Here is a 243793-nt window from a genome sequence, read left to right on the forward strand (position 1 = left end):
TCTGAAGAAGTCCATGCCCACGTGCAGTAACCAACATCACACTGCCTGATGAACTTAAACTTCCGCGGTGAAATGCTTTCTTGAAAGGTGTTTTTTCTGAAGGCCTAAGACATGGGAGTCTGACAGTTTACCAACAATTATGGCACAACCACTCATGAGTGATCTGAGCAGTGTGTGGAGTTGCATTGTCGTGCAGCAAAATTAGCCGCTGGTCAGGAGTCCTGGTTGTTTGCGTCAAATGTTGGCATTCAGTTTTTCCAAAATTGCACAGTAAAGCTGTGCAGCGATTGTTCCTTCTTTTTGGCAAGAAATCTACCAACAAAGCCTTGGCGGTCCCAGAACACTGGCCATGACTTTTTGGAAACTGGGAACAGTTTTGGATTTTTTGTACACAGGAGATTGTGGATGTTTTTGCACCAAAAAACACACCTGATTCTTTGTCATCACCTTTATGCCATACACAGCAACCAGTTCGTGGTGAATGTCACTTGGTGAAGACCCTTTTGCTTGCAAAAAGTGAATAACTTCACAAACACTTGTTTAGGACCACACTCGCACAGTAGCCGCTATTTTGAAATTGGAATCTGCTATGAGGTGACAGTACCGCAACACTGCACTGGCAGTCATTTTGAATGGGTCTGTCCACTGCGTTTCATCTCATTCCCTTTCACCATTATTAAGGGGAAAAATGTTGCCTTACTATTCGGAAACCCCTCTTAACAGTGTAATGATCTTGCCTTTGTAAAGGTGAACTAGAATGTTCTTTGGATAATTTTTACATTCTCTCCATTCTCCATTGGGACAAACTAAATTCTAAATGGGAAGCATTCAGAGAAGTAATTAAACAAGCCCTGAAACTTCATACCAACAGATGTCGGTGGTTTAGACCTAAATGAATGTCAGGCAGGGGTTCTAGCTCCACTTATGACTGAAAAAATGTGGATTTATTTACTGGTATGTACACTGGTACATTAAACTTAATGATTTCCCTGAACACTGGTTTTCTCTTTAACTTTAGTTTTAGCCCTCTCCTTAAGAAAATCTTGGCAACTCCACTGATGAAAGATGAACTGTTGGGAAAAGTGGAAAAGAGAAATACAGAGGGAATAACACGAAAAATCAACGGGGTGGTTACAGTATAAATGATCAGAGGATAGTAGGATATAAAACATACAAACTAATTTAGTCAAATCGCAACATGGGAGAGGGAAGTCACTCAAGCTAAAACAGATAAGAACTTTGACTAGAACTGTTAAATAGCAAATACTGCTTTGTTCATGATAATTCTAGAAGGAAAGAAATGAACCACACTGGTTCACATGAATGGCACGAAAATTAATGATCCTGATCTGGATGTTGACAAACTAAATATTGGCATCACAGGAATAATGTACTAAAGCATTCTCTCCAATTATATCAAAAGAAGCAATGAAATAAGTAAACCTTAGTAATAATTGGAGATTATCCTTGAATTCGGGAGTGGTTCTCACCCACTCCCATTCATAAAGTGGGATCAGAGAGATGTGTCTAAAATCCTGCATGCTTGGCTTCTGTTCTAGGGGGACTAAGAGTGATGAAAGAATTAATGCAATTATCCAGCAGTAACAGCATGAATTCGTTAAGGAAAGAACCTGCCTGACCGACTTGATTGGCAACTAGGATGTATTTACATAGGAACTGGATGTTTAAAATGATCTTGAGATTATACACTTAGATTTCGGTAATCTTTTGATACTCTTCCTCACAAAAAATTCCTAAACAAATTGTATAATTTTTTGGGCACAAAAAAATTCTATGGTTGAGTGAAAGAAGGCAGTGAGTGATTATTAATTGGCATTGCCCTTTGTAGACTAATGTCATTGAAATCCTTCAGGGTTTGGTCCTGGACCCTTTATTGTTTATTTTATATTAATGTGCAGATGACACGAATTTCGGTAGGATGGTCATTGATGGAAGTCTGTGACTCAAAACTTGAAAAATTAGGTCTTTTTAATTGTGTTGTCTTGGATCACCAGCAAAGACACCACTCAAATGCCTAAGACCTTAAATATATTGAATAATTATTTGTGGTTGCATCCTAACTGACAACTCAATAGATCTGAATGGACTTACAAATTTAAAAAAAAAAAAAAAAAGTTTTTGTAGGATAGAGGTTCGAAAAATTTGCATTCAGCGAAAGAGTGATTGATTGTTTGACCAACTTCCATCCAGTATTCTAGAGGTGGATAGTTTTAATAAATATAAGAAAGAATTAGATGATTTTGGAATATGATATCATTATTAACATTACAGTGTGCCGACCGGGCTAGCCGGGTGGGTCAAGTGCCTGCCTAGCAACCCAAAGGTCGCGGGTTCGAATCCTGCCTCGGGCTTGGATCAAAGTACTGCAAAAACCTTGGGAAGTGCATTATGGCCACAGAAGCCAATGTGCCAACAACTACCAAAAAAAAAAAAAAACATTACAGTGCAGTGCAATAATAGAGTTCAATTGTGATATATAAGTAGCTCCAGTGGTGCGTTATACCGTCATGGGGCCCAAGGTAAAATAGCATTTGGGGCCTCATCTAAAGAAAAAACTAATAAAGAACATTTTCAATTTATTGTGACAAGAAAACAAACAAATTATATGATATAAGAACTAAATATAAAATTTCATCTTTCTTTCTTGCTTTGTCCTTGCCTTTTTCCCACATTCATATGGGGTCGGCATTCCCTTCCTTAATTCTCTTCCTCCATTCCTTTCTAACCAGGGCTTCCTCTCTCTCCTCCATCCTCTCCCTTTCAAATCCTCTGCCACCTTGTCCTTCCATCTCAGCTTAGGTCTCTCCCTGTTCCTCTTCCCTACCTCCAGCTTTTCACACTTCTTCCCTACATACTCCTCATTTGTACGTTCCACATGACCCAGCCAACTCAACCTAGATTCCTGTATTTTTTTACTAAGAGGCCCCACCTTAACCGTACTTCTAATGTAGTCATTTCTTAACCTGTAATTCCTCGTCACACCGCACATCTTACCATCCTCATCTCCGCCACTTCCATCTTCTTCTCCTGGGCCCTTGTAATCGTCCATGTCTCAGCACCGTACATCAATGCGGGTCTAACAACAATTTTATACTCTTCCCTTCATTCTACAATTAACTTCCTTATCACACAGCACCCCACTCATCTTTCTACAGTTCAGCCATCCACATTGCACTCTGTGCTGTATTTCTGCACTCAATCCTCCCTCCCTCTCAACGATCCATCCCAGATACTTAAATTTCGAAAAAGATGGTAGCTTTTCCTCCTGCAGTTTTATAGAACTCTCAACTTCTTCAATACCATATATTCTGTCTTTGTTCTACTTATTCTCATGCCTCTATCTTCTGACGAAATATAAAATTTCATCAAAATCGATAAAACCATTTTTGAAAAAAAAAAAAAAAAAAAAAAACATCGTTTTCATATTAATCTTCTAGTAAAGTTCATTGATCTTGGCAGGTAGAAAGTTCAGTTTCCAATAAAAATAACTTAAAAATATTAGTAAAAACAGCAATGAGTTTTGAAACAGTGATTTTGGACTCCCCTTTGATTGGGGCCCTAGGCAAATCTCTTTTTTGCCTATAGGATAACGCTCCATTGAGTAACTCGAACGTTCTAATCACTTTATTGGCATATATTGTTCTTCTTAGCTAAGAAATTTTACATCTTAGCAAAGATATAACTCATTTAACACCGCGATAGCAACGGTACAGTTTAACGTACCTCGTGAACTTGATAGCGTAATGTGTATCTATGCATTTAGGAAGCTATTAGATTATTGTAGTACTGTATTGTCAATTAATCATTCAAAATTTTCATTCTTGATCAATTAAATTGTATTTAAATGGTTATCATGCCCGAGACGGGAGCAGCAATGAAACGGACACAAAGTTATAGAGTGCAATGGCTCAAAGTACAAATGAAGGGGGCGATTCTCCTACCGCCTAAAAGTGTGCAAATTGCGCAATTCTCGATCTACCAGGAACGGGACCTGATACAGCCAAGGAGGATGAGGATATCTTTGTGTGTATTCCGTGAAGGAATTAGGCACCAACTCAGCTTTCTGATGGATGTTTATAAAAGTTTGAAGAGTAGGGGCAGGGATGTCTTTTTAGGGTGGCATAAATGCCCCCGAAGGAAGTAATACAGTGTACAGTCATATAAAGATCTCAGATGTCTAACACCGCACCAGAGTTCACGGATGTGTATCAGATTAGGCAACACAGCGGCAATCTCCCTGGCATAATGAGCAGGTCCCATAATGGTAGTTATTGGCTGCAACCCTATTCTGAAGGAAAACAGGAAATATAAGGAGCAAGAAGGATAGGTGGAATAGGACGAGGTTATGACTGTCAGAGAAAAAAGTTGACATGAAGAGCAGATATATATATTGTTTTAATAGCGCAAAAGGTGATATTGTTGTATACGTTGGCGCTAATGACATTAAGAGTAGATCTGTGGGCTTTCTTAACAAATACATGTCACTGTTGAAAAAAAAAAAAAACAGTCGATAGTTAAGATTAAATTTGAAAGTGTCTGCAATTCTGCCCAGACATGCTAGGAACGAGTATAAGATGAGGGCCTTGTCAATCAATTTGACACAGGAAAGATTGTACAAGGCTCACGGGGTGACTTTTTCTCAGCGTGGTCTCTGCTTGTTAAAAGAAGAGACTGCTTCTACAGGGAGGATACACTTAAATAGAAAGGTTGCAAGATTATTTGCTGATTCTATCAAGGCAGTGTTAGCTAGTGCTTGCTTATGGGATCCACAGAGTAATCGGTGTTGGGCCCATTGCTGTGTTCTGTTTTTATCAATGATTCTATGAAGTTATATCAAGTTTAATGTCCAAGTTTGCAGACGAGAGTTTATCAGGGTAACCTACTGCAACAGGATATAGAACGGTTGGGGAAATCGGCTGAGAAGTGGCAATTAAAGTTTAACATAGACAAATAAAAAGTACTGCATATGAGTAGCAGTAACCCCAGAGAAGTGTACCAACTGTGTGGTACGACCTCAAAGTAGTGGAGAATGAAACATACGTGCAGGTAATAGTGCAGTCAGACTTGAAATTTTCTGAGGAGTGAAGACAGGCTGCCAGAGTAGGTCATGGGGTCTTGTCAATGATATATAGCAATTTTGTGAGCTGTGATAAGGAAGTGATTATCCCTTTGTATAAGGCAATGGTCAGGCCACACCTTGAGTACTTCGTACGGGTCTTCAGGCATAAATTGAGGAAAAAGTAGAATTATAGGAGTACAGAGCAGGGCAGTAAGATTGGTGAGAGAACAAAGGAGGTGCTCTTACTAAGAAAGACATTCTGCAAATTGCAGCATCTAGAGACTAGGCACCAGAGAGGTGATGTGATTTTTTTTTACGAAAGCTCCAAACACATCTATAGTATTTAGTACCGTGCATCGGTTGGAGGTTGAGAAGACGAAAGAATATACTGCATATGTTCACATTAGACTTCATACAGGAGATGGCACCCTTACTAGGTCCGTCACCGCAGGAGTCCCACAAGGAGGGGCACTTTCGGGCATTCTGTTTTCATCTATTATCTTCCCACTGGTTGCACATTCTCGATGTCTACTGAGCTATGCGGATGATATCAGAATACTCACTCCCATCATCCCCGGTCAAAACCTAGATCTGGTAAAAGCGGAAATTAACAACACTCACTGAAGTGACATCTTACCTCTGCCATTTTGGGCTCAAGATCAATCCTGCTAAGTCCGAATTAGCATTAGTAAAGGCATATGATGCAAGAAAGCAAGCTTATGCAGCATCAGCCAGAAAATAAAAAAAAATTTTAAAAACTTCCACTTCACCCCTCCGTTCATTCGAAATACCTGTCCAGCTGAGCCTTAAATTTATTTAGGCTATCATCTTCCACAACAAGTAATGGAAGTCTGTTCCACCAACCAACTACCTGCTGGCTAAAGGCAAATTTACGCACATCTATCCTACATCTGTGTTTCCTCAATTCGAATTCATACCCTCTCAGGTGATTATTCTGAGCAAGAGGCAGTATCCCATCAGCATTGTGCATACTCAAACCATTCAAGGCTTTATACACCTCTATCAGATCACCTCGCCGGTGCCTAGCCTGCACACACTGTAATTTACAAAACTTAGGCCCTTCTTCGTTCCCTTCACTAACTTGGCCTTCTCTGTACTCGTTACAGCAGCCCTATACCCTTCTTGAAATCAGGCCTCCAGACCTGTATACAGTACTCAAGGTGTGGCCTGACCATTGCCTTATACAAGGCAATAATCACCTCCTTGCTAGAAAAATTCCTATATATCATTGACAATACACCATGAGCTACTCTTGCAGCCCGTCTGCACTGCTCAGAGAACTTCATATCTGCCTGCACAATTACCCCAGGTCCTTTTCATTCTCTACGACTGTCAGTGTAGTACCATAGAGTTGGTACGTTGCTCTGGGGTTGCTGTTTCCCATATGTAGTACTTTCCATTTGTCAATGTTAAACATCATTTGCCACCTCTCAGCCCATCTGCTCAACCTTTCCAGAACCTGTTACAGCAGCATAGCATCAGTAGTGTCCTTAACAACCCTGCCAACTTTTGTATCGTCTGCAAACTTGGACATTAAGCTTGATATACCATCATCAATATTATAAATACAGAAAACAATATTGGATCCAACACTGAACCCTGAGGGACTCCACTAATAACATTAGTCCATGATGAGCAGTGTCCATTGATTACCACTCTGTCTTCTCCCCCCTCAACAACCCCTTTATCCATAGCAGCAATTTGCCGCCAATGCCACACTGCTCCAATTTGTGCAGCAGTCTTCCATGTGCAACAGTATAAAAAGCCTTTCTAAGATCCAAGTATATATATCAAAGTTATTCCCTGCTTCCAGTTCTTTTGTGACTGCATCATAGTATCCAATCAAATTCTTCAGGCAAGACTTCCCCTTAACAAAACCATGCTGTGTCCGAACTATAACTGAAGCTGAAGTCTTGTCTAGATGATCCTGCAGTGCCTCCATTAATTTTCTTGGAACAAGTTAAACTCACAGCTTTGTAACTGGGATATGATAATGACATGCGGGATGTCTTTGTGTGTGCGCAATGCAAGGAGTGTATCGAAATGGGTCAACAACTCAGCATTGTTATTGGCCTATATGAGAGCTTGAAGGACAGGGTGGATGCCCTCGAAGGAACTAAATTGAGGGACCCATCAAGCTCTCATCTGCCCACATCAATGCCAGAGCTTGGAGTTGGTCATCACGCAACACAGCGACAACTCCCAAGACAGAATGCGCTGGTCCCGCAGGAACTAGTAGTTGTTGGTGACTATTGTCAGAGAAACGAGGAACATGCTTTGTAAAAAACATAGGTGGAACAGGACCAGGGTATCTCTGCCAGGGGCAAAGGTTGATGACGTTGTAGAGCGGATATCATCTTTTAACGGCACAAAAGGTGATATAGTTTTACACGTTGGCACTAATGATATCAAGAGTAGGAGACCGGCAGAATTACTTAACAAGTACAGGTCACTGTTGAAAAAAAGCCATGAATTAGGGTTGAATTTGAGAGTGTCTGCAATTCTGCCCAGGCACGATAGGAGGAAGTATATGATAAGAGGCCGACTGGGCTATCCGGGTGGGTAAAGTGACTGCCTGGAAACTCAAAGATCGCGGGTTCGAATCCCGAATCGGGCTTAGATCAGAGTACTGCAAAAATCTTGGGAGGTGCATTATGGCCATAGAAGCCGATGCACCAACAACTAACAAAAAAAAATATGATGAGAGCCTTGTCGATCAATTCCGCATTGGAAAGGTTGTGCAAGGCTCAATGGGTAGAATTTTTTCCAGCCTGCACTGTACCTCTTAACAGGAGAGACTGCTTCTACAGCGATGGGATACACTTAAATAGAAAGGGTGCAAGAATATTTGTTGATGCTATCGAGGCAGTGTTAGGTGGGTCGAAAAACTGCTAGCTTGGGGGGGAGACAAACTAATAGATTAACAGTAGCCACTGCAGAGGTGACAAAGATTCTTGCACTGCTTCTATTGGAATGAGCAGAAGCCTGAAAAACAAAATGCAGGATATTTCAGAGACTGCTGGGAATCATTGCGGTACAAGTAAACACATGGGTTGTGTTAGGTAGCTAAGAATAGAAACAGGTGCATGTACTTGTGTGTACACCAATGCTAGGAGTTTAGTAAATAAATTTGATTAATTTGAAGTATTGCTCAAAACATCAAAGGCAGATATTGTTGGGATATCAGAGGAGACATGGTGTCACACAGATATAAGGAATGCAGAACTGGAATTTGGGGAATACAACGTCAGCAGGAAGGGAGGAGGGGTTATGCTATTAGTTAAGAAACACAAAATCCAAGGAAGTGAAGCCAGTCAACATCGCGGGACATTGCAGTGTCGAGTCAGTTTGGTGTGACATAAGCATTGGGAGATCAAAATTGAGAGTAGCAGTGTGCTATAGGCCTAATGACTCTGATGAGTATAATAAGAAACTACAGGGAAATAGCTTCGGCCAGTAAATCAGAGAGTCTTAAATGGAGGATTTTAATTTCCCAGATATTGACTGGAATTTGGGGGCTGGTCACTCACACACTAGCAAGGCTTTTGTGGATTTATTGGATGATCGTTTTTTAAATCAGCATGTTCGGTAGGAAACTAGAGGGAGTAATACTCTTGATCTGAGTATTAGTAGTGTTTCTTCATGCATTAAGAATCTGCAGATAAATGAACCACTAGGTGGCAGTGATTACAGTGTGCTGAAGTGGGATTTACTCAAAGGGGTAACTACCATTAGGGGTAAAGGGAAGCGTTCTTGCTTTCGTAAAGGCAACTACGATGAACTGAGCCTGTATTTAAATTGTATACAGTGGGACCAACTGATGATATTACCAACAGCAAATTCAACATGGGAAGCATTCAAAGAAATTATCTTGGAAGCTACTAGGCTTTACATACCAACTAAGAAATGTTGTTCAAGGTTCAGGCCTAAATGGATGTCAGATGAACTAATGAGACATATGGCAGAGAAGAAAAATGCATGGGATACATACAAATTCTGCGTGACACAGAAGCCTATGATAGATACAAGTTTATCTGTAACAAAGTTACAAAGGAGGTTAGGCAGGCGAAGGCAGATTACGAGAAATCTCGGCAAGGGATGCAAAGAAAAACAGCAACGAGTTCTTTATTTATATAAACTCTAGAAGGAAGGGGATGAATCACATTTGTCCATTTGATATCGATCGGTCAACTGTTGATGATCCTGCTTAAGTAGCTAACAAACTAAATGAATATTTTGCTTCGACATTCACACATGAGGAGTTATTCAGCCAGGCGAACGCCAGAGGTGTATTCAACTCTGGCAGTAGGCTAGAGAATCTTGTAATAACTGAGAGTAAAGTGGAGGAGAAATTTTTGAAGATAAACACAAAACGGCACCTGGGGTGGATGGGATCTATCCAGTTATATTAAAGGAAGTAGGCAAACCCTTAGCCATAATTCAGAGAGTTTCCTTGGATTCAGGGATAGGTACCTACAGACTGGAGATGTGCAAATGTGACGCAAATTCACAAAGGAGGATCAAAGGATAACAAGTAATTATAGACCTCTGAGTTTAACTTCTGTTCCAGGAAAATTAATGGAGGCACTCGTTAAAGAAGCACGGCAGATCATCTAGACAAGACTTCAGTTATAGCTCGGACACAGCATGGTTTTGTTAAGGGAAAGAAATTTTTGAAGATAAAGGAATGACGAATTTGATTGGATACTATGATGCAGTCACGAAAGAACTGGATGCAGGGAATAACTTTGATATTATACATTTCGATCTTAGAAGGGCTTTTCATACTGTTGCACATGGTTGTTATTTGGATTTTAGGAGCATTATCAACTGAGGCCATATTGCTCTAGAGATATGCGGTGGTCATTCTCTGAACTTTCCACATCCTACGTATTTGGTAGTCACGGAGGCTTGAACCCCGGTCTAATCAAAAAGCGTGTGCTACGCACTGCTACTCCTGCCCATCTGGCTATGGAGGCGCCATTGCACATGGAAGACTGCCGCACAAATTGGAGCAGTTTGGCATTGAAGGCAAATTGCTGCTATGGATAAAGGGGTGGTTGAGGGGGAGAAAACAGAGTGGTAATCAATGGACACTGCACATCACGGACTAATGTTATCAGTGGAGTCCCTCAGGGTTCAGTGTTGGATCCAATATTATTTTCTGTATTTATAAATAATATTGATCATGGTATATCAAGCTTAATGTCCAAGTTTGCAGACGATACGAAGGTTGGCAGGGTTGTCAAGGACACTACTGACACTATGCTGCTGCAACAGGATCTGGAAAGGTTGAGCAGATGGGCTGAGAGGTGGCAAATGAAGTTTAATATTGACAGATGTAAAGTACTACATATGGGAAACAGCAACCACAGAGGAACGTATTAACTGTGTGGTACTACACTGACAGTGGCAGAGAATGAAAGGTACCTGTGGATGGTTGTGCAGGCAGATATGAAGTTCTCTGAGCAGTGCAGACGGGCTGCAAGAGTAGCTCATGGAGTATTGTCAATGATATACAGGAATTTTTCCAGCAGGGATAAGGAAGTGATTATTCCCTTGTATAAGGCAATGGTCAGGCCACACCTAGAGTACTGTATACAGGTCTGGAGGCCTCATTTCAAGAAGGATGTAGAGCTGCTGGAACGAGTACAGAGAAGGGCAACAAGATTAGTGAATGGAACAAAGGGGTGCTCTTGCGAAGAAAGGCTTAAATTTTGCAAGTTACAGAGTCTCGAGACTAGGCACCAGTGAGGTGATCTGATAGAGATGTATAAAGCTTTGGATGGTTTTGGCATGCTCAATGCTGGTGGGATTCTTCCTCTTGCTCAGAATAATCACCTGAGAGAGCATAAATTCAAATTGAGGAAAGACAGATGTAGGATAGATGTGCGGAAATTTGCCTTTAGCCAGCGGGTGGTTGGTTGGTGGAACAGACTTCCATTCCTTGTCGTGGAAGTTGATAGCCTAAATAAGTTTAAGGCTCAGCTGGACAGGTATTTCGAACATTCAGAGGGGTGAAGTGATAGTGGTTTTTTTTTGGCTGATGCCGCATAAGCTTTCTTTCTTGCATCAAATGCCTCTTCTAATGTTAATACTAATGCCAATTACCTGTGCCTCCCTTTGATCTTTCTTTGTGGATTGGGGTCACATTTTCACATCTCCAGTCTATGGGTACCTCCCGTGAGTCCAAGGAAGCTCTCATAATTATGGCTAAGGATTTGCTTACTTCCTTTGCTGCGTCCTCTAATATAACTGGATTGATTCCATCCACCCCAGGTGCCTTTCTTGTGTTTATCTTCAACAATCTCTCCTTCACTTTATTCTCAGTCATTACAAGATTTCTAGCTTAGTGCCAGAGTTGAATACACCTCTGGCATTCCTCTCGCTGAATAACTCCTCATGTGTGAATGTCGATGCAAAATATTCATTTAATTTGTTAGCTACCTGAGCAGGATCATCAACAGTTGAACCATCGATATCAAGTGGACGAATCTGATTCATCCCCTTCCTTCTAGTGTTTACATAAGTAAAGAACTCTTTGCTCTTTTTCTTTGCATCCCTTGCCAAAGATTTGTCGTAATCTCCTTTCGCATGGCTAATCTCCTTTGTAGCTTGATTACAGATCAACTTATATCTATCATAGGCTTCTGTGTCACGTGTTAATTTATATATATCCCATGTATTTTTCTTCTTTGTCATATGTCTCATTAGTTCAACTGACATCCATTTAGGCCTAAACCTTGAAGAATATTTCTTAGTTGGTATGTAAATCCTAGTAGCTTCCAAGGTAAGTTCTTTGAATGCTCCCCATTTTGCATTTTCTGTTGGTAACATCATCAGTTGGTCCCACTGTATAGAATTTAAATACCGTCTCACACCATCGTAGTCGCCTTTACGAAAGCAATAACCCTTTCCTTTACCACTGATGGTAGTTACCTTTTTGAATAAATCCCACTTGAGCACACTGAATCACTGCCACCTGGTGGTTCCTTTATGTGCAGATTCTTCATGGTGTATTTAATGAAGCAAACTCCTTCTTCTCTCTAACCTTCGTTCGGCAACACCTTCATCCCAATTGTGTCCAGCCATCTTAATGCAGGCGTTGTATTCGACTCCAAACTTCGATTCAACGCCCACGTAGACATGCTCCTCACACATTCAAGACTCCGGTGGATAGCAAAACAGCATCTTCTTCATATCACAGATAAAAAGACAACCGTGAGGTTCATAAGAAATTATCTTTCCACCTTTACTCTATGCTGCTGAAATTTGGGCGTCAGCATTAGTAGATTCATTTGATGCAAGAAAGCAAGCTTATGCAGCATCAGCCAAAAAAAAAAAAAAATAAAATAAAAAATAAAAAAAAAACCACTTCCACTTCACCCCTCTGTTCGTTCAAAATAGCTGTCCAGCTGAGCCTTAAACTTATTTAGGCTATCAACCTCCACCACAAGGGATGGAAGTCTGTTCCACCAACCAACCACCCGCTGGCTAAAGGCAAATTTCCGCACGTCTATCCTACATCTGTCTTTCCTCAATTTGAATTTATGCCCTCTCAGGTGATTTATCTCAGCTAGAGGAAGAATCCCATCAGCATTGAGCATGCTTAAACCATTCAAGGCTTTATACACCTCTATCAGATCACCTCGCTGGTGCCTAGTCTCCAGACACTGTAATTTGCAAAACTTAAGCCTTTCTTCGTAAGAGCACCCCTTTGTTCCATTCACTAATCTTGTTGCCCTTCTCTGTACTCGTTCCAGAAGCTCTACATCCTTCTTGAAATGAGGTCGCCAGACCTGTATACAGTACTCTAGGTGTGGCCTGACCATCGCCTTATACAATGGAATAATCACCTCCTTATCGCTGCTGGAAAAATTCCTGTATATCATTGACAATACTCCATGAGCTTCTCTTGCAGCCCGTCTGCACTGCTCAGAGAACTTCATATCTGCCTGCACAACCACCCCCAAGTCCCTTTCATTCTCTACCACTGTCAGTGTAGTACCACAGAGTTGATACGTTGCTCTGGGGTTGCTGTTTCCCATGTGTAGTACTTTACATTTATCAATGTTAAACTTCATTTGCCACCTCTCAGCCCATCTGCTCAACCTTTCCAGATCCTGTTGCAGCAGCATAGTGTCAGTAGTGTCCTTGACAACCCTGCCAACCTTTGTATCGTCTGCAAACTTGGACATTAAGCCCGATATACCATCATCAATATCATTTATAAATACAGAAAACAATAATGGACCCAACACTGAGCCCTGAGGGACTCAACTAATAAAATCAGTCCACGATGAGCAGTGTCCATTGATTACCACTCTCTGTCTTCTCCCCCTCAACCACCCCTTTATCCATAGCAGCAATTTGCCTCCAATGTCACACTGCTCCAATTTGTGTAGCAGTCTTCCATGTGCAACAGTATCAAAAGCCTTTCTAAGATCCAAGTATATAATATCAAAGTTATTCCCTGCATCCAGTTATTTTGTGACTGCATCATAGTATCCAATCAAGTTGGTCAGGCAAGACTTCCCCTTAACAAAACCATGCTGTGTCTGAGCTATAACTGAAGTCTTGTCTAAATGATCCTGCAGTGCTTCTTTAACCAGTGCCTCCATTAATTTTCCTGGAACAGAAGTTAGGCTCACAGGTCTATAATTACGTGTGTCAGCCTTTGATCCTCCTTTGTGAATTGGGGTCACATTTGCACATTTCCAGTCTATGGGTACCTCCCCTGAGTCCAAGGAAGCTCTCATAATTATGGCTAAGGGTTTGCTTACTTCCTTTGCTGCCTCCTTTAATATAACTGGATAGATCCCATCCACCCCGGGTGCCTTTCTTGTGTTTATCTTCAACAGTTTCTCCTCCACTTTACTCCCAGTTATTTCAAGATTCTGTAGCTTACTGCTAGAGTTGAATACACCTCTGGCATTCCCCTCGCTGAATAACTCCTCATGTGTGAATGTCGATGCAAAATATTCATTTAGTTTGTTAGCTACCTGAGCAGGATCATCAACTCTTGACCCATCAATATCAAGTGGACCAATCTGATTCATCCCCTTCCTTCTAGAGTTTACATAAGTAAAGAACTCTTTGCTGTTTTTCTTTGCATCCCTTGCCAAGGATTTCTCGTAATCTGCCTTCGCCTGCCTAACCTGCTTTGTAACTTGGTTGCATATCAACTTGTATCTATCATAGGCTTCTGTGTCATGTGTTAATTTATAAGTATCCCATGCATTTTTCTTCTCTGCCATATGCCTCATTAGTTCATCTGACATCCATTTTGGCCTAAACCTTGAACAATATTTCTTAGTTGGTATGTAAAGCCTAGTAACTTCCAAGATAAGTTCTTTGAATGCTTCCCATTTTGAATTTGCTGTTGGTGACATCATCAGTTGGTCCCACTGTATAGAATTTAAATACTGTCTCAGTCCATTGTAGTCGCCTTTACGGAAGCAATAACCCTTCCCTTTACCCCTAATGGTAGTTACCTCATTGAGTAAATCCCACTTCAGCACACTGTGACACTGCCACCTTGTGGTTCATTTATCTGCAGATTCTTAATGCATGAAGAATCACTGCTGATAATCAAATCAAGAGTATTACTCCCTCTAGTTGCCTCCCGAACATGCTGATGTAGAAAACAATCATCCAATAAATCCACAAAAGTCCTGCTAGTGTGTGAGTAACCAACCCCCAAATTCCAGTCAATATCTAGGAAATTAAAATCTCCCATTATAAGACTCTCTGATTTACTGGCCCACTCTATTTCCCTGTACAGTTCCTTATTATACTCATCAGAGTCATTAGGCCTATAGCACACTCCTACTCTCAATTTTGATCTCCCAATGCTTACGTCACACTAAACTGACTCAACACTGCACTGTACAGCAATGTCGACTGGCTTCACTTCCTTGGTTTTTATGTGTTTCTTAACTAATAGCATAACCCCTCCCCCCCCTTCCTATCCTGTCTATCCTTTCTGTAGACGTTGTACTCCCCAAATTGCAGTTCTGCATCCCTTATATCTGTGTGACACCACGTCTCTGATATTCCAACAATATCTGCCTTTGATGTTTTGAGCAATACCTCAAATTCATCAAATTTATTTACTAAACTCCTAGCATTGGTGTACACGCAAGTATACCTGCACCTGTTTCTATTCTTAGCTACCCTAACACAACCCATGTGTTTACTTGTACCGCAATGGCTCCCAGCAGTCTCTGAAATACCATGCATCTTGTTTTTCAGGCTTCTGCTCATTCTAATAGAAGCAGTGCAAGAATCTCTTTCACCTCTGCCAGTGGCTACTGTCAATCTGTTGGTCTTTGTCTCCCCCCAAGCTAGCAGTTTTCCGACCCACCTAACACTGCCTCGATAGCATCAGCAAATATTCTTGCACCCTTTCTATTTAAGTGTATCCCATCCCTGTAGAAGCAATCTCTCCTGTTAACAAGTACAGTCCAGGCTGAAAAAAATTCTACCCCTTGAGCCTTGCACAATCTTTCCAGGGCCGAATTAATCGACTGTGGCACCGTCAATAAAGAAACCACTGTTTGCCATAGAATTCTGGCTCCTAAATTGGGCCAACAGGAAGCACAACCTTCCAGCTCTGATTTGCACCACGCAGCTTGCCGCCTCTCTCGGGATTCCACGGCTTCCCACCTTGACGACTAACGCCTCCTAGCAACAGTCAAGATGATAACAGGCATAATTGCAACACCTTCATTCTGGGATACCTGTGGCTGGAGGATTTTCCCTGCTGCCCTTAGGGTCAATCCCGAGCCCTACTCGCATTCAGCACAACTCCATCTCTCGGACAGGTTCCTCCCTTAGCAAATGGTCAAGGAAACCCAGGCACTTTACGCCGACCTGAACAAATTCGCTGTTGACCGGACTTACCGGAAAACATTTATGACTAGTAGGACTAATTAGCCACGACTGATCTGTACCTCGCATCTGTTCCTGTCTAATTGAGCTGCTGCTCTTATCTGGATCTTAAGCCAGCTCAATCAAACTTAACTCTCGTAAGGAGTTCTCTCCTTTGTATTAAAATATGTTTTCGTTTGTAAAATTACCTTTTTTTGTAAATAATTGTTCAATTTTCCCGGACGTTTCGGGAGGCTGTAATTCCCTGGCTTTATGGCCGTTAAGGACAATAAAGATTCTCTCTCTCTCTCTCTCTCTCTCTCTCTCTCTCTCTCTCTCTCTCTCTCTCTCTCTCTCTCTCTCTCTGTCTCTCTCTCTTCTGCAGACTGTAATTTTCAGGAAAGACATGAAGGAAGGTTGTTCGAGAAAACAGCAGTTGAATGAATAAATGAGGAAGATGAAAAGTTGGCTCTGTGAGTTTGAAGTTGGACAGTAAATGGATGTTGGCTGGTGGCTGCATGTGTTCGGACTGTTTTGAAACAGAACATGGGAATTATACAGGGTGTTTCAGTTAAACGTTTCAGAACTTCTAAGAGGGGTAGGGTACATCCTGACAACTCGAAATCATATACCAATGGGCAGAATCGAAAATTCCGAGCTTTAGTGCAGGGAATCTTAATTTCGCACAAGTACGCCAAGTTAGTAGGATGGATGACTACACGAACGCAGAGTTAGCCGATATGCATTTGGCGTACGGGGCTGCAAAATTGTAGTGGGCCAGCTGCACAGCCTTTGTAAACGGAACGATATCCGACGAGGCGTGTCCCAGTCATAATTTCTTTGCAAGACTGCATCAGAGGTTAGCTGAGAGAGGTTCATTTGAAAGAGCTGACAGGGACAGGGTAAGAACAGCACGGACTCCAGCCGTCGAACAGAATGTGCTGCAGCATGTACAGGGGAATCCAAGAACGAGTACACGAAGTCTAGCAAACGCAGTCGGGGTTTCCCATTGCAGCGTCTGGAGGATTCTCCGAGAACAAGACATGCATCCGTTTCACGTGCAGCGTGTCCAGACACAGGAACCGGAGGATTATGCACCTCGTATTGCTTTCGCACAGTGGTACCTTGGAAAATGTGCTACAAATCCCCTTTTTCCTGTTGAAGTGTTGTTTTCCGATGAGGCATCCTTCACAAGGGAAGGAATTTTCAACGCGCATAATGACCATATCTGGGCGGTCGAGAACCCGCATGCAATACGACGTCGTGCAGCACAGATTCGATTTTCGGTCAATGTATGGGCCGGTATTATGGGAGATCACCTCATCGGACCTGACCTGTTACCGTGTCGTCTAACCGGACCTATCTACTTGATCTTTCTGCAGCAAGTATTGCCACAACTTTTGAGAGATGAACAGATTTCTGCATCGACGCAACACAATGTGGTTCCAACACGATGGAGCCCCTGCCCATTATAGCGGAGATGTTCGTAACTACCTGGATGTCACATTTGGTCAACAGTGGATCGGACGTGGTGGTCCCGTGCGTTGGCCTGCTCGGTCACCCGACCTATCATGTCTTGATTTTTATTTCTGGGGTCATATGAAATCACTAGTTTATGACACCCCTGTTGACAATGCTGAGGAGCTGGTTGCAAGAATCGCAGTAGCTGCCGAAGAAATTCGAAATTCGCCTGGAGTATTCCAGAATGTTCGGGTGTCCATGCGTCGGAGATGTGAGGCGTGCATTGTAGCCCGTGGAAGAAACTTCGAACACTTACTTTAATCCATGTACCTTTTGCTTCTTTTCATGTATTATTAAAACGATTTCTCACTTACGGTCTCTTTTCTTTATGGAGCTTCTGTGTACAACACCGCTTCAGGAAAGCATTTCCGACTCCACATTGCTATATGATTTCGAGTTGTCAGGATGTACCCTACCCCTCTTAGAAGTTCTGAAATGTTTAACTGAAACACCCTGTAGAAGCCAATTCAAAAGAATAGTGCCCATAGAAGTATCTGTAGAAACGGCATGCAACAAAAACAGAACGTCTATGAGACAGAGCGGAGATTCTGTGAGAGGTGAGTCATTAATTAACTTAAATGCCCTCTCCTGAATGGAATCTAGAAGCCTGCGAGAGGTTTTGGGGGCACAGCCCTAGATGTGGGAACAATAACATAGGAGCGGAAGAATCCTTTTCCAGATATAAGACAGGTTTGAAATTAACTAGGTTGTCTTTGCCCACTGGAGATCGGGATTTAAGGAATTGGTAGCGGATATTCTAGAAGTTGAAGGTGATAGAGCTGGGCGAAGTTTCTAAAATTGGCAAGTGGAATGCATTATGCTATCAACAGCAAAACTATGGATAGGATTTCTGGTGAATGGAAGAAGATCATTAATATACAAAAGGAAAAGAGTGGGCGAAATAACTGAAACTTCGGGGAGGGAACAGCATTAGTAGAGAAGTTAGACGATGAAAGCTTGTTTAGAATACAGTTTTACCAAACACGATCGAAAGCCTTTGAGATGTCAAGAGTAACTGCTTTTGTTTCACCGAACTTTTATACCTGATTTTACCATAAATGGATAACATAATGCAGAATATCACCAGTGGATCGACACACTCACGGAATTCGTACTGGCGATCGTTGATCAGATGGAATGTTTCTAAATAGTTTTAAGAGTTGGCGGTCAATTGATTTCTCGATTAATTTAGATAGAGTAGAAGTAATTCCAATGGAAAGATAACTGGGTGGGAAAGATTTGTCACCCTTTTTAGGAACTCGCTGGATGTGATCAAATTTTCAAGCAGAAGGAAAAACTACTTTGGAATAAGGAAGTGAAAAAAGCAACAAAGAACAATCAAAGGCTGGCACAAGTTATTATAGACCTGTGAGTTTAACTTCTGTTCCAGAAAATTAATGGAGGCACTAGTTAAAGAAGCAGTGCAGAATCGTCTAGACAAGGCTTCAGCTATAGATCGGACACAGCATGGTTTTATTAAGGGAAAGTCTTGCCTGACCAATTTGATTGAATACTATGATGCAGTCACAAAACAACTGGATGCAGGGAATAACTTTCATATTATGTATTTGGATCTTAGAAAGGCTTTTGATATTGTTGCAAATGGTAGACTGCCGCACAAATTGGAGCAGTGTGGCATTGGAGGCAAATTGCTGCTATAGATAAAGGGATGGTTAAGGGGGAAAAGACAGAGAGTGGTAATCAATGGACACTGCTCATCGTGGACTAATGTTATTAGTGGAGTCCCTCAGGATTCGGTGTTTGGTACATTATTGTTTTCTGTATTTATAAATGATGGTATATCAAGCTTAATGCCCAAGTTTGCAGACGACACAATGGTTGGCAACATTGTTAAGGACACTACTGGCGCTATGCTGCTGCAACAGGATCTGGAAAGGTTGACAAGATGGGCTGAGATGTGGTAAATGAAGTTTAACATTGACAAATGTAAAGTACTACATATGGGAAACAGCAACCCCAGAGCAACGTACTACACTGATAGTGGTAGGGAATGAAAAGGACCTGGTGCTAATTGTGCAAGCAGATATGAAGTTCTCTGAACAGTGCAGACGGGCTGCAAGAGTAGCTCACGGTGTCTTGTCAATGATATACAGGAATTTTTCTAGCAGGTATAAGGAGGTGATTATCCCCTTGTAAAAGGCAATGGTAATGCCACACCTTGAGTACTGTATACAGGTCTGGAGGCCTGATTTCAAGAACGATGTGGAGCTGCTGGAACGAGTACAGAGAAGGGCAACAAGATTAGTGAATGGAACAAAGGGTTGCCCTTACGAAGAAAGGCTTAAGTTTTGCAAATTACAGTGTCTGGGGATTAGGCACCGGCAAGGCGATCTGATAGTGGTGTATAAAGCCTTGAATGGTTTGAGCATGCTCAATGCCGATGGGATTCTTCCTCTTGCTCAGAATAATCACCTGAGGGGGCATAAATTCAGATTGAGGAAAGACAAATGTAGGATGGAACTGCGGAAATTTGCCTTAAGCCAGCGTGTAGTTGGTTGGTGGAACAGAATTCCATCCCTTGTTGTGGAAGTTGATAGCCTAAATAAATTTGAGGCTCAGCTGGACAGGTGTTATCGAACGAAGGGAGTGGTGAAATGGAAGTGGTTTTTTTTTTTTTTTGCTTGATGCTACATAAGCTTGCTTTCTTTCATCATATGCCTTTACTAATGCTAAATGCTAATTTGTTGTGAATTCAATAGTAAGAAAAAGTGTGGGGGAGGACTTGCTGTGTGAAGTAAAGAAATTTTTGGATTGCGTACACATGGTAAGATTGTACCGTGATCCTTGAGATAACATGTGTCTACAATGTATTCCTTAAACCCACTACTTGGTCTCCCTCCAGTCACTATCTGGCACAGTAGAGTAAGCAAGATTATACACTAGCTGATCCGGGAGCCACCTAGAGAGTTACCAATAGGTTTTTGTAATCACTAGCGGCCGGCCTCCGAACACTGTTTTAGATTTGTATCCTTGAATTGTAAGGAGACAATTCAAGGATACAAATCAATGTGGGAGACAATTGACCGGAACTTAGCTCTGGAGACTAAACAAGGGTTCCACCACTTCAAGCCTCCAATAACAAGGTGGTGGTATTGCATATGCTGTTGATGATAGTAATCTACCACCTAGTATTGCCTGGTAATAAAGAGTGGCTGCATTCCTTCGTGTGGAGTGGGCGCCACACCTCATCCACTTCTTATGTTGGTTCACTTCTGGGTGGTCACCTACAGTGTACTTGCGCATGCGGGTTATACCCAGGATTACTAACAGCTCCACCATTTTGAAGGTGCAAGCAGAGATTTGGCTCTCAGAGACCGCCCGGATTTCGCAGAAATTAGGTCCACTTGACTTGAGTGTCACCCGAATATCAATTACATCAACGTTTTCTACTTACAAGTAGCAAGCGCAGCTCGTCTGGCATATCTCAGAGAATATATGGGACAACCTCAAGGACCAAAGCACCACAGTGATCTGATTGAGATGTGAGGGCTTCGAACGGTTTAAGCAGGCTCAATGTTGATGGGATTATTCCTCTTTTTGAGATTATGCAATTATGGGGCCATGAATTCAAACTGAGGAAAGACACAGATGCAGAATAGATGTGCAGGAATTTGCCTTTATCCAGAGATCGGCTGATTGCTGAAACAAACTTCCATCTGTCATTGTGGAAGTGGTAGCATAAATAAATTTAAGGAAAACGGGACCAAATTTTAGAGTGAATAGATAGGTGCAATGGGAAGCTGTGTTTTTTTTTTTTGTTTTATTCTCTATAATCTTGCTTTCTTGCCTCATATGTCTCTTCTACTGCTAATAGGGTAACATTGCATATATGCCTCTACTATCGCTGATGGCTACAGACAGAGGTGAAAGTGATTCTTGCACTGCTTCTATTGGAATGAACAGCAGCCTGGAAAGCAAAATGCTGGGGATTTCAAGAACTGCTAGGAACCATCATGGAATAACTAAACACATGGACTGTGTTCAGATTACTAACTGCCATAACAACTGCATTTATACACCGATGTGCAAAATTTAAGGACCAGTCAGGTTTTCACCTGTAGCTTCTCATAGGATTGGCCTGGATATGGGAAAAGCATACCAATGGAACCTCGTGAGGTACATAAATGATAAAGGAAATAACACCGACACAACAACGGAAACAAAACAGTACAGACCGACCTTATTCAAAAATGGCAACATAGCACTGGCTGTCATGATACAGATGCATCACTGCCAAAGATGGAAGAAAGGGAAGAGGTGGTCCTCACTAGGAGACATAGCCACCCCTTATGTCGATACAGGCTGTGCACCGCCTGTCCATACTTTGAACAATGTTGTTGATCAGTTCTTGCGGTAACATCCTCCATTCCTCTGTCAGCGCCATCTTCAGCTGGTGAACAACTAGTCGTCTTCTCAGAGCGTTCCATGTGTGTTCGGTGGGATTTAGATCGATGGAAATGGCAGGCCAATCCATACGAACAATGTCCTCACTTTCCAAAAGCATATCAACAGCTGCATCAAGATGGGGCGTGGCGATATCATCCATAACCACGAACTCGGGGCCAATGGCACCTCGGAGCAGACCCACGTGGAGAAAAATTACCTCAGTACAGTAGCGTGCACCAGTTACAGTACCGCCTTTCAGTATCTGGAGTTGTGTACATCCATCCAAGATAACACCTAGACCGCCATATCGATCCCTTTCAGTGATGTTTGCTGGGTGATACCGTGTGCCAACCTCTCACCAGATTAGCTGACGTCCAGTATCGCTGCTGAGACTGAATCTACTCTCTCGAGTAAAGAATACTTTAAGTAAAGTAAAGATTTTATGGTTGTAAACTTTCGAAATAGTGTTGGTCCTTATGTTTTGCAGCCCAGTGTACTTGCATGTACACAAATGCCAAGAACACTGTAAGTAAATTTGATGAATTTGAATTACTAATTAAGCCATCAAATGTAGAAATTGTAGGAAAAGCGAAAATCTGGTGTCACTCAGACATAAGTGTTGCTGATTTTGAATATGGGAAGAATAATGTATACAGGAAGGACAGAGAGGACAGGAGAGATGAAAGTGCTATGCTCTTAGTTAAGAAGCATTATAAGAGTGCAACATTGCACCCGTCACCCCTTGACATGGGTGTCGTGTGCAATGTTGAGTCAACTTGGCGTGATATAAACACTGGGTACACAAAATTGGGAGTAATTGTGGGTTAAAAGATTAATGACCGTGATGAGAATACGAAACAGTCATACAGAGAAATAGAGTGGGCCAGAAAATTGGAATTTCTCACAATGGCGAATTTTATCTTTTCAGATGTTGACTGAAATTTTAAAACTCCAGTACCTTGGTGAAAAAACCATTGTCACTCCCAGACTAGCAAGAAGTATGTGCATTTGTTTTTCATGTATGGTTTTAAACGCATTAGCGGCTGTATATTGCGTGTGTTGTGAGATTGATTTTCTGTTTGCTGTTATGAAAAAGTTTCGTGAAAATTCCTCATGTCATCCACAGCACTCGAACTCAGGTGTCTTCCACCCAGTGTGGGGAGGACGGCGATCCTACCAACTGTTCTACCCACGAGGGCATGGATTTTCTTGGATGACTGTTTTATAGAGGAGCATGTTAGAGAGGCAGCAAGCGGAAGCCATATTCTTGATCTGGTTATCAGCAGCGATTTGACATGCATTAAGAATATGCAGGTAAAAGACACACTTGGTGACAGAGACCACAGTGTAATAATGTGGAATTTAATTAAAGAAATTACTACTGTTAGGAGTAAAGTGAAAGGCTTTTGCTTTTGCTTTCTTAACTAAACTTGTCTTAGACAGTTTTTAAATTCTTTGCTGTGGGACCAACCTGGGTTGGCATGATGTTACCAACAGCAAATTCTAAATGAGAAGCATTCAGGGAACTAATGATAAAAGCTACTTGTTTATTATTATTATTATTAGCTATATGGTGCAAGGATTTCTGAGTCTTGTGCTGCATAGATAGATAGATTTTTTTAAATTTAAATGTGAACAGTAGATATATTTTCAACAATAACTGTTTACATTCCATGTACAAAAGCAAAAAAAAAGGAAAAATAAAGAAACATTTTAGAAAGAAATACAAACGTTTCAACATTTCAATTTCAGGAATTAAGAACACAGTTTCTTGGCATTGGATCTGTCTCACATTTCACACTTTGAAGGTGATGAACTCTTCAGTGATGGCGAAGAAGTGACCGCCACTGTTCCATTCGCTGTTAAGATGACTCAGAGTTTCTGGTCCTTTTGCAGTGGAATTAGAGTAGAAGCCTGCTGTGCAACTTCCTCCATAGGCTCTACTTGAGATGTTGTGTCGATGGTAGGCGCGTGGTCACTGCTTCTTGTGTGCTTCAAGTAGAAGTTGTAAATTACGGCCTTGGGAACAATGAATTAGAAGTTAAAAGTGGGTGGTGTGTGCTGTCTGCTCAGAGTGAAACAGGTACCATTAGTTCCTCTGGAGTGTGGGAGTGGTTGCAGGCAAGCTTTGCTGCATCCAAAATGTATTTGACCAGTTCCTTCTTCACAGGGCACGGCGCAGAAGAGGCAGTAGTTTGAGGTGTGTAACCCGAAGATTTTTTGCTTACTAGGTAGAAAAGATGTTGTGTCACAGTCTCAACTGGACGTCTGCGTCCGTTTTGGAACATTTCGTCCTGTACGGAAGGTTTCACTGAAAGTTAGATAGTTGCTTATGGAGAGAGGTACAGGGACAGCTTGGCAGGTGGATGACGGGAAAATCGTGGCTGTATGGCAAGACATGATTATTTGATCGACTTTTTTGGAGGTGCAGGAGACAGAGGTACCGTGCCTTCTGGTGATGTGATGACGAATGATGGTGTAGATTAGTATTCTCTGGGGAAAAAACGAAGACTATCCTCCTCAAAGGATCTTTGGACATAAGAAGACCGCCCCAAATTAAAATCTCTGAGCAGACATTGCAACTCAAAACAGAACTAAGATATCTAGGAGTAACCTTCGACACCCGATTAACATTCCTACCTCATTTAATTACCTCTCCAACAAAATATGTCGTTATACTGCCATGATCGTAAGAATTAGCAGAGCAGACTGGGGTTTGAAGAGGAGGACTCTCATGCTACTTAACAAAACCATCTTCTTACCAGCTGTGTGCTTTGATGGCACGAGGGAACCATATGGTTCCCTCGTGCCATCATTGCCCGTAATAAAGCAAAGCTACATACAATTCAACGCAATATCCTACTCACTGTGACTAGAGCTTGCCGCACAGTCAGTAATCCTGCCCTGCAGGTCTTAGCAGGTACTCTTCCTCTGGACCTGGAGGTTATTCGTCGCGGCCTTGCATACCGCATAAAGAGAGGAATTCCCACCACCATTCTGGATATAACACTCGATCTAGCTAATGATCCAAAAAACGAAATGAAACAGATTTACTCTAAGCTCTTCCAGCATTGGCAAAGATCTTGGGAGCAAACAACCAAAGGTGAAACAACTAAAAGAGTTCTTCTACAAGTTATGATAACTGCACCAAAACCTCCTCCATGGTACTCACCAGGCCTTCACGTCTCGTTCTTCCTCACTGGTCATGGATCGTTTCGGGCCAAGCTGCATGCCCTGGGTCTCACCGATTCTCCTCTCTGCACATGCGGCGACAATGAAGACTGGATTCACCTCATGTATAATTGCCCTCTTTATGATTTACCCAGAAGTCTCCTAATTACCAGAACTGGAAATATACCCAGTGGGCAGGAACATCTCTACATAATTGACGAAACCAACTACAAAGCCTTCACTACTTTTGCCCAGACTGTATTTGAAATGCGTCAAATTCACCTACAGCAAACTGTTCAACGCACCCCCATCTTATAATGAACCCAAAACTCAATTCACAGAACATATCCTGAATGGAATCAAAGAAAACACAAACAGAATATTGATCTTTATCCTGACCTAACAGGAATCTCTCGACGTTCACAAAGGAAGCTATCTGACAAACCCACGAACCCAAAAAGGACTTTTTTACAATAGACACAATTGTCGAAAAGTTCTTTTCTACAATTGTGTCTACAAGAATTCCAAGCAATCCTCGAGCTTCATGAATCCATGTGCCTCCTCTCATCCCCTAAGAGAAGGTTATCCAAGTCCTCTACCCAGTGTGGGACACTGCTCATTGCCCACAAGTCACCCTTGGATGAAGAAGATTAAATTGCTGACACTGGGCCCCTTGCCCAATGTGGCACCCACTCACTTGCCGGCACCTCCTCTCTTCAAGGTGTAGGACAATATCTGATTTTCCTACTTGTGTAGGAACTCATATAAATACTCCTCTGGGAGTGGGACTGGCATTTGACATCAAATGCAGGGTCATACTATTAGGCAATCTGACTTTGTGGGTCACTTGACCTCACAATCTTTGCTCTTCTTCCTGAGGCAGGGTGGGCTCCCCCTTTGGGGGGAGCCCACCCTACCTCGCCCTCTTTCTTCTGCTTACATTCTTTCTTCACCTTAATCTCTCACCCCTTCTCCTATTTCAAAAAGAAAGAGAAGAGGAAGAAAAAAAAAATTATTTTTATTTTTATTTTATTTTTATTATTTTATTTATTATTTTTTTATTATATTTTTTAATTTATTTATTATTTTTTTTAATTTTTTAATTATTTATTATTTTTTTATTTTATTATTATTTTTTTTTTATTATTATTATTTTTATTTTATTTTATTATTATTATTTTTTATTTTTTTATTATTTATTTTTTTATTATTTATTTTTTTATTTTATTATTATTATTTATTATTTTATTATTATTATTATTTTTATTTTATTTTATTATTATTATTATTATTATTATTTTTTTATTTTATTTTATTATTATTATTTATTTTATTATTATTATTATTTTTATTTTATTTTATTATTATTATTATTATTATTATTATTATTTTATTATTTTATTTTTTTGGCTCTCCCTGGGAAGCTCAGGCTAACCCCAGGGTCGGCGAGCCAGTGTTCTCTTCCCACATACCTGGTCCGGCTCCCAGTGCCAGTGACGGTAACAAGCGGTCTGTGGTGTTCCACGGACCCTAGGCTAAGCGGCCAGATGAACAACATAACCCGCACTAAGCAAACATGAACATACACTAACATATGCTATCTGGCCTTGACAGCACTGTACTGTCTTACTTCACAAGATTGAAATGCGGAGTTGTGCGAAAGCACCGGTGCCACTTGTCAAAAAAACACTATGTCTGTCACTATGTAGATGAGTATCCGGTCACATTTCCAATTCCTTTAGCTGTAGTGATGTCTGTAAGTGCTTGTGCGAGTGCTGATTTTAGATGTCTGTGTTGCTGCTTTGCATTTATGGTTTTACTGGGCAAGTCTTCTAATCCTTTCGATTATAGGCTTGGTGTCAAGAGGTCGCCTATGGTTCTTATTCCTGCCCAGTTCCACATATGATAGAAGAGAATATCATCACTTGCAGGGTCTATTATTATTTTATTGTAGAAGAGCGGTTCTGAAAGTATTGCGGGAAGCGATTTTCTCTGAAAAGCATGGTTAAAATTTATTTCTAGCGGCGCAGTGCCTCTTTATAGAAGGGCGATAGTTTGAGTGGTGCTAGTGCCATATCCATTCTCAATATTGTTGAAAGAAATAGTCCTCTAGTGGCTGTTGCTAATAGCTTATCTGTAGTGTTGGAATGTGTGTATTTCGTTTGCAGCGTCTTAAGAAGAAATTTGATCCGGAATGCAATGATTTTTTTGATCAAGAGAGAGTAAGCGGCTGACTGAGTTTGGAACAGGACATCCAGTTGGTTTTTTCCAAAGGAAGCTTCGGACAGATGCCTGGATTTGGTGGAGAAAGTCAACAGGTAGAATGAGAATTTTGATGGTGTGCCAGAGAACGCTTGCCGCCATCTGATTGACCACAAGCACACTCACTCTCAGTGAAGATGTGGCGCACACGCTTCTCCATTTCCCGAGTACTTCGTTGAAATGACTCAGCAATTCGGGCCATTTCTTCTGGGAAAAAAAGGAGGGTATTGCCGAGGTACATACCTAGGTATTTCTGCCCCTTGCTGGACCATGTGCATTGGATGGGGGAGTCTGATCTTGTTTTCCAGTTGCCAGCCCACAGGCCGCTCGTCTTACAGTGGTTGAGTTTTGCGCCTGATGCTTGAGCGTAGAGATCATGAGCCTTTTAAATGTCTTCAAATTCTCTCTCGTGGTGTATTGCAATTGTGATGTCATCTGCGTATGCTGAGTAGGTTATCTTTAGGCGGGGTTCTGGTAGCAGGGTTCATCGGGATTGTAGACTGGTGGCAATTTTATTAAGGAGTGATTCTATGGCAATTGTATAGAGTTGTCCTTGTTTTATCCCTCTGGAATACGGAAAGTGGCAGGTGAGTTGGTTGTTCAGTTTCTGGCAGAATTTGGCTTCCTTGTATAGCAGTTGGATTGTTCCGATGATGTAGGGTCCATGTCCAAATGCTTTCAAGGTTTGAAAAAGGTAGCTGTGTTCAACGCTGTCGAAAGCCTTTTCCTGGTCAAGGCTAATTAGTGCTAGGAATTCTCTTTGGCTGTTTGCAGTGGTGAGGAGGTCACGGATCAGTTGTAGATTGTCGTGAATCGATTTCCCAGGTACTGAATATGTTTGTTGGTGATCGATTATATCAGGGAGAGTGGATTTTAATCTATTGGCGATGGCTTTGGAAATGATTTTACAGTTCGTAAAATCATTTCAGTTCATTAAGGAAATTGGGCGGCAGTTTTGTAGCTTGGTGCAATCCCCTTTCTTGGGAATTATTCGAGCGACAGAGGTGGTGACCGAACCTGGTAGTCCGTGGGACTGGGCTTCTTCAAGCATTCGAAAGAGTTGCACTCCGAGTTGATCTCACAACGTTTGGAAGAATTCAGAAGTCGGTATGTCCAGACCTGGTGATTTATTTTTGGAAAGGGCTTTGCCTGATGCTGTTAGTTCTTGTAAGGTGATTGGTTTCTCCATACTGCATTGGACCGTAGGGGAGATTTTGTTTAGTCCTGAAAGGATTTCTTCGGTTGCCAATTTAGAGGTTTCTTGAGTACTGTAAATTTCTCTATAAAATCTTGTTACTTCAGAGTAGATTTCCTTTGGGTCTTCGGTGATGTTTCTGTCTTGCAGCTGAATGGCAGTGATGGTAGTTGCTTTGTGATGTCTGTGTTCTAATGAGAAAAAGTATTTGGTCGGGGCATCAGATAGATTTATGCGGGTGTAACTCGATCTGAGTAGGGCGCCTTTTGCAGAGTGTTCTAAGTGGGTTTGTATGGCTTGTAGTTTTGAGTGATGGGCCTGACTATCAGATGGGAGATTTTTCAGTCTTTCTCAAGTTGATAGGTGTGGGTTTGCGAGAATGATTTCAGTTGACTTTTAAATCTAGGTCACAATATGTTCATGGGCCCCAATCAGTCTTTGGATTGGGCAAGATTGGATATCAGGCCTTGTAGCTTAGAGATGTATTCTCTGTCTTGAAGAAGGCTATTGTTGAACATCCAATAAGCACCTCCACTTTTGAAGTGATTGGGTGAGAAGGAAAGCTGTAATTTGATAAACAGTGATCTGAGATATAAGATGGCAAATGTGTGATGCTTCTGACCAGGGGAATGGTGTGTTTTGGGATGTAGTATCTGTCTAGTCAGGCTTGGTAAGGTAGTCTTCCAGATACTGTATTTGCTGATCTCCAGGTGTAGGACTTTTCTTCTGGGTGCTGGTGTCTAAATACGTCGATCAGTTCATTGTTATTTATCAAGACCTGCAGGTTGTTGATTGACGTTGTGCTGTGCTCAGTGCATCGCGCTCTGTCTATGTCTGGGTCAAGGGTGCAGTTGAAGTCACCAGCAAGAATGATGTGTTCCTGATCTATAGTAGAGAGATGGCTTTGTACGAAGTTAGTTATTTGAATAGCAAGTTTGTCCTGCTGTAGCATGTAGATATTAAAAAGGTGCAGGATTTCCTTCTGGGGTGTATCCAGGAGGTCGTAAATTGCGTAGCCAGCGATCTCTGCTATCACATTGAGCGTACAGGCAGAGTTATGGTGAAGGCCGTTGCTCACTCATTCTCCACGATGTTGTTGTTGGAGAATGATGGCCATATGGCCAATCTGCCCATTTCAAGGGCAGATTGGAAGAATTTGTTTCTTATAGGAAGAGTAGGTTGGCATGATATCGTTGGACCTGGTGAAGGGCCAGCTTATTGCGCAATGCAGAGGCGCATCCCCTTGCATTAAGTGATAACTAAATGTCACTATTATCTGCAGGAATAAAGGAAGGAGTTTTGTAAGTTTTGGGGCAGTTAACATCCTGATTGATTGTATTGCTGTTCGAGCTCGTTAATCAAGTAGTACAGGCGCTTGGATCTATTCATATCTGCCCTGCCCTTTTTTCCTTTTAGTTTAAAACGCAGGTCCTTAAGTTTGTGAGATAAGCTCTGGTGTGTTAGTGGTGAACTTCAGAGCTGTCACCAGCTTCTGAGGGGAGCCGCGTACTTCGCGTAGAAAGGAACGTAATTTTTTCCACATTTAGAAGGACTTTAGCGTAGGGAAAATCGCATTCCCGCTCCTCGTCCTCTGAAGTATCTGATTCATGGGAGTGGCGGTTGTTCTCTTTTTCGGCCCCCCAGAGATTCAAGTTCTTCTTCATTTGAGTCGATGGTAGTTTCTACATGCTTATTTATTTCCATACTTGATGGTAGTATGAATGGCTTATTTGGGATCTGACCATTTGACTTCTGTGGTATTCTGTATTTATTTTCATTCTTCCTGTTGTTTTGGGTAGCGGTTTGCTGTTTTCCTAGAAGGGTATCCGTTGTCTTCTTCTGTTTTGTGACTTTGGATATGGACTGCCTTGTGGTTTGATTCCGAGAAAACCCCTCTTGTTTCGGTTGGTGGGTATTCTGAAAGGAGTTTGTCCTGCTCTTCTGTGATCTTTGATTTTTCTTTTTCTGACGTGCTTGGTGTGGGAAGCATATCAGACTGTTTGATGGTTTCTTCTATAACTCCATTGTTTCCAACAGTCAGCTCGCTTTGTGGATCTGGTCTGACCCTGGTTGGTGCCACCTGAATTTCGGTATTACGTTCAGTGGCGGTAGTGATATGCGGGCAGTTTTTCCTGATGGCCCTGTTCATGGCAGAAGAAACATTGAGAGAAATGGAGGTATAAAAGGTGTAAGTGATTCCGATTAAATTGGCGTTGATGAGTTTTGGGATGTTTGCTGTATCATTGTTGGCGAAGTGTATAAGTTCTTGCCTGCGGAAGTTTTTTATTGCGAAAATTCCGGTTTCGTGGTTGCTGCAGAGAGTGTGCATATTTTCCCGGTAATAGATCCGTATTTGGATAAAGTTCCTCTCAGAATTGATGAGGAATTTCAGGTGGGACGTTTGATATTGTAACTTTCGTTGCTAAGGCAATTCGCGCCGATTCCAGGTGACGAAGACCGATGTCAGTTCCGTTTTGTAGGATAGTTTGCGCCCACGAGGGGTGGCGTGAGTAATATTTTTCGGTGGTACTTTCTCCGCGATCGCTGTAAGGTACTGCTCTAAAGGGGTGTTATTTTTCTTGGTAGCAAAGGTTACTGTTCCATTTTCCCTGGAACTAATAGCTGTTGCTTCATTTGTAGGAGCGTTCTTCGACCGCGTATGTACTATTGTTGGTCGCGAGAGAGGGGTTTTCGCTGGCGGCAAGCATAATCAGTAGATACTGCATTAGCATAAGTATTAACAGTTACTGACTTTTTGGACCTTGAGGAATTCATCTGTTGTCGCAGGGTGTGGCTTCCGGTGTCAGGGTCACTGCTGGCAATAGCTGTAAGTTCCTTTGCCGTGGTTGTTTGACCTTCGCTGGCCATAGCTGGAGGCAATTGATGGGGTGGGTGAGGTTGGAATAAACCGTTACTGGAATATCCAGCCTTCCAGGGCTAAAGTTGAAAAATTAAAATGTAACCTGGCTCAAACTCCCCTAAACATATACACACAAAATTATTACTACTCGAAAGCTCTTCCGAAAAAGGAATCGAACAATATAAGTCTTGACTGGGGTTCTCGCAGACAAACGTCGAAAAGAGCAAAAAGGGAGGAGCTCAGAAGCACGTGGCCGACGCATGAGAGTGAGAGAGAGAGAGAGAGAGAGAGAGAGAGAGAGAGAGACCCTGGGTGTGCCAAGCGCATAGTTACCAGATGTGATCCCCTAGGGTTCATCCTATAGTAGATATAAATTATTCTGTAATCAAGTCACAAATAAGGTTATGCATGCTAAGACATTAAGAGATGTCTATGGCAAAAAAAGCAGGAAAGAATGCTATGTTTATATTAAGTCTAGGAAAGTGTTTGAATTACTGTGGGCCCACTTGATGTCAATCGGCTAACTCTTGATGACCCTGCTGAGGTTGCTGACAAATTTAATTCACATATGAGTTCTTCTGGTATGGATCCAGAAATTTTTTAATCTGCAACGGGAACTTGAATGATTTCGTGATAAATGAAAGTGGAAGAGGAACCATTGAGGCCGAACATAAAAAAAGGCTCCTGGCGTGATTATCTATCCAATCATATTAAAATATGAAGCAAAGGAGGTAAGCAAGACTTTAGTCATAATTATGAGGGCAATCTTGCAGTCAATTGAGTTCCTTATAGACTGAATATGTGCGATTATATATCTACCATTCATAAAGTGCGGGATATTAAAAGGTGACAGGAGTAAAACAGACCTGTTAGGTTAATATCTGTTCTCGGGAAAATAGTGGAGTCATTGTTTAAAAAAGTAATACAGGATTGATCAGCTAAACAGGAACGTATATTATAAAGTAGTCACAACATGGACGTGTTAAGGAGAGGTGTTGTCTAACTAATCCGATAGATTACTATGCTTCAATGATGAACAAACTAGATCCAAAATTTAAATTTGATATTATATATACTTGGATTTCAGGATGATTAAGATGAAGAATACAGAGAATGGTTATCAACTGGTACTACTCTTGGTGTATAATATTATCAGTGTAGTCCGCTGGAATCAATGCTAAACACATTTTTGTTTTCAGTATTTATTAATGATATTGATGAAAATTTATCAGGTTTAATAGGGAAACTTTCAAATGATACAAAGGTTGGCAGGTGGTTAATGACAGTAGTCAAGGAGAGCTACTGCAACAATATATAGGAAAATTGGTTAAATTGGTCTGAGAATTTGCATTTGGAGTTTAGCTTTTTAGAAATTTAATGTACTGCATATGGGTAGTAGTAATCCCAATGTAACTTTATCAACTGCATGTTACTGCACTCAGACTAGTGTCAAATGAAAAAGTCCTTGGGCAATAGTACAATGAAATATGAAATTCTGTGAGGAATGCTGAAATTCTCCCAAAAATAGCTCATGGAGTGTTGTAAATGGCATACAGAAACTTTGACATCAACCAAAAATACAACCACCATTCCTCAACTGAAATTTATGCCCCATCATGTGTATAATCTCAGAAAGTGGAAGAATGCCATTGATATTCATCTTATTCAATCCATCTAAGGCCTTAAATATCTCAATCACGCGGCTAATCTCCAGAAGCTGCAATTTGCAGAAATGACGATGCGGCCCAACCATTGCCTTCTACAAAGGATGGGGGAGAAATTTCAGTTGAGGAATGGTGGTTGTATTTTTGGTTGATGCTATAAAAGCTTGCTTTCTTGCATCACTTGCCGCTTCTACTACTACTACTGTGGTCTTTCCTACCCAGTGGGTCTCTTTTCTTGAGATTCTTAATGCATGAAGGTTCCCTGCTGAACCAACTCGTTTCTGAAATGTCCTAAGCAAATAGCCGATTTCAGCTAATTGGATTCAATACTAAAATGATTTTAAAAATCATTTCAGTATTGAATAAAGTATATGACATTAGGTGTTACTGCTAAATGCCATGACTCTCAATTAAGACAATTCTACTGTATTGAAAAATAATTGTTTTCGGAAGGACCACTCTATTCTGCTTATACTTTGGATCCCGACGAGGCCTAAGCTGCGACATAGTTTTCATTTAATCGCATCGCTTGATTCACGATTCCACCTTGATATAAAACTTGGTATTTTCTCTTAATATTTGTTAACTTTGAGAGAAATTTCGATGATCTTTGGAAATGCGCCCTCTAAAATTATTGCTATATGCAATTATTATGTACAATCTGGTTAGAATACTTTGAAAACGATATATCAGCTTCTAAAATAGCTAATTTGTTTCTAGAATGGTCATTCGAGGTTTTCATAATCGATCAATTCTTGGTTCCCTGATGTAGAACCTTCTTTTAGATGACTATGTTTCTAAGGGTATAAAAAATCTGCAATGTGTAGCATATACGTTTGATTTCTCCATTCTTATCAACGATAATTCTAGATCTGAATGCTTTAGAGGGTTGCCAATTGTGATCTTTTATAACTTCTCTCTTGGCGTGCTCAGTACCTCTTCTACCAACACGAAAAATATGGTTTCCTTAAGCAATCTCCATTTTAATTGACTTCGGATGATCAAAACTTAATGAAAGAATGAAAGTCATTAGGTTTTAATCATTTGTAAGCTAAAAATCTGTAGTTTTCTCTTTCTACTAAATACAGAATCAACTTTATGTGTTATGCGTTTCGCAGCATTTTTTCTATTGTATTTTGGCTCAAGAAACATCTGGTGTTTAGTTTCGTTAGATAAAAATTTGCGACTCCTGTCTTTTAATATACTCACTTTGCTCTTTACTCCCGGACATTCGTTAAATGTAACGAATCACAGAAAATACCGCTCAGTTCCTTCCTGTTCAAAGTAGAGCCGTGCAAATGGGGGTGCATTGGATTCGCTGCACTAGGGCCCCTAGATTTGGGGGGCCCCAATCGAGAGAGGCATTAAAGTCTCAACAGAAATAAAGGAAGCCTCTAAACACCTTTTGTATTGGGCCTCCAAATACCTTTTCACGCCCTTCACTACTATTGCAACAAATGATGAAATCATGGAGTGAACTACCAACATGTGTAAAGTTCAATTGTATATTTACGCATGTTTGTAGAAAAATTAATTTGGGGACAAAGATTTCCTTTATGGGAACTAAAAAAAGCCATTAAATTTCTCACTACAGTGGTATTTATCGAAAATTATGATTTTCCTCTCAATACGTTGGCTAGCTCTTTCAGTAATATACTTGGGTCGTTCAAGGTTTATCTGGACTTTTTTTAATAAGTTGTGCACTAGAACGAATTGTACTCTTCATGCCAGATTATGCCATTCCTGAGCGTTGTGTGACCTGCATTTGCGATCTCGATCATTGTTTTAATAGATAAACTTATACTCTACTCATGCATATGTCATGGCCGTTTTTCAACTTTGGCTTTCTCAGCGATGAGGCTGTTACGCTCTGAGTGTATTGTGTTTATAAATTGCACGTTGTTCATCGTCGGCTTACTGCAAAGCAAAAGCAGGCTTTCTACCTGCTTTTCTTCCGGAAGTTCAAGTTTTTGCCTACAAAAGTTGAGTTTCCAGGAAGAAAAGCTCTTTTCTCTCTCTCTCCGAACTCAGCCATGGTGTAAAAAAAAAAAAAAAAAGAAAAGGATATTGAAATTTAGAATTCATGCTGTCTTGATTTGTCACTTCGGTTTTGGAAAAGAGTCGAAGTTTTCTTGGACGTGCCTTCCCATTCTGCATTTATTTAGGACGTATAGAGACAATTATTCATGGCACTTATTATAAAATAAAGTTGGTGAACGGTGGGTTCCAAATTATTGATGTTCGAACACAGAGTCCCAAACATCTGAACTTGTGGAAAACTCTTTTCACGTTACTTCATACTACAATCAAAGAAATTGAGCATGGTATAGTAGCACTAAGGATTTTTTGGATGGATCTTGGAAGTGTAGAGGTAATTATTCGTGGATATTTATTTTCAAGAAACCGGGTAAATAGTAGGTCCGAATGTATTGACATTCGATCACAATGTCCCAAACATCTGGACTGATGGGATACGCATCTCACTGTACTTTATGGCTCAATCAAAGGGGTTGAGTATGGCGCCTTTCTGGCGACATTGGCGCCACAAAGTTTTCTGCCACTCAAAACATTTATGATAAATCCTCCAGCTGGAAAGATCGTGTTATCTGATTTTGGGATTTAGAAGGGTTGATTCGTGCCGATTTTCTGCCACCCCACCTCACAGTAAATGCTCAGTATTACAATAAATTGCTTATTTTGATGTCCATACTTCAGTATTCAAGAAAAGACTTGCAAAAATCTCAAGGGAATCATTCTGCTCCAGGACGATTCGCTTTCACATACTGCCAATTTTACATAATTGATATTGGTAACTTTGGGATGGTATATCATGGCCCGTGATCCTTTCAAACCGCTTTTTGCTGCTCATTAATTATCACTTTTTGAAATCAATAATGGGAAGGTTGAAATTGTAGTCCGATGATGAACTAAAATTCACTGTCTCCAATTTGCTACACATTTAATATTTTTATTTTTGTGCTGCCGACATTAGTTGCTTCCCAGTCCGAAAATTGTTGTACATCTTCATGTCGATCAAAACCTTTGGCGATTCTGATTTCTATGTGTTTTTTTTTTTTTTTTGTAAATCATAAAATCCAAGTCAGCCTTGAAAAAACTCTTCTATAATAACTGAAATTTTTATAGCTAAGAAAGTAAGTTGTCAGGCAGAGAATAATAAACTTTCTGCCTATGGGTGAATAAAAGGAGAAATTCTTTTCCGTGCATTACAATAATTCCTAAACTGCAAAATGTGTAAATTATGGTTACAATTAGATTATAGGAACAATTTGGCTAATCTTCTGGGTGTGCAAAGGATTTTTGACCTAATTAACCTCCCATAGGTCCGTGAAGCTTGAGAACCATTGGCTTTTGGTAAAATAAAACCAAAAGCATCTAAGAAAAATGAATCCATCTAATAAATTAGGTGGCGTTATAAAAATTATTATTCATTAACTAGGTGGCAGCACACTATGAGGGCGAAAAATGGCTTCGACGTCAGAACAGGTTGTATGCACTCCGACTTTTGTGTTTCCAGCAGCTTTTCCTGGTATTGTTTATTCTTTTATTGTTATTAATTAATCAGTTGGATAGATTTTAATAGGTGCTGTAAGTGATTATTTCAATTTTGGAAAGATATTGTGGCTTCCACTGGTGAACCTCTTTGTTCGATACTCTTGGTCCCCTGCTGTGCCCACAGTTCATCGTTTGTAGTGCTTGTTTCCCTAGGCGCGAGAGCTAACTATGACGTATGACCAATGGACGCGTCCGACAGCCCTCAGTGTCCTACTGGTCATTTGTGAACGCTATCTGTGAAGGGGAAAATGGGGGAGAATGGATAGCTAAAGTTATAATGTTGAGTTAAATGGCTTTCAGTTCCAAGGTGTAGGCCCATTACATCGTCTAGAATTGCGATTCTTCAGTTTGTCTCCTTTCCCACCAAAAGCACTATCGAACACGATAAAAAGTTTTTGATGTGTATTCATTTTGGTATTCCATAAGTTGCTGATGTTATTTTTAGCTTATATAAAAGCGGCCATCCCAGGCGCACCCAACTGATTATATTTAGTTTTTATATACTAAAGTAGTTTATCCTTCACTTTTATATTTATGGGACAATAATTATTTTACAGATTTTTGTTTTTTGCCAAGGAGATATTTTAAATATTTCAAATTTGGTTAGAGGTGCACTATTGCGTCGGACCCCCCTTCAGTACTATAAAAATAGTTTTACTTTTGCAAACTGATTGCTTTCTATTAATTTATGATTGGCAGACACCGATTTATATCTTACAGCTATTTACTTTTTTTTTTTTTTTTTTCCCTCAAAGATATGAAATAATCTAAGTCACTTATATTCAAATCAAAATATTCCGTAACATAAAAATTGTACTATTAGGAATGTTGTTGTCCGACGATATATATATATATATCAGTAAACTGATAGATTTTTAGTGAGATTAATCATGGATAATTTTCCAGAGTACTTTGAAAAATATTCTGAAAATGTGTAGTAATGCTCTTTAAAAAAAACAGAACAAAAAAAACCATTTTTAGTATTTGATTCACAGTAGAAATTGCAGTAGAAAATAATAACCCTGAATAGTATGGCAATCTTAAAAACATCCCTGGTGTAATTACAAAGTCTTTGTGGGTAGCCAGTGCTATATTATGGTACGGGTTATCAGGGTCCTTACCCATTCTTTAAGAGATGCCAAAAACAAAAGAACAGTGAGGTATAAATATATATATACACACACATATATATATATATATATATATATATATATACACATCCTTAGTGAAGGATGCTGAAAAATCTTTCTGCTTGGGGTGTGGAAGTAGCTTGGTCCACTCCTGCAGGTAGCACAGTAGTTATGATCATTCCACACTAAGTGGAAAAGCATTCCCCCCCCCTCCAGAAAATAGTAAACAGCACTGACTAAAGAATATGCAGTTACAGATTGATGCCCCATTGCCATAATTGCTTTGGCACTTAACAAATATAACAATCATAATTACAAATTATGGGCCTTCATGAGATTTTCAACTGAACCATCTTTTTAATAACCATACTTAAGTCATATTATCATTGGTCATTGAAAGGGGAAGGGGTCATCTACAGTTGCAGACCTGGCATTATAATAGTTGTTTTGGTAATTTCTTACTGAATTATCTTTAATGGATTTATAAATCTGTGGTGCCAGCCAAGAAAGTGGCACTGATAGTTGCAATGTGATTGGCTATAATGTCAGTGAATGTAATGAAAATTCTTCTTCTTCTTCTTCAAAAAAAACCCACCCATTTCGTGATTGTAATGCGATATCGTGAATAAATCACTGTTATTTGTTATATGTGAAGTATATTTTGCCCATATTCCATGGAGTATTTCAACTCCAGCATATGCACATATATAAGAGATTTGTTGCAATCTGTCATCCCTCTGTTTCATGAGGGAAGTTTTGTTGGTTGGGAAGATGAAATGCATACACAGAATATTGAAAATCTTCAGCTGCACATGAAGTGAAAGCTAAAGCTTTCAGGAAGAAGTTCAGTAGTATTTTATTATCTCCATGAATTTGTTTTGGAATTTTCTGTGGACAAGATTTTTTTTTTTTAATGTTGAAAAATTATATGTTCATCATATAATAATGATTCTCTCTACCATGTAATTATTTTTACTGTACCATTTCAATATTATATAAAGAAATGTAATTACATTCTTGAAGATATATAGTTTTTTTTTAATTAATATGTTGCCACAGTCAACAGTCACATGACTGGCTATCATTGCTAGCCAGTCACAATGCAACTCTGGAAGAAAACTATGGGAGCTGCACCTTTTCAGCTGCTGATTTATGAAATCATTCAAGATGGTAAAGTAGGAAGTTACTGTTAATATTTTATTTATTTTATTGAACAAAACATAAACAACACTCACTCAATAACAGTATGTATGGAACAATATGTAGTATAAATTAATAACATATAATGACACGAATAAATTAGTATAATTAACTTTCCAGGATGGTAAAAAATAATAAAATTTAAAATCATTTGATTATAAATAAAAATAGAAAATAAGCCTGAATGCCTGTAGATGAGCAGGAGAGATTTATGGAGGGATTCAACTAGGGCAGAGGTTCCCAAACTTTTTTCATAATTATGATTTCCCATCATCCAGAATAAGCAGATTTAACATAATTTAGCAGTGAGTATGCATACGTTTGTAAAATAATATCTACTTATACATTTAATCTCAAATATTGGAATAAAATACACTTTGTACCTGGATTAGTAGGATGTTTTTGTTTGTATTTCATTAAGTAAAGTGCTTCATAAAAATAACAAGCACCCCCCCTACCAAAAAAAAAACACCCTCCCCACATGCACAATTTGGATTTTGGGAACCACTCATCTAGATGCATTATTATTACATATTTAGCAACAGAATATAATTTCAGAAAAGTACTTTTTTTTTTTCAATTCCTCCAAGCCAAGTGCACCCCCCCCACACACAACATAATTTAGCAGTGAGTATGCATACGTTTGTAAAATAATATTTACTTATACAGTTAATCTCAAATATTGGAATAAAATACACTTTGTACCTGGATTAGTAGGATGTTTTTGTTTGTATTTCATTAAGTAAAGTGCTTCATAAAAATAACAAGCACCCCCCCCCCCACCAAAAAAAAAACACCCTCCCCACAAGCATAATTTGGACTTTGGGAACCCCTCATCTAGATGCATTATTATTACATATTTAGCAACAGAATATAATTTCAGAAAAATACTTTTTTTTTTCAATTCCTCCAAGCCAAGTGCACCCCCCCACACACAACTTTGGGAACCGAACTAGGCAACAATGTTGTCGCAGACTTCTTTGGGCTTCAACGTTCATTAATGCCAAAAGAGTATCTTGTAATTTGAAATCTGATTCAGTTCTTTGGATATCTAGTGGTAAAATTTGAAAGTAGCAGTAGAATGACTTATGAATTCAGTCACACAAAAGAGAATTTATTTCTACCAGAAATCCTCTTGAATTGCAGAACTCCTGTGCATCAGGCAAAACAGAGGCAATCTCCAAGGTAGAATGCGCTGGTCCCAGCAAAACTAGTTATTGTTGGTGACTCTATTGTCAGGGAGACGAGGAATATACTAAGAAGGATAGGTGGAACAGGACAAGGGTATGTCTGCCAAGGGCAAAAGCTGAGGAAGTTGTAGAGCATATATCATCTTTTAAGGGCACAAAAGGTGATGTTGTTGTTGTACACGTTAAAAAAAAGTCGGGAGTTATGGTTGAATGTGAAAGTGTCTGCAATTCTGCCCAGACACGATAGTCTTGTTGATCAATTCGGTCCTGGAGAGATTGTGCAAGGCTCAAGGGATAGAATTTTTTTCAGCCTGGTCTGTGCTTGTTGACAGGAGAAACTGCTTCTACAGGGATGGGGTACACTTAAATAGAAAGGGTGCAAACCTATTTGCTGATGCTATCGAGACAGTGTTAGGTGGGTCAGAAAACTTCTAGCTTGGGGCGATACATAGACTAAAAGGTTAACAGTGGCTGCTGGCAGAGGCAAAAGTGATTCTTGCACTCATTCTATTAGAATGAGCAGCAGCCTGGAAAGCAAGGTAATGGAGATTTCCAGGACTGCTGGGAGTCATTAGCATTAGTAGAGGCATTTGAAGCTTATGCAGCATCAGCCAAAAAAAAAAAAATAATAAATAAATAAAAAATAACCACTTCCACTTCACTCCTCTGTTCGTTCGAAATACCGTCCAGCTGAGCCTTAAACTTATTTAAGCTATCAACTTCCACGACAAGGGATGGAAGTCTGTTCCACCCGCTGGCTAAAGGCAAATTTCCTCATGTCTATCCTACATCTGTCTTTCCTCAATTTGAATTTATGCCCTCTCAGGTGATTATTCTGAGCAAGAGGAAGAATCCCATCAGCATTGAGCATGCTCAAACCATTCAAGGCTTTATACACCTCTATCAGATCACCTCGCTGGTGCCTAGTGAGTCATAGTGGAATAAGTAAATACATGGGCTGTGTTCTAAGAGTAGGAGCAGGTGCATGTATACTTGTATGTACACCAATGCTGGGAGTATAGTTAATAAATTTGATGAGCTTGAAGTGCCAGTCAAGACATCAAAGGCAGACATTGTTGGGACGTGGTGGCACACAGATATAAGCAGTGCAGAATTGGAATTTGGGGAGTAATGTGTACAGGAAAGGAAAAGGGGTTATGCTGTTAGTTAAGAAACACAAAATCTAAGGAAGTGCATCCAATTGATGTTGGTGGACAATGCAGTGTTGAGGCTGTTTGGTATGAAATAAGCACTGGGAAAGGAAAAATGAGAGTAGGTGTGTGTTATAGACCTAATGAATCTGATGAGTATAATGAGCAATTGTGCAGAGAAATGGATTGGGCCAGTAAATCAGAATGTTTTATAATGGAGGATTTTAACTTTACAGATATTGACTGGAACTTGTGGTTGGTCACTCGCACACTAGCAAGACTTTTGTGGATTTATTGGATGACTGTTTTCTACAGCAACATGTTCGAGAGGCAACCAGAGGGAGTAATACTCTTGATCTGATTATCAGCAGTGATTATTCATGTATTAAGAATTTGCAGATAAAAGAACCACTGGGTGACAGTGATCACTTAAATAGAAAGGGTGCAAAACTATTTGCTGATGCTATCGAGACAGTGTTAGGTGGGTCAGAAAACTTCTTGCTTGGGGGGATACATAGACTAAAAGGTTAACAGTGGCTGCTGGCAGAGGCAAAAGTGATTCTGTACTGGGAATTACTTAAAGATGTAACTACCATAAAGGCTAAAGGGAAGGGCTTTTGCTTTCATAAAGGTGACTACAGAGGTCTCAGACAGTATTTAAATTCTATATGGTGGAACCAATTGAAGATGTTACCAATAGCAAATTCAAAATGGAAAGTATTCAAAGAATTAATCTTGGAAGCTACTAGGCTTTTCATTTCAATTAAGAAGTACTGTTCAAGGTTTAGGCCTAAATGGATGTCAGATGAGTTAATGAGGCTCGTGGCAGAGAAGAAGAATGTATGGGATGCATATAAAGTATCAGATCACACAGAAGCCTATGGCAGGTATAAACTAGTCTGTAATCAAGTCACAAAGGATGTTAGGCAGGCGAAGGCAGATTACGAGAAATCTTTGGCAAAGGATGCAAAGAAAAACAGCAAAGTGTTCTTTACCTATGTAAACTCTAGAAGGAAAGGGATGAATCAGATTGGAACACTTAACATAGATGGGTTGACTTTTGATGATCATGCTCAGGTAGCTGATAAACTGAATGAGTATTTTGCATCTACATTCACACATGAGGAGTTATTCAATGAGGGGGGAGTGCCAGAAGTTTATCAAATGCTAACAGGGAGCTAAGTGATTTTGTAATAACTGAGAGAAAAGTGGAGGAGAAAATGTTGAAGTTAAACATAAGGATGGCACATAGGGTGGAGAGGATCTATCCAGTTATATTAAAGGAGGCAGCAAAGAAAGTATGCAAACCTTTAGCCATAATTATGAGAGCTTCCTTGGACTCAGGGGAGGTCCCCATGGACTGGAGGTGTGCAAATGTGTCACCAATTCACAAAGAGGGTTTAAAAGGTGACACAAGTAATTACAGACCTGTTAGTTTAACTTGTGTTTCAGGGAAAATAATGGAATCACTGGTTAAAGAAGCATTGCAGGATCATCTGGACAAGACTGCAGTAATGGTTAAGACACAGCATGGGTTTGTTAAAGGGAGGTCTCATCTGACCAATTTGATTGGATACTATGATGTGTGTCACAAAGGAACTGAGTGCCAAAAATAATTTTGATATCATATACTTGGATTTCAGGAAAGCTTTTGATACTGTTGCATATGGAAGACTGCTGTACAAATTGGAGAGGTATGGCATTAAGGGTAAGTTGCTACAGTGGATAAAGGGATGGTTGAGTGGGAGATGACAGAGAGTGGTAATCAGTGGACACTGCTGTTCATGGACAAATGTTATTAGTAGAGTTCCCCAGGGTTCGGTGTTGGGCCCATTGTTGTTTTGTATATTTATCAATGGTATTGATGAAGGTATATCAGGTTTAATGTCCAAGTTTGCAGATTGTATAAAGGTTAGCAGGGTTATTAATGACAGTAAAGACAGTAATCTACTCCAACTGGATCTAGATAAGTTTCGCAAATGGGCTGAGAAGTGGCAACTGAAGTTTAACATTGACAAATGCAAAGTACTGCATATGCGTAGCAATAACCAGAGAGAAACGTACCAACTGTGTGGTACTTCACTCAGGGAAGTGGAAATTGAAAAAGACCTTGGAGTAATTGTGCAGTCAAGTATGAAGTTTGCTGAGCAGTGCAGATGGGCTGCCAGGGCAGGTCATAGAGTCTTGCCAATGATATATAGCAGGGGTGGCCAACGAGTTGATCGCGAATTTAATTTTGGTCGATCACGACAAATTTTAAATATACAGTCATTCCTCGAATTGTGCACCTTGTGCAATGAAACTTTTAAGATGGTAGATCGCAGCACATTTTGAAGAAAAAAAGTAGATTGCATCACAAATTAAGTTGGCCACTCCTGATATATAGGAATTTTGCTAGCATTGACAGGGATGTGATTATCCTGTTATACAAGGCAATGGCCAGGCCACACCTAGAGTACTGTGTACAGGTCTGGAGGCCTCATTTTTGGAAGGATGTGGAGTTGCTAGAACGAGTACAAAGAAGGCAACAAGATTGGTGAGGGGAAGAAAGGCTTAAGTTTTTCAAATTGCAGCACCTGTGAGCTGATTTGATTGAGGTGTATAAGGCCTTGAATGGGTTGAGTAAGCTAATGCTGATGCAATTCTTGCTCAGACTGAGAATCTGAGGGGCACACTTTCAAATTGAGTAAAGATAGTTGTAGAATAGATGTGTGGAGATTTGCCTTTATCAAGCGGGTAGTTGATTGGTGGAACAGGCTTCCATCTTTTGTTGTGGAAGCTAATAGCCTAAATAAATTTAAGGCTGAGCTGGATAGGCATTTGGAATGAATGGAAGGGTGAAATGGGAGGGTTTTTTTGGCTGATGCTGCATAAGCTTGCTTTCTTGCATCGTATGCCTCTACTAATGCTAATGATCAGGTATCTGACAAAGTTCTATTTGCTGCTTCAGGTTTGTTTGAGTAGACCTTATGATTGGTAGAAGTTACATAGTCAAATTGAGATAAAACTATAGCTTTGTAATGTAGGACAGGATGTATGAAATTTTTAAAATATATTTTTCTGAATTCAAGCTTTATATAAGCCTGACTGGTGAGTGAGAGATACGTTTATCACATTTGCAATAGCCCAATTTTAGAATAGGTGTGGAGCCAGTGTGGTAGTTTGCTTCTGATTTGGTGCTGGCTCTGAGAGAGGAGGATAATAGAAGGGCACTTAGCTGTTTATGGAAAACCTATGTCATTGAGAGAGCGAGAAAGAGCATTGAAGCCACTATAGAGCAAGCTATTGGGAGTATAAAAGTTAGTTTGCCAGAATAGTATTAGCATTGGCATATTATGCAAGAAATCAAGCTTATTAGCAAAAAAAAAAAAAAAAAAAAAAAATTCATTCATCCCTTTGTTTCAAAAGTTTGTCTAGTTCTGCCTTAAATTTATTTAAGCTGTCAACTTCCACGTTTGAATTTGTCCCCTCAGGTGATTAATCTGGGCAAGAGGAAGAATCCCATTATCATTGAGCCTGCTCAAACCAATTCAATGCCTTATACACATCACCTCGCAGGTGCCTAGTCTCCAGACACTGCAATTAGCAGAACTTAAGCCTTTCTTCGTAAGCGCAACCCTTTGTTCCATTCACCAATCTCATTGCCCTTGTTCCAGCAGCTCTACATCCTTCCTAAAATGAGGCTTCCAGACCTGTATACAGTAGTAAAGGGGTGGCCTGACCTTTGCCTTATAAGGGGATAATCATCTCTTTATCCCTGCTAGAAAAATTCCTGTACAGTTGGTCGTCGACTTACGACCGACTTCCGTTCTGACTGACAGGTCGTAAGTCAATCTGGTCGTAAGTCGGCCATATATTTATTAACAGTATTTTTTAACCTTTCTAATCTTTTTATCATCTTTATGATTTATTTTTATAATCTTTTATTTTTCATTTTAAATACAGTAATGTTTTTATCTTTTACTTAGCGATACTGAATATACCTTCGTTTCTACGCCCAGGCTCTCTCTCTCTCTCTCTCTCTCTATGAGGTTAAATTCAAACGTTCTCTACATTTTAATTGGTTTATTATTCATACTGTTTATAAAAAAACAAAACTACAATCTATAATTATATTGTACATAATGTACTGTAAACACAAAAATACAATCTAAAATTAATGTAAAAATTAATACAAATGAAATTTACAAAATCAATTTTCAATCTTTGCTTGTGCTGGGTTGTGCATCGTCAGGGCCATGTTCTTGGGTTGAGGTAGGAAATGTTTATTTATAGAGACATTATGCAAAGAAAATCTTTTTTTAAAAACGCTTCAACCACCCCGTACTAGCCTGAAAATCTTCTGTGTAATCGTCTCCGGCGCGTGATTTTAAACTGAAACAAACTTCTAGCCTTTGCTTGCACTGTGTGAAGGCTCATGGGTGTATTTTTTTGTATTAAATCTTCCATCCACATAAACAACGATTTCTCCATTTCATGGATGGGTTCCTGTCGTTGTTTGGTTAAAATTGTAGACTTAATAAGTGCAGAACCTTTCACAGCTTCCCGAATTCTTTCTTTGTCCTTAAGTATCGTCAATACCGTGGAATGTGATAACTTCAAGTCACATGCTATCGTATTCACTTTCTTTCCGCCTTCATACTGCTGGATAATTTTCATTTTACACTCTAAATCAATAGTTTTCCTTGACTTTTTAGCTGGCATATATGTAGATGAAGTCATTTTCCTTTTACTAAACATTTTATGCGTATTTCAGTAGAATTTTAATTAATACACCACACGCAACAGATACTTGAAAGCGACTGGGTGTATGTGAGAGAGAGAGTGACTGGGTGTATGTGCCTGGTGCTGTCTTCAGGCCTCCCGTCATCGATTAAATAATTTATTATTATTATTATTTTTTTTTTTGTGGTCGTAAGTCGCATAGGTCGTAAGTCGACGACCAGGTGTATATCATTGACAAGACACCATGAGCTATTCTTGGCAACTATCTACAGTGCTTACAAAACTTCATATCTGACTGCACAATTACTCCCAAATCTTTTTCATTCACCACTACCCTGAGTGTAGTACCACACAGTTTATATGTTACTCTTGGGTTACTTGTACCCATATGCAGTACTTTACTGCATATGGGCAGAGGGATACATTTGTCAATGTTTATAATATTAGGAAGGATGTAGAGTTGCTAGAATGAGTACAAAGAATTGCAACAAGAGAGATGGCAACTTCAGTTCCCATCTCTCAGCCCATCTGCTCAACTTTTCTAGATCCTGTTGCAGTAGCATACTGTCATTAGTGTCATTTATTTCTGTTACTGTAAATATCTTCAGTTACTGTAATTTTTATTAACTTTAAATATGTTTTTTGTTATTTTGGAGTATTTATATTAAAGTTTAAAAACTAAATGTATTCAGTTAACTAATGGCAGTTTGCTGATCAATGGCATAAAATTGGCAAGAACTGTTCATAATAAAAATGCAAGAATATTTAAAGGTCAGGAAAATACTGTGCAACACTCTCCCATGTTAAATGAAATGGGCAGGATAGGACAAACTGGTAATGTAACAGTTCTGATTTATGGAGTTTGGAACCCTTAATTTGCATCAGTGATAATCATTTAACCCCTTTTCCTTGAAAAAAATGCTCCCCCTTACTAGTAATATATCTTGTGATGATTTGTACACAAAATTAAATTCAGTTTGCAGGACTTATTTACTTTATTTCATTTAATCATGAAATAAACTATATGAAGTTGCTCTTTTCTTTTCTACTACAAAATTTGCCACATCATTTGTTGAGATTACACATGCAGTTGCCATAGCTGAGCAAATCGTATATTGCTCTGGGCAGAGGGATACATTTGTTGCAGAATAATATTGCTTATATTGGAATAAAAATGAAATGAACCATAATTAAGAAAACCAACGAAAGAAATGTGAGCTTTAATGCATAATTAAATAAAATTTTAGAAAATTTGGTTTAAACCTTTTCTAAAATAATTTTCAAAAAAGATTTTTAAAAATGTTTTTTTTTTTTTTTTTTTTGAAACAAAAGACTGCCTCAAATGAATTGATTAAATATATAGAATGGACTCGAAGTTGTATACAAAAAAGGTAAAAAAAAAAAAAAAAAGGTAAACTGCAGCCATTATCAATCCACTGCAGGAAGGATTGCCTCCTCAATGGTTTGTATTGATGGAAATGGACCATAATCTGTCGTGCTGGTCGAGTGTGAGTTGGCAGATCGACCATATTTATCAGTCAGGGGTTTGAATCGCGGTCTACTGAAAGAGCGTGTGCTGCTGCACTCCCGCTCCTGACCACTCGGCTATGGATAGCATAGTGGTTTTTGTCACCTGTTCGTTTAGAAAGGTGTGGATCCTGTAAAGAATGGAGGAATTTAAAGGCCTCTTCAGTCAGGATTGTATTTAACTAATCCGAGGTAGAGGGAGTAAGGTCCCCTCCCTCCGAACTACCAGGTTTTTGTAGCATTCATATCAGACTGTAAACCCACATTTGTACAGACTATATACACAATGCAATATGTCCTAAGATGCTAATTTGTTATGTAGTCTAATCTCTGTTATCTGAAACATTTGGATCCAAGGATATTTCTGATAATTCTAAATGCACTCTCCTTATAACACAGAATCAAGAAAAAAAAATTTTAGCGAAAATTGCTGTAATTTGCATATATTATTTACACATTATAAATGCTTATACAGCTTTAAAATGGCATATTTTCCAGACAATAAGATGCACCCATTCTTTAGAAAGCAAATTTTGAGAAAAATTATTTCATTGTATATATATTTGAAGAGATTCACTAGTGCTTATTAAACAAAATGTCAGTATAGAATAAAGCTTTTATTTGTTATAGAACAGCAAAAACTCATTGTTACTGTCAACTTGTTTTACTAATATTATGAACTGAATGTTTATATTCTTCAAAGAGTTTGGCTTCAGTGTCACCAAGAGCATTGCTGATTCCGTATTTCTCAAAAGATGGCAACTATCTTGCATTTCACTGATGTTTACTATTTCATCTATTTGCACACTTGTGAAATTATTGGTCACTACATTTGTCCTGTTGGTGTAAAATTGTGATTTGGTGCTTCCATCCATTTTGTCCACTTCTCACACATGAATACTATAATAGATTTGTTAATTGAAGTGTCCATTAGCTGTAGTTGGCTGAGGCCTCCTGGACTTGCACCTGATTTTGTGTTTAATTCCACAACCATCCTTTTTATTGCTTTCATTATGTGTGATCTGAACTGGTCATACATGGAGTTTCCTGGGCATTCTGAACATAGTTTTGTGCTGGAGATATAACATTACTATGGGCACCTAGTATTCCATTGAACCATAAGATGCAAAAAAATTTAGGAAACATTTTCCAGGAAAATTGCATCTTATGGTCTGGAAAATACTGTAATAATCACCATTATTTTGTTGCTGGATAGATGGCAGTTTTTTTTTTTTTTTTTTTCATGCAAGGTTCTATATTCTCTAGAAACACATAAATTGGTTCTCATTTACTTCATTCAGTTTGTCCTGTTTAATAGTGAACTGAAGGGCCTTAAACACTTCATTGTCTGTTGGTTTTCATGTTATGTATTCATCATAATGTCCACTTTTCACTTTCAATTCTTGTCTGATTTGGTTAGTATTAAATGAAACAGTTTTTTGCATCTTTTAAAAAGTGATGACCTGGATTGTTATGAAACCAGTTACAGCTAAAGCTTATTTCATACTTTGTTTCTAGGTTTTGCTCTTAAAATGTCCAGAGAATATATTAGAGAGTTCCTTGAATTGCTAAGAGAAAATCCCTCTGTATAGATAATAATTTAAAGAACAAAGTGTATCAAAGTAACTGAACAGTTTGGCTGGGAGAAAGCCAACCATACTCGGTAGATTATTCATTCCATACCTGTATCAAGCCAACTACACTGATGCGATGCATGAAACCTTAATTGAAAGAAAAGTTAGTGTCTGCAGATTGACATATCAATTTTTATTTGCTGCAGTTTATTTATAGCAAGCTCCAACTCTTTGCACAGAAATGTTCTTCAACATTTCTGTGCAAAGAAGTTGGGGTATTGTGTTATACTTCTCAACAAGTTTTTAACATAGATGAAGCAGGAATTTTGTGGAAACGAATGCCTAAAAGAAGTTTCATATTGAAAGAAAAAAAAACATGCCAGGTTTCAAAGCGGGGGAAGGATCGGTTGACTTTATTGTTGGGTGGTAACGCTGCTGGGGATTTAAAATTAATACCTCTTTTAGATTATTTGGAAGAGGGCCAAAGTTCAACATAAAATCGACACATTTTTCATGATTAAATTCATCGATTAAATTAAATCAATTTAGATCAATTAAATTCATGATTTTAATTGGAATTTTAAGTTTAATTTTGATACGTAAGTAGTTACCACATAATTATATACGTATGTAATGCAGAATATGTTATATGTACAAATATTTGAATATTAAATATTTTGACTGATATTTGCGCATCTTTTCACTACTGTTTATTATTGATTAGGAAATATCCTATGGCACCGACTGCAACTTACAAATACATATGTTACCTTATGGGAATGCGGAGGTCGCTTAGCGTGGATTCACTTAGTGCTCTGTTTTTCCCGGAACAAATTATCAGCGTTAAGCGGGGGTTACCTGTACTTTGCTTTCTTAATTCTGCATATGATTTCATTTCTAGTTTTATTATTTCATTTTGAATAATGGGTGAAAAATATGAAATAGAACCTTTTTTATGTTTTTCAATACATTCTTTTAAAGTAGTATAATGGCTAGCAAATCAATTAAATTTAAAAAGTTCCGCAATTTGGATTTCCAATTATTTCATTTGAACCTCTAAGAGCAATATTATTTTGGTCCAGAATAGAATAGCATTACTATTATTTTCAATATTTCACTCCATATCATTTTTTCTTTGTTAATTTGAATTAACTAAATAATCATCGAGTGCATTTCCTGATCTTTATATCTTTTTACATCACTTTCCATTTTACATAATTGTTTTGGTGCTCAGAGGAATTTTTGTGTTGTGGAATAATGGGATGAAGATGCCTCCAATCATGGAATCCTTTTTGTGGGTCTGAAAGATTATGCGATTTGTGTCCAAAAAGTAGGCAAGGAAAACAAAATATTGTGTTTTGATTAATAGAATATAACGTCCATTAATTTGTTTAACATGAAACCAGTCCTTTGTAAATTTTTTCCCTGAATTGTCTGATACCAAGGTATTAAAGTTCATGTCATCGCCTTGGTCTGGATCATGTTTGAAAAAGGAATATATTAATTTATTTGTAATAGCAGGTCAAGAATGTGGATCATTGTAATTTAGAAGTATTTCTTTTGGAATATCATCATCATTTGGAACAGTATAGTGCAAATTTGGTATGATATTATCAACCTGTGAAGCAGTACTCTGTGCAGGCTTCTCCTCCAACATATCGTTGTCCCTTAAAATACTAGGGTGCGATTGTAGTACGGTATCTTGTGAAGCAGTAGATTTCTCTTGCATAGGCCCCTTGTTTTCCCATATACAGTAATACCCTGACTTACGCGAACTCGGAGTTACGGGGTTCTTGATTTTTTCGTTTGGTGTATACTAAAATTAGCTTACCAGTGATTTGGAAGTCAAATCATAAAGCTTGGTTGACAGCTTCCGTTTTTGAGGACTGGTTTGGTCACCACTTCATACCCGAAGTCAAACGTTATTGCAAATCTAAACAGATTCCATTTAAAGTGATGATTCTTATTGAAAATGCACCCGATCACCCTCCTGCCACCATAATTTATTTCGACCCATGTGTGAAAGTTGTGTTTTTGCCTCCAAACACAACCAGCTTGCTTCAACTGATGGACCAGGGAGTCATCAAAACATTCAAGGCTTACTACATGAGGTGTTCGTTTGCACGTCTGAATGAAGCTATGAGACAAAATAGTGAGATATCTGTTAAAGACTTTTGGAAAAAATTCAATCTTTTAGATGCCGTAAGAATCATTGAAGAGTCTTGGGATGAAATTCACAAAAAAACATTGAATGGTGTCTGGAAGTAACTTTGTCCATTTTTTTTTTTTTTTTTCAAAAGCAAGACGAAAACAATGCCAGAAACTGATCATGTCGTTCATGTGATAGAAGAAGTTGTTAATCTTGCCAGGCAATTAGATTTGGAAGTCAGTGGTGATGATGTCAACAAGCTGTTGGATTCACATAGTCAGGAGCTGACAATGAATGAGCTCATAGAGATGCGTGAGCAAAACGGCACTGAAGTATCCGACACTTCAGACTCAGTTCCACCAGAAAAGCACATGACAATTGCAAGCTTGACAGAAGGTCTCAGCTCAATTGAAAAGGGCTTAAAAATGTTAAGAAAACATAGACTCCAACGAAGAACGCGTTATAGGTACAAAGCAAGGAATAAAAAAATGATTAGCTTGCTACGAAGAAATTCTGCATGAAAAAAAGAAGGCGCTGTGTCGTCAGATGAATTTGTTAGATTTTATGAAGCCATCGACATCGAAATAACTTTTTTTACGTAACTCATTTATTTTTTTAATACATATTTTGCATTAATATGTATAAAGAACTGCAATTTTTCTTCTAAACTAGTGTTTTTGTTAGTCCTTGGTCCCAATTAAACAAAATTTATATGCAAAGTTGTACCCCAACTTATGCAAATTTGACTTAAGCGATTTTCGTCGGACCCACCTATCACGTAACTTAGGGGTATTACTGTATTATCGTCTGTTGAAAAGGTAGATGTCAATTGTAGTATGGTATAATCATCTTCTGAAGCAGTAGTAAATTTGTTCTCTTGTGCAGGCTCCTTGCGTTCCAGTGTATCATCGTCCTTTTAAATAGTAGAGTGCAATTGTAGTACGGTATTATCATCTTGTGAAGCAGTACTAGATTTGGCCTCTTGCACAGGCCCTTCTCCTTCTGGTGTTTCTTTTCTCAGTCATTTAACAAATTGCTGTGACATTGATTTGCATTCTACTAATTTTCGCTTGTTTATTTTTCTCTTTTGTGCACCCGACAGTTGCTTGGACATTTTTGGACTAGAAAAAAAAAAACAAACAAAAGTACTAATTTTCACACTGCATGAGTATTGTTAAAAATATAAAAAAATTTAAATCGATAAAAAATCTCAAATTTATAATCATCAAATCTTCTGAAAATTTAAGAGCTTAAGTATTCCTTTGATAACCTTTTATATAACCATGTTCCTATGTTTATAATTATTTGCATTTGACGTTATCTTTACTTTAATAATAACGAAATGAGCTAAGTTTTTGTATGCCTCAATCTCTAATTACATTTCACAATCACATATGTATTTTAATTTAATTTACTTTATGTACACTATAAATTTAATAAATTAAAATATCTACCCCGGTATAGAATTGTAGCAAAATTGTAGCGTAATATTATAATTATTATTGAAGAAAACTTCGAAAAACTACATTGCTAAATTCAAATAGATGATTCACCACCTTAACCTTAAAATATACAAACATATTTTTGAGATTTTTATTAAATAAAGCTTACCTACCTGTTTTCACAATAGCACATAAACGTGAAAACAAAGTAATTGTCGAAGTCAGACTAGTTAACAAACAGTGTCAACAATATTTTCAGCTGTGGTTGTTGGGTAAAAAGCGGCATAAACCACAACATAAACATAAACATTTGCTCCCTTTGCACGCATCGATCAGTCCTATGATTCAGTCATTCAGATGTTGGTGAGCAGAGTTTGTCGAGGGCATCCAGGGACTGAGCAATGCAATGATCAATCTCTAAACCACTAAATAACACAATGGGCTGCCTGGTCCCACTCGACACACTCAGTTCACCGACATCTGAACCACAGAGCACGGCGGCGAAATTTAAATTTTGAAAATATATTTGACAATTTTTTTTGTCAGTTCCATTTCAGGGCCCCCTTCATCCTGGGTCCTGTGCCTGTGCACCTACCTAGTTACGGCACTGGTGTCAAACATCATTTTAGTATGCAGAAAATCACCAAAGTAGGTGAAATGGCATTGTTTTTGTGATCTCATATTGTGAATGCCTTCACAACGAGGTGCCCTGACATTGAACTACCTTGAATAAGCAACACTTTGACACTGGATTCACGAATAGGCAACACTTCGCCAGTGGAATCTCAGCGGATACCACCACCCACCCAGGGGTGGTGGTATCCACCGAGAAGAAGTAACATTAGTCTTCTCCATTGGTGAAGTGTTGCTTATTTGGAAGTAGTACAGTATTAGGGCAACTCACTGTGAAGTCATTCACAGTATGACATAGTGTATATCAAAAATGATGCTATTTCACCTACTTCAGTGATTTACTATGAACTAAAGTCATGCTTGGCTTTGTTTGATTAATAAAATGTTTATATTGTTTAATATTTTTTTAATATTAAAAATAAAAAAATTCTATATTTAAAAAATGTATTAAGTGGGAAAACATCATTATAATAATACACTATATTCTTTATCATGAACTTTTTATGCAAGGAAACCTGTTTTTTCCCCCTGGGAAACTTCTTACGTGGGAAAATAATACATTACACTATACAGAGTTGAAATTGGGACTTAAGAAACCAAACCTAGTACATGGTAAAACTTCTTATGTGGGAATTTCTTATCCAGGTTCTACTGTAATGAGTTGCCCCTAGGGCATTTGACTTCTTTAAAACAAATTACACCAGAAAAAGGCTTCTCTGCCATTTATTTATTTATTTGGGTTATTTTTCTGTTTATTTGTTTTTATATTTATTTGTCTTATTGTTATCACATCTTTTAATAATAATGGCCGACCGGGCTAGCCGAGTGGGTAAAGTACCTGCCTGTGGCAACCCAAAGGTCGCGGGTTCGATTCCCGCCTCCGGCTTGGATCAAAGTACTGCAAAAACCTTGGGAGGTGCAATATGGCCACAGAAGCCGATGCGTCAACAACTACCAAATCAAAAAAAAAAAAAAAATCTTTTAAAACAAATGCCAGATAAGTGAAAGATATGACGTTTTTTCCAAAGTAGTGCAGCATCCAGACAAATCATAGTAGAGTACAGTGGTTTTCAACCTTTTTTTTTTAATAACGGCACCTCTAAGTAATTTTTTTATTTTTATTTTGCAGCACCCCTACTCAATTTTCTGACTGTTAGATCTGATTCTCTCCCTCTGTGTGTGTGTGTGTGTGTGTGTGTGTGTGTGTGTGTGTGTGTGTGTGTGTGTGTGTGTGTGTGTGTGTGTGTGTGTGTGTGTGTGTGTGTGTGTGTGTGTGTGTGTGTGTGTGTGTGTGTGTGTATAACATGTACACATTATTATAACGTGTATATATATACGAGTATATATCTAATATTAAAAAATATATATGCTATATGATAGTTATTACAATAATATAATTATAAAAATGACATTTCATAATACAAATTATATATAGACAGTATATAATAATTATTATTATTTATATAGAGGTACTAAGTAAACATCAATTAAAGATCACCACAAAATTAAAAAGATACTGTACACCTTTTTATAATGAAATAAACATATAAATTTTAAAAATAATAAATTTAAGTAACTAACTAAAACCCAAATTACGTGGCACCCCTATAATGTTGTTGCGGCACTCCGGTTGAAAACCACTGGTATAGTAGATAGCTGTGTTGTGATGATTAAGACTGATTACTATATTCCCTACAGTTTAAAAATCAGCTGGCAAGAAAAAATAAGCTACATAAGTAGACTTAATTATTCAAAGCTCTTTTACGTGTAGGTATAAGCATTTTATTAACACTGCACATATATATTATTAACACTAAAGAAGCATTTTATTAATAATTGAGTGATTGCGTGATTTTTGTAACATTAAGTCATATGGAATACATACTTATCCTCCATTTTGAAAATTAATTTTTGTATTTGTGGATTGCTTTTTCTTTTCTTTTCTCTTTTTTTTTTTGTGTAATCTCATATGTGGTCTTGGTGATCAGTTTAAAGACACAATATATAGGTTTTAAGTTTATGATAGAAAAAGTATTGTCGAAAATAAATGAATCAGCTGATGCCCAGCTGATAGAAAATATGTTAGTATGGTATTTCACTCGTATTGAACGGGCGCCTCCTTAGCAGGTGGGAAGGAGCAGCAGTGCGTAGCACATGCTTCTTGATTAGATCGGGGTTCGAGCCCGTCACCACCAAATACGGAGGATGCGGAAAGGTCAGGGATGACCACCGCATATCCCGGAGCAATATGGCCTTAGTTGCTAATGCTCCTTAAAAAACCAAATAACATAACATAACATTGTATTGAACAAGAAATAAATAAATGAATCAGCTGATGCCCAACTGATAGAAAATATGTTAATGCTGTATTTCACTTGTATTGAACAAGAAATATAGATGTTAGTTTTCAATAACTTTATTTCTAAATTAAGATGGTTATACATTTTGAAATGTTTCAATTGAAAAATAACTAGGTCAGTGGTTTTCAACCTTTTTTTAATAACGGTACCCCTAAGTAATTTATTTGGTTTTGCGGCACCCCTACTCAATTTTCTGCCTGTTTTAGGTCCGATTCTTTCCCCGCACACATATATATTTTTTAATATTTTATATATATGTTATATGATAGTTATTACAATGATATAAATATAAAAATTACATTTCATAATACAAATATATATATACAGTATATAATTTTATTCTTTATATAGAGGTACTGTACTCAGTAAACATCAATTATAGATCACCACAAAATTTAAAAGATACTGTACACCCTTTTATAATGAAATAAACTTAAATTAAAAAAAAATAATAAGTTTAAGTAACTTAAACCCAAATTACATGGCACCTCTGGAATGTTGTTGCAGCACCCCGGTTTAAAACCACTGAACTTACGTAGTTATTTTAGCGGCATGGTGTACTGGTAAAAATGGAAAATAATGGAAATCTATAAAGTACTTGAACCTGAGTGTGTGTGTGTGTGTGTGCGTGTGTGTGTATATATATATATATATATATATAGAGAGAGAGAGAGAGAGAGATCTATTTTTAATTTTCAAACATTTTGTGGCACTTCCTTTACTACATGTTCACAGAATGAATTGCTGTCCTTATTAAACTTCAACTTTATATACTGTAATATTACTGGCCTTATTATACTTCCATATTGCACACTGTAATAAGGATAGCAGTTCAGTCACTGAAGTTTTACAGGAAATGGTACAGTGAAATGTATAAGAATTATCTGTATTCTTAGAAATTAGACAGATTTCACTCTACACAAGCTGAAGTGCTTAGCTTTTCACTATTCTGCAAAATAATAATCACATTGTTTTTTTGCCATAAAAATGCAAAAACAGTATTTTAATTTAATTTTTTTTTTATGTAAACCCCAAACATGAGAGGTATTAGAACCTATAGTACTTAGTACCGTGCTTGGGTTGGAGATTGAGAAGACGAAAGAAGATATTTGTTGATATTGGACTTGAACTTCTGTAGACTGTAATTTTCAGGAAATACGTATGAAGGAAGGTTGTTCCAGAAAACTGCAGTTGAATGAATAAACGAGGAAGATGAAAAGTTGGTTCTGTGAGTTTGAAGTTGGACAGTAAATGGATGTTGACTGGTGGCTGCACGTGTTCGGACTGTTTTGAAAGAGAGAGTGGGAATTAGAGAAGCCAATTCAGAAGAATAGTGCCCATGGAAGTATCTGTAGAAGAGGCATGCAGCAGAAACAGTACGTCTATGAGACAGCGAGTGGAGAGACTCTGTTAGAGATGAATCATTAATTAACCTAACTGGCCTCTTCTGAATGGAATCAAGAAGCCTGAGAGAGGTTTTGGGGCACCACCCCAGATGTAGGAACAATATTCCATGGTAGGGTGGATTTGTGATTTATACAGAGTGAGCAGCTGTTTGGAAGAAAAGTAACACTGAGAGCGAAAGAGAAAACCAAGTTTTTTAGATGCAGAGGAAGCAATATTTGTAATGTGCTTGTGCCAAGAGAGATTAGAAGTCAGATGTGAAACTTAGAAAGACTAATTTTTTTTTGTTCAATTTTTGACTGTGGTTTATTTGTTTGATGAAGAATTAGAAAGAGTAGATATGGATTGGTCAGAGGTTCTGTTATGTGACGTGATATCCACCTTTCAAATAAAGTGCGCCAGTATATTCTCAGATAACCCAGCAGCAATTTGGCAGAATAGATTGTGAGGTTATTCATTAGCTGTTCCTAAAACATTATCATTGTTTATCTGGATTGCTGAACCTGCCTTCAAGTTGTAATCTTGTGAAAGATAGGTTTGAACATACCTAGTCTGCCATTATGTCATAGAGAATCAACTATTGAAGCGTGAAATAGATTTGTCGATTATTATTATTTTTTCTTTTTATTTCTGTACAGTTTATACAGAAATAAAAATTTCTGTATAAACTGATGATGTCATTTTCAATTGCATCACCCTGATGCCATTGAAAACTGTGGACACTGTTTTCCATGCTTAAAAATGTTTCTTCTTATTGATAATGACAATAAGAAATAATTATTTCTTATTGTCATTATTAATTCTTATTATATAATTTATAATATTTTGGAAAACTGTTATTGAACAGCATTATATTGTTAGAATAAAATGTGTTATATCATTTTAATCATGTCTTTAAATGAGACATTTTCTTCACAGGTGTTATTTATCAAGAAATAAAACTATTCACACACTTTGTATGCCATATGAATAATTTTAATAAACAGACATTATGTTGCAAACCCTTTACTGGGTTCTTTATGCATGTGAACAAGAACCTGGTAAAGGGTTTGTAATTAATAAACTGGCTGCTGACATTCTCATTTGTCCTTTCAAATCTAGTTAAACTTACACTATACAGTCACACTAGGCAAGTGTAGTAGGCATTCATGATTCACATGTGAATTGGTTCAGCCCAACAGTTCTGGGTTCACACTTCCATTCAGTGGAAGTGTGAATCCAGAATTGTTTAAAATGAATTTTAAATTCAAAATTTCATTTTCTGAATCATTATTAATATTGGTCATACAGTGCAAGGAAGCCAGGCTTTTGCTGCACCAGAAAAAAAATTCTTTTGTTCATCCTGTCGGTACTGATCCAGCTAGTCTTGGAATTTTCCAAAGCCATATTCTTCAGCTACTTACCATTGACTAATAGAAATCTTTCAACGGTCAGGATATCTGCCTTAGAGTAAATTTAAGTCCTGTTTCATTTAATACCACGAAAATTTTATCATCATTCATTTTACTATCCTCTTTTAGTGCATTAGAAACCTAAAGTCTAAACAGATCCTTGATGTCCCCTCTCCTCCTTCCCCATGTGGGTACACTTTTGTCAGTACCATACTAGGCAAGTTGCTCATTTTGGACCCTTTCAAGAAGCTATCTATTATTTTTAGCTGTAACCTCTATCCCACAATTGCCTTATATAGTAACCTTTGTATCTCTTTAAGCCATCACTTTCCAGTCTTTTTTTAGTCACTGAACATTTTTAATCTCATAATATATTTACAAAACACAAGTTTAGCAGGAGCCAAAGAACTGTTTGCTAATATTTTATCACATACAATGCCCTGTGCATCAAAAGCATCTTTATTTCCAACACATGTAAAGCTGAAATTCAAATAACTGTCATCATACTTTCCAACACATGTAAAGCTGAAATTCAAATAACTGTCATCATACTTTCCAACACATGTAAAGCTGAAATTCAAATAACTGTCATCATACTTTCATTTTGGTCTTTTATTAGTTGGTTCCTGTTTTTTTAACTTTGGATTTTTGGGGAACAAAAGGCTGCGATTGTTCATCCTCACTTTGAAGTGTGACAATATTGTGTTTGTTTTCATCGTCCACAGTTGCAATACTAGAAGTACTTGCTTTTTGCTTTAAAGTTCCCTTTTTCAACCACAAATCCGTGATAATTTATTTTAATAGTAATATTTTGAAATACTGATAATTATCAAAAAAAATTTATACACACTGTACAAAGAAGTGAGTTTAGTTATGAAATCGGTTCGCTTCCTCCTCTTCTTCAACCCGTGTACTCCAGGCTAAATCGCATACAAATGGCATATTAGATCACTATGTTGCTACTTTTTCATAGATGTCATTTCCTCTACACATACTTCTCTGCAAAAACCCGCCAAAATAGTGTTCCACGGTCTATTTGATTATTAGTCTATGCCAGTATATTAATAACCAAAATAAAATGTTAAAAATTATAATGATACAAAAGTGGTGTACGTTATAAATATGCAAAATTTATTTATTTTATTTTATTTTTTTAATTATTAATTACGATTTTTCACGGAACACTTGTTCACATCTCGCAGAACACAGTTTGGGAAACGTTGCTTTAAGCAGTTGTTTGATAAATCATCAAACACCATGTGATCTTCTTCCAGCTGTTGTCTACCTGGATCATAACTGCTCCAAGTGTGTAAATTGTTTTGGGATTGTAAGTCCGAAGTGAAAAACCTTTCATTTTCAGCATTGCAATATCTGCTATGACTAAAAGTATGTGGATACAAAAAGGGCGTGTATCTACATATTTTTGGTTCAAATTTAAATTCAAAAACATCTGTATGATTTTTACTATATAACAAAAAAAAGTTTGTTTATATTTAATTATTTCTTATATGTATTTTGTGTTCTGAATCGACTGGTGTCATCAGCGTTCTTTAATGTCAGTATTTTGGCAGCAATTGAAGGTTTTTTTTGTGATATTTATATGTATTATATAATGTGTATTAGTCATGTCTTTGGTGGTGCCAAGCTTTGCAGTACCTATGAAGGCTATTTTGGAATGTCTGGGTGGTTGACAAGTTGCGGGTACTTCGTTTCTGCTGTGGTAATTAGTTCAACGTTATAGGGATGGTTTTGTAGTGTATATGGAGATAGCCCACACTGTTAAAGCTGTAGTGTATCCCAAAATAACATCCCCTGTTGCTCCAGTGCCACATGAAAACTTGCCAATTCTCAATCCACCTACTAGATAAGTCTTCAGAATTGAATGATGAATCTGATGAACAGGGATAATTGGGATTACTCTTCAAAAGCCTGTTGAAGTAAAGCACCACATTTTCCCCTAATCAGCAAGAATTCATTGACTTAGTGAGAGACTTGGGTCTAACCAAATCCAGTACAGGGTGCTTAGTATTTATTTTAGAAGAGTGGATTGTACTGGATTCCACCTGCAAGACTCTCACATCCATAAAGACATCACTTATGTATGTTTTTTCACTGATGTAGAATCTCAATGCTTTTGTTTTTCCTTTGTTTAAATTTGATTGGCCTTTCTGAAGAAATTCGTATTCACAATTCAGTGATCTTAAACAGATAAAAATTTGGAAGCTGTGTTATTTCACAAATTGAAGATACACCCATTGATTCCTGTTGCACATTCTGCGTGTATTAAAGAAGGCTACAGGATTGTGAATCACGTGTTGGAGAAGATTAAATACGACTGGTATAAATGGAATGTCTTGGGATTTCAAGATTCTTGGACTCCTGGGTTTGCAAGTTGTTTTCACTAAGTTTCCTTGCTTTCTTTGCCTTTGCGACAGCAGGCAGTATATCATACTCCAGGAGAATGGTCTGCCAGAATTAAATTGTAGCCTGGTTCACACAGTGTAGTATGAGATGCAGAATGTCAGGCAAGATCCATATACTTGCACTTTCATGTGGATCTTTTCAGACCAGATCTGAGCAGTGTTACAGAATATGGGAAAAGATTCTACCAGAACAGCCAATGGAAACGAGACACCATGAAGATGAGTTGAAGATATGGGTAGCTATATCTGGTTCTTGGTTTAGGATGATACACTGACCACAAAAGACAGATATTCAGATGTATCTTTTTAAGACTTTTTTTTTTTTTTATTAACCTGACTTTTTTTTGTTATTTTTATTAGCTTGTTATTTACTTTGTAAAGCTCAATACTGTATTCTATACAGAAGTTAAAAAATGTTAATGAATCTGATATAGTACTAGTGCATATTTATTTTTCTTTCATTACCAGGGCCAACAATTTGATTAGTCTTTGTAACCACTAATGAAGCTAGCTGTTCAGATGATGCATCTTCATGATGCTATTCAAAATCACATACCCAAATTCTTAAAGAAACAACAATGCAGATAAACAGAACATTAAAAATTGCTTTGGGAGAGAAAAAAATTGAAATAAAAACTTCCATTTTTATTTCAATATTTAATGCATTCATTTTTCCAAGTCTTTTTTTGAAATACAGTAGTGTCAGTTATCCAGAATAATTGATGTCAGACCTCTTCCGGATAGCCAAATTTACCGGAAAATTTTCTGGTCAGATTAAATAAATTTAATCTTACATTATAATTAAATAAAATAACTAAGATTAATTAAATGAAAAAAAATTATAAACTAATCTTGGAAAACAGAAACATCCATTCAGGCATTTTTATGGTTTTTATACAAAACAGGAAAATTAAAAAGATTTTTAAATGCTCTTGGTTTTTTCGACTTACTGACAACGAACGTGCATTCCAATGACATTTGCACACACAGCAATCGTAACTCACTCTTTTCTCATCTTGAAACTTGGTGCAGGCATTTCTCTTTTAGTAGCTAGGGTTTTTCTCGGTAATGCTTTCCATAATAAGCCCATCTCATCAACATTATAAACATTTTCTTTCTCGTAATTTGCTTAACTGAAACGAACTTACTTTTTAAAGGACACTTCTGCCAAAGTTTCTCGCTTTGAATATCTAGTTCACGTATACCCTGTGTCAGTTTAAAATTTTTCAGCCAACCTGTGCTTGCCTTAAAATCTTCATTACCTCTTAATTTTCGATTAAAATCCAATGCCTTTTTCACACAACATTGGGCCAGACACTGGTTCACCTAAATTTCACTTCAGAAGAGGAAAAAAAACAAATTAATTCACTCTCTAAAGTGCCATTTTTAAGGTTTCAACATTGTCTTTTTCCTGCTAGATCCTCCCCCACTATCCATAATCGACACAAATTCTGTTATAGCATTGAAATTTTTCTTGATGTCGTAAATTCTGTGGAGAGATTTCCTAAATTTTTACCTTTTCTAATTCTATTAATTTCTATTTTTTGTTGTGATGTTAAAACTATACGTTTTCTTTTTGTTCACATTTTACCGTAAAACATTGAGAGAAATAATAAACGGCATAGTTTCAGACCGATATTATTCTTACTGAATCTGGAGCTAAACTAATCTGAAATTCATTCATGGTTTCAGAGAAAACTTAGTAGTCTCTGTGATATTTTTCTAAAGCACATTTCCGAAGGTCGCATAGAATAATAGAGGTCACAATCATAAAACAATAAAAACAATTTGCAGTTTTCGGTTTATTGCACTTTTTGTTTGTTCAATCTTTTATAAATGGGTAGTAAACTCGAACTTTTGCTTATTAAATCAAAATTCAATTTGCAAATTTGACCACTATAACCGGCACTTACTGTACTACTGTTAATAAAAAAAAAAAAAAAAAAGAAGAAAGATCAGCCTTTCAAATTATTTCAGATAACTGACTTCCGAATAACCGACGTTCTACGGTACTGCATTTGATTTGCACTCATTGTTTGCAGTTAGGGTAATAAGAATATGTATATACTTTGGCTGTATATAAATTTTTATACACAAAGTATATAACAAATCAGAATATGCAACATGTGCTCACGGATTACCATAAACTGAAATGATGCTTGATCGTTTCAGGATATCATCATTCTTCTCTTTCTTGGTGATTCCTCCTACTCTCTCTCTCTCTCTCATGGTAACGTGGGAATTTTTTTTGTCTGGTGCAACATAAGCCTCAGGCTTCCTTGCACCATATGGCTAATAATAATATATCTTTCACACACACATTTCATTGTACTAACTGCTTACAGAAGCATTGTGTTTCTTACATTAATAGCTTGTTGATGAGAAGGGATGGAATTGTAGCATGAATGCATTGCAGAATAGCTAGTGAATGACTTTGAACTGCTGATAGAAATTTGGCTTACTATAGTGAGAAAGAGTGTAGTGTGGTGGTGCTTTGTGTATGTAATGGCAGGAAAGGTGCCAAATAAATATGTGCATAAGTATGTGTTTATTAGAAAAACTTTTGAGCATAAAGGCAAGTAATCCTCCTGGAATTGTACATACCTAATAATTTTGAGGAGTGTATTGAACCACTGAAGTTAATTATGAGGACATCTTTGGGACTTGAGAGAGAGAGATTCCTTTGGATTGGAAAAGTGCCAATGTATCATCAATACATAAAAACAGTTTTTAGAGCGAAGTTAGTAACTACAGACCAGTTAGTCTGACTTCAGTGGTAGAGAAAATCTTAAAAGCAAATGATTGAGTTCAATCTAGGGAGATTTAGATAGATATGGCATTCTGAATAACGCATAACATGGTTTTGTTAAGGGAAAATCGTGTTTAACTAATTTAGTAGGCTATTTTGACAGTTATTCACAAGCTGGATGTAGGGAACAATTTCAACATAGTTTATTTAGATTTTAGTAAGGCATTTGAGTCAGTCCCTCATGAGAGGCTATTGTATAAGCTGGGACATGTTGGGTTTACTGAAAAATTCTAAGATGACTGCTAGGTGGCTGCAGGGCAGAAGGCAGAGGTTTTTGATTAATGGATATTCTTCAGATTGGTGTTGTCAGAAGTGGGATCTCTCATGATTGGTTTTTGGACCTCTGTTGTTTCTGATTTTCATAAATGACGTAACCATAGATCGAGAAACAGAGAGATCGAAGCTTGATGTCAAAATTTGCAGATGGCATAAAGATTGGTAGCATAGTTAATGATCAATACCTAGCAGTGCTCCTTCAGGATGACTTTAACAGGCTGCAAGAATGGTCAGAAAAATGGCAGTTTTGTCTTAATACAGCAAATGCAAGGTCTTGCACTTCGGGTAGCAACCCTAAAATAAATTACACACGTGGTGAGGTTGAATTAAAAATAGTGGAGGAAGAAAGGGATCTGGGAGTTATAATACGGGCAAATGTGAAGTTTTCTGAACAGTGTAAACAAGCAGCCAGGAAAGCCCATGGTGTCCTATCGATGATTTATCAAACATCCTGTAGAAAAATGGTAGTCACAGTCTCACTGTATATGGCAATTGTAAGGAATACTGTATATGAGGAAAGACTATATATGTGAGCTGCAGAGCTTGGCAACCAGGCACCTCAGGGGTAACCTGATTGAAGTTTATAGGGCTCTGAGAGGGGTTAGTAAAATGAACAAAAGGCAGAGCTTTCACTGTTATAGAGAATTCCAATACTTGTGGGCATTTATCCCCAGGGGCTCACATTTGGTGAGTATGGGCTTGGCACACCCAGGGTCCTGAGCTGGATATCATCATTCTTCTCTTTCTTGGTGATTCCCTTCTATTTCTGACCCCCTCCCTCTTCTCTCTCTCTCTCTCTCTCTCTCTCTCTCTCTCTCTCTCTCTCTCTCTCTCTCTCTCTCTCCCTCTCTCTCTCAGGGGTAACTCAGAATTTTTTTTTTTTTTTTTTTTTGGCTGGTGCAGCAAAAGCCTCAGGCTTCCTTGCACCATATGGCTAATTATGATAATGATAATGATGATAATAAATTCAAATTATAGGGAGGTTTACACTAGATTGTAGGAAGTTTTCTTTTAGCCAGCGAGTCGTTGATTGCTGGAACAGGTTGCCTTCACAGGTAGTTGAGGCTGACAGTTGAATAAATTCAAAGGTCACTTGGATAACCTATGTGAGGAGGGAAGCAAATATTTTCTTATCTACTTATCCCCCCCACCTGGCTAGTGCAGCAAAAGCTTGTGGTTTCCTTACACTATATGGCTATTACTATATATAATTTCAAATGATTATAAGTTGCCAGTGAGCTGGACTGTACAAGCAAAACCAAAGTGAGAGAATAGTATTGTACAGTAAATAGAAAAGTATACTGTTACAGTACAGTAAAAACAATTATTTCTCTTTACACAACATAACACACACACACACACACACACACACACACACACACACACACACACACACACACACACACACACACACACACACACAGTTGATAAACTTTACACCAAAAACTTCATACATTCCATTGTCATGTATGTCATTGTAGCATTTTGCACAGTAGATAATGACTGTGTTTGCATTTTGAACCACCAAATCTATGTGTCTTTCTCTCTCTTGTATTATTATTATTATTATTATTATTTTGCTTTTGTTTTAGCCGATGTATTTAGAGTCGGGTACAAAAGAGTGAAAGTTTGTGACGATATTTATGAACAGAATGATCTAAAACTTGTTCTGTGTTCAGCAATTGAGTTGTCAGCAGAGATCCAGAAATTCTTTAATTCATTACTCATCATTGAGTTGCTAATCTTGTTCATGAAGTGCCATATATTTTCCTGATCTAGCAAATCTTTTTCATGTGGTTATATACAGTCATATCTCAGATGCTTTATCTTGAGCACTAAATTTGTTGATTTTCGATGGTTTGCTGGATTCACCCATTTCCCTTATGTAAAAGGAGTGCTGGATCAGCTGCATACTGATAATTGCATCTAGGGAACGATTGAGCCAAGTTGTATCTTCATCTTGATTTGGCTCGATTTTGCATTTGTTTTCATTATACAATCGTATAAATTCTGTGTATCACTTGTTATAACTTTGATGGGTTTCATTAGCATCCTTGTCTACACAATAATGGCAGTTGAGAGGAGATCATCTACATTGTGTTCAGCAGAATCATTGTCTTGAGAAGTAACATTGCAGAAAAAAGCATTTGGATCAGCTGTATTACAATGTTCAGAAGACTTAAAGATGGTTCGAAAGACATTTTTTCAACTCTCCAAATTTGCAATGGAGAAGCTGTCTTTTTGACTTGATTTGATTCCTTCTGTATTTTACCATTTTACTATAGATGGTATCATATAGTTTCTCCATCGTTTTGCAGAAACATTTTCTTTTTTTTTTTCCCAAAAAATTGATAACTGCATTGAAATTCAGATTTTTAAAAAATTCCCTAAATTTTTTCTTAACACTTAATTGCTGCTGTTTATATTTGTGAGGATCCTTTATTTGTGCCTTGGGCACTTTTCTGGGGAGCTGGAACAAGTGGGCAGTGTTTTTTAGTAAATGGATTTCATCTGTGAAAGAATCATCACTCCAAGTAATGCCGGCATCTGTTGTTTGTCTGCATTTGAACAAGATTCAGAATCCACATCATTTGAATAGAATTCTATGTCACTATCAGATACAGCTGATTCAATGTCATTTTCAGTGCATCGTCCACCCCCATTCTTTTTCAGTCCTGATGTCACATGCTGTGGATCCATTATCACAACTCTTTAGGGTAAAATTTTATAAGAAAATGCTTTTTTGCACAAAATTTTATCAATAGACAAACATTAAGGACGACATTGTTTTTCACAAATTAACAAATTAAAATTCAGCAAGCATAATCTTTAAAAAATTATAACTTTTCTTGTAGAAAATACTAAACCAGATAAAATAACTTCACCATTCAAAGAAACTGAACCAAATATAGAGCTTTTATAGCACTCTCTATGCAGTGCAATTGATACTAAACAAAATCCCAGCCATAATGCAATAGCCCATGGCTCAGTCAGTGTGCCAATATCACTCAGTTCATTTTATATGCTTTTCCTTTTACAGTGCTCATTTATTGACCCCAATTCAATTGATGCATATCTGCATCAAGGCACAAAAATAACAGTTCATTTTGATGCAAGGTTGCATTGGGAGAGTGAACATGTTAATTTGTTAATTTTGTCAACAATCTTCTCCTAATTTAAAAAGCAATAAAGATTAATAAAAGTTTATTAAAGATTGTATCTTGCATAATTAAAGATTTAATTATACAAGATTAATAAATTTGCAAATAAAGGCTTTTAAAGGCTTCCTACCTTGTCAATCACAATTACAAAAGACTAATGAGAAATATACACAGAAACAATACATGTTATCTCTGTACTCAAAGCAGGTTAGCATGGTAAAACTTTACCTTAAGGTGTTTTTTTATGGCATAAAAAAACAAGTTAGTGCAAATTTAAACATTGTACTGTCCAGATGGAGTTGGGACCCCCCTCCCCCCTGGTGCCGCCTGACAGTCAGTGCTATGCCCAGGTGATTTTTATATTGATATGATACAATGAAGTGTTAATATTTAGTGCACTTGTAGTGAGAGCCATATGACTTTATGAATAAGTTTGGTAAATTGTGGACTTAGTTAAGTGGCGAGTGATTTTCTGTCATGGATTCCCAAGACCAAAGCACTTCTTGTGGCACCTGAAAGCATTAAGTTAAATTATGTATAGAACCATTTCATCATCTAATAACATACTTCAGAAAATAGGTTTTTTTAAATCAAATTTGAAATGAATCAATTTCTCAAAAAAGGGAAAAAACTTTCACTAATTCCCAGTATTGTTAAAAGTAAATAAAGAATTGCTGAAAAGTGGTCCTTTCGAGGCAGATGACAAATGCACAAGGAAGAAAGCATGAAATGTAAATGTTATCCCAAGTCACTTTTGGTATTTTAATAATTCCTCATAGCAAATGCTGTGTCAAATTATTCAACCAGGAAAAAAAAAAAAAAAATTAACTGAATTCAGATCTTCTATCTAGTGCAGATTTGGAAAAGCTCTTGACAGCTAAGTCTGGACAGTAGTGCCATTGTTATATACAAAACTTTGACTCAACATTTCTTAACGTGCAAAAAAAGTTCGCTTAGTATCTTTCTTTAAATAACCATAATCAGTTAATATCTAGTAGACAATACAAACAAAATCCACAGACAGAAAATGTTAGATAAGGTAATTTTTAAAAGCATACTGTACTGTTTAAACAATTCCATAGCAATATTTTAATATAAAATGTCTATTTTGTCAGTGAAATTTAATTTCTAGTGTAGTGTGGATTTCAAAAGAACCTCCTTCCAAAAAATCTGTTTTCTGCCTAATTTTTCTAAAAAACTGCTTTTTTGCAAAAAAAACTTTTTTTTTTTTTTTTACCTGTTTTGGCCAATTAAACTTAATTTAATTTTCTCCTGTTTACAAATACCTAATTCGCAGCTTTTTCAAACCCAAAAGTTGCAGCTAAGATTTACATTTCTGAAAGATTAAAAAATATAGTAGTAAGCAAAGGTTCTATTGCATCAGAAACTTTGCCATCAGAATTTTTTTTTTTTCATATTTACTAGCATTTTATTTGTGTGTATGTAATGTATGTATATTTATGTAACTCATTGGTTTTTTTTTTTTTTTTTTATGTGGGATTTTTTGATTTGAAGTTTTAATTGAGTGGGGGTTTACCAGTGGAAAGTTTAAGAATTTCAAGCATATTTTAATGTTATCAAAGTATGTTTGAAAACTATCAAAAACTATCAAACTTTTCAAGTGTAACTTTAAAGTACAGTACTTTCATAGGCATCTGGAAATTTATAATTTGCAGTCTTTTTATATAATGTAATAATGAAATTTAAATTGATGTTAAATGAGTTTTTTCTGTTATGTATGTATTACTAAATTGTATTTTATTTATCATTCAATTTTTCTTGAAGTTTTTCTTCTAAATATTAAAAAGTTGTGCCACTCAAGTGTAACATTTCAAAATATTTATCAATTATTTATCAAATATTTAAAATATTTGATATTTTTATGCTATATGTAAAATATATAGTAAGAATGTGAAGTGATTAAAATAGATGTAACAATTTTTATTGACTGTTAAAACTTGTACTTCAAAACTTTCAGGTCCCCAAAGCTTTGAAGTACAAGTGTTAACAGGTTAGAGAATTTTCCTTTTTCCTTATTAAAATTTTTGAAGTTTAAATTTGTAAAAAATGGTATTTGCCTGTCAGTTTAATACCTGCAAATTAGCTTACAAGTCAGATTTTAATTATAAATTTTGCTTACATAATATTTTAATGAGATTATATGTAATTATAACATGCTTGGATATACAGTATTTTTAAATCTTTAAAAGTAAATTTTAACATTTTAGTCTTTTAAAATTTAAAGTTTATGAATTATAAATAATACCACAGCTTTTAAATAGGATATTTGAAATATTTCCTCTTCATAAAAATGTCATATCAATTAAAATTTGAAACTAATATCCATTAAAACCTTTATACCTAAAGGAAGTTTTTATAGATTAAACACCCAGTTGGCTGTATATTATCTCGAGATGATCTGGTATTTACAAATTGCTTATCAAATTTTAAAGATGAAACTGTTCTGTCATTATTTAAACGATTTGTTTTGCACAGTAATTTGCTTATACTCTATTGGTAGTACTTTTGTTACAAATGTATTGAAAATGAGGATTCCCCCCTTCCTTTCCCCCCTGAAAAAAGACTGAAGAATTATTTTCTGAGAGAAAATTAGAAGGTTAAATCTGTTAAAAAAAATTCGTGTTGAGGATGGTTTGTAAAGTAATGTCTCTGATTGCATATCTTTTGAAGGAGTTGAGGTAAACAAAGGAAAAAGAAACTTACTTGCAGATAAAAAAGTCTTTAATTTGAATCATTTTTATACATGTACACCCCCACCCCTTCCTTAGTTTGAATGTCACTGAAGTAAAATTCTTTCAGTTGAAAGGCCAACCATCTCTTCATGGATGCTTTAACTTCTTCATCAGGATTGTTCTTTTAAGTTTTTGGGAACAAAAAAAAAAAAAAAGTTGCTTGGGGGTCCAAACCTGGACTATAGAAGGATACAGAGCAATTTAAAATCTCAGTTACAAAATTTTTGGCGATTCATGATTGCAGTGAGGCTATTGTGTTGAAACAGCATTTGGTGTATTGTGATGCCTTATTCATTTGATTTCTCTTTTAAGTTTGCCCACTGTTTCGGTCTACCTGAGCAAATTGTTTTTGGACCCTTTTTCCAAAAATTCATTGTGGATAACACCCATAGAGTCTCAATAAACAGTCAACATACTTTGCCAACTGAGGCATGGACTTCAAATTTTTTTTGGACTTGGGAATGTTTTATCCTTGGATTCCCTTGTTTTAAGGTTCATAGTGGTGATTCCAATATTCATCTCCAGTCACAATAGGTCTAACATTTCCAGCAGTCAGAAACTGCATTGTTTGAAACTTGTGTTTAAAGAGATGCTTCCATTTAAAACAGTGAAACTTGTTAACAAACAACCACACATTACTGTATGCATGCTTTTCTAAAAAGTATTAGCCATGTTGAGAACATAGTTGGAACTTGATGTGCAACCTAGATAGCTATGTAAAATATATAGTTATCTAAGTGACACATCACCTATGTAGATAATATAGGTGATGTACCACCTATATTATAAATACCTTTAATATAGGTGGCTCACCAAATATATAGATTAGTGAGTTTAAAATTTAAAAAATTTTCAAATTAAATCTTTAATAAATAAAAAGTTAAGATAGTTAAACATATTTTTAATTTATTTTTTTAAATTCAAGTAAAATGGCATTTTATATATAAACAAATAATTGCCGCTGTACAAAACACCAAGGTGGCATTTCAGGAAGTTATTTTGCTGAACCAGCAGACATTGAAATCAAATGATGTCATGCTCTTTCTCGATAGGAATTGAATTGTCCATTTTTCATTGATATTTCCTCAGAAGAACATTTTTAATAACATTTTAAAAAAAGAAGGTGAGGTTTATAGCTGTGTTTACCAGTTTGGTGGTTAATTTTTTTTTGTGATGAATGAAATTTTTAAATGAACTTTGTTATAAAATATTGCTTCTTAGAAGTATGATGTTATGATTTCATAGTAGCCAAGTTTCTTTTCAACACTTTTTGCTGTAAATCTGATCCATCTCTGTCCAGATATGCTGCATCAGTTGAAGAGCATTATTTCAGATGCACTATGACCAAAAGTAGTCACTGTGCCACAATCCCCCTCCCCCCACAAAACCCCCGCTACTGTTTCATAGGTACGATCTATAACCAAGTTTTTTTAGTAGATTCTGAAATTTCCCAGATAAGAAAGTTTGTCGAATTTATGTATTTCAGAATTCAGTTTATTTACTGTTTTTTTAACATTAAACTCCTTTAAAAGGTGCATCAAAATGTAGTGAATGCATTTTGAGAATTGAATATATATATTTTTTTCTTTATGAAAAATTGTTTATTACTGCTGTTTTCGTTCAGACTTGGCAGTAAAAGTAATGCTAACTTACATAACCCAAATGGCAATTCATCTGAGACAACATTAATTAATTCCAACAAGACTTAATTGATCCTTGCTTTCACATAATTCAATCTTTGTCTTCAAGCAGTTTTCTTTGTCTTCCCTTTGTCAATAAAGATTGACAAAGAATCAAATTGGTCTGCTTGATATCGATGGTATGACTGCTAATGATCCTTCTTGGGTTGCTGACAAACTGAATGTGTATTTTGCATCTACATTCACATGAGGAAGTCTTTAGAGAAGGTAATATTGTAAGTTCATCACACTCTAACAGGGAGCTAAATGATTTTGTAATAACTGAGAGGAAAGTGGAAGAGGAACTGTTAAAGTTAAAACATAAGAAAGGAGCCTGGGGTGGATGGTGTCTAATCAGTTATATTAACAGAAGCAGCAAACTCTTAGCAATAATTATGAGAGCATCCTTGCATTCAGGGAGGTTCCCAAGGAATGGAGATGTGCGAACATATCCCCAATTCACAAAGGAAGATCAAAGGGTGACAAGAATAATTACAGACCTGTTAGTTTGACTTCTATTCCAGGGAAAATAATGGAGTCACTGGTAAAAGAAGTAATGTAGGATAATTTAAACAAGGCTACAATTATACTTCAGACACAGCTGGGGTTTGTTAAGGGTAAATCTTGTTTTCTCAATTTGACTGGATAGTACAATGTTGTTGACAAAGGAACTAGATGAAAAAAAAAAAAAAAACCGATTTCGATATCATATAAAGTAGAACCTGGATAAGAAATTCCCGCATAAGTTTTCTCCTGTACTAGGTTTGGTTTCTTAATTCCCAATTTGATCTCTATATATTGTAATGTATTATTTTCCTGCGTAAGAAGTTTACAGGGTAAAAAGCTTTCCCGCATAAAAAGTTCATGATAAAAAAGGAATACATGGTGTATTATTATAATGGCATTTTCCCACTTAATATGTTTTTTAAACATAGAAATTTGTTATTATTTTTATATTTAAAAATATTAAACAATATAAACATTTTGGTAATCAAACAAGTTAGTTTTTTTTTTATTTATTAATTTTTTTTTATATAAACCCCCAAACACGAAAGGTATCAAAACCTATAGTACTTAGTACCGTGCATGGGTTGAAGGAGAAGTATGGGGGGGCGGGGATGCCGGAAACTTTGCTCTAGAGACTAAACATGGGTTTCACCACTTCAAGCCTACAATAAGCAAAGTGGTGGTATTTCACCGGTTGATGAAAGTCATCTACTACCTACAAAATGTTTGGATGATTGTAGTACATGCATAACTAGTTCTTAGTAAATCACCGAAGTAGGTGAAATGGCATCATTTCTGTTATATTTCATATTGTGAATGCCTTAACAGTGAATTGCATGATATTGCACTACCTTGAATAAGCAAGGCTTCGCCAGTGGAGAAGACTAATATTACGTATTCACCAGTGGTATCCGCCGAGAATCCATTCATGAAGTGTTACCTATTCATGAATCCACTGTCGAAGCGTTGCTTATTTGCCATCCTGCTTGTTTGACTGTGCATGGATCTATGAATGCAAAGCTAATTCTAACTTGGGCTGCATCTGTGGAGCCACAGAAGACTGGAAGAACCTCCTCTTTGACTGCAATTTGTACACTGACAAGAGACAAAACCTATTGAATAATATGCAGCTCACAGAAGACAATCTCGAGTGGTTACTCCAAAACTCTAAACCAACGTATCAGAATACAATACTGATTTACCTTTTTCCTCAAGCTCATGGGGTAGTGTTTTTTTTTTTTTTTTTTTTTTCCCTCCAATCCCCACTTCTGCACTGGGTAGCCCTTCCTTTGTTTTTTCTCTCTTTCTCTTACATGTGTATACGAATTGCATGGCAGTTCAGTTTTTTTTTTCCTTCACACACAGGATTTTTTAAAAAATTATTATTTATATATTAATTTTTTTCCCTTCTTTGGAGTGGGCTGCCAGAGGAATCTGGCAAACCTTTTGGCAACATCTGGTGGGTCAGAGTCTTGAATTAGCATTAGCATTAATAGAGGCATGTGATGCAAGAAAGCAAGCTTATACAGCATCAGCCAAAAGGGAAAACACCCCTTCCCATTGCACCCATCCATTCATTCTAAATGCTTGTCTAGTTTTGCCTTGAATTTATTTAATCTATCAAATTCCATGACAGATGGAAGTTTGTTCCAGCAATCAACTACTCTCTGGCTAAAAACAAATTTCCGCACATCTATTCGACAAATGTCTTTCCTCAATTTTAGTTTATGCCCCCTCAGGTTCGTAATCTGAGCAAGGGGAAGAATCTTATCAGCATTGAACCTGCTCAATCCATTCAAGGCCTTATACACCTCTATCAGATCGCCTCGCAGGTGCCTAGTCTCCAGTAACAAAGAGCACCCCTTTGTTACCTCCCCACCAGTCTTGTTGCCCTTCTCTGTACTCGTTTTAGCAACTCTACATCCTTCCTAAAATGAGGCTTCCAGACCTGTATGCAGTACCCAAGGTGTGGTCTGACCATGTCTTATACAAGGGAATAATCACCTCCTTATCCCTACTTGCAAAAGTTCTGTATATCACTGACAAAACCCCATGACCTTCTCTGGCAACACTCTCAGAAAACTTCACATTTGACTGCACAGTTATCTCCAGGTATCTTTCGTTCTCCACTATCCTGAGTATAACACCACCCAGTTGATATGTTACTCTGGGGTTACTGCTACACATATGTAGTACTTTGCATTTATCGATGTTAAACTTCAGTTGCCACTTCTCAGCCCATCTGCCCAACTTCTCCAGATCCTGTTGCAGCAGCATACTGTCATTACTGTTATTAACCACCCTGCCAACTTTTGTATCATCGGCAAACTTTGACATTAAGCTTGATATACCTTCATCAATATCATTGATAAATATACAAAACAGTAATGGATCCAAACTGAACCCTGCGGGACACCACTAATAACATTAGTCCACGAAGAGCTGTATCCATTGATTACCACTCTCTCTCTTCTTCCACTCAACTATCGTTTTATCCATTGTAGCAACTTGTGGTTAATGCCATACTACTCCAATTTGTACGGTAGTCTTCCATGTGCAACAGTATCAAAAGCTTTCCTGAAATCCAAGTATCTGATATCAAAATTATTTTTTGCATTCAGCTCCTTTGTGACCATATAATAGTATCCAATGAAATTGGTCAGACAAGACTTCCCCTTAACCCATGCTTTGTCTGAATTATTACTATAGCCTGGTCTAGATCAGTGGTCTCCAAAGTAGGGTGTGTGAGATTATCCATGGGTGCGCCAGATAATCTGCAATATATCAATATTTATTAATTATGAAAACTTGAGTTTTCGAAACGTAATTGAAAATAAAAATTATAAATAAATGTTTTTTAATACTTCAGTATGCGGCTTTATTTGATCACCTGGCTTTATTTGATCATGCCATCGATCGTGTACGTTCAAGTATGTGCATTTATTTTTTTTATTTTTATTTTTTTTATGAAAACCCCAAACACGAAAGGTATCAAAACCTATAGTACTTAGTACCATGAATGGGTTGAAGGAGAAGTATGGGGAGAGGGGGATGCCGGAAACTTTGCTCTAGAGACTAAACATGGGTTTCACCACTTCAAGCCTCCAATAAGCAAAGTGGTGGTATTTCACCGGTTGATGAAAGTCATCTACCACCTGAGATTTTTACTTGAATTTCAATTTAATTTTTTTTTTTTTTTTTGTGATCTTTTAAAATTATATGTGATTTTAGGTGTAATGCCTTGCATGTAACTGATTTATTATGTAACTTCTTTTAAAATTATGTGTGATTTTAGGTGTAATGCCTTCTATATAACTGATTTATAAATAAAAAATAAATTAAACATATATTTAATTTTTTATTCTGGTGTGTGTGTGCTAGTCCTTTTAACAAGTTCGCTGCCGGTCATGAGTCAGCATGCTATCGTCAATAGCGCGGCATAGAAGGAGGAGACTGTCGCCAGAAGCCGACTGTGTTTCCATAACGAAAAAGTTTGAAAATTGGTAATAAGGGATTGTTAGGTATACCATATCAATATTCAAGTGTCGTATAAGCAGTTTCCAAAAGATTTGGAGATTCATGTGCCAATGTGTGATAGGAACTGGAGGTCAAATTTGGCTGTAAATGCCGCATAACCCTCTGGCATGTGACACAAAAACATAATAATATAGTATGTAAATAATAAAGCAAAAAAAAACATGGTAACATTAAGAAATATGTATTATTTCATACCAAACCAATACAGATTACAAATACTATGTGTAAGAATGTTACTTATGTATAATGTTCACACAATCTAAGCAATAGCCGGGTGATCCTTCACAAACACTGCAGATATAGATTGTATCCTTACATTTCCCTTCAGAATAGCAATGTTTGCATTGCTTCCTCAATATCTTTCCACCTTTTCTTTCTTCCCGTGGTTTGAGCACGTTCCAGTTCAGGTACATTATGCCCAGTATGAGGGAGATCAGATGGCTGTTTCAAAGATAAAGATCTGATCACTGATAAACAGAAGTCATAAAGTTGCATCTTATGTGATTATTTAGTATAGATATGGTGTGCATTCATCATTATTAGTTGCAAAATATGCATAAATATTTTTGTAGACCAACTAATGGTTTTTCTTTTGCAAGGATAATAGGCAAGCATTTGATCTTGCTTGTCAATGCCTGACATAAACCTATTATATTCAATTATAGGCAGTGGTTTTGATTTCAGTTTGCCTCGTTTGTTCTGCATTTCAACCATATCATTTTGGTATTCTGTAAATATGTAACTGACATCTCTTCTGTCCTTCCACTTAGCAATCATTACACCACGGGCACACCTTGATTAAGTTTCCCCTTTCTTCAGCTTTTTTTTCTCCAACCTCTTTCGGAAAGGTTTTCCTATTACTTCTGATTGTCCCAGTACAATGGGTTTGTCTGTCAGCAAGACACTTAGCAAGTTCATAGCTATTGTAATAATTGTCCATAAATATGCCATGCCCGACATCTAACATCCCATCAAGTAAGTTCATGACGACTTTTTGTGCATGTCCTTTTCCACCAGAATCGCCCAACATACCAGCATATATAACTTGATGCTGTACTTATGGCATTTGTTTTGAATGTACTGTCGAAAAACAAGCCTTCCACGCCACAATATCATAGACTCATCTAAGCTAATCTCACGTCCTGGATAATAAATTTCCAACATTCGTGCAGTGAACAGATTCACCATTTTTCGAATTTTATATAAGCGATCCCGTGGACATACCTCTTTCTTTTCTGGATTTTTTGCGAAATGCAAGGCCCGCAGTAATAATAAGAAACGATTCCTGCTCATGTTATCTGCGAACACATGTAATTCGAACAGTTTATCTGTTTTCCAATAATCTTGTATGCGGTTCTGTCGAATGGTTCTCATATGTAAAATCAATCCAGAAAATACCAGCATTTCATCTCTAGTGGTGTCCTTCCATGCATTTATTCGAGAATGTTCTTTTTTTCCTCTGGGAAGAAGTATTTCACGAGCATAAACATTTATTTGTGTAATTATTTCATACAAGATATTGTCGGTCAATAAATGACAAAAGTAATCTGTAGGATTATCACCTGACACGGGTTGCAGCAAAGACTCGGATTTTTGTAAAACTTAAATGTTTCATCGATGTTACGTCATTTTCCCACATGATGTTTTCCAACTCGCCGGAATCCTGTTGTGGAAGTGTAGCCTCTTCCACAATATCTTCTTCATCTACACTTTCTGAATCCGAAGCGTCCTTTGGAAGGATAAGATCTTCGTCATCGTTGTAACTGGGGTCACTGGGATATACTCAGATAACTCTTCCAACATTTTTGCAATTTCTTCATCTGTAAGGGATTTTTTATATTGCACTTTTCTTCTTTTTGGGTGCGACGGGCCTGCTAAATTATCATTATGCACAACTGATATAAGGCTTTTCCACACATCACATAACAAAATGTTCAACATCACATACAACTACATATAGTTTACACCCTTTACTCGATGCCGAAACAACTATACACAGCAGAAACACAATGCCAACTGAAGTTGAAAACTTCATACTAACGTCTAACGAATCCTGCACCCGCGTGATTGGCTTCTGGGTAATGATGTCACATCCTGTGCCTGCGTGTGATCGGCAGCAAATGTGTTAAGTAAAATAAGGGTGCACAACTGAAAACGTTTGTAGACCACTGGTCTAGATGATCCTGCAATGCCTATTTAACCAGTGACTTTATTATTTTCCCTGGAACAGAAGTCAAACTTAACAGGTCTGTAATTACTTGTCACCCTTTAATCCCCCTTTGTGAATTGGAGATACATTTGCACATCTCCAGTCCGTGGGGACTTCCCCCAAATCCAAGGATGCTCTCATAATTATGGCTAAGGGTTTGCTTACTTCCTTGGCTGCCTCATGTAATATAACTGGATAGATCCTATCCACCCCAGGTGCCTTTCTTATGTTTAACTTCAATTTCTCCTCTGCTTTGCTCTCAGTTATTACAAAATCATTTAACTCCCTGTTAGATTTTGATAAACATCTGGCCCGCTTCTCCTTGAATAACTCCTCATGTGAATGTAGATGCAAAATATTCATTTAGTTCAGCAGCTATCTGAGAATGATCTACAGATATCAAGTGAACCAATCTGATTCATCCCCTTCCTTTTAGAGTTTACAAAAGTAAAGAAGTCTTTGCTGTTTTTCTTTGCATCCTTTGCCAAAGGTTTCTCATAATCTGCCTTTGTTTGCCTAACTCCTTTGTGACCTGATTACAGACTATGGTAGCTTGTATCTGCCATAGGCTTCTGTGTCACCTGATAATTTATATGCATCCCATGCATTTTTCTTCTTTGCTACAAGTCTCATTAGTTTATATGACATATCCATTTATGCGTAAACCTAGAATAGTATTTCTTAGTGGGAATAAAAAGCCTAGTAGCTTCCAAGATTACTTCCTTGAATGCTTCCCATTTAGAATTTGCTGTTGGTGGCATCAGCAATTGTTCCCACCGTATAGAATTTAAAAAATCTCTGAGACCACTGTGATCTCAGAGTGATTTTTTAAATTCTTTTCGTAAAGGTGACTACCTTTCATAAAAGGTAAGTCACCTTTACGAAAGCAAAAACCCTTCCCTTTACCCCTAATGGTAGTTGTATCTTTAAGTAAATCCCATCATCAGTACACTGTGATCACTGCCAAGTGATTCCTTTACCTGTAAATTCCTAATGCATGAATAATCACTACTGATAATCAGATCGAGTGTTACTCCCTCTGGTTGCCTCTCTAACACCATGTTGCTGTAGAAAACACTCATCCAATAAATCCAAAAAATCTTGCTAGTGTGCGAGTGATGAACCCACAAGTTCTAGTCGGCGCCTCCGTAGCCAGGTGGGAAGAAGCAGCAGTGTGTAACGCACGCTTCTTGATTAGACCGGGGTTCGATCCCGTCACCACCAAATACGGGGATGCGGAAAGATCAGGGAATGATCACCGCATATTCCCGGAGCAATATGGCCTTAGTTGCTAATGCTCCTAAAAACCAAATAACAAACAAACAAACAAGTTCTAGTCAATATCTGAGAAGTTAAAAATTGTTCATTGTACTCATTAGAGTCATTAGGCATATAACAAACTCCTATCCTCATTTTTGCTTTCCCAGTGCTTATCTCACACAGCTATATTGCGATTTTAAATGTTTCTCACCAACCACTTATAAAATAAAATAAAACACAAACTGGAATTTTGAAAACTGTGTTTACTACTATATATTTACAATTAAAATAACTTTACAACTAAAAAGGATAAAATACATAAAATATATATATATACATCGAATAAAATACATAAAAAATATATATACATCAAATAAAATACATTAAAATACCGGGTTAAGAGTAATAAAACCGACCGTAGCTTTCGAAGGCTCCTGCCTTCTTCCTCAGCGGCGAGGAAGAAGGCAGGAGCCTTCAAAAGCTACGGTCGGTTTTATTGCTCTTAACCCAGTATTTTAATGTATTTTATTCGATGTATGTATATATTTTATGTATTTTATCCTTTTTGGTTGTAAAGTTATTTTAATTGTAAATATATAGTAGTAAACACAGTTTTCAAAATTCCAGTTTCCGTGTTTTATTTTATTTTATAAGTGGTTGGTGAGAAACATTTAAAATCACAATATGAATTTACCCAACCCCAGAGGCCTGTTTGAAGAACTCACACAAAACTGAGTGAACATTGCACTTTCCATCTATGTCAACTGGACGCACTTCCTTAGATTTTCTGTTTCTTAACTAACAGCATAACCCCTACTCCCTTCCTATCCTGTCTATCCTTTTTGTACACATTGTACTCCCGAAATTCCAATTCTGTGTTCCCAATATCTGTGACGCCACATCTCTGATATCCCAACAATATTTGCCTTTAATCTCTTGACCAGCACTTCAAATTCATCAAATTTATTTACTACACTCCTAGCATTGGGTATAAATGTAAGTATACATGCACTGCTTCTTACTCTTAGTTATGCTAACACCGCCCACATATTTACTTGTTTCAGTTGAGAAATTACGTGCTCCATTTGGACTGGCCCACCTTCCCTGTGGTGGACGATTGCCCAGAATCGTCTCTCTAGGTGACCGATGTTTCTGGATAGCCAAGTGGTCAGAACATAACAGAACATACATAATACACATAAACATACACTACTCACATTTCTGGCCCTTTTATAGTGGTACTGTTTGTCACAGAGATACGAGGCAGCGTTGAACTAACATTCTAGGAGCCACCTCTTACAAAAACACATGTCTACACATGCTTATTCGAAGTAGTTCAATATCAGGGCACCCCCCCCCCCCCCAGGGATTGCATTAATAATATTAGTCTGAGAAGAGAAGTGCCCATTTATAGCCACTGCCACCCAACCAACCTATTTATCCCTAGCAGCAACTTGCCACCTCATGGCTCACTGCTCCAGTTCTTATTGCAGTCTTTCATGTGGAAGAGTGTCAAAGGCTTTGCTGAAATCTAAATACAGTATGTGATGTCAGAATTATTTTTTGCATTCGCTTCCTTTGTTTCTACATTGTAATTGCCAATCAGACAAGATCGGCAATTACAAGATTGACAATTGGCCAGACAAGATTGCTCCGTAATAAATCCATGCTGTGATTGTCCTATTATAACTGCATTTGTATCTAGATGGTCCTGTATTACTTCTTTAAAGTCATTTTTCTCCTGGAAGAGAAGTTCAGGTTTAATTACAAGGTGTGTAATTACCAGGATTTTGTGGTCAAAACTAGGGCACATGATATTTATATTGTTCTAAGTAAAATGTAAAACAAATGACTTAAGGAATGAAAAAATACACAATTATTTTTATATATTTATATTATACTGTATTAAAACATGAAACATTTATATACTGTATAAGAAAAACAAAAGTTACAAATAATATTTTAATGAACCTGGTTAATTAGTAATTAATTTAATGTACTTAATAAATAGAAAAATTTAATATAATAAATTTAATTTTCATATTTTTTCTCTTGCCCCATTTTGAAAAGAAGTTCATTTTGTGATTTAAAATGAAATCATAAAATTGAGAACACTGAAAGTGTTGAAAATTTAATTTGTTTAAAATTAATCTGACTGTATTTTCATGCAGTTTTTTTCTTTGGTCCACTGAGATTGAATCAGTAAAAAAAATTCATTTTGCAAAAAAATTCATTTTGGCATTATGCCAAAAAAGTGTTCTGCAAGTTTTAATAGTTGATCATAACTCTGGAAATGCAGCTATTAAAATATTTTGTCTATTTTATATGTACCAGTTGTTGACTTCCTTCAGTTTAAAAATGACACGTTTTTTAAAAATTACTCTACTCGTTGAAAAATTAAGTCAACTACAATTAATCCTTTTTTATGTATGTGTTCTAGGGAAAGTTAACTTCCAACCTTACATCTGGTTGGAAGTCAACGTCACCTTTAAAAATTTATCTGGTTGACTATTTTGAATTCATTTAATGTCCTAACTGTAGTTACAAATATTTGTGTTCACTCTTAAATAGCTTATTTTATATTGTACTGGAAGTTTTCTTTTCCTTTCTAAAGTTATTTCCTTGAGCTCTTAATAAAGAGTTCTTGAATTTTTAAAGGAATAAAGTTGCACCTTATCCTATCTTGCAAGGTTTCAGATACATTTTTTTTTATAATGGACATTATTTCAAAATTGAATTATCATGCTTTTACAATTGTTGAATATTCTTGTGAAAAAAATGACAAGGTGATTGAAAAAGAATTAAATAAGCTTCACTGAATTCATCTTTGAAAAATTAACATTTTCAATATAGTGTCAGTTAATAAAAAGTGAGTTTAATGGTTCAGACATCTGTAATAATCAATCAGTGGATGGAAATAAGGATAACCATCTGGTTTTTGAGTGTATAATAGCTATTTAAATTCAGAGAGGTATCCAAAATATCACAGAATTCTGTAAGAATAGAGTATATTGAAAAATAATTGTAGATTTTAAAAATTAGGGTATCCATGTCCATTGATAAAGAAGACTCTACCGAATGGACAGCCAATTCCAATCAAATTTTTATTGATCTAAGTTTGTTTTGAAAATACATTATTTGTACCTTGCCTCGTACATCCATCAAAATTATTGCAATTGTCACCAGAAAATGCAATACACTTAGATAAAATGTATTAGACATTTCTGTCTAATAAATTTGTAACAAGGTCTGATATTGTTTTTGAGTGTTCATTTGATTCAAATATTAAGTCCAGTATTATGCATTTATTTTCCCCATTTTTAAAATCAGTGTATTGTACAACTGTTGGAAACATTTTTGTAGGCAAATGATTACTGGTATCTCTGGCATCACCTGTATGATTTTTAAATGTTTTAAATTAAAATTTTAATTTAAAAATAAACATTTAGAATTTTTTAACTCACTTAAAATTTTTGGTATAGAAAATAATCAAAGTATATTATTTACTTTGTTGCCTTCATTCTTGCATGTATCAGAATCAAATACCTTTTTTTTATTCAAAGTAACTGCAATAAACATAAGATTGATGGCATACTGTGTGAAAGTAAAGGTTTGCTTCAGCAGCTCTTTTCTCTTTGTTGCTTTCACAACAAATGATTCCAAGCAATTTGATGTACCATCTACACTTCAAAGGTTACCCTGGTGTTCTTTTATTGGAAATGTGTTCCTACCTTTATTTGCTATAAAAATGGCTCATTTGCTAACTAAACAGTTTGACTGCCATTCTTGTTTGTTCAAGAAAATATACATCATTTGTAAAAATGATTTATATTTTCTTGATTTTGTTGCTAAATATGTATTTTCTTTTTGGCATGTTTATAGATAACAGTTAGCCAAAATGAGAACAAAAATGGTTTGGAGGAAAATTTAGAAATAAATGGCTCAGTTCACTGAAATACATTAGTTCATTATAATAATATTAAAAATGTGTATTAACTGTTTGATATTTGCTTTTTGAATTCATTTTCAAAGGTGGTAAAGACTGAAGGCAAAATCAGAACAACACTCAATCTTAAACAACATCAGCAGCAAAAGATATTAACCGTTTTTTACTGATGCACTCAGCTCATGAGCCTTTGACAGGATTGAGTAGCCTGGTGACCTTGACTGTTCTCCCTTGCAGCAAGTGCTGAAACTTTTTTTCATCCTGCTCTACAGAGTGGCTCTCACTTCTTTAGACTGTGCTTATGTGGACATGCATTGCATGAAAACAAGCTTGCACCAATACACCCAACTCTGCCCATTGAAATGGATACAATTTTGTTTTGGCTGCAACAAATAAAAAAAATCTGGACACAATCAAAAATCCACCAGACTATCTCTAATGATGTAAAAAAAAAAAAAACAGGACATTTGTGAATTGCAGAAACATTTGCAAGTCTCCAATCCATCAGGACCCTGACTCCAGTAATGCTCTCATAATTATAGCTAAAGGTTTACATCCTCTTTTGCTGACTCTCCCTTAATGTAATTGTATACATCCCACACACTTTATTTAGTTTTATCCTCAACAATTTCTGTTCCATTTTCCTCCCAGTTATCATAGAATCATTTAGCTCCCAGTTATATGTTAGTATATTTCTGGTATGTCCATCCCTCAACACTTCATGTGTGAATGTAAAATATTTATTCAGTTTGTTAGCAATCAGACAGGATCATTAATAGTTATTCCATTCATATCTAGTGGACCAGTGCGGTTCATTCCTTTCCTTTTAGTGTTATAGTAAGCAAAGAATTCTTTGCTGCTTCTCTTTGCATTCCTAGCCAAAGACCTTTCATAACATGCCTCACCTGTCCAACCCCTTTTCTGATTTGATTTTACATCAGTTTATGCTTACTATATGTTTGTTTGCCTCCTGATAATTTATAATCATCTGATGTATTTTTCTTCTCTGTTACTAGTCTCATCAGTTTATCCATGATCCATTTAGGTCTGAACCTTGAACAGTATCGGTAGGTATAAAAAGTTTGGTAGCTTTTACAGTTACTTTCCTGAATGTATTTGGTAACATTATTAGTTGGTTCCATTGAAAAGAATTTAAAAACTGTTTAAGACTATTGTAGTCACCTTTATGAAAGCAAAATCCCTTTACTCCTGACAATAGTTACATCTTTAAGTAAATACTACATCAATATATTACGATCACTGTCTTTATCTGGAGTCTTAATGCATGAAGAGCCATTGCTGATAATCAGATCATTAGTATTGCTTTCCCTGGTTGCCTCTCTAACCTGCTGGTGTAGAAAGTGGTCACCCAATTCCAGAAAGGTTCTACTACTCAGCGAGTGTCCAGCCCACAAGTTACAATAAATATCTGGAAGGTTCAAGTCCCTGTTATATTCGATTCTGATTTACTGGCTCACTATTTGTGTGCGTGTAGTATCTATAGCCCTTTTGTTATACTGATCATGTGGACATTGTGTTGTCTTATGTAAGGCAGCCCCTAAACATTAGTTCATCTCCACCATGGTTCTCTGTGATGATATACAGAACTCTGTACAATGGCCAGAAATGAGTGTAGTGCCATGTTTGCATAGTGTGTGTGTGTGTTGTTTAGTTATTCCTGGCCGTTTTGCTACTAGGAAGCAGTGATCACCAGGAATGCTGCTTCCCAGTACCTGTCCATGCCATGAGGAGACGGGCTCAACGTACTAAACTAAATGTAATATTTCCAGCACCCATAGGAAGAATGCAAGTCTTATGGGTGCAGGAGTCTCCTATAATCATGTATGGCAGTGAATACCACAAAGAATCCCGCATCCACCGGAGGAAGTGTAATAGCAGTGGATGCCAGCAATTCTTGTAACCATGAAGCCCAAATCTGGGTACAAGCAGGTGAAAAAACCGGTCTAATAAACTGGAGACCAGTGAATCCTGCCAAAAGGGGTTAGCATAAAAAAAAAAAATAAAAAAAAACTCAAACAAATTTTTTTTTTCTTTTTTTGTTTGACAAAATATTATGTTTCAAACAATAAAATAAAATTAATAATAATAAATTTAATTAGATAAAATGTTAAAAAATCATAATTATTAAAGAAAAAGAAATAAAATTATTAAGGGAGGAAAAAAGACAGAATAATACATAATAAAGGTTAACACTATCCTAGGGAAATAATAATGCTGAATTTCTACACAGGAAGGTTGTAAAAGTAGTTTTGTTCAGTACAGAAGTCAGCTCAGTAATCTGCATCATCTGTTTAAAACCTGCGTAGCAAATTCTTGTAGCACTGAGAAGGCATTTTGATTTGTAATAAGATATCTTTCATTTCCAGGAGAGAAATTAGGTGCTGTTCTAGATAATGTTTGTCTTAAATTTTTGTAAACTGGGCAAAAGAATAAGACACGACTCCAGTTTTCAGAGGCGCTGCAGAAACAAGTATCTGGCGTAGCTAGATGGAATTGAAGATGACGAGCATTCAAAGAGCCGTGGCCAGTTAGAATGTATGATGTAACAAGGCTTGGGTAGAACCAAAGCTGATTACTTTTTGAGGAAGTGAATTTAATATCAGGTATAAAACATCTGGTCACTGCTCCTTTGGTTGAGGAATTCCATCTCATTTGCCATCTTTTATGAAGCTCAGTCTAACATTTTGCTTTTTCATTCCTTGGATCGGCACTGGGATCTTAGGTCAAATTGGAAAAAGTTAGAGGATATTCTTTACAAATATAGTAAGCAAAGCCTTTGTACGTAACATACAGATCCAGAGGTAATAAGCCTGCGATAGCTCGCAAAGATGCATTTGAAACTGTTCTACAGGAGAGCTAGCAAAAAAGTCCATTGGACACTGTCTAGTTTTGTTTGAACTGTAATAAGTTTGGTTCTGTGAAACCATATGCTGGCTGCATATGTAACGATCAGAATAAACACTGTAGTATAGAATTCTGAGGGTTCCTTTTTTTAAACCCCAGTCCTGCTGAGAGATTTTGAATAACCTGGGCATAAAAGTTTTTGCTTTTTTGGAAAGATTCTGGATGTATGGTAAGAATGACAATTTTTCATCAAAAATTATACCAAGATGCTTATGAGTGGTAACAAGTGGCAGAGATACTTCATTAAACTTGACAAATGGAGGTCTATTATGGTCTAGTTTTCCGTGAAATATCATCATCTTGGTTTTGATGGTGACACTTAATTTATTTTTCAGAGTCCAGTTGTTCAATGGGCTAACTACAGAGTTAGCCCATTGTTCCTATTGGTACCTGTAGTTACCATGTATTAAGATGGAGAAATCGTCGGCAAAGGCAATCATTTGTGCGTTAGCTGTGTCGGAAGGTGAAGACTACCAATCATCAAGGATGAGGTTCCACACAAGTGGGCCAAGAATGGAACTCTTGGCCCCCATGCTGATCATAGTCATTTGGCTTATAACATACTCTTCCCTCATTTTTTGTTTTCAAATGCATATGTCACATTAAACTGACATTATTACAATCACCACTAATGTCAACAGGGTGCACTGCATTAGAGTCTGTATGCTTCTTAACCAACAGCATAATCTTCCTATCCTGTCTGTCCTTTCTGTAAACATATTACTGTCCATATTCAATTTCTGGATCTCTCTCTGAATGGCACTATATTTCTGATATATCTGGAATGTTCACACATTTGATTTACCAACCAATGTGAAAATCCCAAGCATGGCAAGTATTAGAACCTGAACCTGTATTATAACCTACAAATGCCTGTTGTCACAGACATTTGTATAGAGTGAGCAGCTGTTTGGAAGAAAAGTAACACAGAGTGAACGAGAAGAAAACCCAGTTTTTTAAATGCAGAGGAAGTAATATTTGTGATTTACTTATATTGAGCGAGAGACATTAGAAGTTTCGGTGATAACTAATAGAGATATGTGAGTGTCATCAAAGATAAGGCAGAAGAATTCTTTTTGCAAGATATAACACATGACTGAGTTTTAGAAGAATTGAAATCACTAAGTTAACATTGATCCCCTTCTGTTAATGACTTAAGTGTTGGTGATCCTGCTCAGGTTGCTAACAAACTGAATAGGTGTTTTGTATCTGCATTCGCATCTGAGGAATTTTTTTGGGTGGGGATGCCAGAAGTGTTTCAAATTCTAATAGAGAGCTGAATTCTTTTGTGATAACTGAGAGGAAAGTTTTAACATAAAAAGGAATGTGGAGTGGATGGGATATATCCAGTTATATTATAGGCAGCAAAAGAGGTAAGCAAACTTTTAGTTATGATTAATTAGAACATACTTGGATTTAGTGGTGGGCCCTATGAACAGGAGATAATCATTAGCCATTTTCAATCCACTGCAGGATGAAGGCCTCTCCAGCAACTTTCCAGTTCCTTCTGTTTGTGCAATGACCATCCATTTACTACCCACAATCTCGTGAATTTCATCTGTCCATCTCCGTTGTTGTCTTCCAGGTTTTCTCTTAGCTAATTTAATTGCAGTACAGTGACTTGATATGTAGTTCCGAGATCAACATTTTAAAAAATTATCAAGTATATTGCTTGTAATATTTGCATTATATGTATTTATCTGAAGTCTAGTCGCCACTCAGTACAGTATTAGACATCGTGTATAAGGACAGTTTACTCGAACATTGTATCATAATTAATGAAACCAACACAGTTATATTTTCAAAGAGTTAATAATGGCGGATAAGAATGAAAAACCAACAATGTCTGGACGCAGTACGAAGACTACAGATGTAAGAAGAAAAAAAATATGGATAGATTTAAAATCCAGGGAGAAGCCCTGGATTTTAAATTTTAATCTAGATTTAAAATCCAGGGAGAAGCCGCAAGTGCAGATCAAGGAGTCGAAACTTTCAAAAAAGAACACGTTAAAATTATTGAAAAGGGGTATTATGTGTTATACTTCTCAACAAGTTTTTAACGTAGATGAAGCAGGACTTCGTTGGAAACGAATGCCTAAAAGAAGTTTCATATTAAAAGAAGAAAAAAACCATGCCAGGCTTCAAAGCTGCGAAGGATCGCTTGACTTTATTGTTGGGTGGTAACGCTGTGGGGGATTTAAAATTAAAACCCCTTTTAGTTCACCAGGAAATACAACCCAAAATTGGCACATTTTTCATGATTAAATTCATCAATTAAATTAAATCAATTAAAATCAATTTAGATCAATTAAATTCATGATTTTAATTGGAATTTTAAGTTTAATTCTGATACGTAAGTAGTTACCACATAATATACATGTGTAATGCAGAATATTTTATATGTACAAATAAATATTTGAATATTAAATATTTTGACTGACATTTGTGCATCTTTTCACTACCATTTATTATTGATTAGGAGATACAGGTAGATCCTGTTTTACGATGTCCCCATTTTACAACTTTTCACATTAACGACTGTTTCAAAATATTACCTGAAAATGAAAATAGCAAAAAAAATCACAACTCCGTAACACGTTGCAGCAACACCTGCAAGTCCAAACACGCACGAGGCATTTCTTTTGTTTTTCGTGGTGCATTGTGGGTGGAATGATAGCTACTCCAAGAGTTATTATTATTATTATTAATAGCCATATGGTGCAAGAAAGCCCGAGGCTTATGCTGCACCAGTGGGAAAAAAAAATTCCCAAGTTACCCTGAGAGAGAGAGAGAGAGTCAAAAGTAGAAGGAAATCACCAAGAAAGAGAAGAATGATGATAGCTAACTCAGGACCCTGGGTGTGCCAAGCCCATACTCACCAAATGTGAGCCCCCTGGTTCTTTGTTTACATTCAGTGTGCCATGTTCGTTTCATTGGGAATTTTCTCTCAATTGTTAACGGGTTACACAGTGTTATTTCTCATTAATAATATTTTTGTGTAACCATGAGCTCTAAGTGTAGGGCAGTTTCTGTGCCCAGGGGGGCCAAAAAGAGTGTAAAACACTAACAATTAAGGAGAAAATGGATGTGATCATCACATGGAGTCTGGTGAGCATCGGTCGGATGTGTGTAAGGCATTGAGTTTAGCACCTTCTGCTGTATCAAAGATTATGAACAATGTTGATAAAATAAAGCGCGCGCGCACACACACACACACACACACACACACACACAGGGATAACAAGTGTGTCATCCTCCAGAACAACTTATTCATTCAGTGAGACAATGGAGAAATTGTTAATGTTGTGGGTTGATGATATGAACCAAAATAACATTCCTGTTACACAGGTGGTAATTCTGGACAAGGCAAAATCTTTATTATTTGATGAAATAAGTGAGGAGTCTGGTAGCACTGAAACATTTACGGCCAGCAAAGGGTGGTTTCATCAGTTTAAAAACTGTTGTAAAATTCACAATGTGAAAGTGTCTGGTGAGGCTGCTAGTGCTAACGTTGCAGTGGTGGAAGAATATCCTTCCGAATTTAAGTGACACATTAAAAACACATTTTTCGTTTTTTGTCCACATTAAAAACTAAATCAGGGTGGCAACTACCACCCTGATTTAGTTTTTAATGTGGGCGAAATGGGCAGTGGAGTCATCACTTGATTAAATACGTACTCAAGAAATTAAAATTGTTTAATTTCTCCCATAGGTATTGATCTAGCTCAGTTTTAAATTTCTCAAATTCTCAGCCTTAATGTATTTCAGTAATTAACAACTTGCAACCCTCTTCTTCAGGCTCTGTTAAATGCCCATCAGAATACTAAGTTTGTACTTAATTTCCTCAGCCTTTGTGCTGAATACACACAGACATGCACACCCTTTGTATCATATCCTGTTCTCTTTAGCTCCGCAAACCTTGTCAGTTCTCCCCTGCTGCTTTGAGCTCTTTGCATTTTTGCTCTAGTCTGAGGCATGATTTCATTTAAATTTAATTTAATTTGAGAAACTACTCTAAACTAAAAGATACCTATGTGTAATAACGTACAAGTTCTGCAGCAATAATACATTCTATGCTGCTAATGTAGTTACATTTGTAATGTTATAAACTTAGTTTTTTGCCTTAATAAAAATAATTCTAATATTAAATATACTCCTATCAAACTACAAAATGGAATATGAAATATTCCATTTTGCAACTCTGTATACACATTAACAATAGTGGCCAGAATTTCCTTGTACTTGGACTCCTGTTTTTAACAGGAGTCCAAGTACAAGGTACTAAAAGCTCTACTATAGCTCTACCTGCTATAGTAGAGCTTTTAGTATCAGTGATTTGCCATAGATTTGTATTGTAAATAGGGCGCTAAAGAGTTTGAATCATGTAGGCTGGCAATAAATAAAATTAAATTTATTATTTATTATAACTACTTAGAATTTACAAATGTAACATTATAGCGTAATACATATAACTTAAACTTAGTAGGAGATACAAAATACCTATCCCTTAAGCTCAATATTGAAATATATATATATATATATATATATATATATATATATACACTAGCAGTAACCATTGCAAAAATTTCGCAATTGGTAGCAAAGTTTTTCTCTAGCCATCCTAAAGAAATCCGTGCTTTGTCCTGAGCAGGTAAGCCAGTACACATAGAATCCTTTCTTATATCTTGTATCTGAGGAAACATAAACTTTCTTTCCTTTCAACATCTTTCCGATTATTCAAGATGTGCATGTTGCGTAACAATTTCACATGTACCAGATGTAGTACAGGTTGCCTACCTTAGCGCAGTTGGCAAAATTTTGCAGTTTGTAGCACAGTTTTTATTGCCTGATATTTTCCTGAAAATTTTTGGACAATTCATTGTCATCTCTATAAAATACTATTGAAAAGGGCAGAATATTAAAAAATACACTAAAAATTAACCTTTCACTTTAAAAACTCTGCCAGACTTTCATTATTAGTGTTTCGTTTTCTTGCAGATGCTTCTAGTGTACAGTACCTCTTCAGTATCCAACAAATATCGGCCCTGATATTGACATTTCAATTCCCCTGGTACCTCATCTCCATGTGTTTAATGTCCTGTTTAAACCTCTTACCCTGTTCTTCACTTACACTCCCAAATGTGGAAGTGTAAAAATGTACTGACGTAGCCGAGTGTCAGGAGCGGGAGTGCACAGCACACATTCCTTGAGTGGACCTTGGTTCAAGCTCGTGACCACTAAATACGATAAATATTTGTATTGACAATTTATTGTAAACTCAACTTGGTTGTCGTGCCGGAGTATAAACAGAAAAAAAAAAAAATAATAATAATAATACTGTGACAATCATGTTGCAGCCCAATTTCTTGAAGTTCGCCAACATATTTTCAACTGTAGTCTGGTAGTCCGGATCTTTATTGTTGTCTAAAAAAATTCTCAACCACAGACCTGAAACTAATGCATACCTGATTTTCTCTTTTAAATTTCGTTCTTCATTAGTACGTGAATTTTAAGTTTTCTCTAGCTGTTCTAAAGAAATGTAGTGCGTGTTTTGTTGTAAGCATGTAAGCCAGTACACGTCAAATCCTTATGTTGTAAGCAGGTAAGCTAGTACACATCGAATCCTTTGTCATTTCTTGTATCTGAGGAAACTTATAAATTTCCTTTCGGTTGACCATTTCATGCTGATCCGTGTATCTTCACGTGTATCTTCTTCACCACAAGGTATGTTCAACATGACCAATCATAGTAGCATGTCAGCAGACATGTCTAACTGACTGTGACATAATTCTAAATCCTTACCTTAAAAATCAAAACACAAATAAACTTGGTTGATAACGATAAAACGATGACTCCTGAACGTTTTAAACATCTAAACGTAATGAATAGCAATAAGTGTATGAGCTCACGTTCGCAATGTGGAGACATATAGTGAGCGAGCAGCGTAATGGGATCCTAATGATTTGTTCTTTCTTTTAAGGTAGGCAATTTTGCAATTGGTATTAGTTTTGTTATAATATTTTTTAAAGAATTTTTTTTTTTTTTTTTTTTTTTTTCGGAACAGAGGACACTATTCTGAAAACATGCAAATTGTTAATAAGAAAAAAATGTCTTATCAACTTAGACAACTGTTTGTTTAACAGTTAACTTCATGTGGCTCCATCTATACTACACAACTGGCCTGTTTGTTAAATAAAACTATTTGGAATTTTTCAGTTTTAACGTTTAACACCTAGGAAGAAATAGTTTCAATTTGAGACAACTTCCAGCACGATCAGTTAAGTCTAACAGTCAGTTCACACTGATTGTCGAAAGAAAACGTCTTCCGTATTAAATATATGGATTCACTGATGTAAATTTCATAGCTTAACTGGTGCACTCCTTTGGATATAAGTTTAGTGTAATATTTTTAATTATATTGAATTAGAACCAAAATCATACCTCAGATCAGAGCAGCAAAGCAAAAGGGTTATGGTAGTGGGAGTGCTGTGGCTCATGGGACAACTGAGGGAGATGGTTATCTTTTGAATCACAGCCTTATGAAATGTACTGCTTGTTTGTGGAGCTATCAGGAATGAGACATGATATTGCCGAGGGGGATGCTTGATGTAAAAATTGTGAGGATATTAGGTGCCAACTCAGTAAGTGTTGTTATGGGCCTTTATGAGAGTGTGAATAACAGGTGGATACCCTTGAAGTTTTTAAATTGGAAGTGTCATCAAACTCTCAGCTGCCCACATCAATGCTAGAGCTTGTACTTGTTCGTCAGGCAACACAGAGGCAATCCCCGAGGCAGAATGTGGTGGTCCCACAGGATCTAGTTGTTTCGGTGACTATTGTCAGGGAAACGGGAAATTTATTGTGCAAGTAGGATAGGTGGAAGAGGAGGACCAGGATATGTCCGCCAGTGGCAAAAGTAGATGCCATTGTAGAGCAAATATCATGTTTTAAGGGCATTAATGACATTAAGAGTAGGAGATCTGTGAACTTACTTAATAGGTGCAGGTCAACATTTAAAAAAAGTCACTAGTTAGAGTTAAATTTGAAAGTGTCTGCAATTCTGCCCAGACACGATACGAAAAAGTATATGATGAGAGGCTTATGGGTTAGAATTTTTTCTAAGCATGGTCTGTGCTTGTTAACAGGAGAGATTGCTTCTACAGGGATGGGATACACTTAAAATAAAGGGTGCAAGAATATTTGCTCACTCTATCGAGGCAGTGGTAGGTGGGTCAGAAACCTAGCTTAGGGTGGATACAAAGACTAATAGATTAACAATAGCTGCTGGCAGATGTGAAAATGATTCTTGCACTGCTTCTATCAGAATGAGCAGCAGCTTTGAGAGCAAGGTTGCTGGTGATTTCAAGAACTGCTGGCAGTCACAATGAAACAAGTCAATACTTGGACTGTGTTAAGTAACTAAGAGTAAGAACAGGTGCGTGTATAATTGCATGTAAACTAATGATAGGAGTATAGTAAGTAAATTCGAGGAATTTGAAGTGCTAGTCAAGACATCAAAGGTAGATATTGTTGGGATGTCAGAGACATATCACAGATATGAGGAATGCAGAATTTGAATTTGGTGGGGGGGGGGGGTACAATGTGTATATGAAGGAGGGGTCATTCTGTTAGTTAGGAAATATAAAATCTAAGGCAGTGCATCCTGTTGACATGGGTGACCAGTGCAATATTGCATCAGTTTCATGTGGCATAAGCACTGGGAAATCAAAAATGAGAATAGGTGTGTGTTAGGCCTAATGACTGATGCGTACAACGAACAACTATACAGAAAAATAGTGGGGCAGTAAATCAGCATGTTTTATAATGGGGGATTTTAACTTTCCAAATATTGACTGCAACTTGTTGATTGGTCACTTGCACGTTAGCAAGACATTTGTGGATTTATTAGATGAACTGTTTTCTACGGCAGTATGTTTATGTGCAACCAAACGGAGCAATAATCTTGACCTGATTATTAACAGTGATTATTCATGCATTAAGAATCTGCTGATAAAGGAACCACTAGGTGGTAGTGATCAGTGTACTGATGCAGGATTTACTTAAAAATGTAACTACCATCAAGGGTAAAGTGATTTTTTGCTTTCGTAAATAAGACTATGGTGGTCTCAGACAATTTTTAAATTCTATACAGAGGGACCAACTGATGATGTTGCCATCAGCAAATTCTAAATGGGAAGCATTCAAGGAATTAACCTTGAAGCTACTAGGCATTTCATACCAACTAAGAAATACTGTTCAAGGTTTAGACCTAAATGGAGCTCTGATGAACTAATGAGACTTGTGGCAGAGAAGAAAAATGCATGTGATGCCTATAAATTATCAGGGAAAACAGAAGTTCATGGTAGATATAAGTTGGTCTGTAATCAAATTACACAGGAGGTTAGGCAAGCTAAGGCAAATTACAAGAAATCTGTTGCAAAGGATGCAAAGAAAATCAGCAAAAACTTCTTTACTTATATAAACTCTTGAAGGAAGGGTATAACTCAGATTGAACCACTTCATGTCAATGGTTCTACTGTTGATAATCCCGCTCAGGTGGCTGACAAACTGAATGAGTATTTTGTTTATACATTCACACACGAGGAATTCTCTAAGAAAGTGGTTTATCAAAACTCTTAACAGAGAGCTAAATGATTTTGTAATAACTGAGAGAAGAGTGAAGGAGAGATTGCTGAAGTTAAACATAAGAAAGACACCTGGTGTGGATGGGATCTATCCAGTTATATTAAGGGAAGTAGCAAAGGAAGTAAGCAAACCCTTAGTCATAATTATGAGGGCATCCTTGGATTCAGGGTAGATACCCATGGACTGGAGATGTGCAAATGTATCCCTAAGTCACAAAGGAGGGATAAAGGGTGACACACGTAATTACAGACTCGTTAGTCATAGATTGGATTTGTTAAGGAGACGTCTTGTCCGACAAATATGATTGGATACTACAGTGTGGTTACAAAGGAACCAGATGCAAAAAATAATTTTGATATCATATACAGGTAGTCGTCGACTTATGACCTATGCGCTTTACGACTGATCGACTTACGACTGCTACTGCATCTTGGACCGCGTTTTAGTCTGAACTGAGCATACATACAAGATTGTTGCTAGGAAGAATGCTATACGCACGTCAACCCTCTCTTAATGCAGTACTCTCAGATTTTTCTACTACACTCACACGCCCTATCCGTGTGGTCCCCGAAGTCTAATGGGAACGGTTGTGCATGTAGCATCAGCCCACTGCCAGGTAACATGTGTTTGGCGCGAATAAGCTAGTCTTAATCCGTTTAGTCAGCTTTGCCATCACAGTCGAACAAAACATCTTACTGATGTATGTATGTCGTGATTCATGCATCTCGATTTCTGTTTGCATATATTATGTTCACTATTGTTGGTTCAGTTATATTTGTGTTACAATTAGCTTTTTTTAAAACCCCTAAACATGTCAGCCAAGAGGAAAGTGCCTTTGTCTACTCCTAGACCTGTCAAGAAAGAAAGAAAGACCATTGATTTAGACACAAAATTGAAAGTGATCAAGCAGAATGAAGAAGGGAAGAAGGTGAATGCGATTGCACGTGATTTTAAGTTATCTCATTCTACAGTGTCGATGATTTTGAAAGACAAAGAAAGGATTCGTGAAGTTGTTAAAGGTTCGGCACCCATGCGAGCAACAGTGATAACGAAACAACGTACAGGGTCCATCCATGAAATGGAAAAATTGTTTCTTTGGATGGAAAATGAGATACAGAAGCGAACACCCTTAAGCCTTCTTACAGTGCAGTCGAAGGCTAGAAGTCTCTTTCAGATGCTGAAGAAACGTGCCGGAAAAGATTACACTCAGACATTTATAGTAAGTACAGGATCGTTCAAAAGATTCAAAAGAAGATTCAACCTTCATATTGTTCGAGTCACTGGAGAATCAGCAAGTGCGGATGTGGAAGGAGCTCAAGAGTTTGTTAAAAGTCTTGATGAAATAATTACGGAAGGAGGGTATTAACCAGAGCAGCTTTTCAACGTGGATGAGATTGGATTGTTGTGGAAAAGGATGCCAGAACTCACTTACATTCACCAAGAAGCTAAAAGCATGCCTGGTTTTAAGGCACTTAAAGATAGGCTGACTTTGCTCCTTGGCGGGAACATTCCAAGTTTTAAACTGAAGCCTTTTTTAATTTATAATTCTGAAAATCCCCGTGCATTCAAGAATGTAAACAAGCACACTCTGCCTGTATACTTCTGTTCAAACCGAAAAGCCTGGATGACTCAAACATTGTTTGAAGACTGGTTTCTAAATTGTTTTGTACCTCAAGTTCGTGAATATTGCTTTGAGAAAGAAATTCCTTCCAAAATTCTATTAATCTTAATGCACCTGGCCATCCACCTCACCTAGACCACCTCCATCCAGATGTAAAAGTTGTTTATTTTCTGCCAAATACATCTCCACTCATTCAGACTGTGGACCAAGGGGCGATTTTCACATTTAAATATCGTACTGTTTCCACAGTTTTGGAAACAGTACGATATTTATAAATGCATCAAAAATATTGTGGCTGCATGGGAGGCTGTGACAAAGAAATGCATGAATGGGATCTGGAAAAACTGTGCCCAGCGTTTTGTTAATACTATTGATGAATTTGATAGTGAACATGAACTGAAATGGTTACGGAAAATATTGTAACACTGGTAAATGGACTTTCTTTAGAGATTGAAGTGGAAGATGTTGAGGAGCTGCTAGAGCAAGAATCTGGAGAACTTACGAATGAAGAACTTATCGCTTCGGAAGAAGAGAGAATGGCCGAAGAAGAAAGTATGGAAGAAGAGAAAAATGAAGATGAGGAAGAACCAGAAAGAAAATTCACCACTAGAGGGTTATCTGAAGGTTTTTCTCTACTAAATAAACTTCTTACACATTTTGAGGAAATGGACCCAAACATTGAATGATTTGCAGGGATTGAACGAATGGTACAAAATGCATTTTGGCCATACCGTGAAATTTACGAGCAGAAAAGGAAACAAATAATTCAGACAAAAATAACATATTTATGAGAAAAACAACTCCCACTACATCAAGTGGTGGCAGTGATGACCCGCAGCCAAGCACGAGTGGTCAGTAAAATATTTCTTATATATTTTCTACATATGTTTTGTTTAATTCTTTAAGATAAAATATTTTATAGGTTTTGTACAGTATTTGATATCTTTTTCATATTTTTTATTTTTGTAAATAGTAAACCAATTGTGTTGTACACAGTGTTTGATTTACCTAAGCTGGTCCGACTTACGTCCAGATCGCTTTACGACCGGTCAGTCGGAACCTAACATGGTCGTAACTCGATGACTACCTCTACTTGGATTTCTGGAGTGGTATGGCATTAATGGCAAGTTGCTGCTAGGGATTAAGGGATAGTTGAGTGGGAGCAGATAGAGTGGTAATCAATGGACACTGCTCTTTGTGTACTAATGTTATTAGTGGTGTTTTGCATTGTTCAGTGTTAGGATCATCGTTGCTTTCTATATTTATCAATGATATTGCTGAAGGTATATCAGGCTTAATGTCCAAGGTTGCAGATGATACAAAGGTTGGCAGGGTTGTTAATGACAGTAATAATGGTACATTGCTTGCAACTTGATCTAAAAAAGTTTGGCGGATGGGCTGAGAGGTAGCAACTGAAATTTAACATTGACAAATGCAAAGTACTGCATGTGGGTAGCAGTAATCCCAGAGTAATGTACCAACTACAGTACTACACTTAGGGTAGCGCAGAATGAAAAAGACCTGGGGGTTTGTTCAGTCTGATATGAAGTTTTCTGAGCAGTGCAGACAAGCTTCAAGAGTAGCTCGTGGGGTTTTGTCAATGATATATAGGAATTTTGCTAGCAGGGATAAGGAGGTGATTATCCCCTTGTAGTACCGCACCTTGAGTACTGCATACAGGTTGGTAGGCCTCATTTAGGGAGGATATAGAGCTGCTGGAACAGTACAGAGAAGGGCAACCAGATTGGTGAGGGGAATGACAAAGGTAGGCTTAAGTTCTGCAAATTGCAAACACCTCAATGAGATTGCCTTGCAGCTGCCTAGTCTCTAGATAATGCAATTTGCAGAAGCGAAGCCTATCTTGTTAAAACTGCCTTTTCATTCCTCACCAATCTCATTGCCCTTCTTTGCACCTATTCCAGCAGATCTACATCCTTCCTAAAATGAGATCTCCAGAATTGTATGCAGTACTCAAGGTGTGGCCCAACAATTCCCTTGTACACTGGGATAATGAACTCCTTATCCCTGCTAGCAAAATTCCTGTATATCACAGACAAGACCCCATTAACTGGCCTTGCAGCCTGCATTGCTTAGATAACTTCATATTTTTACAATTACCACCAATTCTTTTTCATTTTCCATTACTCTGAGTACTTTACTCACACAGTTGGAAGGTCGATCTGGGATTACTGCTAGCCATATACAGTACAGTAAACCCCCACTATTCGCGGTTTCAGGTATTCGCGGTCGCTGATTTATTATAAAATGAAACCTAAAAAAATGTGAATTTTAAAGCGCCATGAACATTTTCCCCCATAAAAAAACGTGGGCGTGGCTAAAATCTTTCTCGGTCAAAACAGCGCTCAGTGGGTGGGCGGGGGAGAGGGGTGACAAAATCGCGAGCGTGGATGTTTCTAGCTAATCCTTTTTCAGTATGTGTTATGTGCTTGTCATGGAAGGTTTCGTCGTTTGCTTTTAATTTATATGCTTATAAATTGAATAAATTTATCAATTTGTAAATTGATATGTTTACAAAAGTGATAAATCTACCGTTTTGCAGTGTAAAACAGACTTTTTCGAGTGTGTTAACGGAAGAAAGTGACTTTATTGTGGACAAGTTCTTTCTAACCCCTACAAAAATATGGCTACGAATAACGAGGGAAATGTGAAAATATCAAAGAAGGTGATGACATTAGTGAATAAAATTGAGCTATTAGACAAAATTTCTAATGGTGAAAGTGTCTCCTCAGTGGCAAAACATTATAAAATCAGAGTCAACTGTACGATCAATCAAGAAATCGGAAGAAAAAAGTTTTCTTCCATTTTCTTGGTTTCAAAAGGTCCACACACACGACCTTTTCAACTAAATTGTGATCCAAGAAAGCAACGGGAAACTACTTGGATTATCCTTCCCTTGAAAACTTCAATGATAGCAAGCAAAATAAACCATGGCCCCGAGTTTCGGCGTCCCTTGAATGGGACAGGGGTGCTAAGAATCTCCGAGCTTGCGTCGAAGAATTTTCTGAAACGAGCTACATGGAACGTTAGAAGCCTACTACAACCAGGAAAACTAGCCAATGCTTTACAAGAAATGGAACGCATTAACATCAACATACTTGGGCTAAGTGAAACCAAATGGCCTGGAACAAAGAAGTTTATATCAAACGACCACCACGTCTTCTGTTCCGGAGGAGAAGAGAACATCAAGCAGACGTACGGCGTCGCTTTTGTTGTCCACAAACAACTGGCCAACAAAGTCACCAGTTTCACCCCAATATCGGAACGAATCGCACTACTACAGTTAGCAGGCAACAAGATCAACCTGAATGTGCTCCAGGTCTACGCACCAACAGTGGACAAAGACGGTCAAGAAATTGAATTGTTCTGCGACAAGCTAAGCAACACTTTAAAGTCGCTGAAGAAGCACAACATTACGGTCATCCTTGGTGACTTTAATGCCAAAATCGGTCAAGGAAAGATACAAAACATTGTTGGAGAACATGGCTTGGGGACACGGAATGAACGAGGCAACAGACTCGTCCAGTTCTGCCAAGAAGAAAAATTTAGCATTGCCAACACTTGGTTTAAACTACCACCTCGACGACTATACACCTGGACCTCACCACAAGACTCTGACAACAATATCGTCAGGAACCAAATTGACTACATCTTAATCAACATCAGATATAAGTCAAGTGTCCTCAAGGCAAAAACTTACCCTGGAGCTGACATATCATCCGACCATAACCCAGTAATAGCAACACTACGTCTCAAACTACGAGCAGTGAAACGCACAAGCACAAGAAAAAGAATTGACCTGGAGAAACTGAAGAACAACGCCAACAGGCGACAAGTACGGCTTCATTTCAACACTACAATCAGATCGATCGAAGCAGTAACAACAGATGTGCAAGCGTTCGGGCGTTCACTCAAACAGTGCATCAATGAAACAGCAGAAACCCTGCTAGGACATCAGGCGTCGAAAAAGAAACAACGGTGGATGACCCAGCACACACTAGACCTAATGGATGAACGGAGAACATTCAAAAGCAACAACAACCGGGAAAAATACAAAGAAATACAACAAAAGATCAAACAGGAAATCCGGAAGGCGAAGGAAAAATGGATGGAAGATCAGTGTGCAGAAATCAAAGACCTAATCAAGAAAAATGACAACTATAACCTGCACAAGAAGCTTAAAGAAGCTGGAAACATCTACAAACCGGCTCCTATCCCAAGCTTATATACGGACAACAATCAACCTATACTAAGCAAACAAGCCAAACTCGACACCTGGAAGAGCTATATATACAATCTGTTCGGCACCAACAGAAAACCGGCAGAAACGCAACAACAAACACAGGAAGACAATCTCCACATATTAACATCTGAAGTGGAACATGCCATCCAAATAACAAAGCCAGGCAAGGCCTGTGGACCTGATCAGATTCATGTGGAACTGCTGAAACAACTAGACTACAGCAACATCCAACAACTAACGAAATGGTTCAATCAAATCTACAACAACAACGACATTCCATCCGAATGGCTCCAATCCATCTTCATGGCCCTACCAAAAAAGGCTACCAGCCGGAAATGCCAAGACTTCAGGCTGATCAGTCTAATGAGCCAGGTGCTAAAAGTCTTCCTCAAGGTGATTCAGCAAAGGATAAGATGTAAGTGCGAAAGTGCACTAGGAAACACACAGTTCGGATTCTGCAGGGGACTAGGCACCAGAGGAGCAATTTTCTGTTTACAAATATTGCTACAAAGGTGCTATTAACATCAAAAATACGTATATATATGTTTTATTGATTACGAGAAAGCCTTCGATTCAGTAGACCACGACCGTCTAATTGACCGACTGAGAAAACTTGGGCTTGAAAACAACGATATCAACTTTATTACAACTCTCTACTAGAATCAAACAGCCCGGCTTCGCTATGACAACGACCTGACAGACCCAATTCCAATAAAAAAAGGCGTCCGGCCAGGCTGCCCATTATCTCCCATTCTTTTTAACATCTATTCGGAAATGATCTTCGACCAAACACTGGCTGACAAGAACATCGGCATAAAAGTTAACGGACACTACATCAATAACTTAAGATATGCCGATGACACAGCACTAATAGCAGATTCAGAACAAGATTTACAGACCATCTTGAACGAAGTGGACATAGAAAGCCAAGCATGGGGGCTACGAATCAACAAAAAGAAAACAAAGGTGATGAAGGTCAGCAGGACTGCAAGCAAAATCACGATCAAACTAAACAATGAAAAATTAGAGCAAATACACCGCTTCAAGTATCTCGGAGTACTCATTGATGACCAGCTGAACCATGAGGCCGAAATCAAAAGCAGAATTGAACAAGCCAGGCAGGCATTCACCAAGTGGAAAACCCTCCTCACCAACAGAAGCTTGAACATCATGCTCAAATTACGCACATTGAAATGCTACAGCTGGCCAATACTGCTCTACGGTGTAGAAACCTGGACTCTAACATCAGCCACTACAAAAAAGCTCCAGACCTTCGAAATGTGGCTCTACCGAAGAATGCTGAAAATCCCGTGGACAGCCAAGATAACCAACGTAAAGGTCCTGCAGGACATGCACACGGAACGGGACCTGCTCAAAACCATCATCAGCAGGAAATGCAAATACCTAGGTCACATCGCTAGGAACCAACAAAAATATCACCTACTACCACTCACCCTGGAGGGAAAGATCGAAGGCAAGAAACGCCCAGGCAAACCGAAAATGGCATGGCTAGATAACATCAACACCTGGCTTCACACGACAACAGCACAAATTCTACACGCAGCGCTAGACAGAGAACAATATCAAAACGAAGTCACAAACGCCATTCGGCAGCATTAAAGAAGACGAAGAAGAAGAAGGAAGAAAAAATCCACCATAGTGTCCGTGAAAATGCTCTAATTGCTTCAAAAATTTGTTCTGTAACTCGGCGCCTCCGTAGCCAGGTGGGAAGGAGCAGCAGTGCGTAGCACACGCTTCTTGATTAGATCGGGGTTTGAGCCCGTCACCACCAAATACGGAGGATGCAGAAAGGTCAGGGAATGACCACCGCATATCCCCGGAGCAATATGGCCTTAGTTGCTAATGCTCCTAAAAACCAAAAAAACAACAACAGCTCTGTAACTCGTGATGTTAAATTATAAAAAATGGAAAAGGCTTTAAATATGTGGATAGAAGACCGAACTCAAAATAAAATTCCGTTAAGTTCACTCATTATTCGTGAAAAGGCAAAACTCCTTTATCAACACTTTAGCGAAACTGATGATAGTACTGGCGGGATAAGTTTTTTTGCTAGCAAAGGCACTGGTTTGAAAGATTTGTTTGAAATTTCTAATAAATATTACATTTAATATTAAATTGTTTCTTATTTTCATTTCGATGCCTTATGCTTGCATTTCACTATGTACTGTCAGTGTACATAGTCATATTATGAAGGTACATATAATACATACATCGACAATTTTAGACTAGTTTTTCTTATATATTTCATACTTTGGAACGGAACCCCTTTATTACTATGGGAGCCATAACTCAGTATTCGCGGCATTTCTCAGGAATGTAACCCCCGCGAATAGCGGGGGTTTACTGTACTTTGTATTTATCAATGTTGAACTTCAGCTACCATTTGCAGTCCATCTGCGTAATTTTTTTTTTTATCTTGTTGCAGCAGTAGCTTATCCTGATTACTATCATAACTATTCTGTCAATTTTTGTATCATCTGTAAACTTAGACATTAAGTCTAAGTTTACAGATGATACAAAAGGAAATTGAAGAAGGTATACAGATGATACCTTCTTCAATATCATTGATAAATATAGAAAACAATAATGGCCCCAGCACTAAACCACGGGGACTCCACTAATAACATTAATTCATGAAGAGCAGTGTTCCTTAATAACCATTCTGTCTTCTTTCACTCAACCATCCCTTTATCCAAAGCAGTAACTTTCCCATTAATGCCACACTGCTCCAATTTATATAGCAGTCTTTTCTGTGCAACAGTATGAAGAGCTCTTTTGAAATCCAAGTATATGATATCAAAATTATTTTCCTTTTTCCTTCAGTTCCTTTGTTAATGAATCATGATATTAAATCAGATTGGTCAAACAAGATTACCCTTAAGAAATCCGTGCTGTGACTGCATTATAATTACATTCCTATCTAGATGGAATGTATTACTTCTTTAACCAGTCTTCCATTATTTTCCCTGGAACAGAAGTTAAGCTGCCAGGTCTATAATTACTCATGTCACCTTTTGATTCCCTTTGTGAATTGGAGTACATTAGCACATCTCAATCCATAGGGCCCTACACCTGAATCCAAAGATGCTCTCATAATTATGGCTGATGTTTGCTTACCTTCTTTGCTGCTTCCCTCAATATAATTGGATAGACACCAGTCACCTTTTTTGTTGTTAAGCTTTAACAATTTCTCTTCCACTTTTCTCTAAATTATCACAGAACCCTTTAGCTCCCTCTTAGAGTTTGATAAACTTCTTGAATTTCGTTCCCGAAAGAATTATTCGTGTATGAATGTAGATGCAAATACTTGTTTAGTATTCAGCAACCTGAGCAGGATCATCAAGGGTTAAACTATTCACAACATCAAGTGGATCACTGTGATTCAATCCCTTCCTTCTACTGTTAATGTGAATAAAGAAGTCTTCGCTGCTTTTCTTGGCATTCTTTGCCAGAGATTTCTCTTAATTTGCCTTAATTTTCCTAACCTCCTTTGTGACTTGATTACAGAATAGTTTTATCTACCATAGGCTTTTGCTTTACCTGATAATATACATGCATCCCACGTATTTTTCTTCTCTGATGCAAGTCTGATGAGGCGCCTTCGTAACCAGTTGGGCAGGAGCAGCAGTGCATAGCACATGCTTCTTGATTAGACCGGGGTTCAAGCCCGTGACTGCCAAATAGGGAGGATGCGGAAAGGTGAGGGAATGACCCCTGAATGGTCCCCATTTAGAATTTGCCATTTGTAACATCATCAGATGGACCTACTGTATGGAATTGGAAACCAGTCTGTGATAGCAGTCTTTTTCTGTGCAACAGAAAAGACTGCTATCACAGTATGCTTGTTTTCCTGTATTGGAAAACAAGTGATCATGGAATTCTACAGTGGATGATGAAAAGAGAGAGGTGGCAGTAGTTAAAAGCGAAGGAATGGGTTATCATTTCAGGAGAGGAAATCGGGAATTTTTTTTGGCTGGTGCAGCATATGCCTCAGGCTTCTTGCGACGTATGGCTAATAATAATAATGGCTTAAGGTACTATATGATCTCTATTAACTGGGTAAATATCTCACAGAGAGCAAATACAATTCATTTTATGGTATACCTTTAAAACATTAATCACTGAAGCTTTGAATGCGTATATACCATTAAAAAAAATACAGGCGATTCTGGTTATTTGAGCCACATCGGGACTAGTGCATGTTGGTCCAATTAAGCGGCTGCCCCAATTATCTGGAGTTACATAAAAAAAAAAAAAAAGTTAAAATGGACCCCCACTTTAAAATTGGTTCACTGTACAGCCAAATCATGTTACGCTGGAGTCACCATAGAAAAGTACCATTTGCTATACGATGTGTAGTAAGCGCTGGTCATTGTGATCATGATTTGTTAATTGAATTTTAATTCTATTAAGCAGCGATTCTAATTAGCGAAAATAGTAGGAATATTATCCACAGGCTATAAAAGTAAAGTTACATTAAGCACAAATTTACCCTTTATTACTTTACCAATTAAAAAATTAAATGATACGTGAAAATCGGAAGAATATACGTGATAAATGGAAGAATATACGTGATAAATGGAAGAATTAATATGTACTTTAAAATAATTAAATGCACATGGCATAATACTTTAAGAGTTCAGTATCTATATAATATCGGTGTTTAGATACACCATAGACACTCTGAAAAAAACTACAAAGTAGTTGTTGTGGGCATCATTTGCTCTTTCTCATATTGTGCTCTGCCTTCACGACGAGTTGCCATGATGCTGCACTACCTCAAATAAGTAACGCTTCACTAATAGAGAAGACTATTGTTACTTATTCTCAGTGAGTACCACCACCCAGACATGTTTCAAGGCTATTGGCCTATCATCAGTGGGTGGGCAGGTACCCTAGTATTGCAGACATGACGACCCAGTTGTGAAGTTAATCGCACAATATGAGAGATGCCAAAAGGTGTATAAGATGATAATATTTAAAATAATTAAATGCACATGGCATAATACTTTAAGAGTTTAGTATCTATATAATATCGGTGTTTATGTACACCATAGACACTCTTAATTCTCATGTCTGCAATACTAGGGTACCTGCCCACCCACTGATGATAGGCCAATAGCCTTGAAACATGTCTGGGTGGTGGTACTCACTGAGAATAAGTAACAATAGTCTTCTCTATTAGTGAAGCGTTACTTATTTGAGGTAGTGCAGCATCATGGCAACTCGTCGTGAAGGCAGAGCACAATATGAGAAAGAGCAAATGATGCCCACAACAACTACTTTGTAGTTTTTTTAAGAGTGTCTATGGTGTATCTAAACACCGATATTATATATGTAATATGTACATACTAACTAGTTGACATTTCTTTTCATTGACATTTGTGGGTGGGGGTTAAAATTTAAAACAGTAAAAAGATAAGCAATCAGTAACAAAGAACATGTTACACACAAATTGTAAGTAACAGGATACTTGCAATAAGCTTTAAAAATAGGAATGAAGAGAAGATTCTGAAAATTAATTTTTTTATATGATTGAAGATTCCATGGAAGTGTAAACACACTTCACCATAATAACCCACAGAATTCCAGCTTCGGTATTTTGACAAATTCAGTAAGATCGAGTTTACTATCCGTTTATGATAGATTGCACTAACAGAAAAGCCCAATAAACAGGTGACTGCTAATTGTTTTGTGGTTGTAACCTCCAGAAATTCGACCGGTCAGAGACAATCGTAGGGTATTCTCAACTGCTGTGGTCTCCTATCCCAATTAAGTGAAGTAAACCGTGGCTATTTTCTCGATTGGACTCTATTTTTTAAGATTTGCCCCAAATAAACAGCAGCCCTGATTAACCGTTGGCCCAAATAACTGGAATCCGCTGTACTTCATAAGTAGGATTCCAAGTTGGATGAATAATGAAGTTGCCACATTATTTGAGCAGAAAAAGATGGCATGGAAAAGTTAAAGAGCAATAAAAAGTACAGAAGTCTATAACAGCTGCAAACTGATTCGTAATAGTGCCACAGAAAAGGTTAGGCTTGCAAAGAGAGCAAACAATGGGTTAAGGAATTCTTTGCATATATAAATGCAAAGAAGAGGAGGACAGATCAGACCTTTATGTGATAGACATGGGATAGTATTAGATATCCCAGCTGATGTTGCAGATGAACTCAAGAGTTACTTTGCATCGATATTTACAGAAGAAAAACCCTTTACATCAGTGAGAAATTATGGGAGTGAAGTTGAAAAATATGTAATTAATGATATTGAAATTTCACATGATTATTTAATGAAAACACTTTTGAGATTACAGGCCAGTAAGGCTCCTGGGGTTGATGACATATACCCTATAATTTTAAGGGAGGTGGCAAGTGAGTGAATTGAACCATTGAGGCTAATTATGAGAGCATCACTGGACTCAGGGCAGATTCCATTGGATTGGAAAAGTGCCAATATATAAAGGCAGTTCTACGAGTGCAGTGGGAAATTACTGACTGATTTTACTTACTTCATTCATTTTACTTACCGCTCTCAGAGCCTTGTAAACCTTAATCAGGTCCCCTTCTAAGGTACCTGTTTACCAAGCTCTGCAGCTGACATTATCGAAGCCTTGCATAGCACATGCTTCTTGATTAGACCGGGGTTCGAGCCCGTGAGCCACCAAATACGGAGGATGCGGAAAGGTCAGGGAATGACCACCACATATCCCCGGAGCAATATGGCCTTAGTTGCTAATGCTCCTAAAAACCAAATAACAATAACAAAAATTTGGGGAACAGTAACACCAAAATAACTTATACACATGGAATTGAACCAAAGTCAGTAGTGGAAGAAAGATTTGAGAGTTACAAATACGGTCAGACATGAAGTTCTCCAAACATTGTAGACAGGTTGCAAGGAAGGTCCATGGTGTCCTATCAATGATTTATTGAACATCTGCTTTTGCTAGTAGAGATGAGGACATCATAATCCCATTATATAAGGCTATATAAGGCTTATATACCTAAAAAAAAAAAAATACATTTAGCTTCTTGAAAGGGTCCAAAGATGGGTAACTCACATGGTGAGATTGGCAAAAGGATGTTCATATGAGGAAAGACTTCGAATATATGGGTTGCACAGCATGGAAACTAGGCACCGGAGAGGAGGCTTGATCGAGTTGTTTAAGGATCCAGGCAAAAGTAAAATGAATGAGGACGAAATTTTCATGGTTATAAATGATTCTAGAAATAAGGGCCATAAATTCAAGTTATTGGGGGGGGGGGAGATGTTTAGACTGGATTGCTGGAAGTTTTAATTTAGCTAGTGAGTTATAAATTACTGGAATAAGTTACCTACATGGGTGGTAGAGGCTGACAGTTTGGGGAAATTCAGAGGTCAGTTGGATGGTTACCTATGGGAGGAGGGAAACACATAGGTTGTCTATTTCCTTTTCTTTTCTTATATCTTATTTAAATTTTTTATTATTATTATTTACTGTTTTATTTTTTTTCTTCTTTTATTGTTATTTTACTTTTTTTTTTTTTTTTGCTGGTGCAGCAATACACCTTTGGCTTCCTTCTACCATATGGCTATTACTAATTCTAATATTAATTGTCTGAGACCACTGTACTCACCTTTACCAAACCAAAAGCCATTCCCTTTACCTTTGTTAGTAGTTATGTCTTTAAGTAAATACCACATCAGCATACTGTGATCACTACCACCCAGAGAGCATTCTACCTGCAGCTCTTATTGCATTAAGAGTTGCTGCTGATATTCAGATCAAGAGTGTGTGTATCGTTTGCCTTTGTTGCCTGTTTCATGTGCTGCTGCTGCAGAAAACAGTCATTCAGTAAATCAACTGACATTCTGATTTGTTGGCCTACTATTTCTCCGTATAGTTGGTTATATTCATCACGCCTATAACTTGCTCTCATTTTTGTTTTCCCAGTACTTACCATTTCAACTAGATGCACTACTTTAGATTTAATATGCTTCTTTAGTAAGAGTATAACTCTACCCCCCCCCCCCCCTCCTCTGTATACTGTCTGTCCAGAAAATGTGGCAGATAAGCTGGGAACTTTCCACTAAAGGAGAGGTCACTAGGAGATTCCTTTCCAATGCAGCTCTAACTGTTTTGAGAAACAATCCTTAATTGTCGTTTCAGTTACATCTTGACTCCACACTTTTGCAAATGCTGATATGCACATCTGCAAATCTATAACAGAATGTCTAGGTTGGTTTTTCTATTCTTAGTATAATGTTTTTCAGTATACCTAGGGCTTACAATACCGGTCAAAATCTAATACCAGTATTTCTTTATTTTTAATTTATGAAACTGGGATACCAGTATTAATACTGGTATTCCAAAAACAAAAGTTTTTATCAATAAATTTTGATGACAATTAGTCATCAAAATTCATCAAAGTAGGATACACAGCATGGTTTTGTAAAGGATAAATCATGTTTAACAAATCAGGTTAGCCATTTTCACGGTCACTCATGAGCTGGATTTAGTGAATAATTTTGGCATCGTTTATTTGGATTTCAGCAAAGAATTTGACTCAGTCCCACATGAGTGGTCACTTTATAAGTTGGAGCAGGCTGGAATCATAAGGAAAATCCTTAGATGGATAGCACAATGGCTTGAGGGCACCAGGCAGAGGGTTGTGATAAGTGGTTATTCCTCAGATTGGGTTAATGTAAGTAGTGTGGTTCCCCAAGGATCAGTATTGGGACCACTGTTGTTTTTGATTATCTTAAATGACATCTATGAAGGGATGGAGGGCGTGAGGTCTAAACTTGCAAATGATGTAAAGATCAGTAGAGTAGTTAATGATTGCCGCCAAGCAGAGCTTCTTCAGAGTGACCTAGATAGACTTTCGGGATGGTCAGAAAAGTGTTAGCTTTATGCTTTAATTCAGCAAAATGCAAGGTCTTACACCTGGGGAACAGCAACCCCAAAATAGCTTATACACTTGGTGGAGTTGAACTAAAGTCAGTAGTGGAGGAACGGACTTGGGAGTTACGATACGGTCAGACATGAAGTTGTCCGAGAATTGTGGACAGGTTGCAATGTTGCATGGTGTCTTATCGATGATTTATCGAACATTTGCTAGTAGAGTTAATGATGTCATAATCACATAAAGGTGATTTTATAACCTTTATGTGATTAAATTATAAACAATTATTTTTTTAAAATTAGTACTGAAAAACCAGTATTTTTGTATCAATATCGGTATTTCAATACCAGAAAAAAATGACCAGTATCCTGGTATTGTAAGCCCTAAGTATACCCCTTTGGTAGTGCATTTTCAAATTCTTGATAATGCTTTGATCCATTGGCTGCATAGACGAGGTATTCAGAGAGAAGAAAACAAGCTTCACACTTGTAAGTTTCAAAATTACCAAGTGAAAGTAGGCTGGGTAGGGCAGTTGGCAATAATCAATGCAATGTTTTTCTTTTTTCTTTCATCATCTTTCTATTGAAATTTAAAATCCACTTTTCAAAAATTTCATTTGTCTAAGTGTTTTTGTTGTAGTTCAGTGTTATTTGCACCAATTTTTGCAGTCATATTTGCACCAACCATGGCTAATTCTCTCCTTACTATTTTTACCACCTAAACATTTATCACCTTTAAAAGTCATTGTCTTATTCGGCAAACGTTTTAAAAATATTAGAATTGTTTCATTAACGTTGAATGTCTTTGGGCTCGTAGTCCTCCCTAATTTTTTTCAAAACTGTTTCTTTCCAACGAGTAAAGTCTTCTTCAGTTACAACTCCATTTCATCAGAAATAACTTTTTCGAGTAAGCTATGATGTTTTTTAAAATTGTGTGTACCAGAACTGGCTTGGAATGTTTTATGTCCTAGTAAAAGAAGCCTACTCCATAGTCTTTTCTTTTATAAATGGCCCTGATTCTGGGTATGAGGTTATTACCGTGTTGGCCAAGATTTTTGTAGTTCCGGCGAACTCTAAGTTTTAATATTTATTTAGTTGTTTTTTATTGACTTAATTGTTATACAATGAATTTCGGTTATTTGGGCCTCCGGTTAATCGGGGCAGCCGTTTATTTGGGGCAAATCTTAAAAAACAGAACCTAATCGAGAAAATAGCCAGAGTTTACTTCGCTTAATTGGGACAACATGCCGTTTAATCGGGGCAGGAGACTGCAGCACTGGAGATTACCCTATGATTGTCACTGACCGTACCACGTGGTTCGGTCAGATTTCTGGAGGGCACAACCATAAAACAATAAAAACAATAAGCAGTCACCTGTTTATTGGGCTTTTCTGTTAGTGCAGTCTATCATAAACGGATAGTAAACTTGATCTTATTGAATTTGCGATAATACCGACAGCTGGAATTCTGTGGGTTATTATGGTGAAATGTGTTTACATCCCCATGGAATTTTCAATCATATAAAAAAATTAATTTTCACAATCTTCTCTTCATTCCTATTTTTAAAGATTCGTAACTTGTTACTCCATTCTCACTTGCACGTATCGTGTTACTTGCAATTTGTGAGTGCGGTGTTCTTTGTTATTGATTGCTTATATTTTTACTGTTTTAAATTTTAAACCCCACCCACAAATGTCAGTGAACAGAAATGTCAACTAGTTAGTCGGTACATATTACAGTATGTATTAATTATTCCGATTATCACATATCATTTAATTTTTTAATTGGTAAGGTAATAAAGGGTAAATTTGTGTTTAATATACCTTTACTTTTATAGTCTGTGGATAATATTTCTCCTATTTTTGCTAATTAGAATCACTGTTTAATAGAATTAAAATTCAATTCAGAAACGTTATCACAATGACCGGCATTTACTACACATTGTATAGTGAGCGGTACTTTAACATGGTGAGTCCATCGTAATGGGATTTGATTGTACAGTGAACCAATTGTAAAGGGGGGGGGGGATCCATTGTATTCTTAACTACTGTATTTACGTGAAACTTCAGATAATTGGGGCAGCCGCTTAATCGGACCAAAATGCACTAGTCCCAATGTGTCCCAAATAACCGGAATTGACTGTATTAAATATTTTCAATAAGTAGCTTTATAGTCCTAGTCAAGCCCCTTGATTTATTTAAATTTAGATAGTGATTTTGAAAGTTAATACTTAGTGTCTGTAGATCTTACTGTTCATAACTTGCTGCCATTGTTATATGATACAGAATAGCGTAACGTAAATCCCGAACTTCATAGCGTAAAGTTTAACTTAAAACTGAATAGTGAAATATATAGCGCTGCATTAGAAATCTGTTCGATTAGTATAGTTTTATCAATTAAGCAGTAAAATTTATTAATCTTATTAAATTTCATTCTTAATTAAATTATACTTAAACTAATCGTGACCCAGACTAGAGCAGCAAAGCAGTGAGCACAAAGTAGTGTTAGTACTGTGGCTCGTGGGAGAACCGAAGGGGACAATTCTCCAACACATTACAGTCTAAAAAAATGTGTGAAATGTTTGCAGACCTTTCTAGAACAGGACATGATCTAGCCAATGAAGATGTCTTTGTGTGTGCTAGGTGTCGAGGCTGTGAAGAAGTTGGGTGCCAACTCAGCATTCTGATGGGCATCTGTGAGTTTGAGGTGTAGGGTATATGCCCTCGAAGAAATTAATATGAGGGGCCCATCAAGCGCTCAACTGCCCAACTCAATGCTCGAACTCACTCCCGTGCATCAGGCAACACAGCGACAATCTCCAAAGCAAGGTGTGCTGGTCCCACAGGAAGTATTTATTGTTGGTGACTATTGTCAGGGAGATGGGGAATATGTTATGCAAAATGGATAGATTGAACAGGACCAAGGTATGTCTGCCAGGAGCAAAAGTTGATGACGTTATAGGGCAGATATCATCTTTTAAGGGCACAAAAGGTGATATTGTTGTACCTATTGGCACTAATAACCTTAAGAGTATGAGATCTGCAGATTTACTTAACTAGTACTGGTCAATACTGAAAAAAAAAGTCACGAGTTAGGGTTAAATTTGAAAGTGTCTGCAATTCTGCCCAGACACGATATGAGGGAGTATATGATGAGAACCTTGTCAATCATTTCGGCCCTGGAGAGGTTGTGCAAGGCTTGTGGGGGAGGATTTTTTTCAGCATGAGCATGGTCTGTGCTTGCTAATAGGAGAGACTGCTTCTACAGGGATGGGATACACTTAAATAGAAAGAGTGTGAGAATGTTTGCCGATGCTATCGAGGCAGTGTTAGGTGGGTCGGAAAACTGCTAGCTTGGGGGGGGGATTCACAGACTAAAAGATTAACAGTAGCTGCAGGCAGAGGCAAAAGTGATTCTTGCATTGCTTCTATTGTAATGAGCAGCAGTCTAGAGAGCAAGTTGCTGGGGATTTCAAGAGCTGCTGGGAGTCATCATGGAACAAATAAATACATGGGTTGCGTTAGGATAACTAAGAGTAAGAACAGGTGCCTGTATACTTGCATGTACACCAGTGCTAGAAGTATAGTAAATAAATTTGATGAATTTGAAGTACTGATCAAGGCATCAAAGGCAGATATTGTTGGGATATCAGAGACATGGTGTCACACAGATATATACAGTGCAGAATTCGAATTTGGGGAGTACAATGTGCACAGAAAGGATAGACAGGCTAGGAAGGGAGGAGAGGTTATGCTGTTAAGAAATACTCAATCTAAGTAAGTGCATTCAGTTGATATTTGTGGGCAGTGCCATGTGGAGTCTGGTGTGACATAAACACTGGGAAAAGGAAAATGATAGTAAGAGTGTGTTATAGGCCTAATGACCGTGATGAGTACAACGAACAGTTGTGCAGAGAAATAGTGGACCAATAAATCAGAATATCTTGTAATGGGAAATTTTAATTTTCCCCGATATTGACTGGAACTTGTGGGTGTCACTCGCATGCTAGCAAGACTTTTGTGTATTTATTGGAGGATTGTTTCTACAGCAACATTTTGGAGAGGGAACTCTTGATCTGATTATCAGCAGTGATTATTCACACATTGAGAATTTGCAGATAAAGGAACCACTAGGTTACAGTGATCACAGTGTACTGATGTGGGATTTACTTAAAAGATGTGACTACCATCAAGGGCAAAGAGAAGAGTTTTTGCTTTCGTAAAGGCGACTATGGTGGTCTCAGACAGTTTTTAAATTCTATACAGTGGGATCAACTGATGATATTACCAATGGTGAATTCTAAATGGGAAGCCTTCGGGGACTTTATCTTGGAGGCCACTAGGCTTTTCATATCAACGAAGAAATACTGTTCAAGGTTCGGGCCTAAATGGATGTCAGATGAATTAATGAGCCTCATGGCAGAGAAGAAATGTGCATGGGATGCATATAAATTATCAGGCGACATGGAAGCCTACGGCAGATATAAGTTACAAAGGAAGTTAGACAGGAAAGGCAGATTACGAGAAAATTTTTGGCAAAGGATGCAAAGAAAAACAGCAAAGAGTTCTTTACGTATGTGAACGCTAGAAGGAAGGCGATGAATCAGATTGGTCCACTTGACATAGATAGTTTGACTATTGATGATCCTGCTCAAGTAGCTGATAAACTGAATGAGTATTTTCATCTACATTCACGCATGAGGAATTCTCTAAGAAAGTGTAGGCCAGAAGTTTATCAAACTCGCTAAGTGATTTTGTAATAACTGAGAGCAGAGTCGAGGAGAAATTGTTGAAATTAAACATAAAGTCACCCGAGGGTGGATGGAATCTATCTTGTTACATATTGATGGAGGCAGCGAGGGAAGTTAGGAAACCCTTAGCCATAATTATGAGAGCATCCTTAAATTACAGTTAGATCCCCATGGACTGGAGATATGCAAATTTATCCCCAATTCACAAAGGGGGTTCAAAGGGTGACACAAATAATTATAGACCTGTTAGTTTAACTTCTGCTCTGGGGAAAATAATGCTGTCATTGGTTAAAGAGGTGATACAGGATCACCAACACAAGACTGCAGTAATAGTTCAGACACAAGCATAGGTTTGTTTAGGGGAAGTCTTTTCTGATCAATTTGATTGGATACTATGATGTGGTCACAAAGGAACTGGATGCAAAAAATAATTTTGATATCATATACAGCAAACCCCCGCTATTCGTGGGGGTTACGTTCCTGAGAAATGCCGCGATTACTGAGTTATGGCTCTCATAGTAATAAAGTGGTTCCGTTCCAAAGTATGACATATATAAGAAAAACTAATCTATGTACGTGTTATATGTACCTTCATAATATGACTATGTACATAGACAGCACATAGTGAAATGCAAGCATATGGCATCCAAATGAAAATAAGAAACAATTTAATATTGAATGTAATATTTATTAGAAATTTCAAACAAATCTTTCAAACCAGTGCCTTTGCTAGCTAAAAAACTTATCCTGCCAGTGCTATCACCAGTTTCGCTAAAGTGCTGATAAAGGAGTTTTGCCTTTTCACGAATGATGAGTGAACTTAACAGAATTTTATTTTGAGTTCGGTCTTCTATCCACAGATTTAAGCCTTTTCCATTTTTTCTAATTTAACATCACGAGTTACAGAGCAAATATTTGAAGCAATTGGCGCGTTTTCACGGACACTACGCGGATTTTTTCTTCCGATTTCTTGATCGATCGTACCGTTGACTCATTGATTTTATAATGTTTTGCCACTGAGGAGACACTTTCACCATTAGAAATTTTATCTAATAACTCAATATTATTCGCTAATGTTATCACCTTCTTTGACCTTTTCACATTTCCCTTGTTATTCGTAGCCATATTTTTGTACGGGTTAGAAAGAACTTGTCCACAATAAAGTCACTTTCTTCCATTAACACACTCGAAAAAGTCTGTTTTACGCTGCAAAACGGTAGATTTATCACTTTTGTAAGCATATCAATTTATAAATTGATAAATTTATTTAGTTTATAAGCATATACATTAAAAGCAAACGACGAAACCTTCCATGACAAGCACATAGCACATACTAAACAAGGATTAGAGAGAAGCGGCCACACTCGCAATTTTTTCACCCCTCTCCCCCCACCCACTGAGCGCTGTTTGACCGGGAAAGATAATTTTAGCCACGCCCATGTTTTTTTATGGCGGAAAATGTTCACGGCGCTTTAAAATTCACAATTTTTTTAGGTTTCATTTTATATTAAATCAGCGACCGCGAATACAGATACCGCGAATAGCAGGGGTTTACTGTACTAGGATTTCAGGAAAGCTTTTGATACTGTTGCACATGCAAGACTCTGTACAAATTGGAGTGGTATGTCATTAGCCCCTGGCATTCCTGCCATGAATGGTACATTATATACATCCTTTTGTACACAATAAAGATTATGTATAAAGGACAAGCAAATTGTAGTGGTATAGTATTAAGGGCAAGTTGTTGCAATGGATAAAGGGATGGTTGTGTGGGAGATGGCTGAGAGTGGTAATAAACGGACAGTGCTCTATGTGGACTAAAGGTATTAGTGGAGTCCCCCCCACCCCCAGGGTTCAGCGCTGGACCCATGATTGTTTTTTGGATTTATCAGTGATGTTGATGAAGGTATATCAGGCCTAATGTCCAAGTTTGCCGATGATACAAAGGTTAGCACAGTTTTTAATGACACTGTAGACAGTATGATACTGCAACAGGATCTAGAAAAGTTTGGCAGATGGGCTGAGAAATGGCAACTGAAATTTCACATTGACAAATGCAAAGTACTGCCTATGGGTAGCAGTAACCCAAGAGAAATGTAGGGATGTGGAGAATGAACAAGACCTTGAGGTAATTGTGCAGTTGGATATGAAGTTCTCTGAGCAGTTCAGATGGGCTGCCAGAGCAGGTCATGGAGTTTTGTCAGTGATATATAGGAATTTTGCTGGCAGGGACAAGGAGGTGATTATACCTTTGTATAAGGCAGCAGTGAGGCCACACCTTGAATACTGCATTCAGGTGTGGAGGCCTCATTTTAGGAAGGATGTAGAGTTGCTAGAATGAGTATAGAGAAAGGCAACATGATTGGTGAGAGGAACAAAGGGGTGTGCTTACAAAGAATGGCTTAAGTCTGCAAGTTGCAGCATCTGGAAACCAGGCACCTGCGAGGTGATCTGATTGAGGTGTACAAGGCCTTGAATGGTTTGAGCAGGCTCAATGCTGACAGGATACTTCCACTTGCTCAGATTAAGAACCTGAGGGGGCATAGATTCAAATTGAGGAAAGTCAGTTGTAGAATAGATGTGTGGGAATTTGCCTTTAGCCAGTGGATAGTTGATTGGTGGAATAGACTTCCATCTTTTATTGTGGAAGGTGATATCCTTAAATAAATTTAAGGCTGAACTAGACAAACATTTGGAGTGACTGAATGCGTGAAATGGGAAGGGTGGGGTTTTTTTTTTTGGGCAGATGCTATATAAGCTAGCTTTCTTGCACATATGCCTCAATTAAAGCTAATGTTTTGGTCTTGAATCAACTTCACCCACTTAAAAACTGCTTCATCTGCATCTTCATACAGACATAATTTTGCACACTTCTGCTGGGTCCCATTTCCTCAAACAGTTTGAGAATCAAAACATGGTTTTTGAGAATGGTTTTCACACTACTGGCAAGATACCAAATTTTAAAGCAATTTTTTTTTTTTAATTGCCTTGATCTACTCTATTAAGCACTTCCACTTCTTCCGCTACATTCGGATTTTCTCTTAGACATTGTAAGGTTGTTAGCAAAGCAGCTAAAACAGGCTGAGTTAGGGACAACTTGTACCTGTCATGTAAACAGACAGGTACAGACAGGTGAAATTTAGAGTGAAAGTGTTTTTGACTCATATCAGCAAAACAACAGAAGAATTTCTGGGATAAAGGAAAATCACTCTCCTAATTCTCTAATAGGGTGCTTACAGTAGAAAACAGATTGACCATAGCTGATGTCCATGTTGGGAATATGCCTTAATCCTTGCCGATAGCTGTGGACCAATAGATAGCAGTTGACCGACCCACGCAACTTCTCGTTATGGTAGAGGCAGCTGTATAGGTTTTATGGATACCACTAAATTGTAGAATATTTTAGCTGTTAACTTGTTCTCTTAAGAATTAATCACTTTAGCTCTTAAAAAGTTAAAATGATTAATTTTCAATCCTTTTTGCTCTTAATTCATGCTTTCTAGGGCATCAGCTGTGTTGCCTAAAGGACTGAGGTGTGCACAATATGTACCTACGTCTCTCGGAATCAGTTCATTATATGGAAACTGTTAATCAAAATTTGCCAAATAGAAAAATTTGCTATGTGGAAGTTAAAGAGAGGTCAAACTATATATAGAATACACTGCGTAACGTAGAATAAACTTAACTAAATATGCAATAAAATAGAAAAACAGGCAGATTCCCTGACCATTATTTCCCATGTGGTCCTCTCATGAGATGGTGCTTAATGTTCACTTTATTTTCATTTTGTTGGTCACACGTTGCAGTTTGGTTTTCTTCTCTGTTCTTAGTGATATATCACGTAATTTGGATGTGTTGCTATCTTCTGGGTACCTTTAAATTTGAATTAATTGACATTTTATAAATTTATTTAATAAAATGCCAATTTATTTATATATTAAAAATATATATTTTTATATTATATATATTCAGGGCGTTTGATCTGTCAGTGTGCAAGATGAAGAGTTGAACAAGGTGATTATGAGAGAGAAAGTTGTATTGTGTTACTTCTATGCACCCTAATGTGTAATTTATATATATATATATGTATACAAAAAAATAATAATAAAAGTATTGTGTGCATGTATTATCAAACGTGTGCAACTGGTGTAATGTGCTGTGAATTTAGTTTGGAAGACAGTTGCCCTCCTCCAGATTGCAGTAGGGATAACCTTTCCACGACACCCTTCCCTGCCATTGCTGACACCATGTTGTTCTTTTTTTGACGGCATGCTGTTGGATGCTGACACTGCTGCAGCTGGTGTGGCCAGTGTACGATTTTAGCCTGATAATAACTTCCATTCCCACATAGGGTAATCTGTTCCTGTGACTTTAATTCCCCCCCCCCTTACATCCAGAGCTTTGCCTGTTCTCCCCAGCTCTCTTCTAGGCACTTTGCGTGGTGGACCCTATCACCCTAAATACTTTGCTTCTCCTAACAGTCCCCCCCCCCCTCATGGAGGGTAGGCTACCTTCTCAGGGGGTTCCCTCTGTCCCTTTATTTTCCAATATCCTGGTGGAAGTGTTCCTATCATCCATGTTTGCATTCATTTATTATCCATAATTTAAACTGTCACCCCTGTGGTCTTTTCTAACAGAAACTTTTCTTTTTTTTAGAGTGTCCTCCTTGACAAGCTCAGGTGATACCAGCCATAGAGTTTGTAATCCCCATTTCCTGGCCCACCTCCCCATGGCCGTGGACATCAGTTAGGGGACTGTGATGTTCTATGGGCCATAGGCTAATTGGCCAGATGAATAACAGACCAACACAATGCAACACAACATGACGCATCAATGCGCGCATCCACATACAAAATCTGGGGTTTACAGAGTTTGTATTGCATCTCAAAGCTGTGTTGCAGAATTGAGGGAACTTCCAGTGCTGCTTGACCTGTAACACTAATCTATTCCTTTCTGTGCACACTGTATTCCCCGTATTCGAATTCTGCCTCCCCATGTCTGAGTGACACAATGTCTCTGATATTCCCGGTTTCAGTGAGAGGTCCTTTAGGCACTTTCAGATCACAACTTCGTGATTGTCTCTTCTCCTGCGGAACCTTTATCTCATGGCTATTCCCAACCTTGTGTTGTTTGGCAATACAAGAATGCAAAATAGGATGACCTGTGAGACTTCTTTTCTTTTTTTCCTTGGTCGGATTACTGTTTCAAAACTTCTGATGTCAACGTTTGCTCAGGTCATGTCAGTGAAATTATTCTTGCAGGAATGGAATCCTGTATCCCACACTCCACTTTAAAATCTCGTCCTTTATCTAAACCTCGGTTTTCCAATAAATGTGCTAAGGCTGCTCATGAGAGAAGAATGTTGCATATCGTAATTGGCTTGTTTCTAATTCTCCAGTTTCATTTTCTACTTACACCAAAGCTCGCAACAATTGTAAAGCAGTTATTAATCAGTCCAGTCGAGAGTTTGAACAGGCTAAGAGTAGAAAATTTGCTTCTTACCTTAATGGTAGCCGAGAATTCTGGTCTCTTGCAAAAGCTATTGGCCACAACTTCTGCTCATCTCTGCTCCCACCTCTGTCCAAACCAGATGGTTCTGTTGTCACTTCAGCCAAGGATAAAGCTGACCTGCTGGCATCCCATTTTTCTTCCAGCTCATGTATTAATGATCTTGGTAAAACACCTCCCACCATTCCCAACATGCTCCATTCAATGCTTCCTGTGATTTTCCATCAAAAGGATGTCAGAAGGATTTTGAAGAATCTTGATGCTAAGAAAGCTCCAGGTCCCAATGGTATTTCTCCACTTGTTCTCAAAACCTGTGCTCCTGAACTTATTCCTATTCTTTGCAGCCTTTTTTCACTTTCTTATTCCAAAGGTGTTTTTCCTTCTGCTTGGAAATTTGCTCATATCCAGCCAGTTCCTGAAAAGGGTGACAAATCCCTCCCATCCAATTATCGTCCCATTGCAATTACTTCTACTCTTTCTAAACTAATGGAGAAATCAATTAACCACCAACTCTTAAACTACCTAGAAATCTTCCGTCTGATTAACGATCGCCAGTATGGATTCCGTCAGTGTCGATCCACTGGTGATATTCTGGCTTATGTTACCCATTTATGGACTAATTCAATGGAAAGGTTCGGTGAAACATAAGTAGTTGCTCTTGACATCTCAAAGGCTTTCGATCGTGTTTGGCATAAAGGTCTTCTAAACAAGCTTCCAGTTATCCAGTTTTCTCTCTGCTCGCTCACTGTGGGTGATGGTAGATGGCTCTCTGTCTTCTAACTTCTCCACTAATGCCGGTGTCCCCCAAGGTTCAGTTCTTTCCCCCACTCTTTTCCTCTTGTATATCAATGACCTTCTTCCATTGACTGGAAATCCTATCCATAGTTTTGCCGATGATGGCATATTGCATTCCACTTTCCATTTTGAGAAACCTTGTCCTGCTCAATCAGCTTCAACTTCTTGAAAATCTGCTATCAATTCCTTAAATGCCGATCTTCAGGTAATTCTACAGTGGGGCAAAGACAACTTAGTTGATTTCAATCCTTCTAAAACTCAGTCTTGTCTTATATCTCACAAAAAGGATTCTTCTGCTCCTATGCTTAATTTTAGTGACACTCCGATTTCTAGGCAAAATGATATATCTCTTTTGTGGATTACCCTGACTTCTAACCTCTCTCTTGGCACAAGCACATTACAAATATTGCTTCCTCTGCATCTAAAAAACTTGGTTTTCTCTTTCGCTCTCGGCGTTACTTTTCTTCCAAACAGCTGCTCACTCTGTATAAATCGCAAATCCGCCCTGCCATGGAATATTGTTCCCACATCTAGGGCAGTGCCCCCAAAACCTCTCTCAGGCTTCTTGATTCCATTCAGAAGAGAGCAGTTAGGTTAATTAATGATTCATCTCTAACAGAGTCTCTCCACTCGCTGTCTCATAGATGTACTGTTTCTGCTGCATACCTCTTCTACAGATACTTCCATGGGCAATGTTCTTCTGAATTGGCTTCTATAATTCCCGCTCTCTCTCTCTTTCAAAACAGTCTGAACACGTGCTGCCACCAGCCAACATCCATTTACTGTCCAACTTCAAACTCACAGAACCAACTTTTCATCTTCCTCGTTTATTCATTCAACTGCCGTTTTCTGGAACAACCTTCCTTCATACATATTTCCTGAAAATTACAGTCTACACAAGTTCAAGTCTAATGTCAACAAATATCTTCTTTTGTCTTCTCAATCTCCAACCCAAGCACGGTACTAAGTACTATAGGTTCTAATACCTCTCGTGTTTGGGGTTTACATAAAAAAAAAAAAAAAAAAAATTCCCACACTGTCTGCATTTGATGACTTAATCAGTACTTTCATATTCATCAAATTTATTCACTATGCCCTCAGCATTAGTGTACGTGCAAGCATGCATGGACCTGCTCTTACTCTTAGTTACCCTAACAGCCCATGTATTTACTTGTTTCATGATGTGACCCACAGTAGGGCTTGACACCTTGCTTTCCACGCTGCTTTATGTTCCTTTAATCCACTGGTGTTTGGTGACTCTATAAGTAGGTGTAGAAGATAGTGTTACATCAAAAATGTGGTGATGAATATTTAAAGACGTATTTTTTACAATTTTTGTGCCATTTAAAAAAAAAAAAATTCTTATTCCATTTTTGACAATTTCATTCTAGTATTAGACAGTCAATTCTAAATAACAAATTAATACTGAAAAGCATTTTTGTACAATGTTTTTATTTTTATGACTTATCAAAATTTCACGAAGAAACTTGCCCTCCAGCACCAGCTGCTAGCAGATGACTTGCTACTTGGAGCCCACTCATGTTCAGGGAACTCGCTCTGCAAAGAGTAGAGCATGTAATGAACATTGTGTGTGTGCCTTAATCCTAGCACCTAATTTGTACTGTGCTTTAAAATTCTATATTATTGTATTGCATAGAACAACTTCTGATAGGCATAACGAAGAGTCATAATTGAAATAATTGTGGCTAGTAATATATCTGGCCACAATCTACAATAATTGGTTATGAAAAATGCCATAGTCAGACTTATAGACTGTTGTAGATTTCATAATAGACTAATTTATATATACAGAGGATCCTCGATATATGTCCTTTCGTATACACATCATTGATTAGGGACAGTAAACTCGATATACAGGTAACCCTCGTATAACATGGTAGTTAGGATATTATAAAATCTTGGGTAGTGTGAAACTGTGTTATGCAGCACTAAGAACCATTAGAAAAGGTGGATATTTGCGTTCCAAAAGCTAACAAAAATACATATTTTTTTATAACTATCGGAAACTTAATTTTTATTAAAAATAGTAATAACTGAACAAACTGTGAACATATATGCGAGATAATGTACATTCATTTATTTTTTCCCCCTCTTCATTGCTGCTAAGCACAATCAAACGAGAACGGGTTCTCTGTTGCAAAATATCTTCACCTTCTGAACTTTCTTCTGCAGCATCTAGATTGTGTTTCTTCCGCTCTCTTTAAAAAATCAGTAACTGGGTTTGTTTGCTTTTGCTTGATAGATCTTTGTAAATTGCGTGGTATGTGGAGCTAAGCATTTTTGAAGCTCCCTTTTGCACTTTGTGCTCCTTTCATTCGAAGGATCTGCATTCAAAAACTAAGATTCTAATTGCTCTGCTAACTTTATTCCTCCTTGTATGCTTTTTAGTGTAAAATTTAGAACTTCAGAATTTTAATCTGTGCTATCATCCTCTGAATTGATTTGGTTTCCTCTGATGCCATTTCAACCAAATCCGCTTCTCCAGCCTCTTTTTTTTTTTTTACCAGTAATTCTTGAACATCTTCAGTTGTCAAATCATCAAAACCTTCCTTTCCTAACAACTTAGCAAGTTTTGCTATCTTCCGAATCCATTTTCTGCCGGTTCGACCATGTTTCACGAATGAACTGATTGGCCATACATTTTTCCAACATACACGTGTTGATGGTTTACTTCTTTAAGAAATAAAACAATGATTCCAATACAGTCCACAATTACAAAATATTTCTATGCCTCCATCACTTCAATAGATTCGGAATCAATTTTTTCCAAAATCCATTGTAATAATTTTCTGATATAATGAGTTTTAAAGGTAGATATAATGCCTGAATTAAAGAAGTTGTATTAGGTGGTAGGAACATTACTTGAACATTTTGGATGACTTAAATCTTTTGGATGGCATAGTTTTCCACAGCTGGTACAAAACAATTTAGAAACCAAATCGGCAGTTACCCACATTATGCCTAAGTTCCTTCGGCATAATTTAGGGCTGGAATTTAATTCACAACAAGGAAATTATTCCAGTGCAGTTCTTAAGAACAAAGTTTAGTAATACATACATGGAAAAATTTATAAAGAATCAAATAAAAACCAGTATAACCTTACAATAACTTTAAAAGTCATGAACTGCACGTTTTGAAGTCAATTTTTTATGGTCTCAACGAAGCACAAGTTCAGTAGCACAGAACCTAACACGGGTATTTCCCAGAAATTTTTTTTTCATAATGACTAGTGAGTCAACAGCGGGGATTCACAAAAAATAATCGAAATGTTGAAAAATTATATCCAACATAGTAGCAGGGTTTTCTCTGCACAAAGGCTCAAAAATACCGTGTTTTGAAAGGTTTGACACAATTCTCTAACCATGTTAGAGCGAAATTGTGTTATATAAGAACCGTGTTGGCCGAGGATTGCCACAATTTATCAAATTCGTAATTACATACTGAATATAAAAATATATACAGTGCGTATCAAAACACAAGTACAGTCATAAGTGTGTATTAAATATTTAATATAACAAATAAATTTTACAGAACTGTAAACTATACAGCAGAGGTGGGGAACCATTTTATATTGGAAGGCCATAATTTTTTAACCAATATGCTATTAGGCCACATGCTGAGAATTTAATATATACAAAATGTAGGCATATTCACAATTTTAATTATTGTATTAGGAATTTAAACAAAAACATTAGCAAAGACATTTATTTGTTAGTGATGATAGTAAAACTACTGAGTGCCGGGCACTCAGGATAAAGGGTCTGTAGTCATGAATGGTTTAGTGTAGTATCTGAAATAGAGAGCTTTATGGTAATTGAAAAAAGTTTCTAGTACCCCGGCTTGGCCTAAAACTGAGGAGCTAATGAAAACATCTATTTGAGTCTTTCCAGTTGTGAATGACAAGAGTGGGAGAAACGATTAAAGTCTTGGGGGGGGGAAGCGACTGGCAGGTGAGGACCGTGCAAGACTCTGCACAGGCACTCCCCATCACCACCTCCTCAACACTGGCTCTCTGGGTACCTCCTTGCTGGGACAACTCCAGCTTTAAAATTTGTTAAAAAAATACTTCTCATTCCAAAATTTATAAATGACCTTTATAGAATATTAACTAACTATTTAGCAACCTTTTTGTCACCAAAAGAAGAGTTACTTAGTACAATTAAGTGTGCTATTAAAGTGCAATAAAATATTTTTTTTTTTTTTTTTAATTTTAAAACAAAAAGTAAATGATTCATTTTAATCGGAATAGTTTTCCCTTGATAAGCATTGAATAAAGCATAGCAAATGTGATTTTTAAATTTTTAGCTCCATTAGCGACGAAAATAGAGGGGGAGGACACACAAAAATTACTCACATTTTCCTGTCTGGCACCACCATTTTTAATTTTAAAAATATTTTAAACCTCATTGAGCTCTTTCCAACAGTGTATAATAAGCTATAGGTTGACAACATTTTTGTCCCCCCCACAATTTTCCCCCCATTTCTCAGACAAATTTTTGTCAACTGCAATCAGTATGGCATTATGTTGCCCACATGAAGCACAAACCCATGCAAAATTTCAAGTCAATAGGTTGAGTGGTTCCAGAGATACAGTGCTGTGACAGACAGATAACTGAGTAACATTATAAGGGTCCTTTGTTAGATTATGCACCCAAAAAATGGATGAATTAGACAACAAACCATTTAATGAGTTTTTTGCGACTGCTTAATGCCCCATATAGTAGTCTGATGTTTGGTTCCAACATCGTTGAGCTTAGTTTTATTTGGCCCTCCAAGTGATTATCCATCATCTGAGATCTCAAGCTTGTATTAATTTGTGTTATATATGTAAATGTTGATTCACAACAGTAGGTTGTGCCAAAACAAGATAGCATTCAAAGAGCATGTTGACGTAGATGTGAATATTCAACAGCATTTTTCCATATTTGAAGAAGATAATCCTTCAAGTCAAATAGAGACTTCAGAATGTTATCTTCTGAGAGCTCAATTAATTCCATCTATAAGTCATCATGAGCTTTGGAGACACCAATCTGGTGTGGTTTAAAAGCTAGTTTCAGTGTGAGATCATATTTCACAAAATCAGCAAACCTTTCATTGTATTCTTCAATCAGGGAATATATAACAGCTGTGTATTCTTTCATGTCGCATTTCCTGAAACTTAAACTGTAAACTAAATTATATAATAAGAATAACGATATATAAAAAAGAGAATAGATAAAATTTACCTTAAAAATATTTTAAGTTTGCTGCTATGTCATGAAATAAAAGGCAGATTTCGCATTTGAGAGAAATAGACAAAAGGCTGCAACTGGTATCCCTAAAGGCAGCAGTTTCCCCACCCCTGCCATACAGTACTGTAAATCATAATTTTAGAGAATATATAATGAAATAAAAATATAAATAATAAATAAATAGTAAATTCTAGAAAATAAACAATAGAACTTTCTAGAACAATGCACAGTAGGTCCGTGAAATCACTACACCGTTTGTGTGCTTACAGTGTCCAGTTCCACATTGTTTTCGTAAGTGTAGAGGTGCTGTGAATATATATCTAAAAATATTTCACTAATCCGTCATGAGTGGAAAATATTCAAAAAAGTTGCCTAGTGCAGTGAAAAGGCATGTAACTTTAGATATTAAAATAGAGGTGATTAAGCAAAGTAGAAGTGTTGAAAGAGCCGTTGATGTTGCTCGGTGTCTTGACTTACTCCAACTACAGTGCGTACGATTATCAAAAATGCAGAGGAGGTAATGAGCAAATCACAGTATATAACCTTGAAAAAATGGAGAAGTTGCTTTCAACGTGGCTTGAAGATATGCACAATCAAAATACTCCAGTAAGTTTTGCTCTTATTCGGGAGAAGGCACTCAGCCTGTATGATTTTGTTGGGGGAGAGAAGTGAGAGAGTGTTTAGCTTCAGCATGTGAAACTTGTAGTGTTGAGTCCTGGCTGATTTCATAGGTTTCAATCCTGTTATGGATTTAAAAATGTGAAACTACAAGGTGAGGCATCAAGTGCAGACACTGAAGGGGCATTTGCACAGACTTTGTCTAGGATTGTAGAGGAAGAAGGTTATGACTCTAGACAAGTTTTTAATGTGGATGAAACCAGCCTCTACTGGAAGAGAATGCCATCCAAAACATACATTTAAATCCATGAAAAAAGTGCTCCAGGGTTTAAGGCCTCCAAGACCACTTAACACTTTTGCTTGTGGGGGGGGAGTATAATGCAAATGGAGGAAAGAAGTTTAAGCCACTATTCATGTATCACAGTAAGAATACTAGCACCATGACAAATTGCCTTCCCGTGATCTGGAAATTCCAGCGAAAGGCTTTGATTATAAGGTAAATCTTCTGTGACAGGTTTGTAGAAAGTCTTGTTCCTGAAATAAAACTTTATTGCCACACGAAAATTTTGTTGTTTACGATTCTTTTGTTGTTGGATAATGCCCCCCAGCTTATGACATCGACTTCGAAGCTTTGTGTCTTAACATCAAAGTTGTGTTTCTGCCACCATGAACTACTTCACTTATTCAGCCTATGGGCCAAGGTATCGTAGCAAATTTTAAAGCTTAGTATTTAAGAAAAACATCTAGAAAGCTAATCCATGAGAATGATGATGAAAGCAAACCAACTGTTCAGGAGTTTGGAAGAGCTTTAACATCAAGGATGTGAATGAAGTTACAGTTAGGTGTATGAACAGTGTTTGGAAGAACATTTATCCAGAAGCTGTGCATGACTTCACTGGTTTTGAAACTTCTGAAGAAGTTCATGGGGAGCTGGTGTCTTTGGAAAGGCAAATTTTTGATAATGTCAAAGAGGATATTAAAGAGCTGCTTGAGGCACACTCACAGCCCTTAACCAATGAATAATAGGCTGAACAGAATAGGCAAGCATTTGATGAATAGACTATGGAAGATGAAGACACAGGCCCAACAGAAGAAAACAGCTTAACAACAAAGAATCTTAGGCATGTTTTTAACCTTGCTAATGAATTAATATGTATTCTGCAGAGTTGTGATCACCTGCTTGATTGTTTTTCTAAGGTAATGTAACTCATAAATGATAGTGTCTTGCTATCATGAGATTTATGATGCAAAGATTCTTGGTGGCAAGCAGATGAAGTTAGACTCCTTCTTCAAGAAAAAAGTCAGAGAACCTCAAAGCTAGTTGCAAGAACTTCAGCTACAGTTGCAGTAACTTCAAGTGCTGAGGATGAGCAATTGTAATAGGAAGAATAATGAAATATTTTTGTTTTATTAATAATTTCTTAGTGTCTTTTCTAATTATTACTTAGCAATTATAGTAGACTGTCGAAATAATGGCACCCCAAATAACGGAACATTCAAGCTAACGGCACATTGAGATCAGATGTTAACATTACATACAGCGCAGGTGTCGTGCATTAATGGCAGAATATAACATTGGATTGTCAACATGTTTATATGCAGTTAATAAGATTGCATTATTAATAAAACTTTCTAGATAACGGAAAATCAAAATAGCGGCCCCTTGAATCCCCAAAGGTGCATTATTCTGAAAGTCTGCTGTACTATAAATTATACGGTATTACAGTTTAATGTACAATAAAATAAGTATATTCTATTCATGTGCCTATATACTTCCATATAAATTGAATTTTTTTTAGTTGGTCTGGAACATATCTGCCACATAATTCATTAGTTCAATGGGAAATCAATGCCCGATATACATCGTTTTGTTATAGGTTGTGCTTTTTTAGGAACATAAATACAATGCATATTGAGGACCCTCTGTAATTGATTATTTTAATTACTGCAATAATTGATCATCATAATACTCATTCATAATGAAAATAATCAAATGATTATGGTTGTTTTGGTCAACTAGATTTTACTCCCATACATCACTTGGTTGTTCACTTAAGATATGTTATTCACAGTTTATCGTACCACTAATGAAAGTCACCTGCCATATTATGAGAACCTATTAACTTCAGATTTTTAAATGAAATGGTAATGTTTTGGTGATTCTATACAATTCTTAAAGATATTAGTGACTTAGGCAGAACCATGAATAATGATATTTGTCTGTTAATTGAACATAAGCCTAAGTGCAGTGGTTCCCAACCAGTGTGCCTTGGCCCTTTTCAAGTATGCTCCAAGATTAGGAAAAATTCTGTTGAGTTCAATGGCGATCACTATTTTGGTGTGCCATTAATATTCTTATTTTAACTTGAAGTGTGACTTGACTGACAGAAGATTGGGAACCATTGGCTTAGTGGAAAGCAATTTGCCTTGATCTTCAGTGGGAGCAGAATAATCACCATGATCGAAAATCAGAAACAGCTAAAGCATACAAATTTTGTTTCAAAAAAACCAGTCACTAAATTAAAAATAAGGGTTATATAAAAAAAATTCAAACCCTACAGGTTGCATCCTAGAGATGAAGATTTTATTTTGACAGCTGTTACTTGTTAACTTAACAACTATGGAATTGCAACACTGGTGCAATGTTGAGCTGGTAATGGTGCCATTTGAAGGTATGATGGGAGATTATTATCATGTCCAATAATAGTTTTATAGCATGCTTAGTTTCAGTATGGTTTCTCAGACCTCATATATGGTTTGAGAGATCCCTTCAATATCCCTGTCTCTAAGACAATGGTGAGATCATACCTGTAATGTTGTATTTAGGTTTTTGAGACCAAATCTAAAGAAAGATATATAACTTCTAGAGAAAGTGCAAAGAAGGGTAGCTAGATTGCTGAAGAGTGCTAAGGTTTATCACTATGAGGGACGCCTCAGAACTCAACACCTTAGGCGGATTTGATTGAACATAAGTGCATAAGGTCCTTGGGATGGGATTTAGTAAAATGAATATTTCTCACCACTGAGTGAGACAAGAACCAGAGGGCACAACTGAAAAATTTTAGCAAAAGTAATAACATAACAAGATCATTGATCTGTGAAGTTTTCCTCTGAGCAGAGTGTTGTAGAATGTTGGAACAAGTTGTTTGCAAGGGGTGACTGAATCAGAGAGTTTGGCAAAATTCAAGGAGTAATTGTATGGGCTTGTAGAAGTTTTTCTACTTCTAATTGTATGGGTAATTGTTTGTGTTGGCAGATGCAGAATAAGCGTACTTGTTCTTGTGTGCCTTGGCACTTTTCTGTGGTGTTGGAAAACAAGTAGGCACTGTTTTCATTTGTGAAGAATCATCACTTCAAGTAACACCAGCATCTGTTGTTTGTAGCATTCTAACATCAACATATGCATTTGAACAAGTTGAGAATCCACACCACTTGAATAGAATCCTATTTCAGTATCAGTTGACACTCAATTCAATGTTATCAGCTTCAGTGTACTGTCCATTCCTGTTCCTCTTCAGTTTTGATGTTCCAGGCCGTGGATCCATTATATAACAACCCTTTAGGGTAAAATTTTATAGGAAAACACTTTTTACACAATTTTATCAGAACTCACACTAAGGATGACATCGATTTTCACAAACCAAAGAATTAAAATTCAACAAGCATAATCTTCAAAAAATTTTACCCTTTCTTCTTGTGGAAAATAATTAACTAGATAAAATAACTTTTAAATAAGCAAAACCACGAAACCATAAACCAGATCATCATCATCATCAGCCATTTTCAATCCACTGCAGGATGAAGGCCTCTCCAGCAACTTTCCAGTTCCTTCTGTTTTGTGCAATGGCCATCCGTTTACTACCAAAAACTCATGAATTTCATCTGTTAGTCTCCACTGTTGTCTTCCAGGTTTTCTTCTAGCTCCTCTTGGGTACCATTCTGTTATTTTCTTAGTCCATCTGTCATCATGTCTTCGAGCTGTGTGTCCTGCCCAAGACCATTTTAGTTCTTTAGTTTTGATAAGAACGTCCTTTACTTGAGTTTGCTGCCTAATCCATGTTTTTCTTTTCTTATCTAAAAGTCTGATTTCCCAATATAATTCGTTCCATTCTTCGCTGTGTAGTTCTCAGCTTCTCTTCCATTCTTTTGGTGAGTGCCCAAGTTTCACTTCCATAAGTCATGGTGGGGGGTATACATTGGTTCATTATTTTATGTTTCAGGCAAATTGGGATATTGCTCCTCAGTATGTGATTATATTTCTTGAATGCTATCTATCCCAAATTTATTCTTCTCTTGACTTCCAGCCATTTATCATTATTACAGCTAATTACTTGTCCCAGATAAGTATATGACTCTACCTTTTCAATCATTATATCCTTTTCTGTGCCATACTTTTTCATCATTACTTTTGTTTTAGCCATCTTCATCTTTAGTCCAAAATCCTTACTAACTGTGCATAACTGATTAAGATTTTCCTTTAATTCTTTGTGATACCTGGATTAACTTCTTAACCGGAACATATCTATTGGTTTTGGCATAGATTTTAAGACCGGATGCCCTTCCTGATGTCGTGGCTTATGACCATAATGCCATCTGCAAATCGTAAATGGTTTAGGTACTCTCCATTCACATTGACTCCTTTCTGCGACCAGTCTAACCTTCGGAAAGCTTCCTTAAGGGCAGCAGTAAACAACTTCGGAGATATTGTCTCTCCTTGTCATACTCCTTTCTCAATTTTAAATTTACTACTGTTTTTGTCTAGTCTAATAAAGGAAGTAGCATTCTCATATATATCTTCAAGATCATAATATATGGTATATCTATGCCTTGTCTTTCCAGTGCCCGAAACATTGCCTTATGCTGTATAGAGTCAAAATGCCTTTTCATAATCCAAAAATGCCAGGCATAATTGTGTTTTATATTCATTTGCTTTCTCCATTAGCTGTGACATTACATGAAGATGATCCATAGTTGAGAATCCTGTCCTAAAGCCAGCTTGCTCTTTTGGTTGATTCTCATCAAGTGTTCTTTCTGATCAGTTAGTAATGACCCTTGTGTGAACAACTTATAGATGTGGGATGACAAGCTAATTGGTCTATAATTTCCAATTTCATATTTATCTCCTTTCTTATGCAGCAAAACTATGATTGCATTATTCCACTCCTTAGGCATCACACCTTTTCTAATGCATTTTGTGAAGAGTCTTGCCAGTTTTTGTGTTATGTCTCTTCCTCCCAAATTTAACAACTCTACAATAACTTCATCTTTACCCGGGGCTTTCTGATTCTTCATTTTCTTCAACGCATGTTCTACCTCATCAGGAAGGATATCAAGTATGTCGTATGTGTTGCTACTTTGCAATCCATCTTCCCCACTGCTGGCATCACTCCCTCACTCCTCGTATAATTCTCTATAGTAGTCTTCTGCTATTTGAATTATGCCTTCTCTGCTGTTTATAAGTACACCATCGCTATTCTTTAATTTCAATATCATTTGTCTTTCTGTATTACTGCTCGTGGCTGCTGATTTAAATCCTTTGTTTTCCATTAATGTTTGTTCTACTTTTCTTGTGTTAATTCTTCTTATGTCCTTTCTGAGTCTCTTTCTAATGGCTTTTCATAACTCAGTATACTCAATTTTCTCCCTGTCAGTGTTTTTCTTGCTCTTCATTTGTTATCTTCGGTTCATCGTGACAAGTGTTTCTTGACTAATTTTTTCTTCTTTGGATTTCTTTTTCCATATAAGTTTCTTGGGCTTTATCACTTCCAGAAAGTTGTTGTTGTTTTGGATTTTAGGAGCATTAGCAACTAAGGCCATATTGCTCCGGGATATGTGGTGATCATTCTTTGACCTTTCCACATCCTCCGTATTTGGTGGTGACGGGCTCGAACCCCGGTCTAATCAAGAAGCGTGTGCTACGCACTGCTGCTCCTTCCCACCTGGCTACGGAGGCGCCTTCAGAAAGTTGTAGTATTCCTCGTCGATATCTTGGTCCTGAGCAGTCTGCATAAGCTCAAACTTTTTCTTAAGTTCCAGTACATACTGCTTTTTCTCCTCTTCTGTTATCTCAAAGACCTTTGTATTATTTACTCTCGTCAGTTTTTTCCTTTCTTTTCTTACATCAATATCAAGTGTGCATCTTACCATTCTGTGATCACTTCTAACATTGTCCTTGTTCACGACAGTAACATCATTCACGATATATCTTCTGTTAGTGAGGATGAAGTCGATTTCATTAGTTGTTAATCCGTTTGGGCTCTTCTATGTCCACTTTTTTGTTCACGCTTTTCTTAGTGTTCATTACTGACATTCCTGGAGATGCTGCAAATTCCACAAGTCTTTCATTTCTTTCACCAATTCCAAAATTTCCTATAGTTCCCCTTTCTGCACTGTTTTGTCTCTTTCCAACCTTAGCATGAAGTCCCCCATAATGATAGTGTAGTGAGTTTTCTGGTCATCTAGAAGACTCTCAATTTTGGTGTACATTTCTTCAACCTCTTCATCATCATGGCTCAATGTTGGTGCATAAATCATTATAACCTTTAGCTTGTACATCTTAGAAATCCTGAGTATTAGTCTTGACACCCTTGATGTACTTTTGAATTCCAAAATGTTGTGTTGTTTATCTTTATGGACAGAAACCCAACTCCACCTTCACTCCTTTCGCTGTTTCCATTGGTGTACAGCAGATTTCCACTTGATAAACTTATAAGTGATTCATTTCTTCTTCTTGTTTCAGCCGAACTGATGATATTCCAATTCACATTTTCTAATTCCTTTTCCAGCTCTAATATCCTGTCTTCACTGATGAGTGATCTTATGTTTTAACAGACTAAGTTCAGTTTCTGTGCATGGCATCCTGGTCGTACCCAGAGATTCTTAGCACCCTCTGCTTCCACTCTGATCCTCTCGCTGCCGTAAGAGGGAGAGTGAAAGCCACTGGGGACTGAGGGCCATTTGTTTCGTTTTACTGTCGTGTGCTGGAGGGTTTGGTCTTTTCCTCTTCACGCTGACCAGGTGTCTTGAAGAGAACCACTCTACACATTCGTTGCCACCTAAGTGACGTAACAGGGCTTACCATCGAGAAGGTGTGCATGAGCAGATTTTAGGGAGGCAGGCCAACCAGACTTCTCCTAAATCTTCTGAAATAGAAAGATATTGGATCCATCAGTGTTTTAGACTTTGTCTGATAACACACAAAATGCCTGTTCCCCTCTATGCCCCTGAATCTGGTATACAGCTTTATAGTGCTCTCTAGCCAGTGTGATTTTGCCGCTAAGCAAAACCTTAGCTGTAATGCAATAGCCTATGGTTCAATCTGTATAGCGATATCACTCAGTTATTTATTTTATCTGCCTTTCTTTCCTCTTACAGCATTTCTTTATTAACCACAATTAAATGGATGCATATGTGTTAAGGCACAAAAATTGCAGTCCATTTTGACACAATTTTACATTCAAGCAGCAAACACATTACGGATGTTCACAGAGCATTAATAGTGGCATATGATGCAAGCTTATACTGCATCATCCAAAAAAAAAAAAAAAAAAAACAATTTCCGTTTCACCTGTCCATTCCCTCCAAAAGTTTCTCTAGTTCGTTCCTGAATTTATTTAAGCTATCGTCTTCCACAATGACAGATGGAAGTCAGCAGTCAAGCACTTTCTGGCTAAAGGCATATTTCTGCACATCTATTCTGCAACTATCTTTTCTCAGTTTGAATGTATGCCCCACCAAGTGCGTAATCTGAGCCAGAGGAAGAATACCATTGCTTTCTCAAGCCATGTGAAGCCTTATACACCTCAATCAGATCACCTCACTGGTGCCTAGTCTCAAGACACTGTAATTTGTAGAACTTAAGCCTTTCTTGGTAAGAGCACCGCTTTGTTCCCCCTCACCAATCTCATTGCCCTTCTCTGTACTCGTTCCAGCAGCCCTACATCCTTCCTGAAATGAGGCCTCCAGACCTGTGTGTAGTACTGAAGGTGTGGCCTGAGCATTGTCTTATACGAAAGGATAATCACCTTATCCCTGCTAGCAAATTTCCTGTATATTATTGACAAAACCCCATGAGCTGTCCTGGCAGCCTGTCTGGAATCACTAGTTAAAGAAGTAATGCAGGATCATCTAGATAAGACTATATTTATAGTGCAGACAGCATGAATTTGTTAAGAGGAAATCTTATCTGACCAGTTTGAATGGATAATACGATGTGGTCATAAAGGAACTGGATGGAAAAAATAATTTTATAATTCTGATATCATATACAGCAGGCCCTCGATTTAACGGACTTCGGATTTAATGGACAAAAAATTTCTGTCCTAAAGGAAAAATTTAGAACCTCTTTATATCTGATAACATCGCACATCTGTCTGATGTGCGGAAAATTCCTTCTAATGAAATATAGGCTGTTTTACTGCTAGATAATGCACCTGCTCACAGGGATGGGAGAATTAAATGTTTTTCTGCCTCCTAACACTATTTCACTGATACAGCCGATGGATGAGGTGTAATCATTGCATGTAAGAGGTTGTATCAGAAGTTTTTGGAAGAGGTGATGGTTGTTTTGGAAGAAACAGAAGATGCAGAAGAAGATACAAGAGGCACCAGGACACTGCAAAATTTACATGCATATTACAACAGATCTGCTATATTCAACTTAGCAGCTGCATGGAAAGATATGAAGATTACTACCTTGGCCAATGCTTGGAAGAACAAGTTGTATGGCGTAGAACCTGAAATGGACTTTGAGGGAGTTGAGACATCTAATTTTTGGGACACTGTTCTGAGGGCCGGCAATCTACAGTAATAAAGAAGCAGCACTAAGGTGGTAGGCAACTGAAGCCTGATGATTTCTTCAAGGCCACTTCATCAACTGGACCTGTTTCACCTGAACCCTCTATCAGCATGGAATTAGCACCTTTCCCTCCATATGACTGTTGTTTCTGACTCTGAAAATTGATTCTTTCAATTAAGTTAATATTAATATTGAAATATTATGTATCTTTTTTTAACTTTTTTTGTATGTTTTTTATTGAATGGAGTTTAAGAATTTTAAAGTATTTTTTCCCTCTAAAATGGATTTAAATGAAAAAAACTAATGTTCACATTGAAAACAATTTTGCGTGAGCTTTAAGGAAAAAAAATAAAAGTGGTGGAAACACTCCATTAGTTACATTGTATAGTTTTTGACGTGTTTAATTAAAATAAAGTTCGTTTCCTGTTGTAAATTTATTTTTATATTTTTAACATATGTTTTAGTGGTGTGTATGAATTACTCAATGTACATTATAATAATATTTTATTCATACTTATACATTATAATAACATTTTAATACATCATGTATGTTGTAAGGTCGTTATTAATACACATTTTTAAAATACATTCGATTTAACAGAGTTTCGGCAATAGCGGCACCCCTTTCCCACAGTTAAATCCACTAAATCGAGGGTCTACTGTACTTGGATTTCAGGAAAGCTTTTGATACATTTTTCACTTAAAAGACTGTTGTACAGATTGGAGCAGTGTGGCATTAAGGGCAAGTCACTGCTATGGATAAAGGGATGGTTCAGCAGGAGAAGACACTGTATATATATAGGGTGTGAATATATCTGTACAGGGTGATCTGCGATGTGTTGGCTATACTCCAGGAGCTTATTCAATAGGTGATTTGAAACAAAAAATGTTGCGTAAACTATAGGTTAACTTGACACCTCTGTGACTGGTTCTGCTTGTACATTTATTGTACATGTATTGTTTATGGCATTGTGAATTGGAACTATTCACAATATCACAGAGTTTCTGCAGTGAATAGCAGAATACCAGCAGCTATATCCCTATGATAGAATTCCGCATTGGAACTCATTTCAGAATGTACACAACTTTCAGTTAGTTCCTTAATCTTAGTGTCAACTATATACCTGTGAGGTCAAACTCAAAAATAATGAGCCCATGTTAATATAGGCCAGAGATGTCTTGATTTTCTGTATCTTCCTGAATATAGAAATATTCTGGAAGATTCTGTTCTACTTTTAAATCAGTGCTAGCATAGGATACTGATGATACAAATCTTAGAATTGTTTTTGTTTCTAGTTCATTATTTATAAAACCCAGCCACATGAAGTGATGACTATTAAAGATTTCCCAGTTGTGATTGCTTTTGATATCATTTGAAATAGTCATTATTTTTGAATAATAAATACAGCAAGCGATAATCACTTGGAATAGAGAATTAGTGAAGTGTATATAACCATGTGTTTCCACACTGTGCCAAATTAAAAAAAAAAAAAAAAACTTTTCAAAAAATTTGAAAATGAAAATAATAGCATTTCATATGTATGTTTTTAATTTTTTTAAAAATTATTTATACATTTAATAAGCAGAAATACATGCTGATACATATGCGTACATTTAAATTTTGGACATTTAACATTTTTTAAACTGGAAAATGAAGAGCATATTTGCTTCATCATTATATATTTTGCCTATAGTATTTTTTTAAACAGAATATATATATATATATATATATATATATATGGCGCCTCCGTAGCCAGGTGGCAAGAAGCAGCAGTGCGTAGGATACACTTCTTGATTAGACCGGGGTTTGAGCCCATCTCCACCAAATATGGAGGATGCAGAAAGGTCAGGGAATGACCACTGCATTTCCTGGAGCAATATGGCCTTAGTTGCTAATGCTCCTAAAAACCAAATAACAAACAAACAAACAACAAGCATATACAGGGTGATTCACACTACCGTGCGACAAACTTACATGAGGTGTAGGGGGCACAAAGACAAATCGGAATCACATAGCATTGCAGGGTCCGAAATGCCTTTGTCAAGCGGTAGAGGATGTTGAACGGGAGGTCGCATGAACAGCGATCCCACTGGAAGTCAGCATTTGCGAACCGTTTCTGTTGAAGAAACCAAGTAGCAAAAGTTCTCCGGAGTGGATAATCCGCAGGCTCCAATGATTGGACGCGTTGCAGATAGTATGAACTCATTTGGTTTGTTGACAGTATCCTCCATACAGTGGATTGGAAAATACCTAATCGTTGGCCTATCGCTCAAGTACTCGTACTCGGATTGCCTTCTGCAAGACCTAGGACATTCTCCTCATTGTCTGGCGTCCTCGTCGTTCGCTCTCGATTCATGGTACCTCTCGTGAAACAACCAGTCTCACGTAACCTTCTGTGCACACGTGCGAAAATCGTATGATGAGGGGCACGCCTGTGCGGCAAACGTTCCTGGTACAAGCGCAGAGCAGCGCACCCGTTACAGTCCGCAGCTCTATGCGCGAGGTGCATGTCGGCCAGTTCAACGTTTGAATACTCGTCCGTCCTACTGCCTCGGGAACTGCTTTGCAAATGCTGACTTCCAGCGGGATCGCTGTTCACATGACCTCCCGTTCAACGTCCTCTACCGCATGATGAAGGCATTTCGGACCCTGCAATGCTATGTGATTCCGATTCGTCTTTGTGCCCCCTACACCTCCTGCAAGTTTGTCGCACTGGTAGTGAATCACCCTGTATATATATATAGTTGAAAATAAAATGTGCGAAAACATACTATTTTTAAAATATTTAAAATTTTATTAATAACAAAAAATGCATGTAAGAAAGTTTTCACCTGTCAAATGTTGCACCATCGTGTTTATGACAATTTGGGGTGCCAAGACTGCAGGGTTAATCAAATGTATAACTTAGCATTTACACACATTCTGGTTATGGGACATTAACAGTATTTAACCATACAAAGCAAAATAATATCTTTTTCAGAGTGTAAAAGTTGATTTTGTAATTGTAGTCACTGATTATATAAATAAAGCCTATCACGTGGGGACAATATGAAATGAGAACTTTGTATAAATGAAGATATTTTTATGCGTATGAATAAAGATAGTACTTCCTGTAGTATTAATGAGATTCTATTGTGTGTGCGTGTGTGATATGAAATTATTGTGAAGCAGAAAGAAAAGGAGAAAAAAGTGAAATTTACAACAAAGATCAGAGGTGAAAAGATAAAAGGAGGGGAGGGGGCCAAGTAAACCTTGAAAAATTGTAATGCTTTGACTTTTAACCTTTGAAACTTTGAAGCTGTTAACTAATGGATCCATTGCAGTGTGGTATTAGTATAATGCAAGGAAGAAAGCTTATAGTGTCAGCAAAAAAAAAAAAAAAAAACACACAACAATAACCAACATAACACTATATTATAAATTTTTAAAAAGGTTCCATTTATCTGAATTTCTTTGTTTCTTTATGAATGTAGATATTCTGATTCTTGAAATAACCTTTAGGTGTTTTGTATAGCATCAATAATTTTGCCCCAGAAATGAAAGAAAAGTTAATATGTAATATTAGATTTATTTATCCACTAGCTGACATGTGCGAGCCCTCCATTGAAATGTCCTCCATAAAAAATTTAAAATTGTGCACTTCCTTGATGTATTCATTATTTTTGACAAATATAGTTTCCTATTCACATATAAGATGAAATAATATATAATTTAAAAATTATTTTTTTTTTTTATAAATTAACATTAAACTGGGATTAAAAATCGTGACAATAGTTAGTAGATACTTTCACAAACATATGTGAAAATAAATTAAAATAAAATGTTTAAAATTAAAGTTTTATAAGTTTTTCAGTGTATGCTTTACTTTAAAAAATACATTTTTAAAATTTAAAGAATTAGAGAACCTGCCAGATTTGCTTCCACCATTTTCCCATTCTTGATTGAATTTCTGCAATTAGGTGCATAATATATGTGAATCAGGTCACAAATCAAAGTTGGCGATAAATCTGCAAATGAAATTGATGATATTGTACTCCTGGTGTAATTATAAATGTAGGTTTACTATTTTAATTTATAGTATTGTGGATGTAATGACGGCCACATACAGAATTGTAGTGCTGATGCATTTGGAAATATTAGTATGTATCATCAGCCCGCTAGTGACTGCTGTATTCGGTGTGCCAAGCTGTGCTAGCCGAACCCTAGCATCTAGCACAAAAAAAAAATGGCAAGAAGACTTATTAAATTAAAAATTCCACTTACACAGTTAGCTGCACAGAATATAAAGTCCACTAACGACAGTAAAACAAAAGTCAACCAAACAACATCGGCCAAAAACTTGTAATTGGAATCACAATGTCCACTATAAAATTGTAATCCATCTAACACTTCAAACTGAAATAATGACATGTAAGATATGAAATTAAAACCAAAAATAAATTAATGCTACATACCTACATCCTCTAGATGTACGTTTTCTAACTTCTAATGTTCATTTTTACTACAAACGTGTCATTCTGCACAAATGCCTAATACAGAGAACTGATTATTTTACATTATATACTTCTCAAATTCCGAAAAAACCAGGGGTGCAGCTGAGAAGTAAAAAATATACTGAAGGATTAAAATCTTATTTTACACCATTGTGATAGCCATTTTAATTTTTAAGTTTTTATTTGGTGTGTGCCATGTGCTGTTGCAGTCACCTCTGTGTTAATATGCTTGACTTCTATACAGAAAGTCTGTTAATATTTACTGGGTAAACAACAATCTAAAAAATCACAACTTAAAACTAGAAATCCCCTTGATCAAAGAAAATTTCTTTAAAAACTTACACCTGAGTGCCTTTTTTCTTTTGTGGTCATTGTGTTCACCCCAAACCAAAAACTAAATATAGTTGCCCATAGTTTCATTCCACTTATCTTGGTACCTCTTCTCCATTGACTGTTTCTGCCAAGGTCATTCACTGCAAACAAAATGACTCTCAGGCATTTTACTTAGCTTCAATAGTTTTGCCTTCAAGTTCCTGTGAAGCCAACATGCTTAACTTGTGGACAAATAAATGTCACTTTCACTTTTACATCAGACAGTATTTGGAAAATAGACTATTTGCTTGAAGGTGCCACCCCAAGGATCCAGTGCTTTAGCACATTATTTGATCAGTCTTAGCTTGATATAGAGTAGTGAAAGCAAAGTTTTTTTGGAATAAGTGGATTGTTTATGCACTATGCTGCTACTCAATTCTGACATACCATTTTCTTCTCTTGTAGTAGTGCTGACCTACTGCACTTCTGTCCAAGAGAAAGCATGGGAACTTAATGAAAGTTGCAAACCCAGAAGGAACCTTGGAATCTTGTAGCGTTCACAAACATCCTATTTATACTAATCATATTTGATCTCCTCCAACACATGCTTCAACATTTATGTAATCTTTTTACACATGAACAGTGTTCAGCAAGAATCCATTAATGTATATTCCATTTGTGAAGCGACATGCTTTTAAACTTGTACTTGAACTGTCCATAAAAAAAGGTACCACTGGATTGTAAATAATACCAACTTCTTTACATAGACCAATCATAAAAGGGGGGGGGGGCACATGGCTCTTGCAACATTGTAAAAATGTGCATAAGTGAAATGTCTTTTTCTGTAGAATCTGCTGGGATCCAGTAGATTCCCTTCTTTTAAGAGACACCAGGCACTCACTGTGCACTAGATTTGGTTAGGCCCATTACTAAGGCATTGAATTCTTGCTGATTAGGGAAACATGGTGCTTCTCTTGAACAGGCTTTTGAAGTGTAATCTCATTTATCCCATTTATCGGATTCATCATACAATTCTGAAGACTCTTCTCTGATAAGTGGATTGGGAATTGGCAGGCTTTTATTGGGGAGCACTGGAGAAATAGTGGTCTATTAATTGTGCATCATTTTCAACAAACATGCCCAAATTTCTGTGTAATTTGCCAGCAATAATCCAACATTACGACTTTTCTTCTTTCATTTGGTATCCTTATGTAATGCCTTTTAAAGAACACATAAGGCTTAAAACTCTGTATTTACAAGGGTAGGCTGAAAAGTAATGTATGTAATTGGTATGTGCACAGTAATGTTTCTGTGTGGTATATAATTGCTTCCTCACCCTGTTACCCTGTTTAAATGGATTTAATATCTTTTAACCCATGGCATGGCTCAATGTGCAGTTATTGAGAAAATTTTTTTCACTGAAGATGGTGGGCCTGAATGAACCTTGGTATTACCATTGTGATCCAGAAAGCAAAGACAGTCTAGGAAATTTGTCTTAAAATAGCTCAGTGTACAAAAGGAAGTCCAGACATCAGCTGACAAATGATGGCTTTTTTTTTAATTCTATGGATATTATTCACATCAAATTTTTGATATAAGACACTGCAGTCAGTTAATATTATGGATGTGAAGTACATTAAGTCTAGTCTACTAGACTTAACGTACTTCACAGATACTAGTCTACCGCTTCGTGTATAAAGATTAAGCTGTTTTATTGAACATGTTACAATGTTAAACAGACTTTAATAGAAACACTTAAACTGATTTGGAGATGTTCTGAAAAATCTGTTTCTCATCATGAGGCCCCTAAGAAATTTTTGGAAGATTTCAAAAGTTTCCTTACTTGCAGTTAAATCATGTTCATTTCCAGGAGAAAAATTACGAGATGAAGTTGAGATTTGGTACGTGAAGGTCTCTCACATGTTGCCAGTCCTCGATGCCACCACATAAGCAAGAATCTGTAGAGGTGACTTTAAACTGTAGGATCTTTGCATTCAATGATTCGTGTCCTGGACTCTCATCTGGTAATTATGAGCTTGGCACATCCAGGGTCCTGAGTTGGGTATCATCATTCTTCTCTTTCTTGGTGATTCATTTCTACTTCTGACTCTTGTTTTCTCTCTCTCTCTCTTGATTAGACTGGGGTTCGAGCCCGTGACCACCAAATACGGAGGATGTGGAAAGGTCAGGGAATGACCACCACATGTCCCCGGAGCAATATGGCCTTAGTTGCTAATGCTCCTAAAAACCAAATAACAACAACTCTCTCTCTCAGGGTAATTCAAAAATTTTTTTTGGCTGGTGCAGTATAAGCCTCAGGCTTACTTGCACCATGTGGCTAATAATAATAAGACTGTCTTCTGAAGTGTGTTGAAGAATGAAAACTCAGTTCAGTCAAGTACATTGAGGGATTGGATAAGATAGAAAAAAATCAAATAATTAAGGCCTAACAGTTCAGCAGCATTTTTTTTCTAGAATTGGAGTTTATCTTCCCTCAGCCCAAATTTAGTCCCAGGTGACATAAAAGAACATCTCCAATGTAACAGATATGAATTTTACTTGAATGACATACAGAAGCTTGTTAGACATTGGAGAAAATGTATTGAGTTAGCTGTGTGTATGTATAAAAACAATACACTAAATTGAAGACAAGTACATCTTTTCTTTTTGATTTATTTCTATTCCTTCAAAATTTGTGTAGTGAGGCATTACTTTTCAGTCCACCCTTTTATATTTGGGAGCATGTACAGAAGTGATATGTTAACAATTCTCTAAAACTTCGGCGAGGTTTAAAAAAAAAAAAAAAAAAGAAAAAAAAAGTGCATTAGCATTAGTAGAGGCATATGATGCAAGAAAGCAAGCTTATTCAGCATCAGCCCAAAAAAAAAAACACACCACTCCCATTTCACCCCTCCGTTCACTTGAAATACTTCTCCAGTTGAGCCTTAAATTTGTTTAGGCTATCAACTTCAACAACAAGTGATGGAAGTTGATTCCACCAACCAACCACCCGCTGGCCAAAGGCAAATTTCCGCACATCTATCCGACATCCGTGCTTCCTCAATTTGAATTTATGCCCTCTGAGCTGATTATTCTGAGCAAGATGAAGAATCCCATTGGCATTGAGCATGCTCAAACCATTCAAAGCCTTATACACCTCTATCAGATCACCTCGCCGGTGCCTAGTCTCCAGACTCTGTAATTTGCAAAACTTAAGCCTTTCTTCGTAAGAGCAACCCTTTGTTCCATTCACTAATCTTGCCCTTCTCTGTACCCGTTCCAGCAGCTCTACATCCTTCTTGAAATGAGGCCTCCAGACCTGTATACAGTACTCAAGATGTGGCCTAACCATTGCCTTATACAAGGGAATAATCACCTCCTTATCCCTGCTAGAAAAATTCCTGTATATCATTGACAAGACACCATGAGCTACTCTTGCAGCTCGTCTGCACTGCTCGAGATAAAAAGTTCGAAATGAACATTTTTGTATATATACGAACTGTAGATTTTGAAACATTTTTCAAAATATGCAACACATTTTGAGTCAATATCAGTCTGCAATCAACATGCTATTAAAACATTTTTAAACAATTTTTAGAGCTATGCAAACTACACCATGCTTATTCTGTTAAAAACATTTGGAACTGCATAAATATTTTCAGAACTACACATTTATAGAAGTGTGTGTTTAAAGAACTATGTGATCAGTCACACGTCTATATTTGTATATCCTCAAGCATGAGTGGAATTTAATCATGGAGTGTACGCATACTATAATTTTATCTGTTGTTTTACATTAGAACCACTGACTAGCAAAAATATCTGAAACCGCTGTTGCCGGTCATTTTTTATTGCTCTGCATAAAATAGTTTTTTTTATTATAAGCATTGCTGTAGAGTAACTGGAAATGACATGTAGTGTTGTGCTTATAGTTAATACACATAAAAGTGATATTTCTGATAGTAAAAATTTGAACACAACTTTTTTTGTTTAGGAAATAAATTAAAAATAAATTTTCACAATTTTAACAAATGACAGTTTTTTCAGCAGTTCCTGTACATTTTCCGCATACATAATTTTTACACACACACACACACACACTGCGCATTTCTGTAGTTTTGTTTGCCTGCTTCACCTAGTTTGGCATTGATGCCTTTTGAGAGGTTTGACATGGCCACTATTGTTACTGGTTTCAGCTGCTGCCTTCTGTGAATCTATATATTCTCTTCTGAGTTCTTCAGCTAGATTCATTATAAAATCTCTTCTTCATAACTTTCCCCGTCTCTTCTTTATAAATAATCTAAGCATTAATTACTGCAAGATCTAATATATTATAAAAGACAGAACTGGCTATTTACCTGACCCTGTTTTTGTTGAATATTTTTTAGCCATTTGGTCTAAAACAGGAACCCAGTACTTTGTTTCATTGTAATATAATACTGTCAGGCTTCTTCTTTGCACCATTACTTATTGCAATACTTGTATGAAATGTACTCAAGCTTAAGACATTTTTATTTTCTTTGGCCTGATAATTTGTCACAATGCAATTATCAAGTTTGAAAACTGAAGTGGAATATAATTCTGCCTTCTTTTTTATGTATGTTGGAACTTCTTTACAAGCACGATTCACAGTTCCCTACAGTATTATTTATTTTATTTATTTATTTATTTTTTTTTTTTTTTCGGAGTAATTTGTTTGGCATTTCAAAACTGGTAAAGAAGTTATCAGTAATTACATTTCTACCTGGATTCAAAAATGATTCCATTAGTTTTAGGACGACATATTCAGAGAGCGGTTAACTAGCTGAGTGCAAATTGTCTTTCCAAATATGGAAAGCCATTCACTAGATATTTTGAAATTGTGCTAGCTGTCAACCAAAACTTCATACAAGATTTGCCTGTTTTTTTTTTTTTTTTTGTCATATGCTGGGTGAATTGGCATCTAGCTTTAGTAGGAAATAGCTGCTTATTTCTTGTAATGTTTTCTTCAGGTATATAACAAGCTTTAGAGTTGGAAATAAATTTGCAACGAAATTTGCTTTAGCATTAGAAATTTGCAATTTCTAATGCTAAAGCAAATTTACCATTTCCTAGCCACTCCTTCCTTGAGGAATGTATGTTGAATCTTATGAACCACATAATTTCATCAAAGTTGTTACATGACATTGTATCATGAAAAAATTGAGGTCCCATATAGTTGAGCACAAACTATCCAGTTTTAAATTTCTAGCACTGTGTGCACTGCGAGCTAAAAGTACAGCAATAAAAGCACCAGGTTCTTGAATGGATATAGATCAGTTATTATCCTTCAATTTCTGATTGTGTTGTATCATTGAAGTGTCTACAAACAAACGAGATGCACTTATCACAGGATCCTTACATACATTTTGCTTTGTATAAAGAGTTGTCCCAGGGTTATTGTGAATTATGTCCCTTTGTAGTGCATGTCCAGTTGAAGGACCATCAGATTTTATAACTACTCATATATGTGCCCAGATTTTGAAGTATGTTCTGCCCACTGATACAGTTTTTAGCATTAGTACTGGCATATGATGCAAAAAGGCAAACTTATACAGCATCAGCAAAAAATAAAAAAAAATCCATTCCCTCAAATAGTCTTGGTTCTTCCTGGAATTTATATAAGCTATCAACTTCTACAACAGCAGATGGAAGTTTGTTCCAGCAATCAACACATATTGGCCAAAGGCAAACTTCCGCACATCAGTTCTGCAACCGTCCTTCCTCAATTTGAGTTTATGCCCCCCTCATGTGCGTAGCCTGAGCAAGAGGAGAGTCCCATCAGCATTTAGCTTGCTTATTCCATTCAAAGTCTTAAACATCTCAATGAGATCCCCTCACAGGTGCCTAGTCTCCAGGTGCTGCAATTTGCTGAACTGACAGTTATAATGCCTTGTATTATCATTTACAGTATCACTTGATGGGCAAGGATCAGAAGTGTTATTTTTCAGTACTACTTGATTTCCTCCTCTTTCATTAGGAATCCAGTCATCACTTTGTTCTCAAAATTCATCTCCATTCACCTCTCCAAATACATTTTCAGATAGCTTTTCTAATTCTTTTCTAACACAGTCGAACTAGCACTGTGAAAATTAAAATACCTTTCCATATATAAAGTTTCATCCAAGCTAAACTAAAATGGCACAGTGCAACAGTATAGAGTGGTAGACAAAAAAACTGCATCATTTGTGAATTTTGCAAATAATGTTTTGCGCTGCATTGTGGGTTGTAGAAATGTTCAAAATGCATTTGTTAGATGGGATGTACACCGATGGGCCAAAACATCCAAGCAACTGCAGGTGAACTACAGCGCAGGTCGGAACACAGTATAAAAACACATGATACTGATCTCCGTTAATCAGTATTACTCTTGTTCTTCAGATGGGAAAGGCAGCGCAGAAGGGCAACTGTGGTGCAACTCGCTGGTAATTGGAATGCTGGTGAATGGGAGTAATATGTCACAGCACACAGTACATTGAACCCTGCTGAAAATAGGGCTGCGTAGTTGCAGGCCACTCCGAGTGCCCATGCTAACCATGGATTACCAGTGACAGCATCTACGATGGGCACACAAGCATCGAAACTGGACCTTGAATGGTTGGAAGAAGGTTGTCTAGTCCCATGAATCACATTTACCGTTGTACCGTGTGGATGGCCGGGTATGTGTACGTCGTTTACCTGGGGAAGCGATGCCACCTGGATGTACTGTGGGACGAAAACAAGCCGATGGTGGCTGTCATGCTTTGGGCGATGTTCTGCTGGGATACCCTGGGTCCAGTCATCCATGTGCCGGGCACTCTTGACGTCTACCACCTACTTAATCATCATTGTGCTGACCAGGTACACCCTTTCATGGCAGCGGTCTTCCCCTCCGGCAGTGCCGTCTTTTAGCAGGATAATTTGCCATGCCACACCACCGGGATTGTTCGAGACTGGTTCGTGGAACATGAGGAAGACTTCCAGATATATTGCCCTGGCCTGCAAATTCCCCAGAGATCAATCCCATCAAGCATCTGTGGTTTGTGTTGGAACAGCAACTCCAATCTGCAGAGTCTCAACCACAGACCTTACGGGAGTTAAAGGATCTGCCTGTTACGTGTTAGTACCAGATACCACAAGACACATTTAGAAATCTTGTAGCATCCATGCCTCACCGGGTATGAACTGTTTTGGCTGCACGTGGAGGACCAACATCATATTAGTTAGGTAGGTGGTCATAATATTTTGGCTCATCGGTGTATATCTCTGTAAATAAAATCCAATAAAAAGACCACCTGATATACCTAATTGCCATAAATATCTTCCCAAAGGGTAAAAAGCATAACTAATAGAAATTTGAGAAATGGCAATCATGACAACCAAACATACATTTTATTGCATTTATGTGTACAAACTGAAATGACAAGTTAACATACTAGTAGTATGTACTGTAAATCAGCAAAATAAGTCCTCAATATTTTGTTGTTCCTCCGCAAGCTGCAATTACAGCCTTGTAATGATCTGGCATAGAGTCAATCAACTTCCCCAGGGGCTCATATCAGGTGAGTATGGGCTTGGCACACCCAGGGTCCTGAGCTGGATATCATTCTTCTCTTTCTTGATGATTCCTTTCTACTTCTGTCTCTCTCAGAGTAACTCGGCAATTTTTTTTTGGCTGGTGCAGCATAAGCCTCAGGCTTCCTTGCACCATATGGCTAATAATAATAACTTCTGGATATACGGTTGCCCAATTTCGTGGTACCATACCCTTAGAATGCTCTCCTGCAGCTGAATCTTACTTGTTGGCTTCTTCTGAGCAGTTTTAGACGACATTATGTACCAGAAATTTTCAATATGGTTCAAATCTGGACTGTTGCTGGGCCAGTCCAACACTAATGCCAACATTTTTGAGGTATGACTGCACCTTAAGGGAGAAAAACGAGGAAAACATTGGCGTAAGTATATTTTAAACTTTGTGAGACCAGAAGACAAAACTCATCATTAAATCTAAATAGCATAAAACTTACAAATTTTGCCGTGTGGCAAGGTGCTGAGTCCTGTTTAAAAATGCTGTTTTGGATGTCTGTGTGGTGATTCCTAATAATGGGTTTCAGGCACTCCTCCAAGATAGCAGTGTAGGTTTCTGCATTCAACGTTCCATTAATAAACTTAATTCGCCCCACCCATTTGCTTGTTATGCATCCCCAGACCATCTGACTTTCAGGGAACTTTACAGTGTTATGCAGTCAGGATGGCATGCCTCCAATTTTCGTTTTGTGACATTTCGCTTCCCATCCAAGCCATGCAGATTGAAATTCGATTTGTCAGAAAAGATGGTGTCCCATTCCTCTTTTGTCCTTGAAACATGCGTTTTAGCCCAAGAAAGTCGCTTCTTCCTCATTTGTTAGGTCAACAAAGGCTTCTTCTTGGGAAATAGGCATGCAGACCACGTTCCGAAAGTTGTTTTTGGATAGTTTGTGCACTTGTTTCAATACCAGAGGCCATCTCAAGGTCCAGTTTTAGATCAGGAGCACTAGCATGGCGATTATGAAGGCATAGCCATTTCAAATATCGATCTTGGGAAGGCATAGTCACTCTCTTACTTGATCAAATGCATTATCTGACGCAAATGCAATAAGATCAAGTAAACTCGATCTTATTGCATTTGTGATAATACTGATAACTGGAATTCTGTGGGTTTTTACATTATGGTATTATGGTGAAATGAGTTCCCCTTCACTGAAATCTTCAATCATATAAAAAACATAAATATATTTTCAGAATCTTCCCTTCTTTCCTATTTACTTATTACAATGGTGAAGGGAAAGTGACCAATGGAAAGTGCAAATGCTGGCAGTGCTAGGAAACTAAACAAAATCGATTTAGAAATGAAGATGAAAATGATTAAGTGCGAAGGACAGGACAAAGTTTGTCATCTATTGCACGGAATTAGGTCTCGCTGCTTCAACAGTGAATGCTATTTCAAAAGACAGTGAGTGTATAAAAGAACATGGATCAACAGGATCAATGGATTTAAGATCAACAGTGATTACAAAACAACGTTCGGGTGTTTTATCGAAGATAGAAAAGCTATTAATAATATGGATGGAAAGTCAGATTCAGAATCAAGTGCCCCTGAGTCCAATGGCCATTCAAGCAAAAGCAAGAGTTATTTCTGAAGGTATTAAGAATAAGTATGGCAAACCCCAAGCCTGGTTCGTGCCAAGCAACTGGTGGTTTAATAGGTTCAAGCATCGCGCTTTTTTCCAAAACAAAGTATTCAATTGTGCCGATTCTGCAGCTGTAAAATTTTGTGATGTGTTGTAAAATACCCCTTCTAAATCTCCACAGCCCTCAACTTCCGTAGCAGCATGCTTATCAGCTGGAGAGTTAATTCTGGCAACTATGCCCGAAAGGTAAAACCTGCTGAGGAGACAGGTTTTACCTGTCTCCTCAGCAGGTTTTTAAAATTACAAAAAGAGAGAGGAGACAGGCTTATGCCTGTCTCCTCTCTCTTTTTGTAATTTTATAATTTTGAAATTTTTGCAATTTTGTACACTTCTGTAATTTTTCCTACACATGAGATTAAAAAAAAAATTGAATAAATAATTCTATTTACATGTTCGTCGAGCATTTTCTTTTTGCTTCAATCAAATTCAGCGAAATAGTTGCGAGTGATGCATAAGCATTTACGGAAATTCCGACTTACGTAGAAGTCCGAGGAATGCAACCCTTAACGTAAGTCCGGGAGTGGCTGTACATTTTGCCATGAATTTGCACAATTTAGAGACTCAATATATATATATATATATATATATATATATATATATATATATATACACACCTCTAAAAGGAATAAGATATTAGTACAAGTATGTGAGTGACCAAACCGCAAGTTCCCGTCAATATCTGGAAAGTTAAAATCCCCAGTTATATGACATTCTGATTTACTGGCCTACTCTATTTCTCTATACAGTTGTCCATTATACTCATCACTGTCATTTAGCCCTTAACACACTTGTGTCATTTTTGATTTCCCAGTGCTTAAGTAACACCAGCCTGGCCCCTCTTGTCCTGTCTGTCCTTTCTGTATACATTTTACTCCCCATATTCAAATTCTGCATCCTTATATATCTGAGTGACACCACATCTCTGATATCCCCACAATGTCTACATTTGATGACTTGACCAGCATGTCAGATTCATGAAATTTATTTACTATGTACCTAGCATTGGTGTATATGCAAGTATACATGCACCTGTTATTGCTCTTGGTTACCCGAACACAGTCCATGTATTTCTTTTTTCCAAGATAACCAACAGTGGCCTTGAAATCAACAATACCTTTCTTTTCAGACTGGTACATGTTCCAATAGGAGCAGTGAAAAGAATCATTTTCACTCTGCTACATGCAGCTGTTGTTAATCTGTTAGTCTGTGTAACCCCCCCCCCCCCAAGGCTAGCAGTTTTTTCGACCCGTGTAATGCTTCCTTGATAGCATCAGCAAATATTCTCGCACCTTTTCTATTTAAGTGTATCCCATTCCTGTAGAAACAGTCTCTTCTGTTAACAAGCACACACCACACTGAGAACAATTCCACACTATGAGCCTTGTGCAATCTCCCCAGGACCGAATTGATTAACAAGCTCTTATCATATACTCCCTTCTATTGTATCTGGGCAGAATTTCAGACACTTTCAAATTTAACTTTAACACAACTTTTTCTCAATATTGCTCTGTAGTTGTTAAGTATGCCCTCAGATCTACTCTTAATGTAATTAATGGTAATATGTACAACAGTATCACCCTTTATGTCCTTAAAGGATGATATCTGCTCTACAGTGTCATAAACCTTTGCCCCTGATTGGACATACCTTGGTCCTATTCTTTTTTGTTACAATTCCTGTGAGCTTCCTTATAGGGAGTTGTGTGAGCATCAAATCTTCACAGGTTTTAGACTATGCACCATAAAATATTTCATTTCAAACACCTCAGCTAGACTTGTCTAAAACTTCTAGTGCCTTAATCCTGCAGTGGTGGCAGGGCACCTCTAAGGTATCCCTTGAAAATGTTTCTGCATTAACTGTTAAATCAGTGATTAAAAATATGAAATTTTTTCTACCTTAATAAAGAGTCAAACTATTTGAATGATTTTCTTTCATTTTTATTATAGAAATGGGTCTGAGAACTTGTCAGGCAACTATTTGGGTTTTGCATGAAGAATGGCATAGTACTGGACAAGTGCAGACACTATTTATTCAAAGTTTCAAGTTACTTGTTTTTACTGTCCCACCAGATCGGTAAACATTTATTGCCTTACTAGTTGCTTTGGAAAGATTTGTCACATAAAGATAATAATGCAAAATCCAGTATTCTCTCAAAATGGCTGCTATTCTGTGGGAAGCAATGCACATAGTTTCAAATTTCATGCCTTGTGAAGTGCACCAAATTTGAAATAAATTTGGAAATAACCCTGAAAAAGAAAGTAACTAATAGTATAAATGTATATATTTTTAAAAATTTTTGATAATATTTATGCACATAATAAGCAAGATATATGCACATGTGGAGGTTGAAATGTCACTCACTGAATTGAAAATTTTAAATTGGAAATTAGTAGATACTTAGAGACTGTTTCTATTTTATGGTTAATACTTTAAATAATTTTTAGCAAAATTAATAATATATATATATATTTTTTTTTTTTAAAATAAAAGATATAAAACACTGCCCATCTTTTAAATATTTTTTTAACTTAAAAAATTACATTTAATAAGTAACTGCAATCCATTAAGAAAAGGTGAAATATACATTGTGCAAGCAGAATTAAAAAAAATGTTTTCAAAAAATTAAAAAAAGAAATTAGGCTCCTGTCTGCTGACCTGGCACTGTTTTTGCTACAAATGCTCTATGCTGTTGAAATACACACTCTGTTAGGGCGTGTATTTCAACAGCGTAGAGACAAGCACATGTGTGCATTAGAAATTAACATAGACTTGCAGGGGAAACTATTCAAGAATAAATCGAAACCTGTGAATAATAATAAAAAAAAAACTTGAATATAGAGGGTTTCACACTTTCTGCACTGCAACCATAACTATCCATCACATTCTAGATTGATGCTTTGATTTTGCCTAGTTCTGTTATACTTTTGCACAGTCAGCATTGTATTTTTTCCAGCAATTGCTGACAGCGGAATTATTCTTCATCTGTTTGAGAATTCTTGCAAGTGTGTGGCCAAGTGTATTACAAATTAAATACTTTGCGATGAGATCCTGTTCCATTTGTTGGATCAAGGTCGCATCTGTGCCCCTGCATAACTACATAGAGACATTGGAAATAAACATGGGCTTATTGGGGTGGGGGGGCCCTTCTCATAAATAATTGAAACACAAATGTTAAATAGCTATACTATACAAAGACACAATCTGCAAATAATTAAAATCCTGAATATCAAGGGTTTATTGTATACTGCACTGTAATGTGCTCTCAAAAACATAAGCTCTGTACAAATGCATATACTTTTGTTGATTTGTATTTTCTTTTGTTTATTTTTGATATTAAAGTCATAATATGCAGGCTATGACATAGCCGAATGGTCAGGAGCGAGAGTGCAGTGCCACATCTCTTTGAGTGGACCGGGGTTCAAGCTCGTGACTACTAAATACGATAAATGTTTGCATTGACATCGGGCGAAGAAAACACCAAAATAAAACCAAGAGCACCAGGCCTGGCCAGCCAGCTTGTAAAAATTTAGATGAGCATATCAACATAGAGGAACGACAAACATCCCATCCATGTTGCTGACCCCTAACTGGGATAATTTTTTTTTATTATTAAAGTCGTAAATGTACTTTAAAAGTGTAAATTTCTACTTCTTGCTCTGTTAGAAAAATGCAGCGGAGCTTATTTAAACAAATAGTAGTTCATTTAATGTAAATAGTGGTTCAGGGAAGCTGGTAGTTTTTTTTAATAAGTACGTTAAGAGAGAGGTGGCAAAAGAGGTAAACACGCCTTCAGCCATAATTATGAGAGCATCCTTGGATTCAAGTCTGTTTGGATTGGGGATTTGCAAATATCTTCCCAATTCACAAATGAGGGGGAGAAGGGCGAATTAAGTATAGACTTATTATTATTATTATTAGCTATAGGGTGCAAGGAAGCCTGAGGCTTATGCTGCACCAGCCAAAAAAAAAAAAAAAAAAAAAAAAAATTTTTTTTGAATTACCCCGAGAAAGAGAGAAATAGAAGGGAATCACCAAGAAAGAGAAGAATGGTGATATCCAGCTGGGGACCCTGGGTGTGCCAAGCCCATACTCACCATATGTGAGCCCCTGACTTGTCAGCATGACTTCTGTTCCAGCAAAAATAGTGGGCTTATTAGTTAAAGAAATAATGCAGGCTCATCTAGACAGGAATGTAGTTATGTGGCAGTCACAGCATGAGTTTAAGGGGCAACCTTGTCTGACCAGTCTGATTGGATATTATGCTGTAGTAATAAAGGATCTGGATGGCAAAAATAATTTTTACTTCATATACTTATTTCAGGGAAAAAAAAAAGCTTTTAGCATTAGCATTAATAGAGGCATATGATGCAAGAAAGCAAGCTTGTGCAGCATCAGCCAAAAAAAAAAACAAAACTTCCCATTTCACACCTCTGTTTGTTCCAAATACCTGCCCAGCTCAGCCTTAAATTTATTTAAGCTATGCACTTCCACAACAAAGGATGGAAGGATGGAAGTCTGTTCCACCAACCTGCCACCCGCTAGCTAAAGGCAAACTTCCGCACATCTATCCTACATTTGTCTTTCCTCAATTTGAATTTATGCCCTCTCAGGTGATTATTCTGAACAAGAGGAAGAATCCCATCAGCATTGAGCATGCCCAAACCATTCAAGGCTTTATATACCTCAATCAGATCACCTCGCAGGTGCCTAGTCTCCAGACACTGTAATTTGCAAAACTTAAGTCTTTCTTTTAAGAGCAACCCTTTGTTCCATTTACTAATCTTGTTGTCCTTCTCTATACTCATTCCAACAGCTCTACATCCTTAAAATGAGGCCTCCAGACCTGAATGCAGTACTCAAGGTGTGGCCTGACCATTGCCTTATACAAGGGGATAATCACCTCCTTATCCCTGCTAGAAAAATTCCTGTATATCATTGACAAGACACCATGAGCTATCTTGCAGACTGTCTGCACTGCTCAGAAAACTTCATATCAGCCTGCACAATTACCCCCAGGTCCTTTTCGTTCTCTATCACTGTCAGTGTCGTACCACAGAGTTGATACGTTACTGTGAGGTTACTGCTTCCCATATGTAGTACTTTACATTTGTCAATGTTAAACTTCATTTGTCACCTCTCAGCCCATCTGCTCAACTTTTCTAGATCCTGTTGCAGCAGCGTACTGTCATTAGTGTCCTTAACAACCTGCCAACCTTCTTTTGATACTGTTCTGCATTAAAATATTTTGTACAAATTGGGACAGTGTTAACATTAGGGGCAAGTTCTGCTCTTGGACAAATTTTAGCACAGTGCTCCAGGGTTTGTTGCCGAATTTTAGTTTTTATTGTTAATGATATTGGGAAGACATATCAGGCTTAATGTCTAATTGTACAGATGATACAAAGGCTGGCAGGGTGGTTAATGAGAGTAATCAGGATATGTCACTGCAACAAGATCTAGAAAAATTAGGTACATGGGCTGAGATACACTGCACCTGTCATCAATGGCAATTGATGACAGGTGCAGTGTACTATTAGGGACAAGTTAGTGCTGTGGATAAATGGATGGTTGAATGGTCAAGTTTGTTTAATTTTGCCTATACAAAGGTGGGTGGGTTGTTTGTGACAGGAATCAAGGCATACTACTGCGGCAAGACCTACATTAGTAAATGCAAGGTGCTATGAATGGCCAGCAGTAATCTCAGAATAACACATCAATTTAGTATTAGTGTGGCCATATAGTGCAAAAAAGTTACAGGTTAAAGTTACAAAGTTAAAAAGTTAAAGTTACAAAAAAGTCCTCATATTGGTAACTCCCCAGTTGACCTTTGAATTTCTTTAAACTGTCAGCCTTAACTACCTGCAGAGGCAGCTTGTTCCAGTAATCAACAACTTGCTGTCTAAAAGAAAACTTGATACAATCTAGTCTAAATCTCTTCCCCTGCAATTTGAATTTATATCCCCTAGTTCTGGAATTCTTTATAATAGTGAAAATTCCACCTTCATTCATTTTACTTACCGCTCTCAGAGCCTTATAAAGCTCAATTAGATCCCCTCTAAGGTGCCTGGTTGCCGATCTCACCATGTGAGTTGCTAGTTTTGACTCTTTCAAGAAGCAATTAGGTGGTACCACACTCAAAGTACTGGAGAATAAAGGAGATGTAGCTCAGAGAACTTCATGTTATACAGTCCAACATGAAGTGTTCTGACAGTGCAGACAGTTGCTAGAATAGCTCATATAGGTTCTCTGAATGAAATATAGGAACTTTGCCAGCAGGGACAAGGAGGTGATTATCTCATTGTATAATGCTATTATACCATGTCGAGTACTGCTTAGAGGTTTGGAAGCTTCATTTTAAGAAAGATGTGGATCTCTTGAAATAAGTATAGAAAAGAGCAACCATATTAGTCAGGAAAAGTACCTTTACATCAAGTACCTTTACTATGCTGTAAAGTTGAAATCCCTGCCAGACCATCCTATGTGGACATCCGTTTTTGGGCCATGTTGGGAAAACTTGTACATCTGTCAGACTGCCAACCGACCTTTTGGTATTCGTGTCCAAGAGCTACTCAGAGAGTTTAACTTCATGGTAGACAAGGTTGCACAAACACCAAAAGAAACTCTTCCACCCTGGCATGCTCATACCCCATCCTGCGACTTTTCCCTTAAGAAATGGGCAAAGCCTGAGGCTCCATCATCTGTCTACCAGCAGCTCTATTCTGTACACCAAACTGAGCACTCCGACTTCCTGCCACTTTACACAGACGGCTCAAAGTCTGAATCATGCGTAGGATCTGCCTGCAATCCAGTCTAAACACCCCCCCCCCCCATAACTTGAATTTATGGCCCTTAGTTCTAGAATCATTTATAACTGAAAATTTTGTTCTCATTCATTTTACTTTTCCTCTAAGGTGCCTAGTTTCCAAACTGTGCAACTCACATATTCGAAGTCTTTCCTCATATGGATACCCTTTTGCCGATCTCACCATGGAAGCCATCTTTGGACCCTTTCAAGAAGCTCAATGTCTTTTTTTTTTAGGTACGGTCTCCACACTGGAACACAATATACAAGTGTGGTCTGACAGTAGCCTTATGTAAAGGGATTCTGACGTCCTTATCTCTACTAAAAAATGTTCGATAAATCATCAATAGGACACCATGGGCCTTCCTTGTAACCTGTCTACAATGCTTGGACTTGTCTGACTGTATTGCAATTCCCATTCCCAAGTCCCTTTCTTCCACTACTGACTTTAGTTCAACTCCACCAAGTGGATAAGTTAATTTGGGATTGCTGTTCCCCATGTGTAAGACCTTGCATTTTGCTCAATTAAAGCATAGCTTCCACCTTTCTGACCATCCCTGAAAGCTATTAATGTCACTCTGAAGAAGCTCAGCACGGCAGTGATCATTAACTACCCTACCAATATTTATATCATTTGCAAATTTAGACATCAAGCCCTTTATCCCTTCATTGATATCATTTAAGAAAGTCAAAAACAACAGCGGTCTCATTACCAATCCTTGAGAAACCCCACTTCTTACATTACCCCAATATGAAGAATACTCATTTATCACAGTCCTCTGCCTTCTTCCCTGAAGCCATCCTACCACCAATCTAAGGATTTTCCCTGTGATTCCTACCTGTTCAAGCTTATAAAGTAACCTCTCATATGGGACTGAGTCAAATGCTTTGCTGAAATCTAAATAAACAACGTTGAAATAATTCCCTGAATCCAGCTTATGACTCTGTCAAAGGAGCTAACCAGATCTGTTTAACATGATTTTCCCTTTATTAAACCATGCTGTGTATCTTTCAGAACTCCATTTCTATTTAAATGATCCCGAATTCCACCCTTGATCATTGCCTCCACGATTTTCCCTACTACTGAAGTTAGACTGATCGGTCAGTAATTTCCCACTACACTCTGAGAACCATCTTTATGTATTGGCGATACATTGGCACTTTTCTAGTCCAACGGAATCTCTCATGAATCCAGTGATGCTCTCATAATTAGCGTCAATGGTTCAGTTCACTCACTTGCCACCTCCCTTAAAATTATAGGGTATATGCCATCAACTCCAGGAGCCTTACTGGCTTGTAAGCTCAAAAGTTTTTCCATATTTCAATATTATTAATTACAAAGGCTCCTCCGTAGCCAGGAGTGCGTAGCACACGCTTCTTAATTAGACCGGGGTTCGAGCCTGTCACCACCAAATACGGAGGATGCGGAAAGGTCAGGGAATGACCACTGCATATTCCCGGAGCAATATGGCCTTAGTTGCTAATGCTCCTAAAAACCAAATAACAAACAAACATAATTACATATTTTGGAACTTCACTCCCATAATTTCTCATTGATGTGATGTAAAGTGTTTTTTCCTTCTGAAAATATCGATGCAAAGTAACTCTTGATTTCATGTCAACATCTGCTGGGATATCTAATATTACCCCATGTCTATTACATAAAGGTTTGATCTGTCCTCTTCTTTGCATTTATATTTGTAAAGAATCCATTAATCCCATTCTTTGCTAGTGATTTCATATAATCTGACTTTGTGAGCCTAAGCGTTTCTGTGGCACTATTACAAATCAGTTCACAGTTTATAGACTTTAGTACTTTTATTGCTCTGTAACTTTTCCATGCCATCATTTTCTGCTCGAGTAATGTGGCAACTTCATTATTCATCCAACTTGGAATCCTCTTCATGGAGTATTTTTTTAAAGGTACATAACACATTCAAGGTTTCTGTGATTAATGTTTTAAAGGTATAGCACAATTCAAATATATTTGCTCCTTGTGAAATCTCTGCTCAATTGATAGAGTCCATGTAACACCTAAGCCATTGTAATTTTCTTTCCTGAAATTATAACCCATTATAAAATTATAACTCATTTCCTTGCCTTAACTACTGCTACCTCTCTCTCTTCATTGTCCAACATGGAGCTCTGTGATCACTTCCTGTTACTGGTTCCTGTACTGCTAACCCTATTATGGCCTCTGGTTCAGGTGATGATCAGGTCTATTATATTCTTTTCCCTAGTACTTTCCCCTGACTTGTTGATAGAAATAACAATTATCTAGTTGATTTTAAAATTTTGTCATTTCAATTTTCCTTCCCTTTTACTCCAGTCAGTTAGAGGCTCTTTTGCTTCAGTCAGTTGATAGAGTCCATGTAGCACCTTAAGCCGTTGTAATTTTCTTTCCTGAAATTATAACCCATTTCCGTGCCTTAACTACTGCTACCTCTCTCTTCCTGTTACTGATTCCTGTACTGCCAACCCTATTATGGCCTCTGGTTCGTGGGTGATGATCAGGTCTATAATATTCTTTTCCCTAGCACTTTCCCTGACGTGTTGATAGAAATAACAATTATCTAGTTGATTTTAAAATTTTGTCCGCATTTCGATTTTCCTTCCCTTTTGCTCCAGTCAGTTAGAGGAAAATTAAAATCACCTGTAATAAGACGTCCACGTTTACTTGCCCATTCCATTTGCAAGTAAAGACTGTCATCATAATCTTCATAATTCCCTTGTCCTGTAGATTACTTCCATGCTCGTTATACCTTTGCTTCCAATTATCTCACACCATACAGATTCTATACTAGCACATGAAACGTCTGAATCCGGGAAAGCTTTCTTCGCACTCACTGCACTACCCTTTTTATCTACCCTATCCTTGTGGTCTTGGCGCATTATAGCCTTAGTTGCTAGGCAATAAAAATCCAAACCAAACTCTATCCTTCCTAAATACATTTTACATAACATGCTGAAACTCATCATCCCCTATTTCTGTGTGGCACCACATTTACGTAAGCCCTATTATGTCAGCGATACTCATCCTAACCAGCAGTTCAAATTCACTCATTTAATTTTCACACAACAATTGTAAAACTCGCAACAATTGTAAAGCAATTGTTGCGAGCTTTGTCGGTTCAAACTATATTTTGAACAGACTAAGAGTAGAAAACTTGCTTCTTGCCCTAATGGTAGCCGATCATTCTGGTCTCAAAGCTATTGGCCGCAACTTTTGCCCACATAAAAAACCAAATGTTTTTTATGTGGGCAAAAACCAGATGATTCTGTTGTCACTTCAGCCATGGATAAAGCTGACCTGCTAGCATCCCATTTTTCTTCCAATTCGTGTATTAAAAATCTTGGTAAAACACCTCCTACCATTTCTTCTACTTCTACTTTTTCTAAAGTAATGGAGAAATCAATTAACCGCCAACTCTTAAACTATCTAGAAACATTCTGTCTGATCAATGATTGCCAGTGTGGATTCCGTCAGTGTCGATCTACTGGTGATATTCTTTCTTATGTTACCTATTTATGGACAAATTCAATGGAAAATTGGGTGAAACATATCCAGTTGCTCTTGACATCTCCATGACTTTCGTTCGTGTTTGTCATAAAGGTCTTATAAACAAGCTTCCATCTTATGGTTTGCCAACTGTTTTTTGTAATTAGTTATCCGGTTTTCTCCCTGATCGCTCACTGAGGGCGACGGTAGATAGCTCTCTGTCTGCTGACTTCTCCACTAATGCTGGTGTCCTCCAAGGTTCAGTTCTTTCCCCCACTCTTTTCCACTGGTATACTAATGACCTTCTTCCATTGACTGGAAATCCTATCCGTAGTTTGCCGATAATAGCACATTGCATTGCACTTTCCATTTTGAGAAACCTTGCCCTGCTCAATCAGCTTCAACTTCTCGAATATCCGCTACCAATTCCTTAAATGCCGATCTCCAGGTAATTCTCCAGTGGGGCAAAGATAACTTAGTTGATTTCAATCCTTCTAAAACTCAGTCTTGTCTTATATCTCGCAAAACGTTTGTTGTTGTTTTGGTTTTTAGGAGCATTAGCAACTAAGGCCATATTGCTCCGGGATACGCGGTGGTCATTCCCAGACCTTTCTGCATCCTTCGTATTTGGTGGTGACGGGCTCGAACCCCGGTCTAATCAAGAACTGAGTGTTACACACTGCTCCTTCCCACCTGGCTACGGAGGCGCCTTTGCAAAAAGGATTCTTCTGCTCCTATGCTTATCTTTGGCGACACTCCGATTTCTAGGCAAAATGGGGATTACCCTGACTTCTAATCTCTCTTGGCACAAGCACATTACAAATGTTGCTTCCTCTGCATCTAAAAAACTTGGTTTTCTCTTTCGTTCTCGGTGTTACTTTTCTTCCAAACAGCTGTTCACTTTGTACAAATCGCAAATACGCCCCACCATGGAATATTGTTCCCACATCTAGGGCTGTGCCCCCAAAACCTCTCTCAGGCTTCTAGATTCCATTCAGAAGATGGCCTAATAATTAATAATAATTAACCTAACTGAATTCCATTCAGTTTAGGTTAATTAATAACTTCTCTCTAACAGAGTATCTCCACTTGTTGTCTCATAGACTTACTGTTTCTGCTGCATGCCTTTTCTACAGATACTTCCATGGGCACTGTTCTTCTGAATTCGCTTCTATAATTCCCACTCTCTCTTTCAAAACAGTCCAAACACGTGCCACCACCAGCCAACATCCATTTACTTCCAACTTCAAACACAGAATCAACTTTTCTTCTTCCTTGTTTACTCATTCAACTGCTGTTTTCTGGAACAATCTTCCTTCATACATATTCCCTGAAAATTAGTCTACAGAAATTCGTCTAATGTTAACAAATATCTTCTTTCATCTTCTCAACCTCCAATCTAAGCACAGTACTAAGTACTATATGTTCTAATACTTCTCATATTTGGGGTTTCCATAAAAAAAAATAAATAAAAAATAAAAAAAAAAAAATCTAGCAATGTCCATGAACTCTTAATGTGCCCTCAATAAAATACTGGCAAAAACTCTCGCACCACCCTTGTATAAATGTATCCTGCCTCTACAAAACAGATTCCTTCTACCTACAAGTGTGGGCCATGCTGTTAAAAATTTCCCCCGAAAAGCCTTGCAGAGTCCTTCAAGTCTTGAGTTAAACCACAGGGATTTCAGCATATAATCCCCCTTGTGCCTGGGCAGAATTGCAGACACAGACATTTTGACATAACTTGTGGTATTTCTTCTTCTTGGTCCTATTTTTGTCTAACAAATCATTCCAGATATATTGTGTGTATGCTTAATATCATTTGTCCCCACATGAATAATAAAATCTGACCCCTGGTAAAATCTGATAATCTGTTGGTAACATCATTAATTGTTGCTACTTGTAGACATACCCTGGTTCTTGTCCACTTATCCTTATTACAAAAACAAAATTTTCTGTTTCCCTGACAAAGAGGTCTCCTAATAGTACAAAGTCTTCTGAACCAGAGCAGTTTGCACTTATTTATTCTGTTCTGGAGTGCATCATTTTTAGGTTACTAGATTATTGAGTCCCTGATAATCTCCTGGTTACAGTTTTCTTGAAGGCAAGCACCCGTTTTTTCAGTGATTCAAATTCTTTTAGCAATGCACCAAATTTTAACTTTAGATTGGTATATTCTGTAAAATGGCGACAAAGAAAAGAATTGCATGGTGGTTGAGGCTGACAGCTTGGGGAAATTCAAAGATAAGCTGGATAAGGAGGGTGTTAAATGTGAACTGGGTAGTTTATTTTATTATTATTTATTAATATTCTTTTAATTAATTTTTTTAGCAAAATTAATATGGTGTAGCAAAAGCCTAGGGCTTCCTTACACCATATGGCTAATACTAACAATTGATTACTTTGCTGAATACAAATTTCTGCAAATCTGTTCTTTTCTTTTCTTTTCCTTTTTTAAATTTATACTTGCTTGGTGTTGTTTCATTCAGATAAAGATGCTACAAATTTGTTATCTTAACCCTTTTAAAGCTTTATATTCTTCAGTTAAGTTGTTGTGTAGAGTATCTGGAGACTGTCTAGTTTCTAGAGACTGCAATTTACAGAATCCCAACTGGTGTTTCTTGGTAAGAATATACTTTTGTGTCTCTAACTAATATTGTTGCTCTTCTCTGTACTTTTTCAAACAGATGTTCTTCTTAAAATGCAGTTTCCAAACTTGTATGTTGTATTCTAGATATAAATTTTGTCAGCAGCGACTTGTCACCTGACAGGTCACTGCTGGCAGAATTCAAAAGTGACACTATGCAGAAAGCAGAGTAGTGACCTCTTGAATGAATATTATGTTGCATTTCCACATCTTTACTATGAAAAATATTACACATTTTTCAAAAACAACTGTAGATGTGTGACTATAGACATTTACTTAGCATGTTGAAATGGAAAGGCAATTAATCTTGTATATGTTAAACCAATGTGGAATTCAAAACCTTATAGCAAAGTCACTTCCCATGGTCATTCAAGTGGAAAAAGTGTTGCATAAAAAGTGGTACGGCACATGAAAGATGCTTTCATTTAATTACATCACAAAAACCCCAGCAAAAAAATTCAGGAACCATTGCAATAAACTTTGACCATATTTTGGAGGCTAGAAATCATTTCAGATTTTTTAATCATTAATTAAAGGGTAATGTGGGAGAATCATTGTTGAAAGATACCTGTCAGGTGCTGCACCACCACTGCTGGATTAAAGAAAAGTCTGAGCTCATAATCACCTTTGAAAAAACTAAAACCCTTCATCTTTTACTTGAAGATTAGCATTAGTATTAGCATTAGTAGAGGCATTTGATGCAAGAAAGCAAGCTTATGCAGCATCAGCCAAAAAAAAAAAAAAAAAAAACCACTTCCACTTCACCCCTCTGTTCGTTCAAAATACCTGTCCAGCTGAGCCTTAAACTTATTTAGGCTATCAACCTCCACCACAAGGGATGGAAGTCTGTTCCACCAACCAACCACCCGCTGGCTAAAGGCAAATTTCCGCACGTCTATCCTACATCCGTCTTTCCTCAATTTGAATTTATGCCCTCTCAGGTGATTTTTCTGAGCTAGAGGAAGAATCCTATCAGCATTGAGCATGCTTAAACCATTCAAGGCTTTATACACCTCTATCAGATCACCTCGCTGGTGCCTAGTCTCCAGACACTGTAATTTGCAAAACTTAAGCCTTTCTTCGTAAGAGCACCCCTTTGTTCCATTCACTAATCTTGTTGCCCTTCTCTGTACTCGTTCCAGCAGCTCTACATCCTTCTTGAAATGAGGCCTCCAGATCTGTATACAGTACTCTAGGTGTGGCCTGACCATCGCCTTATACAATGGAATAATCACCTCCTTATCCCTGCTGGAAAAATTCCTGTATATCATTGACAATACTCCATGAGCTACTCTTGCACCCGTCTGCACTGCTCAGAGAACTTCATATCTGCCTGCACAACCACCCCCAAGTCCCTTTCATTCTCTACCACTGTCAGTGTTGTACCACAGAGTTGATACGTTGCTCTGGGGTTGCTGTTTCCCATGTGTAGTACTTTACATTTGTCAATGTTAAACTTCATTTGCCACCTCTCAGCCCATCTGCTCAACCTTTCCAGATCCTGTTGCAGCAGCATAGTGTCAGTAGTGTCCTTGACAACCCTGCCAACCTTTGTATCGTCTGCAAACTTGGACATTAAGCCCGATATACCATCATCAATATCATTTATAAATACAGAAAACAATAATGGACCCAACACTGAGCCCTGAGGGACTCCACTAATAACATCAGTCCACGATGAGCAGTGTCCATTGATTACCACTCTCTGTCTTCTCCCCCTCAACCACCCCTTTATCCATAGCAGCAATTTGCCTCCAATGTCACACTGCTCCAATTTGTGTAGCAGTCTTCCATGTGCAACAGTATCAAAAGCCTTTCTAAGATCCAAGTATATAATATCAAAGTTATTCCCTGCATCCAGTTCTTTTGTGACTGCATCATAGTATCCAATCAAGTTGGTCAGGCAAGACTTCCCCTTAACAAAACCATGCTGTGTCTGAGCTATAACTGAAGTCTTGTCTAAATGATCCTGCAGTGCTTCTTTAACCAGTGCCTCCATTAATTTTCCTGGAACAGAAGTTAAGCTCACAGGTCTATAATTACTTGTGTCAGCCTTTGATCCTCCTTTGTGAATTGGGGTCACATTTGCACATTTCCAGTCTATGGGTACCTCCCCTAAGGGTTTGCTTACTTCCTTTGCTGCCTCCTTTAATATAACTGGATAGATCCCATCCACCCCGGGTGCCTTTCTTGTGTTTATCTTCAACAGTTTCTCCTCCACTTTACTCCCAGTTATTTCAAGATTCTGAAGCTTACTGCTAGAGTTGAATACACCTCTGGCATTCCCCTCGCTGAATAACTCCTCATGTGTGAATGTCGATGCAAAATATTCATTTAGTTTGTTAGCTACCTGAGCAGGATCATCAACACTTGACCCATCAATATCAAGTGGACCAATCTGATTCATCCCCTTCCTTCTAGAGTTTACATAAGTAAAGAACTCTTTGCTGTTTTTCTTTGCATCCCTTGCCAAGGATTTCTCGTAATCTGCCTTCTCCTGCCTAACCTCCTTTGTAATTTGGTTGCATATCAACTTGTATCTATCATAGGCTTCTGTGTCATGTGTTAATTTGTATGTATCCCATGCATTTTTCTTCTCTGCCATATGCCTCATTAGTTCATCTGACATCCATTTTGGCCTAAACCTTGAACAATATTTCTTAGTTGGTATGTAAAGCCTAGTAGCTTCCAAGATGAGTTCTTTGAATGCTTCCCATTTTGAATTTGCTGTTGGTAACATCATCAGTTGGTCCCACTGTATAGAATTTAAATACTGTCTCAGTCCATCGTAGTCGCCTTTACGGAAGCAATAACCCTTCCCTTTACCCCTAATGGTAGTTACCTCTTTGAGTAAATCCCACTTCAGCACACTGTGATCACTGCCACCTAGTGGTTCATTTATCTGCAGATTCTTAATGCATGAAGAATCACTGCTGATAATCAAATCAAGAGTATTACTCCCTCTAGTTGCCTCCCGAACATGCTGATGTAGAAAACAATCATCCAATAAATCCACAAAAGCCCTGCTAGTGTGTGAGTAACCAGCCCCCAAAATCCAGTCAATATCTGGGAAATTAAAATCTCCCATTATAAGACACTCTGATTTACTGGCCCACTCTATTTCCCTGTACAGTTCCTTATTATACTCATCAGAGTCATTAGGCCTATAGCACACTCCTACTCTCAATTTTGATCTCCCAATGTTTATGTCACACCAAACTGACTCCACACTGCACTGTCCAGCGATGTCGACTGGCTTCACTTCCTTGGTTTTTATGTGTTTCTTAACTAATAGCATAACACCTCCCCCCTTCCTATCCTGTCTATCCTTTCTGTAGACGTTGTACTCCCCAAATTGCAGTTCCGCATCCCTTATATTTGTGTGACACCACGTCTCTGATATCCCAACAATATCTGCCTTCGATGTTTTGAGCAATACCTCAAATTCATCAAATTTATTTACTAAACTCCTAGCATTGGTGTACACGCAAGTATACCTGCACCTGTTTCTATTCTTAGCTACCCTAACACAACCCATGTGTTTACTTGTACCGCAATGGCTCCCAGCAGTCTCTGAAATACCATGCATCTTGTTTTTCAGGCTTCTGCTCATTCTAATAGAAGCAGTGCAAGAATCTCTTTCACCTCTGCCAGTGGCTACTGTCAATCTATTGGTCTTTGTCTCCCCCCAAGCTAGCAGTTTTCCGACCCACCTAACACTGCCTCGATAGCATCAGCAAATATTCTTGCACCCTTTCTATTTAAGTGTATCCCATCCCTGTAGAAGCAATCTCTCCTGTTAACAAGTACAGTCCAGGCTGAAAAAAATTCCCTTGAGCCTTGCACAATCTTTCCAGGGCTGAATTGATCGACAAGGCTCTCATCATATACTCCCTCCTATCGTGTCTGAGCAGAATTGCAGACACTTTCAAATTCAACCCTAATTCTCGGCTTTTGTTCAACAGTGACCTGCACTTGTTAAGTAATTCTGCCGGTCTCCTACTCTTAATATTATTAGTGCCAACGTGTACAACTATATCACCTTTTGTGCCCTTAAAAGATGATATTCGCTCTACAACGTCATCAACCTTTGCCCCTGGCAGACATACCCTGGTCCTGTTCCACCTATCTTTTTTACAAAGCATGTTTCCCGTTTCCCTGACAATTGAGTCACCAACAACTACTAGTTCCTTCGGGACCAGCGCATTCTGCCTCGGGGGTTGTCTCTGTGTCACGCGATGCCCAAGTGCAAGCTCTGGCGTTGATGTGGGCAGCTGAGAGCTTGATGGGCACCTCAATTTAGTTTCTTCGAGGGCATCCACCCTGTCCTTCAAGCTCTCATATAGGCCCATAAGAACAAGATTCTTAATACATGATGAATCACTGCTGATAACCACCAGAATATTGCTTTCTCTTGTTGCATCTCCAACATGCTGGTGTATAAAGCGGCCATCCCATGAATTGAGAGATGTTTTGCTACTGAATGAGCTGCTAACCCACAAGCTCCAATTTATATCTGGACAGTTATTAAAATCCAACATGATAAGACATTCTAATTTACTAACCCACTCTATTTGTCTGCATAGTTCATTTTGTTTATCATAACCGTATGTTGTTTAACAGACTCCCAACTCTCACTTTTGTTTTCCTGTTTATGTCACACCCAATTGACTTGATATTATACTGGCAACCTTTGTCTAGCGGCCATACTGTTTTAGAGTCTGTGCTTGCTAATGTAATCACCACATACAAATATTGCATACCAAAATCAGTACTCTTATTTTGGGTATGCAACCAAACCAGTACTTCAGACTTATCAACTTTATTTATTAAACTCCTAATATTAGTGTACAAGAAAGTAAAAGTGTTTTAGTAACTTTTATATGGCCCTTGTAATTGCTAGTCCCATGTGAATTGCAGCAGGCCTTGTAATGTTTGCTTTCCTGCATGTCAAAATAGAAGCAATATAAGAAATAACTACCCTGAGTGTAGTACCACACAGTCGGTATGTTACTCTGGGGTTACTGCTACCCATATGCAGTACTTTGCATTTGTCAATGCTAAACTTCAGTTGCCACCTCTCAGCCCATCTGCTCTACTTTTCTACATCCTGTTGCAGTAGCGTACTGTCCCTACTGTCATTAACAACCCTACCAACCTTTGCATCATCTGCAAACTAATATTAAGCCTGAAGTATAGAAAAGAACAGTGGGCTCAACACAGACCCCTGGAGAATTCCACTAATAACATTAGTCCAGTTGGACAGACAACGTGAGTAGTTGAGACCCACTAATTTTCGTAAAATCCGGCAAATCAGGCATTTGTCCGGTTTTACGATAAACAGCGGTTCTCGACTACTCAAATTGTCTGTCCAACTGTCTGATAAAGTTTCGAGACTTCAGGACCTCCACATATTTTTTTACTCTATGTCATAACATTATGACATAGAGTAAAAAAGAAGAGCAGTTCCATTGATTACTGCTCTCTGTCTTCTCCTCAACCATCCTTTTATCCATTGTAGCAGCTTGTCCTTAACACCTTACTGCACCAACTTGTACAGTCTTCCATGTGCAACAGTATAAACCTGCTCCAGATTATACAGTAGTCCTACATGTGCAACAATATATTAGTGAGTAACTCTACATTGTCAACTACAGCTCTCTTAGTTGTAATTGCAACAGTTGAATCTTCTAGATCATTCTGTGACAGTGACAACATTTCGTACTTGAAATAAAGACTATGATAAAGAAACCTTCTGTTTGATTCTATCCAACAGAAGTTGAACTCACTGTTGGATATTGATGGTCTGATGGCAGACCATCAATATCCAACAGTATAAGGATATTGATGGTCTGATGGCAGCAGTGAACATGAGGCATATTCCCAAAGAATGGCGACTTTATAGATGCTTCTAAGGTTAGCCTTAAGGCTGTGTTATTACACAATGGAAATATGCTGCCTTCAATATCTCTTGCATATGCGGTCCACAAAAAAGAAACATGCGTAAACATGGAGAACATCCTCTTTACACTATCAGAAGTATAAGTAGCAGATATGTTGTGATTTAACCGTAATTGCCATTTTATTAGGACTACAAAAAGGGTTACACTAAGTATCTTTGCTTTCTCTGCGATTGGGATTACTGTGCCCAGGATATGAACTACAAGAAGAGGAGTTGGCCTTAGTGAACATCATTAATACCTGGATTGAAGAACATAGCATTTGAACCTCTGGTAGATCCAAATAAAGTTTTGCTTCCACCATAAGAGGGTTACACTAAGTATCGCTGCTTTCTCTGGATTGGGATTGCCGTTCCCAGGATATGAACTACAAGAAGAGGAGTTGGCCTCAGTGAACATCATTAATACCTGGATTGAAGAACATAGCATTTGAACCTCTGGTAGATCCAAATAAAGTTTTGCTTCCACCACTCCACATCAAACTGGAACTCGTGAAAAATTTTGTGAAGGCTTTGGAAGTGAATGGTCCTGCATTCACTTCCAAACATGGGTTTCACCACTTCAAGCCTCCAGTAAGCAAAGTGGTGTATTTCACCGGTTGATGAAAGTCATCTACCACCTGAAAATGATGATATCCAGCTCAGGACCCCGGGTGTGCCAAGCCCGTACTCACCAGATGTGAGCCCCTGGAGTTAAATATACAAGAGTATAACCTTTTCTGCCCCTAAAAGATAATTGTTCTATAACATCATCAACTTTTGCCACTGTTAGGCCTGCACTGTCCTATTCCACTTATCCTTATTGCATAAAATTTTCTCTGCTTCCCTTGACAATGCATAGACCAAGAATAACTACTTTCAGTGGGCCAGCATGCTCTGCTTGTGGTGATCCTGCCATGCAGATGCATCAGGGTAGGCTCTTACATTAAAGTATGAGTGCTTAATGAGTTCTGATTTAATTCCTTTAAGGCAATTACCAGCTTCTTCATGGACTTAAATTCGGCCAACAAAATGCTAAATATCCACTTAATTTCATCTTTCGTTTTGCACCAAGGCATCTTCTGTCACATTATGTCCAGCTACAATCAAGTCTACATACATATCACACAAAGTGCAGGCCTTGTTTCTTAGGAGAATCAAGGCCTCATTGAACCCTTGGGCGACCAGGGCCTTTGAAACCTTAGGCCTTATTGGACACTTGGGTGACCACTTTCTTGGGTTCACAAAGCCTTAATGAATTGTCAGAATAGGTTGCATCTGCAAAAGTATATTAGGAGTGACTGTGTTAAATGGAATGGTCACAAGAAATGGGCAGTTCGGTTTAAAAATTAAAACAATAACTATTTTTATGTGGTATTTTAAATTTGTGGTACAGGAGATGCAAGGATGCTGAACTGAAAAGCATTACTGTAAACTCGTAATCATAATAATAAAAAAAAAAAAAGGTTACTTATGAATCCCCACCTACCAGCAGTGTCATTCTAAACTAAAAATGCAAATATTTTTAAAAATTTAATAGTAGGGCTGTGAGTGGTCATGGATTGTTAATAACTCATCGTTGTAATGCATGTATGAACATTTCTCATAGAAATTTTTTTTAATAGCAAGATATATTTGTAGTTGAAAGTAGCAGTTTGTAGTTATTCGTAGTTGCAATGTAGTGGTGTTGCTTTGAAAAAGTTTGTATTAAAAATAATAAGACAGTCCTGAAGTAGAAATATTTGCTCCCAATTTGCATTGTAAGTGAATTTGTAATGTTAAGCCTAATGCAGTGATGCTGAACCAGTCCCATGCCTTCTGCAAGCACTGTACAAGCATAAGAAAATATACTGCCATGTAGCTGCTCTTAAATATTTTATATTATAAAAAAGTTTTTTTTTTTTTTGAAAATAGATTTATGACCCCACATCGAGCAGCAAAAACTGTAATTGTGCCCAAAATTATGCAGTCTCATTAGGAGCTTCCAAATATTTTTACTTCATTATAACAATAGAAGCTGTTTCTTTTCCTGTGGCACATGAAAATTGTTATCATTTTAGGCCTGCACTGAAAATTTTGGCAATGTCAACCTAAGGGTGTTTGGAAAATTCTTTGCATCCTATAGTCCTTCAGTAAAAATATTAATTCCACTAATTTCTTATAGGAAATATTTCCAAACAGAATATCAAATATATATATATGTACAGTAGGGCCTCGACTTACGATGACATCTACATCCGATATTCTCAGGAACCGATATACCATCCATATGATCTTTTATTTTAAGGACTGATGATATTTGCATGTACCGATGGCTTTCCGATATAGCTGGAACAATACATGGGTGGAAATTTTCAGATGCGTGGTGCACAGAACATCACCAGTACAATTGTTCTCAACCGATTAGCGTCTTTGTTATTGAAAAACATTATCATTCTGGCACTTGGAACGTCACTCTTACGATTGTTTCAGATCTGTGATGATCTGAAACTTCAAGCTCCATCAACCAGTGGCAGTGCTGTGCGCTTTGAAGACTAAAGCCAGCAGAGGCTGGTTCGAGCGCTTCAAAAAAAAAAGGGCAAATATCAAAAGTGTTGAAAAGCTTGGGGAGGCATCCAGTACTGATAATAGAGCAGCTGAGACCTTTAAAATTTAATCCCAAGAGTTTGTTGATCAGGAGGGTTATCTTCCCCAGCAGGTTTTTAACATTTATGAAATTGGCCTCTTCTGGAAGCAAATGCCCAGGAACACGTACATCACTAAGGATGAGGCTAGTTTACCTGGGGATAGCCTATGAAAGACAGGCTCTCTCTTTTGTTGGGTGCCAATGCCTCTTGAGATTTTAAGCTGAAGCTTTTGCTTGTATATCCCTCTAATTCCCCCATAGTATTTAAACAACAAAAAGTTGACAAATGCATGCTGGGAGTGTTTTGGCACAGTAACAAGAAGGCCTGGGCTACAGAATATGTCTTCAATGAATGGGTGCTTGAAGTTTTCTGTCCTTCAGTGAAGAGTTACCTTGAGAAAAATAAGCTTCCTGTGAAGGCACTGCTCCTGCTGGATAATACGCCAGGCCATGATCCCAAACCTTGTTCAATCTCTTCAGGTACAGTTTGACTTTGTTCAAGTCAAATGTTTGCTACCAAACACCACTCCTCTTCTTCAACCAAACCAACAAGTGATTGCAAACTTAAAGAAAATCTACACTATGAAAATGTTTGCAAGTTGCTTTGCGGCAGCCTCTGGTGAAAATGCTCTGACCCTCAAAGATTTTTGGAGGTTGAAGTTCAACATGCTGGACTGTGTGAGGCTGATTGTAAGTTCTTGGAATGATGTTTCCTACCAGGTGCTTAAATTCAGCCTGGAAAAAGACCTGGCCTTTAATTATTTCTAATATTGACAGATTTGAAGATGATAGTGCTTTGACAAATGATATTGTCACTCTTGGTAAATCAGTGGGTCTGGAGGTTTGTGAAGAGGATGTGGAGGACCTTTTTGACACTTATGGGTGTGAGCTAACAATAGAGGAGCTACAAGAGTTGGAGAAAATTACGGGGAATGACACTGGACTTCAGAAAACTACAAAAAAGTCGTAAAACCTGTCCATTTGGACAGTTTCTTTGCCAGTAGCAACAAAGGACTGAAAATATGCATGACACTTGAATCCCACCACAGCGCCTCCGTAGCCAGGTGGGCAGGAGCAGCAGTGCATAGCACACGCTTCTTGATTAGACCGATTAGATTCGAGCCTGTGACCACCAAATACGGAGGATGCGGAAAGGTCAGGGAATGACCACCGCATATCCCCGGAGCAATATGGCCTTAGTTGCTAATGCTCCTCAACAAAAAAACGATTCCCACCACTACTACGCCATGATTGATTTCATCAGCTCTGTACTTCAAGTCTTTTTTTTTTTTTTTTTTTTAAGATGTTTTATGACTATTTATTAAGTTTATAAAAAAAAAAAAAACTAATTGTTAATGTAAAATGAAGCATAATATGCAAGAAATACCTATTCTGTGTGTTGTTGGGGAACGAATTACAGGAGATCAATGTATTATTGGTTTCAACTTACAATATTTTCAACATACAATGGGTTTTGTGGAACGAATTACTATCGGATTTTGGAGCCCCACTGTATATATATAAATAAAGTATGGTCACTATGGATCTCAGCCAATTCTTCTTCCTCTTGCAAATCTTGTTTACCTTGTTTTTTGGTAGAGGCCTGCAGTCTTAAAATGCTCCAGTTTTGGATGATAAAATACTTCATTCCGTATATCAAAGCATGTTAAAGATTAAAACAGTTGTTTGTTTTGTTATTGTTGTTGGAAGTTATTTATTGATCCTTTTTATATATTAGTTATATAATATGTAGGATTTTGGCAAATTCACATACTCATCATTGTTATTTGAATAGTCTTTTGTTATAGATAGAAATTTTTATTAATTAACCATTCCTTACATTGTTCTTCTGAAAAGTACTGACATAATTAGTGTGGCCGATAGTCTTTGTTTTGGGTGGGCAAGTACCATCACTGTTACACTCATCTGGAGAAAAGTTAATTCAGTCCAAACTATTTTCTTAGTAATAGAAACTCAGAGTATGCCTAGGCAAGCTAGTCTGGCTAAATTTAAATGAAATATATATTTTAGCATTACAAAAATTTTAATTTTGTTTAAGTTTAAGTAAGTTTAAGGATTAATACACATGAAGAGAAGAAATTATAAAAATAGCAACTTGAAGATAGTGCCTGTGTTTCGTTAGGATACTGGAATAGAAAAGAATTTGTTTGGGAAACCTGATAAAAAAATATATGTATATATACAAAATACACATATACATAGACATACAAGAATTGGAAATGCCGCAATATGTTTATCAAGCTTTCCTTTTTTATTTTTTTTTTCCCCTTTTCCTTTTCCTTTTTTTTTTTTTTTTTTGATTTCCACACTGTTTAATAAACATTGTTGAAATCAAAATAAATGTTATAAATAAAACTGAGGAAGTGGTTTTAGTTGCCGTTACAAGTTGTTGGACCATATGCGTACTCATACAGGTGATAAACCCTTCCACTGTGATGTCTGTGGAAAAAGCTTCTCCCAAAGGAATCACCTAACTCGCCATTCCATGATCCACACAGGGGAGAGACCATTTCCTTGTGATTTTTGTGGACGAGGTTTCTACCGGAAAGACAAACTGACACGGCACAGGCGTATCCATACAGGTGACTGATTTAAATAATCTCTTATGTTATTACTGATGTTAGATATTCCATATCCTTTGGTTTAACTAATTTCATCTGTACTTTCACTAATCATTAAGCTTATACTTTGTTATATTTGTGTTTACAGTTTCTTGGACGCAGTGACTTATTAAATAGCGTAATATGACCAGCACTTTGCTGTGGATCTGACAACTTTCCTTTTAAATCTTATTTCATTCTATAAGAATGATAATTACACATATTAGAAGAAACAAAATCATGTAGATTTGAAAATGTCATAATTTTGATTAGTTATCTTGAGAGAGAGAGAGAATGTCAACACAAACAGAACAAAGGAATCCTGATGTGCAGATAGATGGTGGAAGCAAGTCTGAATAACCAATTGAAATCCTGTGATATAGTGTGACACAAATCCAGAGAAGATGTGTAGGTAATTTAAAGAAAAGGGGAATCATTTAGGTGTACAGTTCGATCAAGTCTTTTTGATATGTATTTACCTAAGGAAATTGGGATTTCTATATACTAATTCCAAAAATGTTTAGTGGGGGGGGGGGCAAATCTGTTATGTGTTTTTAAAACCACTCTTGAATATATGTTTATTTAAAGATTATGGCCTCTACACATATATTATTTGAAAAGTCTCCACCAGAAATAGTTTTGTGATATTAACTTGTATTTAATGAGTTACGTTTTAAATACTTCTTGTAACTTATTTAAATAGTCTAATGTGAATAGCATTGTGCTGTTTATATTACTATTTAAGTAAATTAAATTGATGCATTTGTGCAAACAACTAGCCGACATTGTAAATCAGGATATTAGGACCCAACGATAACAGTTGAAATTGAATCAGTAGTGTAATGGATAAAAGTTTCATGTGTGTGTTTATTACTTGCACTATAATGTGATTAAATCTGGATATAGGGTTTTTTTTTTTTTTTTTTTTATAATCATAACTATTCTTTGATTCTTTTGGCAGAAAAATTGAACGAAGTGGTATAAATAAAAAAAGCACATCACTGGGAATTTACTGATTAAATAAACTAACCGCTGAACATTAAACTTGAACCTTACTTTTGAGACATTAGCAACTTCTGTGGCATTCTGTGATTCTACAGATGTTATACCATTGTATCATAGACAAGTCGATTGCAGAATTCAGCACATCTTGTGAAATGATATAATTCTTAAGATACATTTATAATACAGATTTTCAAATAGCTTTGAATACAGTTGACTTTTCAGAAACATTTATTACCATATTAAATCATCACATGGTAGTAGTTTAAATTTCACCTTGCAGTACTCCAGGTTAGGTTTCAAATATTAGTTTAGTGAAATAAAATAATTTAGTAATATCTCTTAAGATTTTTTTCTCACTAATTTTGAAAAGCTCATTAAAAAAAATTTTTCTTTTTATTATTTTTTTTTAATATATTCAGTATCCAGTTCTTTCTCCCTGAAATATTTTCCTCCTGATGTAATAATAAGAAACAAATACAACAGATTATTTTTTGGAACCACCAAAAAACGCTTGTTTTACAATTGATTGGATGTAGAAAGATGGAGGAAAGTTACAAGTTTTTTCAGAAATGCAGTTTAGTAATAGTAAATAGTTACCTTAAATTATTTTAATATTTATAGGAATTCAGATCTTCAGCTAGTACCTTTCTTCGATTACTTTTAAAATATATTTATATTCTACACAAGTGACTAAAGAAGAATATTAATTCTAAAAGAAACCATTCATTAACAAACATGTCCATGAGTATCGGATATCATATCATTGTAAATCTTGAATTAAATATATTTGACTATGAATAAAAGTAAGGAAATGAAATTATAATTTGAATTCTGAAGCAAGAAGTTGGAGATACGAAGTAGATGATGATTACTTACCTTTTCTTTTCTTTTTTTTTTTTTTTAACTTTGAATGTTATAATTTATCATATGAACATATTTTTTCTCTTTGGAGCCCTCCCATTTTATTAATTTTTTGTTATAGTTAGCTTTTTTTTTCAGATGGGCTACTTAGCTTAAAATTATTAATGTTATATATTAATTGGCAGGCAATGTTAACAGTTAGTTTCAAGTTTTGATGGCTTGCAGTGGAAATCTCACCCAAGGAGATGGGGGAAACCCCTGGTGCCGTCAGACAATTAACTTTACAAGGACCACCAGTATATATCCATGAAATTTTCTGTTTCTTTTGGTTTTATTTTTTATCTGACCTCTGTAATCCCTCACTGGTGATTTTAAATACATGATAGGAGTGTTATGTACATCTAAAAATATTGCACTTTCCTAACTCAGTATGTTAAGTAGTGCAGTGTCCAAGTAAGTGCTCTTTATGGAAGATTTATGCAGGGGGGAGAAATCTCTTTTTACTTTTCTATTAAATTGCACTATTCATTTGAAGAAGTGCAATATTGAGTCAGCATTATAAAAGTGGGAGCAATCTGTATGAGAGACCTATGCTGTTTAAAAAAAAAAAAATCTAGTAACAAAAATTGTGCTACTTCAATAAATGATACTTCCTTTTCCTGGTGTTTCAAGTAGTAAAATACTAAAGATAAATATGCAGCATGCTCTATGTGAGAACTCTGTGTCACAATGAAAAAAAATTCTCCCTTTTCGTCTTGCAAATCTCTGAGCTGAGAATAAAATGAGGACATATGTCCCGTTATCATTGTACTCCAACTAAACCACTGTTCCATGTTGAGATTAGTGCAAATACTGACAACACAGTTCATTTTTGATGGTAAAAATGCTAATTATAATTTAATTATCACCCTTAAATCTGATGGTAGTATGGCTTCAGAATTGTTGGATTTTAACCTTTTGTATTATTAGTAATTTAAATAATAATGATGAAACTCTCCTCTCCCGGAAATTAGAAACTTACTTTAAGGTAAAAAAAACTGGCTAGTTGGCAATTGTAAGAAGCCCAGAAGGAGATTATGATTTTTTTAAAAAGTCAGTTGTTAAATATTTGTGGTTTAAATTAAGATATTTAGTATGGAGTAATGCATTCCAGTGTGATGTCTAGTTTCTCTCTCTCTTTGATATAATGGTTATCCTTGTCAGCGGTGCTTAATGTCCATTATGAGTTTCATCAGAAGTTGTGTATTTCTATACTCCATTAAAAAAGTTAGTTGTACTGCTTTTTATACATTCCATCCTTATCTTTTCTCCTTTTATTTTCTTGAATAGCTGAAATGTCGCAGGTAGACCCATCTTGAAATTCATTTATATGCGTTGTTGGTGTTTCTGAATAATTTATTTCAAAAGCTGATAACTTATTTGAAAAGGCATAATACAGCAAATAATCACAATTTCACTTGACTTGTATTAAAATGTTGCAGTTGTTGTTGTTATTTGGTTTTTAGGAGCATTAGCAACTAAGGCCATATTGCTCCAGGATATGCGGTGGTCATTCCCTGACCTTTCCGTATTTGGTGGTTAAGGGCTCGAACCCTCGTCTAATCAAGAAGTATGTGTTACGCACTGCTGCTCCTACCCACCTGGCTACAGAGGTGCCAAAAAATGTTGCAGTTAGTTATGGATTAACTTGGAAGATAAAATGTCTTGAAAATAATGCTTTTATTAAATATAACTTGCAAAGAAACTTCTGTCATTAATTGTAATTATTTTTAAGATAGTAAATATTATTGGTTATTTTCATAACAAATCGCATATCAAAATTAGTAATTTATTTTGTGAACTAGACTTCATTTGGAAATATAGTAATCTAAAGCAAAGAGAGCAAAATTCTGATAACATTTGTTCCCAGAAGTTTGAGTTCTAATGAAAGACATGCTTTCCAGGTGACTGATAATAAATAGAGCTTTTGTCATTTATTTTAAAATATGCTTCCCAAGATCAAATACAGAATGACAATTACACATTATACAAAGTGACAGAGACTGACAGTATATTTCTGGATACTTGTGATGCTATTTTTAACATACTATTTGCCACGATTTTTTTTTTTTTTTAACTTTTCAACCAAAGAATTTTTTTTTAAAATAAAAATTAGAGTAACTGCTATTGGATTGGAATACACACACACACACACACACACACACACACACACACACACACACACACACACACACACACACACACACACACACACTTTTCTACTTTAAGATGATCTACTCAGATTGGCAAAAAAATTTTTAGGAATCGCAAAAGATTAATTTTACATCTTCAAATAGGCCTCTGGGGTTGGGCATATTATAATATAAATTTTTTAGTAGTTTACACCAACCTTGAAATAATAAAACAAAAAACAAAATTAATAGTTTAATAAACCGATATTACTAATTTACAATAAATTACTATTTACAAAAGGTATATAAAACAAAAAGAAGATTTACAATAAAATATACAGAATTAAAAGCGCTAAAATCTGAAGCTTCTTTCTCTAAAACCTGAAGCTTTCTCAAGCCTTCGAAAGCTTCAGATTTTACCGCTTTTAATTCTGTATATTTTAATATATTTTCTTCTTTTTGTTTTATATACCTTTTGTAAATAGTAATTTATTGTAAATTAGTAATATTGGTTTATTAAACTATTAATTTTGTTTTTTGTTTTATTATTTCAAGGTTGGTGTAAACTACTAAAAAAATTATATTAATTTTACATGCTCCTAATTATATAATAATTTCATTAATAGACAGGAACATAAAATTCCCATTAACTAAAAACATGTTTTATAATTTTATAATATTTTGTATCATTTATTTGATTGTTTTAGAACTTCTTGGCTTCTGATTGCAGAATATATAATTAAGAATATTTTCTAGAAATTGTCTTTATATGAATTTGTTTGAAATGGCTGATTATTATTATCTTGTTCAAGGTGGAGTCTCTTTCTCTGAAAAGCTGAAATTCAGATTTAAACAGCTACATTATAAATTTAATACAGTGTAAATTCAGGGTTAATTTTTAAAAAATATCTTAGTTTACATTTTACTTAAGTGGCTGACATAGCCTATTGGTCAGGTGTTTGGGTGCATAAGTACATGTGCCTTGACTACTGAATACGGTTCTGTTTCTTGTATTATGTCTATGTTGTGAACTCCTGACCGTTTGGTCGTCCCGGAGTATAAACAGAAAATTTATTTATTTTATTTACTTGGCAGTGGTTGTGCACCTAGTCATAACAAAAGTAGATGCATTGTACCTAACAGATCATTTTTTATGCCAATTTTCTTGACCTTTTACTAATAGATTACAATAATTGTTATTAAATTTTTTAATTTTTAATAAATTTAAAAATTGTGTTTTATACTTGTTATTTTCAATGAAACAGAACTTTTATTATTGCTGGGGGAAAAAATACAGTATAAACAAATGCAGTATAGCCATTTGATTTTTAAGTTTATAAAACAGATAAACATCAAAATTTCTAAATTATTCATGCTTATCTTTTCTGTTTGTGTAATATTAAAAAAAAAAAAAAAAAAAAAATACTATATGCATCTGTGTTCATATCACATGGACCATACTTTGAGGATCAGAAAACAGAAAAAAAGTTCATGAAATGGCGGTATGATTATTTGAATTTTACAGAATGTTAAAAAATAAAATTAATCACTTTACTAGGTATGTGCCTGCTTATTCTTATTTTTAAAGTCTGCATAGACCTACATTTTTTTATTTTTACCCGGCCCAAAGTCTAGATGGTCCGAGCCGAGCCTGAATATATTTTTCAAATTCATTACCCATTCACCTAGCCAAACTGATTTTTATCCCAACTCAAATGAAACTTTTAATATAAATAAAATCACTAGCATTAGTTTCTGAAGTTTTATAATAAAAAAAATAAAATGTTTGTTTCAAAATTCAGTATTAATAATTATTCAGTACAAAATTCAGTATTAATAATTATATAACAACAATAATTATCACTATTAATTATAAAAAAAGAAACTGTAATAAATTTTCAATTTACCATATTTAATATAATTCCAGAATGAATATTGATATCCACGTCCACCAGCCACATTCCCTTCACATGTTTTTAATTGCAAATTGTTTTGAAGAAATAAAATAGAGTCGACTCTGTTGCTACTTCAATTGGTTCAATGCACTTGCACTACTAATCCGGCTGCACTAAAATTTCTTTTGAGGTTGCACTGTTGGCGGGTCATTTCCACAAATTTCAGTGAATTTTGGAGATGTTGGTGAAATGTACCTTATTGGTCAATTAAAAGTGCCAACAGGATAAATAACACATTTTTTTCTAAAAAAAAAAAACCTTTGAGAATTTAAACACAAAAAAAAAAAAAAAAAAAAAAAAATATATGTAAGAAATAGCCTGAAAGAGTCCAAAATGGTTGAATAGTTATAATTCATTAGGATTATTAGTATCTGACTCGAACCCAAACATCATTTGTGTAACCAGGCCCAGCCCATACAGACTTCTGTCTTATTTATTATTTTTTGCTATTGCCATTTTTTTAAAATTCAAACAGCCATAACTCTGCAATCATTCAAGATTAGACACATGTTTGTATAAACTCCCCCCCCCCCTCATTGTTTTCAGGTCCTAAATTGATCTTGTATGGCCCATATGTTATGAAACCCATGTATATGCAGGATGTTTCGGTTAAATGGCACGGGGTGCTTATTTTTATGTTTAGGCTGTTTACCGTCTAGATTTTATTATTTGAGCTGAATTTTTTTTTGTATTTTATTTGTTCAGACGTTATTATTCAGATTTTATGGTTTCTAAATTTTATCTAACCAACTGCTTTTTTTTCTCAGTGGGAAAGTTGTTTTCCCTGGGTCGTTTGGATGTTATTGGTGTGCTTTTGAATCAAAATAAAACACTTTTATTGGGGGGGGACAGAACAATCACAAAAGTTGTAGATATGAGTAAGTGCTCACGTCAACCCCTGGCTTGTAGCTGTGAAGGGTATTGTGTACGGCGTGTGCCTTTTGTATGCAATAAAGAGTTCTTCTTCTGGTGTTGATGCAAACGGCCCCTCTACAGCTAGCAGTTCTACATAGTTAAACATGCACATACAACCATTGTGTTTGTTTCATTTTTTTCCACTTCAAATAAAACTAGTTTATGTTCATTTCAGAAATATACCAATAACATAAGTTTTCTATGAGATGCTTGCCAGCATCTAATACAAAATCAGCATTTATGAAACAAATATTTTTAAAAATTGCTTTCAACTGATTTCTCTTGTTAACAAAATCTACAAATTTTTAGACTAAATGAAGGGAGAGGGAAATAATCTTCCAGTTGAGAAATAAAGCAAATTAGACAACATTTAAATTTTGAAATCACAAAATCTAAACAGTAATACTTAATACAATTTTAATAAAGTTCTAGAATTTCTGCCCAAATATCAAAAAAAAAAAAAAAAAGTTCAGGCAACAAATAGCAGAAACCTAAAAACAAGTGTGATGCATTTTAGTTGAAACACTGGTGTGGGTGGGTGAGAGAGAGAGAGATCACTTCTATGTTCAAGTTTATAAATGTTAAAGGTGAGAAATTTCAAAATTCAGGTGGTCAAGTACTTAATATGTGTATTTCTGAGTAAGCAACTGAGTAATTATTTTCTAATTACTCAGTTGAGTAATTAGTAAACAATAACTGTTCACTTCCAATAATAGCCAAGTGAAATTGCCTATATCTAGGAAAGAAAGCCTTGAACAATCAGTTAATCTGATTAAATCGGATTGCAGGTGCGATTAAATTCATTGATATCATTTAAATTTTTTTTTACTTCTTACAGCAGAGGCATTTTGCCTTTAATATGCTTATTATAATCACCTATTTTACACAAGTTCTCTTCTAAATATATTTAAAAGAAAATAAACAAGTAGAACTTATCGGATTTCTGGATTTCTGAAACATTGAAACATTGCATTCAGATTAGAAATATTCTGGTGGAATCTAGAAGCAACGTTGCCATTACCTCAGTTTGTCACATAGCTTACTTTGGGGAACTTACCTGAGCATCTCATTCTAAGCCTTCAGTTGAAACTGTTGTGGTCACAATTGTAAATTGTGCTGCTAGCAGTGATGGCTTTATTAATGGTGCACCTGTGACTGCTAAGGGCCTTGCTAGCATCCTATACAAAATATTTATTTATTTATACAAAAAATAATTAGAAAATTTTTAAAAATTTTCTACTGATCTCATGTTAACAGAATCCATAATTTTACTTCTCTGTCAAATTTTCATCCTGCTTGATTTTTTCATTATGTCAAGACTGTTCAGGACAGAGTAATGAGAGTTCTGATATCAGAAATTTTGTGTTTGATTTTATATCTGCATGTTATTGTAACATAAGAAAAAAATAACAAGAACAGGGACCACTCGTCCAAACTACTCTGAGGACCCAAGGGGTTCTCAACCCCACACTCATCCCTCACTACCTGGAAACTTGGCTGCAACTTTCCAAAGAGTATTTTCCATATTGTGAATCAAACTCACGCGATCCGAAATTAGAAATCAATGAAATTATGCTCCATGATATATGCCTTGTACTGGTTGCTCCAAATTGCTACTGACCACTGTTCTAACTCTACCTAATATATGTATTAAGTGCAGTTACGTGGTACAGTAATGTGTGCAATATACCTAATATATATAAGAGGTATATTGTATACATTAACTGAGTGCCACATGCTCATTTAATTATGCGGTGTGTTCCTGGAAACTATACTTTAACCATATCTTTTTTTTTCTGGGATTATAACCCATGGTGGGTCTTAGCCTTCTCAATGACGTTCCACCAATAAGCCCTCCCAGAAGTCTAATTTCTCCAACTTCTTATTCTCATGATCTTTAAGTCCTCTTCTATGTCATCCATCCATCCATTCATCCTTTCTGTGGTCTTCCTCTTGTCCTCCTACTAGTAAGTTTCCATTTCATTATTCTCTTAGTTGTTCTGCTGTCATCCATTCTCATAACATGTCCCAACCAGGCAAGTCTCTGGCTCTTCACAAATCTGATAATGTCCACCCTGAATAAGATTGTCAAGTTCCTGGTTCATTCTGATCCTTCAGGATCCATCAATGTCTTGTTCAAAACTTTTTTCAAAATTCTACGCTCTAATGTTCTCAACAACTGCTCATCTTTACTCGTTAATGTCCAAGCTTCACAACCGTATGTTACATCTGGTCTGATGAGACTTTTGTGTATTCTTAATTTTAAATGTCTGTTCAGTACTCTTCTAAGCATCTGTTTCCACTCAGGATACAGGACTTAATTTCATTAGTAATAGAGTTTGACTGGTTTATCTGCAAACCTAGATAAGCGAATTTTGAACATGCTCAAATGCGAAGTTGCTGGTATTTAAATTTTCCTTGTTATCTGCCATTCTCCGGACTTCCATATATTTTATCTTTGCTTCATTTATCCTAAGTCCTCTTCTCTATGCTTCTCTATCCAGCCTGGCCACTGTTTCCTTTAGTCTTACTGATAATAACGACATCGTCAGCTTATTCATAGATCTGCACTGTCTTTGTGCCTATGTGTCCAGTCACTTATAAATTTTCTGACAGTGGCCTCTAAAATCAAACAGTAGAGAGTGCATCACCCTATCTAACACCAGCGTTAATGTCAAAGGGAGTCGTCAATTCTCACCACCACTTTAGAGCTAGCCAGGGTTGCTTTTATGAGACTAACAATCTTTACAGGTATGCCCAGAACAAGGAGATCTTTTATCATTTTCTCTGTTTAGTGAATCAAAAGCTTGTTTGTAATCTAAATATAGGTTAAATAAGTGTATATTATACTCAAATGCTTTGTCCTGTATCTGCCTCAAGATGAAAATCAGATCAGTTGTTGAGCGATTGGGTCTGAAACCACACTGATATCTTCCAATGATTTTCTCTGAATATGCTGCCAGTCTGTTATAAATAATTCGCAACAAAACCTTGTAAGTAACGCTCAGCAATGTAATGCATCTATAGTTAGAGCAAAGCAGTTTATCACCCTTGTGAATCAGCTGTATGATTCCAAGTGTCCATTCATCCGGGATTTTTTTTCCCTCACACCATATTAATAGTATCAGATTATCTATTCTTCTCCATAGTGTCACTCCACCATTCTTGAGCAACTCTGCAGTATTCCATCAGGTCCTAGTGCTTTAAAGTTCTTTAAGCACTTAACTTTTCAAATTTCTTTGGAACTAGGCTCTTCAATGCATGGTTCTACTGAATAGTACAATAGCTGTTTTGTTTCAGTCTTGCCTCCTCTCAAAATGTTCTCAAAATACTCTTTCCACCATTTCAGAAATTCCTTTCTTTCAGTCAGCAAGTTTCCTTCACTATCCCGACATGCAGTAACTTTTGATTGGAATTCCCATGTACTTTCTTTAATCTTCTTTATGAAACTCTCTACTTTCCTTCTTGTTATAATGTTCCACCATTTCATCGACCCTCCTTCTCAAAGCTTCTCTCTCTTTTTCTTTCTACATATCCTACCTGCGGCTGTCTGTTCTTCCTTGTAGTGTTTGCTATTCTGCTGTAAACATTCCATCCTGGCTTGTCTCTTCAATTCTACTGCTACTCGACACTCTTCATCATGCCATTCCTCATTTCTTGGCCTTGAGATCTCACCCAAGGTTACGTGTGCTGCATCCAGAACTGTAGGCCTTTATGCAAGTCCATTCATCTTCAATCTTTTCACCGTTTATCTGTTCCTGCAGTTTTCAGGCCAACTCTGCCTGGTACTTTGTTTCAACAAGTCTATTGTTCAATTTCTCTACATTCCACCGCTTAGTTTTCTCAGCCTTTCCTCTTGCTACAAGAGCTATTTTATACTTCAGTCTGGTTCCCACTAGAAAATGATCAGAATTGGAGCTGAGGCTCCGAAAAGAACAGACATTTTCAGTTGCAGTAGCCCACCTCTCAGAGACCAGTACATGATCAATCTGATTAGCCTGATTTATACCATGGATTTTTCATGTACCTTAATGAATATTCCTTCTTGGAAATCAGGTACTCATGACCTTAAAGTTGTTGGCAGCAGCAAATTGTGCTACTCTAAGACCATTATTGTTTGTTTCTTCATTGTAGGCTGTCTCCCCCAAATAGACCTGTGAAAAATTCTTCCCTGCCTAGTTCAGCATTAAAGTCACTGAGAGTTATAATAGCATCCTGTCTTTGAGTTCTTTCACACATAGCCTGGAGTAAAATCCATCTGCAATGTCATCATTCACACCTTCAGTTGGAGTGTACACATTAATGAAGGTTCATATTATGGAATTTTCTTTTAACTCTAAGGCTGCAAATTCTCCAAGACACTTTTGTGAAAGCAAGTACTGATCTGCGCATTCTCTTAGAAATCAGAAATCCTACACCATGTCTACTTGTCTGGCTTCAATTCCAGAGTAATACATTGTAAATTTCGACTTACTAATCACACCTTTACCTTTCCATCTAACTTCTTGTAGAGCAACAATATCCTTCTTAAACTTTTCAACTTCCTTTGCTATACTGTTCATAGCTCCAGCCTGCAACATGGTGTGCACATTCCAAGTTCCAAATCTCAATACCAAAAAAAACTTTAACTATATATTATTGTTTTGTTGTTGTTATTTGTTTTTTTTAGGAGCATTAGCAACTAAGGCCATATTGCTCTGGGGATATGCAGTGGTCATTCCCTGACCTTTCCGCATCCTCCGTATTTGGTGGTAACGGGCTCGAACCCCGGTCTAATCAAGAAGCGTGTGGTACGCACTGCTGCTCCTGCCCACCTGGCTACGGAGGCACCTATCATATATTATTGATAAAAGAATACGTTTGTTACCACAGTATTAATTATTAATGTAAAACAAATCTACCTGTGATTTGTTACTTGGTACCTTTAATTTGGAAACCCTATTAACACACTGAACACATAAAAAGAAAACTGCTTACTGTTTTATTATTTATACTCTTCTGTTTAAAAATAACACCCCTGTTGAGCTTTCATCCATATTAATCAGGAGGTCTTAAGAGAAACTGTGCCAGTATCGATAATAAAATAAGAGTAACATGAACCCATTATGGCAGACTGTAGTCACCAAAATGAAATAAAAATATAAACAATAAAACCATTTATATTTTTGATTTTCATTTTGGAGACTGCACTCTGCTGTATCGGGTTCTGGGGTTGCCACATTTAAAAATCGAAATGAGGAGGACACCAAGGAAATATGGATTTTAGTGTTAGTAGTGGCAAATGATCCAAGAAAGGAAGCTTTAGAGCATCGGCAAAAAAAAAAATTCACCTGTCCAACCCCCTCTAATAATTTGTCTAGTTCTTCAATTTGTTTCAGCTATCCGCTTTCATAAATTTGTTTCAACTATCAGCTGGCGAAAACAAACTTCCTGCACATTTATCAGGCAACCATTGTTCCTCATTTTAAATTTGTGCACCCTAGTGCATTTAACTTATTCAGTCTGTTATAAAAATCTCAGTCTGATCTTGCAGAGGCCAAGCTTCCAGACGCTGCAATTTTCATAACTGAAGCCTTTCTTGGCAGAGTACCCTTTTGTTTCCCTCACTAATTTTTTTGCTTTTCTTTCTCTGCATTCATTGAAAGAGATCCATATTCTTCCTAAAATGAGACTTCCAGATATACAGTACAGGTAGGCCTCGCTTTACGCCATTTCAAATTAGCACCCTTTTAAAATAATAATGAGAAAACACACGCATGCACGCACACCCTCTCTCTCTCATACACACACAGGTGTTCAAAGAAAGTGCATCACCTAGGAATTGCACATTTATAACCCTTTTTCCTGATGGCATTTTACATAAATAGAAATATAAACAAAAGATATTTATTAATAGTTAAGGCAAAGCTGAGTAATATTTGACAGGTGCTCTCAAAATATTCCAAAATGAACATTTGCAACCTTTATACAACAGTTTTGGTAAACATGACAATTATGGCTGAAATGTTATTAGAAGCCCTCAATTTGCTTCAGTTTATCATTTTAAATGCAAAACAAAATGAAAAGTTCACCAGGTGAACTGACTAATATTTACTTGATCTGCCTCTGACCCTGATGACAGCAGCACACCATCGAGACATTGTCAAGATCAATTTGGAACAACGAACTGATAGTTCGCTGTTCCAAACAAGAATTATGGCTTCCTGAAGTTCACGAAGGTTTTTGGTTTCTTTCTGGCAATTGCAGATTCCACATGTTGCCAACAGTTCTCTATAGGATTCTGGTCCGGGCTGTTTCCTGGCCAGCTAAGAGTTGTAATGGACTGTTTCTCCAACATTTTTTCACCTGTAGAAAATGTAAACACATTACTGTCAAACCTCTAATGCAGAAATGAAGCTAAAATAACTACAGAAGTGCCTACTTACACTCTTTACCTGATGACAGGGAGCAGAGTCATCCTGAAAGATGCAGTTACTTGGAAGGTTGAAATGGTCTCTAATGGTGGCAGCAATTTGCCTTCCAGTATAGCCAGGTATCCATTGATATTTAGGAACCCTTTATAAACTGCAGGTGACCTACTCCGTGATGGGAAATGCACCCCTGTATCATTTGGCTGGTAGGGAATTTCACTGTAGACACCATAGCGTGTGGATGGTATTCTTTACCATGTCTACAGCGAATCATTTGTCTCCCATCAGAGCCATGCAGGCTGAATTTCTTCTCATCCAAAAAAATAACTAATTTCCACTGCTCTGGGGTCCATTTGACATGCTCCTTACACCAAATTAATCGGGCCATTTTTTTATGTGAGGAGGGGTTCTTCTTAGGACGATGGGCTACAAGTCCATTTTTGAAGAGGCATCTTCTGACTGTTACTGCACTTGCTACCACTCCTGTATGTTCTCCAGACAAAGCAGCTTTATGGTTTTTAAGGCATATACATGGTCATGTTTTGGCATAGAGACTCATTTGTGTCCGGTTTCTTTTTTCTTATCAGCAGAACCAGTATTCTTGAGTTTGGAAAAAAATCTACTCACTGTTGACTGATGACTCACTGAAGACATTCTATAAGCAATATGATGGGAAGAACATCCTTCCTCATGTAAAGCAACAATAGCACTCTTTCTTCGTGGCGTCAACTGCACATAACTCGCCATCCTGACACAAGCAAGGAAATGGATGCAACTCTTGCAGAGTGTGCTAATATAGCCGAAAATAACAGCTGATGCAATATTGCATCATCACATATGCTTGTCAATCTTATCTGATGCAATCTGTAAGAAATATTGCCATATACTTAACGTTATTTGGACGACAATTACAATTTTAAGGGGTGATGCACTTTCTTTGAACACCAGTGTTTATATATAAAAATAAAATTTGAAAGTGCAAGCGTAAAAGCAACACAGGAAGTGGGTACCTAGACAATACTAGTGTTGACGTCAGTTGCTTTCTCCTCGTTTGCCAGTCTGCACTTGTTGTGAGCTGTGCCTAAAATTTTAATAATTTCCTGTATTCATTAGTGCCTTATTATTTTAAATAAATTGTGCAACCATGTCTTCTGAGCATAGTGGTGAATTTATGCATGCACATGTTAAAAGAAGCCGCAAATCTCTAATGATTGAAGTGAAAATGGACATTATTCATCGAATGGAATCTGGTGAGTGGCATTTGGAGGTGTGCAAAACCTTAAATTTAGCGCCTTCTACTGTTACAACCATTAGAATAATGCTGAGAAGATCAAGTGGTCACATTGTTATTATTGAATTGTTAATGTAAGTGTTTCTAGAACAACTTATTCAAGGAATAAGAAGATGGAGAAGTTATTAGTGCTGCGGATAGATGATATGTACCAAAATAACATTCCTGTAACACAGGCAGTGGTTATTGGACAAGGCTAGGGGCTTATGAAAAATTTGGAGGGACTGAATCATTTTTGGCTAGTAGGGGCTGGTTTTCCCGGTTCAAAAACCAGACCAGTTTCACAATTTAAAAATTACTTGTGAGACAGCTAGTGCCAACACTGCAGGTGCTGAGGAATATTCTCCCATATTCCAAAAGTTAATGTATGAAGGCTGCTACACCCCAGACTTGGTCTTTAATGTTGATGAAACAGGGCTTCATATCTGACTAGAAGAAGATGCATGGTAGAATGTATATAGCCTGTGAAGAGAGGTCTGCCCCCGGTTATATGGCTGGAAAATATTGCTTACGTTACTTCTGTGTGGTAATGCATCAGGCACTTTTAAGTTAAAATTGATGTTGTTGTACCATTCCGAGAATCCGTGTGTTGTGAAGGGCATTGTGAAGACTTGCATTCCTGTTTTCTGGCGCTCTAATAAAAATGTGTGAGTGACCCAGACCCTTTTTAGTGATGGTACACTTCATCCTTTTGTCCAGAGGTGGCCCAATTTTGTGCAGCAAACAACTCGCCCAAAAATGTTGTTTTCGTCCTCGACAATGCTCCAGGACATCCAGCCAACCTTGAAGATATCCCTAACAACATTCTGAATGTGAAAGTCATTTATTTGCCACCAAAACAGACCTCATTGTTGCAGCCAATGGATCGGGGCTTATTGCAACGTTCAAGGCGTACTATTTGCGTACGATCTTCAAAGGGATTTTCGAGGCAGTGCCGGCATATAATTCGGTGACTATGAGGTGGAGGTCCTGCTGCATCCTTAAGGCCATAAGTAGCATTGCTGCTGCCTGGAAAGAAGTGTCGCAGTCATGCATGAATGGCATTTGGAAGAAATTGTGGCCTAATGCAGTATCTTACATTTTTGAGGTTGTGCCAGTTTCAGCAGTGGCTGAAGATGGCACTTGGATGGCTGAGGATGTTGGCCTTGACAAGGCTGACATTGATGATGTCAGTGAGTTTCTGTAAAGCCATGGTGAGCCTCTTTCAAAGGAGGACCTAGAGATCTCCTTCTCTTCCTCCTCAGGTGGGAAGGAGCAGCAGTGCGTAGCACACTCTTCTTGATTAGACCGGGGTTCAAGCCAGTCACCACCAAATACGGAGGATGCGGAAAGGTCAGGGAATGACCACCGCATATCCTGGAGCAATATGGCCTTAGTTGCTAATGCTCCTAAAAAAACCAAATAAGAACAACAAAACAATAATATATGGTTAAAGTTTTTTTTGGTATTGAGATTTGGAACTTGGAATGTGCACACCATGTTGCAGGCTGGAGCTATGAACAGTATAGCAAAGGAAGTTGAAAAGTATAATTATTCCTCGATTTATGCCGCTTCATCTAACGACCCTGAGGAGGTGGAACATAACCCAGGCATAAAACGGGGCCTACCTCTACTTAAGACATGGCCTAACCATTGCATTATACAACAGGTTAATATTACTTTATCTCTGCTTTATATAATTGACAAAGCTCATGAGCTGTCTTAGTAGCCTGTCTGTTGTTGTTGTTGTTATTTGGTTTTTAGGATCATTAGCAGCTAAGGCCATATTGCTCCGGCGATATGTGGTAGTCATTGCCTGGCCTTTCCGCATCCTCTGTATTTGGTGGACACGGGATCGAACCCCATTTTAATCAAGAAGCATGTGTTACGCACTACCGTTCCTGCCCACCTGGCTACGGAGACGGCAGTAGTCTGTCTGCACTATTCAGAGAACTTCATATCTGACTTAACAATTACCGTTAGGCATTTTTGTTCTCCACTACCCTCTGTGATACCACGTAGTTGGTATGTTTTCCTGGTTATATAACAATTATTATAAGAAAATCAAATTAAAAAATAAAATAAAAAATTTTTCAAATATATAATATTTAAAATGTAGGTCTATGTTATGTGAACCTCATGCATTTCTTTGATGCAGTTTGTTTTTCAGTTACACTGTATTTGATAAAGCCACCTTTTCCTTTATTTTATACCTCAGTATCACACACATATAATAATCAATATGTAATATTGATCCTCACTACTCTTTTATGCAAGGATATTCTATTCTTTTTCCCACTGTGCCGAATATGATATTGATCACTTTGATATTTTTAATGTGGGCTCCTTGAATAATAAAACACTTTACTGCAAAGCTTGCTGACTGATATTTCTGGTTCCTGCAGAAAAAAGACACATGTCTCCATGCAAGCATCAGTTGGTAGTCTGTACGTACACCAAAAGAAATAGGAATAAGGATGAACTTCAAAATATGCACACTTGAAACGAGCCTAACTTAAGAGGAAACTGACAAAATTTCCATAAACACTCATTAACATGAATTTCTTTATTTTATATTAATGTGGAAATCTGGACAATCCATGCCTGAAGGAGGATGTCTGTTCAGAAAGCCAGGCATGTGGCAACCCTAGTGGGTTCATATTACTTTTATCAGCGATACTGTTACTGGGTTTCTCTTGAGATCTCATGGCACGATAAGGGTTGTTTCTTTTAAGCAGTAGAATAATATTGATAAAACAGTAATCGGGAGTGTTCTTTTTAAAAATGTGTCAGCATGTTAATAGTGTTTTTGAGTTAGAAGAAATTACAAGTAGATTTTGTTTTATTAACCAAACATAAATTTCCCATATAAACTTGTGTAACTTGTTTAGATATGTTTTCAGAGGTTTGCAGGTTTTTTTTTTTTAAATTCAATATGAATAAATATAGTTATCGTGTATAATCTGATATAACTAATCTTGTTTGAGAAATTGATTCAAAGAACAAGTGTTGTTAGTTATCATAAAGCCCCCCCCCTCCCACCAAAGAACATTACCACTTTCCACACCTGGATTGGAATCCTCTGACTCCTATTATCACTTGCTGTTTCATTCTGCATTTGTGCCTACAACTTGGTCAAATCAGCAGTGATAAGGTCTTTTCTGTGAGATTCCAGAAACTCATTCTCATCTTCAGTATCCAGTTTCAGTTAAGATGTTTTGCCATGTCTGTACGAACTGTGGACAGAGCTTTCTCCACAACCCTTTAAATAAATAAAATAAATTTTCTGTTTATACTCCGGAACGACCAAATGGTCAGAGGAGTTCACAAAACAGACAGAATACAAAAACAGCACCGTATTCAGTAGACATGGGCTTGAACCCCGGTCAGTCAAGGCACGTGTACTTATGCACCCGCGCGCCTGACCACTAGGCTACGGCGGCCTACAAGTGGATTGCTTGATATCTTCTGAGATTGTAGCCTTCTTTTCACTACATTTGACCCTTTTCAAAAGTATACAGAAATTGTTACTTCCTTCCTATCAGTGATGTTTCTGAAATAATGCTGCTTAAAGATGAAAATAACTCCTTATTCCATTAGGTTGGAGTAGTAAAGTGGAGGAGAGAACATCTTAGGGCTAGAAACTACAATTGAGGTGGATGACTAGGACCACTGTCAAGGATTAACAAGGATAACTTCTGTGTTATCTTCCAACAAATATTTTTCCACTTCTGGTACCAAATAGTGCAGATAAATGGGTAATCCATGCTTTCTTATACAGTTTAAAAATCACTGGCAGCGAAGACTGACCGATTCTTGAAAGAATGTGGATTTCATTGATACACTAGAAATGTCTTTGATTTGATATTGCCACTTGTGTTGCAAAATTGCAGCTTTGAAACCAGGCCGTATTTTCTTATCAACTGCAGTGTATGTATGTGTGGGCATCATCTTCCAGAATATTCCTGTTTCCTCCACATTGAATGCTTTATTATCATTGTATTCTCCTGTCTCAGTAATTTCAGAAAGCACCTCCTCCTCCTCCTGCCAATTTTACATTATGCCATCCTGCATAAATTTTGTATCTTGGAGGCCACTGGTGCCTTCTGTCATATGAGTTTTCATGTTCTCATAAATATCTTTTTCTTTCTCTTGAATCATTGCAAGGTTAACTGAATCCAGTGCAAACATTTTTCATCAATTCATATTTTGGAAAGTCTTCATTTCATACTTTATGGAACTATTTGTATGGTAGAAGAAATTTGTTTACTTCTCCTACCCAGTTTCATGTTTCGCAAGAGAAGTGGTGATGGCATAGTGCCTAATGGCCATGAGCTAAGTCAGTGTACTGAAGAATTAGTTCAAGAGTGAAAGCATTTGTTCTTTACCCTTTCATTCTTGAACTTATTCTTTAGTGTGCTAAATGTAGCTCATGGTCATTAGGTTTTATTCCATGACCATTTCTCTTATTATAATATAATTTTTCTTTAAAATTCCATGTATTTTCTCTTTTGCCACATCAGCTCCAGCAACACTCACTTTTTTTTCCTCTTTTCACTCTTCAGAACCCACACAGTAAACACTTACAAAAAACACCGTAACCATAAGAATATGCAACCCTGACAGTGACGTGTGACACTGCTAAAACAATGCTGTAAGCAAAAAGTGAAACCACAAAAGTTGGTTTAATTTTCAGATTTATTAAGCATATTTATTTCTAATCTCAGAAATAAATAAATTTTCTGCTTATACTCTAGGACAGCCACAGAGATTAAAGGAGTGTATAGTTAGTGTTACTAGAACACATGAAACTGTATGTAACTGTTGATGTATAGTAACAATAGCCACATAATTATGGCTCAGAATGTGATGCTCAGGTTATCTTGCTGGTTCAGCAGCTACATCAATGTTTCCTGAAGAAATGCTATAATTATTGAGGCTACACGAAAGAATTGCACATATAATGGAGTTGGCACAGTGATTTTTAACACCACATTGTACGCATAAGTATATTAGCATATAATATACCAATATACTTATTGGTATACTTGTTACTGCACATATACACATATGGAATTTGTTGTATATAGTTAAAATAGGATATCCTTGAGGACCAAGTAAGATGCAGATGAATTGCTTATTATCAATTTATTGGTTAAAGCCTCTTACTGCAAAAGTATTTTTGGTAATGAATTTAACATGGAAGGATGAGAGGAACAGGTGCGAAATAGATTTATTTAAAAGTGCATGAATTGTAGAGTAACATCAATTTACAGGTGGGAAAGTCAGTGTAGTGTATGACATACAATAAAACCCAAGAAGCCGCAAAAAAAAAAAAAAACCCCCCACACACACACATATACACACACACACATACATACATACATACATATATATATATATTTGTTATAGCCTAAGTAAAATAAGTACGTACTATTTAATAGGTCAATAAGTTAGTTATTGTAGTATGTATATCAACATGTTGATATACATATTTTTGTATTCATATACACGAGTAGATTCGGTTTTTTACATTTTTGGCCTTTACTACAGTAACTAACTTACTGACCTATTAAATAGTATGTACGTATTTTACTTAGGCTATAACAAATAGTATACCGGCGGATGTAATGTACAATCGATTATAGATGGCATTAATCCGATCTGGATTATATTATATATATATGCACAGTAAGTGCCGGTTATAGTGATCATCTTTGCAAATTGAATTTTGATTCTAATAAGCAAAAATCGACAAATATTATCCAGAGCCAATAAAAATAAAGATATAAAGCACAAATTTACACTTTGTTACCAAAGGTTTTTTACCAATTAAAAGATACGTAAAAATCGGTATATTCTTCCCGATTTTTACATTCCGAACAAAATAAAAATAAATTTATCCACAGGTTAGCAAAATAAAAATAAATATATAATTATGTACATGTACATAGCTTAATCAATATACCTATTAATTAAACATAACACTGTAATATGATTATAATTTAAAAGTTATTTATTTTAGATTGCTTTAAATTAGCACTATAAAGTCTATTTATAGATTTTTCAATATTGTATAACTATATTCACGTCTATATTCACGATCACTTGTACCAGTTTCTTCCAGTGCTCTCCTCAGGATGGCTATAGCTTCACGAATTTGCCGTTTTGTAACTGGAATTTGTTTGGGTTTACCTTCATTTTCCTCCTCCTTGGTGAAATTATCAGTAACAGTTATCAATTTCTTCATCTGTTAAAGCTGTAGTAACTTGTAGATCACCATCTATGTCCACCCAATCATTAAACTCCTGTTTACCCATGTCTTTAGGCTTTTCAATGTGATCTGTATCGTGACTTAGTAGCCCATCATGAATAATTAATCCACATTTTTTGAAACAGTTGCTAATGCAGGTTTTGGAAACTTCATTCCAGGCATTTATTGTCTTATGAAGTGCATCTAGAATGTTATCTGCTTTGCGATATTGGATGATGTTCCCAAACCTTCATCTATATGATTCTTCGTCTCATATCCAATCTATAAAAGGTCTTAAAGGTTTTTATTATTTCCTGGTCGAGAGGTTGAATCATGATGTGTTATTTGAAGGTAGAAAAACTAATTCAGTGTTTTCGAAAGTCAACTTTGGATGAGCTGGGCAGTTGTCCAAAACCAATGCAATTTTTCTGTTTTTCTTATCCAATTTCAAATCCCATTTACGAAGATAATCTTCAAATGAAGAAGCTGTTATCCAAGCATTGGTATTATTGGCATATTCAACAGGCAGCTGTTTTACTCCTTTAAAACATCTAAGCGATTTACTCTTGCCGATAACTAACGGCTTTATCTTGATTGTTCCCGTCATGTTGCATGTTAAAAGAACTGTAATCCTGTCCTTGATCTTCTTTCCTGCGGACACAGAGGAATTTTTAAAAATCATGCAGTGGTTTGGGGTAGCCCTGTAGTACAACCCGTTCCATATATATGAAAAATGTCTTCAGGAGTATAAGCACTTAACACAGTTTGCCAAGAGGTTTTCAACCAGGTGTCTGCTGCAGAACTATCGGAATCCTGTTTTTCTCCATGAAGTTTTTTGTAAACAATATCATGCCTCTCCTTCCATCTTGTCAGCTATCCGTCCGTCACCTTAAACTCTTTCTGTAGTTTTTCAGCAAAATCATTAGCTTTTTGAAGAAGAATGCTATGATTGATTGGCGCATTAAATGAGCTGGCCTGTTTGAACCAAACAAACAGAACTTCATCTACTGTTTGGCATTTTCTTTCAGCTTCCTTTTTTTGGTTTCACTAATTACGTTAGTATTTAATGTGTGATGTGATTTTAACAATTTTGATAAAGGTGACTGAGGCACTCCTAATTTTACTGCCGCTTCCCTTTGTGACATATCGCCTAAGTTTAATGTATTGTATGTTTCTATAATTCGTAACATATCTTTTACACTCAAATTCACTCTTTCTGTTCACTGACATTTTTTTTTTTTTTTGGTAGTAAAATTTAAAACATTAAAAAAGATAAGTGTCAATCAATAACAAAGCACAAACCACACACAAATTGGAACTAACACGACACATGCAAGTGAGACGAAGTTTAGATATAGAATTGAAGAGCAGATTTCAGTGAAGGGGAAACACATTTCACCATAATAATGTAAAAATATAGAATTCCAGCTATGGGTATTATCGCAAATGAATAGGATCGAGCTTACTACCCGTTTATTGCACCAACAGAAAAGCCCAATAAACTGGAAGCTGCAGATCGTTTTTATTGTTTTTTGGTTGTGACCTCCAGAAATGTGCTTTAGAAAAATATCACAGAGGCATTCAAAACTGATTCTTATAACCAAAAATGTGATTCTAATAAACAATGAAAGTATAGTAAATTTTATTGATTTGGATCGGTTCTTTGAAATTTTATTCTTTTGAGCAGCTGATTCTAATAACCAATGATCACTATAACCAGTGCTTACTATATGAACTTACTCCGGAACTTACTCCTATTCTTTGCCGCCTTTTTTCACTTTCTTATTTCAAAGGGTTTTTCCTTCTGCTTGGAAATTTTCTCATATCCAGCCAGTTATTAAAAAGGGTGACAAATCCCTCCCATCCAATTATCGTCCCATTGCAATTACTTTTACTCTTTCTAAAGTAATGGAGAAATCGATTAACCGCCAACTCTTAAACTACTAGAAACCTTCCGTCTGATCAACGATCGCCAGTATGGATTCCGTCAATGTCGATCCACTTGTGATATTCTGGCTTATGTTACCCATTTATGTACTAATTCAATGGAGAGGTTCGGTGAAACACAAGTAGTTGCTCTTGACATCTCAAAGGCTTTTGATTGTGTTTGGCATAAAGGTCTTCTAAACAAGCTTCCATCTTGTGGTTTGCCAACTGTTTTTAGTAATTGGTTATACAGTTTTCTCTGTGATCGCTCACTGATGGTCATGGTAGATGGCTTTCTGTCTTCTAACTTCTCCACTAATGCCGGTGTCCCCCAAGGTTCAGTTCTGTCCCCCACTCTTTTCCTCTTGTATATTAATGACCTTCTTCCATTGACTGGAAATCCTATCCATAGTTTTGCCGATGATGGCATATTGCATTCCACTTTCCATTTTGAGAAACCTTGTCCTGCTCAATTAGCTTCAACTTCTCGAAAATCTGCTACCAATTCCTTAAATGCCAATCTTCAGGTAATTCTACAGTGGGGCAAAGACAACTTAGTTGATTTCAATCCTTCTAAAACTCAGTCTTGTCTTATATCTCGCAAAAAGGATTCTTCTGCTCCTATGCTTATCTTTAGTGACACTCCGATTTCTAGGCAAAATGATATATCTCTTTTGTGGATTACCCTGACTTCTAATCTCTCTCTTGGCACAAGCACATTACAAATATTGCTTCCTCTGCATCTAAAAAAACTTGGTTTTCTCTTTCGCTCTCGGCGTTACTTTTCTTCCAAACAGCTGCTCACTCTGTATAAATCGCAAATCTGCCCTGCCATGGAATATTGTTCCCACATTTGGGGCGGTGCCCCCCAAAACCTCTCTCAGGCTTTTTGATTCCATTCAGAAGAGGGCAGTTAGGTTAATTAATGATTCATCTCTAACAGAGTCTCTCCACTTGCTTTCTCATAGACATACTGTTTCTGCTTCATGCCTCTTCTGCAGATACTTCCATGGGCACTGTTCTTCTGAATTGGCTTCTATAAATCCCGCTCTCTCTCTTTCAAAACAGTCCGAACACGTGCTGCCACCAGCCAACATCCATTTACTGTCCAACTTCAAACCCACAGAACCAACTTTTCATCTTCCTCATTTATTCATTCAACTGCCGTTTTCTGGAACAACCTTCCTTCATACGTATTTCCTGAAAATTACAATCTACAGAAGTTCAAGTCCAATGTCAACAAATATCTTCTTTCGTCTTCTCAACCTCCAACCCAAGCACGGTACTAAGTACTATAGGTTCTAATACCTCTCGTCTTTGGGGTTCACATAAAAAAAAAAAATATATATATATATATATATATATACACAGTTGGTCGTCGACTTACGACCGACTTCTGTTCTGACTGACAGGTCGTAAGTCGATCTGGTCGTATGTCGGCCATATATTTATTAACAGTATTTTTTAACCTTTCTAATCTTTTTATCATCTTTATAATTTATTTTTATAATCTTTTAAATTTTTATCATCTTTTATTTTTCAGTTTAAATACTGTAATGTTTCATCTTTTATTTAGCGATACTGTACATGCCTTCGTTTCTATGCCTAGTCGCGGACGGTCGTAAGTCGCATAGGTCGTAAGTCGACGACCAAGTGTATATGTTTGTATTAATTATATAGTATCGGTGTAAATACGCCATAGTTAACCCATAAACTTGAACTACGTATGTAGCATAGAGGGCATCGTTTTAATTGTATCTCATATTGTGGCTGCCTTCACAACGAGATAGCTACTATTGCATTACTTCAAATAAATAACGCTTATAATAGAGGAGACTACTGTTATTTATTTTCAGCGGTACCACCACCCAGACGATCGTTTCGAAGCTATGCGGCTTCATCATCAGATATGTGAAAGTTGAAAGAATATTTCACCTTTCACATCTACTACACTTCTTTTTCAACTATCCTCACCCTTCTAGTTACCGGCACTTTGTGTAACTTTTACATCCATTTATGCACACTTTATTCAATATATTAATACAAACTTATATATACTCTTGCATCCTTGAATGCTGCTTTGTGCTTTTAGGTGCATCTGTCATACCTGACTCATTATTCTTTCATTTACTGAAACCATTTCATCAACTGAATACCTTCTATGTAACTTTTTATTTAAACATTACCATTAAGGGGTTACATATAATAATATTCATTTATATATGCCTTTATATATATACAGGGTGATTCACTACCAGTGCAACAAACTTGCAGGAGGTGTAGGGGGCACAAAGAGGAATCGGAATCACATAGCATTGCAGGGTCCGAAATGCCTTCGTCATGCGGTAGAGGACGTTGAACGGGAGGTCGCATGAACAGCGATCCCGCTGGAAGTCAGCATTTGCGAACCGTTTCTGTTGAAGAAACCAAGTAGCAAAAGTCCTCCGGAGTGGATAATCCGCAGGCTCCAATGATTGGACCCGTTGCAGATGGTATGAACTCATTTGGTTTGTTGACAGTATCCTCTCTACAGTGGATTGGGAAATACCCAATCGTTGGCCTATCGCTCGAGTACTCTTACTCAGATTGCCTTCTGCAAGACATTGGACATTCTCCTCATTGTCTGGTGTCCTCGTCGTTCGCTCTTGTGAAACAACCAGTCTCACGTAACCTTCTGTGCACACGTGCGAAAATCGTATGACAAGGAGTACGCCTGTGCGGGAAACATTCCTGGTACAGGCGCAGAGCGGCGTGCCCGTTACAGTCCACAGCTCTATACGCGAGGTGCATGTTGGCCAGTTCAATGTTTGAATACTCGTCCATCCTACTGCTTCGGGAACCAGTTCGCAAATGCTGACTTCCAATTGGATCACTGTTCACGCAGCCTCCCGTTCAACGTCCTCTACCGCATGATGAAGGCATTTCGGACCCTGCAATGCTATGTGATTCCGATTCGTCTTTGTGCCCCCTACACCTCCTGCAAGTTTGTCGCACTGGTAGTGAATCACCCTGCATACATATATATATATATATATATAGGAATAATTGTTTTTATTTCTTTTTTTTTTTTTTTTATGAATGCACATTAACTTATTTTTTCTGCTGATTATCAACTCGTAAAATTAAAAATATTGGGAACTTTTGTTATGTTACATGCTTAAATAAAATGACTGTCGTACTTGAGGATTTTTTTTTGAAAGCTGGCAACCCTGGTCAGAACTACATTGCTTTGTGGAGCTAAGGTAAAATTTATTTCTGATAGTATTATGTAACACTCAGCGAAGCACAGGAAAGTCGATTAGTGTGTGTGTGTGTGTGTGTGTGAGAGAGAGAGAGAGAGAGAGAGAGAGAGAGAGACAGAGAGAAAAAGAGAAAGAAAGAAACATTTTTAAAGTGCTGTATTTGAGGTTTTATTGTATGTGACTGCATATTATAGTGAATTATAGTGAATTCGAATAGTTTTCTAGTAAATAAGTTAGATCAGTACAAAGTAGAAGAATTTAGCACCATAGTACTGTCAGTTACAGTAAATCCCAATGAATTGGACTACTAGGGGAAAGGGATAGTGAAATTCTCCAAATTAGTGAAAGGGGATAGCATAAAGCTCAAAATTAGTATATTTCAAGCTATAGATCCCTAGGTTAATATCAGACTATGACTTGCAAATATTTATTTATAAATATTTTCACATTCATAAAAACAAAAATTTCACAGTCCAGCAACCTAATGTTAATTTAGATAGTGTTTGAACATAAATACAAAGGGTACTAGGAAAGTTTTGCAATACAGCTTTGTTTATTTAATTTTTTCAAAGTAATTTCCTTCACATTCAATACACCTCTCCATCCTCCGAAACCAATCTTTAAACCAGTTCTGCCAAGTTTCACTAGGGAGTAAAGCACACTCGTTGTCCCAAGCCCGTAGAAGGTCCACATCACTGGAAAACCGCCTCCCTTTTAGCTTCATTTTCACATGCGGGAACAGTGCAAAGTCGCAGGGAGCAAGGTCTGGACTGTAGGGAGGGCGCTTGAGAAGTTTCAGTCCTGTTGTGGTCAAATATGCAGGCTTTGGCGCGGTGAGCTGGAGCATTTTCGTGATGGAGGTACCAGGTGTCCATTCTTGACTTTGGCCGCAGGTTCTTCATAGATCCAATGACTTTAGGCAGGCATTGTTCAGTATACCACTTAGCTGTGACTGTCTTCTGCGTGTCCAAAACGACACGTTCCACAATTCCACTCGATTTGAAAAATACAGCTATCATTTTCTTCTTTACAGATCGGGATTTTCTGACAATTACGGGTGTGTCGTCATCATCAAAGACCCAAACTTTGTTTTGAGCCTTGGTCGGCAGATCGTAATAGTACAGCCAAGTCTCGTCACCTGTCACGATGTTGTTCACATACCGAGATTGTCCCTCATCAAACTTTTTTAACATCTCCCGGCACCAAGTCACACGTCGTGTCATTTGCTCTTCAGTCAGTTGATGCGGCACCCAGAGAGAACAAAGTTTCTTCACGTGCAAATGATCTTGCAGAATCGAACGAATTGCTGGTACATTTAGGCCCAAAGTATCCTCTGTCTGTTGGTAGGTCACTCGCCTGTTTTCGTCAAACATTTTCCTCACAGCAGTAACGGTTTCCTCCGTAACTGACGTTCGTGGCCTTCCCGGCCTCTCAGAATCCTCCAGAGTGAAATTTCCCCTTTGGAATTCTCTATACCACCTGAATATCGTTGTACGATGTGGACAATCATCATCTAGTGCAAGAGTCATTTCTTTTAAGCACTGGTCTATGGTTAAACCACGCACGAAATTATACCGCAAAACTGTCCTTATCTCATTTCGTGACCACGATGCCATCGCAAGCACTTTACACTCTCACTGCTAATGAATAACTGAGCCCATCGACTTGGCGCGGCGGCTACTATTCACGTATGAACATGTCTCAACATGCAGCAACAAGCAGCTTCCTGTGATTCATTGTTGCGTCATATTGCAAAACTTTCCTAGTACCCTTTGTATAATGAAAAGGTAAAAACCAAATTTTGTGAAAATGTTTTTATTCTCAGAATTGTATACAAAGAGTTCAAGTCTAAGAGAACACAAATAATGTTTTTTAAACTCGAATTTGCTAAATATTAATAACTGCAAATTTAATATGATGTAGATGGTCTTTCCACGGTCATGTTATCTTTTTTGAAGAAACCAGAGGTTTTATTGAATACAGGTTTCGTTATATTATTGTTATTTTCATTCCCTTAGGGTGTAGAAAATAATTTTAAAATTCTTTTTTAGAATTAGCAAATTCAATACATGTACTACTGAGGCATCTTTTGGCTTCTTGTAATTAAAATTTTTATTCTTTACTATTTTTTTTTTGATTTCTGCTTCATCTATAGATCACCCCTCCCTCCAAACTGTTTGTGCTATTTTTTTTTTCTCATCATATGATATATAGCCCCATCTTCTTCAGCAACATTCTTACAGCCTCAAATTAATATTCTTTTCATCATTGTTGTACATTACATTTGGAAACTTTTCATCTTTAATTACATCTAAATCAATAAGGACGTAGTCGTCATTTAATAGCTTTTTCTGTGCCCTTACTATTGTACTCTTCTTTACTTCATTGAAGCTTGCAGCCCATTTTTAAATAGCACTTTTTATGTTGTAATTTTTATTATTAGTCACTGTCTTTTCAAGTGTTCTGTTCACTGTCAGAATTGTTAAAAGAAATTAGACACCCAGTTATTTTTTCTGATACAAACATTTACAGTTAAGTATGACTCCCTGATCTGTAAATTGTATGAGGACTGCAGTACTGGGAGGTAAGAAAAGGCACTTTATATTGCCATCAAAAGTTCAGTGGAAGGATGTGTGAGTGCATTACCTAGTAATACTATGTATAATTAAATTCTCTTTTAGAAAAAATCTTGCCTGCATAAATAAAATACACACATAAAGAAGAATGCAGTCCAAATTATACAGGATTTGAATTGGTGAGGTTTTATTTAATTAAAAAAAAAAAAAAAAAAAAAAAAAATGTGACTTGGTGATGTGTGTGTGCACACACACACTATATATATATATATATATATATTGCATTTTAGTATTGTGGTGTATATTCAATATAAAAAATACTATAGAGCAAGTAGGAAATGCAAGACTAATCAGCCAAAGCTTTTCTTAATGTTTCATGCTTTTTAGATAATTTTCTTTGATAATTGTATAAATAAAGGCCTAAATTTCTGATGGAATATGTTCTTACTATAGGTTGCAAATTAAATCAGTCAGCATCATCAGAATTATTAATCATTCCTGGTTGAATACTATTAATAATAAATTTCTCTGCATACTCAGTAAGCATGTGCACCCAGATGTGGTTACAACTTCACTGTAGTTGCAAGCAGTGAAGTTGTAAATAACTTTATTACAGTAGGCTGTACATTTTTTGTGTTGCATGGACATAGTCTCACAATACACACATCATTAGTCAAATGTGGCACCAGAACTACAGCCAACCTTTCTATGTAACAGAGCTTTTCATCTTTAATGGTTGCCATGATTATTTTAGATAGTGATGTACTTGCCAGTAAAGTTATTTGCATTACATAAAGTTAATTTTAATTTTTCACAGTGAAATCACCATTTATATGGTAGTTTATCCAGATAATGGTGACACTCTGCATTATTTGTTAGCAGTGGGGGATTATATGAAATGTTTGAGATATTGATGAGTATATGTTCCTTCTGATTAATGTAAAAATGTTTCAGTATAGATTGAGGTCACCAGAATGGTTTACATTCATACATTATATTTTCAAATTGGTATTTGCAAATTTATGCTTAAACTGCAATTAATTAAAAATATGATTTTTAATTAACTTTATTTAGAGAGAGATACAGGTTATGATAAATACATATGAAAAAACTTTCCTTTTTTGTTTTAAGGCTTTGATCCACGTCCTCATTTGGCTAATTTCCATGCTGCTGCCGCCAGTGCAACACCACCACTGCAACACCCTGAAGACTCTGTCAAATCTAAACCCAACAATCGCAGTGGGGTGAAGGTCCAACCTCATAATGCAACTCATAGTGACTTTGCTTCTGCCAGAAATCTACTTGCTGCCGCTGCTTCAGCACCACCTGCCTTTCCTGGTATTGATGGAGGAATGAAAGTAATTCCATCAAACTTAGTGAAACAAGAAGATGATGATAAAGATAAGTTATGGCCATGTCCGTCATGTAAGGTCCCATTTAAAGCTGCATCTGAGCTGCAAGCCCATCTTTCAGCCCATACCAAAGGAGAGAAGACGGTGCCATGTGAGATATGTGGGAAGTTTTTTGCTTCTGCAGAAAGAGTACGCATTCATGTCCGTGCAGCTCATGGTGAGAAGTCTTGTTCCTGTGACATCTGTGGAAGTGGTTTTAGCTACCGTTGTAAGTTGTTGGACCATATGCGTACTCATACAGGTGATAAACCCTTCCACTGTGATGTCTGTGGAAAAAGCTTCTCCCAAAAGAATCATCTAACACGCCATTCCATGATCCACACAGGGGAGAGACCATTTCCTTGTGATTTTTGTGGACGAGGTTTCTACCGAAAAGACAAACTGACACGGCATAGGCGTATCCATACAGGTGATTGGTTTAAGTTAACATCTTATATTATTGTTTGTGTTAAATATTTCTTTGGTATCTAATTACTCTGTATTTTTATGAGACATTAATTTTTTGTGACTTGTGTGGTCTTGAGAGATTCGTCCCTATATATATACAGGGTGTCTCAAAAATATTGGTACAAATGTTTAGGGGAGGTAGGTAACATCTAAAGGAATGTGAATCGCATAGGAATCCATAACCGGAAACGTCACAGGAAAGTAGTAGCAGAGGCACAAGAAGCAGAAATGACACGAGACAGTAATTAGTGGCAAACATTTATTTCACATAATATTAACAATGGAGTAAGAGATGGATGCATTTCATGATATTACAACAGATGCTCGAAGGTTCCACCATGAGACGCGATGCATGCGTGACACCGATGCAGCATGGATTGGCGGACACGGACAAGCACACCTGGAGTTTCTTTGACAGTAGCAGCAACGCAGACGAGTCTCGCCACGAGATCCATTTCCGTCTCCACAGACGATTCATACACAACAGATTTGAGGGCCCTCCCAAAGAAAGAAATCAAGGCTCGATAAATCAGGTGAGCGTGGGGAGCCAGGCAACGGGTACACCAAGGCCATCCCATCGACGCCCAAAACGCCTGTTCAAATGGTCACAAACACACCTTTCATAATGGGCAGGCACCCCGTCATGTTGAAACCAAATGTTGCGTCTCACATTTGCTGGAACATCGCCAAGTAACCTTGGTAGAACTTGTTCAAGAAAGATCCGATATTTAGCGGAGTTAATGCGGGATGGTAACAGGTATGGTCCGACTAAGCAGTCACCGACCATACCTGCCCACACATTTATTGCAAAGCAATGTTGTGCCGCATAGGAGGGCACACCGTGTGGGTTGTCATGAGCCCATACATGAGCATTGTGCTGATTGAATAAGCCTTCCCAAGTGAAATAAGCCTCATCCGTGACCAAAACATAGGCTGCAAAATTCAAGTCTTGAACACTTCCTCAGAGAAACCACTGCGCAAAAGCCACACATGCTGGATGATCTTGTGGGGAGCAGTAACTGAACCCTTTGGAGATGAAAGGGGTGTAAGGAATGGTGGTGCCACACACGCTGTACACTGCAACAAGACACTCCTAAGGCAGAGGCAACGGCACATGTGCTAGTAGTAGGATTATTCTGGATGGCATTCAACACACTTTTTTCCATGGCAGAAGTTCGCATCGAACGTGGTCTACCCGCACTACTCCTGTTATCTCTAAATGACCCATAATCGCACAAATTTTGATGCTCACACACAAACAAACGGTGATCCGGTACATGTCTGTCTGAGAAGCGTTCTCCATAAATTCGTTGAGCAGCTCGTCCATTGCCTTCTGCTAATCCATACAATAGGTGCAAGTCTGCCAGCTCACAGTTCGTATATCGATCCATGCTCTTCGTGCGGCAACTACTGCTTGAATGAGTAAACCAGAAATTTTCCCTCCCGCGAACTGATGAACAGCGCCATCTACTGGCTACAGTGATGTTTCCGGTTATGGGTTCCTATGTGATTCACATTCCTTTAGATCTTACCTACCTCCCCTAAACGTTTGTACCATTATTTTTGAGACACCCTGTATATATATATATATATATATATATATATATATATATATGAAGCCTCCAAACACAAAAGATATCAAAACCTATAGTTTTGATATCTTTTGATATGCATGGGTTGAAGGAAGGAAGGAGGGAGGGAGGGGATATTGGAAACTTTGCTCTAACGACTAAACATGTTTACCACTTCAAACCTCCAATTAGCAAAGTGGTGGTATTTATCTTTTCACAGTCTGAAAAGTATATGATTACTTCACTGAATACAATGTATGTATTTCATAGAGAAATTTGGAATAATTAATTTTTTTAAATAATTAATTAATTTAATTAATTTTTAAATAACTAATATAATATAATCTTGGTAGTAATGGAATCAATTTTTAATTCTGCTTGGTTCTTGTGGTTTGCAAGATTCTAATTTTTAACACTCATAAGTGTCAAAGTTGACAAAAATTTTTTACTACGTTTTTTCTTTCTTTCTTGTCAATTAGATTACCTAGTTTCCAACACTGAAATAAGATTTGTAGCAGCTTTAATCTCACACACACACACACACATGCACGCGCGCATGCATGTACGTACGTTTTGTCATGGCTGCAATTTTAAAATGCTTCTAACACAACTACTTAATAGATAAATTTCCCATACATGAAAGAAGGTATAATTTTTTTCAGAACAGTGCACACTTTTTTCTCTTTGAATGTAAACAAAAGTGGTCACAAAGATTTAATTTGAACTAATTTTTGGAAGTTTATAACTCAGTTGCCAATAGATAAATTGAATTTCTGTGAAATTTTGTTAGTTTGTTTGTTGTTTGGTTTTTAGGAGCATTAGCAACTAAGGCCATATTGCTCCGGGATATGCGGTGGTCATTCCTTGACCTTTCCGCATCCTCCATATTTGGTGGTGACGGGCTCGAACCCCGGTCTAATCAAGAAGCGTGTGCTACGCACTGCTGCTCCTTCCCACCTGGCTACGGAGGCGCCGAAATTTTGTTAGTAGATACCAATTCATATTGAAGAAAGAATATACAAGGTGCTTAAAAAATGATTTTCCCCCTGAAAAAATATTGTTGGGGGAGTGAACACTTCAAAATGAGTGAAAAATGCTCAGTAAACGTGTCTGCAAATTAGCCGTGTCTGAGTTAAACAGCATTTTGGTTTAGGTGGATTACTCGAGAAGTGACTATTAACTCAAAAGTGTTCATGTTTCATGGTATTGCTTTTGTGAATATGAGGGATGAAATGCAAAACATAATCTTCATATTTTTACCAAAAACAGTTTTACAATTTGGATAGATCATTTCAAAATACCTTATGTGTGCATCTTATAGAGCAGATGTTCAAAATGTTGCCTATTCATCCAAATGCAGAAATGCAGTCTTCTCATCATTGGGAAGTGTACTTTTTCAAAAATCCCTAGGACATCTCTGATTTGCTTACAGCCATATTGAACGTGCTGTTGTAGTTCTTCCATCACATTGGCAAGTGATGAATGTACTAGAGCTTTCAAATAGCCCCAGATACAAAAATCTGTGGGATTTAGGAGACCCGGCCATGGGCCCACCTCATACTAGCCATTGTGCAGTATCTTTCACTCGGATGTTCTCTCACAAGTGAAGAAAAATGTGCTGGTGCACCATCATGCATAAACCAGATTATTTGATGCTGCTGAAGAGGAACATCCTCCAGATGTGTTGGTAGATCACTTTTCAGGAAGTGGAAGTATGAAGCTCATGTAAGTATGTTAGGGAGAATATGTAGTTCTATTAGATGGTCTCCTAGGATACCTGCCCGCACATTCAATGAAAACTAATGTTGCAACTGAGCAGTGGCATTTGAATTATCTTCGTCCTAAAAATGGCAACTGTGAAAATTAAAAATACCATCTCAAGTGAAAAAGATGTGTCACCTGTGAAAAATTCGTTACTCGCGAATGCAGGATTTCTGATTCTGCAGCGTACATTGGCTGAAGTTGATTCTTGGTTGGTAGTCATTTGCACTGAGAACTTGAATGTGTTGATTGCAATGCAGTATTATTGGTAGGGGTACAATACAGTAGTGGAGTGAAAAACATCCGTGCTCTCTTAGATGCTGTGGATCCTAGAAAAAGTACAGCTGTCTGGGGGTATTTGATTGGGAAAAGCTTTGTGGTACAAATATGTAACCTCCAATGCACTGCCATTAGTTTTACCATATGTGAAATACATGTTTGCATACTCTGCATTGGTGTAATCATTGTCCATATTAAACAGGAACTACAATAACTGTCACAACAGAAAACACAATTTCAGATGCACTTGATGCGAAGTGCTGTCAACAGATCTTGTATTACTGGTTTTTCACTCAGTAGTAATATTAAGAAGTTATAATACCACGTGATGTGTATACAGTAGTATTGGGTACATTACCCCTGCATATTTACTTTCTATGTGTACCTATTCTGAGTGTTTTATTTGGAATCCATTCCTTGTATACATTTAAACCAAGAACCACACATTTGTGCATTTTTTCACGCTGTTCAAAAATGAAATGTGAACAAAGCGAGCACTTTGTGTTTTTTTTTTTTTTTTTACTTGTGCACATAGAGAGAAGGGAGGGAATTTTTATTGTTGCAATAGTGATAATCTCACCCTGTTGTTCTGAATATGTTTTACATTTGTTGTTTCCATTTGAATAATCACTGATTGTTACAGTAATTTCCTGTTTGTGTGAAAAAAACTTTATTTTTTAAAAGGATTTAGGTTGTGTGGATGGAGTAAAAGAGTTGAAAGAGCATAAGATGCTAAAATTCATTTTCATAACAGTTAGACTTGTTAGCATTTGATTCTGCATTTTTAGTTTCATGATAATTTACAGCATTTGTGGGATTTTCAATGAAGAAATAAGGTGTCAGAAACTGACAACTAACTTCAAAAAGTTAGTCGCCAGTTTCTGACAAATTTTTTGTAGTGGCACCACACCTAGACCTTGAACAAGTTTGTTGAGAAGGCCTGACCACAAATACTAGTCAAAGTCAAGAATTTATGAAATATTAAGAGAAAACCTTATTATTTTATAATGTTCACCTTTGTACTTGTAAAAACAGAATCGCAGTGGGTGAAATTAAAAGATTGAAATAACAAATTTAAAATTTGTTATTAATGATTGAAATAACAAATGTAAAATTTATTTCAATCATTAATCCCCCAAAAAAGTGGCACACAACTTCTGGGGCAAACTAAAAGAATGGGTTATATTTAAAATTTGAGGTCCTTGAAGCTGTCACAGATTCTCTCAGGTGTGACAAGCTATTGCTTGCTGTCTGGGATTTTAAAATGCTGATGGAACTGATATTCAGGTGGCACTTAATTCAAGTGAACTGAATTTCAGTGAAGTCTAGTCATTCTGTAACAGCCAAATCCTCTGCTTGCACCTTCACAGTGCAACCCTGGATACCTCTGTGTGCAAGTTCTGAAATATGCACCTAGTATATTGAAGATGGCCACTAAGGTGTAAACCAACATAAGCTGGGGTCAAGTGTGTTGATGTCTACACCACATAGAGGAATGCTGCCCCTCTGTGTTACCAGCCCATACTAGGAGATAGATGACTGTCATCAACTGGTGTGTTACCATGACTTTTCTTATTGGAGGAGGCATGAAGTGGTGTAAACACTTCATTCCTCCAATGCAGTATGATTCATGTCTTTTGAGGTAAAGATGGGAATTATGGGAAGATCAGATCTTCGTTACATTTTGAGGGTACAACTCTAAGGCAGTGTTCACAGTCCAGCTGCTAGATGGTCCATGGGGCCAAACCTATTGGTAACTCTCTAGGAGGCATCCAGATCAGCTAGTGTATAATCTTGCTGCCTCTGCTTTGCCAAATAGTGACTGGAGGGAGTCTGAGTAGTTTATGTGGAGAGTATTGATGAGGACATGTTGTCAAGGAGCTGAGTATATTCTTGCTTTGTGTATGTCATATCCAAAATTTTCAATACTTCATACAACATGTCCTCTCCACCTTTTCTTTTTAATGAATAAATTGTGAATAGAACAAACTTACACTTACTCTTTCTGACAGAAACCCCAATTAGCTAGCAGGGCCCAGCTGAGGGTTTTGCAGTTATTAATGACTTTGCATAGATTGTTCCGTTACCTACCAGAATACTTGAAAGTCCTGACCACAGAGCTAACACATTTTTCTCACAAACGACCTTGCCAAGTACACAGTCAAGGTGAGTGGTTCTCTGGTCACCTTAGATCACAACTTAGTGATGGTGTCTTCTCTAATGGAGCCTTTCTGTCATGGCCATTCTCAGCCTCGTGCTGTAGGCATTAAAAGAATGCAAAATAAGATGCCCCGTGAGATTTCTGTTCTTTGTTACCTTGGTTGAATTACTCTTTTAATTCTTCTGATGTCAGTGTTTGCTCATATCATGTCAGTGAAATTATTCTTGTAGAGATGGAATCCTTTATTCCACACTCCACCCTAAAATCTCATCCTTTATATAAATCTTGGTTTCCCAATAAATGTGCTATGTCTGTTCAAGAAAAGATTGTGATATGTTGCATGTAACAATCTTTTGAATTTCCCGCTTTCTAACATAATGGTGAAATTCATTAACTGCCAACTCCTAAATTATATAGTAACCTTCCATCTGATCAACAGTTGCCAATATGGATTCTGATGTTTATCCTCTCGTGATATGTTACACATGAATGGACAAATTCAGTGGTCGAGGTTGGTGAAACTCAAGCATTTGCTCTAGACATTTCAAAGGCTTTTGATCATGTTTGGAATAAAGAACTTTTGAATAAGTTTCCATCTTATGGATTGCTGGCTGTTTTTTGTAATTGGGTATCCAGTTTTCTCTCTGACTGCTCATCTCCAGGTGATGGTAGATGACTCTGTATCTTCTAAATTCCACAAGGTTTAGTCCCATCTTTTCTTTTTTATATATATTAATTACCTTCTCCCATTGACTGGCAGTCCTCTCCATAATTTTGCTGATGATTGCAGATTGCATTCCACCTTCCAGTTTGAGAAACCTTTCCCTGCACAAAAAAACTTCAACTTCTCAGATCTCCACCATCATCAACATTCCTTACACGTTGATCTCTAGGTAATTCTCCAATTGGGCAAGGGTGTAACTTAGTTAATTTGAACTGTCCAAAACTCAGTCCATTCTTATATCTTGCCCAAAGGATTCTTCTGCCCCCATGCTTATCTTCAATGATACTCCGATTTCTAGAGAAGATGACATATTAGATGACATTCTATTAGGGATTACCCTGATTTCTAATTTCCCTTGGCATTAGCACATCACAAATATTGCTTCCTCTGCATCTAAAAAAACTGGGTTGTCTCTTTCATTCCCAGCATTACTTTTCTTCTAAACAGCTACTTACACTGTACATCTCTCAAATCTGCCCTACTATGGAATATTTTTCCCACATCTTGGGTGGTGCTCCTATAATCTCTTTCACGCTTCTAGACTCCATTCAAAAGAAGTCAGTTAGTTTAATTAATGACCCGTATCTTACAAAGACTCTCCACTCTGTCTCATAGATGTTCTGTTTCTGCTGCATGCATGCCTCTTCTTTTTGTAAATTGGTTTCTATAATTCCCCCTCTCTCTCTTCTGAAAAACAGGTTGGAACATGTGCCACAACCATTCAGCATCCTTTTACTGTCCAATTTCAAACTCACAGAACCAACTTTTCTTCTTCCTCATTCATTCCTTAAACTTCCATTTTCTGGAACAACCTTGCTTCACATGTATTTGCAGGAAAAGTACAACATACAAAGGGTACTAGGAAAGTTTTGCAATACAGCTTTGTTTATTTAATTTTTTCAAAGTAATTTCCTCTACATTCAATACACTTCTCCATCCTCCGAAACCAATCTTTAAACCAGTTCTGCCAAGTTTCACTAGGGAGTAAAGCACACTCGTTGTCCCAAGCCCGTAGAAGGTCCTCATCACTGGAAAACCGCCTCCCTTTTAGCTTCATTTTCACATGCGGGAACAATGCAAAGTCACAGGGAGCAAGGTCTGGACTGTAGGGAGGATGCTCGAGAAGTTTCAGTCCTGTCGTGGTCAGATATTCGGTGCAGGCTTTGGCACGGTGACCTGGAGCATTATCGTGATGGAGGTACCAGGTGTCCATTCTTGACTTTGGCCGCAGGTTCTTCATAGATCCAATGACTTTAGGCAGGCATTGTTCAGTATACCACTTAGCTGTGACTGTCTTCTGCGTGTCCAAAACGACACGTTCCACAATTCCACTCGATTTGAAAAATACAGCTATCATTTTCTTCTTTACAGATCGGGATTTTCTGACAATTACGGGTGTGTCGTCATCATCAAAGACCCAAACTTTGTTTTGAGCCTTGGTCGGCAGATCGTAATAGTACAGCCAAGTCTCGTCACCTGTCACGATGTTGTTCACATACCGAGATTGTCCCTTATCAAACTTTTTTAACATCTCCCGGCACCAAGTCGCACGTCGTGTCATCTGCTCTTCAGTCAGTTGATGCGGCACCCAGAGAGAACAAAGTTTCTTCAGGTGCAAATGATCTTGCAGAATCGAACGAATTGCTGGTGCATTTAGGCCCAAAGTATCCTCTATTTGTTGGTAGGTCACTCGCCTGTTTTCGTCAAGCATTTTCCTCACAGGAGTAACGTTTTCCTCCGTAACTGACGTTCGTGGCCTTCCCGGCCTCTCAGAATCCTCCAGAGTGAAATTTCCCCTTTGGAATTCTCTATACCACCTGAATATCGTTGTACGATGTGGACAATCATCATCTAGTGCAAGAGTCATTTCTTCTAAGCACTGGTCTATGGTTAAACCACGCACGAAATTATACCGCAAAACTGTCCTTATCTCATTTCGTGACCACGATGCCATCGCAAGCACTTTACACTCTCACTACTAATGAATAACTGAGCCCATTGACTTGGCGCGGCGGCTACTATGCACGTATGAACATGTCTCAACATGCAGCAACAAGCAGCTTCCTGTGATTCATTGTTGCGTCATATTGCAAAACTTTCCTAGTACCCTTTGTATAGAAATTTAAGTCTAATGTCAACAAGTATCTTCTTGTATCTTTTCAATCTTCAACTCTCTTATAGTATTAAGTGCTATAGTTTCTGATACTTTTTGTGTTTAGGGTTTACATTAAAAGGGTGGGGGAACACACACAGTGCGGCGGCAATTGGAAAATGAGACATGTTATGAGACTAGTGCTGGCGCTACCGCTACCTTCTGCTAAAAGTAAACGTGAAATGAAAGAGTGATTGTTCCTCGAGCATTGCAGTTGGGGTCAGTGGAAATTGTCACCATTTCAGAATGTACTGTGAGCTGAACTGCATGTCTCCTGTTTCTGTGTTATGTATGGACAATGGAACCAAGAGCAAACATCAAGTTCTGTGTTTGAAGAAGCAAAAGTGCCAGGGAAACCTTTCAAATGATGAAGCAAGTGTATGAAGAGAAATGTGTTTCATTCACATGTGTTTCAGTTGCATAATTATTTTGCCTGGAAGAGAATCACTGGATGATGATGAAAAAGCCCAGCAAAAAAATGGTTCAAATGCCAGAGTTACTGAAAAGATGCAAGAAATCATTACACATTGCACCAATGTGCAATGCTCTGAATGATTTCAGAAGATCTGTGCATTAATAAGGAAACCATTCAACAAATAATTATGAAACATTTGAAGAAAACACAGGTCTCTGCATGGCTTGTTCCACTTCCATTAACAGTCGGTGACAGGCGCAATATGAACACTGTAGAGAACTCATTGAGGCCACTGAAAGCAAACCCAACTTCCTGAATTCAGTCATCACAGGTGATGAGATGTGATGTTTTCAGTATGACCCTACAACAAAGTGCACAGTGGCACTTTGTTGTAGGGTCAGCAAACTCACCCAAAGCCAAAAACATTTGTCAAAAAAAGGTCAAAAATCAAAACCATGCTCATCATTTTCTATGATAGCAAGTGAATTCTGCACAAAGACTTTGTGCCCAATGGCCAAAGTGTTACTGCTGTCTACAATCTAGATGTCTTGAAATGTTTGTTGCAGAGAATCCGTCATGTGCAGCCTCAGCATGGAGAAGGCAGTAGATGGTTCCTGTTGCACAGTGCACCAAGCCACAAGGCTCTTGTTCGGGAGTTTTTGGCTAGCAAAAAAGTCTGTATACTGTTGCTCCCGCTATATTCACCAGACTTAGCCCTTATGTGACCTTTGTTTCCGAAGCTCAAGCCATCACTAAAAGGCTGTTATTTTCATGATGCCAACACCATTCAAAGAGCTGTGATGAGAACATTGAACAGTATACCAGCCACGGCTTTTCAACAGTCGTTCCAGTCATTTTGTGATCATTGCAGGGGAAGTTACTTTTATTAAACAAAGGTTAGTTTACTCATACATGGGATCATTATTTTTTTCTAGCATCAGTCTCGTTTTCCACTTGCTGAACTATATATATTATTTAAACCTGAAATGTGAATTTTTGATAAATTTGTCATCCTCCAATGTGCAGATTTCGGTAAGACTGAAAGGAAAGGTAGGAAGCAAAATTGTTGGAGTGAACTGAAAATGTCCAGATTATATTATCTTTTCAAGCTATTTTCTTCAGTTCTTAAGAGATTTCCCTCATGTGATAGTTAGCTAATGCTATTCTGCGTAACAATCATTGGATATCCAAAAATTCAGTAAATGCAGTTCACTTGTCAGTTATGAAAAGATAGCATATTACTGTCATTATAATCTTTCTTCTATTGTCTCACAAACAGAGCAAACTGTTCATTATTATTACGCTTTCACTTTTCTAACAGGTTATAAATTTGAGTTTACTTGCTGTCAGAACCTTCCCATATGATGTTTCCTTAGTAGGTATCTCCCAGCAGATATCTTGAACACTTGGTCCTTAAACCACATTACTTTACTGTGCATAAGTTTACAAAATGTATGTTTCAATTTTCATTTTACTTTGTCCTTTTAGTTAGCAAAGTAAAAGTTATACAAACAGTCATTTAGGGTTAGTTTTTATTTTAAGTTATTAATTTTGCTATTTTAATCTTCATATAATTTTGCCAATGCATTTATATTTTTGCGGCTAAGAAGGTAAATATTTTGTTTGAAGAGCAAAGCAATGAGTTTAGAATGCATCACTTAATAAAGGTTACTGATATAAATGATTGAGCTAAACTTACCTTATAAAACGCTACTTTAATATATTGAAAGTGTTATGGGAAAGAAACAATGAAAAGAAAGGTAAAAAACTAAGAAATACTAAATTGTAAAACTGGAGTATAATGCATTTGGGCAAGCAAAGATGCATTTTGGATTTGCCCCAACTTGTCACGATGAAAACTGAATGCAGTACAATGGATTAAAATTGCTGAGAACAGTAACGTTGGCTTTTGCATCGTTGTCATTAAAGTTAGAGAATGTGTTATTCAGAAACGCAAAAAGGCACTTATTGAATGGTGTGTTTCCTGTACTGAGGGAGGGATGCACTGGATAATCTCCAATGAGGAGTTAGTATAGTGGGCATGTGTGTATTTAGTATGAGCAGTAATTTCATTGCAAAAAAATTATGGCTAGTGTTTCATATTTTTGAAGAAATTTACTGGAAGAAAGTTTAATTATTAATTTATGTTGATTGATATTCGGAAATTCATTGTTAGAATTTAAATTTAGAATTAGAGTAAGGAACAATTCAGTTTTGCTGTAATTTGAAGATAAACTTCGTTTTTATCTTAAACATGTAACGTGTGTAAACACCTATGATTTAAACAGTATCATTTACATGCTTTTCTTTCACAGCAGTTGTGAAAGTAAGTATATAGATAGCACTACCACCAGATAGTCTGTTAAGGTCTGTCTTCAAATCCTTTGCTTACAAGCTAAGTTCTTATTTGAATTATAGCATTACCAAATTGTAACTACTGCTGCCACTAATAATCATCTTCTGAATATCGATCAAGCTAAATTAATAAATTAAAATTTCTTTCAGTGAACTTTCACAAATGTTTAAAATACTAAATGTACACACACCAGTGAGCTCTTCCCTATCTGTAGATATCCAAATCTCCCCCCCCCCTCTCTCTCTCATGATTTAACACATGCCTTTTTGTACTTTTTATAACTCCTCCAGGAACTTAATTCTGGCCAATGATGATACAAAGGCCAATATTATGACTAAAAGCAATGACTTACACACTATCAAAACCATTCCACATAATACTCCTTGTCTAGGAAGCAAGTCTGCCATTTGCATTTGTAATTTTTGTAACATTACACAAATTTCATTCATGAGACAGGTTATTCGTGTTAGTTAATGAGGTTTTTCTCTTATTTTAACTTGTTTCTGTCAGAGCGACCCATATATACATAATTTTATAACGATAAGTTTGTTTGCAATGTATTATTAAATTTGTTGTAATTAGTATAAAGAGCAGAGGCAAATATGTCAGACATGTTTACAGCATTTAGCAACCCGACCAGTGAGTTGCTCTGCTTGTACGGTAGTTATTAAGGTAGTTTTACTGGTTTTTTAATAAAGAAATTAAGATATCTTCCTCCTGCGCTTCATGTATCAAATATAGATTGTCTGTAAGGTTGAGAGCATGATAAAATGAATTTTTCTTTGGAATCTGGTAAAGCAGGCAAAAGAGATACATCATGGTACTTGATGACAGTCGGTTGGTTGCCCCACCATGAGTATCTTTCATTTTTATAATGTGAACATGAAATATGCTATTCCATAGGCTGGAATCCTCCTGTTTAGCAAGTTGTGGAGCCAGCTCCTCTAAGTTCTCCTTTGAGGCTGATGTTAAGAAGTTCAGTAATGACAATAATAATGATCAGGTTTAGGAATAAAAAATTTTATACTGGGTAGTAATAATAGTAGTAGAGGCATGTGATGCAAGAAAGCAAGTTTATGTAGCATCAGCCAAAAAAAAAAAAAAAAAAAAAACACGTTTTACACATCCATTCCCTCTAAAAGTTTGTCAAGTTTATCCTCCTTGAATTTATTTAAGCTATCAACTTCCATAAAACGGATGGAAGTTTGTTCCAACAATCAACTACCCACTGGCTTAAAGCAAATTTCTGCACATGTATTCTACAACTCAACTGTCTTTCCCCAATTTGAATTTATTCCCCCTCAGGTTCGTAATCTGAGCAACAGGAAGGATCCCACCAGAATTGAGCCTGCTCAACCCATTCAAGGCCTTATACATCTCAGTCAGATCAACTTGCAGGTGCCTAGTCTGCAGACACTACAATTTGCAGAACTTAAGCCTTTCTTGCTAAGAGGACCCCATCGTTCCCCCTCATCAATCTTCTTGCCCTTCTCTGTACACGCTCAAGCAACTCTACGCCCTTCCTAAAATGAAGCCTCCAGACCTGTATGCAACACTCAAAGTGTGGCCCAGCCATTGCCTTATACAACTGGATAATTACCTCCTTTTCCCTACTAGAAAATTCCTGTATATCATTGACAATACCCCATGACCTGCTCTAGCAGCCTGTCTGCACTACTTAGAAAGCTTCATATCTGACTGCACAATTACTCCCAGGTCTCTTTTCGTTTTCTGTCCCCTAAATGTAATACCACACAGTTGGTATGTTTCTCTAGGGTTACTTCTACCCTTATGCAGTACTTTGCATTTATCAGTGTTAAAGTTCAGTTGCCACTTCTCAGCTCTTAAAGTGTAGTGTCTGGGACACAGTCTAATAGAGAAAATACAAGAAAATTTGGATGGTATGTTCTTTGGAGAATGCTGAAGAGAATTACACAAACAATAAAATTAGTTCTGAAAAATTGCCTCTAGGGGCAGAGGGAAAGTGCTGTCAATGAGATACTATATTATTAGGAACACAATGCTGCACAAACCAGAACATGATTTAATTGCGAGGCCCTACTACCAGAATGGAAGCAGTGTTTCAGAATTACAGGTGCACTACCAAACAGGTCCAATGACACCATGTGGTTTCAGAAAAATGATTGCACAGTTCAAGGAAATGGGAAACCCGAGAGGAGGGGATGCAACCCTAGGGAACCTATGGAAACTAGAAAGAGGATGCAAATCTCTTCAAGAGTGAGCTAAGAATATCATTACTGTAGTCAAGAAAGGATCTGTAAAGTATCAGTATCGGCACCATAAGATAGCATGTCTTTTGGGCAACAGTATGAAAGGTATGTGTAAGGCTTTATGGTTTTACCAATACAAATTCTGCTGCAAGTGAACAATGCTAAAACTTGACTGACATTTGCTCCCAGATTCTTGACATGAATGGAGGTAGACACTGAATGTCCATGGCATATCCTTTAGGCAGGTGCCAAATTTCTTGATAAAAAGCTGACTTGTCTTTGATGCATTCATCAGCTGCGCACAAAGTACACAACAGGTTTCAATGTCATTGTGCTCTCTCGTCAACTTGTGTAGGTGTTTGTACTGTACTACATCTGTGTTATGCACTTGTGCAGTAAAAATTTGATTATGGGTCTCTGGTATACATATATACCAAAAAGGGTACTAATGGCTGGACACCACATCATCAGGGTATCCTTATCGCTTCTGGAGCATTTTGAACATGTTCTGTACAGAGACTATATGGACAGAAGATGTGGAAGCAAATGAACTATTGCAATTCCTTCCACAAAAACAGTTGCCTCTACAGTATTCTTTGAAACTGAAATCACCCCAAGACGGCTCTACATAGACATCAGTTTCTGAGCTTGATAGGAAAATTAGTACAGTGTCCGTCAGACTGCCAGTCATCCTTTCAGTATTCACATCCAAGCACTACTCCAAGATTTACATATCAAGTTAGACAAGGTTGCCTAAGAATGAAGGCAATCTTGTCTACCATGGCAGGCAAATGTTCCAGCATGTGACTTTTCCCTTAAGAACCGGGTGAAATCTGATATTCCATCTTCTGTCTACATCAGCGGTTCCCAACTAGTGGTTTACGAACCCCTGGGGGTTCGCACTAAAAATTCTATAATGGCGTATGCGTAGATTTACATAGGTATATTATTGTAAACTTCAAAATATAACTAATAATAAACAAAGTAAAATAAAATTAAATAAAAAGTAAAGAATTGCCAGAGATAAAAACTACATCTCCCTCAATTCCTTATAATTAGTTTACTATCTTACAGTATATCACATTAAATAAATATGTTTCCCGTGCTAATTTTTTTTTTTTTTTTTGATTCTCAAGGACCATTGTTATGTACGGGTACTTTTTTTTTTTTTTTTTTTTTTTTTTTAGAACCTTATAATACTTAGTACCGTGCATGGGTTAAAAAGTTGAAAGAAGATACTTGTTGACATTAGACTTGAACTTCCATTGATTGTAATTTTCAGGAAATACATAAGAAGGAAGGTTGTTCCAGAAAACAGAAATTGAATGAATAAACGAGGAAGAAGAAAAGTTGGTTCTGTGAGTTTGAACTTGGACAGTAAAAGGATGTTGATTGGTTGTGGCACATGTTAGGATTGCTTTGAAAGAGAGAGAGCGAGAGCGGGAATTATAGAAGCCAATTCAGAACAGTGCCCGTGGAACTATCTGTACAAAGGTCTATGAGACAGAGAGTGGAGAGACTCTATTAGAGATGAGACTGTTGTGCGGTAGCACAGTGGTATCGTCACCGTCCTCCAAACTGGGTGGAAAAGGCCTGGGTTCGAATCCGTCGATGACGCGAGGAATTTTAATGGGCTTTTTTCACTCCGTGGCTGAGTTAGTCGGTTTCAGACACAATAAATATATGGGTAGATGTAATTATTTACGGGTGACCTTATATCATTTTTTTTTTTTTTTTTTTTTTTTTTGTTAGAGATGAGACATTAATTAACTCAACTGTCCTCTTTTGAATGGAATCTAGAAGCCTGAGAGAGGTTTTGGGGGCACCGCCCGAGATGTGGGAACAATATTATGTGGTAGGCTGGATTTGCAATTTCTACAGAGTCAACAACAGTTTGAAAGAAAAGTAATGCCAAGAGAAAGAGAAAACCAGTTTTTTAGATGCAGAGGAAGCAGTATTTGTAATGTGCTTTATGGCAGGAGAGATTAGAAGTCAGGGTAATCCCCAAGATCTTGCCTAGAAATCAGAACGTAATCGAAGACAAAGATAGGAGCAGAAGAATCCCTTTTGCGAGGTATTAAGGCGCCTCCGTAGCCAGGTGGGAAGGAGCAGCAGTGCGTAGCACACGCTTCTTGATCGTAGCCAGGTGGGAAGGAGCAGCAGTGCGTAGCACACGCTTCTTGATTAGACCGGGGTTCGAGCCCGTCACCACCAAATACGGAGGATGCGGAAAGGTCAAGGAATGACCACCGCATATCCCGGAGCAATATGGCCTTAGTTGCTAATGTTCCTAAAAACCAAATAACAAACAAACAAACAAGCGAGGTATTAGTATTAGTAATGGCCACATGGTGCAAGAAAGCCTATGGCTTATGCTGCAACAGCCAAAAAAAAAAAAAAAAAACCGAATAAAACAATGATAATAAAAAAAAACTAATAATTAATAAAAGAAAAGGAAATTATCATATGCATTTCCCTCACCCGAAGGTACTATCCAAATGACCTTTGAATTTCCCCGAACTGTCAGCCTCTACCACCATGTAGGCAGCTTATTCCAGTAATTTATAACTCGCTGGCTAAAATAAAACTTTCTGCAGTCCAATCTAAACATCTCCCCCCGTAACTTGAATTTATGTACCCTAGTTCTAGCATCATTTATAATCTTGAAAATTTCGTCCTCATTCATTTTACTGATGCCTCTCAGAGCCTTAAACACCTCAATCAAATCTCCTTTAAGGTGTCTAGTTTCCAAACTCTGCAACCCAAATATTCAAAGTCTTTCTTCATAAGGACGCCCTTTTGCCGACATCACTAGGCAAGTTGCCCGTCTTTGCACTCTTTCAAGAAGCTCGATGTCTCTCTTTAGGTATAGTCTCCATACTTTAACACAGTATTCCAAGTGGTCTAACCAAAGCCTTATATAATGTCAATATCACGTCCTTATCTCTATTTGCAAAAGTTCGACAGATCATCGATAGGACACCATGGGCCTTTCAACCTGTTTACAATGCTCAGAGAATTTCATGTCTGACCGTATCATCACACCCAAGTCCCTTTCCTACAGTACTGGGTTTAGTTGAACTCCACCAAGTGAATAAGTTATTTTGGGATTACTGTTTCCCAGGTGTTAATACCTTACACTTTGTTGGATTAAAGCATAGCTGCCATTTTTCTGTCCATTCCTGAAGTCTATCTAGGTCTCTCTGAAGAAGATCAGCTTAAAAGTGATCATTAACTACTCTACCAATTTTAACATCATTTGCAAATTTAGGTATTGCACCCTCTATCCCTTCATCTATGTCGTTTATGAAAATTAAAAACAACAGTGGTCCTAATACTGATCCTTGGGGAACCCCACTTCCCCAAGGAGCGACTTTTGAAATCGTCTTCAGTTAGCTATAGTGGGGAGGGAAGAGTGCGCAAGTGTGTTATATACGGGTTGGGTTCCTGAAATGCATTTCAGTGCACGTGGAAACTTAATACATGCTAAATTCCAAATGGGGGAGAAGTTGGCGGGAATCTTTTTGTTTAATACGTTAAGTGATGTGTGGCGCTTAAACTACTTAATGACGAGGCTTCGTTTTAAAGGATTTTATAGCTGGCATTTAATTTAACTACTGTAATGGCTGAATCGATGAGTGGGTTATGATTATAAGATTGGACGTTGATTATAAGATGCCAGTCAGATTGTCAAGCATGTTACATAGGCAGTACAACAGCAAAATTTGGGGGCACCTTCGTAGCCAGGTGGGAAGGAGCAGCAGTGCGTAGCACATGCTTCTTGATTAGACCGGGGTTCGAGCCCCCCACCACCAAATACGGAGGTTGCCCACCATATCCCAGAGAAATATGGCCTTAGTTGCTAATGCTCCTAAACACCAAATAACTAACTAGCAAAATTTGGGACATCAAAAATTTCTAACACGCATGCATACTTCCACTTTAATAGCTTCAAATCTAATTTAGCAAGTACAGAACTAACACAACGTCCAATCTTATAATCATAACCCACTCATCGATTCAGCCATTACAGTAGTTAAATTAAATTCCATCTATAAAATCCTTCAAAACGAAGCTCTCGTCATTGAGTGGTTTAATACATCACTTAATGTATTAAACAAAAGATTCCCGCCAACTTCTCCCCCCCGTTTGGAATTTAGCACGTATTAAGTTTCCATAGAATGGAAGGTGCACTTTTCTTTCTTAGCAAAATTTTAACGCCCATAACTTAGTGTCTAAATTTATAATCCCTGTAAGTTATTAGAATCTCATAACCACTATATATGTGCTAAAACTTGCAACCAACTAAGCCGATTACTATGAGGTGAGTGCTGAAAAATTAAGCTAAGCTATACATACAATCTAGTAACTAACCAGATTAGTTAAACATGATTTTCCTTTTACAAAACCATGCTGAGTATTCTTGAGAATTTCAATTCTATCCAAATGATCCTGAGTTCCACCCTTGATCATTGCCTCCATGATTTTCCCTACCACTGAAGTCAGACTGACAGGTCGATAATTTCCTGCTTCACTCTTAGAACCATTATGTATGGAAGATACATTGGCACTTTTCCAATCCAACGGAATCTCCCCAGAGTCTAGTGATGCTCGCATAATTAGCCTCAATGGTTCAATGCACTCACTTGCTGCCTTCCTTAAGATTACAGGGTATATTCCATCAACTCCAGGAGCCTTACTGTCCTGTGGGCTCAAGTTTTTTTCATTAAATAATCTTGCAAAATTTCAATATCATTAATTACAAATGTACATATTTTTAAACTTCGCTCCCACAATTTCCCATTGCCACAAAAGGTTTTTCATTTGTAAATATCGAGGCAAAATAACTGTTGAGTTCATCTGCAACGGCAGATGAACTCAACAGTTAGAAAGTGAAGAATTCTTTATCCCCCCTCTTTGCTCTGTTTGCTAGTGATTTCTCATAAACTGCCTTTGCCTGTCGAACCTTTTCTGTGGCTCTATTACACATCACCTTGTAGCTGTCATAGGCTTCAGTACTTTTTATTGCTCTGTAACCTTTCCGTGTCACCTTTTTCTGCTGAAGTAGTGTGGCAACTTCACTATTCATCCAACTTGAAACCCTTCTCGTGGAGTATTTTTTTAATGGTATATACGCATTCAAGGCATCTGTGATTAATGTTTTAAAAGCGCGTACCACAGTTTAATTGTATTCATTCTCTGAACGATATCTACCCAGTTAATAGAGGCCATGTAGCACCTTAAGGCATCGTAATTTCCTTTTCTGAAATTAAAACCCATTCCTTTGCCGTTTACTTCTGCTACCTCTCTCGTCATCATCCACCGTAGAACTCTGTGATCACTTCCTGCTACTGGTTCCTCTACTGTCAGCCCTGTTATGTCATCTGATTCATGTGTGATGATGAGGTCTAGGATATTCTTTTCTCTTGTACTTTCTCTAGCATGTTGATACAAATAACAGTCGTCTAGTTGATTTAAAAATTTTGTTCCCCATGTCGAGTTTCCTTTCCATTTACTCCAATCAATTAGAGGCAAATTGAAATCACCCATAATAAGGCATTGACGCTTACTTGCCCATTCCATTTGCATGTAGAGGCTTTTGTCATAATCGTCACAATCACCTGGTCTGTATATTACTCCTACTCACATTATACCTTTGTTTCCAACTATCTCACACCATACAGACTCTATACTAGCATGTGAAATGTCTGAATCCAGGAAAGCTATTGTCGCACTCAGGCTGCTTCTGATAAGAAGCATTACCCCACCACCCCTTCTATCTACTCTATCCTTCCTAAATACATTATACAAGCCGTACTGGAACTCATCATCCCCAATTTCCGGGTGGCACTACGTCTCTGTAAGCCCTATTATGTCTGCGTTACTTGTTTTAACCAGCAGTTCGAATTCACTCATTTTATTGACGACACTTCTAACGTTACTGTATAAACAATTAAGATTTACTGTTCTTGTATATTTAACAACCCTTGAAGTTTGTTAGGTTCTCTTCCCTGATATTAGCTACCCGCTCACGTGAAACGTTTCTGCCCCCAGAACATCTAGATAATACGTCCAGTTGGGGTAACAGATAAGAACTCTTAAGGTATGTGCAAGCATTAATAATAGCATTAATAATAATAGCATTAGTAGAGGCATTTGATGCAAGAAAGCAAGCTTATGCAGCATCAGCCAAAAAAAAAAAAAAAAAAAAAACCCACTTCGACTTCACCCTTCTGTTCGTTCAAAATACCTGTCCAGCTGAGCCTTAAACTTATTTAGGCTATCAACCTCCACTACAAGGGATGGAAGTCTGTTCCACCAACCAACCACCCGCTGACTAAAGGCAAATTTCCGCACGTCTATCCTACATCTGTCTTTCCTCAATTTGAATTTATGCCCTCTCAGGTGATTTTTCTGAGCTAGAGGAATAATCCCATCAGCATTGAGCATGCTTAAACCATTCAAGGCTTTATACACCTCTATCAGATCACCTCGCTGGTGCCTAGTCTCCAGACACTGTAATTTGCAAAACTTAAGCCTTTCTTCGTAAGAGCACCCCTTTGTTCCATTCACTAGTCTTGTTGCCCTTCTCTGTACTCGTTCCAGCAGCTCTACATCCTTCTTGAAATGAGGCCTCCAGACCTGTATACAGTACTCTAGGTGTGGCCTGACCATTGCCTTATACAATGGAATAATCACCTCCTTATCCCTGCTGGATAAATTCCTGTATATCATTGACAATACTCCATGAGCTACTCTTGCAGCCCGTCTGCACTGCTCAGAGAACTTCATATCTGCCTGCACAACCACCCCCAAGTCCCTTTCATTCTCTACCACTGTCAGTGTAGTACCACAGAGTTGATACGTTGCTCTGGGGTTGCTGTTTCCCATATGTAGTATTTTACATTTGTCAATGTTAAACTTCATTTGCCACCTCTCAGCCAATCTGCTCAACCTTTCCAGATCCTGTTGCAGCAGCATAGTGTCAGTAGTGTCCTTGACAACCCTGCCAACCTTTGTATCGTCTGCAAACTTGGACATTAAGCCCGATATACCATCATCAATATCATTTATAAATACAGAAAACAATAATGGACCCAACACTGAGCCCTGAGGGACTCCACTAATAACATTAGTCCACGAAGAGCAGTGTCCATTGATTACCGCTCTCTGTCTTCTCGCCCTCAACCACCCCTTTATCCATAGCAGAAATTTGCCTCCAATGTCACACTGCTCCAATTTGTGTAGCAGTCTTCCATGTGCAACAGTATCAAAAGCCTTTCTAAGATCCAAGTATATAATATCAAAGTTATTCCCTGCATCCAGTTCTTTTGTGACTGCATCATAGTATCCAATCAAATTGGTCAGGCAAGACTTCCCCTTAACAAAACCATGCTGTGTCTGAGCTATAACTGAAGTCTTGTCTAAATGATCCTGCAGTGCTTCTTTAACCAGTGCCTCCATTAATTTTCCTGGAACAGAAGTTAAGCTCACAGGTCTATAATTACTTGTGTCAGCCTTTGATTCCCCCTTTGTGAATTGGGGTCACATTTGCACATTTCCAGTCTATGGGTACCTCCCCTGAGTCCAAGGAAGCTCTCATAATTATGGCTAAGGGTTTGCTTACTTCCTTTGCTGCCTCCTTTAATATAACTGGATAGATCCCATCCACCCCGGGTGCCTTTCTTGTGTTTATCTTCAACAATTTCTCCTCCACTTTACTCCCAGTTATTTCAAGATTCTGTAGCTTACTGCTAGAGTTGAATACACCTCTGGCATTCCCCTCGCTGAATAACTCCTCATGTGTGAATGTCGATGCAAAATATTCATTTAGTTTGTTAGCTACCTGAGCAGGATCATCAACAGTTGACCCATCAATATCAAGTGGACCAATCTGATTCATCCCCTTCCTTCTAGAGTTTACATAAGTAAAGAACTCTTTGCTGTTTTTCTTTGCATCCCTTGCCAAAGATTTCTCGTAATCTGCCTTCACCTGCCTAACCTCCTTTGTAACTTGGTTGCATATCAACTTGTATCTATCATAGGCTTCTGTGTCATGTGTTAATTTGTAAGTATTCCATGCATTTTTCTTCTCTGCCATATGCCTCATTAGTTCATCTGACATCCATTTTGGCCTAAACCTTGAACAATATTTCTTAGTTGGTATGTAAAGCCTAGTAGCTTCCAAGATAAGTTCTTTGAATGCTTCCCATTTTGAATTTGCTGTTGGTAACATCATCAGTTGGTCCCACTGTATAGAATTTAAATACTGTCTCAGTCCATCGTAGTCGCCTTTACGGAAGCAATAACCCTTCCCTTTACCCCTAATGGTAGTTACCTCATTGAGTAAATCCCACTTCAGCACACTGTGATCACTGCCACCTAGTGGTTCATTTATCTGCAGATTCTTAATGCATGAAGAATCACTGCTGATAATCAAATCAAGAGTATTACTCCCTCTAGTTGCCTCCTGAACATGCTGATGTAGAAAACAATCATCCAATAAATCCACAAAAGCCCTGCTAGTGTGTGAGTAACCAGCCCCCAAATTCCAGTCAATATCTGGGAAATTAAAATCTCCCATTATAAGACTCTCTAATTTACTGGCCCACTCTATTTCCCTGTACAGTTTCTTATTATACTCATCAGAGTCATTAGGCCTATAGCACACTCTACTCTCAATTTTAATCTCCCAATGCTTATGTCACACCAAACTGACTCAACACTGCACTGTCCAGCGATGTCGACTGGCTTCACTTCCTTGGCTTTTATGTGTTTCTTAACTAATAGCATAACCTCTCCCCCCTTCCTATCCTGTCTATCCTTTCTGTAGACGTTGTACTCCCCAAATTGCAGTTCTGCATCCCTTATATCTGTGTGACACCACGTCTCTGATATCCCAACAATATCTGCCTTTGATGTTTTGAGCAATACCTCAAATTCATCAAATTTATTTACTAAACTCCTAGCATTGGTGTACACACAAGTATACCTGCACCTGTTTCTATTCTTAGCTACCCTAACACAACCCATGTGTTTACTTGTACCGCATTGGCTCCCAGCAGTCTCTGAAATACCATGCATCTTGTTTTTCAGGCTTCTGCTCATTCTAATAGAAGCAGTGCAAGAATCTCTTTCACCAAGAGTTACTTTGACCAACATTATCAGATAAACGTGTGTCAGTATTACCCACATCCCCCCCCCTAACTAGCAGTTTTCCTGAACCTTTTAAGGTATCCTCAATAATACTGGCAAAAACGTTTGCACCACCTTTGTTTAAGTGTATCCTGTCTCTACAAAACAAATTCCTTCTACCTACAAGTGTGTGTAGTTTAGGCCTAAATGGTTATCAAATGAACTAATCAGACTCGTGACAGAGAAGAAAAATGCATGGGATGCATATAAATTATCAAGCGACTCAGAAGCCTATGGCAGATATAAGCTAGTCTGTAATCAGGTGACAAAGGAGGTTAGGCAGGCGAAGGCAGATTACGAGAAATCCTTGGCAAAAGATGCTAAGAAAAACAGCAAGGATTTCTTTACTTATATAAACTCTAAAAGGAAGGGGATGAATCTGATTGGTCCACTTGACATCGATGGTTCGACTGTTGACGATCCTGCTCAGATAGCAAACAAACTGAATGAGTATTTTGCATCTACATTCACACATGAGGAATTATTAAGGTTTGAAAATGGCAGAAAGTTATCAAATTGTAGCAGGATACTTAATGATTTTGTAATAACTGAAAGCAAAGTGGAGGAGAAATTGTTGAAGTTAAACATAAGAAAAGAACCTGGAGTGGATGGTATCTATCCAGTTATATTAAAGGAGGCGGCAAAGCAACTAAGCAAACGCTTAGCCATAATTATGAGAGCGTCCTTGGACTCAGGAGAGGTTCCCACAGACTGGAGATGTGCAAATGTATCCCCAATTCACAAAGGGGATTCGAAGGGTGACACGAGTAATTACAGACCAGTTAGTTTAACTTCTGTTCCGGGTAAAATAATGGAGTCACTGGATAAATATTCATTGCAGGATCATCTAGACAAGACTGCAGCAATAATTCAGACACAGCATGGGTTTGTTAAGGGAAAGTCTTGTCTGACAAATTTGATAGGATATTATGATGTGGTTACAAAAGAACTTTATCCAAAACATAATTTTGATATCATATATTTGGATTTCAGGAAAGCTTTTGACACTGTTGCACATGGAAGACTATTGTACAAATTGGAGCAGAATGGTATTAAGGGTAAGTTGCTACAATGGATATATAAAAGGATGGTTAAGTGAGAGAAGACAGAGGGTGGTAATCAATGGGTGCTGCTCTTCTTGGACTAATGTTATTAATGGAGTCCCACAGGGTTCGGTGTTAGGTCCACTGTTGTTTTGTATATCTATCAATGATATTGATGAAAATATATCAGGCTTAATGTCGAAGTTTGCAGATGATACAAAGGTTGGCAGGGTTGTGAATGACAGTAATGGCAGTGTGCTACTGCAACAGGATCTAGATAATTTGGGCAGATGGGCTAAGAAGTGGCAACTGAAGTTTAACCTTGACAAATGCGAAGTACTGCATATGGGTAGAAGTAACCCCAGAGAAACGTACCAACTGTGTGGTACTACACTTAAGGTGGTAGAAAATGAAAAAGACCTTGGAGTAATTGTGCAATCAGATATGAAGTTTCTGAGCAATGCAGACAGGCTGCCAGGGCAGGTCATGGGGTTTTGTCAATGATATATAGGAATTTTGCTAGCAGGGAAAAGGACCTGATTATCCCTCTGTATAAGGCAATGGTCAGGCCATGCCTTGAGTACTGTGTACAGGTCTGGAGGCCTCATTTTAGGAAGGATGTAGATTTACTTGAGTGTGTACAGAGAAGGGCAACAATTGGTGAGGGGAATGAAGGGATCCTCTTACCAAGAGAGGCTTAAGCCTCTGCAAATTGCAGTGGCTGGAGACTAGGCACCTGCGCGGTGATCTGATTGAGGTATATAAGGCCTTGAATGGGTTGAGCACGCTGAATTCTGATGGGATCCTTCCACTTGTTCAGATTACGAACCTAAGGGGGCATAAATTCAAATTAAGAAAAGACAGATGTAGAATAGATGTGCGGAAATTTGCCTTTACCCAGCGGGCTGTTAATTGCTGGAACAAACTTCCATCTGTCATTGTGGAAGTTGATAGGTTGAATAAATGTAAGGAATAACTGGACAGGCATTTGGAGGGAATGGTGTGATTTTTTTTTTTTTTTTTGGCTGATGCTGCATAAGCTCATACACTTGCTTTCTTGCATCAAATGCCACTGCTGCTACTACTACTACTACTACTTGGTGGAGTTCAACTAAACCCAGTACTGGAGGAAAGGGACTTGGGTGTTACGATACGGTCAGACATGAAATTCTCTGAGCATTGTAAACAGGTTGCAAGGAAGGCCCATAGTGTCCTATCGATGATCTATCAAACTTTTGCAAGTAGAGATAGGGACGTGATAATCCCATTATATAAGGCTTTTGTTAGACCACACTTGGAATACTGTGTTCAAGTATGGAGACTGCACCTAAAGAAAGATATCGAGCTTCTTGAAAGGGTGCAAAGACGTGTAACTCGCCTGGTGAGATCAGAAAAAGGGCGTCCTTATGAAGAAAGACTTCGAATATGTGGGTTGTAGAGTTTGGAAACTAGACACCTTAAAGGAGATTTGATTGAGGTGTTTAAGGCTCTGAGAGGCATCAGTAAAATGAATGAGGACGAAATTTTCAAGATTATAAATGATGCTAGAACTCGGGGACATAAATTCAAGGTACGGGGGGAAATGTTTAGATTGGACTGCAGGAAGTTTTATTTTATCCAGCGAGTTATAAATTACTGGAATAAGGGCACCTCCGTAGCCAGGTGGGCAGGAGCAGCAGTGTGTAACACACACTTCTTGATTAGACTGGGGTTCAAGCCCTTCGTGACCACCAAATACGGAGGATGCGGAAAGGTCAGGGAATGACCACTGCATATCCCCGGAGCAATATGGCCTCAGTTGCTAATGCTCCTAAAAACCAAACAAACAACAACAAACAACTGGAATAAGTTGCCTACATGGGTAGTAGAGGCTGACAGTTTGGGGAAATTCCAAGGTCATCTGGATAGTACCTTTGGGTGAGGGAAGCACATAGGATGATAGGTTTAATTTCCTTTTCTTTTATTAAGTATTATTATTATTATTTATTTATTATTATTTTTTTATCATTGTTTTGTTTTTTTTGGCTGGTGCATCATAAGCCATAGGCTTTCTTGCACCATGCTGCCATTACTAATACTATATCGGTATTATCACAAATGCAATAAGATCTAGCTTACTACCCATTTATAATAGATCTCACTAATAGAAAAGCCCAATAAACCGGAAACTGCAAGTTTTTTTTTATTGTTTTATGGTGGTGACCTCCAGAAATGTGCTTTAGAAAAATGTCACAAAGGTATTCAAAATTGATTCTTATATCTGAACATATGATTGTGGTGAAATTGTAGTGCATTTTAATGATTTGCATTGTTTTTTTGAAATTAAAGGGGCTGATTCCACTAACCAGTGATCATGCCTACTGGTGCCTACTTATTTTCCTTTACGATGGAATGAGCTTATGATTGTCTCTGACAGGACCATGCGGTCCTGCCTCTCAGCTAATAGCAGCATTTGTAAACGTGTTTTTTTTTTTTTTTTTTTTTTTGCAACCTTTAGTTGAAGTGATTTTTGGTGTTGTTCCTTAATTATTATATTAGTTTTAATAAATTTTTTTAAACAATATATACAATTTCAATTATAAAAATCACCTTTTAGAGAGATAAATAGCTTAGTTATATAGCAAGAATTTCAACGTCCAAGGTCTTGGAATGAATTACCAAAAAACAATGTGTTATTACATTCATAATACGATGGTGTCTCTGGAACAGATTAATATTGTAAAGCAAGGGTTTGCTGTACATTGCATAAATGAGGAAAAGTTGGTTCTGTGAGGTTGGAATTGGACAGTGAATGTATGCCAACTATTTGTATATGTTCAGACTTGTTTGGAAGAGAGTGGGCGAATTACAGATGCCAATTCAGAAGAATACTAGAATTATCTATGTAAAAGACATGCATCAGTAACAAAGTCTATGAGACAGAATAGAGAGACCTTGTGAGAGATATTGATTCATTGATTAATCAGACTACCCTCTTTTGAATAGTCTAGAAGCCAGAGAGTGAGGGGGCGGATATCACTCCATATGTGGGAACAATAATCCATGATTGGGCGGATTTGAGGTCTGTATAGTGTGTTAGTTATCTGATGGCACAGGGGGTTTTCTCCATCTCCGTGTTTTGAGGTCTGTATAGAGTGAGAAGTGTTTTTCAGCAGAAAAGTAATGCCTTGTGCAAAGGAGACTCAGTTTTTTGATGCAGAGGAAGCATGTCAGCTCTTGGCATAAGCATATCAGCATTCGCTGATATGCTTATGCCAAGAGAGATTAAAAGTCATAGTAATCCTTAATAGAGATATGTGATCTTGTGTAGAAATCTGAGTGTCATCAAAGATATTCGTCAGAGCTGTAGACATTTTTTGCTAAAAATGAGATGGAACTGAATTTATTAAATGAGAGAAAAACATTATGGGGAATGCCACTTAGTTAGAAAGATTTTATACACCTTTCCATGTGAAGTAGTTCATTTAGTTTATTGGTATGCGAAGGACAGTTGGTACAATTAGACCACCAAACAATGGCCCCAAGTGCCAAGCGATTTTGTGATCAAGACTGTGCTCTGAATTAGCGCTCTTTCTTGAAGTAGAAATCGTTTCCTTATTTAAAGCATTTATTAACACACAATTAAATAATCTATAGTAAAGAAAGCAACTTTATTAGATTAAGGAGGAAAGCAACCTCTCTTTCCCTTTTATTTTCTGTTATATCTTAATTACTAACCTCCTAGTGCTTGGTCACAGGGCGGCACTGCTCCTGCCTCCACGTGGCGGGGCCGGTAACCTGGAAGGGAAAAGCTCTCCCTTTCAGGGCGAAATGGAGCGAACTGACTCCCAATACCCAGGAATCCACTGGGTCAACGGACCCGAATAGAACTGATCCAAGATATGAGAAATCTAGTTCTTTCGGAGACACCTCTAAGGCAATCAGAAATGACTCTGTCTCCACAAAGAGATTAAAAACTGACTCTCAAGTTTTAATTTCTCCAACATATATTATTGTACACTCAAATACTGAGAAAGCGGTAGGACAATTGTCACCCTTTCTCATACAAAAGACTCTTGAGAGTTATGTCGGCCCACCAAAACAAGTTAAAAGACTGAAATCAGGCGACATTTTGGTAGAAACGGCCAATGCTAAACACTCAGAAAAATTATTACAAATGACAACCTTTGCAGGAATACCAGTAATAGTATCCCCGCACAATACATTAAATACTTCAAAAGGTGTCATTACGGAATGGGACCTTCTAAATGTGCCCGAAGAGGAAATTCAAATGGAACTTCAGGAACAAGGAGTCATCAGTGTTAAAAGAATTACAATTAAAAAAGAAGGGATAATTACCCCCACCAGGAATCTGATACTCACTTTCAACACTCCTAAATCACCCAGATCAGTAAAAGCTGGATATCTACACTGCAATATAAGACCGTACATCCCGAATCCTCTCCGTTGTTTCAACTGTCAGAAGTTTGGTCACTCACAGACAGTATGTAGAGGAAAATTAACATGTGGAAACTGTGGTTCGCAAGAACATGCCACTTCTACTTGCACAGCTGGAAACCATAAATGTGTAAATTGTAAAGGAGATCATACTGCATATTCAAGGGAGTGTGAAATTTGGAAGAAGGAAAAAATGATACAAAAATTCAAAGCAGAAAATGGAGTTTCATATCAGGAAGATAAAAAGGTAATTACAATAAATATAGCAAACAAACCTTCTTATGCGCAGATTACCACAATCAAAAAGGCTCCGGAAATTAAACTACCCAATTCAAAATGTTGTGGCACACAAACGGATGTTACAATCCCTCCAGGAGAATCCATCTCAGAATGGGTTCGTGAGTTTTACAAACCATCTCCATCACAAAAACAAGAAAAGATTATCAATACTCCTTTATCTTTCCCACCAGATAATTCACAAAATGTAAGAAGAAAAGCAAACAAAGAAAAGATAGGTGGTACAGGAAAAAAGATTGCAGAACAAATGGACACGGATGCAAGAAACCAAGGAGAGGAACCAGTTCTCGAAATCTTTACTGAAGAAGAAATGGATACGGGTAGACCCTATTTTTCAAAAAAAAAGACAAAACCAAGGTAGACAAAAATAAATCAGCCCCAAGGAAGCAATCCGAGGGAACATCTAACCCCAAATGACAGATACGATTATCCAATGGAACTGTCGAGGTTTTCGCTCAAACACTAATGATGTTATAGATCTCATCACCCAGTACCACCCACTAAGTATCTGCCTACAAGAAACCTATTTAAAACCACAGGACAATAGTATAATCAAAAATTGTATCACATATAGGAAGGATCGCATAACGAATGGAACAGCGAGAGGAGGAGTTGCAATACTAGTTAACAGACATGGCCCTTCCCAAACAATACCATTGAACACACCATTAGAAGCAGTTGCAGCCCGTCTAGCAATAGGCTTTAATATTACCATAGCCTCAATATATCTACCCCCTAATCAAGAATTCCGATTTAAGGATTTCGAAGAGCTGATCACTCAACTACCACCTCCATTCTGCATCTTAGGTGACCCAAATGGACATCACCCACTATGGGGCGATCACAAAATAGACCAGAAGGGTAAGCAAATAGAAAAATTAATTGTCAAGAACAACCTAATGATTTTAAATGACGGCACACACACATATTTCCACCTTCCATCAAAATGCAGTTCTGCAATAGACTTATCAATCTGTTCCCTATGACTAAATGGAGCGTGCACGAGACTCCATTGAGCAGTGACCACTACCCCATTATTTTGAAAATCATGGAAAAAACGCCATGCCAAGCCAGTAGGCACCCCAGATGGAAAATATATGATGCAGATTGGGAAACATTCAGGATACTAGCCAAGCTAGACTGCAACATTATTAAAAGAGAATCAGTACAAACATCAGTAGCCTATGTTACTGATAGTATGCTTCAAGCTGCGGAAAAGACATTACCTAAAACATCTTCCAACATCAGAATATATCCAAAACCATGGTGGAACAAAGAGTGCCAGGAAGCTAAAAAAGAGAGAAATAGAGCCTGGAACCTTTTTCGCAAAAATCCAACAACAGACAATCTGATACAATTCAAGAGAGCCAGAGCCAAGGTCAGGAAAGTGCAAAAAATAAGCAAAAAAGCTGCTTGGATGAAATTTGCATCCACTATAACTATTTCCACACCAGCTACACTTATCTGGAAAAAAGATCAGAAGGATGACCAACAATTCTCAATTAAACCACTCTCCATTGCTAAATTGGAAGGGACAGTTGGTTACAATCACCTTAGATATAGTCAACGTGCTTGCTGAAAATTTTTCGAATACATCTGCTAATTGTGCATACCCCACAACTTTCAAAACGTACAAGAAGGAGGCCGAAAAAATAAAATTAAACTTTTCTACCAATCAGTGTGAACAATACAACTTGCCACTCACGGCAGCAGAACTAAAACAAACTCTGCTACAGTTGAAACACAGCGCAGTCGGTCCTGATGAAATCCATTATGCAATGATACAACAATTAGATGAACAGTCCCAATTAGCCCTGTTAGATCTATACAACAAAATATACCTTGAAAATTCTTTCCCAAACAAATGGCACCACACAATAATACTAGCTTTCCCAAAACAGGGAAAAGATCTCTCAGACCCACAGAACTACCGTCCCATAGCTTTGACTAGCTGCTTAGGCAAGATCTTAGAGAAAATGGTCAACAATAGACTAACATGGTATCTAGAAAATAATGATCTCAACCCAGAACAATTTGGCTTTAGAAAAAAATCGCTGTACCTCGGATGTACTTATACAACTGGAAAATCAAGTAAGAAATGCTTTTCTCAGGAAACAACACCAAGTCATGGTTAATTTTGATATCCAAAAGGCATATGATACCACGTGGCAATATGGTATACTTAAAAGGTTACATCAACTTGGCCTTAGAGGACATCTACCCCTCTACATATACAGTTTCCTTAAGAATCGGACCTTCCAAGTTCGAATGAACAATACACTTTCCAATATATTTTATCAAGAAGAAGGGGTCCCTCAAGGATCTGTACTTAGTGCCACACTTTTTGCAGTCCACTTCAGCAGAATAATAGAACAAATCCCAAACAATATCTTTACAACAGATTATGCTGATGATTTCAGCATTTCTTATCAAGCGCAGCATATGAGGACAATAGAACGGCAATTGCAAGTAGCCATTAACAGGGTCATAAAATGGACAGAAAGAAATGGATATAGAATATCGGTACAAAAGACTGCATGTATACATTTCTGCAGAAAAAGGAATCTCCATCCTGACCCAGAACTCAGGCCGAATGAACAGATCATCCCAATTAAAAATAGTGTCCGTTTCTTAGGATTAGTTTTTGACAAAAAACTGACTTTCCTAGAGCACATCAGTCATATAAGAGTCCACTGTTTGAAGAAAATGAACATCTTGAAGGTCCTATCCGCTATATCCTGGGGAGCAGACAGGACAATCCTACTACGTTTATATCGCCTTCTCATTCGGTCTAAGCTAGACTATGGTGCCCCAGTCTATGACTCGGCAAGACCTAGTGCCCTGAGATGGCTCGACCCGGTACATCACTGCGCACTATGTTTAGCCCTTGGAGTTTTCCACACCTCACCTGTGCAGAGCCTGTACGCCGAAGCTCAAGAACCTCCTCTGCAAATCAGAAGACAAAATCAATTACTCTCTTATGCAGCTAAAATAAAATCCTTACCAGACCACCCTCTACAGAAAACTCTCTTTGCTTCTGAATGGGAACAACATTATCAGCAACAACAAAGAATCAATAAACCTGCGAATGTGAGATTAAAAACCTTCTTCTCAGTAGAGAGCTTAACCTGGATAACAAATCCTCTGACGAAGCAGTCTACTCCACCACGGATAATCAGACAACCTTTATGTGACTCCTCCTTCCACATTTCGAGCAAACAAATCCTTTCTCATATGAACCATCAACAACTGCATGCTGCTTATAAGGCACAATTTTCAGATCATTGCTTTCTATATACAGATGGATCCAAAACTGATTCTCATGTGGGCGCAGCAGTTTACTTTTCTGACATCACATTGGCCCAAAAACTCCCAAAGGACTGTAGCATTTATACCGCAGAACTGCAAGCCATTATGTTAGCACTAGACGAAATCGACCATTCAAGTTTTCAAAACAGCATAATTTTTACTGACTCCCGTAGTTCCATGTTGGCAATACAAAATATCAGTTCTAACAAACATCCTCTACAACAGCAGATTCAATACAAAATATCAAAACTCCTTGAACAACGTCGTAACATTAGATTTTGCTGGATCCCAAGCCATGTCGGAATACATGGTAACGAACAAGCAGACAGAGCTGCCAAAGAAGCTAACAACAATATTTCTGCATCAGAATATATCCCTTTCTCAGACTATAAACATGTTATTGATCACAGTGGGATACATCACTGGCAGCAGCAATGGCAAGTACTTACCACTAACAAATTGCATCAGATTAAAAGATTACTCCAACCATGGAAATCCAGCATTCAGAAAAATAGACGTGATGAAGTGATACTTGCTAGGTTAAGGATAGGACACACGTATTTCAGTCACTCTTATCTTTTGCAAGGAGAGGATCCCCCTCTATGCCCTATCTGTCACACACAACAAATAGTAGAACATGTACTGATTACTTGTCCAGCTTTTGCAGATGAGTGCCGAAACTCCTTCAAAGAGCTAAACAAACATCACTCCCTCACTCTCAAAACCATACTGGAAGATAGAAAAAATATAGCAGATGTTTTTCAGTTCCTCAAGAAAATAAATTACTACAATCAAATATAAAACTAAATATTATTTCTAAAGCAAGCTATAGTCATTCTCTGTTACTCTTTGAAATCATTAGCAGCAATATACGAATTAAAACAAAACCATTATATAAAATATAAAATTTTACAGGCGCATTTTAGCCGCAGTAGCTCTTGCGCCAAGAATTCTTAAATCAAATCAAATCAACCACCAGACAATACGAGTAACTAAATAAAATTGTCACTTTTCAGATTTCATAATGAAATCCATGAGGCCTAGATTTTTGGATTCTTTAAAGTTATGTACAAAGAGAAGTTAACAATCTTTTCTTTGTACATAATTTACGTACTTACAAGATTGATATCAGTTGTCAGTATATGAAATTAATTCAATTCTGTTGTTGTCCATAGCATTTTAAATTAGAATTTAATAATCCCTCCACTAGATAGGGTATAACAAGATTTATACAAAATAATATAATTGTTACAATACAGTAATAATTCTTTAACTGGACTTATAAAACAACATTTATGACAACACAGGATTTTAATAAGAAACTCACATTTAAAACAAGGAACTTAACTAAATCTCTTAATAAAATAAATAAATGATTACAAACCAGGTAGTTAGAAATAAATCAAATCAATCCATGTACTTATTGGGAGGGGTTCTGAAACTTGACCATAGATGACTGAACTGTACTACACTGAGGAACCCTACATAGAGAAATGTTTTGAGTGCTTTAAATATCTTGGTACACTGATAGTGTTGACTGGGGAACAAATCACTGGTAACAAAAGCAAGGTAGTACTCTGAGACCCGTGTTGTGATATCACATGAGTGCAGTACTGTGGAAAACAGAATGGAAACTAGTGGAACTAAGAACTTTCTGAAAACAGAATTGAATATTCTGGGACTGCAAACCTGTGATTTTGGATAGAGCTTGAAATATCAGGTTGCAGTCGCAGCATATTCAGTTTTGTTTTCAGAAGGTTTTTCTTTACATTGGTTTCTATCTTTACAATAAAACTGACATTACTAAAAATTGCTAAACTTGCTGTGATACACTCTAATCTTTGGAAAGCAGAACAGAAACTAGCAGAAATGGACCAAGACTGCAGAACCTGAGACTTCAGTGCTAGAGCTGAAATATATGCTTTATTTAGTATGGGTATTAGTGGCAGCAATTGATGCAGGAAAGAAAGCTTATACTGCATTAGCAAAAAGGGAAAAAAAAAAAAACTTCCCACATCACCTGTCCATTCCCTCTAAGAATTTGTCTAGTTCTTTCCTACCTTAAAATTATTCCAACTACTCACCATCTACGACACCAGTTGGAAGTTAGTTCCAACAGCCAGCTCCATACTAGAGACAGCTTCACTACCTTTGGTAGGCGCAATATGGCCAAAGTAGCCCTTGCGCCAGAAACTCCCATAACAACAACAACCATACTAGAGGAAGGAAAATTTTCACACAACTCTACCACAACCATCCTTTGGTGACCAATTGTAGCAGTTCTAGCCATTTGGCTGGCTGACTTCCTTTGAAACTACTTTCTCCAATCTAATTTTTGTAACAGTGAAGTAATTTTTGATGATAAGTTTAATGCTCAAATATCCACCTAGTGTCAATTTTCTGACTGCACAGATCCAGCTGGCAGAGATACTGAGGCTTTTGTGATTACAAATGACCTTTTACAACTTATTCATTCAACTACTAGAATATCAGACAATCCTAACCATGCACCCAAAACACCCGATCTGTTTCTCGCCAACAACCCTTCAAATTACACAGTTAATGTTAGTGATTATCTGGGTACCTCAGATTACAACTTGGTGTGATCTATGGTATATATATAGAGGAGTGTTTATGGAGATTCTCACATAGCCACTCCCACCCTCATGTCATTTAGCTTTACAGGAATGTAAAATGGAATTATCTTGCAAATCATCCCATCCCATCCCATCCCATTTCTTTTCCTTGGTTGGCAAACTGTTTTAAATTTTCTATTCCTAATGTATGCTCAGTTGTGACAACGAAAATATTCTTGTAGGGATGAAATCCTTTATTCCACATTTCACTTTAAAATCTTGGTTTTCAAATAAGCTTAACAATAATTGTAAAATAGCTATTAATCAGTCCGTGCTCAACTTTGAACAGGCTAAGAGTATAAAACTTGTTTCTTGTCCAGATGGTATTTGGACAATCTGCTCTCTTGCCCAAAGCTGTTGGCTAGAACTTTTGTCCATCAATACCCCCCCACCTCTGTTTTAACCTGATGGATTTGTTGCATTCTCAGCTTAAGACAAAGCTGACTTACAAATATCCTATTTTTTTCTAACTCAATGAACTTGGTAAACCACCTCATGTCACATCCTACAAGCTCCACTCAGTTCCTCCTGTGGTCTCCTAGGTAGAAAATGAAATTTTCTTTTCTGCCTACACCAAAGCTCATTACAATTGTAAAGCAGTTACTAATCAATCCAAACTAGATATTGAATGCCCTAAGAATAGAAAACTTTGATTCTTGTCCAAACGGTAGCTGAGTTCTGGTCTCTTGCAAAAGCTATTGGCTGTAACTGCCCATCTGTATTCCCACCTCTCTTAAAACCTGATGGTTCTACTTCCACCTCAGCTAAAGATAAAGCTCACTTTCCAGTATTCTATTTTACTTCCAACTCTTGTATTGATGATCCTGGTAAATCACTTCCGTCTATTTCCAGTACATTCCACTCATGCCTCCTCTGGTCTTCCATCAAGAGGATGGCAGAAGAATTTTACAATCTTGATGCAAAGAAAGCTACAGGTACTGATAGTATTTCTCCATTTTGTTTTCAAAATTTGTGCTCCTGAACTTACTCCCATTCTGTGTCCTTTTTACACTTTCTCATTCCACTGGTATTTATCCTTCTGCTTGAAAATTTGCTGATATCCAGCCAGTTCCTAAAAAGGGTGACAAATTTCTTCAATTCAATTATCATCCCATTACACTCACTCTTACTTTTTCCAACATAATGGTGAAATTCATTCACTGCCAACTTTAAACTTTCTTGAAACCTTCCATTAGTGTTGATCCACTAGTGATATACTGGATTATGTTACCCATTTATGGACAAATTCAACGGAACAGCTTGATGAAATTCAAGCAGTTGTTCTAGACTTTTCAAAGGCTTTTGATCATGTTTGGCATAAAGATCTTCTAAATAAACTTCCATCTTATGGATTGCTAACTGTTTTTTGTAATTTGGTATCCAATTTTATCTCCTACTGCTCACTGTAGGTCATAGTAGATGGCTCTATATCTTCTAATTTTTCCACTAATGTTGGTATTCCTCAAGGTTCAGGCCTTTCTTCAAATCTTTTCCTCTTGTATATTAATGACCTTCATACAATGGAAAACTTAAAAGAAAAACTAATAATTTAATATATATAAAAATTAACCCCCCACCCCCCATGATCTTATTGCAGTTTAGTGTACTTACTTTAGAATCTGTTTCCTCTGCTAATTTATAATCGACCCATGCATTTTTCTTCTCTCTCACTAGTCTCATAAGCTTATCTGACATCCATTTAGTTCTAACCTTTGAACAATATCTCTTTGTTGGTACAGTAGTATATCCTGATTCCTGTTGTTAACTGCCCTGTCCACCTTCATTTCATCTGCTAACTTAGATATTAAGCCTAGTGTGCATTCATCAATATTATTAATAATATTGAAAACAACAATGGGCCCAGCACTGGGAACTCAACTAATAACATTAGTCCAAGAAGAGCAGTGCCCATTAGTAAGATTCTTTGTCTTCTCCAATCAACTAACCCTTTAATCTGCTACGGCAGTAACTTGCCTGTAATATACACTACTCCAATTTGTACAGCAGTCTTTTTTGTGCAGCAGTATGAAAAGTTTTTCTGAAAAATAAGAATATGATTCAAAATTATTTTTGCATTAAATTCCTTATTGGTCCGACAAAGTCACCCATTAACAAATCCAAGCTGTGATTGCAGTATGACTTCATCCCGTTTAGACGGTCCTGCATTACTTCTTTAACTAGTGATTCCATTATTTTCCCCTCGAATAGAAGTCAAGCATCAGGTCTGTAATGACTTATGTCACACTTTGATCCGCTGTGTCAGTGGCTTCCAAACTACTGAGATCTATGGACCCATCAAAATAAAAAAAAAAGTTTGCGGACTCCCTACATACATACATACATACATACATACATACATACATATATATAAATATATGTGAAATTATGTAGAAAAATGTGGAATTTACGAAATAGAAAAAGAGTATCAGAACAGATTAATGCCATCAAAATAATGATTGAACATTACATCAGTCTGTAAAACATATATTACATTATTTATTAAACTGAATAGCAAGGGAATTATACAACTGATGAAATTTAATAAGAATTTTGGAATATAAGTATTAGGGGTGAAAAAATATACCTATAAGGCCATAGTGCCAAGTATTTAGGTAACCTATGTTGGACTTCATTTTGTACCCTATAAATAAACACATAAATTATAATAAAAATAAAATAATGATGTAGCAAATTATTAATTAATGGATACTTTGAATGGAACGTTAACTAGGACTTGCTCCACTCAATACATCCTATCAATAATTGGGTGAGGCTGTCTGTTTCTGTTTGCCATTTGCCAGTTTGTCTAGGTTCAAATGGCACCTCTGTAGCCAGGTGGGCAGGAGCAGCAGTGCATAGCACACGCTTCTTGATTAGACCGCGGTTCGAGCCCGTGACCACTAAATACAGAGGATGTGGAAAGATCAGGGAATGACCACCGCGTATCCCTGGAGCAATATGGCCTTAGTTGCTAATGCTCCTAAAAACCAAATAACAACAACTAGGTTCAAATATACTAAGAATATAATTTCAGTACTCTAATATAAAAATGCAATACATGTTAAATTTAGCAGCAAACTGTCAGAATAACTGCTAGCCCGACAGATAGCAGTGAAAAAATAATGGAAGCGAATAATAATTGGCTGAGGCTATCTGTTTCTGTTTACCATTTGCCAGTTTGTCTAGGTTCAAATATATGAAGAATATAATTTCAATACTCTAATATAATAATGCAATATATGTTAAATTTAGCAGCAAACTGGCAGAATAACATTAGCCCAACAGATAGCAGTGAATTAACACTAGCCCAACAGATAGTAGTGAAAAAATAATAATAATAAAAGAAGTGAATCAAAAATAATGAAAGTGAGTACCAACTATTAATGTTTATTAGTGCAATTTATTTATGTACTGAAAAAGAAGCTTATGCCTAAATTAAGGTGAATAGGAGGAGGAATAAGGATAGCAATAGACCACAATTTCCCTCGAATTGCTCTAATAGATTTTGAGGTATATAAAAATTTAGTTAGCAAGCTGAAAGCAAGGGCATAGAAACAGCATATTATATAGATAATTCGGATATACTGGGAGCGTAACTGCCTGACCTTTTAGTAAGGATCCCGGTATTAAAGTATGTAGTGATATTTGAAGTAAATTAGAAGAAATTTTAGAATAGCAAAATACCTGATATAATAGAAGTTTTTTGAATAAGATAAAAATAATATAAAAAAGCATAATATTGAAATAATAGGAATATTAAGAATAAATCAGCCTTTACTAAAATAGTAGATCAAGTAGAAAATCAAAATTAGTTTTCTTTAAAGATATTAAATAAATAGAAAATGAACAATACCTTCTTGCTGTGAACAACATAGCTAAAAGGATTTATAATTCAGTTTGCCACTGATATATGATAAAGAATGTTTGTAGCGCCCTCTCAATTTTGGTTATTATATGACCAATTAAATAATTAATTAAACTTCCCCATGCTTAAACCAGTTCACTGGATTATAAGATGAATCTTGAAGGAGAAATAAGTTTTTTCAGTGGTCAGGTTGAAGAGATCTGAAATGTCCTTATGTGCAGGGCCTATGTAACTCATATGACAGCTGAGTGTAGTTTTTCTTTTAACTCATTAAGAGTTCAATTATTTTTGCTCTCTTTCCCATGCAGCTCAGCTCTAAAATCAATAAAAATGTCTACTTCAGATGTTGATGTTCCAAAATTATTTATTTTCAGGTTTGCATGAGCTAATATAGCAGACCTTTAAAAAAAAAAAAAAAACACTCTTTGGACATTTTAAATGTTAATTATTTGTATGATTTCGTTGTGTGATATTTCTTGAATCTTTAAAAATTTTGTAATCCTGGTTTTTTGGAGAATTTATCACAATAATACTATTTCTTTCTATTTCTGTTTCTTTTATTTTTTTCTAACACTTCTGACATAAAGTAAAAGATGATACTAGGGTAATGCTAAAATTGACATTAACATCACTGGTAGATATTTTTTGTTTTAAGTTTATTATTTATTTATTTATTTTTTGCCACACACTGAGTAGGAACATGCCTGCTAAGGGGGATTGAGAGAAAGTGATATAAAAACAATATATTTAAATTACTTGACTGTCTCTGTAAGAGACACTGTTTATATACTATGTATAAATTATTTTACTCTTTAATTTAAAAGTTTTTTTTTTGTTTTAACATTAAAATTGGTGATTATTATTATTTTTTTTTATTATGTGTTATTTCTTTTTCAGTATCGCCTGGTACAAATCGTCACGGAAGAGCTATGGGTCATGGTGCTTCTAACCAGTCACCAGCAGGTAACAATAATGTCCCTAATAATGCTCCTAGCAACAATGCTAGTAATACCAACAACACTACAAATAGCCCTAGCATCAAGATGGAAGGAAGTCCAACACCTAACCCTACCACAACTAGTACCAGTTTGAGTCTGGCACCCCCTCCAAGCCTCAGTCTTGCTCCTACTTTGAGCCCTAGCCATTTTAGACCTTCACCTTATAAGCCTGAGTGGCAGGCTCCTTCTGGAGTTCACTAGAAAAACTTGTTTTCTGCTGTGGGGCAGCTCTACCACGTCCCTTGGTCAGGCAGACTTTAAAACGTTTCTCCTTCTCTATTGAAATAATGTGTTAGAACAGATTTCTAGGCAGATAACTGTCTCCACTTACCTCCTGTTATTAGATAACCTTTACTCTGGAGGGATTTCTGACTGTTGCTTTTGTGACATGCAATTCAGATGCTCTGTTGTTGTTGTGTTATTTTTTTTTATATATATATATTTTTCCTCAGTATTTCTGTTTTGATAAAAGCCTGACAGTTTCAGCTGGTATGCAGCTGCCCCTTCATATTATCAGTGGTGTGGGGCATGCATACATGGTAATATTAGATTAAAAGAAGAAGAAAATAAGGTCCACATACTTGTCATCATGTATCGTACTTGAATATGTGGA

The 243793-nt window shown here is 37.3% G+C and overlaps 1 protein-coding gene across 3 annotated transcripts; it reads left to right on the forward strand.

Moving 5' to 3' along the window:
- Window positions 1–36514: 36514 nt before the first annotated feature.
- LOC150082919 (uncharacterized) lies at window positions 36515–243590 on the forward strand. 3 transcript variants are annotated; one of them, XM_090377679.1, is made up of 5 exons: window positions 36515–36600; window positions 69150–69182; window positions 173122–173289; window positions 203023–203712; window positions 243080–243590. In XM_090377679.1, exons 1-5 carry the CDS (start codon window positions 36537–36539, stop codon window positions 243379–243381), a joined length of 1257 nt encoding a protein of 418 aa, XP_090233805.1. In that variant the 5' UTR covers window positions 36515–36536; the 3' UTR covers window positions 243382–243590. The 3 variants fall into 3 exon arrangements, with proteins under 3 accessions (XP_090233805.1, XP_090233806.1, XP_090233807.1); XM_090377680.1 differs by lacking the exon at window positions 173122–173289 and having other exon boundaries at window positions 243080–243588; XM_090377681.1 differs by lacking the exons at window positions 69150–69182; window positions 173122–173289 and having other exon boundaries at window positions 36537–36600; window positions 243080–243588.
- Window positions 243591–243793: the final 203 nt, after the last annotated feature.

The sequence above is a fragment of the Mastigoproctus giganteus genome, chromosome 7, assembly GCF_048544385.1.
Source record: "Mastigoproctus giganteus isolate SK-2022 chromosome 7, ASM4854438v1, whole genome shotgun sequence".
NCBI lineage: Eukaryota > Metazoa > Arthropoda > Arachnida > Uropygi > Thelyphonidae > Mastigoproctus > Mastigoproctus giganteus.

Excerpts from the sequence above, each read along its gene's own strand:
- LOC150082919 (XM_090377679.1), top strand. The coding sequence starts at position 36,537 with ATGGCTTCGACGTCAGAACAGGTTGTATGCACTCCGACTTTTGTGTTT. Across the intron at positions 173,290-203,022 it reads GCACAGGCGTATCCATACAG|GCTTTGATCCACGTCCTCAT; the intron begins GTGACTGATTTA and ends TTTTGTTTTAAG. Across the intron at positions 203,713-243,079 it reads GCATAGGCGTATCCATACAG|TATCGCCTGGTACAAATCGT; the intron begins GTGATTGGTTTA and ends TTTCTTTTTCAG.